Source organism: Bos taurus, chromosome 2 (assembly GCF_002263795.3).
Source record: "Bos taurus isolate L1 Dominette 01449 registration number 42190680 breed Hereford chromosome 2, ARS-UCD2.0, whole genome shotgun sequence".
Lineage (NCBI taxonomy): Eukaryota > Metazoa > Chordata > Mammalia > Artiodactyla > Bovidae > Bos > Bos taurus.
This window is the reverse complement of record NC_037329.1, coordinates 26,309,541-26,597,898: the sequence shown is the minus strand read 5'-3', so window position 1 is coordinate 26,597,898 and position 288,358 is coordinate 26,309,541. Positions and strand designations below refer to the sequence as shown.

The following is a 288,358-nucleotide window of genomic DNA, read 5'->3' as shown; positions in this document are numbered from 1 at the left end:
GCCTAGATAGCATATTGAAAAGCAGAGACATTACTTTGCCAAAAAGGTCCATCTAGTCAAGGCTATGGTTTTTCCAGTGGTCATGTATGGATGTGAGAGTTGGACTGTGAAGAAAGCTGAGTGCCGAAGAATTGATGCTTTTGAAGTGTGGTGTTGGAGAAGACTTGAGAGTCCCTTGGACTGCAAGGAGATCCAACCAGTCCATTCTGAAGGAGATCAACCTTGGGATTTCTTTGGAAGGAATGATGCTAAAGCTGAAACTCCAGTACTTTGGCCACCTCGTGCGAAGAGTTGACTCACTGGAAAAGACTCTGATGCTGGGAGGGATTGGGGGCAGGAGGAGAAGGGGACGACAGAGGAGGAGATGGCTGGATGGCATCACTGACTCGATGGATGTGAGTCTGGGTGAACTCTGGGACCTGCTGATGGACAGGGAGGCCTGTGTTCTGTGATTCATGGGGTCGCAAACAGTCGGACATGACTGATCGACTGAACTGAACTATGGCACCCAAAAACATATCCTCAGTGAAGCACTGTCTTTTAAATGACCCTCCCTCCAAGTGTAGTAAGCTAGTTCCTATTTTGAGAATGAACCAGTGGTCTTTCATATGTTTTTTGAACAAGTACCCCAAAAGTAACATATGGACTCACTTCTACATTTTTAGATTGATATTGAAAACTTTTCATTGTAAGTTTAAACATTTTCCAAGGTTATAACTTCTAGAATATTATAAATAATGACTTTTTAGTAGGCTTTAAAATAACACTTTAAAATCTATTTAGTGAAAGGTAACTATAATTATTTGAAACCTACCATGATTCCTTTAAAAATACATAGACAAGTTGTTCTTTAACAGTGAGGGATTTTTATCTTATTCTTTTTTAAAGATTTATTATTTATTGTTGGCTGTGTGGACCTTGGTTGCTGCATGCAGGCTTTCTCTAGTTGTGGCCAGGGGGGCTATTTTTCATTGTACTGTGCGGGCTTTTCACCGCAGTGGCTTCTCTTTTTTCGGAGCGGTCTTCAGTAGCTGCAGCTTGCAGGCTCTCGAGTGCTGAGTAATCATGGTGCACAGGCTTAGCTGCTCCAAGGCATATGGGGTCTTCCCAGACCAAAATTCGAACTGGTATCCCTTGCATTGCCAGGTGGATTCTTAACCAATGGACCATCAGAGAAGCCCTCTTTTTTTTTTTTTCTCTCGAGCTCATGTTTCCATTCTCCCAGAGAATGTTGTCCTACTAAAAATATAGGCAGTCCTCATAGGAAAATTTGCAAAATTATCATGCAAAATAATCTTTGTAATCAGTAAGAACAACTGTGATTGTCCTGTGACCTTCAAGTTTTTTTTGTCAAGATATTAAAAACTGACTGGTATCAGAAGACAGTTTCTATACGTTTCCTATAAATGTATCGGAAAATGAAAAACAGTAGGACCAATATTTACTTGGTGTACTTCCCTGGTATCTCAGGCTGTAAAGAATCTGCCTGCAATGCAGGAGACCCGGGTTCAGTTCCTTCTCCTGGAAGGATCCCCTGAAGAAAATGGCAACCCACTCCAGTATTCTTGCCTGGAGAATTCCATGGACAGAGAAGCCTGGTGGGCTACAGTCCATGGGGTAGAAAGAATCGGACACGACTGAGCAACTGACACACACACACACTGCAATTAGAAACATTGGAAATAAAAGTATAAGTTTTTTTGTAAAACATTTATTAAGAATAAAGAGTTTTCACCGCCTTCTTTTTGTCCTATAACTTACAATAGAGAGTGATCATGTTTCTATGCCTTAGTGAATTGTCTTATTTCTAAAGTTGGATCAGCTTCCAACATTTTATCCTTTGCACTTGCAATGTTGTGACATATCTCCAAGAGTTCTTTTGAAAGTGAAAATTTTTACCAGCGTTACTTCTTCTAGGACACTGTTATCCTTTTTTTTCAACAACAACCACTTTCCTCTTTAAGTCAGAAAGTTCACCTGCACCGAGTTCAGCTGGCTGCAATCTGGTCTTTTCACTGGTGGCACGGTCAACATTCCCACGCTCAGCCCTCTCTCCTGGAACTTCATTATGCTAAATTCAAGCTCTGCTTTTGGCAATATCACTCTTACTTCTTTGCTACGTTTTCATTTTCGTTGTCCAGTGCCCTCTTTCAATCATCTATTTTTGTAAAATACTGTGCAGATTTATCACAGACAGGAGGCAAGACAACTAGAAGCTTTGTTGTCTGTCTGTGAACTGAATAACAGATGCACGCTGACCAATCACAATGGACTTTGAAAGAAGAGACGTGATTGGTCGCTAACCATGATGCTCACCTGTTACTTATGCAGTGATTTGTGGACTGAAGAGCTAGAGGACAAAATTTCTATTTTATGCAATTAAAGTTATTAAAAATACACAAGAGTAATTAAAACTTGAACCCTGTTTGATGGATTGGTGTTATTTAACAAAATGGTGGTAACTGAAATTCATGCATATTGGAAACATTCAAAGAAAGTATCATCTATATGTTTTTATACTTGAAAATCTTACTACCTTTTAAACTTCTCTGAACAAATATGTACATAAATTAGAATTTTAACTATTTTATGTTCTTGATTCTCAAGTAGTAAAAAAATTTCTAGGCTGATTAAAAGTCAGACACGACTGAGCGACTGAACTGAACTGATTATTATAATTAACCAAACAACATAAAGACGCTTAAATTAAATCAAAAGTAAAAATTTATCAAAAATTATTTCAGTCTGATGAATTGGGCTATTTTCCTTTCATTTAGACCATGTATCTTGGCTAACTATTGCTTCCTGCTGGCATGAGACAGACTTTAGGATCAGTGATATTCCTGTTTTTCATTTCTATAGATACAGTTCCTGAGAAAATGTGTTCACACAGACAACAAGATAGGAATGAGAGGAATTTTATTATAGCAGTGCTATTCATTTCATGGATTCTTTCCAAGTTATTTGTCAAAAATGCTCTTTGACTTTTGTTGAAAACAAGGAACTGGAAACCTTCTGACTTGTGAAAGCACTTGTTGCCCAGTCATCAGAATGTTTATTTTCCAGGAAGCATACCCAGAAGGCTTTGCCAAGATGTAGCAACTCCAGGGGAGCCCCATGTACCTGTGCTGATTTTATACCATACAATTCCTGAGACTGTCCACATAGCAATCTGAGTGGAATGAGCTGGAATTGTGAAGTGCACAACTTATACAGCTGTATTCAGTGGCTTTATAAATTATACCTATTTTTTTTTTACTTAACATCAACTCATCTTAATGAGTAGCTTAAATGAAGTACACAAAATTTTCTGTATATACTGGCACATTTATATGTATTGATAATGCTATCACAATTAGCATACCAAACATTTAACAATGTAGCAACATTTAGTGGAAAGATGTACTAATAAGGTTAAAAACAACAAAGTTGTTATTTTTATAAACTGTCTTTTGAAAAGTACAGTGTGATGTCCAAAGGATTCCAACTCCATGCCAATCTCAGTATCTGCCACGAGTCTTTCATGTCTCATCTTATGGTGGCTCTTTATTTCCCTAAGACTTGGATTCACAGATGGCATCGTTGTTTTCTTGAACAGTGTCATTAATTTATTTGATTTATGAATGCTAATTATATATTTCTGAGTGCATCGCATCTATTAGAATTTGCAGTGGATTTCTGATAAAGCGTGTAGTAAAGAGGAACTGCTCTTGCTCATACCGTTCTGTTGGCAGGCTGCTCTTCTTCTGGCAGGTTGAAGCAGTCTACTCTATGCTGATATGCACTTTTTTGGGCTCTTTTCTTTTAGTTATAGTAGACATGTAGCTGATATATACTTTTAAGCAGTAATTCAAAACCAACGAATGTCAGGCAGTGAAAGCAAAAGTATTAGCTGGGCTCTGCAGCAATCTGAAATAACTACACAAATGACAATATAGTAGTGAATTCTGTTATTCGAGAATCATTTGTTACATGTTTACAAGCTATTATGATTCTAGAAGCCCTCCTTTGAGTTAGATAGAGCCTGTACTTACTGTATAACAAAGAGCATCATGCCACAAACAGCCACACTTCCATCTTCAATCAGTCACAATTGTGTCCTCGAATGACAACACCAACAGTGACATCACTCCTCATTATGAAGGACAAACTTTAATTACAATTAACTACAAAGTTTGTAATTTTGGAAGAAATGTTAATCAGATACTAATTTTCAAATTGAGGTTGTGATAGAGGAGTGCAAATATCCTTTCATTATGGGCTTCTCTGGTGGCTCAGATGGTAAAGAATCTGCCTGCCATGCAGGAGACCCATGTTCGATCACTGGATTGGGAAGATCCTCTGGAGAAGGGAATGGCAACCCACTCCAGTATTCTTGGCTGGAGAATTCTACGGTCAAAGGAGTCTGGCGGGCTACAGTTCATGGAGTTGCAAAGAGTTGGACACGACTGAGCAACTAACATATACACTCACACTTTTTCATTATAATAGTTAATATTTATATACCACATCCTAAGTATTTTCATGGTCATTTGATTAGTTGCTAAGTCATGTCTGATGCTTTGCACCCCGTAGACTGCAGTGCGCCAGACTTCCCTGTCCTTCACCATTTCCCATAGTTTGCTCAAACTCATGTTCATTGAATCGGTGATGCTATCCAACCATCTCATCCTTGGTCTTCCCCTTTTCCTCCTGCCCTCAATCTTGCCCAGCATCAGGGTCTTCTCCAATCAGTTGGCTCTTCGCATTAGGCAGCCGAAGTATTGGAGCTTCAGTTTCAGCATCAGTCATAATTTTGCTTTATCTTTCCAGTAACCTTATGTTAGTTGAGAAAGTACTGATATTTTCTTTTACGAGTCAGAAAATTAAGGATCTGAGAAGCTCAGTTAAGCTACATGATAGATAAGTGACACAGGAGAATATTAAGCCTGAAAAAGATCTCATATACATTTCTTCTCTACTAAACTGTTTACCAAATGTTGAGATAGTAAATCTTTCATTTTTCTCCCATTTTAGGTCTGACATTCTAATTGTGCAAAAGAATCATCTGATGCCCTTGATTAAAATGCAGATTCTAGCATCCCACATAATTCAATTGAGATGGTCTGACTTGTGGAATTAAACTAAAATCACCCAAATGAGAACAGAGGCCATTTATTCAGATCTTGCTATAGCCAGAGAGTCAGAACATTATTTGCCTTTGATAGAAGCTCAAAGGCAGGTAGGGGAGTGGACAAGCTTTGTAAAAGAGGAAGAAGAGGAAGGTCTCCGGTTTGCTTTATTTGAGGTTGTTGGCCTGGTAAATAAAGCTCCAGGCCAACTATTAGAATCAAGGAATATTTTATGCGATTGGTATGGGGAACAAATTGGCTTTCTCTGGTTGGTCCTGAGTTGGAAGTAGGGGTAAAAATCAGTAAGTTGGCTGTCACTGACCACTTCCTGGGTCAGAAAGATCCCCTGGAGAAGGAAATGGCAACCCACTCCAGTATTCTGGTCTAATTGCTGGTCTAATTGGTCTACTCTAATTGCTGCAGAAGTTGTGGTTTGGCTTCTTGGGCTTTTTGTGTGGTTCAGAGTTCTGTTGTCATATACAGTCTGGTCATTGTTTGTATATTGTCTCTCAGACCATATTCTGAGAAACACACTGGGGCTCTGGTGTTCTTTCACCCTGGTCTCCTTCCTCCCTTAAGCTGGCTACACTGTTGTTGCCAATGCTGCTGCTAAGTCGCTTCAGTCGTGTCCGACTCTGTGCGACCCCATAGATGGCAGCCCACTAGGGTCCTCTGTCCCTGGGATTCTCCAGGCAAGGATACTGGAGTGGGTTGCCATTTCCTTCTCCAATGCATGAAAGTGACAAGTGAAAGTGAAATGACTCAGTGGTACCCGACTCCTAGTGACCCCATGGACTGCAGCCTACCAGGCTCCTCTGTCCATGGAAGTGTCCAGGTAAGAGTACTGGAGTGGGTCGCCATTACCTTCTCCACCTGAGCCACTGCTACTGCTGCTGCTAAGTCGCTTCAGTTGTGTCCGACTCTGTGCAACCCCATAGACGGCAGCCCACCAGGCTCCCCCATCCCTGGGATTCTCCAGGCAAGAACACTGGAGTGGGCTGCCATTTCCTTCTCCAAGGCAGGAAAGTGAAAAGTGAAAGTGAAGTCGCTCAGTCGTGTCTGACTCATAGCAACCCCATGAACTGCAGCCTACCAGGCTCCTCCGTCCATGGGATTTTCCAGGCAAGAGTACTGGAGTGGGTTGCCATTGCCTTCTCCTACCTGAGCCACTAGGGAAGCCCATTAAGTATACTAGAGGGCTTTAGCTTCAGAATCCTCAAGGCTAGTGGGAAATTAACAGTACTTAGGCATTTACCCATCACTATAGTCAAAATTCTCCAAGCCAGGCTTCAGCAGTATGTGAACCGTGAAATTCCAGATGTTGGATTTAGAAAAAGCAACGGAACCAGAGACCAAATTGCCAACATCTGTTGGATCATCGAAAAAGCAAGAGAGTTCCAGAAAAACATATACTGTAGTTATTGTTGTTCAATTGCTAAGTCATGTCCGACTCTTTGCAACCCCACGGACTGCAGCACGCCAGGCTTCTCTGTCCTTCACCATCTCCCAGAGTTTTTTCAAGCTCATGTCCATTGAGTTGATGATGCTATTGAGCCATCTCATCCTCTGTCATCCCCTTTTCCTCCTGCCTTCAATCTTTCCCAGCATCAAAGTCTTTTCCCAATGAGTTGGCTGCTTGCATCAGGTGGCTGGAGCTTCAGCTTCAGCATCAGTCCTTCCAGTGAATATTCAGGACTGATTTCCTTTAGGACTGACTGATTTGATCTCCTCAAAGTCCAAGGGACTCTCAAGAGTCTTCTCCAGCACCGCAGTTTAAAGGCATCAATTCTGCGGTCAACCTTCTTTACGGTCCAACTCTCACATCTGTACATGACTACTGGAAAACCATAGCTTTGACTAGATGGACCTTCATTGGCAAAGTGATGTCTCTGCTTTTTAACACACTGTCTAGGTTTGTTATAGCTTTTCTTCCAAGAAGCAACTGTCTTAATTTCATGGCTGCAGTCACCGTCCACAGTGATTTTGGAGCCCAAGAAAATGGTCTGTCACCGTTTCTATTGTTTCTCCATCTATTTGCCTTGAAGCAATGGGCTACACTGTAAACTCCATGAAAGTTATGGACCATCTTTCACTACATCGTTTCCAGTGCCTATGCCTAAGCAGGCACTCAATACAGTCTTGCAAATGAATGAATGAAAATGTTTGATATTAGGTTTTGTTGGAACAAAAAAGTTCCAACAAAGTGAACTTTCTGGTGTAGCATATAGACACCTTTATGTGATTGGACTGGCTGCCACCAGAAGAAAGACTGGAGACTGCTCCTTCCAGCTACTCTAAATACTGGAACCTGAATCCTTGGCCCTGGCTACTTTCAGTTTTTCTCAAAGCTCCAAGTTAACCCAAACTGTACCAATTAGTCCCTGGGGCTCCAGAGTGCTCTCCTAAGGGGTAGAATGGAGTTCATGGGAAAGTAGCCCCTACTTCTGGCATTTTGAAGGTAACCTCAACCCCAGACCTATAGCTTTGTTGTATTCTCTCCAACATCCACCCGCAATTCCACTCCACAATTAGGTCCTGGGCTGGGGAGAGCTACTGAAAGAGGGAGAAAGGAGGTCCCCAATCCCTATATCTGGTTCTAAATCAGGACTTATGGAGTTTGTCTAGAGAGAAAACTCTCGGGAGTGTCTGTGTTGGGGGTGGGGCTAGGGAGACAGGTCTAAGGAAAGAGGGAAAAGTGGCCCGGGCGGTCTCCTCGGAGAAGCCTTCCCACCTGCTGCAGGGGGAGCCTCGGGTAGGAGTGCAGCCGCGCGCCCGCGCGCCCACCCCGCTCCTGCCCGCAGCGCGGCCCCGCCATCCGTGAGTTCCCGCGAGTGGCCCCGCGCCCCAGCAGCGTGGGGGGCTGTTCGGTTGGAGGCGGGGAGCAGCCGGGGCACCAAAATAGGAGCCGCTTGTGGGCTGGAGCTGCGCTAGCAGGCAGCCTCCGCCGCGCCTCTTCCAAAGATGGTCAGAGGGTCCGGAGGCGCCCCCGCCCCCGCTCGCCGCTAGCCCGCAGGTCCGCACCGCGTCCCGGAGCCACTGCCGGAGGTAGGTGCGGAACGGACCCGCCGCCCGAGGCCAGCCGGCGGGGAGCGAGCGGGGCCAGACGCGGGAAGCGAGGCCACGCCGCCTTCCGAGCCCGCCTGCGGCAGAGGCGCGGAGACAATGGCCGCGCGGGCGGCGGGCCGGGCCGAGCGCGGGGCCGTCCGCGACGCCGTCCCCACACCTGTGCCGCGGCCCGGGACAGAGGGACGCGGCACCCGGCCCAGTGGACGGCACGCGGCGCCCTCGAAGCGAGTCCCCGCGCCGGCCTCCGGGCGGGGCGGTCCCCGGGCGGGAACGCCGGCTCCGGGCCCAGGCGCGCGGCGCACGGAAACCCCTGCGGCAGTCCGCGGTGGTGGCGCGGGGATAGAGGGGCCGCCGTCCGGCCGCTTTACTTTCTGTCCTTCCTTGAGCAGAAAGGCACAGGGTTTCCCTTTTCCGAGATTTCTTCTAATCAGTTATATTTCTGTCATCCGTTTCCTGGCAATCGATGCGACTTGAAAGGAAGACGGAGCTCGGGAAAAAGGTTGAATTGGGGCCGGCCAAGGTCCAGCCTCGAGTGAGGTGACCTCTTGGACGCTTGGATTGTCAAATGTGAGGTCTCTCTAGGACCCTAACTCGGGGCAGATTGAAGAGATTGGGTAAATGAGGTAGCAAATAAGTATCTCTTTTTGAGAGGACCCACTGAATAATCCGGGGGCCTCATATCAGACTACGAGCTACCCTGAAATTAAATTGACCATCAAATAAATTATGAAATAGTCTATCCACGTTTTGCATTTGTGACTTAGACTGCTAAACTTAGTCTATCTAGTTTTGCATATGCGATGTTAATCAATCATTGCAATGACAGGAATATTGGGCACTGATTATCTGGGATAATATGCAAAATTGAAAACACGTTTGTTTCATGTTTATTGCAGCCATGGCTCTAAAAGGACAAGAAGATTATATTTACCTTTTCAAGGATACCACGCATCCAGTGGATTTTCTGGATGCATTCAGAACATTTTACTTGGATGGATTATTTACTGATATTACCCTTCAGTGTCCTTCAGGCATAATCTTCCATTGTCACCGAGCTGTTTTAGCTGCTTGCAGCAATTATTTTAAGGCAATGTTCACGGCTGACATGAAAGAAAAATTTAAAAATAAAATAAAGATCTCTGGCATCCACCATGATATCTTGGAAGGCCTTGTAAATTACGCGTACACTTCCCAAATTGAGATAACTAAAAGAAATGTTCAAAGCCTGCTTGAAGCAGCTGATCTGCTACAGTTCCTTTCAGTGAAGAAAGCATGTGAGCAGTTTTTGGTAAGGCACTTGGATATTGATAATTGTATTGGAATGCACTCCTTTGCAGAATTTCACGTGTGTCCAGAACTAGAGAAGGAATCTCGAAGAATTCTGTGCTCAAGGTTTAAGGAAGTATGGCAACAAGAAGAATTTCTGGAAATCAGCCTTGAAAAGTTTCTCTTTATCTTGTCCAGAAAGAATCTCAGTGTTTGGAAAGAAGAAGCTGTCATAGAGCCAGTTATTAAGTGGACTGCTCATGATGTAGAAAATCGAATTGAATGCCTATATAATCTATTAAGCTATATCAACATAGATGTAGATCCAGTGTATTTAAAAACAGCTTTAGGCCTTCAAAGAAGCTGCCTATTAACTGAAAATAAGATCCGATCTCTAATATACAATGCTTTGAATCCCATGCATAAAGAGATTTCTCAGCGATCCACAGCCACAATGTATATCATTGGAGGCTATTACTGGCACCCTTTATCAGAGGTACACATATGGGATCCTTTGACAAATGTTTGGATCCAAGGGGCAGAAATACCAGATTACACTAGGGAGAGCTATGGTGTTACATGTTTGGGACCCAATATTTATGTAACCGGGGGTTACAGAACTGATAACATTGAAGCTCTTGACACAGTGTGGATCTATAACAGTGAAGGTGATGAATGGACAGAAGGCTTGCCAATGCTCAATGCCAGGTATTACCACTGTGCAGTCACCTTGGGTGGCTGTGTGTATGCTTTAGGTGGCTACAGAAAAGGGGCTCCGGCAGAAGAGGCTGAGTTCTATGATCCGTTGAAAGAGAAGTGGATTCCTATTGCAAACATGATTAAAGGTAAGTGCAGACTGTGTTTCTTCTGTACTTTTTAGGTGTTTGAGATGAGACAAAGGGTCTCAGATAACGTTATAAAAAATGCATCACTTGGGAATGCTACCTTGGAGTTATAGTTGGATTATACAAATCAAATAATGCTACCTAGAATGTTCGAGGTAAAAATGTAATATAGCAGTCCTCAACTTGACTGAGAGTTATTTGGTCAGAGTATGCCACCCAGGCTGGAAAAATAATGTTATTTATATGAGAAAACAGTCTAATTCATTGTACCTACTCTAGAGCCTGTTTTGAGTCTATATCTTGCTTTCAGTCAAGAATTTATATTTAAATCAAAGGCTAAATGAAGAGAAAAAGCTGGGTGGTTTTATTCATGTTTATTTATTATTATGCTTATTATTTTTTGCTTGCTCTTGAAATCAAAGCTTTTGAGTCTTGCTTTTAAATATTCACTTTTTTTTTTCTCATCATCTGATCATCTGTCTTTTAAAAGGTCTTTCATTAAAACCTTGAAAGGTTTGGTCCCTGTAGGGTGTAACAAATTACATTCTTTCAAAAACTAGAGGACATATAGCCTCTGCTCTTTGTGATTCCAGTCATATCTTAGAGGGTAGAGGAGAGGGGCAGATCCCCTGTCTCCTGCACGCAGCCCACACAGCCATGTACACAATTGGGTCTCAGTATTTGTCTGATAAACACTGTTTTTTTCTGCTGTTTGGTACCAGATTAGCCTTGTTGTTGTTCCCTCCTACTGGAAGAAAAGTTAAGCTGTAATCTCATTTATTTCATTACATATATTCATTGGTGCTGGGGAGTTGCACACAAACTGGTAGGTTGTTACTAAATTTGAGTCATTTTATCCCAGATGTTTCTTCCCAGGCCTTTCTGTTTCTTTTTTAATGCTAGCAAGGGTGTGGGAATCTGACCTGGCCTGGGAATCTGACCGTGTGTGATCCTTGGATGAGAACAGGAAGCCTGAGACACAAAATGGTCTTGTGACCAGGCACACTGCTTCTGAGGCCAAGCTGCCTGGGTCTATATCTAAACCTCTCACTTACTTGCTGGTGAGCTTAGGCAAATCGTTTAATCTCCCTGTGCCCCAGTTTTGCCATCTGTACAATGGGGGTGACAACATTACATGGTTTAGGGTTTGAGGGGATTAATTTAATTTATGCTTGTGAATCACTTAGAACAGTGACAGGCATAGAGTAAGCACTCAGTAAGGGTTAGGCATTATGGTCATGAACACTAAAATGTTTATTTATTTGGCTGTGCTGGGTCTTAGCTGTGGCACGTGGAATCTTTGACCTTTATTGCAGCATTGGGATCTAGTTCTCTGACCAAGGATTGAACCTGTGTCCCTGCACTGGGAACGCAGAGTCTTAACCACCAGACCACTAGGGAAGTCCTGGTCATGACCATCCTTATGGAAGGACGTGTCAGCTTTGATAGGGCAGAAATATCTTTCATATTCCATTACAACCTCTCTCCTGCATGCCTAAAGTTTCCGCAGTAGTTGGCAGGATGGGAGAAGTGGCTTCAAGCTCAGTGCTGTTGCTGCTCTGGTTTTCACTCTGCCTGAGCTTGACTCCCCCATTTACTAATTCCCCTCCCTAGAGTGGCTCTAAATATCCTAACTCCTTTCCTAGGAAAGAAACAAAGAAAGTTCAAATATTTTAGCAGCTGTTGTAAACCTGGCTATATTTCTGCCTCTGCTTCTTAATGATAAGATCACAGTTTCGGTGGTTTTGTAGTTTAGAGTATATTTCTTTGAGGGCTGAAATGTATTACTTTATGAAATGTTGTTAAATCATATTTGAAACAATGTTTCTGGAAAGAGAAATGCAGCAAGGGTGTCTACACTGTCAAGAAAGCCGCAAGTGTTCTCACATTAGCCTTGAGTGGAATGGAAGACCCTCTTACACTGAAGTCCTCCCCTACCTCCTAGCTGGGTCTGAAATTCCAGAGTTTTATATTTTTTAACTTAAATTTCGATTCTTGATTATATCTGACCATCCCTGGGAAGGGTAACACTTCTGTCAGTCAATTGCACTTTCCGCAAGTGCTGGTTCTGACGGGTAGACTCATGATGAGCTTTGTTTCCCGTTTGTCTCTAGAAAGAATAGCACTATGTTCCCCAATTTGTTTTATTTTGTAGTCATGAAGTGAACTAGCAGCTTTCCCTGGTCATGAGCACCGAAATTGGGCAGAGTCAAATTTCAAATTCATTTCCTTTTTTAGTTTAGTCATGTACAGAGAAGAAATAAATACTTGACTGTTCAGGACTTCCCTGGCGGTCCAGTGGTTAAGACTCCAAGCTTCCAGTGCATGGGAGGCAGGTTCAGTACCTGGTGGGGGAACTAAGATCCCATGTTGGACTCGGTACAACCAGAAAGATACATTAAAAACAAATACTTGGCTGTTTAGAAAATCCTAACTTTTTTCTCTTTCATCATAGCTGCACTGCTTACAAACTCGCTTTTGTTTTGGAGTAGAAATGTACAGGGAGATTGAACTGCACCTTGCACAGAATGGGCTAAGTAAAATGTTGCTTGAAAGACTAACCTGACGTTTTCAACTAAAATGAGTCTCCTCATCTTTCTTCCTTGGAGAAGGAAATGGCAACCCACTCCAGTACTCTTGCCTGGAAAATCCCATGGATGGAGGAGCCTGGTGGGCTACAATCCGTGGGGTCGCAAAAGAGTCGGACATGACTGAGCACTTTCTTTTCACTTTTTTCTTCCTCATGTCTTCTTCCCCTGATGAATCCACTTCCTCTTTATTTTTCTGTGGCATTGGTGTTTCCCAGTTTTCTGCGCTCAGGACCTCAGAATGAGTCTTAGACGCGTCAGTCTTTGAAGCCCATCTGTTCTTCTGTGTCTCTTACCTCGGTATCCTTCCCCCACACTCAAGGCCCAGTCTAAGTCAGACCTCGGTACTTTGCACCTGGGCCAGTACCTCTCTCTTTCTGACTCTTGCCCTTCTATTTCTGTAGTCCCTCTCTTCCTCTGTTTAAAATGTCCTGCTGAATTAATTGTATGTTTCTTAGTCGGGCATGAGGATCTTTTGCTGTGTGGCTTCAATTTACCACATCAGCTTTAATTCCCACACGACAGCCCCAGGAGTGCCACCTGCCTGCTCAAGTGCTGGGGATCAATCCGGGCTGCATGACATTGTCCAGTGAGTCTTTGTGTTCCCCTTTCCCTCCGCTTCAGATGGCTTTCTCTTATCTCTACCTGCCGAAGGCCACCTACCAAGGCCCAGGTCAAATTCTGCCTGCCAAATTCTGTGATTCCCCTAGACCAAGCAATGTCTCCTTGCTCTGAACACTCACAGGAGTTCTCTACCCTGCATTCTAATTATTTGTATTAATGTCTCACCCCTCCCTTAAAAAAAAAACTGAGGAAGCCTTAAAAATTTTTTTTCCTATCCTTTGTAACTCCTGGGACAATGCCTTGTGTCTAACGTCCATTTTAACAAAAGCAATAATAAACAGTCCAATATTCACTGCAAAACCAAAAGACCAATCTGAAGATGTGATTTTAATTTAACACACAGGCGTAGGAAATGCTACTGCCTGTGTCTTACATGAAGTTATCTACGTCATTGGCGGCCACTGCGGATACAGAGGCAGCTGCACCTATGACAAGGTCCAGAGCTACAATTCAGATATCAATGAATGGAGTCTCATCACCTCCAGTCCACATCCAGGTAACAAATTACTGTCTCAAATAGTACGTGTTGTGATGCCACTTATCAACATAAAAGAGGGCTAAGAATATGCTGGAACTAGACAGTACTAAATTTATAGTACACTACACTTGGATATAATTAAAAGGCCCCAAATAGTCACATGTTCATCTGACAACAATCACAATTAACTTATTCCAATTCGAGGACATCTACAGATACTTTCCCTGATGTCTTTACATGACAAATATTTTAAGCCTGTGTGGTTAAAAGTATTAGTTCTTTTAAAATTTTTTTTACAAAGATTCTGTTCTTCCATTTCCTATTCCTTAGTTGTATGCTTTTTTTCATTTACTACCTGTGTTACAGAAAACAGAATTTTTATGGACAGGTAAAAACATTAGTCTGTCAAGTAGGTGGGAAGGATATCTGTTAATTCCTTTTAGGAGGTGATTTTTTTTTTTTAAAGAAGCATGTTCTTTGTGGGTTTCAATAGGTGTGAAGCACTTACTCCTGTGATTGCAGGGCTCTTTGTCGGCCTTAACAGTCATCACAGGAGCTTGTCTGCCCACAAAGGGTGGCCTGCCTTCTGTGGTGTCCTTTGTTCTTTGGCTTGTCTCTTTGGGTAAGGCTCAGGGGAAAGCATAAACCTCTTACAGTTATGCCATCTGGTTAAGATTCTTTTCATTAGGAAAGTTTCATGTCACCGTATCACTATACTACTTTGAATCATTTTCCATATGGCATCAGGCCATATGTCAGTCCATATGTCCATATGTCAGTCACTGGAGAGCATAATCAAAATTCACAAGCTTGACCCATCTGAGAAGAAGAATAATAGCTAACCTTCTTGAGCACTTTCTATAGGTCAAGTACTGCCTAAGCACTTGGCATGAAATACTACCTTAAATTCTAACTACAGCCCTGTGAGTTGGTATTGTTTACCCCTCTTTTACCCCATATTTGAAAATGGAGGCTTAGAAAGGGTAAGTAGCTGTGCCAAGGTCACGGTTTGGAAGTGGTGGGTCAGGATTCAAAGTCAGGAAGTTTGAGTGCATTAACCTGTGGCATAACCAGCAAGTAGTCTTCCTCTCTGGAAGGGAGCAGGCTCTGCTGCTTTTAACCAATGCAGCTAGTTTGCCCGTGCGTCATGTGTGTTGTGTCATCTCACAGTTCAGGGCGAGCACACCTGAAGCTGGGTCTGTGTCTCCATGTACAGGACTTCCACAACAATCAGCCAGATGCTGTCCTGGCTCTTGAAGACATCACGGAGGCAGTCATCCGTCTTCTAGTAGTTCAGATGTATTATCCTAGAATCCCCACAACGTTCTGTTATAACTAGTGAAATTATGGTAGAGAAAAACAGTAACAGTCATATTGAATGCAGGCATGCCTTGTTGTTTTGTGCTTTGTAGACATTGCATTTTGTACACACTGAAGGTTTGTGGCAACCCTGCCTTGAGAATTCTGTCAGTGCCATTTTCCCAACAGCCTTTGCTCACTGTGTCCTGTCCCATTTTGGTAATTCTCACAATGTTTTCAAACTTTTTCATAATTGTTATATTTGTTCTGGTGATCTTTGATCAGCAGTCTTTGATACTCTATTCTAATTGAACTGGCATTTTTAGCAATAAAATATTTAAAAATTAACATATATCTATTGTTTTTCTAGACATAAAACATTATGCTGCTGCTGCTGCTGCTGCTGCTGCTGCTGCTGCTGTCACTTCAGTTGTGTCCGACTCTGTGCGACCCCATAGACAGCAGCCCACCAGGCTCCCCCATCCCTGGGATTCTCCAGGCAAGAACACTGGAGTGTGTTGCCATTTCCTTCTCCAGTGCATGAAAGTGAAAAGTGAAAGTGAAGTTGCTCAGTCGTATCCGACTCTTAGTGACCCCATGGACTGCAGTCTACCAGGCTCCTCCATCCATGGGATTTTCCAAGCAAGAGTACTGGAGTGGGGTGCCATTGCCTTCTCCAATAGACTACAGTATAGTGTAACCATAACTTTTTATGCCCTGGGAAACCAGAAAATTTGTGTGGACCCTTTATTGTGATGCTCACTTTATTACTATGTTCTGACCGAACTTCAGTTTCTTCAAGGTATGCCTGTAATAGCTAAGATTAGACGCTTTACCCTCTGAGCCACCAGGGAAGCCTAAGTATGTGCCAGGCACTAACTTTTCCAGTACTTTCACATGTATTAATCCAGTGAAAGTGTTAATCACTGAGTCATGTGCGACTCTTTGCAAACCCACGGACTGTAGCCCATCAAGCTCCTCTATCCATGGGATTCTCCAGGCAAGAATACTGGAGTGGGTTGCCATGCCCTCTCCAGGGGATCTTCCCAACCCAGGGCTCAAACCCAGGTCTCCTGCATTGCAGGCAGATTCTTTACCATCTGAGCCACAGCAGTCCTGTGAACTAGATACTGCTACTGTTTTATAGGTCACTGATGCACACAGACAGTGAAGAGGTTGCCCGTGGTCAGCTAGCTCAGGCTGTTGTGAGTTTCAGATCCAGGCAGCCTGGCTGGAAGCCCACGCTCTGAACAACTACGTTGTTACTTCATTTGATCCTCATGTTAACCTAAGTTAGATATTATTCTGACTTATCTTTACAAAGAAGATCCAATATATGAAAAGTCAGATCAACAAATCAGAGGGCAGTTGTCCACACTAGAAGCTTAATTTATATTTCATAAAGGGATTGCTTTAAAAATAAATCTTCCATAACACACTTAAACTGGATATGGCTTGTTGACTGATGGAGAGCCACTGCAGGTGGCTTAGTAAGACTTAAGCCAAAGGATGTAAAGCCATGGCAAATTGAAAAATCAGTCAGAAATGAATATTAAATTACATTATCAATCCCTGGGAACATAGAATTCCACATGGAGCATTTTGATTCATGTTGAACATAAAATGAGAAATGAAGATATATTATCACCTATGTTGTATATCTTCTGTTTGGCTCTCACAGTGTTCAAAATATTTTTTAACTGGCTTGTTATCAATATTTAAAATTCAGGAGATTTCAAATAAAAATCATTATTTCTGGCCTTTAGGAAAATTGCAAGATCTGTCATCATATTCCTTCCTGGCAACAATCACTGGGGCCAGGTAGTGGCTATTCCCTTCAGATGAGGCTTCCATTTCACCACAGACTATTCCATGCTTCTCACATCATAGAGCTTGAGGGGGGCTGCTGTATTTCTTACCCCTGCCTGGAGAATCCCAGGGACAGAGGAGCCTGATAGGCTGCTGTCTATGGGGTTGCAGAGTCGGACACGACTGAAGCGACTTAACAGCAGCAGCAGCCTGCTTCATTCGGCTAATCTGTTATCTCCTTGGCCCTGGGAAGCGTTTGGATCTACATCCTCTGAATTATGGCAACTTAGGCTTCCTATGGGGCTTCCTAGGTGACTCAGTGGTAAAGAATCCGCCTGCCAATGTAGGAGATGCAGTTCGATCCCTGGGTTGGGAAGATCTCCAGGAGAAGGAAATGGCAACCCACCCCAGTATTCTTGACTGGGAAATCTCATGGACAGAGGAGGACTACTGGGGTCGCAGAAGAGTCAGACGTGACTTAGTAACTGAACAACAACATGCTTCCTATATGTTTTAGGAGCACCTCCTGAGAAGCGTAAAATGCCAGTCGTGAGTCTACCTTATAGATATGTAGCTTAGACTGCAAATAAATGACTATTATTATTTTTTAAAGGTAATATAAATGTTATCTTTTTTCTTAATGCTTTTAAGGGTGATTGCTTTGTATAGTTGAAAGACAGGGGAGTATAATTCCATCAAATTCAAGATAACATTTATTGAGACCTTACCTTGGGAAAGATACCATTGTATTGATAGTTATTACATGAGACATTAAAGATGATTAATTTTACTGCCACAGGAAGTCAGAATATAGTAGTAAATACACATACATAACAGGAACACAATCTTACAAATAGATGCTATTGAAATTGAGGGCAGAGAGAGCATCAGTCTGATTAAGGGGATCTGACAATCTTAGGAGGCTTCCAGGAGTAGGTTGTTACGATTTAGGCTTTCTGGCAGAAAGTTAGCCAATGAAGGAATGCTAATGGGAAAATTCCAGGTTTACTCCAGTTCTTGGGAGTAGAAGTGTGAGTGAGATGCAAGAGGGAAGAATGAGAGACCAAATGACAAAGTTTATTTGAAAATCATGTCACGGAGGGCTTTGAATGGCCTCCATAAATTTTAAAAATAGAGAAGTACCAAAGTTTTCAGAGCAAGAGAATGCTGCATTGTCAGTTTTAGTTTTAAGAAAAGAGTTCCTTTGAGAGTAGACTGGGAGAAAGATGGCAGGGAGGCCTACTCAAGCTATAATATGCCAGGTAAGAAATACTAAAAGCCTGCAGTGGCAGGAGTAGAAAACAGGCAGGTGTGAGGAATAGTGTAGGTTCATCATTGATTGAATGGTAGTGATCACCCCCTTGGGTGATTGGACATTGGGGATAAGGGCAAGACTCTCTGGCTTATTGACTGGCAGCATTGAAGTAGCAACCAATGGGAGGGGAGAAGTGGAGGGATGATAAGCTCAGTTTTGAGTGAAATGTCAAGAACTAGTTACTCAGACAGTAAAGAATCTGCCTGCAATGCAGGAGATCAGGGTTCAATCCCTGGGTTGGGAAGATCCCCTGGAGAAGGGAATGGTAACCTGTTTCAGTACTCTTGCCTGGAGAATTCCATGGACAGAGGAGCCTGCTGGGCTAGAGCCCATGGGGTTGCAAAGAGTTGGGCATGACTAGACAACTAACCAGAGAAGGCAATGGCACCCCACTCCAGTACTCTTGCCTGGAAAATCCCACGGACAGAGGGGCCTGGTAGGCTGCAGTCCATGGGGTCGCTAGAAGTCGGACACGACTGAGCGACTTCCCTTTATTTTCTCACTTTCATGCATTGGAGAAGGAAATGGCAACCCACTCCAGGGTTCTTGCCTGGAGAATCCCAGGGACAGGGGAGCCTGGTAGGCTGCCGTCTATGGGGTCGCACAGAATCGGACACGACTGAAGCGACGTAGCAGCAGCAGCAGCAGGACAACTAACACAACTTAGAAGAGCTGTCCAGAAAGCAATGGGAAGTGTGGTTCTGCAGTAGGAGGAAGAACGTGGGTAAATACGGAGACCTGGGCATTGTTTGCTTAGAGATGATGGCCAGGTGTGGAGGTGAATAAGATGCCTTGGGAGGTTGGGACTAACAACACATAAATGAGCAGAATCTTGAGAAACAGCATTAGTTAAAGGAGGAGCTGAGAAAGAAAGAAGAATGTGTGAAGAACCCAGGAGAAGCAATAAGTGATAGGGAAGAAAAATCCGTGGAGAGCTTTGTCCAGTGGGGAGAATGTTCTCTCTTGGCTCTGCCCTTTATTTACTTATCTAATCTTGGGCAGCAGCTTAAGCTCTTGGGTCTTACTTTCGAGCAAAATAAGGATGTTAGATTAGATAAGCTTTACAGTTCTTTTCAGTGAGAAAAAAAATCTTAAGTAAAATTTTTAAAGCATTTTTTAAAAAGTGGATATTGAATACATGAAAATATTATGGTTGTTTCTGAATGCCTGCATGGCTTTGTTCCGATCACTCTTGTAAAACTGAATATCGACTGCCATGTTTTTATAGTGAACATTTGTGTGTAAACTCTGAGCTGTTTTCATACTGGGTTTGAAATTGCTCATTCATTCATTTGTCCAACAGATATTTGCTGAGTGCTTTCTAATGCTGTGTACAGTGCTAGGAACTCGATAAACAAGATACAGTACCTTAGCCTCAGTAGCTTCATAGAGTGACCAATAAGAAAAAAGTCAGTTACAGCTGAGCAGGTTTCCACCAACTAAAACAGAACATTATGTTGCATTTGGGTAATGGGAAAAAATACCAGGAATCATTTTATTTTTATACTTTTTAAAAACTGAGATGTAGTTTATGTACAATATAAGTTCTAGATGTATAATATAGTGATTTACAATTAAAAATTTTTTATACTCTATAGTTATTATAAAATATTGGCTGTATTCCCTGTGTTTTACAATATATCCTTCTAGCCTATTTATTTTATACATAATAGTTGGTACTTTCTTAATCTCCTACCCCATCTTGCCCGCCCCCCCCCCCCCCCCGCCCATTCCCTCTCCCCACTGGTAGCCACCAGTTTGTTCTCTAGATCTGTGAGTCTGGTTCTTTTTTGTTGTATTCACTAGCTTGTTTTATATTTTAGATTCCACATATAAGTGATTCATGCAATATTTGTCTTTCTCTGTCTGCCTTGTTTCACTTAGCACAATATTCTCCATGTGTGCTAAATTGCTTCAGTCCTATCTGACTCTTTGAGACCCTATGGACCATGGCCCACCAGGCTCCTCTGTCCATGGGATTCTCCAGGCAAGAATACTGGTGTGAGTTGCCATGCCCGCCTCCAGGGGATCGTCCCAACTCAGGGATCGAACCTGCGTCTCTTATGTTTACCTGCATTGGTGGGAGAGTTCTTTACCATTAGTGCTACCTGGGAAGCCCTAATACTTTCCAAATCCATCCATTGTTGCCAATGGCAAAGTTTCATTCTTTTTATTGTGGAATAGTATTCCTTTTTATTTATATATATATATACACACACACACACACACACACACACATATATATACACACCATATCTTTTTTATCTGTTCATCCATTGTGTTTTTTTGCTTTGTCATTTAAAAAAAGTTTATTTGTTCATTTTTATTGAAGTTTAATTGATTTACAATATTGTGTTAGTTTCAGGTATACAGCAAAGTGAACCAGTTATATACATGTATGTCTCCAGTCTCATTTAGATTCTTTTCCCATATAGACCATTTATAGAGTATTGAGTAGAGTTCCCTGTGCTATACAATAAGTCCATTGTTCACCTGTTTTATATATGGTAGTATGTTTATGTTAATCCCCAAACTCCTAATTATCTCCCTACCACACTACCCACTTTGGTAACCATAGTGTGTTTTCTGTCTGTGAGTCTATTTCTATTTTGTAAATAAGTTCGTTTCTATCATTTTTTAAGATTCTACATGTAAGTGATATCACATGGTATTTGTCTTTGTCTACTTTCCTTCACTTAATATGATTATCTCTAGATCTATGTTGCATTATTTTATTCCTTTTTATGGCTAATATTCTATTGTATAAATATATCACATCTTTATTCATTCATGTCTCCATAGACATTACATTGCTTCTATGTCTTGGCTATTGTAAATAGTGCTACAATGAACATTGGGGTGCATGTATCTTTTCAAATCATGGTTTTCTCCAGATGTATGCTTAGGAATGGGATTTCTGGAAGATAGGATAGTTCTATGATTAGTTTTTTAAGGACCTCCATACTGTTTTCCGTAGTTGCTATACCAATTTGCATTCTCACCAACAGTATAGGAAGGTTCTATTTCTTCCACATCTTTGTCAGCATTTATTGTTTGTAGATTTTTTGATGATAGCTATTCTGACCAGTGTGAGGTAATACTGCATTGTGGTTTTGATTTGCATTTCTCTAATAATTGGCCACCTCATGCGAAGAGTTGACTCATTGGAAAAGACCCTGATGCTGGGAGGGATTGGGGGCAGGAGGAGAAGGGGACGACAGAGGATGAGATGGCTGGATGGCATCACCGCCTCGATGGACAGGGTTTGAGTGAACTCCGGGAGATGGTGATGGACAGGGTTTGAGTGAACTCCGGGAGATGGTGATGGACAGGAGATGGTGATGGACAGGCCTGGCGTGCTGCGATTCATGGGGTCACAAAGAGTTGGACACGACTGAGCGACTGAACTGAGCTGAATAATTGGTGATAATGAACATCTTTTTTTTTTTTTTTTTTTTTATTCATTTTCTTTTTTTTTTAATTAAAAAAATTTCAGGTATACACGTGCTCCCCATCCTGAACCCTCCTCCCACCCCCCTCCCCATACCATCCCCCTGGGCCATCCCAGCGCACCAGCCCCAAGCATCCAGCATCATGCACTGAACCTGGACTGGCATCTCGTTTCATACATGACATTTCACGTGTTTCAATGCCATTCTCCCAAATCTTCCCACCCTCTCCCTCTCCCACAGAGTCCATAAGACTGCTCCATACATCAGTGTCTCTTTTGCTGTCTCGTATACAGGGTTATCATTACCATCTTTCTAAATTCCATATATATGCGTTAGTATACTGTATTTATGTTTTTCCTTCTGGCTTACTTCACTCTGTATAATAGGCTCCAGTTTCATCCACCTCATTAGAACTGATTCAAATGTATTCTTTTTAATGGCTGAGTAATACTCCATTGTGTATATGTACCACAGCTTTCTTATCCATTCATCTGCTGATGGACATCTAGGTAGCTTCCATGTCCTGGCTATTATAAACAGTGCTGCGATGAACATTGGGGTACACATGTCTCTTTCCCTTCTGGTTTCCTCAGTGTGTATGCCAAGCAGTGGGATTGCTGGATCATAAGGCAGTTCTATTTCCAGTTTTTTAAGGAATCTCCACACTGTTCTCCATAGTGGCTGTACTAGTTTGCATTCCCACCAACAGTGTAAGAGGGTTCCCTTTTCTCCACACCCTCTCCAGCATTTATTATTTGTAGACTTTTGGATCGCAGCCATTCTGACTGGCGTGAAATGGTACCTCATAGTGGTTTTGATTTGCATGAACATCTTTTTATATGCTTTTTAGCCATATGTCTTCTTTGGAGAAATGTCTGTTTAGATCTTCTGCCCATTTTTTGATTAGGTTGTTTGTTTATTTGATATTGAGTCACACAAGCTCTTTATGTATTTTGGAGATTAATCTTTTGTAAGTTGCTTCATTTGCATATACTTTCTCCCATTCTGAGGGTTGTCTTTGCATTTTGTTTATGCTTCCTTTGCTGTGCAAAAGCTTTTAAGTTTAGTTAGGTCCCATTTGTTTATTTTTGTTTTTATTTTCATTACTCTAAGTGGTTGCAAAGAGTCGGACACGACTGAGCAACTGAACTGATCTCTAAGTGGTGGATTGAAAAAGATCTTGATGCAATTTATGTTAAAGAGTGTTCTGCTTATGTTTTAAGAGTTTTATAGTAAATAGCCTTACATTTAAGTCTTTACTGTATTTTGAGTTTATTTTTGTATATGGTGTGAGGCAGTGTTCTGATTTCATTCTTTTCCATGTAGCTGTCCAGTTTTCCCAGCACAACACTTATTGAAGAGACTTTTTTTTCTCCATTGTATATTCTTGGCTCCTTTCTTGTAGAATAATTGATTATAAGGATACAGGATTAACATACAGAAATCTATTGCATTTCTATACACGAACAATGAAAGAGAAAATAAACAAACAATCTCATTTACCATAGCATCAAAAAATAAAATGGCTGGGAATAAACCTGCCTAAGGAGGTAAAGACCTGTACTCAGAAAACTAAAGCACTGATGAAAGCAATTGAAGATGACGCAAACAGATGGAAAGATATACTGTGTTCATGGATTGGAAGAATTAATATTTTTAAAATGACCACATCATCCTGAGGCAATCTACAGATTCAGTGCAATCCCTATCAAAACACCAAGGGTATTTTTCATAGAACTAGAACAAATAACTTTAAAATTTGCATGGAAAGACAGAAAACCCTGAATAGTCAAAACACTTTTGAAAAAGAACAGAGTTGGAGGAATCAGTGACTTTGGTCTATACTACAAAACTGCATTAATCAAAAGAGTATAGTACTGGCACAAAACAGATACATACATCAATGAATCAGAATAGAGAGCCAGGAGTCACTTTATTTTGGACATTTTTGTTGCTATGGAAAGATTGAGATTCTTCTTTAACATGAGTCACAAAATGATGATTTTTTTGGTAAGATTTGAATAATTAAAAAATAGCCTACAAACCTCACTGTTGAATCATTTATACCAACTGATAAAATTTTTGTATCATCATTAATTTTCACAGTAACCATTTAACAGAATGACTCATAATTTATATAAATAACATGTCACAAGTACTCAAAAAACAATGAAATCCTATAAAAATTATAGATTTATTTAACTGAAAAGGAATAAATGGGTTTTCAGAGGTGGGATAATTCTTGGATGTCAGAAACTGGAGAACATCAGCATGTGGACTCAAAGCAGAAATACCAATCTTCTCAGAATTTTCCTTATGCTTTGAAGCCTAAATAGCAACAGCTTTACTGAGAAGAACCTGTCTTCCCTACTTACAGGGAAATCAAAGAATGATTGTGCATTCTTTCTAAAGAAAGCCTTTAAGTTTTTTTTCCATCAAGTATTGGGAGTGCATATTTGGGCACAGAGGGTACAAGGTACAATTCATTCATTGATCCAACAAGCGTTTACTGAGTCCTTACAAGGTGCCAGACATTTGCCATCCTCCAAATAGGATGGATTGGGCAGGACACAGGTCCTGCACTGCTGGAAGGAAGAGAGAGACTATAAACAGGAAGCACATCAGATCGTAAGACGCGCTACAGAGAGAATTAAAGTAGGGTGGTGTGGTAGAGACAGCTGACTGGTTCCTGCAGGTTGGATGACAGGAGAAGGCCCAGTGAGGAGTTGACAGATGAGAACTGAATGACGAGAAGCAGGCAGCTATGCAAAGACCTGGGAAAAGAAAAGACTTCCAGACGGAAGGAACAGCTCAGCAATGGAAAGCTAACTCTTCATTTATTTGCTGTAATAGTCATCCCACTGACAACTCCTGCTCTTCCTCAGGTCTGTAGTTGATATTCCATAGAATGAACTCCCAGGCTGGGAGTGATGTGAGCACTACGACCTGGGATGTTAGAAACAGGGCTGGGACTAGCGTCAGGCAAGCGAGACACCTGAGGCACAAAACGGAAGGAGAAACTTGGAGAGGAAGCACCTCATCATGGTTTGTGCTCTAGGCACATCACTTGCCTCATCCTAGTCACAGCCCTGGGAAGAAGGGAGAGGAAGTGAAGTTGCCAGAGATCCCAGTGCCTTGAACAGCCAGCAGGTTTGGATGTGGAGGGGGGAGATAAAATGGAAGAAATTAAAACAGCCTGGAAGGCTGAACCCCAAGAAGTGGACTCCCAGCTCCAGGACACAGACCTCATACAGCAGCCCTCTGCCTTTGAGCACCTTCCACAGCTTCTAAAGGTCACAGACTGTAGTTCCCCCAGTAAACTGGCTTGTGTTTCTCTAACTTCTTGTGTCTTTAACTTAACCAGCAGTATGAGAGAGGCAAGCATCTGTGGCAGCACGTACCAGCTCAGGGTTAGCTGCTAAGACCCGAAGGATCCTACACCAGTTACCTAGGACGTGTTCATGGCAGAGGGACTCTGCTGCTACACCTTTTACACACAGGCGTAGAGAAAAGGTGCCTGTGCTGGGAAGTTCCCAGAAGGGTAGTGGTCTGAGGATGAGTTCTTCCCAGCACCCTGAGAAGTCAGTTTAAGGATAATCTGAAAGACAGTGGCAGTCATCTGAACTTGATGACTGGAAGTGGATTTTAAGGGTCCGTGTTGCAGTAGTGTGTGCTGGAATCAAAATGTCACAACTACTCTATTTTTGTAAGCCAAATTGTAAAGCATTATTACATCACTACCCTAAGGTTTCTCTTCTGTTTGTTGACTCTAATAAAAATGTGCTTTCTTTTTTCTTTTTAATAGAATATGGATTGTGTTCAGTTCCATTTGAAAATAAGCTCTATCTAGTTGGTGGACAAACTACAATCGCAGAATGCTATGACCCTGAACAGAATGAATGGAGAGAGATCGCTCCCATGATGGAAAGGAGGATGGAGTGTGGTGCCGTCATCATGAATGGATGCATTTATGTCACTGGGGGCTATTCCTACTCGAAGGGGACGTATCTTCAGAGCATTGAGAAATACGATCCAGATCTTAATAAGTGGGAAATTGTGGGTAATCTTCCAAGTGCCATGAGGTCCCATGGGTGTGTTTGTGTGTATAACGTCTGATCAAGTCCAAAGAAATGACCAAGTAATCACTGTTTCATGGTGTAGTAAGAAAAGAATGTAGGGTTTAGAGTCTCTTACTTGCTACTGTGGCCTGGCACATAACAGGTAAATTATTCTTCTTAACCCCCACTCTACACCTCAACCTAGTGATTAATGGTCAAGAAAAATCTTTTGTCTATTTATAGTTGAATAAATCAATGGAGTCAACACCTATAATCTTTGCTCATCAAAGGTGATTTGGAATGCTGGACACTTGGTAAAAGGTGGAATGCCTTTGTAGCAAATTTTTTCTCCTGGTAGCAGCAACACTGGGTGTAGGTCAAAATCATTCTGTGGAATGAGATGTCTCTTATGATCCTGTAATGTAATAGTGTACATTGTTTCCACTTAGCTAGCAAGGAATTTGAAATATAAGGAGGAATATTCTCTACCTCTACAAAATCAACACTTAAGCTTTTTTTTTCACCTTTAGAATTATTTAGAATGGACTTAAGTTTAGTGTTTTTCCTTCGTAGTGTGTATTATTTATTGTTATGATTATTTACTGACAACAGAGATATACAAGATACTGTGCAGAAGATTATTACTATTCATAGAGTTTACAAACTAAAAGAATGGAAAATATGAAAAACTGCAGAGAAAGTAGTTGAATATCTGCTGATCCTAAGAGCTATTTTTAATTTTCAGCTTTGATGTAAATTGCTAGTTTAGGTATCTTTAAGCATGTTAGAAAATGCTCTTTGTTCATAAGTATAGATATGTGTCTGCATATGAAATTGAACTTTGAGCTGGAAAGCATGTAGAACATTGTAATATAGTAGAAAATGCATTGATGAAAAGAAATTTGAATTCACTTTCCACTAACTAGATGTTGTGACTTGGACTGAGTCACTTGACCCACTGTTGGTTGGAGCTTCCCTCCCCAGGCACACTGGTACTGTGGGTGACAGAGGCGCCTAGACATGGATCCAGCATCTCTTGGGGTTGCCTGAGGTGGTCTGGGTGGCTGCAGCTTCTGGGCCAGAAACATCTTTGTCCATTTTCTCCATCGTACCTACCATATCACTTTCCAAGTGTGCTGTAACTTGAGAAAAGTTTGGAAGCTTTGCTTAATTCATCTAAACTTAGTAAAATCTGTTAGATCATCTACCCACACTCATCATTTTTTAAGAGGCAATAATTATTTTTAACCTTAAATATGTAAGTGTAAAACTACCTAATTCTTCTGACTTATTTTTACATTTTAGAAGGAACCTGTTTAATGAACTCGTTTCAAAAGGCATTTTAAGTAGATATAACCCTTTGGGAATAAATATGGTACTACATAGCAAGGGCCATAATAATGACCATATCTTTTCCTCATAAATTTTACTCCTTGATACTGTAACCTAAAGCATAACAAACAGAAAGATAAAAGCATGAGGTTGCTTATGTCTGCATTATTTTCAATAACAAGAAATTGGAAATAATCTAAATGTCAAAGAAGAAAGTGGGTTAATAAAAAGTGAAGTCTTATACTGCCATTAAAATAATTGTTCAGAATACTGTGTAGAAACGTGGACATGTCTGTGATATGATAAGTAAAGTAAGCACAATATAAAATGATATGCACACTATCATTATGACTATAAAATCTTCATGCATGTGGAAAGTAATATGCAGAACTGAAATTCACTGTGTTAGTGTAGGGGATATGGAATGATTTTTAAATTATTTAAATACTTTAATATTACTTTGTATTTTCAATAAAAATAAATAAATCACTGTATATGTAGTAAAACTGCTTGAATTGGGGCCAGTTGAATTGAAGAACAGTTAAGCTTCTGAATTAATGAAACAACTGAATTATAGACTATTTCACCCTGTAACTGAATTATAGACAATTTTATTGCCTTTAAGAATATCTGCATTTAATGCTGAACCAATATTTTTTTTATCCAGTAGTACTTTAGAGAGCTCTTTTATGAACAGATAAGAACAGTTAGAATCGTCTTCACCGCCTTTTCAGCTTGTCCAGATCTTATAAAATCCTGACCCCAGCCTAGCCACTGGAAATTCTTTCCTAACTGTTTCAGCCACAGTACAACTCTCATTGTCACATTTAAGGAATTTAACATTTATATGTGCATATTATGTCTCTTGGCTAATTTTGAGATCATGAAGCCCATCTTAGTCTTCTCAGGGTCTAACATTTCATCTGTATATTCTGCATACTTTTTTTCTGAAGGATGATGGTATCAGTTTTACAGAAAAGTATCTGGAGGTGCGTGAAGGATCTTGAAAAATAGTTTGTGATCTGAGGTGTTTTATTTCCAGCTTCTGTTTTCTGCAAAATTTCTTTTTTTTTTTTTTGCTCTTGATATATGTACCAAGAAAGGATTAAGAAAGATAAACATCTCAGTTAGAATTGTTCCAAGTTCCAAATCACTGTTGTATGACTGAGAAATATTTTATTGTAATTAAATGTAAGCCATTGCTTTGGGGGGGGGGCAAACACTATTTTACAAAATAATTAAAGTTGTGGAGACGATTTTAAGTATAACTTAATTAAGACTCTAAATATCAAAATTTTGAAAGTTGCTGTTTCTCACAAATCTTATTTTTAAACTGCAAGTGAAATAGGATCAAGATCTAGGATACTTCCTTAAGGGCACATTAACCTTTATTTTCACATGCATGAAAAACTTTTTAAGGTCTCTTAATCTATAAGTTCCCCATCCAGCTCTTCTTTCTTTAACTCCTTGCAATTTATTTGTTGAAGAAGCTAGGTCATTTATTCTGTTTTTCCAGGGTTGACATTGTACTGATTGTGTTCCTATTGTGTAGTTTAGCATGTTCCTCTGTCCTCCAAGTTTCCTGTAAGTTTGTAGTTAGATCCAGAAGCTTAATCAGATTCAGATTTCATTTTTCTTTTCTTTTTTTTTTGGTCAAAACTGCTTCACAGGTGGTGGTGTGTTCCTTCATCAAATGACAGAATTGTCTCTTTCAGATGTTAGCAGCCATAGATGCTCAACACCCAATCCTTAATTCATTAGGGGTTGCAAAATGGTGATTTCCAGTGCTCTCTCTTCTTGGTGTATTTGTTGAAATATTTCTATAAAGAGAAACCTTCCTTCACTTACTAGTTGTTTACCTGAAGGTATAGTTTGTATGGGAAAGGTAGAAGAAATGGCTTGATTCCTAACTTTGTGTATCAGTTTGCAAAATGAATAGTTGTTAGCATCCTTCAAAGGTGATTTATTAGATTTATTGTTTTTTTAAATCATTATGAACTCATGGATTTAAATACACTTAGCATCTTTCAGTCCATTGCAGTTACTCTTATTGATGCTCTGTTTATCATCATGAGCCAGTGAAAGGCTCTGCAGATTGCTTCCCAGTTCCTTTTGGCACAGCCCCAGTAGTTTTTGACAGTTCCTTTGCTATCTGGTGTGACAAGATTCTCCTGGCTCATCCTGAACATTTCCCACCTCAAACCTATAATCAGCCATTTCTCCAAGCAGCCCTGATTTCTTGCAGTGAAAACTGGTATTTCAAGACCATAGTCTGGATGCTACGGATGCTTATTGCTACTAGATTGTCCCATGTTTCTAGGCCTAAAATTAAAATGCATAATAATAAAAATACTAAATACAGGAGAGAAATAATTACAGTTAAAAATTTCTAAGGTCCCAGCATCATCAGGAAGTGGTAAAAGCTCCACAGGGTATTTACCTAGTCTTTTCTAGCCCAATATCTATATCTGTTTTTTCACAGAAAGTATCCTGGTTCTCAAAGTCACCTGGCAGAACAGAATTAAAAAATCACTTTATAATTCATTTTATTCCACTTCTCTCTCTCTCTCTCTCTCACACACACACACACACACGCATACACATCATTCTCAGAATAATAATACCAACAAGCATTTTGGGTATAAATTTTCAATAATTTTGGACCTCTTCAAAATTCCAAATAGAAAGTAAATGGGGAGGTGAGGTTGAAACTGACTAACTACCACCTGAGACTTTACATCAGACAGAAGAAAAGAATGGTAACTAATCCCAGTCAGGAACTCTAAACGTACATTGAAAGTGAAGTTTTAGAGCACTTTGTTCTTCATAATTTTTAAAAGTTTCTGAAATACAGTCCTTATTAGAGCTTATTTCTGCTTTTATATCCTCTAGTTTCTAGCAAAAGACATTTATTTTTGGAGGCTCAGCCAGGAGCTTATAAGACTTTTTCGGATAACGTTTCCCACTCAGCCTAACTGCAGGTCCAGAGAACACAAAATTCAGTTCAGTCGCTCAGTTGTGTCCAACTCTCTGTGACCCCATGGACTGTAGCATGCCAGGCTTCCCTGTCCATCACCAACTCCCAGAGCTTACTCAAACTCATGTCCATTAAGTTGGTGATGTCATCCAACCATACCATCCTCTGTCATCCCCTTCTCCTCCCACCTTCAATCTTTCCCAGCATCAGGGTCTTTTCCAATGAGTCAGTTCTTTGAATCAGGTGGCCAAAGTATTGGAGCTTCAGCTTCAGCGCTTCCAATGAATATTCAGGATTGATTTCCTTTAGAATTGACTGGTTGGATCTGCTTGCAGTCCAAGGCACTCTCAAGAGTCTTCTCCAACACCACAAAGGACATACAATTATTTTCCAGTGGTCCTTAAGTTTGAATGGAAACCCAAAGTTACTGGTTTAACAATGCATCTGTTTTTGTTTTTTTAATCTTTGCTTTTAAAAGAAGTTAGGAAAAAAAAAAAAAAAGTTAGGAAGGCAACATGATAGAGTCCATAACCTTGGTCTTTTAAACAAGAAGGAAGTTCTCTTAGAAGGTTTGGGGCTGAAATTGCCCACTGTTTAGAAGCCCCACTGTGTCCAAACATTTCCTCAGCTCCACCAAAATCACAGCACACACTTAGTTCACAGAATTGTTAGAAAGTTTAAATTAAAATTGTGCCCAATATAAATTATTATTCTCTTGGCTGGACACAACTTCACTCTTCCAGTGCATTTTGTGGCTTTATATTTCCTATTTGTGTTTTTCATCAGTGCACCTGTAATGTTTTAAAAGTAGTTCTAACTGGGCATCTTTCCATAATGACATCCGCCTTCTGTGAACCTACTTTTTAAAAGATTTATTTATTTTTGAACCTGTGTTTTTACTCCATAAGTTATAAATAAAGATGTTCCTGGCCATTGCAGTGGATGAGCTGAAGCTTTGAAATCTTTTTCAATGAGGAAGCTCAAAGTTTTATGAGAAAACAACTGCCAGAAAGTAAAAAAAGACATCTCTGGAAGCAGCATAGCATCCTGTCTCATAAATCTAAGATCTGAAACTCTCATCAGACTCCTTCCCTTTCTATAAAACCCAAACATTTAGAAGAACTGTAGTGAAGTGAAGGGAGAGCCACCCACTCAGTTCTCTGTCATCCTAGTCTCAACCTGCAGAGCAGCTTTAGTTCTGCTCTGGTTCTATTTGAGAAATGCCTTGCCTTGTACTCACCAGGTTTTGCTGATGAGCAAATAAATCCCTGCTGACAACAGAAATACCCTGATCATGTCACTCCTCTGTGCAAATCCCTGTGATGACTCTCCATTTTATTTGGAGATAATGTCTATGTCCTTCCAGTAGTATGCACGTGTGCTGTTATAGGTGGACACAAAGATGGAGAGTCACATGCTCAGGTAAAAGCTTACAGTCTTGTTATAGACAGAAAGAAGGGGGTAACAGATACTGGAACCATTAACAGTCTCTGCCAGATATTAAAATGCTATAAAGCTATTATAAGCTACTATAATTAAAATCTGGTGTGCTATATTTCAAGATAAAGAAGCAAGGTTAAAACCTCAGGTACTGAAATGTGAATGGAAAAACAGATAATTGGAAAACTTTTATATTACATTTTTGTATGTGTCTGGGCCTATACTGGTGCTCACCTGGAAGGAGTTGTGTCGTTGTTCAGTCTCTCAGTCGTGTCCAATTCTGCAGTGCTGTGGACTGCAGCACACCAGGCTTCCCGGTCCTTCACTACTTCCCAGAGTTTGCTCACACCTATGTCCATTGAGTTGGTGATGCCATCCAACCATCTTGTCCTCTTTTGTCCCCTTCTCCTGCCTTCAGTTTTTCCCAGCATCAGGGTCTTTTCCAGTGAGTCATCTCTTCACATCAGGTGGCCAAAGTATTGGAGTTTCAGCTTCAGCATCAGTCCTTCCAATGAATATTCAGAGTTGATTTCCTTTAGGATTGACTGTTTGGGTCTCCTTGCAGTCCAAGGGACTCTCAAGAGTCTTCTCCAACACCACAGTTTGCAGGGTCACATGGTAACTCTTTCTGTAGTTGTTCAAGAAACCTCCATACCGTTTTCCATAGTGGCTGTACCAATTTACATTCCCACCAACAGTGTAGGAGGGCTCCTTTTTCTCCATACCCTCTTCAGCATTTATTATTTGTAGACTTTTAAAAAAGGTCAGAAGAATTCCTTGTTACGGGGGAACATGTCTTCCCCTCTCCCGATGGCCCTTCCACGTGGAAGTAGCTCTACTAGCTTAACACCCCCGCCGTGCTTCTTCCTGGAGAAGGAGGAATGGCTATCATGTTGCTGTTGTTCGTTTTTTACTTCCTGTTTTTTTTTGAGATATGTGACATGTCACATACAGCACTGTGTAACATTAAGATCTACAACACAAAGATTTGACATACATCACAGAATGATCATCACAGTAAGTTTAGTGACCATCCATCATCTTATATAGATAAAAATTTAGAGAAATATATAAGACCTTTTCTTTGTGATGAGAACTCTTAGAATTTACTCTCCTAAAAACTTTTATATCTAACATACAGCAGTGTTAATTATATTTATCATGTTGCACATTGCACATTTCCTAGTACTTATTTACCTTGTAAATTGAAGTTTGTATCTTTTAACTGTCTTCATCCAATTCCTCCACCCCACCTCCTCTCTCTAGTAATTACAAATTTGACCTCTTTTTCTATGAGTTTGTTTTTGAAGTAAATTGACCCACCACACTTTATTACTTCCTGATAGACAACATAGTGATTCCACATTTCAAAATAATCACAGTAAGTCTAGTTATATCATCATACAAAGTATTACATTTATTGACTATATTCCCCACACTGTATTTTTTATATCCATGACTCATTTATTTTGCAACTGGAAGTTTGTACCTCTTAATATCCTTCATCTATTTCTTTCCTCCTCTCACTTCCCCACCCTCTGGCAACCACCTGTTTGTTCTCTATATTTACAACCATTTCTGTTTTGCTACATTTATTCATTTGTTTCTTAGATTCCACATATAAGTGAAATCATACAGTATTTGTCTTTTCATGATTTATTTCACTTAGCATAATACCCTCAAGGTCCATTCATGTTGTCACAAATGGCAAGATTTCATTCTTTTGGCTGAGTGATATTCCGTTATATTAATATATACAAAATCTTCTTTATCCATTTATCTATTGATTGGCATTTAGATTGCTTCCATATTTTGGCTGTTGTAAATAATGCTTGTGTCCTTTCTAATTGATGTTTTAATTTTCTTCAGATAAATACCTGCAAGTGAAATTTCTAGGTCTTATGGTCATTCTGTTTTTAATTTCCTGAAGTATCTCCATACTGTTTTCCATAATGACTGCACCAGGGATGACTTTTCTATTATAATTATTACATTTGTAAAGAATAAACAGGGAAGCCTCCACTAAGCCCTTTCTCTCTCCAAAACCTGTTCTGAGAGGCCTGTAGGTGACCAACATTACCTATGATTAAATGGAGAGATTCAGAATTAGGAAGCCCTCTTTTGTAAGTAAATGTAAGTCACATTCTTTAGCATCAGATCTTATCAGAAATAAAGGTCATACTTTTGATCACCTATCTGCCTAATGCTTTTGATTTATGTCTCAATTGGCTCAGAAACCTGGGTGAAGATGAAGAGTTATTTATCACTCTAATATCTAAAGGCATATCTAGGGATTTATCTTACAGGTGTATTTACGTATGTGTGAAATAACACGTATACAAGTTTATCCATTGCAAGATTGTTTGGAGCAGGAGAAGACTGAGAACAATCTACATGTCCATGTAAAATTATTTAAATTAAGACACTACTGCACAATGGAATATTATACAGCCATAATACCTGAGCAAGCTCCAAGATAAAGTTTAAAAAGTGTATTGTGGTAATCATTTCATGATATATGTAAGTCAAATCATTATGCAGTATACCTTAAACTTATACAGTGCTGTATGTCAATTATATCTCAGTAAAACTGAAAAAGAAGTTGGTGATAAATGTTATGAAAAAATTAAATCTGGATGAAGAAGCTGGAATGGCAAAGTTGTGAGAGAGGTTCTATTTATATATGGTGGTCAGCAAAGTTCTCTCTGATATGACATTTGTGCTCAGGCCTGAAGGAAGAAAGACTAGAACTTTGAAAACAAATAGTTCACAGGCCCTGAGGTATGTATACTCAGAGATCTTTTGTATACTTACTATGTAAAAGGATTTTCCCTAGGCTTAGTTAATTCTTTTAGAATATTTTGCATCTACAAAATCCAGGAACAATTATAGAAAGAAGTATATGCACTCATTAAGCAATAAATTCATAAGAAATACAAAGGGTGAATTTTCATGAGAACAAGTTCATTTTCTTCAGATTAATCTGGAATTTGAGATCGTACAAAGCCTACTACTGGCTGACTCACATGTCCACATTTGATCTTCCACAATACGCTCCTGAAATCCTAAAATGATGAAGTTCTGTCTGTCTCTGTCAGTGGTCCTTTCTAGCACTCTAGGAACTAGAATAAACCTCTGCATGTTCTTTTGAGTCTCCCAAAGTTTGCTTTAGCCAGAGACAAAAGAGGAAGAATCTTTCAAGTTGATAACCCTCAGCTCTGTTTTCAGGGCTTCCCAGGTGGTTTGGTGGTAAAGAATCTGCCTGCTAGTACAGGAGCCTCAGGTTTGATCCCTGGGTCAGGAAGATCTCCTGGAGAAGAAAACGGCAACACACTCCAATATTCTTGCTTGGGAATTCCTTGGACAGAGGAGCCTGGCGAGCTATAGTCCACTGGGTCTCAAAGAGTTGGACACGACTTAGCAACTGAGCATGCACACAGCCTTGTTTTCAGAGTAAACATATCGAGTTAATGAAAACAGACACTGAGTATTATTTCAGGGGAAATAGCAGAGGACAGAGGGATAGGGGAAAACCAAAAGAGATCAAAAGGTTATTAAACAACCTGGAATTAATGAAAATAAACTTGAAAAAAAGTTTCAAACTAGTGTATCCTGTTTTTTTCCTGTCCACCCTCAGTAAAGTAAGGGTCTTAGAGAAAGGCACGATGGATTTAACAAGACTCCAAGCTTTCCTAATGCAGGAGGAAGGGGCTGTTTCATTTACTTTTGTATCTTCAAACACATGGTAGGCAGGCCATGTATATTTGTGGAATTAACAATTCATGTTAAACCTAAGCAATAGCAACCATAATTTTCTATATAATACACTACTTGATGATGAAAGTGAAAGTGAAGTTGCTCAGTCATGTCTGACTCTTTGCAACCCCATGGACTATAGCCTACTAGGCTCCTCCATCCATGGGATTTTCCAGGCAAGAGTACTGGAGTGGGCTGCCATTTCCTTCTCCAGGGGATTGTCCCAACCCAGGGATTGAACTCGGGTCTCCTGCACTGCAGACAGATGCTTTACCATCTGAGCCATCAGGGAAGCCCTTGCTTGACGATACTTGGGTTCAATTTCATGTATGGGTTTCCTATTGTTTTTCAAAAGGCCTGCCCACGAAAACCCCAAAAAGATGCAATGGAGCACTCCCAGGCCCTCCCTTGTACTCAGAGGAAATGGGAGACTGCCTGACTGTGGGCATAAGAATTTCAAGGCCCAGAACATGGCAGTTAGGCCTGGCCACATGGCTCGCTGAGTCTCAAGGTAATCACCTTCTATGATCATCTAAGCTGTTCCTGAGGCTTTGACTTGAGGGATATCCCACCTGCAGAATTGCTAAGAAATGCGAACTTTGGGTGCCTTCTGAAAGAGAAGCTATGGGAAGACACATTCACTCTCTGGCATGTACATCTTGTTTGTATCTTTCACTCTGCTTGTTAGCTTATTCAGAACAAAATCAAAGTAATAGCAACTTGAGTGGAGGCCAAGTCTTTAGTCTCTATTCCCTGAACCCAGGCCAGATTCAATGGTCCAGTTTTCAGCTTACCAAATTATATCATCCACCGCTGTTTTTACAGTAAACATATTTAATGTGTGTGTGGTGTGTGTGTGTGTGCTCAGTCAAGTCTGACTCTTTGCGATCCCCTGGACTGTAACCCACCAGGCTCCTCTGTCTGTGGGATTTTCTGGGCAAGAATACTGGAAAATATATTTAATAAAAGAAGACAATTTATGCACAGTGAGTATTACTTTAATAGAAGATTGAGGAATATGCTTGTGTCCTCAAAGAGCTGACTTTCTAGTGAGAGAGACAAAAAGTATAGAAAGCTTTACTATTGAAAGCCATGTCAAATCTATGGGAACTGAGAACCCATATGATGAATCAGGAGGCATTCACTCCACTGAATGTAACAGTATATAAACCTGCCTTTTCAAGTTACTTATTTTTAAATAGAATTTTAAAACATAAAAGATTATCCAGTATAGAATTATTGAATCTGTCTGAACCAGACCTTCTGAATGAGTATACCACAGTACGACACCCTTCTGCCTCTGATGCAATCTTTCTTTGGGGTCAGGACAGAGGGCCACAAGTACCTAAGCTTGCCAGGGCACCTGCAGTGGCTCATCTGCCACCTTATTAGGGTGGGTTCTCTCTTTCTCTGGCAGCAGCCTAAGCTGTCCCCATGGCCTAGATGTGGTAGGAGGGGTCTCATGGAAATGAGCCTTTTGTTAGACCAGTCTCAAGGAAATTTATCTTCTTTTTAGCTGATTACCTGGTTTCTTTAAAAATTTATAATGTGGAAATATACATATGACTACCATCTTAACCATTTTCTTTACTCTTTTTAAAATTGAGTTATACTTGATATGTAACATTGTATTTGTTTCAGGTGTTGAGATATATATATATATATATATATTGCAAAATGTTTACCACAATAAATCTGGTTATCATTAGTCACCATACATAGTTACAACTTTTCCCTTGTGATGAGAACTTTTAAGATTTGCTTTCTCAGTAACTTTCAACGTGCAATACAGTATTAGTGCTATCCAATCAGGTTCATTTGTCAGACGGCAGCAAGCCAAACGTGGGGGCTCCAAGGTTTGCAGCAGAGAAAGGGTTTAGTCACAAAGCAGGCAAGCAAGGAGGAGGTGGGAGAACAAACCTAAAATTCACCTATTCCAAGGCAAGAGACTCGAGATATTTATGGGATAAAGAAGCAGGGTGGTCTGGGGTATAAGAAAGACCATCAGAGTCAAGAAAGAAGAGAAGTAATCAATGTTCTGTGTAGGTGTATCTGGAAGACAACCTTCTTCAGAGGATGTAAATTCAGAAAATAGGGATGGTAGCATGATCCGAAGGTGGAGTTTTAACCCTTGGACATCAAAATGTCATCCACTGGACACTTATGCAGGACTAGTTAAATGGTCAGTAGTCTAAACCAGCTTGAACTGGGCAATATAGGTCCATTTCACCTGAGAAACAACTTACGCAGCCATTACTATAGCAACCTATACGTCAGTGGTGGTGGTTTAGTCGCTAAGTTGTGTCTGACTCTTGTGACCCTTTGGACTGTAGCCCATTAAGCTCCTCTGTCCATGAGATTCTCCAGGCAAGAATACAGGAGTGGGTTGCCATTTCCTTCTCCAAGGGATCTTCCCAACCCAGGGATCGAGCCCAGGTCTCCCACATTGCAGGCAGCTTCTTTACCAACTGAGACACCAGAGAAACCATCTATGTCAGAGATGTTAGATAACATAGGGGATGGTTAAAGGAATCTTGAAAAATGTTATATAACCATGGTGAGGCTTGGAAAGTACACAATTTGTAGAAACAGTCAAGGCAAGTTTAATCAGTGAAGGCAGGTTACAGGATACTATTTATTACGTAAATTATAGTGTAAGAGATCTAACTGATGATTGTCCTTAGTTTCATTATTCAGTATAGTCACTATGCTGTATGTTGTATTCCCATGATTTATTTATTTTATAATTGAAAATTTGTACCTTTGACTCCTTCCACCCATTTTACCTATCTTGCACCCTGCCTCTGGCAACCATCAGTCTGTTCTCTGTACCATGAACTGGGTTTTTAAAAACTTATTTGTTTTTTTTTAGATTCCACATTATTAAGTGAGATAATACATATTTGTCTATCTCTATCTGACATATTTCACTTGGTATAATATTCTCAAGGTCCATCCATGTTCTCACCAATGTGAAGATTTCTTTTATTGTGTGTGGCTGAGTAATATTCCATCTGTGTGTGTGAGTGTGTGTATACAGTTGTCCCTTGGTATCTGCAGGGGAAATTGGTTCCAGAACCCCCTTGGATACCAAAATCTACAGATGCTCAAGTCTGTTATAAAATGTCATAGTATTTGTATATAATCTACACACATCCTTTTATATACTTTAAGTCATGTCTAGATTAATTATAATACATAATTCAATGTAGATACTATGTAAATAGTTTAAATACAATGTACTTGCCTATGTGGGGCTTCCCTGGTAGCTCAGTGGTAAAGAATCCACCTGTCAATGCAGGAGACATGAGTTTGATACCTGAGTTGGGAAGATCCTCTGGAGAAGGAAATGGTAACCCACTCCAATATTCTTGCCTGGCAAATCCCATGGACAGAGGAGCCTGGCAGGCTACAGTCAGAAATCATCAAGGAAACACAAATTAAAGGCACAATGAGAAACCACCATCATTAGAATGGCCAAAATTAAAAAGAATGATAGGGTGTTGTCCAGGATACTTAGCAGATATATTGCTGGTACAAGTGGAAAATGATCTGAGCACTTTAGTAAGCCATTTGGCAGTGCATGGTGAAGCTAAACTTATGCCTTCCCGGTGACTCAGTAATTTCACTCTTAGCTATAAATCACAGAAATGAGCACACACATCTACCCAAAGACATGCACAACACTGTTCAGATCAGCTTATTCATAACACCCAAATATCCACCAACAGAAGAATAGGTAAATCAATTGTGGTACATTCATATAACACATATATATTTACTACACGATTCCAGTTACATGACTTTCTGGAACAGGGAAAGCTTATCTGTGCTGGTTACTTTTAAGGAGGTATTGACTGGAAGAGGGAACTTTCTGGAGTGCTGAAACTGTTCTCTTGGTTCGGGTAGTGTTTACAAGGTAGTGTTCATTTGTGAAACTTCATCAACTCATACCCTTGAAATTCATGCACTTCACTGTTTGTATAATTTTTGTTTTTAAAGTTAAAAAATTTTTTTACAGCTACCTGCCCCCCACTCACAAAAGCTCCTTCTTTTCCCTTTATGTGTGACAAATATTTTATTTTAAACGAAATCTTAGTACAGAACCTGTGCTGTTTTATGAATTTCCAAATGTTCAATCCCTGGGTCAGGAAGATTCCCCTGGAGGAGAGCATGGCAACCTACTCCAGTATTCTTGCCTGGGAAATCCCATGGACAGAGGAGCCTGGTCAGATATAGTACATAGGGTTGCAAAGAGTTGGACAGAACTGAACAAATCTCTGTATGTCTCTCTCTGTGGCTTATATAAGGTCTACTTACAATTTACGTATATATCAACCTGTGCATTGGGTCAAATGTAACAAATGACTCAAGAAAACTTGGTTACTCACAATTAGTAGATAATTGAGGGGATATTAGAGGCCTCCAATTATCAGACATAGGGTCAGGCTCTAAGTCTCCCTCCAAGAATCTCATGCTCAGGTGATCTCTTATATATCTGTTATATAATGGCAGGTCTCAGACAAGTCATATATTAAAAAATCTATTAGCAGGAAGACAAAAAAAACAGTCCTACAACCTATTCCCAAAGCTCAGAGACACACTGGATTTCTGGCTTTTAGGCATTCTGACATACATCTTACACACACAAAAAAACATAAAGGTCTAGCACAAGCCAAGCAGTCTCAGAGTGGGGCTCTTGGCCTGGAGCTTTGATTTATTAGAGTATTCTGCCACGTAGTGACAGATCTGTTGCCTAACTCAGATCTAAAATCTAGCAATCTACATTTTTGTGTCAATCTAGCAAAGATATATCTGCCTTTTAAAAATTTTTGATTAAATGGTAAATCCATTCTAGGAGGCCACCAGGGTTGGTTTCGCACTCTATGCTCTTAGGGACTTCAGTTCAGTTCAGTCGCTCAGTCGTGTCTGACTTTGCGACCCCATGAACCACAGCACGCCAGGCCTCCCTGTCCATTATCAGCTCCCAGAGTTACCCAAACTTATGTCCATTGAGTCAGTGATGCCATCCAACCATCTCATCCTCTGTCGTCCCCTTTTCCTCCCAGCCTCAATCTTTGCCAGCATCAGGGTCTTTTCAAATGAGTCAGCTCTTCGTATCAGGTGGCCAAAGTATTGGAGTTTCAGCTTCAACATCAGTCCTTCCAATGAACACCCAGGACTGATCTCCTTTAGGGTGGACTGGTTGGATCTCCTTGCAGTCCTAGGGACTCTCAAGAGTCTTCTCCAACACCACAGTTCAAAAGCATCAATTCTTTGGTGCTCAGCTTTCTTTATAGTCCAACTCCCACATCCATACATGACTACTGGAAAAACAATAGCCTTGACTAGACAGACCTTTGTGGACAAAGTAATGTCTCTGCTTTTTAATATACTGTCTAGGTTGGTCATAACTTTCCTTCCAAGGAGTAAGCATCTTTTAATTTCATGGCTGCAGTCACCATCTGCAGTGATTTTGGAGCCCCCCCAAAATAAAGTCTGACACTGTTTCCCCATCTATTTGCCATGAAGTGATGGGACCAGATGCCATGATCTGAGTTTTCTGAATGCTGTGCTTATTCTAGTTCATGTGCATGCTTCTCTTACTTTATCCAATATCCCAAAAGTTGGAATGCTAGAAGGTTCAGTCTTGGGCTCTTATGTTCACTGTCAATACTCTCTCTAGGAGAACTCATCTAATGTCATGACTTTAAATGTTTTCTTTATGTTAATAACTCCAAAATTTGTATCTCCAACCTTGCCTTCTCTCCTAAGTTTCAAACTCATCTATCAGCTTTCCACTTGACACCTCTACCTGGATGGCTAACAAATATTTCAAACTAAATGCCTAACTAAGCTAGAATAATGCCATTATCCTAGACTAATTGTTCTCAGTATTGGAGAAAAGGAAGGGGAAAAGCAATAACCATCTCTTAGTGTTTAGAAATGTAGAGGGATTTTTCATTGCCACAATGGCTAGGGGTGCTACTTATATTTCTTCTAAAAATTTTTTTTCTACTTAGCATGTTTGTGAATTTCATCAGTGTTAATGCATGCAGTTTGGTTTATGTGTTTTCATTACTGTGTAGTTTATTAGTTCATTGTTTAATTACACCACAATTTAGTTGCCCATTCTTTTTTTGGTGGATCTTTAGTGTATTTCCAGTTCTTTGCATTTATATATCATACACCTATGAATATTCTTGACCATACCTTCTTAAGCACATATGTAAAAATTTCCCTAGAATACACTTTTAGGAGTAGACTTTGGGGGCATCAACTATGCATATCATAAACTTTAGCACATATCATTACCAAGTTACTCTCTAGAATATTTTTACTAAGTCGACACTCAAAAAGATGGTCTTTAATATACTATCCTACACAGTTATGGTATGAGAGAAATGGATATCAGCATGAGAGAGTCTTTTTGGTTCTTCATCTAAAAAAGCAACTTTCCTCGTGTGCAGCCGGGAATCCATTTTCCCTGAAGGGTGGTAGCTGCATAGAGCTTGGCCCCTAGAAGAGAGAGACAAGGAAGAAGAAAGGGAGCGTAAAGGACCAGGGGCCTGATGGGAATAATAAATATATCTTCTGCAATGAGTGTGGTTTCTGGTAGTAGGCTGTATCTGTAGTTTACCCAGACATTGTGGGGGCATAAAGGAGCAGGGACATTTGTTCAGGTGTCACTGTCTCTAGGCAGAGTCTGGGTCTTCTTTTTATTCCCATTGCCAAGCTCCATACCAGGACATTAGTAGGCATGGAGTAAACAATATTCAGAACCACTGAGTGGGGCTACCCTGACATGCATATGATTTGTCCTATTAAATACTTATATTCTAACTTGATCAAAAAGTGAATTGTTTTTATTTTGTCTGGCACAAAGTAGAGACTTGATAAATATTTGTTGAGTGGATAAAAGTGAACATGATTAATCTGAATTTAAATTACCTCAGCATAACTCAATTTTTTTCCGTTGGCTTGATGTAATGTCTGGATTCAATCTATAACTGAAATTTTTTTTTTCCCAGATAAATTAATTTGATCTATTTTGGAACTGCCAAAAAACTCTGAACTCACTTAACAGACTATTTCACCAGACGTTTTAAATTTTCAAGAAAACGCTGGAAAGATGTGCTTTACCACAAGAAAAAAATCCTTTAAGTGACTAAAATTATTGTGCAAAAAATATACTAATAGAAAGGGGCTCTTGGGAATTCCCTGGCAGTCCAGTGGTTAGGGTGCTGGACTTTCACTACTGAGGAACCAAGTTCAATCCCTGGTTGGGGAACTAAGGTCCCACAGTCTTTGCAGCTGGTTCCAAAAAAAGGCGCTCTAATAGATCTTCCCTGGTGGTTTAGACGGTAAAGCGTCTGCCTACAATGCAGGAGACCTGGGTTCAATCCCTGGGGCAGGAAGATATCCTGGAGAAGGAAACGGCAACCCACTCCAGGATTCTTGCCTGGAAAATCCCATGGATGAAAGAACCTGGTTAGGCTACAGTCCATGGGGTCGCAAAGAGTCGGACACGACTGAATGACTTCATTCAATAGAGCAGTAGGTTTCTGCACTATTATCGATGGCATTTCGGTCTCTTAAAAAGACGTTTTTTGTTTTAGATTAATATATGCTGCTCCTATTATTATATGCCAGGCACAGTTCCCGACAGAAGGTATATGTTGTACCATGTTTTATACTCACGACAGCTATATAAAGTGTAAGATAGTTATCACTGGCCCCATTTTATATATGAAGGATAGAGAGGTTGAGTAACTTTCCCAAAGTCACACAACCTGTAAACTGGAGAGTTACTATTTGACCGCAGGCAGTCTGATTTCAAGAGTTCCAGCTCCTAACTCTCTACTGTATTTTTTTTCTCAACTTTAAGATTCCATGAATTTTTCACTTAAAAAGTGAAATGTTTTACTTGTCATTTTTAAAAAATGGGTTAACTATTACGGATAATCAAAACAATTTTTTTTTTAAGTACAGAAAAAAGTCAACCACTTCATGTGAATGGAGAGCCCAAGGAAGGGCTGGAAATACAAATGCTGTCCAGAAATACTTAAAAATAAATATTTATCCTAGCCCTTCCAAAGTGCTACTGAACATTGTAACCCAATCTCACCGAAACAAGGCGCAGGACTTCTCAGACCTTGGGCGCTTGCAGCCGAGGCGCATGCTCACAGGGCGGAGCCGGCTCGCGTGCGCCGGAAGCCCCGCCCACTTTGACCGCAAGGGTTGCCGGGACGGCCCCCATCTTCTTTACGCGCCGTGGGCAAGCCGGCGTCTCAGAGGAGTGCAGACGCTGCTGGTGACCCTGTGGCGCGTCTCTGTGGGGCCAGGAACTGAAAGGTGAGCAACTCTAGGTGGCTAAGGAGAAGAAAGTACAAAAGGGTCTGTTTTGCGTGTTGCGCGACGGCGCGTCCCTTTCATTGCTGCCTCACGCTGGGTGCGTCCGCTCCTCGCCTTCCTCGCGTTCCGGGCGAGCGCCGCGTGGGCCGCAGCCGGTCGTGGCAAGCTGCGCTGGGGGCTAAGGGACGCGGGCCGCTGCGAGGTGGGGAGCCGATCCTGCGTTCTTCGCGGGAGCTAGGATATCCTCGCACGTGGCTGGGGCCCAGGCGACCAATTGGTTGCTTTGGGATGGACTGTGGCGGATTATTTGGACGCAGGCTCCCTGCATTCCCCACTGCGTCTTTAAGGTTTCGTATCTTCTGTCGCCGAAAGCGAATGTTTGGTTGGGCTGTATAAGATTCTGGGGAGGTTGATGTGGGTTAAACGCAGAAGGGTTTCTTGGATCATACGAGACAGACTGGGGTCAGGGAATCGGGGCCGCAGATGCTCTCCTGGCGTCACTCTCTTGGGTTTTAACGGTCATTATTCACTCACATTAGGGCTTCTGAACGAAATTGAAAAACGTGGGTAATATTTCAGTTGTACATTCTAAGAGTGTATCTCATGAAACGAAGTTCCAGTTTTGAGTAGCCCAAAGAAGTGTTACGGGGACTAAATAGTTCTTTTATTTCACCTTTTTTTTAATAGAAGGCTCTGGAGTACAGTAGGGCTTCCCTGGTGTCTCAGTGGTAAAGAACTCGCCTGCCAGTGCAGGAGACGCTGGTTCGATCCCTGAGTCTGGAAGATCCCCTGGACAAGGAAATAGAAACCCACTCCAGTATTCTTGCCTGGGAATTTCCGTGGACAGAGGAGCCTGGTAGGCTGCAGTCCATGGGATCGCAAAAGAGTCGGACACGACTAAGCGACTAATCAACAACAGATCACGGTAATAACTTAGGAATTGTGGTGGAAAAACCACTGGGTAAGATTGACCAAATTTTGTCAGTAAGGTGTTGCACCATAGGAGAGCTTCCAGTGTGCATCCATGTTATTGCATAGTAATTACAAGTTATGAAGGGTTGCCTCCAAGAAGTGGATCACTAGAGTTAACCAATGGCAGATAGCCTTGATGAATTCTTATAAATATACTTTTATACAGTGTGTTTTGATGGCTTAATGGAGTACTAGAAGCAAATAATTTGAAGTCAGGAGACTGTTAGTCCTAGCAAACCAACTTCACAGACTTATGATTTTCTTGCAATGTTATTGTGAAGGATGTGAAACAGGAATGTGGCTGTTAGGTTAACCAGTGTTAGTAGGCATGTGTATGTGCATGCTCAGTCAGCTTCAGTCATGTCCGACTCTGCGACCCTATGGACAGTAGCCCAGAAAGCTGTTCTGTCCATGGGATTCTCTAGGCAAGAATACTGCAGTGGGTTGCCATGCCCTCCAGGGTTTCTTCCCCACCCAGGGATGGAACCCATCTCTGTCTTCTGCATTGGTTGGCGGGTTCTTTACCACTAGTGCTGCCTGAGAAGCCCAAATAGTAGGCATACTCCAGTTTAATGTTCTTTTAGTGTTCTCAGGTTCTCAAATGATCGTTTTCATATATTAATATTAGCATTTATTTAACGCTGTGTAACATTTTTAAAATTTTGTTTCACCCAAAAGTTTCTATAACATAATCTTGTTTTTGGTAAATCAACTGTGGCTGATTTTAAGAAATTCAGCTCACACCAAACAAGACTGAGATCCATGATATTGACAACTGATACGCTATACATGGAGTTTTTTCCCTCAGCTTTCTGGATCAGCTAAATGAAGATGACCCACTCACTTTGTTATAGAGGATAGAACAATGGCTGAAAGAAGTGAGGATCGTTGATAGTTTTTCGTCACTTATTTCAAAATTTTTCTTTTGTTGAAATCAGAAAATTGAGTAGAGAAATTGAACCTGTGAAATTGGTTTTTATTTAGGAAAATAGAGGGATATTGATAATTAAAACATTCTTTTAAATGTCTTGAGTTCTGTGTAAAAGGTAAATAACTTTTATGCCAATTTGTAAATTTTTGCAGAGAGCCAAAATGGCTGAAAATGGTGATAATGAAAAAATGGCTGCTCTGGAGGCCAAAATCTGTCATCAAATTGAGGTATGATTCTTGTGGTATTACAATGTGAAAACAGATTCTTTAAGAGGACATTTAGGACCTTAAAACAAAAAGCATTTAATTTTGATATACTGACCTATCGAACATTTTGGTTTGTTTTTGATTCTGGTGTTAAGGTAGATGTACAGTAGTGTACAGTTATATTGGTGGAGCCAGTTTCTAAAACCCAAGGACAAAGACATTTCAAAAGGTAACACTATAGACCAGCATAACTTTACTTCTTTACTGCTTTTGTTTCCTGGTCTATAAAATGAGGATAGAATTAGTACCCTCATAAGATGGTTGTGAGGTTTACAGTAGTTCATAAAATGTTAAACATTTTGGAATAATGCATAGCACATAGAAGGATAATTAAAAAATTCTTTGTGAAATACCTTCCCTGTTAAAAAGCACTGTATTCTTGAAGGTCCTGATAGTTTTTCTGCTCAATTAGGTCTTCTCAGTCATCGTAACTTTTAAGTGTCTGTTCTCAAAGTTCTCTTAAACTTTTTTTTAATTTAGGTATTGTAAAAAGTTGCACTTCTCTGTTATTTTAAATTTCCTGTGTTACAACTTTTTTTTACTAATTTCTTTATAATTGTGAAGAAAAATTATAAATTATTCCATGTTCAGTATTTGGAATAATACAAAAATGTATGTGGAAAAGGTCAATAATGTCCCTTCCAACAACCTACCCCTTCTCAAATCTCATGCTGTTGAGGTAGTCAAGGTTAAAAGACTGATGACCCTTTGACACATTGGTCAGTACTCACGATAACATAATTTTTTTTCCCTTTCCCTCCCACCAAAAATAGGATGCATTTTGGGGTAGTAGTTTCATATCATCAATAATTTATACCATTTACTATTTGATATGTAGGACATTTCCAATTTTTTAACTGTAATAGTTCTGTGATGAGTATCTTTATAAATAAATACTATTAAACATGTTTACTGATTTCTGCCTCAAGGGTATGCACGATTTTTCTTAATAACTTGATATTTAATATCAAATTAATATCTGGTTAATATCTCTACCTGCATGACCATTTTTCTGTGTTCAAGCCAATACTAGGTATTCTTATTTTTAGAATTTTTGGCAAACTTGTTAGGTGAAAATGTTTTTCATTGCTTTCAATTATACATTTTGATAAACTTTTTGTATCTAAATATTGAACACAGAATAATTTGTAATTTTTCTTCACAATTGTAAAGAAACTAGTAAAGTTGTAACAGGGAATTTAAAATAACACTGGAAATTTAATAAACTTTTAGATTTTTCTAATTTAAAAAAAATTAAATTAGAGTGATTAACAAGTTTATTCCATTTTTTATAACAATCTCTTCTTTCCACACTGAAATGAGGCTTTTCATCTATTAAATCCTTAAATTTGTTTTAAGGCTTTCTATTATATCTGCTAATTACATTGTTTCAATAGTCATTTTTAGTTTTAATTTGTACTATAAGTATTTTATTAAAGTGTATTTAAGGGAAAATGTTTATTGCCAGTTAACTTTTGACACATATTGCTACTTTTAAAGACTAGAATTTGGTGATGTAATGGTAATTTTTAAAACTCCACGATTAGAGTCGATATTCTACAGTGCTCTGCAGTATATTGTAATTATCTTGCAGTATTATTTTGGAGACTTCAATTTGCCACGGGACAAATTTTTAAAGGAACAGATCAAACTGGATGAAGGCTGGGTACCTTTGGAGATAATGATAAAGTTTAATAGGTAAAAACATTTTTAAGTTATTAGATTTTCTGTTAACAGCAAGGGCTTTTCCTAAATCTTACAATGCTTTTATATGTATTCGTTCAGGTTAAACCGTTTAACGACAGACTTTAATGTAATAGTAGAGGCCCTGAGCAAATCAAAGGCAGAACTCATGGAAATAAGTGAAGATAAAACTAAAATTAGAAGATCTCCAAGCAAACCTCTCCCTGAAGTGACTGATGAGTATAAAAATGATGTAAAAAACAGATCTGTTTATATTGTAAGTGGGCCTTTAATTGTGTCTTAAAAGTTATTTAGAAATAACATAGATTCTTATTGGATAAGAATAAGGACTCAGGAATCATAGCTTCACCACTTGCTGTATATTCCTGGGCAATGTTCTTAACCTTTCTAAGCCTTATCTTCCTACGTGGGGATAATATTTTTTACCTTATAGAACTGTTGTTAGAATTAAATGAAAAAAAAAACAAAACATATAACATTGGACAAAATCTTTGACGTACTGTAAGCACCCAGTGCATATCAGCTGTTATTTATCAACAGTTAAACTTGATAGCTATTTTAACATTAATTTTTAAGTAGATTTTTTTATACTGCAAAAATTAAGACATACAAAAGTAGACTGAATATATAATGTACCATTATCCAACAGTTATTAACGTGATTAATATTGCTTTATCTTTGCCCTACCTAGATTATTTTGAAGTGGATCCCAGATAAACGGGTCACTTCTATTGCACTGGTCAATACAGCTTTTAACTAGAGCTATTAAACATTTAAGAGACAGAAAGATAATATGTATATCCTGGCTTCATTTCAAGACACAGTAAATCAGAATTTCTGAGACATTGTTTCCTTGAGCTGCCATTTGTGTGTTTCTTCTTTTGGTAGAAAGGCTTCCCGACAGATGCAGCTCTTGATGACATAAAAGAATGGTTAGAAGATAAAGGTCAAGTACTAAATATTCAGATGAGAAGAACCTTGCACAAAGCATTTAAGGTATGCTTGTATGTTGTTACTTTTTCTGGTTGAAAAAAACTGGGATGTAACTTTAAAAAATTCTTTTTCTTCCTTTTTTCAAAGGGTTCAATATTTGCTGTATTTGATAGTATTGAATCAGCTAAAAAGTTTGTTGAGACCCCTGGCCAGAAGTACAAAGACACAGACCTGTTAATACTTTTCAAGTAAGTCTGTTTGCTGACTTTTTTGAGGGGAGGGCACTTAGTTATCTAGAATTGAAACACTGGGATAAGACAGACCAGTATTTTTAGTATCCTTAGGCATTCTTTGAGAAATACTTAAGTTCTTTCAGTGGTACTATTAGTCCTTTGACTGTAAGGAAGGGTTTATTAGGAGCTTTTCACTGCTAGCAGTGAATAAACAAGGTTAAGTTTCAGTACTTGTTTTGTATGTGAAACTTATAATTAGGCTTGATGGTAAAATCTGAGCTTTTGGTGTGGTTAGAGAATAGATCACCATACAATTATTATCTATTTATATTTCTCATAGTCTATATGCCTGTGTGTTCATACAGTACAGAGGATTAATAAATAGAGATTTGAATCACATTCTTGTGTATCTCTCTTTGTGTCTAAAAACTAGCACAGACTGGACATTTTCATGATAAAGTGAATTGCAGGCCCATAATCTACTTCTGCATTGTACAGTCTTCTAAATAGAATAAACCTGACGGACCTAGAGATGCATAGTGATAAATCATGCTCTCAGTGTTATACTGAAAGCATTGAATTATTTACTTTAAAAGGGTGAATTTTATGGCATGTGAATTATTTGTTAGTCACGCTGTTATTTTAAGAGTAACTTCCTTATTGTATTTTGAATTTATAGGTAATTGTGTTGGTAGAAAATGTAACATTTATTCTTATGGGATATCTTATTCACTTTAACTGTCAGTCTTTGAAAGTTCTCATGAACTTAGCCTTTACATTTTTTGTCCTTAGGGAAGATTATTTCACCAAAAAAAATGAAGAAAGAAAGCAAAATAAAATGGAAGCTAAATTACGAGCTAAACAGTAAGTATGTTGAGCTAATCACATTTTAGTTCCTTAAAGCTTTGACAAAGGTTATTGGTTCTGGGATGTGAAGCTGATGATGAGCTCTGAAATATGAGTAGCAATAGACCTTTCTTCTGCTAATGAAATATTGAGGTCCTAAGCTGCCTTGATAAACCTAGGGCCACATTCTGTTGCACTCTAGCATCAGACAGTCAGAAAACCCAAGGACTGGCTTTTGTTACTAAGTAGTAACATGATTAGTAATCATGATTAAGGTTAACTTTATCAGGGTTTAATTTTCTTATGCATAAAGTAGATGGAAATGGTCTAATGATATTTTTATTTGTAGAGAGCAAGAAGAAAAACAAAAGCTAGCAGAAAATGCTGAAATGGTAAGTATATATTACTAGTCTCTTAAGAAATCTGTAATTCAAAGTTAGAATAAAAAGCTCTGGAGACTTTTTAAAGAAAATAATGTAAGCAAGTCTGCAGTTGTCAATGCACTGAAGTACTAGCCAAATATTGCCTAATATTACTACTTATCCAGAGCAATAAGATTTACATAATAACTAGTGATTACTTGCTGGAGAAGTTAAAATAAGTTAAAATCAGAAGCCATGTAGAATAAAGGATGATAAAAGAAAACACACCAACTACTTAAACTACTTCAAAACAGCATTTTAGCTTCTGGTTGTTCCTTATATATGTAGAGAGTGGTACATGCCATTTCTGGTTTGTGGTTGCTTTTCAGTTCAGTCGCTCAGTCGTGTCCGACTCTTTACGACCCCATGAATCACAGCACGCCAGGCCTCCCTGTCCATCACCAACTTCTGGAGTTCACTCAGACTCACGTCCATCGAGTTGGTGATGCCATCCAGCCATCTCATCCTCTGTCGTCCCCTTCTCCTGCCCTCAATCCCTCCCAGCATCAGTCTTTTCCAATGAGTCAGCTCTTCACATGAGGTGGCCAAAGTACTAGAGTTTCAGCTTTAGCATGAGTCCTTCCAAAGAACACCCAGGGCTAATCTCCTTTAGAATGGACTGGTTGGATCTCCTTGCAGTCCAAGGGACTCTCAAGAGTCTTTTCCAACACCACAGTTCAAAAGCATCAATTCTTCGGCGCTCAGCTTTCTTCACAGTCCAACTCTCACATCCATACATGACCGCTGGAAAAACCATAGCCTTGACTAGACGGACCTTTTTGGCAAAGTAATGTCTTTTCAATATGCTACCTAGGTTGGTCATCACTTTTCTTCCAAGGAGTAAGCATCTTTTAATTTCATGGCTGCAGTCACCATCTGCAGTGATTTTGGAGCCCCCCAAAATAAAGTCTGACACTGTTTCCACTGTTTTCCCATCTATTTCCCATGAAGTGATGGGACCAGATGCCATGGTCTTTGTTTTCTGAATGTTGAGCTTTAAGCCAACTTTTTCACTCTTCTCTTTCACTTCCATCAAGAGGCCTTTTAGTTCCTCTTCACTTTCTGCGATAAGGGTGGTGTCATCTGCATATCTGAGGTTATTGATATTTCTCCCTGCAATCTTGATTCCAGCTTGTTTTTAAGAAACTTTATATTGCCTTGTATATTTTTACAGAAATCTCTAGAAGAAAAGATTGGCTGCTTGCTGAAATTTTCAGGAGACTTAGATGATCAGACGTGTAGAGAAGATTTGCACACCCTTTTCTCAAATCATGGTGAAATAAAATGGATACACTTTGTCAGAGGCGCCAAAGAGGTTTGGAAATATTCATATGTTTTTTACCAATCAATTTAAAAAACCCGTAGAAACTTTTATCTTAAGATGACATTAAAGAAGAAAGCAATTGTTTTATTACTGTTGTAACTGGACATAATGTCTGATTGATATTTTTGAGATTGTGCTGTGAATAACTATTGGAAATTAACTGACGGCAAGTTTTTTAATAACTTCCTTCCTGATGTCCAATGTTCAGTAGAATTCCCTGGCTTTTGTTTTCTGTCTTTGGTGTAGGGAATAATTCTATTTAAAGAAAAAGCTAAGGAAGCACTGGATAAAGCAAAAGAGGCCAATAATGGTAACCTACAACTAAGGAACAAAGAAGTCACCTGGGAAGTACTAGAAGGAGATGTGGAAAAAGAAGCACTGAAAAAAATAATAGAAGATCAACAAGAATCTCTAAACAAATGGAAGTCAAAAGGTCATTAGTTCTGATTTTCTTTTACAATTTAACTCATTTACTTGGTTAAAAATTTATAATTGCTGTTAAAAGACATTGACAAGTGCTCGCTTCGGCAGCACATATACTAAAATTGGAACGATACAGAGAAGATTAGCATGGCCCCTGCGCAAGGATGACACGCAAATTCGTGAAGCGTTCCATATTTAAAAAAAAAAAAAAAAGACATTGACAAGAGATTTAAAAGATTGATGATTTCTTAATTATGTCTCTACAGGTCGAAGATTTAAAGGAAAAGGAAAGGGAAATAAAGCTGCCCAGGCTGGGTCTGCTAAAGGAAAAGTACAGTTTCAGGGCAAGAAAACGAAATTTGATAGTGATGATGAACGTGATGAAAATGGTGCATCTCGTAAGTTTTTCTAATCCTTTGGTACTCTGATGAAAAATTATTTGGGCGAGAACAGCAGTGTGGTTTTGTTTAAGTGATATTCTCAGATTGTGATTGATCCTGGTTATGATGTTGTTACATATGGAAAACAAAAATACTTGGAAGCTAAATTTAGAGAGCAGGTCTGTACTAAAGGAAAAGCCTTTCCTCATTAGTGTAGGGAAGTTATTGCTAATCTTTTTAAACAAAATTATTTTTGATAATTATGCTCAAGATTAATGCTTTCAGTGCCCTTAATGAAAATTTTTATTGTATAGGAGCAGTAAAAAGAGCAAGAGAAGAAACAGACAAAGAACCTCCATCAAAACAACAGAAAACAGAAAATGGTGCCGGAGACCAGTAGTTTAATAAACAAATTTTTTATTCATTTAAATTAGATTTTAAGCTGCTTTTGTCTTTGGAGGCTGTTAAAAAGAAAACCGAATTAGATCCACTTCGATGTCTACCTGTAAGAAAAGAAGATTTTTTTGTTGTTGTTGTTGAACTTGTCTTTTGTTATCGAAATACGTTTTTTAATGTGCAGTTCTGTTTGTGTTCTTTCGGATTATTCAACTATCAAAAGAAACATTCTTCCATTAAGTTGCCTTTGTAATATGAGAATGTATTAGTACAAAGTAATAAAATGTATACTGCATAAAAATAAACTAAGTTTATTTTTTTTTAATTTACCAGCATATTGGCTGTTGTGATTATAGGCCCATTCTGTTTTAGTTAAATATTTATCTTCTATGCTGGCTTTCTGTATTTACTCAAGCAACTTGACAACATTAGAAATAATTATTGTGAAGTTTTTCAGTACTGAATGTGGATAAACCAGAATCAAGAGACTTACTGATTTTTTTTTATGAAACTTGTATGATGCTGGCAGGTCGTATCGCAGCTCTATAAAACAAAAGCCACCTAAGGATGAAAATTGTACTTCCACACATTTACCACCCTTGACTTAAATATGGTAGTACCTTCCTATTTGTAATTTCCTAAATAATCTATAGCTACCAATTTCGTAATAATCATGATTATCTTTCAGGTTTGGATTTTAGTAACGGTAGTAAGTAGCTAATTATCTTCCTACTAAGCACTCTCTAAATCACAGCTCTCAAATTTTAATGTGCAAACAAATCACCTTCAAATCTAATCCTGTTCAAATGCAGATTGTAATTCAGTTTGTCTGGGTGGAGCCTGAATCCTGCAAGTCTGACAAGCTCCCAAGGGATGTCAAGGCCGATGGTCCATACTTGACAACCACACTTGGAGTAGCAAGGCCCTGGCTTGGTATACTACTATTGGAACTCTTCTAAGGTCTCCATGTTGCATATTATATCTTAAACTAATAAGGAATGGCAGTACTGAATAGGAATACAGAAGGTGACAGTTCTAGTTATGTTGTTAAATCCAATCCAAAAAAAAAAAATTCCCCCTTATTGTATACTCTTATTTCAGACTTTTCAGAATTAATTGGGTTAGAGTCAGCTTCTAGTTATATGCTTTTCCCATTTTGATGTCTGTGAGTATTATTATGCAATTTACTAATAAAAATGTATCGAACATGATTTACATAGTGTGGATGATTATATTCTGTTCCCCACTAAAAGAAAAAGCTTCATGTTATTTGACTCCAGGAACAATTAGAAAATTGAAATAGAAAAGTAATTCAAGCATAGTCTGGTGGTATGTTTCAGGAATGGACTTCAAACGAAGACTTGACAAACTTTTAAGCCCAAGCTCTTAGATCACTTAAAAGTTCTCAGTAAAATGCATACATTGGGATAATCTTGAGCAAACACTGATACCCTCCCTTTACTCCATTTACAACCCATTACCAAACATAGATAATTATGGTTGAGATTTGTTTTGTGAGAAACTTAAAAATCGTCTTACCTGCAATAATATCTATCTTGACCTTCCACTCTGCAGCTTTCTTTTGAATATGCTGAACATAAACATGTTAATGTGAGTTGGTCTTAAAACAGTTTTCAAAAAATTGCTTCTTACTAATACTTGATTGTAAGTTTTCAAGCTTTTAAAGTTTCATTAGAATTTAGACCTTTAAAATTTTTTTCAACTGGATGGATAATATTTTAGTAAGAAGCCAAGCCGTTTAATAATCTTAACTATATAATTCAAGTAATAAAGCTGTTACTTCAGAGTCCTTTGATGGACTTTGATGTGCATAAAAATATTAAAGATAAATACACAGCTCTCCCAGAAACCAGCAGAGATCTGTCCATGGGCAATTCAGTGGCAGTATGGTATAGAGGTTAAGGACAGTTTCTGGAATCAGACACCCTGCATTTGAACTAAAGCTCTGTTAGCTGTGTAACTCTGAGAAAATTATGCTTTCTGTGCCTCAGGTCCCTCATCTGTTAAATGAAGATAGTAATGGTATCTCATCAGATGGTTGTAGACTGAAAAGTGCTTTGAACTGTGGTGGCACACAAAACAAGTACTAAATGCTGGTTTTAGCTATTTAAATTTCCCTAAATTTAAGGTTCACATATTTAACTATGAGCCAAGAACTTAAGTTCTTATAATGCCTAATGAAAGATAAGGCAACAACTTTTAGAGTCATCTAGCTTATTGGAGTCACTGTGATGATATATAAGGTTCTGTCTGAGCCTGCAAAGAACAAATACTTGGCTTCCAGTGGAAGTTTTCAGTAAATTGTATAAGTCTGCCAGGACATGGCTTTTCTATCAAATTTTCTATCAAAAAGTTGTATCAAATGCACCTATATTATGAATAGAGGGCCAAGTACTTAAGAGAGACAAGGGTCTATAGTTAAGGGGTCTGTCTGAAATAAGCTTCAATGATAATGATACTAGTTACAATAGAATACTTAAGCAAAATTATCACAAGGCTTATAGCAGATATATCTACAGCATAATCTAAGGATGTTTAATACTAGAAGTTCATCATCACACCTCCTTCACAATATGCACAACACACACCAGATTAATTTCTCAAACTATTTAGTTACTCTGCTAATGGAAATACTTCTGCATTGCCAAAATATAAAACTGTATTTAAGTAAATATTTGCCTCAGTTCAGTTCACTCAGTCATGTCCAACTCTTCATGACCTGATGGACTGCAGCACGCCAGGGTTCCCTGTCCACATGTTCACATGTCCCAGAGATACTTGCTTAAAATTCTATTAAAGCAGCCAAGACAATGCTGATACTGCTGCCTCCTGGTGGTGGAACATGGCAATACCAAACAATGAAGACAGGCATTCCCTGGTAATGTGACTAGGAATTTATTCAAGTTATTAGACTTTGCTGCTTAGTTGCACTCTTTATTGGCATATTTTACTTGGTTTTCATGAACTATGTATGAGTAATATAAGACCTATGCCAGGCTGTGCAGAAGAATCCACAGCAGGCCTGACTGCTTATCCTTGGAAGATCTACATATTAGTCACCTTTGGTTGGAGTATGGGAACTTAGATTTTTGAGAGTTTTCACTGCCCATTCCTTAATAACAGCGGCTTACTGTACTTAAACTCTTTATGCTGAATACCTGTTTTGCTTCTGGGAGTCTGGGATTTGGGTATATGCCAGGCAAGGGGGAGCATATGTGATCAGTCCCCAGTAAAAACCCTTGGCACCAGGTCTCCAGTGACCTTTCCCTGGTTAACAACATTTCACGTGCCTTGTCACAAAAATTCTTTGCCGGAAAAATTAAGTGCATCCCATATGACTCCACTGCGAGAGAACTCTGGAAGCTTGCACCTAGTTTCTCCTGGACTGTGACCTATACCAACCAACCAACCAAGTTGCTCAGTCATGTCTGATTCTTTGCAACCCCATGGACTGTAGCCTACCAGGCTCCGCCGTCCATGGGATTTTCCAGGCAATAGTACTGGAGTGGGTTGCCATTTCCTTCTCCAAGGGATCTTCCCGACCCAGGGATCGAACCTGCATCTCCCGCATTGTAGACAGATGCTTTACCATCTGAGCCACCCCTTTTTGCTGATTTTGCTCTGTAACTTTTAGCTGTAATAAATCACAGTCATGAGTATGACTATATGCTCAGTCCTGTTAGACTTCCCTGTGAATCATCAAACCTGAGGATGGTCTTGGGGACCTCCTCAATACAGGCTTTTTAGATATCAATAATTACTGCTGTTTGGTCTCACTGAATGGGGATTTATTTACCAGTAAAGTTTTTCCAGTGGTCATGTATGGATGAGAGTTGGACTGTGAAGAAAGCTGAGTGCCGAAGAATTGATGCTTTTGAAGTGTGGTGTTGGAGAAGACTTGAGAGTCCCTTGGACTACAAGGAGATCCAACCAGTCCATTCTGAAGGAGATCAGCCCTGGGTGTTCTTTGGAAGGAATAATGCTAAAGCTCAAACTCCAGTACTTTGGCCACCTCATGCGAAGAGCTGACTCATTGGAAAAGACTCTGATGCTGGGAGGGATTGGGGGCAGGAGGAAAAGGGGATGACAGAGGATGAGATGGCTGGATGGCATCACCAACTTGATGGACGTGAGTCTGAGTGAACTCCAGGAGATGGTGATGGACAGAGAGGCCTGGCGTGCTGCGATTCATGGGGTCGCAGAGTTGGACATGACTGAGTGACTGAACTGAACTGAACTGAAAGTTATATTGTGTTCTGCTGCTTACCTAAATGTATCACTACTAATTGTTTAGCAGTATTCAGGCGTACCTCAGAGATATTACAGGCTTGGTAACAGACCAAAATAATAAAGTGAATATCACAAGACTAAGTAACCTGAATGCTTGTTTCCCATGCATATAAAAGTTCTGTTTCCACTATACTGTAGGCTTTTAAGTGTGCAATAGCATTATGTCTTTAAAAAGTACTTTTTTGGGGGCTGGAACTCACAGCATGTGGGACCTTAGTTACCCAACCATGGATCAAACTATGCCCCCTGAAGTGGAAGCACAGATTCTTAACCACTGGACCACCAGGGAAGTCCCCCAAAAGTATATATTTTAATTAAAAACTACTTTATTGCTAAACCAGAGAAGGCAATGGCACCCCACTCCAGTACTCTTGCCTGGAAAATCCCATGGACAGAGGAGCCTGGTAGGCTGCAGTCCATGGGGTTGTGAAGAGTTGGACACGACTGAGCGACTTCACTTTCACTTTTCACTTTCATGCATTGGAGAAGGAAATGGCAACCCACTCCAGTGTTCTTGCCTGGAGAATCCCAGGGACGGCGGAGCCTGGTGGGCTGCAGTCTATGGGGTCGCAGAGTCGGACACGACTGAAGCGACTTAGTAGTAGTAGTAGTTATTGCTAAACAATGCCAAAAACAACTATAACAGTAATATCAAAGAGCACCAACACCCAACAAATACAATAAAAAAGTTTGAAATATTGCAAGAATGACCAAAATGAGCAGAGACACAAAGTGAGTAAATGCTGTTGGGAAAATGGTGCTGACAGACTTGCTTCAAGTAAGGTTGTCACAAACCTTAAACCTGCAAAAATGCATTATCTGTACAGTGCAATCCTATGCTATGCTTAGTGGCTCAGTTTTGTCTGACTCTTTGTGACCCCAGGGACTGTAGCCCACCAAGCTCCTCTGTCCATGGAGATTCTCCAGGCAAGAATACTGGGGTGGGTTGCCATGCCCTCCTCCAGGGGATCTTCCCAACCCAGGGATCGAACCTAGGTCTCCTGCATTGCAGGTGGATTCTTTACCATCTGAACCATCAGGGGAAGCCCCACACAATGCTGCTACTGCTGCTGCTGCTGCTAAGTCGCTTCAGTCGTGTCCGACTCTGTGCGACCCCATAGACGGCAGCCCACCAGGCTCCCCCGTCCCTGGGATTCTCCAGGCAAGAGTACTGGAGTGGGGTGCCATTGCCTTCTCCGAGCCCCACACAATAAAGGGCAGTAAAACGAGGTATGCCTATATATATTTTTAGCTATGTGCTGCTGCTAAATTGCTTCAGTCGTGTCAGACTCTGTGCAACCCCATAGATGGCAGCCCACCAGGCTCCCCTGTCCCTGGCATTCTCCAGACAAGAACACTGGAGTGGGTTGCCATTTCCTTCTCCAATGCATGAAAGTGAAAAGTGAAAGTGAAGTCACTCAGTCGTGTCCGACCCTCAGCGACCCCATGGACTGCAGCCTACCAGGCTCCTCCATCCATGGGATTTTCCAGGCAAGAGTACTGGAGTGGGGTGCCATTGCCTTCTCCCTTTTAGCTATGCGATTTTATGTATTTTAAAGATTATTAGATTACCATATAGTCATAATTTGTTCCCAACTGAATTCCAGTACACTGTATTTATACAAATATTTTTCCTACAAAATCTTAAAATCTCTTAATACATATATCACTTAAAAATAACCACTAACATAGCAATTGCCATACACTATTCTAAGTGCTTTGTAAACATTAACTCATTTAATCCTCACATCAACCCTACAAAGTATAAAGTACTCTTAGTTCCTTATGCTGTAAGAGTATAGGTGAGTACAGTGTAAGTGATGAAAGTGAACTCGAATGAACTCAAAATGAACCTTGACCAAGAGAAGACAGCTGTGAAGCAGCAGATTTGAACCTACCTAGGTAGTCTGGCTCTACAGTCTGTGTTCTTGATCACTGTGTTAAACTAACACTAAAAAACTGTGCCACCCCATCCCCAGTTTTCTAGAATATGTCTTATGCACCTTCATGTGTCATGTGTTGACAATAAAAAATAATGGAAGAAATGGGTTCTGAACTCAGCTTAGTTTAGCTTCCCAGTCTCAGTGTTCTTAAAAACCAGGCTGTCCTTGCCTCTCTTAAGTACACTAGGCCATACAGAGACACTGGGATTACAGGTATCAACCAGGACTTACCCAAGCAAACCAGGAGATATTGTAACCACAGTTACACCATACTTCTCTATTCCTGAATTATATAATCTCTTTCCTGTTAATTCCTGCCTGGACAAATCTTTGACAAATAAAGCTACTCATAAATGCTAGTTAAGGAGAAAATTCAGTTTCTAAGTGCCAGATGTTTAAAAATTTCAGGAGAATTAGATATCTTGGTATTTAGTACTGATAGTAAATCCTTCAAACACTGTCATGAATTTAAAAATAATGACACAGAATATTTTGATGATTTGAACTTACTTCTCTAGTTGAGGATTTGTGTAAAGAATATACTGCGGTTCTTGCCATTTCCAAAGCAGTCTTCAGAAATGCCATATCTGTCCCTGTTAAAAGTAGAAAAAATTGTTATCAAAATAGAAGATTAAAGGAATACTAGGGATTTGGAAACATTTTTTTTTGAACTCCAAAACAGCTGTTTCAGGTATACCTGTGGCGGATTCATTTCGATATTTGGCAAAACTAATACAATATTGTAAAGTTTAAAAATAAAATAAAATTAAAAAAAAAATAGCTGTTTCAAATTCTTTCTGTAACAAGACAGGGTACAAATATCTAAGATGTCTAAATATCTTTTAAGGTTGATGGAATAAAATCAGAATTATACTGTATCATTTAAATGAGGCTAAAGTAAAAATTTTAATATATTCCAAATTAACAATTTTCAAAGAGGGCAGAAGAGAACAGGTAAAGTAGTAATCAGAATGGTGGGGGCAGGTGGAGAGAGGGCTTTTAAAACTATGTATATCTTTTCCTCTTGTTACTCACTCCCTACCCTCCTTGCCCACAAAACAGATAAAATAAATAGCCACAGTAAGTCATTGTTACTGAAATCTTTGAATGTTGAGGCACTAAAAAGAGGTTTTAAAAGTATAAAACACTTTATAGGAAATCTTCAAAAGAGTTGGGTAAATCATTCTAGAAATCAGATGAAGAATAAATAATAAGTGAATAAATTTGTTCACTTAGCACAAATTTATGAAAACAAAGATTGAAAAATTCTCTAATCATGCATTAAACAAACTGAGATTGAAATTATAATAATTATACAGGTAAGAGACTGGTTTATTTAATGAACAGTGACAAAGTCACTTACCCAAACAATCCAAAGAGAAAATGGTTTTTAAAACGCTTTTTTACAAAGATACCAGCACAGCTGATTCTTATTACTAACCTTTATTATTTTTGGTCCCAAAGGGAGGATTCATAATTACTGTATCAAATGATTTGGACATTCTGTTAGATAATGAGCATACATCACATTGAACCACGTCTACATTTGTTAACTCAAACTCTTCTACATTCCTATTAAATATTTCCAATGCATCTTCATCTATGTCAAATCCAACACACAACCTATAAATATAAAACACAAAGTAAATACTTATAGCTCCTAAATCAAAACAACAAAACCAAAACCATGCACCATTTTAACCCAACTGGCCAAGTGACAGTGAGTGATGCCTTTCAACAGCATGATTTCCCAAACTGTCAGGGGTTGGAAACTCAGGTTCATATAAAATATAGGCTTCTAATTGCTGCTGTTACCATTTTTTTTTTTAAGTTTGTTTTGACGTTCTGCCCATTCAAAATGTACTCAGTATTGGATTCTTCTCATCATGTACTGTAGAGTCTCATAAATATAATTCAGTTGATTTTATTTACTCTTATTAAAACTACCCCATACTAAAATAGAAATATAGTGGATCACATACCCTGCTCCTAGCATTGCAGTTCCAATGCTAAGCACTCCACAGCCACATCCTAGATCTGCAACCACTTTATTTTCAATGTCACCATATGTATTATGGATTGTATAGAGCATACATGCTGAAAGATCAAAAAATATATTAAAAAGTAGGCAAGTGGATGACCAAAATCCAATTTGTGCAAATGACCCTTTGTAAAACAATTTCTCCTCTTGCATTATTAAGCTCTCTCCCAAATTCGTGTTCCAGGTTTAAAAATAATAACGTATAATTAAATTTCCTTTACACAAATCCTCAACTGGAGAAGAAAGTTCAAGTCGTCATAATATTCTGTGTTATTAAGCTAGAATAGGAAAGGAAAAGACCTACATCCACAATATAGCCTTTAGACACAAATATTCACACACATATACTTATGATCTACAGAAACAATATCTACTAATGAAACCTGATAAGAGAACTATTGAGGAGCAGAACAGAGGCTGCTAGGATGGGAAAGGGATCTTTTAAATACATGAAAGTGGGGAATATATGGAGGTTAAGCATGAATAATATCCACTGATACCTCCCTGCCTATCTCTGAACCTACCAAAGGTTGCTGGCCATCACTGATGCCCCAAGATCCAGAGGTTTTATCAGAACACACAATTACAGGGATATCAACTGTGCTGTTGATGACTGCTGCAGGTGTTAATGTCTTTGGAGATAGTATCTCAAAGAACTAGCACATCTATGTGTGTGTTACACACTGGGTTTGAAACAACTGATTGTTATCGGGGGGAAAAAAAAACCACAACGATTCCACTACAGCCAGAAGACATTAAAAAAATCATTATCTACAATGGGAAAACTGGTCTTACCCCAGACACAATTTTGTGCAACTTTTTATTGGAATTATGACAATATGCTGGAGTGAAGTGCGGGTACACAAGTTTTTTCCCCTGACTTTCTTTAGCAGCTTAGAAACAGAACTATGTCGAAGTTAAGGGGATTCCTCCCTGCTGGTGTTCCCAGCAACTTAATCTTCCAAAGACTCGCTCAATGACTTTGGTAATATGTTTATTAAATATAATGGTTTTTCCTGTGTTCTTTTATTTCCAGTACCAATCCTTCTTCTTAAGCAACAGTGCTGATTCTCAGATCATTTGTTAAAACTGAAATGCATCTGCATTTTTAATATTGCACCTATGCTGAATTTGTTAAAACTCAAGTCTTTCTACTACCAACTTTAGTATTCATTTATAGGGCAGAGTATAGCGCGTAGGACTCCTTGCACTGGCAAATTTGTTGCACTAGGAAATTGATCCTAATTTAGCAAATATTTACTGAGCTCCTAAGTAGTATAAGGAACTCTAGACACTGGGACTTGTGTGAACAAAACCAGCACATTTTTGCCTTCAGGGAGTTAACTGTGTAATGAGATTAACAAACACTTTAAAAAGATGTCTAACAGTATTAAGCGGTATGCAGAAAACCACACGGTAAAACAGTGTGTCCTGTGTGTGGGATGTTTTCAGCTGCAGTGTCAAGGAAGTCCTCTCCCACGCAACGTGAAATCTTAGAGCGAAATTTCTCTAGACATTCTTGTATCCAAATAACTGTCATTTTCGTTATAAGAAAGAGTAGACAGGACTAACCCGCAAAACAAGGGCGGGATCAGCAGCCGCCCTACCTGCAATGTGCGGCCTGGTAGGATACTGTTCTAGAAGGACCTTGGGCTTTTCGAATCCATCCACTTGTTGCAGGCGACTCTCTAGTTCCTTAAGCTTTAATTTCTTCATTTTTAAAAAAGTGTGCGCAGGGTTTAAAGGCGCTGGATCTGTAAAGAAACCTACTTCACCTGCATCTCACCAACCCCTATCCCCCGTATCTTTTTCAGCGCCGCTGGCTGAGGGCCAAGCTGAGGACATCCAGCCCAGGAGGTTCCCGCTCTTCTCCTAGCGCCAGCGGCGGGTGGAGTCCGGGGCCAGGCTTCAACCCGCCTACAAGGTATCCCGCACGGTTACTCGACTGGAGTCGCCAAGGGATCCACACGCCACGTTCCTGCACTTCCAGAAGCTGCTCCTGCCTCTGCCCGGGCCGGAAGGGCCGCCACGCACGCGCACACGCGTCCGCCCCTCCTGCGGCCCCGCGCCGAGCTGCAACAGCGGCCTCGCGCACGGGTTCCGCCTTCACCCGAGCGCCACCGCCGCCGCTAAGTCGGCGGAGGCCGCGCCACAAGGAGTGCCCGGCTCCTTCTCGCAGCCTAGGGGCCGGCCCCAGCTGTCTCTCGAGTGGTCATTACCCTGTAGTTTTTCCTTGAGTACCGTCAGGCCCTTAAAGGAGGAGGGGAGAAAGAGGATGAAGGTGATGGTGAAAGTCTCTCACTTTGTTTTAGCGCCCACGGTGGCCCTTTCTGCTTCCTGTGTCCCAAGCCCCCGCTCAAAAAGTAGCAACTTCCACTCACCTTTTCTTTCTTTGCCAGTCTCTTGCCCTCCTTTGTTTCCCTCTTTTTAGGTCAACTGTGTCACTTACTTCAGGTCTCACAGCGTGGTGATGTCAGAGAAGTCCAAACAAGAGAGGATTTAGATTAAGGAATGGGAAGTGGTGTCAACTGCTGGAAAGAAATTAGGCTTTCATGGGGTAGGAGCAGAAGCCAGTTTATAGTGGATTAGGGACTAAAGGAAGTAGGAAGAATACATAGGAACAGTTTTTAAGAAAAGTGGCTGCAAGAAGAGTGAGAATGGTTGATGTTTAGTTAGGTTGCGGGTAGCTTTTTATTTTTTAATTGATGGGAGTATTCGTGAACATAGCTAAATTCAGAGTAGGAGTAGTTGAAAGCCAGGGGTTCAAAATGCAAGAACAAGGATATTGGATGGAGTCAGGATCCTGAGAGGGAAGCATACAGTGCTTAAGTGAAAAGTTTGCCCTTAGTTTGGGGAGTGGACCCTTCTTTTTATTTTCAATGGAAGAAAAAAAAAGGTCGTGGAGGCATGCAGATGAAGTAGAGAGAGTGGTGTCTGAGGTTGCTACTTAATATGAAAAATAGAATTTGAAATTATCTGTTATGAGGATTAAATGAATAAAGTTCTTAGCGGTAAAGGTAGTGCATAAAGTTCCTGTCACATAACAAAGGCCTAATAAATATTTGTTGATGGTGGTATCTGTTGAGAGAGAGGAGATAGAGTAAGCAGTTTGAGCTAAATAAATGATCCAGACTAGCCAGAAACCAGGAAGAACAGTCGTGTCCTACTCTTTTACGACCCTATGGACGGTAGCCCGCCAGGCTTCTCTGTCCATGAGATTCTCCAGGCAAGAATACTGGAGTGGGTTGCCATTTTCTTCTCCAGGAGATCTTCTGGACCTAGGGATTGAACCAGAGTCTCTTGTTTCCTTCATTGGCAGGAGGGTTTTTTACCTCTAGTGCCAGCTGAGATACTTGTTGTTGTTGTTCTATTTTTAAAAACTGAATTTAAAATTTTATTTTGAGGTAATTGTAGATTCATATATAATCATGAAAAACAGCACATGGAGATACTGTGTATCTTTTACTGTTTCCCCTTACAGTAACAGTTTGCAAAACTGCAAAAGTAGGTAGTCAGGAAACACCTGGAGTAACAGGCAAATTTGGCCTTGGAATACGGAATGAAGCAGGGCAAAGGCTAATAGAGTTTTGCCAAGAGAACGGACTGGTCATAGCAAACACCCTCTTCCAACAACACAAGAGAAGACTCTACACATGCCATCACCAGATGGTCAACACCAAAATCAGATTGATTATATTCTTTGCAACCAAAGATGGAGAAGCTCTATATAGTCAACAAAAACAAGACCGGGAGCTGACTGTGGCTCAGATCATGAACTCCTTATTGCCAAATTCAGACTTAAATTGAAGAAAGTAGGGAAAACCACTAGACCATTCAGGTATGACCTAAATCAAATCCCTTATGATTGTACAGTAGAAGTGAGAAATAGATTTAAGGGACTAGATCTGATAGATAGAGTGCCTGATGAACTATGGACGGAGATTTGTGACATTGTACAGGAGACAGGGATCAAGGCCATCCCCATGGAAAAGAAATGCAAAAAAGCAAAATGGCTGTCTGGGGAGGCCTTACAAATAGCTGTGAAAAGAAGAGAAGTGAAAAGGAAAGGAGAAAAGGAAAGATACAAGCATCTGAATGCAGAGTTCCAAAGAATAGCAAGAAGAGATAAGAAAGCCTTCCTCAGTGATCAATGCAAAGAAATAGAGGAAAACAACAGACTGGGAAAGACTAGAGATCTCTTCCAGAAAATTAGAGATACCAAGGGAACATTTCATGCAAAGATGGGCTCAATAATGGACAGAAATGGTATGGACCTAACAGAAGCAGAAGATATTAAGAGGTGGCAGGAATACACAGAAGAACTGTACAAAAAAGATCTTAATGACCAAGATAATCATGATGGTATGATCACTGACCTAGAGCCAGACATCCTGGAATGTGAAGTCAAGTGGGCCTTAGAAAGCATCACTACGAACAAAGCTAGTGGAGGTGATGGAATTCCATTTGAGCTATTTCAAATCCTGAAAGATGATGCTGTGAAAGTGCTGCACTCAATATGCCAGCAAATTTGGAAAACTTAGCAGTGGCCACAGGACTGGAAAAGGTCAGTTTTCATTCCAATCCCACGGAAAGGCAATGCCAAAGAATGCTCAAACTACTGCACAATTGCACTCATCTCACATGCTAGTAAAGTAATGGTCAAAATTCTCCAAGCCAGGCTTCAGCAATATGTGAACGATGAACTTCCAGATGTTCAAGCTGGTTTTAGAAAAGGCAGAGGAACCAGAGATGAAATTGCCAACATCCACTGGATCATGGAAAAAGCAAGAGAGTTCCAGAAAAACATCTATTTCTGCTTCATTGACTATGCCAAAGCCTTTGACTGTGTGGATCACAATAAACTGTGGAAAATTCTTCAAGAGATGGGAATACCAGACCACCTGACCTGCCTCTTGAGAAACCTGTCAGGAAGCAATAGTTAGAACTGGACGTGGAACAATAGACTGGTTCCAAATTAGAAAAGGAGTGCTTCAAGGCTGTATACTGTCACCCTGCTTATTTAACTTCTATGCAGAGCACATTATGAGAAACGCTGGACTGAAAGAAGCACAAGCTGGAATCAAGATTGCCGGGAGAAATATCAATAACCTCAGACATACAGATGACACCACCCTTATGGCAGAAAGTGAAGAGGAACTAAAAAGCCTCTTGATGAAAGTGAAAGTGGAGAGTGAAAAAGTTGGCTTAAAGCTTAACATTCAGAAAACTAAGATCATGGCATCCGGTCCCATCACTTCATGGCAAATAGATGGGGAAACAGTGGAAACAGTGTCAGACTTTATTTTTTTGGGCTCCAAAATCACTGCAGATGGTGATTGCAGCCATGAAGTTAAAAGACGCTTACTCCTTGGAAGGAAAGTTATGACCAGCCTAGATAGCATATTCAAAAGCAGAGACGTTAGTTTGCCAACAAAGGTCCATCTAGTCAAGGCTATGGTTTTTCCAGTGGTCATGTATGGATGTGAGAGTTGGACTGTGAAGAAGGCTGAGCGCCGAAGAATTGATGCTTTTGAAGTGTGGTGTTGGAGAAGACTCTTTAGAGTCCCTTGGGCTGCAAGGAGATCCAACTAGTCCATTCTAAAGAAGATCAGTCCTGGGTGTTCATTTGAAGGAATGATGCTAAAGCTGAAACTCCAATACTTTGGCCACCTCATATGAAGAGTTGACTCATTGGAAAAGACTCTGATGCTGAGAGGGATTGAGGGCGGGAGGAGAAGGGGGCGACAGAGGATGAGATGGCTGGATGGCATCACTGACTGGATGGACGTGAGTTTGAGTGAATTCCGGGAGTTGGTGATGGACAGGGAGGCCTGGTGTGCTGTGGTTCGTGGGGTCCCAAAGAGTCGGACATGACTGAGGGACTGAACTGAACTGAACTGAGTACAGTATCACAACCAGGATTGACAGATACAGTCAAGACAGCATTTCCATGATTTCCAAAGTCCTTCCTGTTACTCTTTTGTAGCCATACCCACTTCATTCCAGTCCCCACTAGTTTTTAACCCTTAGCAACTATTAATCTGTTTTCCATTTTTAGAATCTTGTCATTTCAAGAATTTTATGTAAATGGAGGTATAGATATACAGAATTTTGAGAATGGCTTTTTAGAATTTAGCATAATTTTCTGGAGATCTTTCTAAGTTGTGTGTATCAGTAGTTTGTACCTTTTTGCTGCTATGGTATGGATGTACCAATTTGTTTAAATGTTCGTTCATTGGAGAACATCTCAGTTGCCTCAAGTTTTCATTTATTACAAGTAAAATTGTAGAAACTTGTGTACAGAATCTCATGAACAGAGAAGCTTGGTGGGCTACAGTCCATAGCATTGCAAAGAGTTGGATGTGACTGAAGGTACTGAACACACACATCTTGTGTTTAGTAAGAAGCTTAACCCCTTCCCTAGGAATGTCCATTTGCTTCTGCACCATTTGTTTAAAAGCCTGTACTTTCTCTGGTATTATTTTTGCACCTTTATGAAAATTCAATTGAATGTATTTGTGTGGGTCAATTTCTGGATTTTCCTCATCTGTTCCATTGTTTTATGTGTCCATACATCCTCTAGTACCATGCAGTCCTGATTACTGAAGCTGTACAATGCACCTTGAAATTGGGTAGGCCAGTTCCTCCCACTTTATTCTTTTTATAAATTATTTTAGCTATTCTATTTCCTTTGCCATTTCATATAGATTTTAGAGTAATATTGTCTATATTACAGAAAATGTTGGCTATTAAGCATAATATTAGCTATGTATATTCTTTTCCCTATAGATTGTTATATAATATTGAGTATAATTCCCTGTGCTCTACAGTAGGTCCTTGTTGGTTATCTATTTCATACATAGTAGTATATATATATGTTAATCCCAACCTTCTAATTTATCTCTCCTCCTTCCCCCTTTCCTCTTTGGTAACCGTAACTTTGTTTTCTGTGTCTGGGGGTGTCTTTCTGTTTTGGAAATAAGTTCATTTGTTGTTATGTATCAACAAAGTTTGTCACAATTTTTTTTTTTTTACAGCTGCTAGTTCAGCTTATGACATTGCATATATGCTCTTTCCTTGAGACTACAAATATTTCAGTATACAATAAAAGTACTTTATGTGAAATCACTAAGTCATTGAGAATTTTAAGGTGTATCCTCATGGATCAAAATGTAATAAAATTAATGTTTTTTTGCTGCTTCATTGAGACCATTTTAGAGGGAATTGAGGTGATGGTTTTTCCCGTAGTCATGTATGGATGTGAGAGTTGCACTGTGAAGAAAGCTGAGCACCGAAGAATTGATGCTTTTAAACTGTGGTGTTGAAGAAGACTCTTGAGAGTCCCTTGGACTGCAAGGAGATCCAACCAGTCCACTCTGAAGGAGGTCAGTCCTGGGTGTTCATTGGAAGGACTGAAGTTGAAGCTGAAACTCCAATACTTTGGCCACCTGATTGGGATTAATATATATATATATATATACTACTATGTATGAAATAGATAACCAACAAGGACTGTATAGCACAGGGAATTATACTCAATATTATATAACAATCTATAGGTGATGCAAAGAGCTTCATTTGAAAAGACCCTGATGCTGGGAAAGATTGAAGGTGGGAGGAGAAGGGGATAACAGAGGATGAGATGGTTGGATGGCATCACCGACTCGATGGACTTGAGTCTGAGTGAACTCCGGGAGTTGGTGACGGACAGGGAGGCCTGGTGTGCTGCGATTCATGGGGTCGCAAAGAGTCGGATACGACTGAGCAACTGAACTGAACTGCTTCCAATATTTCTAATATTAGAAAGTATATTTCCTAATATTTCAATTTAAGTGAATTCATAATCACATTTAACCTTCAAATCTGGAATGTTCCTTTTTCAGTGCTGAGGATCCATTTCAGTTCAGTCGCTCAGGTGTGTCCAACACTTTGCGACCCTATGAATCACAGCATGCCAGGCCTCCCTGTCCATCACCAACTCCCGGACTTTACCCAAACTCACGTCCATCGAGTCAGTGATGCCATCCAGCCATCTCATCCTCTGTCGTCCCCTTCTCCTCCCACCCTCAATCTTTCCCAGCATAGGGTCTTTTCCATGAGTCAACTCTTTGCATGAGGTGGCCAAAGTACTGGAGTTTCAGCTTCAACTTCAGTCCTTCCAATGAACACCCAGGACTGATCTCCTTTAGGATGGACTGGTTGGATCTCCTTGCAGTCCAAGGGACTCTCAAGAGTCTTCTCCAACACCACAGTTCAAAAGCATCAATTCTTTGGCACTCAGCTTTCTTCACAGTCCAACTCTCACATCCATACGTGACTACTGGAAAAACCATAGTCTTGACTAGATGGACCTTTGTTGGCAAAGTAATGTCTCTGGTTTTGAATATGCTGTCTAGGTTGGTCATAACTTTCCTTCCAGGGAGTAAGCGTCTTTTAATTTCATGGCTCCAATCACCATCTGCAGTGATTTTGGAGTCCCAAAGATAAAGTCTGACACTGTTTCCACTGTTAGCCCATCTATCCCATGAAGTGATGGGACCAGATGCTATGATCTTAGTTTTCTGAATGTTGAGGTTTAAGCCAACTTTGTCACTCTCCTCTTTCACTTTCACAAGAGGTTCTTTAGTTCCTCTTCACTTTCTGCTATAAGGGTGGTGTCATCTGCATATCTGAGGTTATTGATATTTCTCCCGGCAATCTTGATTCCAACTTGTGCTTCTTCCAGTCCACCGTTTCTCATAATGCACTCTGCATAGAAGTTAAATAAGCAGGGTGACAATATACAACCTTGACGTAATCCTTTTCGTATTTGGAGCCAGTCTGTTGTTCCATGTCCCGTTCTAACTGTTGCTTCCTGACCTGCGTATAGGTTTCTCAAGAGGCAGGTCAGGTGGTCTGGTATTCCCATCTCTTGAAGAATTTTCCACAGTTTATTGTGATCCACACAGTCAAAGGCTTTGGCATAGTCAATAAAGCAGAAATAGATGTTTTTCTGGAACTCTCTTGCTTTTTCCATGATCCAGCGGATGTTGGCAATTTGATCTCTGGTTCCTTTGACTTTTCTAAAACCAGCTTGAACATCTGGAAGTTCATCGTTTACGTATTGCTAAAGCCTGGCTTGGAGAATTTTGAGCATTGCTTTGCTAGCGTGTGAGATGAGTGCAATTGTGCGGTAGTTTGAGCATTCTTTGGCATTGCCTTTCTTTGGGATTGGAATGAAAACTGACCTTTTCCAGTCCTGTGGCCACTGCTGAGTTTTCCAAATTTGAAGATCCATTTACTTATTCATATATTATTAAGTGCAGAATATATGTCTCCCTTACAAGTGGTACTAATTTAAAAAAAATTGTTGACATGTAACATATATAGTTGAAAGACACTTACTCCTTGGAAGGAAAGTTATGACCAACCTAGACAGCATATTAAAAAGCAGAGACATTAGTTTGCCAGGAAAAATCTGTCTAGTCAAGGCTTTGGTTTTTCCAGTAGTCATGTATGGATGTGAGAGTTGGACTGTGAAGAAAGCTGAGTGCCGAAGAATTGATGCTTTTGAACTGTGGTGTTGGAAAAGACTTGAGAGTCCCTTGGACTGCAAGGAGATCCAACCAGTCCATCCTAAAGGAGATCAGTCCTGGGTGTTCATTGGAAGGACTGATGCTGAGGCTGAAACTCCAATATTTTGGCCACCTCATGCAAAGAGTTGATTCATTGGAAAAGACCCTCATATTGGGAGGGATTGGGGGCAGGAGGAGAAGGGGACGACAGAGGATGAGATGGCTGGATGGCATCACCAGCTTGATGCACATGAGTTTGGGTGAACTCATGGAGTTGGTGATAGACAGGGAGGCCTGGCGTGCTGTGATTCATTGGGTCACAAAGAGTTGGACACAACTGAGTGACTGAACCGAACATATATAGGCACAAATTATAAATGAACAGCTCACTGAACAAGTGAATACAGTGAACAAATCTGTTTAACCACCATCAAGATTAGAAAGGAAGAGATAGAATACTATCAACACCTGGAAAGCATCCTGCTTAGGCTCTCCTCCAATTAATCCCCTGCCCTCCTGTCCAAAAGTAATAATTCTCCTGACTTTTAAATCCATAGATTAATTTGACTATTTTTCTTTTACTTTATACAAGTATAATCATATCCACTATGTCATATTTATTTTGCTCAACAGCGTATATGCAAGTTTCATCCATGTCTGCTCATTTTCATTATTGCATGCAGGCTGAGTGCTAAGTCCCTTCAGTCGTGTTTGACTCTTCGTGACCCCATGAACTGTAGCCCACCAGTCTCCTCTGTCCATGGGATTTCCCAGGCAAGAATACTGGTGTAGGTTGCCATTTCCTTCTCCAGGGAATCTTCCTGATCCTGCATCCAATCCAAGTCTCCTGCATTGGCAGGCAGATTCTTTACTGCTGAGCCATCTGGGAAGCCATTATATGAATATATTATATTTATTTTACTTTAAAGAGCATTTAGTTTGTTTCCATTTTTAGAATTAAGATATAGTTCACACAAAATGTGCAAATCTTGTGTATAGTTTGATGAAATGTGAATAATAGACAATGTAAACAATACCCCAATTAAGATATAGTTCCACTCATCCCAGTAATTTCCCTTCTGATCCTACCAATTACTGCCAGCCCACAGTCAACCACTGTTTTGATTTTGATCATCATAGGTTACTTTTGCCCGTTGTAAGACTTCATATAAATTGAATCATGCAAACATACTTTCTTTTGTTTTGTTTCACTTAGCATTAAGTTTTTGAGCTTCATACCTGATGTACATCAATCATTTCATCATTGAGTAGTATTGTACTGCATGAAATATACTACAATTTGTTTATGCATTTACTTATTTATTTTAGCCACTCTCTGTAGCATACAGGATCTTAGTTCCCTGACCAGGGTTCATACTCACATCCCTGTATTGGGAGTGAACCACCAGGGAAGTCCAGTATTTATACATTCATTGTTGATGTGCATTTGAATGAATAACATTACTATGAGTATTCTTGCATAGGTTTCTTCTGGATATGTATGTTTTTGTTTCTCTTAAGTGTAATTTTTGGATCATAGAGTAGATGTTTGTTTAACTTTATAAGAAACTGTGGAACTTTTTTCCCAAAGTCACTGAAGCATTTTGTACTCCTGCTGATGCTAGTTGATAGTTCTGGGTGCTCCACATCCTCACCCTTCTTAGTCTTTTAAATTGTAGCCATCCTGTTGAATGTATAGTAGTACACTTAATATGGTTTTAATTAGCAGTTCTCTGATTATTAATTTCACAAGTTTATTTGCCATTTGGGTATCTTCCTTTATGAAATGTGTATTGAAGTCTCTCGTTCAATTTTCTATTGGGATGATTCATTTCCTTTTTGATTGGTAGGAATTCAGTATATAGCCTAGAGGCACATCCTTTTTGGGTCAGACATGTTGCAAATATTGTCTCCTACTCTTTAGCTTGCCTTATTACTCTTAGTAGTCTCATTTTATTAACAGCTTTCTTGAGATGTAATTCACATGCCATATAATTCACCAATTTCAAGTGTACAGTTCTGTGGTTTTTGTTATATTATGCTATTACTTTTTAAAAATTATGCTAAGATACATATAACAATTTGCCATTTTAACCATTTTTTAGGGTAAAAATCAGTGGTAATAATTATGTTCATGATGTTCTTTAACCATCCATTTCCAATTTTTTTTTAATCATCCCAAACAGAAAATTCTAACTCTTAACAGTATCTTTAAAGAACAGAAAGTTAAAATTTTGTAACTCATTTTTTTCAGTCTTCTCTTTTGCTGTTAATACTTTTTGTGTCCATTACAAATGTTTTCTCATGTCAAGATCAGAAATAATAATTATAGCAACAGTAATAATGTATTTGTAGATTAGATAACAGTTCATAATACGCTTCCATCGGTCTATAAACTCTGTGGCAGGAGCACTGTGTTCTGTGTGAATGGTGCCCCCTGGAGTTGTGTCATGCCAGGCCATGCCATGGACCATGTCTGTTTTGTTCACAGTACTGTCCTCAACTCTTGCAGAGAGCAACTGGTAGTGTCTCAACAGATATGTGTTGAATATTTTGTTGCATGAATAATGCAATGAATTTGTTGCATGGGTGAAAATCTTACAGTCTTTAGTAGAGGTGCATGGAAGGAAACTTTTCTTTGTTTAAAAAAAGAGGAGGAGGGAATTAGGACAACTTGTAAAGGTAGTAAGTGAAGTGAAGTTGCTCAGTCTTGTCTGACTCTTTGTGACCCCGTGGACTGTAGCCTACCAGGCTTCTCCGTCCATGGGATTTTCCAGGCAAGAATGCTGGAGTGAGTTGCCATTTCCTTCTCCAGGAGATCCTCCCGACCCAGGGATTGAACCCAGGTCTGTAATGGTAGTAAATGATAATAAAAAAGATCACAGAGAGTTGATAAGCATTTATAACCTTGGAAAGACCTGTCTGTAGAGGAGCTAATATAGGTTAAACCCTTTATGTACTGTCATTCTTTTTTCCCCAAAATATTTCTAAAGGATGAGTTGAGAAACTTGTTAAAAATGGCCTTATTTCAATACTAAGCAAATGAGAGAATCACAGTTACCTACAGTTGCAAAGTCTTCAAGGACTCAGTTTTGAAGGAAGGAAGGGAGGGAGGGAGAGAGGAGGGGAAGGGGGTAGAGTGGGTGAAAGAGGAGAAGGGAGAGACAGGCACATGTAGGAACAATGAATGGATGCTCTCCCAGGGTTCTTTTTTATGTCTTGAAAGCTATGAAATGAAGAGTATCATTGCTATTTATAAAATGGGGACAATGATAATTACTTCTCAGGGTTGTCATGAATCTTAAACGTGATCAGCTGGCAGAATTCCTCGTACATAGTTGGCACAGTGTTTCTTATGGTGTGAATTTCAATAATTGTCATTAAAGCTGGTGAACTTGCTGTGCATATATAGAGAAAGTTTGGTGTGTATTAAGATGCTAGGCAGAAATTTAGCAGTTAATACAGTTGTAGGTATCTTGTATGTTTTAATTTCCCCGCAGGTATCTCCTCCTCTTACTTCTGGTGATAAGGGTGGCTTCAGCCTTGAGTGGGCCATGAGTTCTTTCCCAGGGTTTTAAGTGGATCTGGCAAAGAAGAGACCCTTTTTCTCTGTTGTGAGGTTGTGGAGATGTGACCTAGAGCTGGGGACAATGGAGCTAATGCTCACTGAAAGCAAATGTGGAGATGCATCCAAATTCACTTTTCCCTTCCCTCCATTGTTTATATGATCTAATATGATGCTTTTTTTGGCTTAAGCTAATTCAAGTTTTTGTCTCTTGAAACCAAGAGAGTCTGGACAAATATGCAAATAACTTTGGAGGGCATTCCCTGGCAGGCCTGTGGTTAGGAGTCTGTGCTTCTACTGCAGGCAGTATGGGTTCTACCCCTGATCAGGGAACTAATATCTCGCATGTAGTGAGGCCAACAAACAAACAACAACAACAAGAACAAAAACCAACTTTGAGAGCCTACATTGATTTAAATTCTCTTTCAAGGGTCCCTAATTTTGGAAGCAACTGTTATTTGTTATTTATAGCCTTTACCTTATGTGTGTGTGGTTTATTTTGATTTGAAAAGCCAGTTTAGAAATATCATAAGATTCTTATTTGCACAAATTAAGATGGGATATATAAATACACATAGTTTTTAAGATATTATTTTGTGGCTTTTTGTAATGCACTTTGTTGCATTTTTATTCAATGTCTTCTGTAGAGTAACAGCATGATTCAATGTAATCTCATAAGGTATAGCCTTTAAATGTATTTAAATGAGCACAGAGTTTTCAGCTGAATTTCAATTGGCTTTCCCTCAAGGAAATATGATAGTTGTAGGAATTTCTCATGACACAGCACAGTGACTTCAGAGGTAATTTAGAAGAGTTTTTATTTTACACTAATGAGTTGAATAGCAAAGAATAGCAAGAAGAGATAAGAAAGCCTTCCTCAGTGATCAATGCAAAGAAATGGAGGAAAACAACAGAATGGGAAAGACTAGAGATCTCTTCAAGAAAATTAGAGATACCAAGGGAACATTTCATGCAAAGATGGGCTCAATAAAGGACAGAAATGGTATGGACCTAACAGAAGCAGAAGATATTAAGAAGAGGTGGCAAGAATACACAGAGGAACTGTACAAAAAAGATCTTCATGACCAAGATAATCACGATGGTGTGATCACTGACCTAGAGCCAGATATCCTGGAATGTGAAGTCAAGTGGGCCTTAGAAAGCATCACTACGAACAAAGCTAGTGGAGGTGATGGAATTCCATTTGAGCTATTTCAAATCCTGAAAGATGATGCTGTGAAAGTGCTGCACTCAATATGCCAGCAAATTTGGAAAACTTAGCAGTGGCCACAGGACTGGAAAAGTTCAGTTTTCATTTCAATCCCAAAGAAAGGCAATGCCAAAGAATGCTCAAACTACCGCACAATTGCACTCATCTCACATGCTAGTAAAGTAATGCTCAAAATTCTCCAAGCCAGGCTTCAGCAATACGTGAACTGTGAACTTCCAGATGTTCAAGCTGGTTTTAGAAAAGGCAGAGGAACCAGAGATGAAATTGCCAACATCCACTGGATCATGGAAAAAGCAAGAGAGTTCCAGAACATCTATTTCTGCTTTATTGACTATGCCAAAGCCTTTGACTCTGTGGATCACAATAAACTGTGGAAAATCCTGAAAGAGATGGGAATACCAGACCACCTGACCTGCCTCTTGAGAAGCCTATATGCAGGTCAGGAAGCAACAGTTAGAATTGGACATGGAACAACAGACTGGTTCCAAATAGGAAAAGGATTACATCAAGGTTGTATATTGTCACCCTGCTTATTTAACTTCTATGCAGAGTGCATCATGAGAAACCTGGACTGGAAGAAGCACAAGTTGGAATCAAGATTGCCGGGAGAAATATCAATAACCTCAGATATGCAGATGACACCACCTTTATGGCAGAAAGTGAAGAGGAACTAAAGAGCCTTTTGATGAAAGTGAAAGAGGAGAGTGAAAAAGTTGGCTTAAAGCTCAAGATTCAGAAAACTAAGATCATGGCATCTGGTCCCATCACTTCATGGGAAATAGATGAGGAAATAATGGAAACAGTGAGAGATACTATTTTGGGGGGCTCCAAAATGACTGCAGATGGTGACTGCAGCAATGAAATTAAAAGACACTTGCTCCTTGGAAGAAAAGTTATGACCAACCTAGATAGCATATTGAAAAGCAGAGACATTACTTTGCCAACAAAGGTCCATCAAGTCAAGGCTATGGTTTTTCCAGTGGTCATGTATGGATGTGAGAGTTGGACTGTGAAGAAAGCTGAGCACCGAAGAATTGATGCTTTTGAAGTGTGGTGTTGGAGAAGACTCTTGAGAGTCCCTTGGACTGCAAGGAGATCCAACCAGTCCATTCTGAAGGAGATCAGCCCTGGGATTTCTTTGGAAAGAATGATGCTGAAGCTGAAACTCCAGTACTTTGGCCACCTCATGCAAAGAGTTGACTCATTGGAAAAGACTCTGATGCTGGGAGGGATTGGGGGCAGGAGGAGAAGGGGACGACAGAGAATGCTGGATGGCATCACCGACTCGATGGACGTGAGTCTGAGTGAACTCCGGGAGTTGGTGATGGACAGGGAGGCCTGGCGTGCTGTGATTCATGGGGTCGCAAAGAGTTGGACACGACTGAGCGACTGAACTGAACTGAACTAAATGAGTTGAAAGAGAAAAATGGCAAACTTTCTGGATCCAAACAATCCAAACCCCAGACATCCTAGGAGAGGCAAAGATTTGAGAGCCTGTCACATTGATTTTGAAAGCTAAAGCAGTAATATAGTTTCCACCTGGACAGAAATTTTATTATTCATCTCAAATAAGAAGTAATGTTAATTATATTATGAACTTTTATTGACGTATGATTTCATACCATAAAATCTACCTACTTTTAGAGTAGAAATAAATGATTTTTAGGAAATTCACATAGCTGTGCAACCATCAACATAATCCATCTTTAAAACATTCCTGTCATCCTACAAAGTTATCTTATGTTAACTTGTAATCACTCCGTTTTCTTAACTCCCAGCTTAAGACAACTGTTAGTCTATCTTGTGTCTCTATAAATGTACATTTCTGGACAGTTCAAATAAATGGGACAATACAGTACATATTTTTTGTGTGTCTGATTTCTTTCATTGACATAAGATTTTTGAAATTCATCCAGTATTGTAGCATGCATTTCGTTTCTTTGTATCGTTAAATAGTAACCATTATACGAAAACATCACATTTGGTTTATCCATTTACAAATTGATAGAGCCTTGGATCTCTTTCAGGGTTTTTTTTTTCTTTCTTTCCAACTGTGAATAATACTGCTGTGAGTATTCATCTACAAGTTTTTGTTTGGATATATTTTAAATTCTCTTGGGTAGATTCCTAGAAGTGGAACTGTAGAGTTCTGTGGTAAAGTTATGTTTAACACTGTAAGTACATAACTGCCAAACTGTTTTCCCAAGAAGGTGTACCATTTTACATTCCCATCAGTGTTGTATGAGGAGTCCTATTTTTCTATATCCTTGTCAACATTTGTTATTGTCTCTCTTTCTGATTATTGCCAATTAGTGAGTGTGTGTAGTAATATCTCATAATTTTGACTTGCATTTTCTTAATGAATAATGATGCTTAGAATCTTTTATATGTCTATTTTTAATGTCTATATTTTTTATATGTTACATATATTTTTATGTGTCTGTAATCCCATAACAAATAAATTCAAGGGATTAGATCTGATTGTCCATGTATATATTTTCTTTGGTAAAATGTCTATTCACCTTTTTAGCCCATTTTTCACTTGGGTTATTTCTATTTTTGTTATTACTAGTTATTCTTAATGGTTCTTTGATGTTGAACATATCTGCTATCCTCACAAAGTAGGTGGGAAATCTGGCAAATGTCCAGCTTTCTGTATATGCATGGCAATGTCTATATAACTAAAATAGGGGGTGATGTTTAAACTTTTTTTCATTTGTTTTTGTTACAGAAAAAAAGGAGGCACTGATGACAAGTTCTGGAATTTTGTAGAAATTTCGCAGAGCATGTGGAGACCACTGAGGCATGAAAAGGCTTCATTTGCCAGCATGCATCATCATGGTCAAGCAGAACAGGCACCTTTGTTATTCCCCACAGGCAAGCCATCCTGGAGAAATACCAGCACACTTCCTCTACTGCCAGAAACCAAAAACACTGATTAGTGAATAGACACTAGTTCTACCTTCATTTGAAATGTTTTTGGATTTTATTTGGTTTAAAATTTGGTGGTTCATAAAGGGAATTATTGAATTATTTGTCACTGTTAAATGATTGTAAAACTGCTTTAGTAATGTAGAGTCTGGTCCAGACGTGTGAAATAGTATGTTTTTGTTATGTGAGATTCATTTATATCTCTGTTTATGAATTGGAAATACTCATTCTACTTCTTTGGATTGCTTCTCCTCGAGTTTTATTCACTCTTGGTTGTCCTTTGTTATATATTCCTAAATTACTTTTAATAATACATCCAGTCCTCTGGAGATGAGCTATGGAAACTTAATAAGCTGTAGTTTTTTGTTCTGGAAGGACTGTTAATGACAATCTCTTTTAAGATTCAGATTTTGCTTGATAGGACAGTGTAGTTTCTGGAGATTTTGATACCTTGGGTCTGGGGTAGAGCCTGGGAATATATTTTGTGGGTAAGAACTTCAGGTGAGTCTTAGGATCAGGAAAGTTTGGGAAGCATTGATATGATAGATAAAGTACGACTTTGGATTCAGATGAACTTGGTTTCTAGTCATATTTAATCGCCGGTTGTGTGTTTTTGGGACACATAAACTACCTCTGTAAGTTTAATTTCTTTATAGGATTATTGAGTTAGTTAAAATAAATAACATACATAAAGAATGGGGCACAATAATTATGCAACAAGTTATCTATTCTAATTATATTCTGTTTAATGACAATCAGATCAGATCAGATCAGTCGCTCAGTCGTGTCCGACTCTTTGCAACCCCATGAATCGCAGCACGCCAGGCCTCCCTGTCCATCACCAACTCCCGGAGTTCACTCAGACTCACGTCCATCAAGTCGGTGATGCCATCCAGCCATCTCATCCTCTGTTGTCTCTTCCTCTTGCCCCCAATCCCTCCCAGCATCAGAGTCTTTTCCAATGAGTCAACTTCGCATGAGGTGGCCAAAGTACTGGAGTTTCAGCTTTAGCATCATTCCTTCCAAAGAAATCCCAGGGCTGATCTCCTTCAGAATGGACTGGTTGGATCTCCTTGCAGTCCAAGGGACTCTCAAGAGTCTTCTCCAATACCACACTTCAAAAGCATCAATTCTTCGGCGCTCAGCCTTCTTCACAGTCCAACTCTCACCAGCCAAATATTTGAACACTTATGGACAATGATGAAGACTCATTCTTTGCCCTCAAAAAACTTACCAATTAGTAGTGCGGTGGGGATGAGGTTTTTTTTACAGTGAAAAGCAATGTTATATCATCAAATAAGTTCAAAACCATTTTCTTTGGAAGAAGGGAAATGAAACAGGCAGACACTGCTAGGAGTGTAGGGTGATTTTATGGGGTGGAGCATGGGTGGCACTAGGAGCAATCCAGGGCAGGGGCAGGAAATAAGAAAGCATCTTTCAGAAAACACTGAAGAGTCCCATTGGTTTCTTTCAAAGAGCAAAATTAGAGTAGCACCAGGAAATAATGATAGAAAGACAGGTTGGAGGTGGACTTTAACAGAAGATTCAAGTAGTGTTTGACTTTTGCTTCCACTAAAGATTTTGAACAGGAGAGATAGTAAGAATATACCCTAGTCCTCTAAAAAATGTATTAGAAGTTTAAACTGATAATAGTGTGAAGGTAGGAATTGATTCGGGGAGGAGGGGAGTTAGTTTTTTTTTTTTCAGTAATAATAGTAATTCAATAGTAATTAAGGGTTTGATAACAGTGGAAATCTGTATCTCAAAACGAAATAAAGATGCCTAAAATACACCTGTAAGATGCTGTCTTTTATAGTTCAGGTAAATAAAGGGGAAAAAGGTCCATATGAAAGGTTTTCCATATTACTCATATCAAATTTTTTAAAAAGTCGTGTCCCTTCTTTTAGTGGCTTTCAACTACAAGAGAGCCAAAAGGTTGAAGAAAGAAACAAGAGGACTGTCCCAGACTAGAGGGTCGGGAAGCCAGCACCCTAACGGGAGGGGGCGTGTGCATGGGCGGGGATGCAGGCGGAGGTGCGCGGCAGCCCCGGGGTATCGCGAGAGTTGGGCGGACGAGCAATCGCAGCAGTCAATTCCCCCACCCTCCCGGGAGGAGCCGCCGGCCCTGGACTCTCCAAATTCTGAGCTCTCATCATGGCGGCGGCGGCCGCTGCGGCCGTCGGGGGGCCGCAGCCACCCCAAGCCGAGGTGCCTGCTCCCGGGCTGGCCCTGGACAAAGCAGCCACCGCCGCGCACCTGAAAGCGGCCCTCAGCCGGCCGGACAACCGGGCAGGTGCTGAGGAGCTGCAGGCGCTGCTGGAGCGGGTGCTGAGCGCCGAGCGGCCGCTGGCAGCGGCTGCGGACGGCGAGGAGGCGGCGGCGGCCGGCGGCGGGGGCGGTCCGGGGGCGGCCGAGGAGGAGGCTCTGGAGTGGTGTAAGTGCCTTCTGGCGGGCGGCGGAGGCTACGACGAGTTCTGCGCGGCGGTGCGGGCCTACGACCCCGCGGCGCTATGCGGCCTGGTCTGGACTGCCAACTTCGTGGCCTACCGCTGCCGGACGTGCGGCATCTCCCCCTGCATGTCGCTTTGCGCCGAGTGCTTCCACCAGGGTGACCACACCGGACACGACTTCAACATGTTCCGTAGCCAGGCCGGGGGTGCCTGCGACTGCGGAGACAGCAACGTGATGCGGGAGAGTGGGTGAGTGGAGTCTTTCCCGGGGGCGGGGGACACCGCGGGATTGTCCAGGCCGAGTCTGAAGAGGCCTCGGGGAGGGGAAGCTCGGAGCCGACTCCGAGCTGTCAGGAGAAAGAAGTGGGGGAAGGTGCAGCCACATGGGGATGGAAGTGACTGAGCTGTCAGCGGTGAAAAGGGGATGGGGAGGAGGGGAGAGCGGAGAGCGTATTTAGAGAACGAGGCTGGGAATTTCGGGGAAGCCGGGGCGAACGAGTGATTGCGAGAAAAGAGCCAGTGCCTAGAGTAGGAGCGGAGAGAAGAGGAAAGGATACTTGGGAAATCTGGTGTCGAGCTGTCAATTGTGTACTTGCTGGGGAAGGCTTTAAAGCCTCTCGTTTCTTGGGAAGAAACTGATGATGTGATTTGGATTATTTGGGAGAGCGATGATAATGGGGACTAAATTGGGTCGCGGGATGATGAGAGTGGGGGAAGTGGTCTTGCAGCTGCAGAGGAGGACAGCTTGTGGAAAGGGACTTCTGAACTGTCAGTGTGTCAGTGTGAGGGAAGGAGCTCCTGAGCTGATGGGGGTTGAGGGAGGAGGGAAGGGGAGGGGCCTGAATGAAAAGTGACTGTTGAGCTGTCAGTGGAGTATTTGGTGTGCTGGAATGACAGCTAGAATTGAGCTACTGAGCGAGCAGTCAGTTATAGAATACCCTCCATACCAGAACAAGCAAAACACTGAGCGAATTAGGAATCAAGTCCTAGGTCTTCTCTAGTTAAAAGGGCACTTTATTCATGGACTAATACGCGAACCTCTATCTAAAAGGAAACACTCAACAGATGCTTTTTCGATAGGAATGTTGTACCAGGATGTTGGGATTTGCCAAAAGACATTTCAGAGATTGCAGGGAGTTAAAGAGTTGGTACATGTTGTGTCTTGGCTTGGGATATGATGTCTAGGGAAGTCCTGTGAGAAGAAAAAAGCTTAGTCAAAGAGAGCTTTTTGGTTGGGTAGTATCTGAAAGAATGTTAGCAAATCCAGTTATTCAAGTTTTTCGATTTTCAGGTCTTATAATTAATGATAGAGTATTAGAAATGGTCTCTGTTTTCCTTGGAGTAGGTTACTGTTACCTGTAGGTTACTGTTACTGCAAAATGTTTGTATCTATTAGGTACATACATGACCTATGTCTTAAGCAGCTTATGCAAGAGTAGAAAATGGTAAGTTCCTTAAATAGTCTGGGAGTTAGAGGAGGCTTCTGTGCAGAGGGAGTAAGAAAAAGCTTCAGAAAGGAGCTTGCTAATAATGATAATACTTGTAATTCTGCTGCTGCTGACAACGACAATAGTAATAATTGCAGCTAACATTTGCTAACTTTAGAGTGTATGCCTGACACTTAAAAATACTTTCAAGATTGATAATTAAATAGGTAAAATTTTTTTAGCTAAAAAGCAAAAAAATAAAAATATACACAGTTTAAAGTTTCCCTCTCATCCTGTCTCCTGTCTGTCCAGTTTCTTTCCACTGTTTTTAGTTTCTCTTAGTGTGAAAACAAGAGTGAATATGTATTTTGATTTTTCAGTCTCTTTATATCATATACATTAGTCTATGCATTTGCATTTTTCACTTAAGAGGTCTGTCAGTAAATCAGTGTACTCTGTTAAAAAAATCTGCATAGTGTTTCATGTCATAAATTTGCCATTCTTAGTCATAACTTTTGATGGACATATTGGTTCCAATATGAAATTACAAGCTGATATACCTTCTTTTCACACCTGTGCAAGAATATCAATGGGATAAATAAAGTGAAATTTCCAGATTGCCCCCCCATAAGACTTAGTAGTAAGCAGAGCACGTGACTGTTCTACAACAGCCTCATCAACAGAGTGCTATTAAAATTTTGAATTTTTATCCACCTGTTTGGAAAATAATGATCAAATATTAAAACCTGCTTTACGTGATTAGCTCATTTAATCAATAACTCCAAGACTGTTACTCATTATCCCCATTGTACAGAAGAGGAAAGTGGGGCGCAGGGTTTAAGACACTTGCTCAGGATTATACAAGTAGTTGGCTATGCATCTTGATGCCCGAGCCTGACAGCTTCACCATTCTCTCTATTGCCTTTACAAATAACATTCTTATTGGTACTTCCATTTGTTACTATGTTCCTTTTTTTTTTAATATGCCATTCTTAGGCCTTTTTTTCTTTTTCTTTTTAAAATCTTACCTGTTAAAAACATTTAAGAGGGATTTCAAAACAGAGGAATTGGAACAGTGCCTTATTGATCCTTAGACATTTTTACTTCTTAGTCAATGTTAACATTTAAGAAACCCGCAGAGTACGTGAAAGTAGGAGATAATATTCTTTCCTGAATTTTAGAACCAAATGGCATAATTAATTATCAGGTTCATTTGGATGAGATGCATATCTGATATCTCATTGTGATGCTTCATTGTGGGAACAGAAATATCTCAGTGAGTTTCTTTCAAGGTACTTGTACAGTTTTAGGGCATCTGGGCTGTAGCCGGTCCATATCTTAATCTCATAGCATTTGCCTTCACTGACATCTTGCAGATTCTTATTTTTCCCCTAATCAGGCAAGCCTCCCTTTATCAGATGATACATGCCTGCGTGCTCAGTCGCTTCAGTTGTGTCTGACTCTTTGTGACCCTATGGACTGTAGTCCACCAGGCTCCTCTGTCCATGGGGTTCTCCAGGCAAGAATATTGGATTGGGTTGTCCTGTTCTTCTCCAGGACGTCTATAGTACTTAAATAATTATTGTCTGTCTAAAATGCATAGCTATTGTCTGTACATGCCAGCCGTTGCCATGCTGTTTCACGGTGGGCAAGAGTGAACAATAAACAATATTATGGCCATGTGATTATTCTGAAATTTTTACAACTCTTTGGGTTGGACAGGATAATTCTTCTGGGCTACGTACCTAATTACTGCTTTGAGAGACACAGGATGTTAGCCAGTGGTGCAGGTTGAAAGGCTGCCTCTGGAATCTTTTTAGAGCTGGGAATCATTAAAAAATCCCTGGTGGGCAAAGCTGGACTACCCTCACATGGGTGGAATATAACTTTTCTCAAGCTTTTGATGTTTCTTAAAACCTTTTTGGTTGCTAAAGATCGAAGATGTGTTGATTTTAGTGTTGTTTGTTATTTTAATTGTCATAGAAGTTTGTATATCCTATTCAGCAAATTTTAAAGGAAGGATTCTATTGTTCTCTGTATCTTGTTCTTAATAAAAGAGAAGAAACCCTGCTGTGCCTTAATCCTTTCCCCAAGTGTCTGACTGTTTTGGGTAGGATGTTGTATGATTGGAGATGGGAAGAATCAAATATTTGGTCCATCACAACCTGTATTACTGTTTAATTTTCAGATTTATAATTACAGAAATATGCAAGGAGGATTCAGTTTTCTTTGATTAGTAGTAATAAATGTGGCGTATTAACAGGTATACAAATCAAAGGAAGAAAACAGCTGAGAACTCATTTGTAGTAAGAGATTACAAAGCCTATAGAAACTGTGTATTAGTCATTGTGTGTTTGGACTTCCCTGGTGGTCCAGTGGTTAAGACTCAATGCTTCCAAATGCTAGAGGTGTGAGTTTAATCCCTGGTCAGGGAACTAAGATTCCGAGCTTTGCAGCATGTCCAAAAATAAATAAATAAAAATAAATTTAAGTAAAAATTTAAAAGATAAATTTTAAGAATAGTAATGGAAAATATAAAATAATGTTTGACTGGTTTGGGGTTCTGATGTTACAAACCAGAAATTGGAATTTTAAACATTTAGTTTTCAAATTTTGATGCAGAGGATGACCGTTTTCATATTCTATTCTGCATTACAGATTTTTTTTTGCTACCTTCCTTATTTTCCCTCACAGATTCTAAACTCTTTAAAAATTAGAAAATTCGTCTTGCTATTATTAATCAAAGGCTCTTGTGCTTGCTTATTAGGTAGATAGTATGTGTTGAATTAAACTGGATAAACTAGTGACTGTTTTACCTTAAAATTTACCCTGAAGTCACATTGCTTTAGTTATTCAGGAGGTGGCATGGATTATTAAATCCAAAGCATCTTTTTTTTTTTTTTTAGGAGAAGAAATTTTATTTTCAAGGATTCGTGCAACAGTGGTGAATAAAATATTTTATTTCAGCTATAAAAAGCTGACTTCATTCTACCCTGGCATACAGGGTTTATGGTGTGCCAGTTTAAATCTGAGGCAGTACTACTATCTCCATTCTTCTACCCCTAACAGACTCTGTTAAAGGAACAACTTCCTACGATTTTCATTCAAAAATATGACATACCAACCAAAGCATCTTTTTTCGGTGTACTTCAGGAATTGTTATTATTTTTCAATTTCAAAAGTAATACTTACTGGTTATAACATAAAAATAGGTGGATAAAGTAAAAAGTAAAGTTTCCTCTTTCCTCCATCCCACTTCTCAGTGAGAGATTTCCCTTTCTTTTGAGCTTAATTTTAACTAAATTATAACTTAAATTATAATTTAACTTATAACTAAAAAGATTTTAGTTATAATTTATTCAGCGTTTCTAGATGTTTTGTTGTGGGAAGTTTTTAGGTTATTTGGTGTGTGGCAGTGCTAGAAATACTTTGGCCACCTGATGCAAAGAGCTGACTCATTTGAAAAGACCGTGATGCTGGGAAAGATTGAGGGCAGAGGAGAAGGGGCGACAGCGGATGAGATGGTAGGATGGCATGACCAACTCAGTGGACATGGATTTGGTTAGACTCCGGCAGTTGATGATGGACAGGGAGGCCTGGTGTGTGGTTCATGGGGTCGCAAAGAGTCGGACATGACCGAGTAACTGAACTGAACTGAGTGCTAGAAATTGAAGCCGTAGATGTCTGGTTGAATAGTGTTACACTCTCTGTACCTTTCTTTTCCCCCTGAACATACTTATTGAGACTGTCTCTTATTAGTACATGGAGAACAATTTGATTTTCTTTTTAAATTGTATTCTATTGCATTTTGATATTTTTGTATTTTACTGTAATTTATTCAGTCAGTTCACTACTGATAGACATGTAAATTAAGTCTTAGGCTTAATATAAGCGTAACTGAAGTCAGTATTCTTGTATACACGTCTTTGTGTGTGTGTGTGAGTATATGTGTGAAGATAAACTCCCTGAAGTAATATCTCGGTTAATGGAAATGTGCATTTTAAACTTTTGATAGCGCCCTCCAAAGAAATTAATTTACACTCTTACCAATAATGTACAAAAGAGCATGTTTCCCAACATCTTGGCCAGTGTATATAGTGTTAGCAGTTTTTCTGATCTTTGTTAATCTGATAAGTGAGAAATGATATCTTTTTCATCTGTTATCCCTTCCCCCACTCCCCTTTCCTCCCAGACTGGAGTATTTTGAAGCAAATCTCAGGTATCTTATAATTCAACTTATAAATATTTATGTATTTCAGTAAAGAGATATGAACCCTTAAAAATAAAATAGAACCCAAATGTCCATTGACAGATGAATGGATAAACAAAATGTGGTATATTCAGCCTTTACAAGGAATGACATTCAGACATGAGCTACAATATGGATGAACCTTGAAAATCTTAACGCTAAATGAATAAACCTGATGTAAAAACACAAATATTGTATGATCCTATTTATATGAAGTTCTCGCAATCGTTTAATTACCAAGAGAGAAAGTAGAATGGTGGTTGCCAGGGGCTTGGCAAGATGGAAGTGAGGACTTGTTTAATGGGTAGAGTTTCAGTTTGGGAAGATAAAAATGTTCTTGAGTTGTATGGTGGTAATGGTTGCATAACAATGTGAATATCCTTAATACCACTTAAAATGGTTAAAATGATAAATTTTATGTGTATTTTATCACAAAGGATTGTAGTACTGTTACCACAATTATAGTACCTAAAATATTCATAGTTATTTTTTGATATCTTCAACTATCCAGTGAGTGTTCAGATTTTCCCACTTGTCTCATAAATGATTTCTTAGGGTTGATTTAGGATTAGGATGCAGAGTTCTACTATTGTACTTGGTTTTCATTTCTCTGAAGAATCTTAATTTATACTTTTCTCCACTCCTCCTCTTTTTTCCTTCTTTCAATGTATTAGTTGAAGAAATCAACGTTCTGGGATTTAATGATTGCAGCTCTGTGATATTTAACTTGTTCCTCTGCCCGCTATTTCCTGTAAACTGGTAGTTGGATCTAGAGTCTTGATCAAATTTTAGGTTCTGTTTTTGGGGAGGTGGTGCAAGAAAACTTAATAATGGTGTCTTATACTTCCTGTTGAATTGTAGCAGGAGTCACAGAATATCTCCTTGTCCCTTCTTTAGTAAATGCTAGGTTGATCAGTGCGTTCAGGTTTGTCAGCCCAGTCCATACGTCGTCAAGTTCCATATCATGTCAAAGATTTTTGCAGCTATTGACTATCACTGTCTAGACCCATTATTTCATTACGGGCTGCAAAATGATGATACTCTAATTGTATTATCCTTTCATATATTACTGAGTTCTTTCTAGAATACTCAAAGTTTCAAGGATCAGCTATACTTACTTACATCTGTATCTCTAGACATGTTTTACAGAGATCTTCTACTGAGGGGTGTACTGTGGTCAAACAAACTTGGGAAATACTACATGTTGTATATTCTTGGCTATCTGCAATGTATAACATTAAAAAAAAATCCTGTAGTAAAGAAATCTGTAAATTTGAACAATCACAGTTTCATTGATTAAATCTAGGAAGCTATTATTTTTGAGTCATACCAGTTTGGAAAATTTTGTCCACTTGACTACCCTTCCATGTCTAAAACTGAATCAGCTGTATATATCTCTCCAAAAAAGATTTTCCTTTTCTTTCTTTCTGTTTAAATTAGTTTAATTTCCCCTCCTCGTCAGAAATCCTAGCTATTAGTGGCTTAAACTTTGAAGCATTTATTGTTTTGCATCTTGGGACTAGTTCAGTGTTACAGGGACACAGGCTTTTTATAAACTTTTGTTTCATCACTCAGTTTGTTTATATTTTGTCTTTGTTGTCTCATGGCTGGGGAAAAACAGAGGAATGGATTTTGGGTAGATATCTAACAGTGTCTGCTTGTATCATTATTGATTCTTTCCTTTTCTTCTCCTCACATGCTTGATACTAAGACCTGTTCTTTTGTTTTCTCTTAGATTTGTTCTTTTCATTCTCTGCTGTTACCTTAGGCCAAGCCTTCATGACGTAATAATCTATTCCATGATAATTACTATTTTCCTGCCTGTAATAATTTCACAGTTCAGTCTGACCTTCACTCATATAAAATTCTGCTTCACATATGTCACAACTTTGCTTAAAATAACTTCTCATATTTTATAGGCTAATGTCTGAAGCCTTTAGCCTGGCATCAGTGTTTTCCACAACATGGCCTCTACGTACATTGCCAACTGTACGTCTCCATTGCAGTAGGATCCTCTCTGTTACTTTTTTAAAAATTTTAGTTCACTGTTTGTATTCCTGTCCTTGAAGTCTCAGTTGTATCCTGTGCTGCAAAGTCCGGTTGCAAGTTTTATTTTTACTGTCAAGCTCATGTGTAAGGGCAGCACTCCTATAGCATATGTACAGTGTGAAACCATACTGCAGGATTTGATTTTCTGAATTACAGGTTTTTGTTTTTTTTTTCATTTTTAGTTTCTATCCCTACAGATAGCAAACTTTCAATAAAAATTTTATAATGAGGACCTTGCCATATATATCTCTTTTATTTGTGTTTTCTTTGCTCATATTCAGAGTTTTATTTATGTATTTACATGGATTTCTTGTGAAATTTTCTTCCCTGTGAATCTGGAATTTTCTCCATAGCAGTATCCATCTAACTCAAGTCACAAATTCAAACAAAGGAGCACAACATTCCTCCTGTACTGAGAGCTTGAAGGAAGAAGAGTTAAAGAAATCTTTGTTCTCTGTTCTGTGTTCATTGTACTTTTTGTCATTGCTAATTTACTAGAAATAACTGCTTAGTGGAGAAGATTCTACTTGAGCTGAGTGTAATTTCTAGTCATCTTTATTGTTATGAGTTTAACTACAACAGTAGTGTGGAAGTCTGGTTAAATTGTAAATTTTTTCTAATTTGTATTTCATGTTAAAGTCTAAAACTATTTTCAACTATGAAACATTTTCAATATACATCAAAGTATAAAAATATAACAAGTACTTTTGTACTCACCATTTAGATTAATAGAGGTCAACTTTGTTATAGTTGCCTTTTTTCAGTCAAAAAACTGAAGGTCATGCTCTTCTCCCTATATCTTTTCCTCCCTAAGAATTACCATTATCCTGAAATTCCTGTGTCATATGCATGCATGTTTTACTTTTATATTTATTCAATATGTTTTACATTTGCTTAAATGTACTACATTTAAACTATATATATGTTTATAATTCTTTTAGTATGGAAAATTTACATGAATTATTTTATATTAATCCTTCTGCATCTTGCCTTTTTCATTTACCATGTTGCTAAAATAGACTAGTTCATTAATTTCTAATTACTATTATACATTCTATAGTATGCTTAAACCATGGTTTGCTTATCTATTTCTTTGCTGAGGGGACAGTTAGATGCTTTACATTTTTCATTGTTTCCAAAAGGGCTTCAGTGAACATCTTTGTATGTATCTCCTTGTGTAGATATACCAGAATTTTTTTTAGGCCAGAGTCTGAGAAGAGGGATTGCTGGATCATAGGGTGTGCATTCTTCAGCACACCTTACTAGATAGCTGAGAATTGATTTCCATTGTTTTATCCAATTTACTTCCAATTACTCTTCCACCAGGAAATTGAGTTCCCGTTTTTCTGTTTATCAGGAGTTGCTGATATATTAAAAAAATAAAGAATATATTTGAAAAATTTTGCCAATCTGTTGGTTATAAGCAAGCATGTTTTCACATGTTTTTAGGTCATTTAATTTCTTCTTTTGTGAACTGCAGGCTTTTCTCTAGCTGTGGAGAGCAGGGGCCTAGTTACGGTGTGTGAACTTCTCATCGTGGTGGCTTCTCTTGTTACTGAGCACGGATGGGCCCGCACAGCAGCAAGGACCCAGCACAGCTGAAAATAAATAAATAAAATAAATAAAATAAAATACAGTTACTATCAATTAGATTAAAAAAGAAAAGAAAATCTATAGGCATTTTTTAAAACAAAGGTAAAGAGGATTGCTTTAAAATACACAAATAATACAGACTAGAGTGGACATTTGTGTGGTTTTCTATTTTAAATATAACAGTGTGTTCCTGTTAGTCCCAAACTCCCAAAATGTCCCCCCCCCCCACCCTGTCCCCCACTCTGGTAACCACAGGTTCATTCTCTAAGTCTGTGAATTTATTTTCCTTTTGTTAACAAGTTCATCTGTATTATTTTTCGTTTTCAGTTTGCACAGATAAGTGATATCATATGATATTTGTCTGTCTCTGTCTGACTGACGTCACTTAGTATGATAATGTCCAGGTCCATCTGCGTTGCTGCTGATGGCATTATTTCACTGTTTTCAGTGGCTGAGTAATACTCCATTGTGTGTGCCACATCTTCTTTATCTATTCGTTTGTCAATGGACATTTAGGTTACTTTCATGTCTTGACCACTGTAAATATCTGGCACCATTTATTAAACAATCATTTTTTTCTTCATTGATCTTACTGCCACTATATGACAGCTCTTGTATCAGTTTCCTGTATATGTCTTAAACTCTTGTATTGATATGTCTCTTGTAACAATATCATATGTTTTAATTATTACAACATTAGAATAAATCTCAATATGGTAAGATTTCCCTTATTGTTCTTCAAAAGAATTTTGGCTCTACTTGGTCTCAACTTTTTCATTTCAATATCAGGGTCATCTTGTCAAGTTCTGTGGAAAATTCTGTTAGTTATTTATTGGAATCACATTACATTTTAGGGCACTGCAGAAGGAGGCTCTTACAAGGATATTCATTATACTATTTGTAATAGGAAAAAAATAGACACAATGAGATTAGTAAACTGTGGTTTAATCATGCAGTGGAATTCTTTTCAGTAGAAAACACACTTTGTTAAAAGTAGTATTAAATCTGCCTAACCATGAGAGTAATCCAAATTGTTGTTTCTGTAAGTAAAGTATTCCTCCATAAATTGTGTAGCTTTTGTTATATTTATTCCTGGATAATTTATTTTTGTTTCTACTATAGATAATATCATTTTAAAAATTGCTTTTTCCAATTTCTTTTTTAATGCTTTTTCCTAATATTTTGTATTATAAAAGTATTCAAATGCTATTAATTTTTAAATATTGATCAAACCATCTTTGAAGTCTCTTCTAATAGCTAATCTGTGTATTACAATAATCTGTGTGTATATATATAAAATGTATTTAAGATTTCTTTATTTTTTGGGTGTGGTGGGTCTTCGTTGCTGCACATGGGCTTTCTCTAGCTGTGGTGAGTGGGGCTTCCCTACAGTGGTGGGCTCCTTACTGCAGGGCTCCTCTGGCCGAGCACCGGCTCTAGGTGCGCACAGGTTTCAGTAGTTGCAGCTCCTGGACTCTGGAGTGGGATCAGTGGTGGTGGCACACAGGCTTAGTTGCTCCGTGGCACGTGGGATCTTCCCAGACCAGGGGTTGAACAGGTGTCCTTTGCATTGTAAAACGGATTCTTAACCACTGGACCACCAGGGAAGCCCCTCGAATAATATTTTAACTGCGTTGAGACTTTTAGTTGACATTTGTTTTCCCTTACACTTTGAATATACTTTTCTGTTGTCTTCTGGTCTCTGTTGCTGAGAGGTTATATTCCATCTGGTTGTTCTTTTGTAATCAATCTGCCTTTTTAATTGGTTGCTTTTAAGGTTTATTTTTTGGTAATCTGTAGTTTCACTGTGATGTGTCTATTTGTCGGGCTGGTTCTAGATGACGATTTGTGCCTCATCAGTTCTGAAAATTCTCGACCATCACCTCCTTGAATTTTGAGTCTCTACTATCTTTATTTTCTGCTTTGGACACCATGTTATGGTATTTGTTGGATCTTCTCATTTTGTCTCTTAAAGAGAGCTCACTCACTTTCTATCCAGTAATCTTTTTTTTTTCCCCCTGAATTGAGGGTAATTTCCTCAGATCTATCTTCTTGGTAATCCCTTCTTCAGTTCTATGTGATCTGCTGTCCAGTGTGTCTATTAAGTTTTTAATTTGAATGAATGGAAATTTCATTTCTAGAAAAATCTTTAAGGAAAATTTTACAGAGAATTTGAGTTTTATCATTCGTCCAGTGTCGATTTTAAAAATTAATTTTTAGTTTGGGGGTTCCAAAGCCGCAAGAATAATATAAATCCCAGACTTGGCATGAAGCCTAGATTTGTGGTTTTGACTTCTTAAGGGAATTTTAAATCTTACCCATTGCTCAGGTAGAGATAATTCTGCTTGTAGGTGATTTTATTGGGAGAGTGGGGACAATTTAATGGAATATATTCTTTAAAGAATCTCGGGAACATCTAACCTATGATAATGGAAAGAATTCCTGGAATGCTGGTTGGCATGAATATATTACTATATTTCTGATTTATTCACTACGATATTTTCATTATCACAAAACTCCAGTTAGCTTATCAGTCATCTCTGAAGAACCCTCATATTTTGACAGGGGACCTTTGATGTTGGTCTTGCTAATTTTCACTTTAGAATTTGTGAGAACATACCAGACTGTAAGGATGTGTTTTGGTTGCTCTTCCCAACGTTTTTGTCTTTTTGGCCTTTGGTAAATCATTTAATTTTCCTAGGCTGTAGTTTTTATCACATGTAAAATAGGGATGGTAGACAGATCAAAACCTGCCTACTTCAATTTTTTTCTTTTAAACTAAATGTAACACTAAACACATAAAATAGAATGGTATTATTCCAATTGATTGCCCAGGACTATGAAACATTGGCGTGCTGTAATAATACTCTATTATGTTAGTGCTCTTATAGATAGAACTGTTAAGCATACCCTTTTATCAAACTGTTGGATTGGAATGCTTGACCAAGGCAGTTGCATATGATTTTGAGGGCATGTTTTTGGAATAGCTTGAATAAAGAATAATTGGCTCAGTGGTAAAGAGTCTGCCTACCAATGCCGGAGACTCAAGAGCCATGGATGGGTTCTATCCCTGCGTTGGTAAGATTCCCTGGAGAAGAAAATGGCAACCCTCTCCAGTATTCTTGTCTGGGAAATCCTGGGGACAAAGAGGAGCCTGGCAGGCTACAGTCTATGGGGTCCCAAAAAGTCAGACTCGACTTAGTGACTAAACAACAACGATAGCAATAAGTTGCACAATTTAAAGTACAATAAGTTTTCACATCAATTTTTTTATGTGTACACACACACATACCTGTAAAACTGTGATCTCAATCAGGATAGTAAACATAGCAACTGCCTGCAAGGTAATGCCTTCCTTCTGCCTTTTTCTGTGCCCCTTCCCTCAGCAACCACTGATCTAGCAACATTCTGTTGCTATAGATTTATTTCCTTTTCTAGAGCTTTATATAAGTGGAATGTGTGTGTGTGTGTGTGTGTGTGTGTATCTTGTGATGTTAAACCATATTTATAAGTATAAAAAATCATTCACCAATAATACTCATATGGTGGCTTTAAAAATTTTTTTCCCAAAACCTAATTCAGGGCACCATTTTTATTTAAAAATGAAAAAATTAAAAAAAAGTTATTTCATTTTTTGGACCCCTTCAAATAACTTTATTCATACAAACATCATTTAATTTACAAAGCCTCAGCAGGGCACCATTTTTAGATGGCCATTAGGAAAACAGCAATGCATAGAAATTGGTAGCCTTTCTCATTGATAACTTCACCATTTTATTTTTACCTTTTACCCTTGAATTATTCAAAAGCTGATACATTATTGCTTCAGTTATAGGAGAAAAACAGCTATTCTTTCCCCCTTTTCATTATTTTCTTACTTTGATTTCATGTTTATCAGAGCATCCAAAACACTCATTCTCTCTATTGTTAATTCAGCTTATAAGGCATCCTCAAAGACAGGGTAGATTAAGTCATCCTGGCATGGAAATATGTATATACATATATTTGATCTGGTGTTCTACACTCAGCATAACCATTTTAGGTTCATTCATCTTGTTGTATGTCACTAGTTCATTCTTTTATTGCTCAGTAGTATTTGACCATCAGGGTATGACACAATTTGTCTATCTGTTAATCTGTCAATGAACATTTGAGTAGTTTCCAGTTTTTGACTATTACAAATATAGCTGTTATGAAATATTCATATTCAAGTCTTTATGTGAATATTAACCAGTTTTTATATGGATACTTCCCTTTGGTAAATACCTAGGTGTGTTATGAGTGAATCATATGATAGATGTGTGTTTAACTTAAAAAATTTTTTAAACATTTTTATTGTGGTTTTTTATGTATATATATAAAATAAACTTTGACATTTCAATTATTTAAAGTGTATAATTCAGTGGCATTAATTACATGATGTGTAGCTTTTAAAGAAACTTTCAAAATGTTTTCCTATGTGGGTATTCCATTCTGCATTCCTACCAGCAGTATGTGAGTTCCAATTCTTCTGCATCCTTGCAAATGATTGCTGCGGTTAGTCTTTTTAATTTTAGCTGTTCTAATAGTTGTGCATCACTATGAACAAAGCTAGTGGAGGTGATGGAATTCCAGTTGAGTTATTTCACATCCTAAAAGATGATGCTGTGAAAGTGCTGTAGTCAATATGTCAGCAAATTTGCAAAACTCAGCAGTGGCCACAGGACTGGAAAAGGTCAGTTTTCATTCCAGTCCCAAAGAAAGGCAATGCCAAAGAATGCTCAGACTACTGCACAATTGCACTCATCTCACATGCTAGTAAAGTAATGCTCTTCTTCAAGCCAGGCTACAGCACTACGTGAACCATGAACTTCCAGATGTTCAAGCTGGTTTTAGAAAAGGCAGAGGAACCAGAGATCAAATTGCCAACATCGGCTGGATCATCAAAAAAGCAAGAGAGTTCCAGAAAAACATCTATTTCTGCTTCATTGACTATGCCAAAGCCTTTGACTGTGTGGATCACAATAAACTGTGGAAAATTCTTCAAGAGATGGGAATACCAGACTACCTGACCTGCCTCTTGAGAAACTTATATGCAGGTCAGGAAGCAACAGTTAGAACTGGACATGGAACAACAGACTGGTTCCAAATATGGAAAGGAGTATGTCAAGGCTGTATATTGTCACCCTGCTTATTTAACTTATATGCAGAGTACATCATGAGAAACGCTGGGCTGGAAGAAACACAAGCTGGAATCAAGATTGCTGGGAGAAATATCAGTAACCTCAGATATGCAGATGACACCACCCTTATGGCAGAAAGTGAAGAGGAACTAAAAAGCCTCTTGATGAAAGTGAAAGAGGAGAGTGAAAAAGTTGGCCTAAAGCTCAACATTCAGAAAACTAAGATCATGGCATCTGGTCCCATCACTTCATGGCAAATAGATGGGGAAACAGTGGAAACAGTGTCAGACTTTATTTTGGGGGGCTCCAAAATCACTGCAGATGGTGATTGCTGCCATGAAATTAAAAGACACTTACTCTTTGGAAGGAAAGTTATGACCAACCTAGATAGCATATTCAAAAGCAGAGACATTAGTTTGCCAAGAAAGGTCTGTCTAGTCAAGGCTATGGTTTTTCCAGTGGTCATGTATGGATGTGAGAGTTGGACTGTGAAGAAAGCTGAGCGCCGAAGAATTGATGCTTTTGAAGTGTGGTGTTGGAGAAGACTCTTGAGAGTCCCTTGGACTGCAAGGAGATCCAACCAGTCTATTCTGAAGGAGATCAGCCCTGGGATTTCTTTGGAAGGAATGATGCTAAAGCTGAAACTCTAATACTTGGGCCACCTCATGGGAAGAGTTGACTCATTGGAAAAGACTCGGATGCTGGAAGGGATTGGGGGCAGGAGGAGAAGGGGACGACAAAGGATGAGATGGCTGAGTGGCATCACCGACTTGATGGGCGTGAATTTGAGTGAACTCCAGGAGTTGGTGATGGACAGAGAAGCCTGGCGTGCTGCGATTCATGGTGTCGCGAAGAGTTGGACACGACTGAGCGACTGAACTAAGTTCTGGTAGTTCCTTATCTATTGTGGATATAAACCCTTTATCAGATACATGATTTAAAAATATTTTTTCCTGGTTTGTGGCTTTGTTGTTTAGTCACTAAGTCATGTCTGACTCTCATATCTATATTTATGAGTCTCCTAAGTGGACTTTTCCCCCTTTATAAAGGGACTTAGTTTCTTTGAAATCTGCATGAATTTGTGTGTGTTATTTGTGTATATATATATGCACACATATATATGTGTGTGTGTGTGTGTGTGTGTGTGTGTGTGTTTGTGGAGGAGAGAGTAAGGAAGAAAGAAAAAGAGAAATCTATTAAATGTGGTCAGAAGATCCCCTGAGATATAGTTTATTTTTTAAACAATAATAGAAAACCTATAAGATAGGTGTTCTTTATCTCTGAAATTATTAACTTAACGTGTTATAGTTTTGTTAATTATATTTCTCATCAGGTATTCAATTATCCATCTTGCAATTTGGTACTCTGAGAGAAAAGTTTATTTTGGTTTGTATAAAACTGAAATTTAACACTGACAGTTAAGGTTAGAAAGAAGGAAGTGATGCCATGGCTTAGATTTATTTGAAGTAATACTGAGTATTACTCAGTATTATGAGTATCTGTATCAGTAAGTCTTAGATTTTTTTATGTTATCAAATTTGCATACACAGGAACTTATATGTAAAGTGTATATATATAATATAAATAATTTTAATGGGAACATTCATGTGGCACTATCTTCATTAAGATATAGATCTTTAAGTATTGATAAATATTTTATATTACTGTAATTTTAATAGAAAATGAATTCAAGTTAGTATGAAATTAAGGTGATGAATTTTTTTTTTTAAGACTAAAAAAGGCTATAGAGAGTTATTAGGATATTAGGCATTGAGATTAGGAACAGGTTAGAGAGGATTAGCCTTAATCCTGATATTAAAATACTATATATAATAGATTCTTAAACCAATATAATTTCTTATTGTCATTTGATTAGAAGGACCATGAAGCCTGGTTTTTCCTCTCTAGCTTTATTGAGGTATAATTGACAAAATTATATAAATTTAAAGTATATAACATGACAATTTGATACATGTATATATTACAAAATGATTATCACAATAAGGTTAGTTAACACATTCATCACCTCATAACCTTTTTTCGTGTGTTAAGAACTTTTAAGAACTACTTTCTTAGAACATTTCAAGTATATAATACAGTAATGTTAACTGTAGTCACCATGCTATGCATTAGATCCCCAGAACTTATTTATCTTATAAGTGGAAGTTTGTACCCCGTGACCAACAATCCGTTTCCCCCATACCAAACCCCTGACAACTACCATTCTACTCTCTGTTTCTGAGTTCAGCTTTTTTAGATTCCACTTACAAGTGAGATCACACAGTATTTGTCTTTCTCTGACTTATCTTCCTTAGCATAAAGCCCTCTAAGTTCATCCATATTTTCACAAATGGCAGGACTTCCCTCTTTTTATGGCAGAATAACTTTTCCCATTATATATAAATGTATATGTATATATATGTGTGTATATATATCTGTCTCACATTGTTTTTGTCCGTCATCTGTTGGCTGACACTTGTTTCCATGTCTTTGCTGTTGTGATAATGCTACGGTAAACATGGGGTGCAGATATCTCTCTGAGATAGTGACTTAATTTCCTTCAGATATATCCAGAAGTGAGGATTGCTGGATCATATGCTGCTGCTGCTAAGTCGCTTCAGTCGTGTCTGACTCTGTGCGACCCCATAGACGGTAACCCATCAGGCTTCCCCGTCCCTGGGATTCTCCAGGCAAGAACACTGGAGTGGGTTGCCATTTCTTTCTCCAGTGCATGAAAGTGAAAAGTGAAAGTGAAGTTGCTCAGTCGTGTCCGACTCTTAGCGACCCCATGGACTGCAGCCTACCAGGCTCCTCTGTCCATGGGATTTTCCAGGCAAGAGTACTGGAGTGGGGTGCCATTGCCTTCTCCGATCATATGCTAGTTCTGTTTTTAATTTTTGAGAAACCTCATACTGTTTTCCATAATGCTGTAACAGTTTACATTTCTGCCAGTGAATGAGTCCTCTTTTCTTCACATCTGTTTTAACGCTACTTCTCTCTTGTCTTTTTGATAAAAGTCATCCTAACAGATGTGAGGTGATAATCTCATTCTGGTTTTGATTTACAGTTCCCTCATGATTAGTGTCAAACCAGTTAGTCCTAAGGGAAATCAGTCCTGAATATTCACATTGGAAGGACTGATGCTGAAGCTCCAATCCTTTGGCCACCTGATGCGAAGAACTGACTCACTGGAAAAGACCTTGATGCTGGGAAAGATTGAAGGCAGGAGGAGAAAGGGATGACAGAGGATGAGATTGTTGGATGGCATCACTGACTCGATGGACATGAGTTTGAACAAGTTCTGGGCGTTGGTGATGGACAGGGAAGCCTGGTGTGCTGCAGTCCATGGGGTTGCAAAGAGTTGGACACGACTGAGCGACGGAACTGAGTAATTAATGATGTTTAGCACCTTTTAATGTACCTGTTTGTATGCCATCTTTGGAAAAACATGTATTCAAGTCCTCTGCTCATTTTAAAGTCAGAATTATTATCTGTTTTTTTGCTATTTAATTGTATGAGTTCTTTATATATTTTGAATATTAACCTTTAATTTGGTTTGCAAGTATTTTCTTCCATTCCTTATGTTGCCTTTTCGTTTTGTTGATTACTTTCTTTGCTGTGCAGAAGAAACTTTTTACTTTGAGATAGTTCCACTTGTTTGTTTTTGTTGCTATATTTTTGGTTTCATATAAAAAAAAATCATTTCCAAAGCCAATGTCAAGAAGTCCCCCCCCCTCAAAGTTTATGATGGCCTACATTTAAGGGTATATAATTTATTTTGAGTTAATTTTTGTGAGTGTCTGGGTTAGGCATCCAGTTTTATTCCTTTGCATGTGAATATCCAGTTTTCCCAGCACCATTTATTGAAGAAATTATCCTTTACCCCTTTGTGTTCTTGGCTCCTGTGTCAGATTTTAGTTGACCAATATGCGTGAGTTTGTTTCTGGAGTTTCTGTTCTGTTTTATTGATCCATGTGTCTGTTTCTATGTCAGTATCATTCTGTTTTGATTACTATAACTGTATAGCACAGTTTGAAATCAGGAAGTGAGATGCCTCCACCTGCCTTTTTTTCTCAAGATTACTTTGGCTATTTGGAATCTTTTGTTGTTCTGAATGAATTTTAGGATTGTATTTCTGTGAAAAATGCCTTTGGAATTTTGATGAGGATTGCATTGAATCTGTAGATTGCTTTGGGTAGTATGGATGTTTTACTATTAATTTTCATCCATGAACTTGGAATATCTATTTATTTGAATTTTCTTCAGTTTCTTTCATTAGTATTTTGTAGCTTTTAGCACACAACTCTTTCATGTCCTTTGTTAAATTTATTCCTGTCTATTTTTTTATTGTTTTTGATGCTATTGTAAATGAGATTTCTTTCTTCATTTCTCTTTCAGGTAGTTTACTGTTAGTGGATAAAAATGCAGTTGATTTTTGTATGTCGATTTGTATCCAGTAACTAGTAGTAGTAGTTTTAACAGTTTTATTTTGGTGTAGTCTTTAGAGTTTTCTAAATATAATGGCATGTCATCTGTGTACAGAGTTTGTTTTATATCTTTCTGATTTGGACACCTTTCATTTCTTCCTGTTGTGCAGTTGCTCTCGTTAAGACTTCCAGTGCTATGTTGAATAGAAGTAATGAGACTGAGTATTCTTGTTCTTGGTCTCAGAGGAGGAACTTTCAGCTTTTCACTATTCAATATTATGTTTCTGGACTTGTCATTTATGGCCTTATTTATGTTGAGGTGCATTCCAACTGTACCCAGTTTGTTGAGAACTTTTATCAATGTTTACTGAATTTCGTCAGACGCTGTTTTTGCATCTGTTGAGATTATCATGAATTTAATCCTTCATTTGTTAATGTGGTATATCACATTGACTGTTTTGTGTATATTGAATCATCCGTACATCCCAAGGATAAATCTCACTTGATTCTGGTGTCTAATCTTGTGGTGTACTGTTGAACTTGGTTTGCTAGCATTTTTTTGAGAATTTTTGCATTGCTATTAGGGTAATGCCTCATAAAATGAATTTGGAAGCATTCTTTCCTTAAATACTTGTAAGAATTTGAGAAGGATTGATATTAATTCTTCTTTAACTGTTTGGTAGAATTTGGTAAGAGAATCTTAATCTCTTCTGCTTTTGTTAGGTCCTTACCATTTCTGTCCTTCGTTGTGCTCGTCTTTGCTTGAAATGTTCCTTGGTATCTCCAGTTTACTTGAAGAGATCTTGTCTTTCTCATTTTATTGTTTTCCTCTATTTCTTTGTCTTGTTCACTTAATGCTTTCTTATCTCTCCTTTCTATTCTCTGGAACTCTGCATTCAGTTGGGCATATCTTTCTCTTTTTTCCTTGCCTTTTTCTTCTCTTCTATTCTCAGCTATGTGTAAAGCCTCCTCAGACAACCGTTTTGCCTTCTTGCATGTCTTTTTCTTTGGGATAGTTTTGGTCACTGCCTCCTGTACAGTGTTACAAACCTGCATCCATAGTTATTCAGGCACTCTGTTTACCAGATCTAATCCCTTGAATCTATTCATAACCTCCTCTGTATAATCATAAGGGATTCAATTTAGATCATACCCGAATGATCTAGTGGTTTTCTCTACTTTCTTCAATTTAAGCCTGAAGTTTGCAATAAGGAGCTTATGATCTGAGCCACAGTCAGCTCCAGGTCTTGTTTTTGCTGACTATATAGATCTTCCCTGCAAAGAATATAATCAATCTGATTTTGATATTTTCCATCTGGTTAACAGTTACTAAAATTATGGTTATTTTTAATCCACTCATTTTTTGAACTTTCATATGAGTTGAAAGTGATTTACACACCACTTTTGCAATATTAGAGAATATGACTTTGACTATATATTTACCTTAACTGGTGAATTTTACACATTTATAGGTTTTTTAGGTTATTAGCATCTTTTCATTCCAGTTTAAGAATTCCTTTTAGCATTTTTTTTGTAAGTTACATCTACTGATGATCTCCTTCAGGTTTTGTCTGTGTGTTTGGGAATATCTTTATCTCTCTTTAAATTCTGAAGGCAGTTTTGCTGGGCATAGTTTCTTGGTTGGCAGTTTTTTCTCTCAGTATTTTGAATATCTCACTCTACTTTTTCCTGGCTTGTGAGATTTCTGTTGAGAAATCCCCTTGCAGAAATGGGAACTCCTTTATGTGATGATTCACTTTTCTGTTGCAGCTTTCAGATTTCTCTCTTTGTCTTTGGGTACCTTAATTATAATGTGTCTCAATGTAGCCCTTTTTGGGCTTAACCTATTTAGGAGCTTTAGGGTCTCATGAATCTGAATGTCCATCTATTTCCCCAGCTTGGAAAGTTTTCAGCCATTGTATCTTTAAACTTTTGATCCCCTTCTCTCTCTCTTTTTGTGATTCCCATAATCCACATATTTGTTCTTTGAATGTTGTCCCATTCCTCCTTTTGACTTTCTTCATTAGTTCTCATTTCTTTTTGCACTTCTGACTGGGTAATTTCAGGTGACTTTTCTTCAAGTTCACTGATTTCTTTTGCTTCATTGAAGTCTTCTGTTGAAGTTTTGTCTTAATTTTTTTTAGTTCAGTCATATTGTTCAGCTCTAGGATTTCTGTTTATTTTAAAAAGTGGTTTCCATGTGTTTATTTATTTGGTTGTGTCAGGTGTTAGTTGCAGCACATGGGATCTTCGTTGCATCATGCAGGATCTTTCATTGCAGCACACAGACTCTGTAGTTGTGGCACGTGGGCTCAGTAGGTGTCACATGTGTGGGCTCTCTGTCTGTGGGGCATGGGCAGTGGAGAATGTGGGTTTAGTAGTTATAGCACACAGGCTTAGTTGCTCTGTGGCATGTGGGATCTTGGTTTCTGGACCAGGGATCAAACTTATGTTATCTGCATTGCAAAGAAGATTCTTCACCATTGGACCATCAGTTATGGTTTCCATATCTTTTTTTTTTTAAGAGTTCTTTCTTTCTTTCTTTTTATTTTTGGTTGCCCTGAGTTTGTTGTGCACAGACTTTCTCTAGTTGTAGTGAGTAGGGGCTACTCTTTCTTGGGGTGCACCGGCTCCTCATTGCCATGGCTTCTCTTGTGGCGGAACGTGGGCTCTGGGCATGTGGGCTTCAGTAGTTGTGGCTCATGGGCTCCTGCATGCTGGCTCAGTAGTTGTGGTGCACAGGCTTAGTTGTCCTGTGGCATGTGGGATCTTCCTGGACCAGGGATTGAACCCATGACCCCTGCAGGTAGATTCTTTACGTTTGGTCCACAGGGATGCCTTCCGTATCTTTTTGAACTCATTTTATTCATGTATTTCTCCTCTGTTTTCACGTAATTGTTTATTTGTATTTTCTATAGTTCACAAAACTTCTTTAAGAGTATTATTTTGAATTTCTTATCATTCAGTTCATAGATCTCCGTTTCTTCAGGGTCCATTATTGGAGCTTTATTAATTTCCTTCAGTGGTATCAGATTTATTTGATTTCTTCGTGATCCTTCTGTCCTTGTGTTGGCATCTGTGCATTTGAGGAGGTGGTCTCCGCCTCTAGTCAACCCAGTTTGGGATTCTGGATGGGCCGATTGGTAGTGTATACTAGCAGGCAGCATTTGCTTTCAGCATGTCTAGTGAGGTAGGACCGCAGTCCTTACTTTGAGGTTGGGAGGGGCCTGCTGGCTCGGTCCTGTGGTTGGATGAATTTACTAGCTAGGCTCCCTGGGTGGGTGGGGCTACTGGCTGGGATTCACGGTCTAGCAGGATCACTGTCTGGGCTCCATAATTGCTTCTAGTTAGGCAGGGTCGCAGACTGTTCCCTGGCTGGAAGGTGCAACTGTTTGGTCACTGATTAGGTAGGGTCACAGGCTGGATTGTTAATCACCCCTGATTAAGTGGGTCCCAAGGCTGTGCTCCCTGGCCAGTTGCCAGTCTAGACTTACTGTTGGATCAGACTTTTTGAATTAGCCCTGCTTTTGATATTCTCTTTGTTTCTTAAAACCATTGAAAGCTAAGGGAATTACAATATTTTATTATTTTGGCTGGCTTACATCTTCCAGTTTATCTCTTTTACTTGGACAGCATATGAGAATTCTTTCTTTTAACTGTGGTTTGAGAAAATGTCTTCACAGGTATGGTGGATAAGAGCTCCAGATTAGAAATTAGACTGTCCTGATTCTAACCTGTGGATTACTGGGTCAAATGGTTGTGTGTTTATACCTTTAATAGTCCTCATATTTGGTGTGTTACTTCACACCTTTCCCAACAGTACAGTGAGGATGTCTGTCGCTTTACCACCTGACCAGGGCAGTATATTATCAAATATTTGGTCTTTGCAAATACTATAAGTTTGAAAAAATTGTCCCAGTGTAGTTTTATTTCTTTTTTGGTCCATGTGTTATTTACAGGTGTGTTATTTAATTTCCAGATTTGGGGGACTTTTTTAGATATGTCTGTTACTGATTTCTAGTTTAATGTGTGGCCCGAGAGCATACTTTACATGGTATAAGTTTAAAATGCTTCAATTCCACATAGTTGGTAGGACCCATATATTCTTTTTTGATATTTTCTGCTTGTCAGTATTGCCATGAGTCTTTGGTCTGGACTAATTTCAGTGCTGGCAGTAAGCCTGGCTCCATCGTGTGTTCAGGGAATCATGTCTTAATGAGGGTGTGTAGTAGTCTCACTGCTGTAACATGTTACCACAGACTAGGGGGCTTAGATAACAGAAATTTATTTCTTGAGGCTGGATCAAGATGCTGGCAGGTTTGGGTTTGATTTCACCTGAAGCCTCTCTCTTTGGCTTGCAGATGCCCGCTTTCTCTCTGTGTCTTCATATGGTTTTTCTTCTGTGTACCTGTATTACTGGTGTCTCTTTTTCTTCTTATAAGGACACCAGTCTTATTGGACTAGGGCCCCACCCTGTGACTTCATTTAACTTTAATTACCTAGCCAAAGGTCCTATTTCCAAATACAGTCACACTGGAAATTAAGCCTTCAATGTATGAATGTTAGGTGACCTCATTTCAGTTCATAACAGAAGGGGCATGGAGAGTGGGTATATGCATTAGAAATATATGTCTTGTGCTAATTCTGTGCAATGTAGTCAATGTATATGTTGATAAATATACATGATTATTTAAAAATACTATCTGATGTTTAAGTTGGTTTCTGGGATCTGTTGGATCATAGGAAAAGCAAGAGAGTTCCAGAAAAACATCTATTTCTGCTTTATTGACTATGCCAAAGCCTTTGACTGTGTGGATCACAACAAACTGGAAAATTCTGAAAGAGATGGGGATACCAGACCACCTTACCTGCCTCCTGAAAAATCTGTATATAAGTCAAGAAACAACAGTTAGAACCGGACATGGAACAATGGACTGGTTCCAAATTGGGAAAGGAGTACGTCAGGGCTGTCTATTGTCACCCTGTTTATTTAACTTCTATGCAGAGTACATCATGAGAAATGCTGGGCTGGATGAAGCATAAGCTGGAATCAAGACTGCCGGGAGAAATATCAATAACCTCAGATATGCAGATGAAACCACCCTTATGGCAGAAAGCAAAGAAGAACTAAAAAGTGTCTTGATGAAAGTGAAAGAGGAGAGTGAAAAGACTGGCTTAAAACTCAACATTCAAAAAAGTAAGATCATGGCATCCAGTCCCATCACTTCTTGGCAAATAGATGGGGAAGCAGTGGAAACAGTGGGAGACTTTATATCCTTGGGCTCCAAAATCACTGTGGACAGTGACTGAAGGCATGAAATTAAAAGACACTTGCTCCTTGGAAGAAAAGTTATGACCAACTTAGACAGCATATTAAAAAGCAGAGACATTACTTTGCCGAGAAAGGTCCGTTTAGTCAAAGCTATGGTTTTTCCAGTAGTCATTCATATATAAATATGAGAGTTAAACCTCAAAGAACGCTGAGCACTGAAGAATTGATGCTTTTGAACTGTGGTATTGGAGAAGACTCTTGAGAGTCCCTTGGACTGCAAGGAGATTAAGTCAGACAATCCTAAAGGAAATCAGTCCTGAATATTCATTGAAAGGACTGGTGCTGAAGCTGAAACTCCAGTACTTGGACCACCTGTTGCAAGCAGCCGACTCATTGGAAAAGACTCTGATGCTGGGAAAGATTGAAGGCAGGAGGAAAAGGGGACAACAGAGGATGAAATGGTTGGATGGTATCACCGACTCAACGGACATGAGTTGAGCAAGTTCTGGGAGTTGGTGAAGGACAGGGAAGCCTGGTGTGCTGCAGTCTATGGGGTCGCAAAGAGTCGGACACGACTGAGTGCCTGAACTGAACTGAAGTTGGTTATATAATTCTGTGAGTTAATAATATCCATTTGCTTCTTAAAAATCTAAAAAGAAATTTTTGAGACACATTTTATGAGCGGTGAGATGAATGTCCAGCTGCTGTAGGGTGTAGTGTTCTGTTAGGTGTAATTGATTGATAGTATTTTAATAGTTATCTACTGCTCTGTAACAAATCACTTATAAACTGAGCAGTTTAAAATGACAAACATTTATTATCTTATACTTTTTGTGTACTGAGGATTCTGAAGTGGCCTAGGTGTGTGGTTATGGCATTGTATGTATAGTATCTCTCAAGAGGTTGTAGTTAAGATTGTGACTAGGGTTATAGTCTTCTGAAGGCTTCTTGGGACTGAAGGGTCTACTTCCAAGATGAGTCACTCACATGCCTGTTGATGGGAGGGTAAGTTTTTCAAAATATGGGCTTATCATAGGACTGCTTGTAAAATTTAATTAATTTTATAATGACAATGAATTCTCCTAGACTTTGTCTGAAAAGTTTTTATTTCTAAGTTTTGAAAGTTATTTTATGTTAAGAATTCTGGATTTGCAGGGCTATTTTGTTTTAGCACTTTAAATGTGTTTGTCCATTGTGTTCTAGATTCTGTGATTTCTGATGAAAAGTCTGCTTTTATATACTGGTTGCTTTGTGAGTTCTTAGATCTGTAATATTATGATTTTCAATACATTTGGAAAAAATTTGACCATTCTTCACATATTTGTTCTGTTTCTCTTTCTCCTCTTTTTGGGATTCCAGTGTAAGGCAATATTGCTTGTTTTTAATCCCACTCCTCACTGAGATGCTCTTTTTTCTCAGTCTTCATGAATTATTTTGCATAATTTCTTATTGCTTTGCCAGTAAATTATTAATCTTCTCTTTCTAGTGTCTAATATACTATTATCCCATCAGGTGTATTTCTTTGCTACTAACGTTATTTTTCATCTGTAGAAGTTTGATATGGGTCTTATTTATTATCATGGTGTAAGATTTTAGGAGATGCTGTTTCCTGCCCCTAAACTGTCTGGTTATTCAATTATCTCAATACCATTTCTCTGAGTGAGCCAAGTTTTTCTCATAGATTTGAAATCTACCTATGTCATGAATTAAATTCCACATATATTTGATTCCGGAGAAGGCAGTGGCAACCCACTCCAGTACTCTTGCCTGGAAAATCCCATGGACGGAGGAGCCTGGTAGGCTGCAGTACATGGGGTTGCTGAGGGTCGGACACGACTGAGCGACTTCACTTTCACTTTTCACTTTCATGCATTGGAGAAGGAAATGGCAACCCACTCCAGTGTTCTTGCCTGGAGAATCCCAGGGACGGGAGAGCCTGGTGGGCTGCTGTCTATGGGGTCGCACAGAGTTGGACACGATTGAAGCAACTTAGCAGCAGCAGCATATTTGATCCATTTTGGGAGTCACAGTAATTAATATGCCCATTGATAATATCTTTTCATGTGCCAGTGCTGCATTGTTTTCTTTCTGCCTTCAGGCATTCAATTTATAATTTATTTGCTATCTTAAAAGTTAAATATGTGTACATCTTTAATTTTACCTTCAAATCTTCTAATCTTATATGCCTTCTTTAAGTAAATTAGAACTTTTTTGTTGCTCAGGCACTCAGTCCTGTCCGATTCTGTGACCCCATGGAATGCAGCATGCCAGGCTTCCCTGTCCTTCACTATCTCCTGGAGCTTGTTCAAACTCATGTCCATTGAGTCGGTGATGCCATCCAACCATCTCATCCTCTGTCGTCCCCTTCTCCTCCTGCCTTCACTCTTTCCCAGTCTCAGGGTCTTTTCCACTGAGTCAGCTCTTCACATCAGGTGGCCAGAGTATTGGAGCTTCAGCTTGCATCAGTCCTTCCAATGAATATTTAGGGTTGATTTCGTTTAGGATTGACTGATTTGATCTCCTTTCAGTACAAGGGGCTGTCAAGAGTCTTCTCTAGCATCAATTCTTTGGTGCTCAGCGTTTTTTATTGTCCAGCTCTCACATCTGTACATGACTCCCCGAAAAACCATAGCCTTGACTAGATGGACCTTTGTTGGCAAAGTAATGTCTCTGCTTTTTAATAGCTGTCTAGGTTGGTCATAACTTTTCTTTAAAGGAGTGTCTTTTAGTTGCATGCCTTCAGTCACTGTCCACAATGGAGTCCAACAAAATAAAGTCTCTCACTGTTTTCCATTGTTTCCCCATCTATTTGCCGTGAAGTTATGGGACCAGATGCCATGATCTTAGTTTTCTGAATGTTGAGCTTTAAGTCAACTTTTTCACTCTCCTCTTTCACTTTCATCAAGAGGCTCTTTAGTTCTTCTTTGCTTTCTGCCATAAGGGTGGTGTCATCTGCATATCTGAGGTTATTGATATTTTTCCCGATAATTTTTTTTTTTAATTTAATTTTTAATTTTTTAAAGTTTATTTTTTATTGAAGGATAATTGCTTTACTGATACCAGTAATCTTGATTCTGGCTTATGCTTCATCCAGCCAAGCATTTCATATGATGTACTCTGCTTATTTATAAATTAAATAAGCAGGGTGACAATATACAACCTTGATGTATTTCTTTCCCAATTAGAACTTATAATTTTCATTAATCTTTTGCTTTTTTAGTACTTTAGGCCCCAGTAAATAATATTAAACCTATCTAGATGGAATTTAAAATGTTTCCTTTTATTTCTTAACTATTCATGTAATATAACAGTTTTAGACATGAGGTTAATCTGTTCTTTACTGAAGCCACGCCTGTGAAAGATGTAGAAATATAGAGATACAAGATACGAACGCATATAGGTGAATTTCTGTCCCAACTCTCTCTTTGTTTATTTTATAGTTTACTTAATTGCATTTATCATTAATGTCTACTCTCTAGAATGTAAACTGCCTAAAGGCTGGACAGCAACACTGTTTTGATTATTCTAACCTTAAAATAAATTAGTACCTGATAAAACTACTCTACTCTCATTACATTTGTTTTACAGAAGATTCTTCGCTTTTAATTTTCCATTGGAACTTTAGAATCACCTTGTTTATTCTTTATTGATATTTTTACTGAGGTCATATTATGTATGTAGATTTGTTGCATACCATATATATCTTTATGATATGACTTTTGTGATCTTCAGGAATCTTTTAGCAGTTTTATTAGATAGGTCATTTAGTGTTTCTGTTATTTCCCTATCTGTAAAGTGAAGAGATTATTTCAGGGGCTTTTAATTTGGGATGCATGTCTTTCTAGGGATCTGTATAAATTGTCATTGTTTAGTTGCTAAGTTTAGTTGCTAAGTCGTGTCTCTATTTTGTGACCCCATTTATTGTAGCCTGCCAGGCTACTCTGTCTCTGTGATTTTCCAGGCAAGAATACTGGAGTGGGTTGCTGTTTCCTTCTCTAGGAGATATTCCCTCCTTCTCTAGGAGATATTCCCGGTCCAGGAATTCAGCCCGGACATCTCCTGCATTGTCAGGCGGATTCTTTACCACTGAGCTACCAAGAAAGCCCTCTCTATGAATTACCTTAGATTATATGTGAAATTATTCTTTGTATGTGATTTGTGCTGAGTTAGGAACGTAATGTACATGCCACAGTCTAATTTTTAGGGAGCTTATCTCAGATGCTTTTCTAATTTTTGAAATATGTGGTTGAGTTATTTGAGCTGGCTTCTCCTTGGCCTTCTTCCCCCCAGCCAAATCTTAGTAATTTGCAAATGGATGACCAAAATCCTCTGGTCCTTTTCCTTTCTTGCCATCCTATCCCTTTCCCTCTTGTCCTGTTCTGCCCCCTCTCTTTTTTTCAGTGTATAGGAACTCTGTTTTCAGTCATTTAAATTTGGTATTAGGGGAATCAGACGGAGGGTTTCTGGGATGCTGATAATATTTTGTTGCTTGATCTGATTGCTGCTAGCATGGATGTGTTCAGTTTGTGATACTTCATTGAGCTGAACACTTTGCTTTTGGGCAATTTTCTGTCAGTTCAATGAAGATTTTTTAAGAAGTTGAGGTAAAATAAAATTTGGAGATGCTATTTTATCAACTGTTTCCACAGTTCTATTTGACTATCCTATTTATTGCCATAACATCCTGCTTCACTAAGAAATATTTAACCTTTTTACTCATTCAGAACTGTTGGGTTCCTTGAAGAAAAAAATCTGTGACCTGTGAATTGCAAATGCAAACACATTACTTCCTGCCATTTTTCCTTTGGAGCCATACCGATTGTCTAAGAGCCCTCTTTCTATTCACCTGGGGAGAGATCTTTAGAACCTGATTGTATGTAGTCTCATTTGTCATACCTCTTGACAATACGCCCAACCCACAGAGCTTTGTATGCCTAGCCTAGCTCCTTCGTTTCATTTGGTCTGTAGCCCAGATGTCAAGTCTTCAGAAAGGCCTTCCCTGACAAACCCAATTTAAAGGTGCCTAATGGATCCGTTCTATAAATCAGGCTGTGGTATTATTTTGTAGAGCTTATTTTTCATATTAATTTGTTTTTCTATCCTCTGCCTCAACCCGCTTCTCCCCTCGAAAGAAAGTTAGCTGCATGAGAGCAAGGCCTCTATTCCTAAGGCGTAAGTGCCAGGCATATAGTGGTTCTTAAAAAGATGTTTGAAAACTGGAATTATTAAATGAATTCTGTTTTTTCTTTAATTGGATGCCCTTGAAATCATTTTTGGAATTCTACTATTAGATTAAATCTTTGTTTCACCAAACCTTTATTGAGCACTTGCTGTGTAATATGTAAGATGCTTTAGTTCCCCATATTATTTCTCAGACTAAAATGCAAAAACCAGTTTTGTTTGTCAATCTCATAGTTTCTTATTGGAGAAGGAAATGGCAACCCACTCCAGTATTCTTGCCTGGAGAATTCCGTGGACAGAGGAGCCTGGTGGGCTACAGTCCATGGGGTTGCAAAGTCGGACACGACTGAAGTGACTTAGCACACACTCATAGTATCTTATAGTTATTTTTGTAACCTCAGTTTCCAAGTTGCTTAGACCATTCTTGCTGTTCCTTCACCTTTGTTCCAGGTTGAAATGTTATTCCTCAATTGACACTGACCTGACCTGCCTCTTGAGAAACCTGTATGCAGGTCAGGAAGCAACAGTTAGAACTGGACATGGAACAACAGACTGGTTCCAAATAGGAAAAGGAGTACGTCAAGGCTGTATATTGTCACCTTGCTTATTTAACTTCTATGCAGAGTGCATCATGAGAAACATTGGGCTGGAAGAAGCACAAGCTGGAATCAAGATTGCCGGGAGAAATATCAATAACCTCAGATACATAGATGACACCACCCTTATGGCAGAAAGCGAAGAAGAACTAAAGAGCCTCTTGATGAAAGTGAAAGAGGAAAGTGAAAAAGTTGGCTTAAAGCTCAACATTCAGAAAACGAAGATCATGGCATCTGGTCCCATAACTTCATAGCAGATAGATGGGGAAACAGTGGAAACAGTGGCTGACTTTATTTTCCTGGGCTCCAAAATCACTGCAGATGGTGATTGTAGCAATGAAATTAAAAGATGCTTACTCCTTGGAAGGAAAGTTATGGCCAACCTAGACAGCATATTAAAAAGCAGAGACATTACTTTGCCAACAAGGGTCCATCCAGTCAAGGCTGTGGTTTTTCCAGTGGTCATGTATGGATGTGAGAGTTGGACTGTGAAGAAAGCTGAGCGCCAAAGAATTGATGCTTTTGAGCTGTGGTGTTGGAGAAGACTCTTGAGAGTCCGTTGGACTGCAAGGAGATCCAACCAGTCCATTCTAAAGGAGATCAGTCCTGGGTATTCTTTGGAAGGACTGATGTTGAAGCTGAAACTGCAATTCTTGGGCCACCAGATGCAAAGAGCTGACTCATTTGAAAAGACCCTGATGCTGGGAGGGATTGGGGGCAGGAGGAGAAGGGGACGACAGAGGATGAGATGGTTGGCTGGCATTACCGACTCAATGGACATGGGTTTGGGGGAACTCTTGGAGTTGGTGATGTACAGGGAGGCCTGGCGTGCTGCGATTCATGGGTTCGCAAAGAGTCGGACACGACTGAGGGACTGAACTGAACTGAAGTGTTCTTCACTGTCTGTTCAGTAGCTCTTTTGAATTACTTTCTTTTGTAAACAGAAAGCTTTCTGTTTCTACATTCATGCTTATAAGCACTTCAGTTAAATTATATTAGGTTTAGGGGAGAATTTTAAGTTTCTTTGATTTTACTTAGATTTTATGTACCCCATCTGAAAGAAGTTCTTAAGTTCCTGCTGCTGCTAAGTCACTTAAGTCGTGTCCGACTCCGTGCGACCCCATAGACGGCAGCCCACCAGGCTGCTCTGTCCCTGGGATTCTCCAGGCAAGAACACTGGAGTGGGTTTCCATTTCCTTCTCCAATGGATGAAAGTGAAAAGTGAAAGTGAAGTTGCTCAGTCGTGTCTGACCCTTAGCGACCCCATGGACTGCAGCCTACCAGGCTCCTCCATCCATGGGATTTTCCAGGCAAGAGTACTGGAGTGGGGTGCCATTGCTTTCCCCATCTTAAGTTCCTATTTCCCTTTAAATAAAGATTTAGACTTTTAGGTGTAATGAACAGTGAAAGTGAAAAGTGAAAGTTGCTCAGCCCTGTCTGACTCTGCGACCCCATGGACTATCCGGTCCATGAAATTCTCCAGGCCAGAGTACTGGACCAAGTAGCCATTCCCTTCTCCAGGGATCTTCCCAACCCAGGGATTGAACCCAGGTCTTCCATATTGCAGGAGGATTCTTTACCAGCTGTGCTACCAGGGAAGCCCTTAGGGTGTAACTTAATTTTTTTTTTCCAACTTTTTTCATTCTATGATAAATATGGAAATGATATTTGGATGGGAAACAAAAGCAGCTGAGGAGGCTGTTCAGACCCTGCCTACCTATCTGTGTGAGGACTGAGGTAGTCTACCTGTCTCTACACTATAATCTGTTGGCCTGATGTTTTTAAGCTCTGCTTTAAGGGTAGATAAACTTAAGTAGTATGTGAACACTCTGTTTTATTTTTGTATGTTTGTGTATTTTTTTTCTTAAGAAAGAGTTATAACTTTCATTAGATTCTGAAAAGGGTCTATTAGCCAAAAAAGGTTAAGAATGAATGTTCAAATTGTGGAACTAAAGCCAAATGAATGACATAACTTATTGTTCATTTTCGGGGTAGGTTTTTTCCTTTTGATTATACAGTTATACATATATTTATCTTACAGAATTTAAACATTGTAGGTACAATTAATGTAGACAGTAAAAGTATGCTGTATCCCATTTTCAGTTAATTTCTACCAAGTTTGGTGTACATTTCTCTAAGTATTTTTCTTCCTACAGATGTCATTTTCTTTTCTCTTCTTTTTCCAAAATTTTATTTATAAAAGAGGTTATTATATATATATGTACATATATATGTATGGTATGCAATTCTTTTCTCACTTATTTTAGATATAATTCCACTTCAGTACTTGTTGATCTGCCTCATTCTTTATAACAAATTCAGTGTTTTTTATTGATCTACAAAATTTTGGTTAATCTTTATTCTATTACATGAGTAATTCCTAACTTTTTTGCATTGCAAACTGTGGTACAGTGAATATATCTGTAGATATATTTTTGCAAATTTAGAATTATTTCTATCTAATTACAAGAAAGAGAGATGCTCAGCTAAAGTTATGAATACCTAAAGTGTTAATGCTGTGCTGTGCTTATTTGTTACTCATTTGTTGCTCATTTGTGTCTCTTTGCCACCCATAGAATGTAGTTTGCCAGTCTCCTCTGTCCATGGGATTCTCCAGGCAAGATTACTGGAGTGGGTTGACATGCTCTCCTCCAGGGGACCATCCCAACCCAGGGCTTGAACCCAGGTCTCCTGCATTGCAGGCAGATTCTTTACCGTCTGAGCCACCAGGGAAGCCTCAAGTATTAATTGCTATTGCTATTGCTAAGTCACTTCAGTCGTGTCTGACTCTGTGCGACCCCATAGACGGCAGCCCACCAGGCTCCCCGGTCCCTGGGATTCTCCAGGCAAGAACACTGGAGTGGGTTGCCATTTCCTTCTCCAGTGCATGAAAGTGAAAAGTGAAAGTGAAGTTGCTCAGTCGTGTCTGTCCCTCAACGACCCCATGGACTGCAGCCTTCCAGGCTCTTCTGTCCATGGGATTTTCCAGGCAAGAGTACTGGAGTGGGATGCCATTGCCTTCTATTGTTAAAATGTCATCCAAAACTGGATCTATTTACCCTTCCACGTGTATGATAACAAATTTCTGAACATGCTTTCCAACGAGTTAATAAAGTGAATTTTCCCTAATCTGCAAGATGAAAAAACATTTTTATGTTATCAAAAATTTCAACCATACACAAAGTTAAAGATAGAACTTTGAACCTCCATAACCCATCATTGGAGAAGGCAATGGCACCCCACTCCAGTGTTCTTGCCTGGAGAATCCCAGGGACGGAGGAGCCTGATGGGCTGCTGTTTATGGGGTGGCACAGAGTCGGACACGACTGAAGCGACTTAGCAGCAGCAGCAGCAGCAACCCATCATTGGACTCAATGTTTATCAAGATTTTTGACTCGTTTGCCTCCTTTGCCTTTTTTCTGTTTTGCCAAAGTGTTTTGAAACAAATCCCAAACATATTTGATCACCCCCCAGTATGCTTCAGTATTCATCTTTTAAAAAATGCATTTTCTTTCTTAAAAAATTTTTTTAGCCTTTTAGTGGAGAAAATTTCATACAGGTCTAAAAGCAGTGAGTGTCACTTAATTGATAACAATATTTTATTAGGAAAAAACTCCTTTGGTGATGTTTTGTTAAGGACCAATTAAAACTACATTCTTTTTTCTTGATGTCTTAAAAATCTGAAAGTGGTGGTACTTTATTGGCTTTGACACTGGCCCACATTCTGCTTAATAAGTATAATATAACAAAACCCCTTATCAGTCTCCCAGTTTCTACAGTTAACAGCTCAAGCTGGGCTTTGTATACTCCTACTTATTTTCCTTTACACAATCAAATTATTTTGAAGCTAATCTCATACATTGTAGCATTTTATTCATAAACATTTATATAGAGGTATGTAAAAGATAGGACTGTTCTATTCAGTGATAACCACAATGCTGTTGTCATACCTAAACAAAGTTAATTCCTTATTACTGTTAAATATCCATCAACATTTACTTACATAACCACAATGCCATTTATGTTACCTAATAAAATTGTTTAACAAACTAGTACTCAGTTCTTAATTGGACTTCTGTTTTCTAAAAAATGCCTTTTTCAAGTTGGTTTAGGTTAGAATCCGTTCACATGTTACATTTGGCTACTGGGCCTTTCAAGCTCTTTAACTGGTGCTCCTTCTACCTCCTTTTCCTCTCAGCCACTGACAGGTTGCTGTGATCAGTTGCAGTGGAGTCAGTTGTCCTATATAATGTTCTACTTTCATGATTTTTCTATTTGCTTTCTTACGGTGTCATTTAACTTATTTCTTTATCTCTTAGCTCTAGAGACTTCACTACTTAGCTCTAGTGTCATTTAGGTTCAACTTGTTTGGTAAAAACTCTTTGTAAATGGCACTGTGTACTTCAGAAGCATCACAGCATCTGATTTTTTTTTTCCTCTCCTGTGGTGATACTAAGATTGATATGGATGTAACAGTCTGTTCTCTAAGTGGTAAATTTTTCTTTAAGCCTTTCTTTAATGACTCCATTCCATGGGTCAGTTATTTTATAGGTATCACAAAATGGAGATTTTCTAATTGCTCATTTTTTGTTTTAATAAACTTAATTCATTTGATTACTGCAGAACTTGAACATCTTTTCATATGTTTGTTGGTCATTCAGTTTTGTGAATTGCCCATGACCTTGGATGATTTTTTTATGAATTACTTTCTTTTTAACCCATTTTTCAAGAGTTTAAAGATCATAGATATTAATCTTGTATATGTTATAAATGTTTTTTCCAGTTTGTAATTGTTTTCTGCATAGAAACTTTTAATTTGTGTAGCCAATTTTTATCTTTCTTCTATGACTTTTGTTTTTAAATCTTACTTTGACTTTTGTTCTTTGAGATAATATAAGTAATAGTTTATTTTCTTTCTGGTAAATTTTTTCCTGCTTGATTTTTCATCTATGTGGAATATAGTTTGTATATGGTATAGGATAAGGATCAAATTTATTTCCTGCGTGTAATCAATTAGTCCTTTAGCAATTTATTGAAAATCTTCTACCCCCCCACATTAATTGACTTAGGCATTACATAGTCTGTTTCTGGAATCCATTGTGGTTTATTGATAACATAATATCACAGATTTTATTTTGTTTTTATTAAAAAATTCTTTTATTGGAGTATAGTTAACAGCAAAGTGAATCAGTTATATATATATGCATATATCCACTCTTTTTGATTCTTTTCTCATATGGGTCAATATAGAGACATTACACATATTTTAAATTATATTGGATTTGTCCTATGTTTTAAAGTGTAGGTCACTGTCATTAATCATTTTGTAAGACGTTTTACTTATTTTCTTTCACACATATGATTTTCCATTTGAACTTTAGAATTAGTTTGTGATTAGTCCCATTGAAATTTAAATCTAATGTCATTGCGTTTGGTGGGAGAGACTTTTTTTTTTTTTAAGGGAATGTGGTTTTTCTCTGTTCAGATTTTTTATGTTTTTCAGCTAAAATAGTTTCTCCATCTGTTGTAATAAGTTTCTTTCTAGGTATGTTTTATGTTTAGTGTGTTTATTTTGTGTTTGGTCACAAAATAGCTTATTTATGACTACCCAGATTATAAATATAGTTTACTTCAGTTTTGCTCAAATATACCAGTCATACTTTAAAATTAGTATAAGATCAGAAGAAATGTGCATACTTAAGTGTATATACTTTTCAAATAAACTTTAAGTATTTGTATCACTTATCTACTCATTAATGCAATAAGTTCAAAATAGTTAAGGAATGAAAAATGCAAGTTTTTAAAATAATTCCAAGTTTATAATTCCCAAGTTTGGGAAATAATCAGTTTGTATTTAATGATTTATAAAGAGTGAAAGTAATAAATTAATCCTTGAAACTAATAAATTGCAGTTAAAATGTATAAAGTCAGTAACAAGATTTACTTTTTGTATTCTAGTTGAAATGTAACTGGTATGATGTCTTATTAGGAAGAAATCTTCCTCAGTGCCAATTTTTATTTAAAGACCAGTTAAAACTATATTCTTTTAACTTGGTGCCTTAAAATCATAAAAAGAGTAATACGTTCCTTTTGATATTGGCCCACATTCTTTTTATGGATATTGTAAATAGAATTAATATATTCTTAGCAGATTTGACAGCACCATTAATTTTTTTTTCTTTTTCCTATTACAGGTTTTGCAAAAGGCATCAAATTAAATCAAGTTCAAATATTCCTTGTGTCCCCAAAGACTTACTGATGATGTCTGAATTTGTTCTTCCAAGATTTATTTTTTGTCTTATTCAGTATTTAAGAGAAGGCTATAATGAACCAGGTATGTTTAATCCACTTTTTGTTAGTACTCTTTTTAAGTTCTCAATTAATAAAGTTTAGCACTAACAATGAGGTGAATTTTTTCAGATACCTTTTTTTTTTGGCTTAATGTTTTTTATGTGATAACTATGATATACTAAATAAAGGCACACTAAATATCAATTATATGACTTCATAGATACCTTGTAGTAGGCAGAATGTGGCAATCTCTTTTGCTCGGTTGTAAATGTCTCTGATCAAACTTATTTGGCCTTCTGGAGAAGAGGAAATAATTATTTTATGGGATTGAAGTGATTTAATTTGTGATTATATTGTGATAGAGCAGAATTAAGAAGTCCTGAAAGTGTTTGACTTTAACTTAGATTTTTAGGAGATAAACTATTTCACCAATCTCTTTCCCTCCTCCTTTTTTGTAGAGGTATATATATTTATTCCCTTCTGTATATAACAACTTAGGGAACAAATTGCTTATTCCCATATTGTTGGTAGAATGTATATCTGTGAGCATCCTGATTGTATTGAAAAGAGAAAAGAAACATGCAAATTACCAATATTATTCTTACTTTTTAAGATGTAGTCACAATCTTGATTAATATGCTTTAGTTAAATGTCTCGATTTAGATATCATTTATTAAAGTTCTTAATCTGACATTGTGAATTACAGGTATCAATTAGTGGTATGAACCAAACATTAACTTTTTATGATGTCTTTTGCCTTTCTAGAGATACTTGCATTTTTATCATTTAAAGGACTCCATTTGCATTACTTTTAGAGCTTTTAGATTATTTAATACTGTAAGTAATCTTAAATCCAATTTGAAACTATGGCACACATGTTTATCTTCTCTCTTGCATCTAGAAGTGTGAAGAATTATGGTATCGTCAGCATTTCTAAAACTATTATGTTATTTGCATTGTGAGCAAATGCTTATAGTTCCTCACTTCTACATTTTAAGCAGAATATACAGTCTTTTGTCAAATACTTCTGGTATGCATTAAAATAGAGAAAGGAATATTGTTTTGATTTAGTCCCAAACTGCTTTCTCTTTGGAATGAAGGAACTGGAGACCAGCAGGGTTATTGAAATTTCTTTCCATTTCATTTCACATATGTTAGTTAACAGATTTTTTTGGATATTCACATTTTATGCTGCAAGTGTCCTATTTTAGAAAAATAATAGGTAGAAATCACATTATGCAAATCTTAAAGCTTACCATTAGTTTAATCAAAGAATAATTAATATAAGAGTATATATTATATTTATATTTTCCTTGGTGACACTTAACAGTTACAAGAGGTGGATGACATGGGTACATAGCTTTGATAATTATGTTACCATTACCCGAAAACATAAAGGAATGAATGGAAGCACTTTTTTTGTTTTAAGATGAATTTTGTGAACTTAGGTTCATGAAGTTTTCCTCTCTGTATTACTGCTTGTACTCAGCATTAATTTCTTATGTCTGTGCAAAAGTAAACTACTGCATTCATTTGTGTATAGATCACTGTTTGAAATTAAAGAGAAAAAAAAAAGATAAAAGAGAGTACTTGAAATCATCTAATGTGAGATAATGGAAGCTGAGATAATTTCATGGTTGGACAGTTACCTGGAGTTCTATTTTCCATTTCACCCTACCATCCTTTCTGTCAGAGCCTGTGTTAGAGCCCCTGGAAATAAAAAACAAATGTTAATTAAATTTCTACTAATAAGTCATTGGGGAGAACAGAAAGAAGAATAATACACAGTATGGTTTTCCACTGAGAAAGTAAGGTTTTTGGCTTGGATTCCATGACTCAGAGTTATCTGGAATTTTATTCACAGATTATCTTTTAACTAGGTTGAGGGTTCCTTGGGGTTAGGAACTACGTCTTACTTAGTTTTGCTTCTCAGTGCTGGTCATAAAGTAGATACTCAATAAATGTTTAAAGAACTTGATATCTCCTTTTTTGGGCACAGAAGCCCCCTGTTAGCTCCCTTATATGCATTCTTCTTTTAACCAGTTATGATTAAGCTCTAAATCTCTCTCTTCATGTCTTTCTTTTAGACCTCAGTTTTTCTAAGACATCTTTTTTTTCTTTTCCTCTTAACTATTCTTTTTAAGTTGCTAGATTTCTAGATTTCTTCTCTTCCCCTCTTACCAGCGTATCTTGCCTGGTATTTTAAAATTGTTTTAGTAAAAACATTCATATTTTTCTAATTAGTTGCTTTGACCTTTAGCTAACATGAGTCTGTATTTTTGGAATATGATAAAGGATGGGTTATTTGCTACACAGATTTTAATTTAGAACTGACATATTTTTGTCCTAATATTCTTATACTATCTGAATATATTTGATTTCTGTCTTGTTTTGTTTTAGAGAGTAATCTTAACTTTTTCTTGAACTCTGTTCATCTAATTTTGAGATGATCTTTTGATTACATGTATATATCTGTTAAGTATAGAACCCTAAGTTGAATGCATTTTACACAGATTAAGTGATTAATACTTTGTGAGTGAGTGAGTGAGTGAGTGAGAAAGTCTCTTAGTCATTTCTAACTCTTTGTGACCCCATGGACTGTGGCCCACCAGGCTCCTCTCTCCATGGAATTCTTTAGGCAAGAATACTGGAGTAGGTTGCCATTTCCTTCTCTAGGGGATCTTCCTGACCCAGGGATTGAACCCATGTCTCCTGCATTGTAGACAGATTCTCTACTGTCTGAGCTACTTGGGACATCTAGTACCTTATGAAGTCATCTCTTTTCTCCATCAGTCTTTTCTTAGAGGACTGAATTCCTAAACAAGTCTGCCCTAGCTAGGTGCTGAGTAGGTGCCTGCTTTCTGAAGAGTTCTTAAATTAACTTTTTGATTATAAAATGCTGTTATCTGAGTTACTGTGTTTTTAAGGGAATAAAATATTATTCTTAGCAAAATATTTTAAAGAAAATTGATTGCTTTTTTTTTTTTTTTTTTTTAGCAGCTGATGTTCCATCAGAGAAAGACCTTAATAAAGTCCTTCAGCTTTTGGAACCTCAAATTTCCTTTTTAGAAGATCTAACTAAAATGGGAGGAGCAATGCGATCTGTTCTTACTCAGGTTTTAACAAACCAACAAAACTACAAAGATCTGACTTCTGGTGAGTAAAATTTCAAAGGGAAGAAAGTTAAAATTTACTTACATTATTATAATAATGAAAAATTATGTATTTTAAAACTTAAAATGTAGATTATTTTAGTAGAATGCTAAAGCTAAAAGTTATTGAGAATACTTCTTATATTATGGATAAAGAAACTGAACCCCAGAAAAATTAAATGACCAATTCAAGACATCACAATTAACTGATTTTGGAGTTGGGACTAGAACCCAGACTTCCCAAGTTTGGTGTGACATATTTGTAATTATACTTTACCTCCCTTTCTCCAAACAATAACAGCCATCATTCTTGTGTCTTCATGTTTGGTATCCCTAAACTTTTGTGTGGGATTTTATAGTGATGTAGAAAAACCCCGGAGTTTATAGTGATGTAGAATTTAAATTATGAAACTTAAAGTTGTTAAATATGTTTGTACTGTAATATAAAATAGTTTTTACATCTTGGTAACTTAGCTCAAATTTGTCGTTTGGTAAATATATCAATTATTTTAAAATCTTATGAATATTTTAAATAATGTTCTTTGTGCTTTTAAATAATGTTCTTTATGAACAGCATGTTTTGAAAATTGAAATTTATCTTCCTTCTTTAGAGTGGTGAAGTTTTTATGTGTATTGTTAATTACATGTTATTTATAGATAGTCTCATCTGATTGGCTTTGGGCTATATATTAGAGCTTGGGTGGGGAAGGTACATAGTAAACCAAATATTCCTATCCCTGCCCTTACAAAACTTATGGTCTAGTGAGGGGAGGTGACATTAACAAAACCTCCATACCAAAAAATTGCTAGCCCTTATGTCATAACATAAAACTGGAAAAAAAATGTGAGGCAGTTGTTTTCAGACATTAGACAACAGGAAACACAAGACTGTAAACCTTTGAGAGAAACAAAAAGCAAGAGGTGGGCCTCACAATTCTCTGAATCTCTCTCTGGGGAAAACTTTCTGACTAACGGGGAGGGCTGGCATTGAAGCAGAGTGTGGTGGTCCAGCTGAGTTAAGGGGGCAGAGGTCACAGTTTAGGGCAGCTGAAGCAGTTGGAGCCTGTGGAATCTTTGGTGCAGAATAGCAAGAATTTGTGGGTCAGATGTATGAGGAACCTGAAAGTGCTTGGCTGAGAACTGAGATACACACATACAGGATGAGACTACCTAAGACTTACTAAAGAGGGCTGTGGGGTTAATGGCAGATAGTGAAGATAAATATAATAGAGATAATGGAAATTAGGCAGTGTTGGGAGACACTGGAGTATCAGCTCAACCGAACTGGAGAGACCTTATTAATAAGCTAGGCATCAAGTTGACACACCAGAAGGCCATATACCTTAGAGTAAGTTCTACTCCAGGTCAGTCTTAATGAAGCCTAGAACCCTGACAGAGTTTGGAGATTATTCCTGCCAATTTACAGGGCTTTTAAAGAATCTTGAAAGTGAAAGTGTGAGTTGTTCTGTTGTGTCCGACTCTTTGCGACCTCATGGACTGTAGTCTGCCAGACTACTCTGTCTATGGAATTTTCCAGGCAAGAATACTTGGGAAAGAAAGGGATTGGGTTGCCATTCCCTTCTCCAGAGAATCTTCTCAACCCAGGGATCAAACCCGGGTCTCCTGCATTATAGGCAGATTTTTTTACCATCTGAGCTACGAGGGAAGCCCAAAGAATCTTGGGCTTTCCATAAATTTGCCCCTTCAGTTCAGTTCAGTCTAGTCACTCAGTCATGTCCGATTCTTTGCGACCCTATGGACTGCAGCACTTCAGGCTTCCCTGTCCATCACCAACTCCTGGATCCTACTCAAACTCATGTCCATCACTTCGGTTTTGCCATCCAACCATCTCATCCTCTGTCGTCCCGTTCTCCTCCTATCTTCAGTCTTTCCCAGCATCAGAGTCTTTTCCAGTGAGTCAGTTCTTCTCATCAGGTGGCCAATGTATTGGAGTTTCAACTTCAACATTAGTTCTTCCAATAAATATTCAGGACTGATTTCCTTTAGGATGGACTGGTTTGATCTTTTTGCAGTCCAAGGGATTTTCAAGAATCTTCTCCAACACCACATTTCAAAAGCATTAGTTCTCCGGTGCTCAGTATTCTTTATAGTCCAACTCTCATTCCGTACATGACTACTGGAAGAACCATAGCTTTGACTAGATGGGCCTTTGTTGGTAAAGTAATGTCTCTGCTTTTTAATATACTGTCTAGGTTGGTCATAGCTTTTCTTCCAAGGAGCAAAGCATCTTTTAATTTCATGGCTGCAATCACCATCTGCAGTGATTTTGGAGCCCTCCAAAATAAAGTCTGTCACTGTTTCCACTGTTTCTCCATCTATTTGCCATGAATTGATGGGACTGGATGCCACGATCTTAGTTTTCTGAATGTTGAGCTTTAAGCCAACTTTTCCACTCTCTTCTCTTTCACTTTCATTGAGAGGCTCTTTAGTTCTTCTTCACTTTCTGCCATAAGGGTGGTTTCATCTGCATATCTGAGGTTATTGATATTTCTCCTGGCAATCTTGATTTCAGCTTGTGCTTCATCCAGGCTGGCATTTTGCATGATATTCTCTGCATATAAGTTAAATAAGCAGGATGACAGTATATAGCCTTGACGTACTCGTTTCCTGATTTGGAACCAATCTGTTGTTCCATGTCCAGTTCTAACTGTTGCTTCTTGACCTGCATGCAGATTTCTCAGGAGGCAAGTAAGGTGGTCTGGTATTCCCATCTCTTTAAGAATTTTCCACAGTTTGTTTTGATCCACACAGCCAAAGGCTTTGGCGTAATCAGTAAAACAAAAGTAGATGTTTTTCTGGAACTCTTTTGCTTTTTTAATGATCTTGGCAATTTGATCTCTGGTTCCTCTGCCTTTTCTAAATCCAGCTTGACTATCTGGAAGTTCTCGGTTCACGTACTGTTGAAGCCTGGCTTTGCGAGTTTTGAGCATTACTTTGCTAGCGTGTGAGATGAGTGTAATTGTGCAGTAGTTTGAGCATTCTTTGACATTGCCTTTCTTAAGGATTGGAATGAAAACTGACCTTTTCCAGTCCTGTGGCCACTGCTGAGTTTTCCAAATTTGCTAGCATACTGAGTGTAGCACTTTCACAGCATCATCTTTAAGGGTTTGAAATAGCTCAACTGGAATTCCATCACCTCCACTAGCTTTGTTCAAAGTGATGCTTCCTAAGGCCCACTTGACTTCACATTCCAGGATGTCTGGCTCTAGGGGAGTGATCACACCATTGTGGTTATCTGGGTCATGAAAATCTTTTTTGTATAGTTCTTCTGTGTATTCTTGCCACCTCTTCTTAATATCTTCTGCTTCTGTTAGGTCCATGCCATTTCTGTCCTTTATTGTGCTCATCTTTGCATGAAATGTTCCATAGGTTATCTCTAATTTTCTTGAAGAGATCTCTAGTTTTTTTCCATTCTATTGTTTTCCTCTATTTCTTTGCATTGATCACTGAGGAAGGCTTTCTTATCTCTCCTTGCTGTTGTTTGGAACTCTGCATTCAAATGGGTATATCTTTCCTTTTCTCCTTTGGCTTTCTCTTCTCTTATCAGCTCTTTGTAAAGCCTCATCAGACAACCATTTTGCCTTTTTGCATTTCTTTTTCTTGGGGATGGTCTTGATTGCTGCCTCCTGTACAGTGTCACGAACCTCCATCCATAGTTCTTCAGGCACTCTGTCTCTCAGATCTAATCTGTTGAATCTGTTTGTTACTTCCACTGTATAATAGTAAGAGATTTGCCCCTTACAAACTAAAACTGAGTCTTCAGAAATTCTATGTGATCAAGCTGTAAGTCTTGCAGAATTAAAATTAACACTCTTCAAAGGAAGATAGCAGAACCCAGAATCTTTGATAATGTGTCATCAGAATGTCCAATATACAATAAAAACTGTTAGACATACAAAAAAATAAGAAATTGTGCAGTGTAACTAAGAAAAAGGACACTAATAGAAATTGACCTTGAAATGGCCTAGATGTTGGATTTAGTAGATAAAGAGATTAAAAAACTATTACATATATGTTCAAGAAGTTAAAGGAAAATATGTTCAACTTAATTAAGAAATAATTAAAGGAAAGTTTGTGTGCTTTTGGCCACACTGCATGGGATGCGGAATCTTAGTTCCATGACCAGAGAGTGAACCTGCACCCCCTGCAGTGGAAGCAGGGATTCGTAACCACCGGACCACTAGGGAAGTCTCTGAAATATATTTTGTTAATTAAAAGTATTGCAAAAATTTCATTTATTGTTACCGAGATAAACACATGATTTTTATTATTCAGAAGATATTTAGTCATTTCTTATGTAGGACCCTTGAAGTCCTTTATTTTTTATAAACTGTGGTTGTTTTTAATTTTGGACTTGAAGGATAGATGTATTCGTGTCTAATCTGTGCTGAAAGTTTTATTTTCATTTTTGTTTTTTTTTAAATTAGACCAGAGATTGGGCAGAGATTTAAATAAACAAAGCTATTCTAAGTGTTGAGAGTAGCAGAGAGAGGAAATTGAGGAAAGCTCAGCAAATATTAAACAAACTCATTTACTATATATTTTTATAATCAGAGAGATTGAAACCTTAATTAAAGATGTATAGTCTCCGTGTGTGTGTGTGTGTGTGTGTGTGTGTGTGTGTGTGTGTGTGTCTGTTTGCTTAGTCACTCAATTGTGTCTTGACTCTTTGTCACCCTATAGACAGTAGCCCGCCAGGCTTCTCAGATTAAGAGGTGGCAAATGACATGGTAACTTGGCTTTCAGAAAATAATTTTTTCTTTTAAAGAACTTTTAAATGTCAGTATTTTTCTTTTATTATTCTTCTATTCTCCATAATATATTAGGAATCAAAGTAGAAGACAAACTTGGCATTAATATGATCAAATGCTAAATGAAATGTCTAGGATTGTTAATTCTAGAACCTAAACTTCTCAAAATTTTGGAATAAATTTGTTTTAAGTGATACTTCTGTACAAGTTATGCTTTTAATTACTTCAGTGTCATTATAAAAACATTTTATGCTTGGCAAAACAGAAATTAAGAATAGTCTCAGTTATAATATTTGAAAATTCCACTCTTTTTCCCTAGGAAGCCTTTCCAAAAACTTTGCTTTGGGTCTGGTTGCATGGTATTATAAGAGCACAGATTGTGAAACCAAATGGTGAAGTCTGCTGCAGATTTGTCACTTAACCATATTATCTGCCTTTCTGTACAATAAAAGTTCCTTGAAGATAGGAATCATGTTTTATCAATCTTTGAACCCCCTGTGTTTTGTATATAATCTCTGGCATCTTTAAGATGCTCAACTGCTTACTGGATTTCATTATTTGCCATAAACATGCTGTACATAATTAATGCCAAACATGAGCACAGAAATGTCTGATAGCTATTTTATATTATTCATTCTAGGGTTTCCCCTCCAATTAGAATAGTCATCTAAAAAAAAAAAAAAAAAGAATAGTCATCTATTTTATATGTGTATACATTATTTATTGAGGTGGCTGTATTTATGTTTTGAATGGAATATTTTTTTTTTCTGACTTTTAAATGTACTTTAAATATTAGGTCTTGGAGAAAATGCTTGTGCAAGGAAGAGTCATGAAAAATACCTTATAGCTTTGAAGAGCTCTGGACTTACATATCCTGAGGATAAACTTGTATACGGTATACAAGAGCCATCTGCTGGCGCTAGCACTCTGGCAGTTCAAGGTTTGTTTAAATATTTAATTTGAACAATGGTAACTTTTCTGTATTAAAACAAGAAATCCCTCAAGCTTTACTCATTGAAAAAATTTAAGCGCTGTGTCATTTTTTGTAAGGAAAGTAATAAAAGTAGTAAAAATTTGTAAGCAAGAAAGGATAGATTAGTCAAAGAAGATACTTTGTTTTTCTTCAAAGGGATTCAGTTAGTTTATCAAAGGTTCTAGTTTGAACTCATGAAAAATATAGCACTTGCTATTTAGGAGTACCCCAAAACTTTAGTAGTTCAATATTTTAGTAAACCATGGTTTAAAAAGAAAAGAAAGCAATCCTTCTGAAACATTATTTGTCAGTATTAAATCTGTGTTTTCACTGGAGGTTTCCTATTGAAATATAAACTGATTGGGCCCAGATTTAAAGATAAATGTTAAATTCCGCCAAGATAACTATTAGAATGAGTTGTCTTAACAGAACTTTAGCTTTTGATATTGTTATGTTTTAAAGTAATTTTAAGGTTAAAGCAATATGTAACAGTTATGAAGGGAAACTTTTTTCTCCTTTCCAAAGGTTTTGCAAGTGCAGCAGGAACATTGGGACAACTAGATTCTTCAGATGAGGTGAGTTAACATTTGAAACATTTAAAAAGTAGTATTTAAAAGTTTTAGAACTACCATACAAATTTGTGGATATTTTGTAGTTGAAATTCTTCATTTTGTAGGTATGGACACTGAAGCCCAGAGTGGAATAACTTAGTCAAGGTCACAGAATTACTTAGTGACAGGATGAGGACTGCAGCTAGATTTTTACTTCTTATTTGTAAATTCATTTCTGTTTTTATAGTTTAGAAATGAGAGCTAGAAAGGCATAGATATTTCTCCTATGAAAATATCCTCAGATTTATCCAAAAATTAGCTAAGTCTAGAATAATTTGCTAGAAGAATATGAAATGTGCTTCTTTTCTAATCTCATAATAAAGTTATATCTTCTATCCCAAGAGTTATTAAAAAAAGCAAAGTACTGAGAAATAGACTGTCAGTTTGAAATGTCAATTTTTATAGTTTATTAATAATATTTCTAATAAATTACATATAACATTCCTGTAGTTTGTTAGTATGTGATTTATAAGGAAAAATTCCTTTTTGATCTATATTTGTTTATAATCTTGATTTTTATAAAACTTAATTTTCATGTTTATTAATTTATACATTTAATGTTGGACATTTTAAAAACTAAATTGTTTTTAAGCATTTACATTTTTTTCCTTTGAAAAAACCCATTTTGATGTGGTAATGTCATATGAACTAAGCCAAATATCTTTCGTTTGAAAGCACGATTTCTTTTATGGATATGTTACAATTGATCTGATGCCTTATAATTTAGTTTTTAGTAGCATATTTCCCCTGTAAGAAGGCTTCCACAAAATGTAGTATTTTGTGGAATCTCATTTAATTAACAATTAACAGGAACTTGTTAATTTTCAACAAATTGGAATAGCCAGAGGTGCCTTAATTGTACATAAGTACATTGTAGCAACACCGCATTTTATGGTAGGGTGCTGGAAGGAGATCCTTCTGTGTGAGTGTGCACCCAGGGTTGGGGGGTGGTGCTTTTGAATTTCTTCTAGAAGTAACTTTGTGAGGGGTATGAGAGGATTTGAAATAGGGCCTTTCTTTGTTCATTACCATTGCTTTTACTCTGTTCTTCTTTAGGCCCTCTCTGTGTTCCTTCTGTTCATTTCTCTTGGATTCTTTGTTTCAGCAACTTCTATGTGTAATATAATTTATATAATCATTTACTCCTTAATTATGATTATATTTCAGTAAATACTTGTTGATGGTGACAACTTCAAAATACTTCATTTTAATTTGCATTCTCATAAAATGCTATTTTTGTGATAGTAGCTGAGACCACCTAGAGTTTGTGAAGTATACTTAATATTTATATTTAAAGACAGTAAGATTTTTTTGATCTTTAAATTGTATTTTATAATTAAACTTTTAGTTTATTTAAAAGTACTTTTTAACTAGCAATAAAACCTATGACCCAGCAGTCCCGCTACTGGGCATATACCCTGAGAAAACCATAATTCAGAAAGACACATGCATCTCAATATTCACAGCAGCGCTATTTGCAATTGCCAGGACATGGAAATGACCTAGATGCCCATCGACTCATCAATGGATAAAGAAGTTGTGGTACATGTATACAATGGACTATTACTTAGCCATAAAAGGGATGAGTGTGAGTCAGTTGAACTGAGGGGGATGAACATAGATCCTGTTATACAAAATGGAGTAAGTCAGAAAGAGGGAAAACAAATATAGTATATGAACACGTATATGGAATTTAGAAAAATGGTACTGATGATCCTGTTTGTAGGGCAGGAATAGAGATGCAGACAGAGAGAATGGACTTGTGGACGCAGCAGGGGAAGGAGAGGGAGGGATGAATGGAGAGAGTAGCACTGACATATATATACTACCATTTAGTAAAACAGAAAAGCTGCTGTATGACACAGGGAGCCCAGCCCGGGGCTCTGCGATCACCTAGTGGGGTGGCATGTGACTGGGGTGGGAGGGGTATATATATGTGTGTATATACACTTACGGCTGATTCACTGTGTGGCAGAAACCAACACAACATTGTAAAACAGTTACCCTCCAATTAAAAAAACAGTACTTTTTATACTTTATGTATTTATCATATTCTTTAAATGGGATGAAAATGGGGTCATTTGGACATCTGAAAACTTAAGAATTTGAAGTAGAGTTTTTCAGCTGGATATAAGTTGAAGGGATACCCACTTTGGTTTTTCTTTAAAAGGAACTTGAGCTTTTGTTAGACAGATCTGAGTTTGAATATTGCCTCATAGTATCGCAATGCTTTCTGCCAGGTTTTAAGCTTCTTAATATGAATTTTCTCATGAAAAAATGGTGATTATTCTAGTGTTAGGATTAAAGGGAATAACATATGTATTACCGCTCATGAACCAGATACAAATTACACTCTTGATAAATGTTTTTTGTCCTAGTGCTTTGTATGTAGAAGGTATTGAAATACTGAAATTTTCAGCTACCATGGGTCATATGATAGACATTTTTGCTTGTCTTTCCAGAGAAAATAAGTTTATTAAAGCATGGATTAAGAGTAATGAAGTTTATCTTTAAACTTTTAAATTGAAAGTTTACTCAAATATTATACACTGTGGTTGTTTTACCAGTATTCTGAAATATGAATAAGCTACAGTTTATCCAGTAATTTTTATAATTTCCAATTTTTTATTATAAGATACAGTGCTTGTATTTCTTTTCGAACAGTTAACTCTCTAAGATACGGAATTGCTTGACTACAGGGTGAAAGGTAAAAGTGTTAGTTGTTCAGTTGTGTCTGACTCTTTGGGACTCCATGGACTGTAGTCTGCCAGGTTCCTCTGTCCGTGGGATTTTCCAGGCAAGAATACTGGAGTGTATTGCTTTTTCCAGGGATCTTCCTGACCTGGGGATCAAACCTGGGTCTCTTCCATCTCCTGCATTGGGAGGCAGATTCTTTACCACTAGTGGCATCTGGAAAGCTCCAGACTATAGGGTTGCTGCTGCTGTTAAGTCACTTCAGTCGTGTCCAACTCTGTGCGACCCCATAGACAGCAGCCCATCAGGGTCCACCGTCCCTGGGATTTTCCAGACAAGAACACTGGAGCGGGTTGCCATTTCCTTCTCCAGTGCATGAAAGTGAAAAGTGAAAGTGAAATCCATGGGATTTTCCAGGCAAGAGTACTGGAGTGGGGTGCCATTACCTTCTCCAGACTATAGGGTAGGCATATTTAAATTGTATTAGGTTATATTTTTTTGTTAAAAAAAGGCACACACACTTATTTAAGATGACAAGTATGGAAAACTACAAAGATAAGACCATTACCCAGGGCCAGACATAGAAAGGTTTTAGTGATAGGAAATTTTCTATTTTAAGACTGCAATCATAATTTTTTTAATCAAAAAATTTCATATATGTTTTATTGACTTACATACTAACAAAGTCAAATCTTGAGCTAGAAATAGAAAAGTTGTGTAATATAACAAGACAAAAATGAGAATCAGAAGGAGGCAATTTGAAGGTTTAAAAAATTATGAATTCTGGAGCATTCCTCTTGCCTAACTTTCTTATAGATGAGGAAGCTGAATTTCAAATAATAAACTGATCCACTGGACAAGTGAATTCCATCTTGTCAGTAGTAGAGTTGCAAATGGATGCTAGGTCTCCTCTCTGCTGGTCTAGAGTTTTTAGTGTAAGGTGGATAAACCCAACCGTTCTTACTATTTCTGTGCAGCAAATTTGTCTTAAACTTTGTTGCTTACAATTACCATTTTTTGTTTTGCTAACAATTTTATGACTCAGAAATTTGGGAATGGCAGCTGGGCGGTTCTCACTTAGGTTATCTCACGAGATTCCTGTTATTTGTTGGCTGAGAAACTGCAGTCATCTGAAGGGTCAGCTGAATTGGAGATATAAGATGCTTGGACGGGGCTACCAGTTGATGCTGGCTCTGCACAGGGAGCTCACCCTGCTGGAGACCATCCAGCAGGGTGGTCTCAAGTTGTTGGGCTTCTCATATAGTTGTGGCTTTTCCCAATGTGAGTAACTCAAGAGCAGCAGCTGTGGGGCCTTTTCTGTGTTAGTCTTGGAATTTTACATACTATTACTTCTACTGCATTCTGTTCCTTATGAGTTGCTAAGGTGGGTTCAATGCAGAAGGAGGTAAATTCCACCTCTCAGAAGGTAGGGATGTCAAAGAATTTATAAACATGTTTCAAAATTTCCACAACCAGGATGTGAAATTTGCCATTCTTTTTCCTGGATTCTCTTGGTAGCCTAGAAATGACTGGTGATTATAGCTAAATACAGTACAGTAATTGATTATGTATTTTCCTGTCTATTTAAGTAGTACTTGTCTGTTGGGAAAAACTATAACATGATAATGAAATACCACTTTAGCCAGAAATGGCAACTGTAGTGTTTTAAAGAAGATCAAAGTTTTCTTTAGTATAATAGTTATATTACTACATCTCAAGAGAATGAAAGCTTATATTTAAAGTTATAAGAGAGTTTTAAAAGAATTGATCTTTACCTTGGTAGAATGAAAAGGGACATATTAAAATTTTACTAGGATTCATTGCAGCTTAAGGAACAGAATATAGTTTTGAATCTGATTAAAATGGAAGCTAACATTATCATAACTTTTCTGCTAATCTCTACTTGGGATCTCTATTGTGCTTTTATTTCTTAATGATAAACATTATTTTATTAGGACCAGTGATTTGGATGGAAAAAGCTTCCTTTTGTGCCTAGGTAATTATAAATAATAAGTAAGTTAATTGAGTTTTAATGTGATATATTTAGAGGGAAAATATAAGAATTTCCACCCTCTTTCTTTTTTTTTTTTCCACCCTCTTTCTTAAAAACTTTATTGTAGTATATTGCTTTACAATTTTATATTATTTTCTGCTGTACAGCAAAGTGAGTCAGCCATGTGTATATGTTATCCCCTCTTTTGGGGATTTACTTCCCATTTAAGGCACCACAGAGCGTTAAGTAGAGTTCCCTGTGCTGTACAACGTGTGCTCAGTTGCTCAGTCATGTCTGACTCTTTGCAACCCCATGGAATGCAGCTTTCCAGGCTTTTGGAAATTTCCAGGCCATGAAATTCTCCAGGCAAGAATACTGGAGTGGGTTCCCATTTCCTACTCCAGGGGATCTTCCCGACCTAGAGATCAAATCCATGTCTCTTGCATTGTAGGCAGATTGTTTGTCTATTGTGCCACCTGCGAAGCCTAATGATGTTTGAAAAAACTGATTTAAAACTATTTTAAATTTGTGTTATAGTTCTTTTCAAAGCATTTTTACATATATAAATGATGAAAATGCAAGCAGTAATTTAATAAGGATGGAATAAATAAAGGAGAAAGTAGATGAAAGGATAAGGAGATGGAAAATGTTAATAGAAGTGTACCAGAATTGATGCTTTTTAACTGTGGTGTTAGAGAAGACTCTTGAGAGTCTCTTGGACTGCAATGAGATCCAACCAGTCCATTCTAAAGGAGATCAGTCCTGAATATTCATTGGAAGAACTGTTGCTGAAGCTGAAACTTCAATACTTTGGCCACCTGATATTCCGAAGAACTGACTCATTAGAAAAGTCCCTGATTCTGGGAAAGATTGAAGGCTGGAGGAAAAGGGGACGATGGAGGATAAGATGGTTAGATGGCATCACCAAATCAATGGACATGAGTTTGAGCAAGTTCTGGGAGTTGCTGATGGAAAGGGAAGCCTGGTGTGCTGCAGTCCATGGGGTCATAGAGTCAGACATAACTGAGTCACTGAACTGAACTGAGATACAGATGTTCTTGAACAAATATCTATTTTATGCCATTTAAAAATTTCGTTAAAGCTTTTAAAGCCATATTGCATTTTATTTTGCAACTGCAGTCACAAATTATATGTTTGCTTTTAGCATTTATATTTGAAATTTAGTGAAGAGCTGAATATGGCTTAAGGATTGGAATTTCTGCACCCTTACTCTACAGGCCCATAGGGTTATTGAACAAACCCCTTTTGTGATTTCATTCTTACAATTTAGCGAAGTATATGAAAAAGGAGACAGGATGAGAAGAGGGCAATGACATCTCAAAAACTGCTATAGAGAGGGAATTATAACAATTAAGAAAATGTTGTAAGTTAGAATTGGAAGAGATCCTAGGCGTAGTCTAATTCTGCCAATTTGAAAAATGAAGAAACAAGTTTGAAACTCTTTAACAGCAGCAAGATTTTTCCTGTTTAAAGATTTACTTGATGAGCATACTGCTGTCTACTTAATTTTATTCATACAAGTTGTGTCAGATATTTGTCCCTGCTGTCCCTAGAGTAACAGAACATTATGTACTCAGCAGGGCTATTTATACACATGACATTCTTCATACTACTACTTCTTACTTTTTTTTTTTTTTGGTGTGTGTAGCTAAAATGTAATAGGAGTTTAAAATGTTCTTTGTCTTGAATGAAGCTGAAATAAAATAGAAACACATTTTAACTTTATGAAGTACTTTAAAATGTGAATTTATGTTTATTCATTTTTTGTTTAGATTTGTTCAGTCATCAGATAATTCAGTTCAAAAGAAAATTATCTCCAGTATTATATGTACATGGATGTAATAGAGAGTTTCTTAGAGAAACTAGGACTGTTTAAATCAAGATAACTTTTCAAGGAAAGATTATTTTCACTGAGGCTATTACCATAAGCAGTGTCCATTTATCTATGTGTATTGACCAGATCATTAATCTTTGTGACTTTGATACATTCTAGCTGTTAATACAAATTTAATAAATAAATAAACACATTTTTCCCCCTGTGTAACCATAAAATTTGAATGTCCATTGTTGAAAAATTGACAAATAGAAAAAAGAAAACACTTACCTCCAGCTGTGCTCTCCAGAGATTACCACTATTTGTTAATTTGTTTGTTTGCCTCTAGTCTTCTGTATTTCATACTCTTACATAAGAGAAATGATCACTTAACAAAATAAGTTACTATGTACTTTGATAGCTCTAATTATTAGGAATCTCTTCTTAATACCATGTTAAATATTATAATTTTCCCACCTTTCTTCTTGTTTCTCCCTATGGAAACATTTTAATTTTACTTCATTAGGTACCCCTTTAACTTTTTAGCTTTAGTTACACAGTATTCTCTGGTATTCATAGCTCTTTCACCTGTTCATACCTTTTTAAAATTATGATCTGATTTTGGTACAGAGTCACAAGGATAGCTTATCGTGAAGCATGTTATGGCTTCCTTTAGGCCTAAGGTTTTTTGTTAGCATTTTAGCAGCAGTGCTAAACTGCGGTAGAAGCTCCAGTGGTCAAATGAAACACTCAGGTCCCTCACTCACTTACCCCTTCAGATTTACAGCTGACAAGTTTGAGAGCTCCCTCTCTGCTTTGTATTTGTAAAATTGATTTAAAGCAAACAGTATCATGTTACAGTGGCTTACATAAATGTTTTCATTTTATTTTAGTTTCGCAAGATCTCCTTTGGATTTTATTTTTATAATCTGCTGTGTTAAATGTTTTAGCCTTGTGTATTTTGTATTAACATTGAATATTTTTTTAACCAACTGTGAATTTAAACTTGACTTCTTTTTATGGAGCTCATATTTTTTCATCTGTCCAGTAAATCCATCAAAGAAAGAAAGGTTAATTTGGGTTGAAAAACTACCTGTAAATTTTACAGGCTAGGAGTTTGAATCTGTTTTCTGGGGAGTTGGCAGGGGGCAAGGTGGGGTAAGGGTCTTCTCTGATATTGGACATAGATATCAAACTCAGCTAGGAAGGGAGTCTCCCTGTGTGGGAAACACACATGCAGTGTTGTCTACTTCTCTACTCAGGAACCTAGTTAACAGTTTCTGAGAGTGTTTCTGAGAGCTGTATGAATGCTGTCTCAGTTGAGGTTATTTATTTCCTCTCTTGTTCACTGGACCCATTATTTTCCCCCAGGGTTCTATACTGTTTTCTCGTGGATAAAAGGCGAAGAACTCTAACTCTCCATCTTGAGTTTGGGGTGGGGTCTTGTTGTCATGATAACTAAATTGTTTTCATTTTCCTTAATGCCTGAATATCCCAGCACTGGAAGTTATTCCTGTTTGTTGAAACTTTTGTTCTTGGTATTTGCCTGGTGGTCCAGTAGTTAAGACGCCATGCTTCCACAGCACGGGCGGGTATTTCATCGCTGGTTGGCGAACTAAGATCCTACATGCTTCGAGGAGCGGCCCAAAAAAATAGAACATGAAATAGATAACACATTCATCCATTATCTTGAGTAGATTGTTGTATTTAGGATTGAAAATCATAATTAGTATTAAAAACATTCATTAGCTTAAAGCTATAATTCATTGTCATCATTGAATAAATAGAAAATTAATATTAGCAAAAAGATGATGAAATTACCTATTACTCTATCACTTAGAGGTGACTTACTCTAATCATATATATTCTAACAGATTTTATATATGGTATATTTTAGAGACTCCATGCTATATATGCTATTCTGTAACCTGCTTTCCTTACTAATGGTAGTTTTAAACATCTGTAACAAAGAGTATATTTTAACATATTTTATTTGTGTGTGGTATCACTACTTAAATGGTTTCATACTCCATATGCTATCCTTCATAACATGCTTTTTTTTTTTCTAATTTATAGTAATAGTTTTTGAACATTTACCTGGTCATAATGAATATGGAACTCTAGTCTTGCTTTTCTTTAAAGAGTATATTTGTGCTATAATTTATTTCCCTAATTCCCTGCTCTGCTGTTGGAAACCAAAGGTTTTTTTTTTTTTTTTTGCCATTATAAATAACATTGTGATGAGTGTTATGCAGATGGTCCCTATTCACTTGTCTGATTATTTCTTTAAGATAAATTCTTAGAACTGGAATTTCTGTTCCAGTGATAGATACACTTTAACGACTTTCCATATATGTATTGACAAATTGCCATTCAGGAAAATTGTTCTGTTATGTACTCTCTCAAGTGTAGTACAAGACTACCCGTTATCCCACCTGTTTAAATGGAGGTGGACTCCCTTCCTAGCTGAGTTTGCTATCTATGATGATGTCAGGCTAATCTTTGTTTCTAGACTTTTGTCTTTGTGCCTTCTTGGAATGACTTTCCTCTCCCTAGCTTGACTAATTTTACTTGTCCTTTAAAGTGTAAGTTTGGAAAATTTTTAAAACTTTGTATTGTCATGGCCACTGCTTGACCAAGGATACACTTTTCATAGGAAGTTTTTATTTGAAATTATGAAATAATCCTAACCTGGAATATAATATTAAGTTTTTTTTTTTTTTGTCTTCTGCCAGGAGAACAGTTTCATAAATGACTATTAGCTAAAATCTCAAATTTTACAATCTTCTGGGTCTTGTGGCATGGTTTACATTCGTATATCTGTCTTTTATGGCTCCAAATTTCATACTGGCTGAGTTTCTCTTTGGACAAGGTGAGGGTGGCAAAGAAAGAGGGAGTATAGTTTGTTTGACTGTCACTATTGCTGCCGAGTAGATGACCATAGAGGCCTGGCTTTGGTGGGGGTTAACAGAGGGCATATAGAAGTGCTTAGTAAATGCTGAATGACTGAGCTATGAAGTATCTTTCAGAACCTCCAGACTGGTCTTTAGGGCTGATGCTGGACTTGTCAGAAACTTGCAGTTAAGTCTTGGTATGTAGGCCAAGAATACTACAACCAGTGGGTTGAGCCATAGTATAAAGCTGAGGCTTTTCTGCTTTGGAGGTTTGATTTAATTGAGAAAGTGTCTGGGAATTTGTACCATGGTTCTATCCTGCCATCAGCATAATTGGTTAGCATAACAGACAGTATGCCAAATACTACCACACATAGCTTTATAATACTAGTTGGCTCATACATGTTTGGAAAATAGGAAAAAGATGTCAGTATAACATGGAAGTTTTGGTTTCCTATGCAATTTTTCCTGAACTATGCAATAGTTCAGGAGATCTGGGATAATGGGGTACAGTCATGTCCTTTTTCTGGAGAGAAACACACCCTCATCTGCAAAGGGAACAGGAACCTTTTCAGCAACATTTGAAGAAAATTAGAACTGAGCACCTGCACCCATGGCTTCCTGCTTTAGAGGCACATTCCTAGCTTCACTGTTGGCTTCACTACTAGCAGGCTGCTTCCTTTGCTCCTCTTCCCTTTATGTTGTCTCAGTCAGCTAGCTTCCCACTCTGTTGTGGTGGTATGTTGTTAACATCCCATGAGACATGCTCAAATCACTCCAAGATGTTTGCCTGGGCATCCAAATGATCTCCCCAGGTACCAATTATTGCTTTTGTTATTTCTTTGGGTATACACTTTCTTGGTTACAGAATAGGTTGTGAATGGTCTGTCCCTCACTCTTCTATTCCCTATAAGCCTTGTTATTTTTAATGTGAGGATTTTTTTTCAGGAATGGATATATCACATGTGAGCAGAAATACATATATTTTCTTCTTGGATTTTTTTTCCTAGTGAAAGTGAAAGTGAAGTCACTCAGTCATGTCCGACTCTTTGTGACCCCATGGACTGTAGCCTACCAGGCTCCTCAGTCCATGGAATTTTCCAGGCAAGAGTACTAGAGTGGGTTGCCATTTCCTTCTCCAGGGATCTTCCCAACCCAGAGATCGAACCCCAGTCTCCCGCATTGCGGGCAGATGCTTTACCATCTGAGCCACATAATAATTTGTTTTATTAACATTTTTTTGACCATCAACTCCAGCTTCTAACATGCTGTGCTTATTTTTCAGAACTTGATCTCTTGAACTCATTTGTTTGTATTAGACTCTTCAAAACTTTTCTGCTATTCATTGCTTTAACCCCCTTCTCCTTCTCCTCTTCCTTCCTGTGCTAATCTTTTCCCTCCTCCCCTTTAGCTTCTTTGTGCATTTAATATTTTGTTTATAAGTTAGGAAGACTTTTATTTTGGGATTTTGGGGCATTTGAGAGTCTTTCATTAGAGGCACAGATTAAGTTTAAGAACTTTTGCATTTTAATCCTAAGAATTTTCATGATATATTTAATTATAATGCTAATTTTAAATTTAATTTTCAATTAAAAGTTATCAGTATTAAAATACATTTTATTATAGCAAATACATGAGTAAAATTATTGATTAATAATATGTAAGCACACCTGTATTTTCTATTTAATATAATTTATAAGCATATTTAAATTTACATAAAACATATAAATTCATGACTAGGACTACAGATAATGCTAATTTTGTTTTTCTCCAGGAGGATCAGGATGGGAGTCAAGGTCTGGGCAAAAGAAAGAGGGTCAAACTAAGCAGTAACACCAAAGGTATTTATATTTTGTTTTTTTTTCTTCTGTTAAAAAATGCTTAATTACTAAGAGCACTTGGTTGGGTGGCCATCAAAGCTCTTTGAAGAGAGAGTTATGTTATTAGATGTGTTCAATATGGAGAAAGAGTTGTTAGGGGATGATTGTGGGAGACCTCAATAGCAAGCGAAACCCTTACTGTTGGAATTTTTATTCATAGTTTTCTTCATAAAATGAGCGATATTATATTTGAGCCAGAAAAATAGTCTTTTCATTGAATCTTTTAATTTGGATCCAGCGTTTTTGGTATAAAGCTTAAATTTGATTTGTATCTTTTTGTAATCCGGGGTATGCAATTTCTAGAATGAAAAAGGATGAGCAGCATGGAAGTGGTGTGGATATGTATCAGAAAAAGTAACAAGAGTGAAGGAAAATGAGAATGAATGGCACTTAACAAATATTAAGGGCTCAGTAAGGACTCAATATATATTGATGCAAAGGAGAAGTAGATATGCCTGTAGTGAGGGAATAGATTAGTAATATTTATCGAACTTTTGTATATGCTAGACATAGTGCTAATCACAGCATGTGCATTCTGTCATTTAATTCTCACAGTAACCATATGTAGTAGGTTTTATTGTTACTACTGTTTTATGAATGAGGAATGAAGGCATGTTAGGCATAACAGCTAATGAGAGGTAGGTCTTTAATTCAAATTCCAGAGTTTAAATGCTTTATCACTATATTTTCTTGACCCTCCCTAAAAGCTTTTCAAGAGTACTTGTTATTAGTTGGTAGCCTGTGCTCCATTTTTGAAATGGATTTCTAAATCTTAGCATAGTCTTATTTTCTGGGTTAGTATGATCTGTTAGAAAGTCTTCAGAGGTTAAAATATTTTCATGAAAAGATTCTTTTTTCTACTGCCAAGTGTGTCTTTTGGAAAGTTTAAGACTGCTTGGAAAGGTGGAGCAAGCAGACAGTTTTCGTTGAGGCTCATTTTGTAAGTCTGTTCTTAGTTACTCACGTTGCTGCATTCAACTTATGGACTGTTAGCAGAGGGCATGAAATTTGATTTGCTGTCCAGGACTCACGCCTGCAACATGTTCCCCTTTTTCTTAGCCCTGCAGAAAATCTGTAATGCCTGAAAGAAATTAGAAACCCATTTGGCTACCTGGCTCTTTGACTTAACCAGAATTATGCATGTGCTTACCTGAGTCCTTGAGATACATCTGAGTTGGAGGAGATTGTTAGGCATATACTTGAGTTTAAGCTTCAGGGATGTTCAGAAAATACCTCAGAAAACAATGTTAAGAGGTCATTGTTTTCCTTCAGCCTGGTCAGACTCTGGCTTAAGACATTTTTTATGCAGACTTCATGTTGAAGTTTCTTTTATACCTGAATTTTTTTGCATTTGAGATAGATTGTTGTCTCTTCCTTCCTTTACTGGTAAGAAGTAGTAAAGAGATTTAAGACTTGATTAGTTATCATGTTTGGTTTGAGTATGTACATTGAAGAAATGGCTTTTTCAGTTAGAAACTCTTTTCAAGAAGTGATTGTTGCTTTTGAAAATGTCTGAAGTCCAGAGTGGTTTAGTTTTTGTAAGAATTTGATTCAACAGTTTGAAAGCGAGCTGAAAATAAAATATGTAATGATGGACAAGAGGAGAGGCACTGTGCTAACACATCACTGCCTATTTCAAAAGTTCAGTTTTAAGGATGAAAAAGCTTAGGCCTAGAGGACTTCAGCTAACATGGCCAAGATGAGCTGGTGAGTTGCAGAGCCTGGACTCTGCTGCCTAAATTAAAAGCTGTCATTCATTTATACCACATACTAATTCAGAAATTTTGTTTTACAATTTTGCTTGAAGTGGTTTTAGGTGTTGTGAAGCTCATGATAGTTTAATCAAGATTTTAAAGGTAATAATCATACATAACTAATGAAAGCGTTTCTAACCAGATTTCTATAACATAACATATAAAACACATAGCACATGCTTTAAATATCTTGGGAAACTGGTGTCTTTTAAGAATAACAGTGAAGACATTGTGGTTCACCCCCCACCCCCACTTTTATGTCTGAAGATAGAAAAATTGGATTGTACTTAACAGCAGCTATTTTCATTTTAATAGAAGGCACAGCTTTTCTGGGGTATTCGATTATTTTATTTATTAAAACAAAGTTAATATATCTTCAATTTTTAATGCTTGATATACAATTATGGTAGCTTCAGGCTTTTCTTTGGCTAATACAAACTTGCAGAGAGTTATAAGTATGAATTTAAGAATAAATACTACTAGTTTAAAAAAAAGAATAAATACTACTAGTTTTGTTCAGCTTTGTAATTATTTTCAGAAGCACTTACCTGGCAGGGGTATTTTTTTGGTAGTCCGTGAAATTCTCAGTCATGTTGGTACCAAGTGAATTTTGAGAATTAAATTGGCTTCGGCAATCTGTGCTGTAAGTTATATTCTGATTTTTAATTATAATCCTTTTATTCCTGTCACCTAATTCATTTGGCCCCTAATTTTGTTACTTTTTGACTTTGAATCTGTCAGTGTGACCTTTGAATATATTTTACCTCATTTCTTGCAAAACTGGTCATTTCTCTTTTAAATCATTGCTATATCCTGGAAGTGGCAGGAGTAAGAGATTTCTGTTTTACAAGTAGAAAATTGTGTGATTTGAAAAATAAAGAATTTTTATTTCCAAATAAGAGCTGTATATTATAATTGTATTTCTATTTTTAGTCCTTCTGCATATGGCTTATACTGAAGGCTCCACTGAAAGGGAGTTAGATGGGGGGGATTAGCAGATATTTTTGTCTCTGTATAGTTTAAATTATAGTGTTTCTAGATTAATGAAGTTGTTATTCTGAAAATAGTGGTTGTTAATTATTAATGGAAAATTGGATTAAGGTTATATCTGATTTAAGTCTTATTAAACTCAGTGTTTTATGAAAAAATCAAGAGAGTGATTAAATACTGAGGTTACTCTTTTAGACTCATTACCTGAGGAGATAATGATGTTACTGTTTAGTCACTAAGTTGTGTCTGGCTTTTTTGCCACTCCCTGGACTGTAGCCCATCAGGCTCCTCTGTCTATGGGGTTTTCCAGGTAAGAATACTGGAGTGGGTTGCCATTTCCTCCTCCAGAGGATCTTCCTGACCCTGGGATCAAACTTGCCTCTCTTGAGTCTCCTGCATTGGCAGGAGGTTCTTTACCACTGAGCCACCTATGATATGAACGTATTACTCAATAATAGAAGAACTGTAGCACGGGGATAGGATTGGAATAGGGTTCATTAAAAATTCTGCAAGATTACCCTGGAAGACTATTTGACATGTAATTAGTTAGGGCTATACCTGAGTATTTTGATTCATGTGATACTGGTTTTTCAGATCTCTCCTCTAACTCTAGTTCTTGCTTAAGCACTGAACCAGTCCATAGTTGACACTTAATGCCCTTATATAGAGTTGATGATTCAGAGCAGTATCACAGGATAGTTTGCTCTAGTAAAGATTAATAGAATTTTCTAGTTCATTTTGAGGGGTAAAAGAGAACTAAAGTATTAAAAACATTCAATTCAACTTTGCTGTACACCTTGAAACTAACACAGCATTGGTAATCAAATATACTCCAGTGTAAAATTTAAAAAAATTCAGTTCCTCATGTACCAGTTGAGACCTTTCTGTTGATTCAGCAAGGCAAGGAGGCAGAGATAAGCGGGAAAGAGCCTAACCCTCAAGAAGTGGCACTTGGCTTTAGAAATAGGCTTTCCAGGAGATAATTCATTCCCCCTTCGAATACCTTTTAATTCAAAACAGACATCCATTTCCTGTTTCCTCTATGTATGAAGAGGGCATCTTGAGTCCAGTGCAAGTAAACATAGCTAACATTCTATATGTTTTCTGGTATGTTCCTACCAGAAGAGAGTAGATGCTTTTGTATATTAGAGTAAGCAGTGCACTAATGATTATTTTCTCTAGTGAAGTTAACATTTCATTTATGAAGGATAATTTTAAAGAAATAGATAAATTATCCTATAAAGATTTTTCAAAACAAAATTGGAGTTAGTCCTTAGTAGTATGTTTTTAGTTTAAAATTACTACTATTTAAATTATGTGCCATGAATATTGTTCTTGTAAGATAATTATTTTAAATCATAGTAGAAGTTTTAGATAAAGGGCTTATGCTTCAGTTCAGTCACTCAGTCGTGTCTGACTCTTTGTGACCCCATGGACTGCAGCACTCCAGGCGTCCCTGTCCATCACCAACTCCTGGACCTTGCTCAAACTCATGTCCATCGAGTCGGTGATGCCATCCAACTTTCTCATCCTCTGTCATCCCCTTCTCCTCCTGCCTTCAATCTTTCCCAGTATCAGGGTCTTTTCAAATGAGTCAGCTCTTCGCATCAGGTGGCCAAAGTATTGGAGCTTCAGCTTCAGCATCAGTTCTTCCAATGAATATTCTAAAGGACTGATTTCCTTTAGGATTGACTGGTTGGATCTCCTTGCAGTCCAAGGGACTCTCAAGAGTCTTCTCCAACACCACAGTTCAAAAGCATCAATTCTTCGGCTCTCAGCTTTCTTTATGGTCCAACTCTCATATCCATACATGACTACTGGAAAAACCGTAGCTTTGACTAGATGGACCTTTGTTGGCAAAGTAATATCTCTGCTTTTTAATATGCTGTCTAGGTTGGTCTTAGCTTTTCTTCCAAGGAGTAAGTGTCTTTTAATTTCATGGCTGCAGTCACCATCTGCAGTCATTTTGGAGCCCAAGAAAAAAAAGTCTGTCACTGTTTCCATTGTTTCCCCATCTATTTGCCATTAAGTGATGGGACCGGATGCCATGATCTTAGTTTTTGAATGTTGATTTTTAACCCAGCTTTTTCACTTTCTTCTCTTTCACTTTCATCAAGAGGCTCTTGTTCCTGTTCATTTTCTGCCATAAAGGTGGTGTCATCTGCATATCTGAGGTTATTGATATTTCTGCCAGCTTGTGCTTCATCCAGCCTGGCATATTTGATTCCAGCTTGTGCTTCATCCAGCCTGGCATTTTGCATGATGTACTCTGCATATAAGTTAAAATAGCAGGGTGACAATATACAGCTTTGACATACTCCTTTCGCAATTTGGAACCAGTTCATTGTTTCATGTCTGGTTCTTATGTTTAAGGACAAGTAATTATTTTTCTAGTAACTACTTTATGTTGAATTATAAGGACTAAGTAAGTATTTTATTGTACTGTGGATATTATAGAAACAACTTGATATTGTTAGTATTATCATTTCAATTATTGAAAGGATAGCCTTGATTTTTAGGCATATTCAGATGTTTGAGGTTGCTGGGTTGTTATAGTAAGGTTTAAATGAGATGAGCAACTTAAATCATTAGGGTGATAAATTTTATTTTTCTTATGTAGATCAATCCATAATGGATGTTTTGAAACATAAAAGTTTCTTAGAAGAGCTATTGTTTTGGACAATAAAGTATGAATTTCCGCAGAAGATGGTGACTTTCTTACTCAACATGCTTCCAGATCAAGAGTATAAGGTATTTACATTTTTTCCTTCTTTCCTGAACTTTGGTCACCTTTCTTTGCCTTGTCAACATTAAATCTTTTTGATGTATTTCTCAGCTCAGTTGCCAAAAGAGGGCCTACATAAAGCACAGTATTTTAGATCTGAATCAAAGCACTTTTACAGAGTGGGATCCTTAGGGTTACCGTTCTGCATGAGACTTGGTCCAGAGAAATTGCTGGGGAACAAACAAAAGCACAATTACACAAATAAATATGTAGTTAAAAATTATAGTAAATTCTCTAAAGGAGAAAGATGCAACATGCTTTGAGAAAATGTTTAATGGGGACAACTGAATTTAGATTGTGAGATTCAGCATGGGAAAAGCTCAGAGTTAGTAGCTTCTGGCCATAACTGTTAAGACACAATAGTATTGACTCATGTACACATGTAGATGAGTGAAGTCTCTAGTCTCAGAGGGTGTGGACCCACCAGTTACTCTTGTATGGTTATGGCAAAGTTATACAGCCTTGTATCTGAAAAGACAGTGAATCATGGGTTAGCTCTTCTTATGGTTTAAAAAGTAAAGCCTCTTTAGGAGTGACACTTTAATAATGCTGTTTTGTGTGTTTATGTCTCCTTAAGAAAATAATAGATGAAGTGTATATGGTACACAAAAAAGAAAACTTAAATATTGGTTGGCTTTCAGATCAAATAGGAAAAAATATCATTACTTTTGGAGTAGTCACATTGACTCACTTATTGTTTAGTTGTGTAAACAACTTGATGATTTTCAAATGAGACTTTAGATTTTATTGCTAAAGTAGTTAGCACAGGACAAAGACATACTTTGACATTAGTGAATTGATACCTTTGTGCAAAGTGAAGATTTGTGTTTTTAAACCATCTTTGTAATTGCTTTAAAACATTAATAATTTAAAATGCATATTGAATATTTTTTTAGCTATCAAACTATTTTGCAAATTTTCAAAAAAGGGACAAATTTACATTTGTACAGTGACTACCGTCATTGAAATTACTTTTCCAATTGTCTTGGACATTGTCATAAGCTAATCATAGCTTAGTTTTATAAATTTTATACTTTATAATTTATACTTTTTACTTTATACCATTTTATACTTTAAAATGCTAATAATATAATACGTTGAAAATGTGCCAGCAAAATTAAACTGTGTTTTTTTCTTCCTGTTTAAAACATTTTACAGGTTGCTTTTACAAAAACTTTTGTTCAGCATTATGCTTTCATTATGAAGACACTGAAGAAAAGTCATGAATCGGACACTATGTCTAACAGAATTGTGCATATTAGTGTTCAGTTGTTCAGCAATGAAGAGCTAGCCAGACAGGTAACAGAAGAATGTCAGCTGCTGGATATTATGGTCACTGTGCTGTTATACATGATGGAAAGTTGCCTTATTAAAAGTGAGCTACAAGGTAAACTCAGAATTATTTTCACTGGTTTTATAAGTACACTTTGCATAACTAGCCTTAAAAACTCTTTTTATGCTTAAAAGTAGTTTTTAAAAATATTATAAAATAATACATATTTGTTAAAGCTTGAAAAATTTTAGCAAAATTTAAAGAAAAAACTTTAAATACAGTTCTGTTATTCACAAATAACTTGTTAACATCTTGAGATGTTTCATTTCTTTTTGTGAGCTGAGTATTTTTATAGATAAGAATATGTGCTTTAAAATATTCTGTCAAGTATACACATTAAGAACATGATTTTTAATGATTGCAGATAGTAATATCATATGACTTTACTGTAACTTATTTAACCATTTTCTTATTAGGTATATTTCTATTTTTGCAGTCATGAATTTATTATTGTCAGCTTTAGACATTTTATATGTATATACTTTTATAATTTAAAAGTTGAAGTAAATCTTGCCTTTTATATGTTCCTTTAGTGTGATCTGTAATTTTCTTCCTTTATGCCTTTTCATATTGCCATAACATTTCTAGGAATTCCTCCCATTCTTATTTCTTTGTGGTCTTTCATCTTGACTTTACCTTCTCATAATAATTTATATTATTTGAGTATTTGCTATGTACTAGGCACTGTGTTAATATTATTTATACATTGTTTCAATTAAATTTCTGAACAACTCTCTGTGTATGCTCAGTCTTTCAGTCGTGTCCAACTCTGTGACCCCACGGACTGCATTCTGCCAGGTTCCTCTGTCCATGGGATTTTCCAGGCAATATACTGGAGTGGGTTGCCATTTCCTATTCCAGGAACAGCTCTCTAGATTGGTGTTATTATTTTTTCCACTTGAAAGATGAGTAAATTGAGGCTTAGAGAAATTGAGTCATTTGTTGTAGAATATATAGTTAGTAGATGACAGAACCAAGAAGGACTTTGTATCTCCTGATTTCAGAGTCTTTGTTCTTAGTCACAGTATAGCCTGGCCAATTTTAATAGGACTTTGTCTTCACTTGTCGGCACTTGGAGCTAAATTTAAAAAATAATAACAAACAATGCATCAAATTTAATCTTAGGACCTTTCCATTCTCTGTGAATGGGAGATCTTACGCTTGAAACCTGCCTTCTACTGTTGTCTCCTTTTGCATACCAACTCCTGTTTTCTCTTTATACTGAAAGTCTGCCTATTCTCAGGTGCAGTACCATAGCCTGAAAATTTGTATAGGGATCAGTGCAGGCATGGTGCCTTCTATGTAATAATAACTACTACTAATAATGATAGCTCCCATCTTTTGAGCACTCACTGTATACCATGGTTTCTTTCCAAGTGCTTTAATATGTTTTATCTAATTTAACCATCAGCAATTCTGGGGAGTAGATACTGTTTTTTCCATTTTATAGGTGAGGCAACGATGAGGCAACTGTGGCTTACGAGTTGAGAAGTCAGTGATCTATGGTTTAGCTGTGAGTGTAAGTCTAGGTGTCTGACTTCAAAACTCATACTCTGCCTCACTATGTACAATAACTCTGACTTCCCGTTGTAAGTATAATGGGAGAATAATATATTATTTACATAAAGCAGTATACTTGCTTACCTTTTTAATGGAAATATTAAAAACTGCTTTGCATTATTTTTCTATCTTTGTGTAGGATGCCCTTTTCTTTATTAGATACTTAGCTGTGTATATTCAGTTCAGTTCGGTCGCTCAGTTGTGTCCAACTCTTTGCAACCCCATGGACTGCAGCACGCCAGCTCCCTGTCCATCAGCTGTGTATATTACTCTTTTTCTTTTTTGAAGTAGTATCTGTCATCATTGAACTGTATCAATGATATTTTTATACATAGAATTATATAATTAGAAAAGGACTTTTCACAAATATAGCATTTTTAATTTATAAACTGACAAACTTGGAAAAATGAAAAGTATCTACTCTTTTCGAAAGAATTGAACCTTTTTTCTTGACTAAGTGGTTTAGCTATGCTTATTATGTACGGCTTGCGTCTTAGAGAAGAATGTTTGGGAAGAGGATGTATATGAGTCTGCCTCCATTTCTTTTTCTAGCCAGCTTTCCTGAGAGAGCTTTTGTATTTGTTTCCTTAACTTTTAGTCACTCGTTAACCCACCTCCATTAGTGTTTGTTTCTGTTCTGTTGCTTCTCCAGAATTGTCCAGGACTCCATTAGCTACATGTCCTACTTTTCCTAGAACTGCTCCAGGTTATGCCTATTATTTTGACATTAATTTTAATACAGTCTTTTTTACTCTCAAAAGTGTTCCAGTTTATAAAATTAATTATATGGTCACCCTTTCTATGACTACATGATAAGGCAGCTGGTGATAAAATGCTGGACCTTATCTTGCTTGATTTTCATTAGCATTTCACACTGTTGATTCTCTGTTGTTTGTGTGGTGTGAAATTATTTTCTGCTTATTCTGTCAGTGTTGGTGTTTCTTGGCACTTGGTCTTGCTATCTCTGTGTTTTTTACTTTTCCCGTATTTTCTGAAATTGTATTACGTAGTCTTCTTTGCTTTCTATGTATACTTTCTTCTATTAGTCTGTCCTGAAAATTCTTATGCAGATTGAATATCCCAAAAGCTAAATAGCTACAAGTAGCATTGCTAAGGTCTTTAAATATAGATGTATTTTTTCTAGCAACAAACTACATAATTTCTAAGCCAAGTCTAACACTATCTTTAGCTCCAATGCTGTTTTTGTTTCCTCTTTCTAAAGTATGTAACATTTCATGGTACATATTTACTGGTTTTCTAAGAACACCATATGTTTTTCTTGTTTTTACATGAAGAGTATTGGAATGAGCTTTAAATATATTGAATTAGCTAGAGATATTACCCAAGTTCTCTATGCTTTTTAGTTTGTAACAGCCTCTGTCTAGCTTTTGTATGCATTGTCATTAGACAGTGTTTGAAAATTTTGTCTATACTGTTAGTAAATGTAGGAGCTGATACAATGAGTATTCACATGGCCACAGCAATAACTGAAGATTAAAAGGAAAAAGCCTCTAGTAGTACTTGACCCCTTCCTTATACTTTTACTTTCTTATACTTTTCCATATCCCTGAAATTTTACAGTTTGTCCTGTGAAATTGTCTGTGTAGAATGGAACTTTAAACCGTGTGTTGCATAACTGTAGTAATGTCTGTAGTTGCTCATAATGCCAGATTGATCATCCTTCCTGAATATTATATTATTTATTGAACTATATTCTTTGGATGTCCGCAGGCACCTCACACACACAATGTCAACACCAAAAACTCATTCTCTGTCTATGAAGTTCTGCTTCTTTCCTATTACCTGTGTGTGTGTGTCTATAAGTTTGTGTGTGTTAGTGCTCAGGTTGCTGTTTTGGCACCACACTAACCATCTACAGAGCTGCCCAACCTAAAACCTAGGAGTCAGTTTTGACTTCTTACTCTTTGTAGATATAGTGACCATCACCAGGTCTGTCATTTAAATCCTTTAAATATATTAGAATAACCAGTTCTTTTCATCTCTGCTCTTTATGCCAGTACCGTAGTTCAAGCCATTGCCATCTCTAGGCCTTATATTACTAGTCATCAGCACTCTTCTATAATCACTCTCCACACTAAACATCTATTCATGTCCTTTCTTGCTTAAAACCCCCTCTGTGGCTTGCCATTCTCGTCTCATGAACTGCAAACTGCTAAGGCTGATTTATAAGGCCATCTAGACTCACTGGTGCCACTTAACCTCTGCATTCTTTGTCCAGTAGTTCCAATCTTTTTGATACGGCTTCCTCTACCTAGAATACCTTTTCCTCCTCATGTCTAGTTTGTTTGGCTAATCACAATTTCTACATCATTCTGTAGAATGATGTATAATCTCAGTATAAACATCACTTCATCAGGAAACTCTTTTTCCTAAATTGTAGACCAGCTTTATTTGTTCTTAGGACTTCTTGTACTCTCTTACAGCCCTACCATGCTGTATCTTCTTATATTAATCTCAGCAGAGAAAGAGACTGTATAAAATCTTGATTTACTTTCCACTTTATTTTCAGAGCTTACTAGAATGCTGGACTCTCGGTAGGAACTCAGTAAATATTTGTTGCTGAGTGACTGCAAGGAGATCCAACCAGTCCATTCTAAAGGAGATCAGTCCAGGGTGTTCTTTGGAAGGAATGATGCTGAAGCTGAAACTCCAGTCCTTTGGCCACCTCATGCGAAGAGTTGACACTCTGATGCTGGGAGGGATTGGGGGCAGGAGGAGAAGGGGATGACAGAGGATGAGATGGCTGGATGGCATCACTGACTCGATGGACGTGAGTTTGAGTGAACTCCGGGAGTTGGTGATGGACAGGGAGGCCTGGTGTGCTGCGATTCATGGGGTCGCAAAGAGTCAGACACGACTGAGCGACTGAACTGAATATCATCTAACACTGAATCACTGCTGTCCCTGTATCTATATTTGGAAAAGTATCAGTTGGATAAAAATAGAAGTTCTAGTCATTTTGTTTCATTATAGATTCCAAGGTATTTTTCACAAGGACAGTAGTGTATTTAAAGCAGTGTCAGGAAAATAGTGATTTTGATTAATTGTATTTTGCTTGTTCATCCTCTGATTTCAATTAAACAGTGATTCTCAATGTTTATAAAAGTTAAAAAAATCTCGGCATCCCTAAGCACTGTCCCATCAAAATCAACTGCTCACTCACTCATAATGGCTGTAGCTGTCAGAGAACATTTCCAAATCTTCAGTTCAGTCGCTCAGTCGTGTCCGACTCTTTGTGATCCCATGAATTGCAGCATGCCAGGCCTCCCTGTCCATCACCAACTCCTGGAGTTTACTCAAACTCATGTCCATTGAGTCGGTGGTGCCATCCAGCCGTCTCATCCTCCATCGTCCCCTTCTCTTTCAGCCCTCAATCTTTTCCAGCATCAGGGTCTTTTCAAATGAGTCAGCTCTTCGCATGAGGTGGCCAAAGTACTGGAGTTTCAGCTTCAACATTAGTCCTTCCAAAGAACACCCAGGACTGATCTCCTTTAGGATGGATGAGTTGGATCTCCTTGCAGTCCAAGGGACTCTCAAGAGTCTTCTCCATCACCACAGTTCAAAAGCATCAATTCTTTGGCGCTCAGCTTTCTTTATAGTCCAACTCTCATATCCATACATGACCACTGGAAAAACCATAGCCTTGACTAGACGGACCTTTGTTGGCAAAGTAATGTCTCTGCTTTTTAATATGCTGTCTAGGTTGGTTATAACTTTCCTTCCAAGGAGTAAGCGTCTTTTAATTTCATGGCTGCAATCACCATCTGCAGTGATTTTGGAGCCCCCCAAAATAAAGTCTGTCACTGTTTCCAAATCTTAGGTGTGGGTAATTTGTAAAACCTCCCTTATCTCCATTTCCTCATTCAGCTATACCCTCTCTCATTCTATTGTGGGTACTGTTTCATATGTTGTTAAGTTTGAGTTCGGTAAAATAATTTCACGGAATGAAACCTAAATTTAATTTATAGAAATATGGAGTGCAGTAGAAGCCCTCTTCACTGATGAGTTTGACAATAGGGTGGTTAGTTAGAAAGTTGATTAGAGTGAGGAATTGTTTAAAAATGATACATAGATATCTGAAACAGAGGATTTTAACTTAAATCATAAGAATGGTTGTTTGTTCTCCAGTTTTTTCATTTTGGGCAGAGCATTTGTAAGTTATTGTATTCTTTACTGGAATTCTCTTTTATCCTTCTTGTATATACTACATTTGTAAAGCAGGACCTGTGATTTCCATTTTCAGTTTCTTTAAAGTAGAATAAGAACATAAAAATTTTTATGAAACAGTCTGAGTTTTGAAAGTCTTCTGTACTCTTATGATTTTTCTCCTCCAAGATTTTCTTAAGCACTTTTATTGTCTTTCAAAAGCTTATGATCCAGCTTTTATAATAGCTCTATTTATGCATTCGCGTTTTATCAGATTATATACTTGTGATTTAAATTTTATGATTATAATGCAAAGAACAATTAGTATGAACAGAAACAAAACAGACTCTGGATAAGCATATACCTTGGGTCTTGTGTAGTCTGGAATAGGCTCAACTTTGAGCATTCTTTGTATTATGGGTATTAATGTGTTTTACAGTAGGAACCGGGGGCTTGTTTGTCCAGTGAATCAGTTAAGGTGGAATAGGGAAATAGGTCAAGAGAGCTAATACATACATGCTATAACTTCTAATAGTAAAGATTTTATACAAGCCTAATCCTCCCCATCGCTTCCTTCCAATGATGTGTTTAAACTTTGAGGCTTTTTTTTTTTTTTAAGGCTTAAGAAGTTTATGTATGTATTTTATAGTTTCATAACTCAATATTGTGTAATATGTTTGACAGGTATTAATAATAATTGTAATGATGTGCTAAGTGTTATGTTAATGTTTCATTTAATTGCCTTAATATATGTGTTTTTTCCCCATTTTTATAGGTGAGGAAATTGATTCAGAGTTATGTAATATACCTGAAGCCATATAGGTATTAAATGTCAGGTTGGGGTTTGACTTTAGGTGACTCTGATTCTAAAATATATAATCTTTATCATTGATAATCAGGCTATTTTTTTTAAGCGATTTTTTTTGGGTGTATGTGTTTGTGTCTGTTTTAGATGAAGAAAATAGTTTACACGTTGTAGTGAATTGTGGAGAAGCATTGCTGAAGAATAACACTTATTGGCCTCTTGTCAGTGATTTTATTAATATCCTTTCTCATCAAAGTGTGGCTAAGAGATTTTTGGAGGACCATGGTTTGTTAGTGACATGGATGAACTTTGTATCTTTCTTTCAAGGTATGAATTTCAGTTTTTTTCTTATTTATTTATTTTTAGTTTGCAAAATTACTAATAGTAAACTATCAGACACTAATTAAAAGATAATAAATAGCACATCATTCAGTTACACGTGAAATGTCTCATTTTAATTGATATTTGTAAGTATTAATAAAGTGCTCATGAAACATATCAGAGTTATGAAAAAAGTCAAACTATTATATAGGAAATAGCAGTGTAATTTTAAAAAGCATTTTAAAGCATTAATCTAGAAATTTTCTTATAAGAAAGATTGTTAACACTTCCATAAAAAGTTCAACCAGTGCCAATTAAAATAGTTTTGAGTTTATTTAATATATTCAATTATATTATATAAGAAAGAGATAATTCACAAAATGTTTTTAAGAAAGTCTAGTTTATAAAGAATTCTGAAAGGACCAGACTATTTTATTTTTAATAATTTATTAATTTCTGTACATATTTTGTCATTTATGCCATTTGTGAACATTAAAATCTGTTTGGTATGAGGAAGTATTTTACTTAATTTTGAGTGTAGGTGTTTGTTTCCATTCGGCATGGTTTATATCTGTTTTAATTTTTGTAAGGTATGAACTTAAATAAGCGAGAACTAAATGAGCATGTGGAGTTTGAATCTCAGACCTACTATGCTGCCTTTGCTGCTGAACTTGAAGCCTGTGCACAGCCAATGTGGGGACTCTTATCACACTGTAAAGTTAGGGTATGTTGAAAATATTTTTGTTAATTTCTGTATTTACCTTTAAAATAATTTTAAGAAGAAGATTTGTGGAAACATTGACTTGTTTACTTGTATGTAATAATATGCAGTGTTTAATTTTGAATTCAGCTCTGTGAAAGTTGACCTAAGACAGTAATTATTATTCTTAGGTAGGTTGGACTTGATTTATGTAAATGAATTATCAGATCTTTCTAGCCTTCCCTTACTGTAAATAGTCTTTGTAGCTTCACATTCATTTTTATTGTTTCATTTTATCCATTATCAGTTAGTTACCTAATGTTTCTTATCTTTCAAGGGATGAGGATAAACTGCAGTAAAGTTTACACTTTTAAGATTCCAAGAACAAAATCAATATACATTTCATGCAATTCCTGTTTGTTTGTGAAAAGAACCTAAGAGTATATAACAACAACATAAATTCTTATAATTGATTAAGAAACGTGAAGTCCCATCTGACTCTTTGAGACCCCATAGACTATAGCCTACTAGGCTTCTCAGTCCATGGAATTTTCCAGGCAAGAGTACCGGAGTGGGTTGCCATTTCCTTCTCCAGGGGATCTTCCCAACCTAGGGATCAAACCCCTGTATCCCGCACTGCAGGCAGGCGGTTTACCGTCTGAGCCACCAGAGAAGCCTGGCTCACTTATAATTGCATGTGTTTTTGTCTTTCTATAAAAATACATATATTTACCTTTGCATTTTAAAGTATTGGTTTGATGGGTCTCCAGGATCCTTGAATAGTTCAGAAAAATGTTATCTCCTGGCCCTATGAAACTAAGGACTTAAGATTTTGCTGTATGGATCGCGTGAAGTCCTACCTGCTAGCCTGTACCAGTAAGCATGCTGCAAAAGATTGTATAGTGCTTTTGGTTCTGCCTCTTTCAACTTAGGTGACTTGGTCAACTCATTTAAAACTATTTGAACTTCTCAGACTTTTTCTTTTAAAAACCTAAAGGGAACAAAACAGAAATGGGACAGCAAAGCCTGCTCTTACTCACAGGGTTATTATGAGACTCTTCTACATATATTCTTTAAATGTATGTGTTTCTTTAAGTGGCTTTCTATTTTCTCTCATGACTCCAGCTTTCTCTTAATACAGATGACTCACAACTTTGTTACAGGCTAGCCAGGTTCAAATTTCCAATAGCTCTGGTTATTCAGTGTAGAATGTCAGAATATTCTGGTATTCTCCTTATAGGTACATGAGTTTTTTCAGGTTCCTAACTAACTTTTTAAAAACATGTGTCTATACTGTGTCCTTTATGTCATTTTATGTATGGTGTTATAAATGATGCAGCTTTCCAATATAGAAACCTCCCCAGCTGTGTTCAAACTATAATCAGATACCGTGAATTCTCTCTTTTGTCCAGAAATGTCTCTCTCTACCACTTCTTTCCTCTGTTTTATTTATGTCAGTATTTAAAAAATCTGGGTTGTTAAGGTAACTTCTTAACTGACTTTTCTGCCTCTAGAGTCTTCCTACTCTAGTCTTTCCTAATATCTAAGTTACTTCTGAGCTCTGTGCTTATTTCTCCTTTGCTTAAAAATCATTCACATTCCTTTCTGTCTACAGGATAGTGTCCATATTTCCTGTAGAGGGATTTAAGAACTTCAACAATTTGTCTTCAATGTATTTGTCATAATTTGCTTTCCTATACCCTATCTACCTCCATACCTTCATTGGTTTGATTACTATTCCTCAGCATGCAGTTCCTTTCTTGATTTCAGTGCTTTTGTTCAAATTAGTCCTTTTTTTTTTTTGACATATGCGCTCATTCTTTCTGCTTAGTCCAGTGCTTCTCTTACATGAGGATCATCTGGGAAGCTTAAAAATATATATGTGCCTAAGTGTCACTGCTACAGATTTTGACTTGTTTGGTGTACAGCAGGATCTTAGCAGCAGTTCTAACTGGAATGAAAAGCCATTAGTATTAGCTTTTCAGAGGTTGTATTCAAAGACTCAGCTGACATGTAATCTGCTCATTTTAACTTCTTTCAGATTTATGATTCTAGTCTCTGTTTTTGTAGTACCTCCTTTAATCTCCATTGTAGCATTTATTAAAAAAAAAACCCTGTCATCTAATATGAGATTTGTTTGTTCATTTATTTGAAAAAAAAAAAAGTCTGTTGAACGCTGTTCTATGCCAGATGGTATCTAGATGTTTGGGTTTTGGGTGTCAGACAAATCAAATAGATGTGGTTCTTGCTCTATGGAGCAGTCTAGTAGTGGAGATAGACATTAAGTAAGTAAGCACGTAGACTTGTTTTGTAAGCGTTTGTAAATATTCTACAGAAAAATATCAGGTTACTGTGAGAATGACGAGTGTGGAGACTGATGGATTTGAGGATCAGGGAAGGCCTTTTTGAAGAAAAAATATGAAGAAGCCAGCTATATGAATAAAAGTGGGATTAGGGCTGGTAGTAGGGGAGATGGTATGAAATAACCTACCCCCAATAAGAAAGTAATTGGTCTTTTTAAGGAGTTTGTGGCTGGAGCCAGAGAATAAGATGGGATTGGAGAGATAGGCAGAGAGTAGATTATTAATGCAGGTTCTTATAGATCATGTTAATAAGCCTTGGCTTTAATTTTGAGGAGAAGCCAGTGAATATTTTAAAGTAGGGGTTTGATGTGATCAGACTTGTATTTAAAAGTTCCTTCTGTTTGTTTGGAAAGACTGGATTGAGGAGAGTATGGGGAGCATCAAGACTAGTAGCAAATAGACCAGTTAAGATGCTGTGGTAATATTCTAGAAATTTCAGGTTTGAAATTCAAGATGTATTAAAGGTGCATTTTGAATGTTAAAGATGTATTTTCAAGGTAGAACCAAAAGGGCTGGTGATGGAGTATATGTTATTGATGAGTTAGATAAATTTTTGAGTAGCTATATATGGAGATAATTTTACAGAGGTGAAAAAGATAATAGAAAAGTAGGTTTAAAGTTTTCAGAGTTAGATATGTTAAGTTTGAGATGCCTCTGAAACATCCAAGTGGAAATAGTAAATAAGCAGTTGGATATATGAGTTTTGTACTCAAAGAAGTCTGGGCTGGGATATAACTTTTAGACCCTTGGGAATAAAAATGGCATTTACTGCCAGGGGATGGAATGCAGTCAAGTTGGGAGAAAAGGGAAATGGACTTTGAAGAAAAAGTTAACATTTAAATGTCAGGAAGGGAAAGGAGAAAAAACCAGAAGAGTGCAGCATCATATAAGCCAACAGAAAAGATGCTGCCTTTGGAGAGAGGATTGATCTGATGTTGATATGAAAAGATCAGTATTTTAGGAAGATTATTCTGACAACTGTTTAGGATGCATTTGGATTATAAGACTGAAGCTGTGTTTCTGTGATGAAGAGAAATCATTATTTTCAGGCAGTAGTAATTTTTCATTTTTGAAGGCCAGGATTTCATTGTATTTTGGGTCCCTTAATCTAAGAAGTGAAGATGACAGAGAGAAAAATGAGCTCATGTTATCTTGTAATACTTAAGAGAGGAGTTTGTCAGCTAAAGGGACATCTGGGTCCTAGATAAGATGTTCTCTTGTTGAAAGCCTATACTATGCCAGACTTTATTCTTATACTATATTCCTTATGTTATGTTCTTATCTAATCTTCATAGCATCTGTTAAAAGTAGGTAGTATCATCCCTTTTTTTTCAGAGGTTGAACAACTCGTCCACATTTACACAACTACAAGTAGAAGCTTGAGTTTGAAAACAAATCCATCTGATTTCAGAACCAGTGCTTTTTATCACTTTGCTATAATTGTCTCTTAAAGAGGAATGTCTAGAGTTTTTAGCAGCAGTGTTGTGAGGTTTTAGAACTGTAAACTAGAAAAAAAAGTATTTGAAAAGCTGTTTGTTTATATTTTTTAATTATAAAATGTAAAACTAAAGGATTAGCAATAAAAAAGGGAACTTCACCTGATAGCTTACTTTCTTTGTATGATTGCCTTGTATGCTATTTGGTTCTTAAAAGTGCTAAGGGATCATTGAACAAGTTATACTAAATTAATAATAGATAGCTTGGATAAAGGGATGGCACATTTCTAGAATGTCACTAGTTTTTGCTTTCTAAACGGGAACAAATAAGCTGTGAAATTTCCATCTAGTGGCAAGCTTTAGATTACTGCAAGCTAGACACAAGTTGAGTCTGGCCATGACTCTTTGGAGCACTTAACCAGCACCTGTCAGATACAGTGCTAGAGCGTGACGTAGAGCGTTGTAAGCACATTGTTTTCATTTGCTTCTTCACAACAGTGACCTGTTTGACAGTGATGGTACCTTTTGTTGACATTGATGCCCTAAAATGTTTTTCTAAAAAACTTTTTATTGAGATAAAATTCTCATAACATGAGGTTCCCCATTTTAATCTTCTTAAACTATACAGTTAAGTAGTTTATAGTATATTCACAAAGTTGTGCTGCTGTCACCACTAATTCCAGAACATTTTTAACCCTGTGCTCCTACCCCCTGCCAAAAAAGAAAACTCAGCCTCTCAGTTCCAACCTTGTCTCATTTCCTGGAAGCCACTAATCTCCTAAATAGTATTCCATAGCATAGGTATATCACACTAATTTGTCCATTCATGGGTTGATTTCAGGTTTTGGCTGCTGTCAGTAATGTTGCTGTGAACATTTGTATAGGTTTTTGTGTAAATACATGTTTTCAACTCTCTTGGGTATATGAGAGTAGACTTGCTTGGTCATGTGGTAACTCTGTGGGCTTCCCTGGTGACTCAGCTGGTAAAGAATCCACCTGCAGTGCGAGAGACCTGGGTTCTATCCCTGGGTTGGGAAGATGCGCTGGAGAAGGGAATGGCTCCCCACTCCAGTATTCTGGCCTGGGGAATTCCATGGACCATATAGTCCATGGGGTCGCAAAGAGTCGGACATGACTGAGCACCTTTCATTTTCACTTTCATGGTAACTCTGTTTAACTTAAAAACGGCTGCACCATTTTATATTTCTACCAGCTATGTATGAGAGTTTGTTGCTCTATATTCTTGCCAACACTTATTTTACATTTAAAAAATTATAACCATCCAAGTAGGTATAAAGTGGTATCTCATTGTGACTTTGATTTGCATTTTCCTAATGACTGATAGTGTTGGCATCTTTTCTTGTGCTTATTCGTCATTTGTAGATCCTCTTTGGAGAAATGTCTATTCAAATCCTTTGCCTACTTTTTTAAAGAGAGGCTATCATGATTTAATTTTCTGTGTAACTTAATACTTTCCCATTTCACTGAATCAATTTCTCCATAAAACATTACAATATTCTTTCGTGTGTGTGTGCTAAGTCACTTCAGTCATGTCCGACTCTTTGCGACCCTATGAACTGTAGCCCGCCAGGCTCCTTTGTCCTAGGGATTCTGTAGGGAAGAATACTGGAATGGGTTGCCATGCCCTCCCCCAAGGGATTTTCCCGACCCTGAGTCGAACTTGAGTCTTTACATTTCTTGCACTGGCAGGCAGGTTCTTTACCACTAGCTCCACCCAGGAAGCCCACAGTATTCTTCCACAGTACCCTTATTTTAAGGGGAACATAGTCGTTTGCAAGCTAAGATATTCACAGGCTGTTTATAGAACTCATATGTTCTGCCCTCTTTTTTTTATTGTGGCAAAATATGCATAACATAATTTTTCTTTTTTACTGCTTTAACCCATTTTTAGGTATGCAATTCAGTGACATTAAATACATACATTCTTAGTGTTGTGCAACCATCTATTTCTGGAACTTTTATTTTTATCATTCCAAAAGAAACTCCACCCAATAATAACAGTAGGGAACTTACATTTTTAGGATCTCTTGAAATGGAATCCAATTTACATCACATAAATTTATTTCAGCTTTGATTCATTTTCAGGAATATATTATATAGAGGGTGATATATTGTGTTCTTTAATTTTTATGACTATCACTAATTGTTACTATTAGTTTGTGAAATGATGATTTCTTGAAATGGCAAAGGTGGTTATTTTGAAAATATGTATATTTTATTATTTTACATATATATAATACACATAACCATTTTTATACATTGCATATACTTTGAAGTTGAGCATATATATATTTATATACTGTAAATTTATAAAGCTTATTATTTTAGGAAACTCAAGAATATACCCGAAATGTTGTTAGATATTGCCTTGAAGCTCTTCAAGACTGGTTTGATGCTATTAACTTCGTAGATGAGGTATGTATATTTTTGATTATGTAAAAGCATTTAAGAAAAGTGTTAGATCTCATTTAACCTTGAAAATAATGAATGTCTTTTCATGGGATAAGGGAAAGATGTCAGAATAAGCATAAAATCACTAGGCTTTACAAAAGTGGGAAGTAAGAGACCAATCATTTGTTATTTAGGGGATTCTACAGTACATTAACTATTTGCTTATTTCCTAGAGAAGGATATATTTTTAATGTTATTAAATGTATATTTCTCAGGAGTGAATATCAGTTTCTTTCAGGGAGGAAAAAGTGACAGTGCAAATGTGAATAGAATAGAGGAGATTGATGGGAAAGGTACCACAACTTTATTAATTGGTCAGTGTTCTGTGGGCATGAATAAAAGTAATTGTTATTGATAATGAACTGAGAAGAATTAAGAATTAAAGAAAAAAGAATAAAAGATTAAATAGAATTTGGGAATCAAACAATGTGTCTTTTACGATGTTTAAAAGTTTCTTGTTTCTTAAAGTGCTTTGACATACTTGTTTCTGAAAACAACCCTGGTTAAGTAGGGAAGATGTTATTATCCTTTCCTTTTTCATAGATGTAAAATGGAGATACAGAGATATTAAATGACTTGCCTGTAGTTGTATGGCAAACTACTAATAATTCTGGGTCCAGAGCCTACATCTCTCAACTGCTTGTCTGGTAGTATTTCAGCTATACTAGCTGTTGGCAATGGAAAGAGCTTTAGAGTTAGGCATACCTGAGTAAAAATTGTTGCTCTGTCACAAATCAAATAGCTGTGTCTTCTGACAGTGTTTTTGTTTGTTTTAAAGCATTACCGAGTCTCTCTACTCATTTTTTTAAGATAATACTATTAGCCAATGAGGATTGACTAAGAGGCATGGATTTCATATGTGATAAATATTTGTTCTGTCAGCCTGAGAATGGAGGTCAGAAGTTATTGCAATAATCCAGCACAGATGAAGTAAATAATAATTTTTGAACTGAATTAAGACAAATCAAACAATCACTTAGAACACAGGATGGAATAAATTTTTCCAAAAGTGTAGGCCATTTAAGAATCCTGAAATTCTAAATATCATTTATGAGTGTATAGCAGAGGAACATTTATGAGTATATAGCAGAGTAGTTAGAGTCTTCTCTCATGAGAGGAAAGTAGAACATGTGTTCACCCAGCAAATATTTATTGAATGTTTACTATGTTCTAAACACTGGGGATACAGTGATGAAAGGGTTCCTAATTTGAGGAAATAGAAGACAAGTAAATGGCTAATTTGATCAGAACGCTTCTGTATAAAATTCTGACCAGGGTGCTATAGGGGAGAATAGAGTGGAGCATCTCATTTACCCTGAGGGACTCAGGAAAAACTTCCTAGTAGAAATGTCATTTCAGCAAAGTCTTATGGTACGTTAATCCAGTGGGAGCAAGAATATATAGCATTTGAGGCAAAGGGAAAAGCATATACAAAGGCTCTACTTACAGTGTATGAGTTTATATGACAATAGATAAAGCCAAAGAGTCCTAACAAGAGTTGGACAGTTAAAGGAGGTTAAAACTATAGGGAGCCATTAAAAGATGATAAATGGATAAATGATAAATAGGGTTAAAGTAATGTTTCAATAAGACTACCTCCTGGCAGTATGAAGATTTAATATGCATTTAAAAACAGATTTAAGTAGATGTATTAATTAAGCTTCTTTTCAAAACACTTTTAAGGCAGTCTGATTTAAAGGAGGGATACTTTATTATGAGTACAGAGAGATCGTTCAGGGATCTTATGGCATTCTGGACTTCAGGAACTGAGTGGAAAGCTGAACAAGGGCTCTTGTCTCTTGCTTTTCCTTGCTCTTTCTCCCTCATTCTTTTCTTCTCTTTCTGTAGATTGGTTTTTCTGTGCTTTTTTTTGCCTGTGTTGAACATTATCTTCCTATAATTGCCTTATATTGCAGTTTCAGCCATACTCCAAGAATCTCCACAGATGTCTTTAAATCCCAGTTCAGTTTTCAAGTGGGAGAGAACCTCATTGTCCATGATGGGATAGGGATCCCCTGCCCTGATCTAATCAGATGTGACTACTCTAAACTTGACTGTCAGGCTCCAATTCCTGTGTGTATGTATTTGGAAAGTGGGGAGGAAGGGACATTCTGGGAATAAGAGGGAGGTTTGTGAGCTAGGCAGATACCACAAAAAGCTTCTTATAGAGGGTAAGGATAGAAGCAAAGGTTAGCACTGAAATCTGGGCACTAAATGTTGAGAGCCTGAGCTAAGGTTGGTTAGAGGCAATGTGGAAAGAGAGGAAAAAGTAGAGTTAAGAGGTACTTAGAAAATCAAACACACTTTGACGCCTTATCAAGTGGAGGAGATTCGAGAGAATCTACATTTCAGATTTGTATTACTGGGAATTTGCAGAAGAAACACTGAGAAAGATTGAGTTATAGGGCAAAGATGCTGAGTTTGGTCTGGACACAGTGTATTTGTGGTCCCCACAGGTTGTTAATTAAGTGTTGATGTTCAGTAGATACTTGAATGTAGGGTTTGGAGTTCAGGAGTGAGATTTCTGCTGAGATTTAGTAGTCATCTTGTGTTGGCAGCCAAAGCTATAAACTGAACAAAGTGTCTCAAATGAGAAGAGTAGAAAGCTGAGAATGGAATCTGAGGAATACCTCAGTATATTTGGAAGGAGTGTTAAAAGAGTTTTTCAAGTAGCTTATTTGTGACATTGGACAAAGGGAGATTATGGAGTGTAGAACTGCAGAAGAATGTGTGTTTAGCATATGCTCAAGCCTTAAAAGATAAGATAGAGCCTATGGCTTAGCAGTTAATAGAAATGTGTGTTGGGTACTGTGTTCTTTTACTTGATCCTCACAGTTGTCCATCTGCTTATTATCTTCACTTTATGGATGAGGCAGCTTAGGCATAGTGAAGTAACTTGTTCTCAGTTTTATAGGTATAGGTGGCAGAGTCAGGATTTGAATGCATGCAAACCCAGCTTTTAAGAGCCTGCTCTTCACCACTGTTCTTGATGCCTTCAAAGAAAATTGAAGGAGATTCTGATTTAGCTAGTTGGTATATGTTATGTTACTCAAAAGATGATAGTAATATAGGGCAAACTTGTTTGATTTTTATTTTTGATTATGGTGAAATGCACATAAAATTTACCACCTTTTAAACCTTTTTTAAAGTATACAGTTATTCACATTGTTGTGCAACCAACCTCCAGAACTTTGTTTAGTAAAACTGAAACTCTATTCCTAAGAAACCCAATAATCTCATTTTCCCTTACCCCCAGCCTCTGGCAGCCATCATTGTACTTTGTGTCTCTATGATATTGACTGCTCGGCATACCTAAGTGAAATCATACAGTACATGTATTTTTGTGACTGGTTTATTTCACTTAGCATAATGTCTCGAAGGTTCATCCACATTGCAGCATGTGTCAGAAATTCCTTCCTTTTTCTGGAAGTCAAACATTTATTAGAACAACTTTCTGTAGATGTTTATTCACATGTTAAAGAGGATTTTATTCTCATACTGGTTTTGGAAAAAACTCTTTCATAGATGGTGACATATTTCAAATCTTTATGACTCAATATGATACTATATTAGCATAATTATGAGAATGTTTTGGCTAGATTTTTTTTAACAGGAGAAAACTTTACTAAAAATTTATAGAAGCATTAAAAACAAATGATACCTTTTAATGTTTCATTTTTCTTGTTTAAGAAAGACAACTATTTGTGTTTGCCCTTTAGCAATAGTGTGACCCATGGGAGTCATAGATTTAAAATACACTTTTTATAATATCCACAAGGATATCAAAGATCTTTGACATGTACTGTACTAAGCTTTCCTATAGAGACTGTGTGTTCACCACTGATACGGGGAGCATCTCATCCAGCTAGGTAAGCCGTTTAACTGCACTTCAGGATAGGGCTGTAGTCAGACCCTCAGATAATTCTGAATATAGCAGACTAGCTTCTCAGTTCACTACCTGTTAGCTTTAGGAAGTTATTTAAGTTTTTTAAAATTGAATTTCCCTATTCATAAAATTGAAATATTCAGACCCCATAGAGGTCTCCTAGGATTAAATTAAATATGAATAAAGTGCTTATCAGCACAGTGACCGGCACACTCAGTGAATGTTAGCTGTGATTATTGTTTTTGTTATTATCATCACATTTGTTGTGCATGCATTTGAAGATTCTAAAATGGCCGACTGTAAAGGGAAACATCTTCCATCCCTTGTTCTGTACGAGATGTGTCAGAGGATTGAGTATGTAGTTTGAGTATATAGTTTCTGTCTTTAAGGAACTTGCATTTGGGTCTTTAAATTGGAATAATTTTTTCTACAGTGGGTTTTTAAACTATAACTTCTAGTGGGATCCAGCAATCCCACTGCTGGGCATACACACTGAGGAAACCAGAAGGGAAAGAGACACGTGTACCCCAGTGTTCATCGCAGCACTGTTTATAATAGCCAGGACATGGAAGCAACCTAGATGTCCATTAGCAGATGAATGGATAAGAAAGCTGTGGTACATATACACAATGGAGTATTACTCAGCCATTAAAAAGAATACATTTGAATCAGTTCTAATGAGGTGGATGAAACTGGAGCCTATTATACAGAGTGAAGTAAGCCAGAAGGAAAAACATCAATACAGTATACTAACGCATATATATGGAATTTAGAAAGATGGTAACAATAACCCAGTGTACGAGACAGCAAAAGAGACACTGATGTATAGAACAGTCTTTTGGACTCTGTGGGAGAGGGAGAGGGTGGGAAGATTTGGGAGAATGACATTGAAACACGTAAAATATCATGTATGAAACGAGATGCCAGTCCAGGTTCGATGCACGATACTGGATGCTTGGGGATAGTGCACTGGGACGACCCAGAGGGATGGTATGGGGAGGGAGGAGGGAGGAGGGAAAAAAAAAAAAAAAAAGAAACTGTAACTTCTAAAATCTTACTTTTTGATAAAAAAAAGTGTAGGCCAGTAAATCAAGGTGAAAGTGTTGTTTTAGCATTTCAAAACCTTCTTTGAATTTGATAAAGTATTATTTGACTTTGGATTTTCTTTCTTTCCAGCCAGCACCTAACCAAGTTACTTTTCATCTGCCACTACATCGTTATTATGCTATGTTTTTGAGTAAGGTAAAAGTTTTCATTAAATACTCTGTTCATCTGTTTTTGAACATTGGGAAATATGTATTCAATTAGTAACTTTTTTTATAACAATTTTTAGGCTGTGAAATGTCAAGAACTAGATTTGGATTCTGTTTTACCAGATCAGGAAATGTTAATGAAACTAATGATTCACCCACTCCAAATTCAGGTATGTATTTAGGCTTTTGGGCTGGCTGGAGTCCCTAGTGGCTCAGACGGTAAAGAATCTGTCTGCAATGCAGGAGATTTCATTTAAGGGTTCAGTGAATATTATTATAAATGTACCCAGGAGTCATCATGGAAACTTAGCTCATATATAAGCTCCAAAAGAAGAAATATATAAAATATAGTGATTATTTTAAAATTATATATTTGAGCTGAATATCCTAAATACTGGACAGAAGATCAGGCTTATGCTATGATTAAGCTGTAAAATATTTTGAAATGATTGTTTATCATAACATGATTTTATAAAGGTTGACTTTAGATGACTTCTTTGTTCAATTAATTTTTGTTTTACTAGGCAAGTCTTGCTGAAATCCATAGCAATATGTGGGTAAGAAATGGTCTGCAGATCAAAGGACAAGCCATGACCTATGTCCAGTCTCATTTCTGTAATTCCATGATTGATCCTGACATTTACCTGTTACAGGTAAGCCAATCTAGTGATGCAGATATTGAACTTAAGAAGTATCTCATTTGTACCTGTGGGATTTTAATTTATAGAGGTGACTAAATGAGGACACAGAGGTCAGTGCTATTGAAAGAATTTTATTACTTAACATTTCCCAAAGGAAGAGAGGCATGCCATGCCACGCAGGACCAAAGGGGAAGCATTAGATTTTTGTCAGGAGACAGAAGGAATGAGGGGCAATCCTAGATCAGAAGCTTTACTGGGGTTTCCATAGGAAAGGCAAGGCAGGGCTATGGAAGTAGTTTAGCATTGGCTGGTTTGAATCATCTTGGTGAGCTTTAGGGCATAAAGGCTATCCCCAGCTATCTGGTACCTGCCCTGGCCAAGGGGCCTGGGGGTATATTGGCTTGGTCTGTGAGTTAAATAAAGGGCAAGCGTGACTTGCATATAAAAGACTTGCTTCCAGGTAAGCTGTTGAACAAATGCGATACAGAAAATAAGAGGAATGATAAACACAAGAAATAAAACTGGGGAATTCCCTCATGGTCCAGTGCTTAGGACTTGGTGCTTTCACTGTCAAGGGCCCAGGCTCAATCCCTAGTTGGGGAACTAAGATCCTGCAAGCCATGTGCATACCCAGAGGGGGAAAAAAAGGAAGAAAAAAAGAAAAAGAATACTGAATAAATAAATACTGACTACTGAGAAATAAACTTTGTGGGTTTTATTTTTATTTATTTATTTATTGATCTTTTAAAGGTTTGTGCATCTAGACTTGATCCGGATTATTTTATTTCATCTGTCTTTGAAAGGTAAGCATAGTTTTATTAATACAGGTATTAGGAAGTATTTGGAATTTAAGTTAATTTTGTCTTAACTTTAAAAAAATCTGTCTCAAATATTTTTTTAATAGATTTAAGGTAGTGGATTTGTTGACAATGGCTTCACAACATCAAAACACAGTACTTGATGCAGAGCATGAGAGATCCATGTTAGAAGGCGCTCTTACATTTCTTGTGATTCTTTTGAGTCTTCGTTTACATTTAGGTAAAAAGCACTAATACAAATACTTGGGTACCTCCCTTTCCTCCCCTTACCCTGTGGTAGTAACTGGTTATGGAAAAAAAGGAAAGGATGCATTTCAAACTCTTGACACGATATGTTTTACCATTAATACTCCTTTTAGAATATTCTTTGAACCCTTACTTAAGGGAACTGCAAATACCAGGGTAGTTAAACTGCAGTTATATTGGGGCATTGTTTTCTTTGCCCTATGATTTTTGAAGCATCTCATTTTGGTAAAATAACTTAATTGTGTGGTAAGTTGTTTCTTTATAATATATAAATATTCAGATATATTAATTCTGTTTTTAATTTTAGGAATGTCTGATGATGAGATTCTGAGAGCAGAGATGGTAGCCCAGCTGTGTATGAATGACAGAACACACAGTTCATTGCTGGACCTCATATCCTTTCAAGAGTTTAATTTTCTTTTAGTTGCAGGATCTAAATTACAAGTAATATTTATGGATTAAAGATATATCACTTTCTGATTAAAACTTTTTTTTTTTGAGGTTGGAAAATAATTTGGAAAAAAACTCCCAATTTTTTGTTCAATTCTGTGTTCAAGACCAGTGGCGGATTTGCCTCTAATCATCATCTCTCAGGGTGCTCTTGTTAGACTTTGCTTAAGCATCAGGACTGTTTGCTCTGGGCACCCCGGAACCTGACCTTCTAGGATAGCAGTAGTAAAAGGGAGCTGGACACTTGGTAAAAGGCAGCTAGATCTACTGTATTTGTATAACCAGGCTGGAATTCATCATTAAAATTTAGAGTTATGTCTTATAATTATCAGAGTTTTAAACATTCTGAGTATTTTTTCCTGAGAATTCAGTTTTAAACCAAGAGGCTTTGAAGGGCAAAGGCTATTGTCTACAAACTTTAAAACCTTAAGGTTCTCTGTATAGGACTGAGGATTCAGTGAACACTTTATTATTTTTTTAAGGTATTAATAAAGTTTTAGACAAAGGTTATCATGTTATTTAGTGGTAAAATTTGCTTTGTGAATTTTTGACTAAATTTACTTTGTACATTATGATTTTGTTTGAAATAATTGACTAAACTTTTATGAACTGGCTCCTGTTAGAAAGTCTGTTTGATAACCTTGAAGATTTTCTTAAGCAGACAACAACTTGATACTGTTTGATGATTTCATTCAGCCTTTATGTACTGTGTATCAGTGCTGTAAAAGAGCAAAAGAATTCTCCGTAACTTTGAATTTAGAAAATATTATATAGCTTTAATGTGAAACCAGTAGGAAAGAATCTAGGATTTTCTGGTTTTCTTCTTTTTGAAACATTTGCTTAGTATTTTTTCATTCTTATTTTGAGGAGAACATTTTGCGTCTTTTATGAAATAATCTTTGCTCATAAAAATCTGGGCTGATATTTAGTATACTGTCTTTGATTTTCGAAGACGAAGTATATAACATTATTTGCAAATTGTTGAAAATGGAGATTAATTTTAAAAGGTTTTTTTTTTTCATTTCCTGAAACCGTATTCATTTTTGGGGGGAAATATACATCAGAACTTCTTCAGCATATAATTTATTAGTAGGCTATTAATTAAGCTATCTTAAAAATAAGCTATTTTAAAAATTAAGCTGCCTTAAGCTGTTTTAAAAAATTACAGTTAATTATTGAAGTTATTATTGAACTGTTGTGTTATGTAGCCCTCTTGTGGCCAGCTTTATATATTACAGCCGATTCAGTTCAGTTGAGTTCAGTCTCAGTCGTGTCAGATTCTGCGACCCCATGGACTGCAGCACACCAGGCTTCCCTGTCCATCACCAACTCACGGAGATTGCTCAAACTCATGTCAATCGAGTCAATGATGCCATCCTACCATCTCATCCTCTGTCATCCCCTTCTCCTCCTGCCTTCCATCTTTCCTGGCATCAGGGTCTTTTCCATTGAGTCAGTTCTTAGCATCAGGTGGCCAAAGTATTGGAGCTTCAGCTTCAGCATCAGTTCTTCCAGTGAATACTTAGGACTGATTTCCTTTAGGATTGACTTTTTAGATCTCCTTGCAGTCCAAGGGACTCTCAAGAGTCTTCTCCAACTCCACAGTTCAAAAGCATCAATTTTTCCATGCTCAGCTTTCTTTATGGTCCAACTCTTATATCCATACATGACTACTGGGAAAATCATATCTTTGACTAGATGGACCTTTGTTGGCAAAGTAATGTCTCTTTTTTTTTAATATACTGTCTAGGTTGGTCATGGCTTTCCTTCCAAGGAGTAAGCGTCTTTTAATTTCATGGCTGCAGTCACTATCTGCAGTTATTTTGGAGCCCCCCAAAAATAAAGTCTGTCACTGTTTCCATTGTTTCCCTATCTGTTTGCCATGAAGTAATGGGACTGGATGCCATGATCATAGTTTTCTGAATGTTGAGCTTTAAGCCAACTTTTTCACTCTCCTCTTTCACTTTCATCAAGAGGTTCTTTAGTTCTTCTTTGCTTTCTGCCATAAGGATGGTGTCATCTGCATATCTGAGGTTATTGATATTTCTCCCACCAATCTTGATTCCAGCTTGTGCTTCATCCAGCCTGGCATGTTGCATGATATTCTCTACATATAAGTTAAATAAGCAGGGTGACAATATACAGCCTTGACGTACTCCTTTCCCTATTTGGAACCAGTCTGTTGTTCCCTGTACTGTTCTGACTTTTGCTTCTTGACCTGCATACGGATTTCTCAGGAGGCAGTAAGGTGGTCTGGTATTCCCGTCTCTTTAAGAATTTTCCACAGTTTATTGTGATCCACACAGTCAAAGGCTTTGGTGTAGTCAGTAAAACAGAAATAGATGTTTTTCTGGAACTCTCTTGCTTTTTCCATGATCCAGCGGATGTTGGCAGTTTGATCTCTGGTTCCACTGCCTTTTCTAAATCCAGCTTGACCCTCTGGAAGTTCACTGTTCACATACTGTTGAAGCCTGGCTTGGAGAATTTTGAGCATTACTTTGCTAGCTTGTGAGATGAATGCAATTGTGTGGTAGTTTGAACGTTCTTTGGCATTGCCTTTCTTGGGGGTTGTTTGGAAAGAAAACTGAGCTTTTCCAGTCCTGTGGCCACTGCTGAGTTTTCCAAATTTGCTGGCATATTGAGTGCAGCACTTTCACAGCATCATCATTTAGGATTTGAAATAGTTCACCTGGAATTCCATCACCTCCACTAGCTTTGTTCGTAGTGATGCTTCCTAAGGCCCACTTGACTTTGCTTTCCAGGATGTCTGGTTCTAGTCCAGTGATCACACCATCGTGGTTATCTGGGTCATGAAGATCTTTTTTATATAGTTCTTCTGTGTATTCTTGCCACCTCTTCCTAATCTCTTCTGCTTCTGTTAGGTCCATCCCATTTCTGTCCTTTATCGAGCCCATCTTTGCATGAAATGTTCCCTTGGTATCTCTAATTTTCTTGAAGAGATCTCTAGTCTTTCCTATTCTGTTGTTTTCCTCTATTTCTTTGCATCGATTGCTGAGGAAGGCTTTCTTATCTCTCCTTCCTATTTGGAACTCTGTGTTCAAATGAGTATATCTTTCCTTTTCTCCTTTGCCTTTCGCTTCTCTTCTTTTCACAGCAATTTGTAAGGCCTCCTCAGACAACCATTTTGCCTTTTTGCATTTCTTTTTCTTGGAGATGGTTTTGATCACTGCCTCCTGTACAGTGTCACGAACCTCCATCCCTTGTTCTTCAGGCACTCTATCAGATCTAATCCCTTGAATCTATTTGTCACTTCCACTGTATAATCGTAAGGGATTTGATTTAGGTCATACCTGAATGGTCTAGTAGTTTCCCCCTCTTTCTTCAATTTAAGTCTGAATTTGGCAATAAGGAGTTTATGATCTGAGTCACAGTCAGCTCCTGGTCTTGTTTTTGCTGGCTGTATAGAACTTCTCCATCTTTGGCTGCAAAGGATATAGTCAATCTGATTTTGGTATTGACCATCTGGTGATGTCCATCTATAGAGTTTTCTCTTGTGTTGTAGGAAGAGGGTGTTTGCTGTGACCAGTGTATTCTTTGGGCAAAACTCTGTTAGCCCTTGCCCTGCTTCATATTGTACTCCAAGGCCAAACTTGCCTGTTACTCGTTATCTCTTGACTTCCTACTTTTGCATTCCAGTCCCCTGTGATGAAAAGGACATCTTTTTTGGGTGTTAGTTCTAAAAGGTCTTGTAGGTCGTCATAGAACCGTTGAACTTTAGCTTCTTCAGCATTACTGGTTGGGGCATAGACTTGGATTACTGTGATATTGAATGGTTTGCCTTGGAAACGAACAGGGATCATTCTGTCATTTTTGAGATTGCACCCAAGTACTACATTACAGACTCTTTTGTTGACTATGAGGGCTACTCCACTTCTTCTAAGGGATTCTTGCCCGCAGTAGTAGATACAATGGTCATCTGAGTTAAATTCACCCATTCCAGTCCTTTTAAGTTCATTGATTCCTGAGATGTCCACATTCACTCTTGCCATCTCCTGTTTGACCACTTGTAATTTACCTTGATTCATGGACTTAACATTCTAGGTTCGTAGGCAATACTATTCTTTACAGCATTGGACTTTACTTTCATCACCAATCACTTCCACAGTTGAGTGTTGTTTTTGCTTTGGCTCCGTCTCTTCATTCTTTCTCCACTGATCTCCAGTAGCATATTGGGCACCTTCTGACCTGGGGCGTTCATCTTTCAGTGTCCTATCTTTTTGCCTTTTCATACTGTTCTTGGGGTTCTCAAGACAAGAATATTTTAGCAAAGAAAGTTGGAAACTAATACCTTAATAAGATTATAAATCTTAGTTATTAATTTTTTTTCTTGACACATGCATCATATTCCAGAAAATCCAAATCCTAAAAGTGGTATTATTCCTGGAAGTTATAGCTTTGAATCAGTTTTATCAGCAGTAGCTGATTTTAAGGCTCCTGTTTTTGAACCTGGAGGTTCTATGCAACAAGGCATGTATACTCCTAAAGGTACGTTGATATCTATGAATGTATTTTTTCAAATATCAGGTTTTTTTGAAGGTTTGTTGTGTATACTGAAACAAAATGTTTGCCTTTTATTTCCTTAGCTTTGGTTTTCCCCTTCAACTTTCTTAAACATGTATGTTTGTCTTTTTCAGTATACTGTGATACTGGTTCCTTTTATTTAAAAATCTATGATTTATGTTATAGTAAGACTTCTGAGATGAGTCCAAATTATAAAGGAACTTTATCTATGAACACCAGTTTATGTTTGTAAGTGAATGAACTTGAAATTATGACGTAAAATATATACTTAAAAACACTCTGAGTGTATTTGCCCTTTAAATTTGATTTTGAAATAGTTGTCACTACCCTAAGTTTAATTTGAAACAGTTAAAAATCTATATGGAATACTGATAATGTTCTCATATGTTTTAAACCTTTGTAAATACATAGAAACCTTTTCCTTAAATGATTGGTTTTCTAAGGTTTTCCCCCTGGATTTGTAGAGACATGCTTGACAAAAGCCAGAAGCAGGTGAAATTTTGATCCATGATCTTTTCTTCTTCACTTTCACATATTCATTAAATTAAAATTTTGGAGAAAGTAGAGGTTACAGGTTTCTTGCACCCCTGACCCCTGACGCTTGTTGTCTAAGTGAAAAAATGATGTCTACTTTGAAGTTGTAAATAACATGTACTGTGTTTGATAAAAGGCACCAAAATAAGCCTTATCATGTGGGAATTTTCAGAGAGTTCACAAAGGTAGCAAGAACAATCCAGAATCTCTGGTTGGAATGTATTCCATTGGAAAAGCACAATATTTCTTTATTGTAGAGAACACTTTGTATCTAAAATTTAGATGAGCTTAGAAGTATAATGATGTTCTTGTATAGTGCTATGCTTATTAATAACGTGTGATGTGAGCGTTGCCTTTGTCAGACTTATTCATGTTGGGGTCCTTATTAAAATGTAATTTTCTATGCCTAAACCCCAATCTGCTCTCGTCTAAATTTCTGGGAATAGATTCTGGAAATCTGCTTTTTTACCAATCTCTATAGGATGATTGTTACATACAGTACATTTTGAGACTCTGAGGCAGAGCACTGGACATTTGAAATTAGAATCAAGAAATTGAGTGTCACATTCATATATAATACTGAATTGTATCAGCTAGTTGTGTGATGTTGAGAAAGTCAGTTTTTTATCTTTGGATTTGACTTCTTCTTTGTAAAATAAGAGTTGGAATGTATGAGTTGTTTTTAACCTTTTTTTAAAAAAAGTGTTTAAAATAAATTTGTAGTTTTGGGGAATTAAGCCTTAAATGAATTTATTATACAAAAGCAATAAAAGCAGACCTACTCTTGTTAAAATGAGTGTGGGTAGTGGACATAGCTTCTCATTTGTTTTACCATTTCCTTGCTCCAAAAGTTGTTGTTTGGTTGCTAAGTTGTGTCCTACTCCATTATGATCCCATGAACTGTAGCCTGCCAAACTCCTCTGTTCATGGGATTTCCAAGGCAAGAATACTGGAGTGGGTTGCAGTTTCCTTCTGTAAGAGATCTTCTCAATCCAGGGATTGAACCTGTGTCTCCTGCATTGGCAGGCAGATTCTTCACCCTTGAGCCACCAGGGAAGTTCAGTCAAATTAAACTTTACCATCTTTTAAATTTAAGATATACTGAAATGTAATTAGTTATTAGAGACTCAATGGTAAAGAATCACCTGCCATGTAGGAGATTCAGGAGACATGGGTTCGATCTCTGGGGAGATCCCCTAGAGGAAGAAGTGGCAACCCACTCCAGTATTCTTGCCTGGAAAATTCCACGGACAAAGAAGCCTGGCGGGCTACAGTCCATGGGGCTGCAGAAAAGTCAGATACGACTGAGCGACTGAACATGCACGCAGTTAGTCATTAGAGATTGACTTGATTCCTAAGAAGTCATCAGTGTTTTCTTTCTTCTCTCTTTTGAATGATAGCTGAAGTCTGGGATCATGAATTTGACCCCGTCATGGTCATTCTTCGAACAGTTTACCGTAGAGACGTGCAGTCTGCAATGGACAGATACACAGCATTGTAAGTCTGTTATATGGATTAGTATAATAATGAATGTCTTCTGTTTATAAAAAAAATTCAGTTATAGCACAAATGTGATAATGCTCTCATTAAAGTATACTTAAAATCTTTAGAGGAAAGAAATATTTTAAGATTAAAAAAGAATATGGCTGAGATTTATGTTCTCTAGATCTTGATCCAAAATCTGACATTAATCTGATAAAAATAAATTATAGAAAATATTAATAAGCATAAAAAATAAGAAACTTATTTACTTGCTATTTGACCAGTGGATTGCAAAGCTTGATTTTGTGTTGTTCTACTTTTAAACCAGTAGAGGAGGCACAAGTTAAAAGAATAAAATGGTCTCATATCAGAGATGATGGGTAACTACAAAAAGTGTGGTAACATTGCTGTGTTCTTAACAACTGGGAAAATAGCCACAGTAAAAAGAATTTTCTGTGTAAATGTTTAACAAAATAGTTAAAATGTTGATAATTGCAGAAAAGTTTTGAGGATATCTTTTTAATGGACAATTCAGTTTTATATATTATTGTTGTAGATTGCTTTTTAATGTATTATTGTATTGGCCAAAAAGTTCATACGAGGGCTTTGCTGCTGGTCACTAGTTGAGAATCTGTCTCCAGTGCAGGAGATGTGGAGATGTAGGTTCGATCCCTAAGTCAGGAAGATCCCCTGGAGGAGGAAATGGCATCCCCCTATGGTATTCTTGCCTGGGTAATCCCATGGACAGAGGAGCCTGGTAGGCTACGGTGCATGGGTTGGCAGAGTTGGACATGACTGAGCAACTAAACAACAGCAACAACAAAAAGTTTGTGCAGGTTCTTCCATAAGAGTTTACAGAAAGACCCGAATCAGTGTTTTGGCCAACCCAGTATTTCCTCCTGTTTTTATTTTTATTTTTTCCTCCTGTTTTTAAACATTAAATGGTTAATGTATTGTTGAGCATTATAGAATATCATCTTTTATTTGTGCTAAGTTCATTTGTGCGCAAACGTTTTGAAAACAAGTTTAAAATGATTTAAATGTATTTGAACTTGAGAAAATATTTGTTCATATAACTATTAAAGTGTAAATATACATATTGGGTATAATTGAAACTTCTCTTTGCCAAGACTTTGCAGTAATAGATATATGTTGAATTTAAGAACCATCATAGATACATCTGAAGAAAGTTTATAGTGTAGAATTTTAGCATGCTCTTCACTCCCCTACCCCCACCCCAAGAAAGACAAAAACAAAAAACAAAACTTAGTTTGGCATTTCTCTCTACTTTTCTCTAAAACTCTTGGGGAGATAGCCTTAGATTCTCCTTTCTTAGCAACCTCTTTATATAGTTTTTGTATAGTTGTGTAACTATTTGTTTGCTTTTTACAACTATTTTTTTTTTGCTTTTTTTGTTATTACTTGAAGGAAGTTACTTTTGTCTCTCTCTCTTTTATATCTTCAGAATGTATCTCAGTGCTGGCACATAATAGACATTCACAGTATTGTTCATTGAGTAAATAAATTTGAAATTGTTCATGCTGAAAATGAAAGATGGGTGGGAGGAAGCATTTCCATGGAAAACCTAGTCTGGCCTTCATAAATACTGTTTGTTGTCTTAAGTGGGTCTGCCTTTTTTCAGGGGAGTGCATGGTAGCTTGTCATTGAATATATAAGAATTAAATATATAGTTAATTTTATTATTCTGCTTTACTTTATAATACATAGCAATTTGGACTAGGATTGGCCTGAAGCTTTCCAGGCCTTGAAAGAGTCATTAAATACTTAATGTAATCAGTTTTAAAAGTGAAATTCAATTTGACAATGCACATTTATTGAGTAAGGGCTTCCCAGGTGGCTCTGTGGTAAGGAATTCATATACCAGTGCAGGAGACGCAGGGCATGTGCATTTGAATCTGGGGTTGGGAAGATCCCGTGAAGGAAGAAATGGCTACCTATTCCAGTACTCTTGCCTAGAAAATTCCATGGACACAGGATCCTGGCAGGCTACAGCCATGGGGTCACAAAGAGTCAGACGTGACTGAACGCACACACATGCATTTACTGAGTGCATTATTATATACCAGGTACTCTGTAAAGCAAAGAGAACTGTGGTCTTTTATTTTTCAAATAGAAGATTTTTACTTGAGCTTTGAGAAGTTAATTTCCTTCATTTAGACCAGTGGTTCCCAGTCAGAATGAATTTTGTCCTTCAGGGGACATTTGCCATTGTCTACAGACTTCAGAGGGTTAAAACTGACATGTAGCATAGGCTAAGTCTGGTCCCCACAACTAAGAATTTCTGGCCTCGAATGTCATTAGTGTCAAGGTTGAGAAAGCTGGTTTAAACCTATACTGACATACAAGTAACCTTTTCTGTTTGTAGGTACCTTGTATTTTTGACTTATTTTGTGTTATTAGTTGTTTAGAACCATGTCATATTTTGACTTACAACTGCTTTGCATAGAGAAAACCATATTCTTAGAACTGTTTTTATTAAATTTCCTCTCTCCTATTTTGCTTTATATTTTTTCTCATTCTCTCATTCTCCTCATTTTGCTTTTGAATTCCTGTACAATGCCTTTATAGTTTCTTAGAAATACTTCTGAAATGTTGTGATGTTTCTTGACAGTTTGAAAATCTTTGTTTTAAAGAAGTTTGTCTTAAAGAAGTATTAAAGAAGTATTCTTTCATTTAAAATGAAAGAATAATAACAGAGAAATACACGTTAGCTTCATATTAAAATCATTTTCATGTAAATCTGTGAAATTTTATGCACAAACTATAGTAACCCAATAATATTTTGTATATTTAAAATAAGTATGGATATGAAGAATATGTTTGTTTCTATGTAAAACTTAATTGTTTTGAAATTTATTTTGTATATGAAATATAACATCTCTTTCTTTTATTGATATGTCTTATATGATGGCATAATTGACTGGTTCACTTCTTATTATAACACAACTGCGAAAAGTGTGGGGCTTATTGGCTATTGGTCATTTTCATCTTCTTTTAGTTTTAAGGAACAAAAGTGGTGAAACTGATTTTACTTAGTGTGATCTTTTTTTATTTCAAGAAGGTAATAGAAAGGTGTTTTGAAGAATTGTGGAGAAAATGAGTAGGTAAATTAAGGCTGCTGTGTCTCCAGAATCTACCTGGATACTAGGCACTTTGTAGACAATCAGTAATTGCTAAATGAATGAAAAGTAAGTTTCTTAAATTTTTTTGTGCAGAGAGTTTTAAGTGAAAATAAGCCATTTTCTTTGTGTGATGCTTAGATCTTTGCTGAAAAATTGCTGGAAAAGCCCTTTAAGATCTTCTCTCCAGCTTCTGTAGAAATGTCTTGGGGGCCATCACTAAAGGAGGGAGCTGGGCAATAGCAAGAGGAGGGCTAAAAAAGTGAAGGTGGCTCATCTCACTTTCCTTCAGTTTAGTTCAGTCTCTCAGTCGTGTCCGACTCTTTGCGACCCCATGAATCGCAGCACGCCAGGCCTCCCTGTCTATCACCAACTCCCAGAGTTCACTCAGACTCAACGTCCATCGAGTCAGTGATGCCATCAAGCCATCTCATCCTCTGTTGTCCCCTTCTCCTCCTGCCCCCAATCCCTCCCAGCATCAGAGTCTTTTCCAGTGAGTCAACTCTTCGCATGAGGTGGCCAAAGTACTGGAGTTTCAGCTTTAGCATCATTCCTTCCAAAGAAATCCCAGGGCTGATCTCCTTCAGAATGGACTGGTTAGATCTCCTTGCAGTCCAAGGGACTCTCAAGAGTCTTCTCCAACACCACAGTTCAAAAGCATCAATTCTTCGGCACTCAGCTTTCTTCAGTCCAACTCTCACATCCATACATGACCACAGGAAAAACCATAGCCTTGACTAGACAGACCTTTGTTGGCAAAGTAATGTCTCTGCTTTTGAATATGCTATCTAGATTGGTCATAACTTTCCTTCCAAAGAGTAAGTGTCTTTTAATTTCATGGCTGCAGTCACCATCTGCAGTGATTTTGGAGCCCAGAAAAATAAAGTCTGACACTGTTTCCACTCTTTCCCCATCTATTTCCCATGAAGTGATGGGACTGGATGCCATGATCTTCATTTTCTGAATGTTGAGCTTTAAGCCAACTTTTTCACTCTCCTCTTTCACTTTCATCAAGAGGCTTTTGAGTTCCTCTTCACTTTCTGCCATAAGGGTGGTGTCATCTGCATATCTGAGGTTATTGATATTTCTCCAGGCAATCTTGATTCCACCTTGTGTTTCTTCCAGCCCAGCGTTTCTCATGATGTACTCTGCATATAAGTTAAATAAGCAGGGTGACAATATATAGCCTTGACGTACTCCTTTTCCTTGTTCCATGTCCAGTTCTAACTGTTGCTTCCTGACCTACATATTTCCTGGCATACAGATTTCTCAAGAGGCAGGTCAGGTGATCTGGTATTCCCATCTCTTTCAGAATTTTCCAGAGTTTATTGTGATCCACACAGTCAAAGGCTTTGGCATAGTCAATAAAGCAGAAATAGATGTTTTTCTGGAATTCTCTTGCTTTTTCCATGATCCAGCCGATGTTGGCAATTTCATCTCTGGTTCCTCTGCCTTTTCTAAAACCAGCTTGAACATCAGGAAGTTCATGGTTCACGTATTGCTGAAGCCTGGCTTGGAGAATTTTGAGCATGACTTTACTAGCTTGTGAGATGAGTGCAATTGTGTGGTAGTTTGAGCATTCTTTGGCATTGTCTTTCTTTGGGATTGGAATGAAAACTGACCTTTTCCAGTCCTGTGGCCACTGCTGAGTTTTCCAAATTTGCTAGCATATTGAGTGCAGCACTTTCACAGCATCATCTTTCAGGATTTGAAATAGCTCAACTGGAATTCACTAGCTTTGTTTGTAGTGATGCTTTCTAAGGCCCACTTGACTTCACATTCCAGGATGTCTGGCTCTAGATGAGTGATCACATCATCGTGATTATCTGGGTCATGAAGATCTTTTTTGTACAGTGATTCTTGCCACCTCTTCTTAATATCTTCTGCTTCTGTTAGGTCCATACCATTTCTGTCCTTTATTGAGCCCATCTTTGCATGAAATGTTCCCTTGGTATCTCTAATTTTCTTGAAGAGATCTCTAGTCTTTCCCATTCTGTTGTTTTCCTCTGTATCTTTGCATTGATCGCTGAGGAAGGCTTTCTTATCTCTTCTTGCTATTCTTTGGAACTCTGCATTCAGATGCTTATATCTTTCCTTTTGTCCTTTGCTTTTCGCTTGTCTTCTTTTCATAGCTATTTGTAAAGCCTCCCCAGACAGCCATTTTGCTTTTTTGCATTTCTTTTCCATGGGAATGGTCTTGATCCCTGTCTCCTGTACAATGTCACAAACCTCATTCCATAGTTCATTAGGCATTGTATCTATCAGATCTAGTCCCTTAAATCTATTTCTCACTTCCACTGTGTAATCATAAGGGATTTGATTTAGGTCATACCTGAATGGTCTAGTGGTTTTCCCTACTTTCTTCAATTTAAGTCTGAATTTGGTAATAAGGAGTTCATGATCTGAGCCACAGTCAGCTCCTGGTCTTGTTTTTGTTGACTGTGTAGAGCTGCTCCATCTTTGGCTGCAAAGAATATAATCAATCTGATTTCAGTGTTGACCATCTGGTGATGTCCATGTGTAGAGTCTTCTCTTATGTTGTTGGAAGAGGGTGTTTGCTATGACCAGTGCATTTTCTTGGCAAAACTCTATTAGTCTTTGCCCTGCTTCATTCCGTACTCCAAGGCCAAACTTGCCTGTTACTCCAGGTGTTTCTTGACTTCCTACTTTTGCATTCCAGTCCCCTATAATGCAAAGGACATCTTTTTTGGGTGTTCTAAAAGGTCTTGTAGGTCTTCATAGAACCGTTCAACTTCAGCTTCTTCAGCATTACTGGTTGGGGCATAGACTTGGATTACTGTGATATTGAATGGTTTGCCTTGGAAATGAACAGAGATCATTGTGTTGTTTTTGAAATTGCATCCAAGTACTGCATTTCGAACTCTTTTGTTGACCATGATGGCTACTCCATTTCTTCTGAGGGATTCCTGCCCGCAGTAGTAGATATAATGGTCATCTGAGTTAAATTCACCCATTCTAGTCCATTTTAGTTCACTGATTTCTAGAATGTTGACATTCACTCTTGCCATCTCTTGTTTGACCACTTCCAATTTGCCTTGATTCATGGACCTGACATCCCAGTTCCTATGCAATATTGCTCTTTACAGCATCGGACCTTGCTTCTATCACCAGTCACATCCACAGCTGGGTGTTGTTTTTGCTTTGGCTCCATCCCTTCATTCTTTCTGGAGTTATTTCTGCACTGATCTCCAATAGCATATTGGGCACCTACTGACCTGAGGAGTTCCTCTTTCAGTATCCTATCATTTTGTCTTTTCATACTGTTCATGGGGTTCTCAAGACAAGAATACTGAAGTGGTTTGCCATTCCCTTCTCCAATAGACCACATTCTGTCAGATCTCTCCACCATGACCTCCCCGTCTTGGGTTGCCCCAAGGGCGTGGCTTAGTTTCATTGAGTTAGACAAGGCTGTGGTCTTAGTGTGATTAGATTGACTAGTTTTCTGTGAGTATGGTTTCAGTGTGTCTGCCCTCTGATGCCCTCTTGCAACACCTACTATCTTACTTGGGATTCTCTTACCTTGGGCCTGGGATATCTCTTCTTGGCTGCTCCAGCAAAGTGCAGCCGCTGCTCCTTACCTTGGACAAGGGGTATCTCCTCACTGCCGCCCCTTCTGACCTTGAACGTGGAATAGCTCCTCTAGGCCCTCTTGCACCCGCACAGCCACTGCTCCTTGGACGTGGGGTTGGTCCTCCCGGTTGCCACCCCCTGGCCTCGGTCGTGGGGTTGGTCCTCCTGGCCGCCACCCCTGACCTCAGACGCGGGGTATCTCCTCTTGGCCGCCGCCCCTGGGCTCAGGGGGTGGGTAGCTTCTCTAGGCCGCCGTCCCTGGCCTTGGGCGTGGAGGCATGGGGTAGCTCTTCCCGGCTGCCGCCCCTGACCTCGGACGTGGGGTAGCTCCTCCCGGCCGCCACCCCTGACCTCAGACTTGGGTAGCTCTTCTTGGCCGTTCCTGTGCCCTTGCAGCCTGGCACTCTCGGCCGCTGCCCCTGACCTCGGACGTGGGGTAACTCCTCTTGGCCACCGCCCTTTGGTTACGGGGTCCTCCCGGCTTCTGCCCCTGACCTCGGACGTGGGGTAGCTCCTCTTGGCTGCGCTTAGTGCGCCGGTCGCTTTCCTTACTCCCTTCCAAAATACCCTTTAATGGACAATTCAGCTTTTAAAGTGAAAAATAAAACCCAATAAGAACAAACCAACAGTTGGAAAACCATTTATTCAATTTAGTATTATATTTTATATACGAGGACATTGTGATCCAGAGAAGTTCAGTGAAATATGTTTGTTAATGGCAGTGTTGAAACTATTATCTAGGCCATTTCCAAAAGACAAATGTGGTTTTTATATAGTGGTTATTTTAAATTCAGCTGGAAAGCAAATTTTTTTGAACTCTTAATTTCTGATACTTATGTTGCTTCCCACCTTGAAGGTTAATGGTTGTTGGCCTATGTTTTAAAGTACATTGTATGAGTTTATATGTGTCATTTTTGTCTCAAACTAGTCAGTAATTTGGAGAAGGAAATGGCGACCCACTCCAGTATTCTTGCCTGGAGAATCCCAGGGATGGGGGAGCCTGGTGGGCTGCCGTCTGTGGGGTCGCACAGAGTCGGACATGACTGAAGCGACTTAGCAGCAGCAGCAGTCAGTAATTAGGTGTTGGTTTGAGTCACTTAAAATTTTTTTTCTGTCATGTAGCTTTTTGTTTACATTATTCCATTAATGATTTTGAAAAGAGCAGTCAAATAATGTTACCTGCTGCCTTAAACAAATATATAACCTTTATGTCAGAACACTTTATTAATCTAAACATTGCATATTTAGGGGCCTAGTGCTTAAAGCAAACAAAAGCTAAAAATTGCTTTTCTATGCTAAGTGAAATATAATAATTAAAACATTTTATTATATACTATTGGAATTATTTTAAAAATTATGCTTATATGTAGCCACTATAGTATTATATAGAAACCAGTTTTTTTCCTTTTTTTTTAAGCAATGTAATGACACCCTCTTCTTGAATCATAGATGCAACTTATTTCTCTGGTATGTTAATGGTAATTTTTTTTTTTAAGCAGAGAAGGGTTTATTGCAGGACCAAGCAAAAAGAACAAGAGGCTTCTACTCTAAAAAACCCCAAATCCCTGTATGGTTTTTAGGGAGAAGGTTTTATAGGCAAAATTTGGGGAGAGGGCTACAGGGTATGTGACTTTTTTCTGATTGGTTGGTGGTAAGGTAATAGGGTGGTGCCCCAGAAATCTTGAGCTCATCCCAAAGTCACCATTCTCCACTTGGGTGGTGGCCCCAGTTCCTGGATGTATGGCTGTTGTCTCCATTTCCTTCACGTCCCAGGGATCCTTCTTTTGCTCCATAAAGCAAAAGAACCATGTAACCATGTCTGGCTTACAGACAGGACCCAGGGAGACCAAGTATAGTTCCCGTTGCGTGATGTCCATAAATTCCCACTCATCCTGAGTAAATTCTATGGCTACATCCTGGAATTTCAGCAGCTTCCCGAGAAGCTGCCATTTCCTCTTCTTTCTCTTGTCTGTATTGTTTTTTCTCATCAATGTTATGTTGAGGAATCACATCAGCATCTTAAGAGTGTCCCTTTGCTCTCAACATACCCATAGACAGAAGGATCTTGAAATGCCTAAAGCGCCAGCTTAGCCTATCCTTGTCTCAGAAGATATTCAGGAAAAATCAACTCCTGTATGGAGACCAGACTATGAATTAGTTCTTTCCTTTTTATAGTGTTCTTGTCTCATTCAGATGTCAGGAAATTCTGCTAATATGGGTATGTGGGCTGCACCAATTTTGCCCTTCGAAACCTACATTATATAGGTTTAACAGGAAACCATTTTGCCTCTTCTTGTAATTTTTTATTTTTAAGATTTTCTTTCCCCTACTTACATAATATCCTTTTCCCTTTAGATGAGTCTTCTACTGTTAAGTCTCTAGCTTTCATGTTAGAGGCATTCTTAGGATATCTATAATTCTGGCTGCTTGTGATGAAGAGCTAGCTCTCAGTGCCTTGGTGGATGTTGTGGATCCTGAGCTTTACTCTGGGGTGATTTGAGCAAGCAGGTTTGTTGCGAAGCCCCTATGTTAGTCTCTTTGAAACTTTTTTGGTTTGTAAGATTTCTCAAAGAAGTATTTTCAAATATTGCCCAGAATATAGTGGTCTGACTGCCGTTATTCTGTAAATGAAATGGAGTCAAAGCCTAAGTATTCTGAATCAAAATGCATTTGATGACTTTAACCGCATGTCCTCCTACCCTAAACCGTGCTTGTGTTTTACCTTCTTCAGAGATGAATTCTCCAGCTAGAATTCTATTGGGATGGGGTGAAGCAGTTTCATCCAGTCCTCATTTTAGCCTCCTATCTCCTCAACTCCAGCTTCCTAGGGGCTCAGTGGTAAAGAATCCACCTGCCAGAGCAGGAGACAGAGGAGATGCGGGTTTGATCCCTGTGTTGGGAATATCCCCTGGAGGAGGAAACAGCAACCCCCTCCAGTATTCTTGCTGGGATAATCCCATGGACAGAGAAGCCTGTCGGGCTACATACAATCCGTGGGGTCGCAAAGAGTCGGACGTGACTGAGCACGCAAGCACATGCTCACCTCCCAATTATTGATGTACCAGGTGCTTCCAGTTTCTGAGCTTTTTAAGGATTCTGCAGAGTAATTGGGGTTGATTTTCAGCCTTCCCCCTTGCCTTCTTGTGATTTGGCTTTCTTAGGTTTACTAGAATCATCCACATAGCCATTTGCTTTCCGATTAACAAAATTTTCGTTCTCTTTCCCTTTTTGGATTTTCCTCATCCTGTGCTTTTCATTAAAAAAAAAAAAAAATACTGTTACTATTATTGTCATTGGAGTTTTGAGTGAAAGTAAAATTAAATATTTATGTTCATTATGTCATTTTAACTTTGAATGCTGAATGTATGACTTACATTCTCTGGATTACTGGGTGAAATTGAACCTTTAAAAAAAAACTTAATTTCCCTTCATGATTCTTGCATTGAAAGTGGTGTATGGATTATCTTTGATGGCTTTTTGGTTAGATTGTCTAAATTTTATTAGTTCTCAAGTTTTATTTTTTTATATTTGGATCTCTAATCCACCTGGAGTTGATTTTTATAGAGTGAAGTAGTGATTTATTTATTTTTTTCCCCCTGCAGAAAACCACCTCCAAGACTATTTACTGAAGAATCCATGCTTTTCTCACTGATTTGTAATGCTAATTCTGTCATATACAATTGATCCTCATTATTTTCAAATTCTATATTTTCTAATTTGACTACTTGGTAAATTTATTTGTAAACCTTGAATCAATACTCAGAGCACCTTACTGGTTATTTACAGATTTGTGTGGATGTGCAGAGGGCACCTAGATTCAAGTGGGAAAAAGCAAAACTCTGCCCTCTTGTTTCAGCTCATACTATAGACAAGGGTCCTCTTCATGGTCAGTTCAGTGCTATGTTTTTGAATTTTTGTCCTTTGGTGATTTTGCTGATTTTGCTGTTTAGAATGTCTCCCACATGGAGTACCAGAGCACCATGTAGTGTTGCTGAGGGCAAGAAGGCTTTGATGTGCCTTACAGAGAAGATTTGTTGTTAGATAAGCTTTGTTCAGGCTGTTACAGTGCTCTTGGCTGTGAGTTCAATAGTAATGAATCAATAGTATGGTATATCCAGAAAAAGGGTAGAGGAAATTTACTGGTCTGTACATAAAGTTATTACAAAAAGTGCTAAAGTAGCATGTATCGTATGTGATTGAAGCTATGGAATCACCATTTAAATCACAGTTTAATCTTGTGTCTATCATCTAATTTTGGTTTTATTTTATTTTTATAGTTTAAAACAGAGTGGAAAATTCCCTGGAAATCCTTGGCCACCCTATAAGAAAAGGACACCACTCCATCCCAGCTATAAAGGTCTCATGAGACTTTTGCACTGTAAAACTTTACACATTGTGCTATTCACTCTGCTTTACAAGGTACAGTAGTAATTTGACTAAGAAGACTAGATTAGAGTTTATTACCATAATTCTTAAATAAAAATGCCAAAAGATAATATGAACATAAAAGTACCATTTATAAAGCAAAGTGTATTTATATATTTAAGATGTGTGAGGATATGTCATAATCACGTGTATGTGAGTTGTATTCTTGTAATTTCAAATCTAAGTTGGAAAATAACAGAGCTACACCATTTGTTATGGGAAACTATTCATCCTATCAGTTTCAGACAGGAATTATTATACAATTAGATATAAAGAAAAAAAAAACTATTGCTTCTTCTAATTAGAATTTGAAAAATTAAAAATTAACTTAAAAGTAAAAAGTATGCCTATCTGTTAACAAATTTCCAATCACTACATATATATTATTTAAATTATTTAAGAAAATTAATATATTAAATTTAGTTAGCAGACATTTTTGTTTTTTTCTTAATGTTTGAGATACAAACAAATACAGCTGTTAGATTTCTATACCTTCTATTCTTTTTAACTCGACCCCATGATCAGTTTTTCATTTTACTTGCAAAAATTACTCCTATTAAAATTTTAGACATGGGCCTCAAAAAAAACCAATTGAATGGTTTATTTTCATTCATTTCTAAGAAAATTATTCAGTAAAATAATTTAAAATGTTCTCTTTTTTTAATTAAAATAGAATATTTTTCTTATTAAAAGGATATTTATAGTTTTGATCTTTTATAGACATTTTTCAATGTTTACTTAGTGCCAGATTTTGTTTCAGATGCTTTGTGTACACATATATACATTATTTTAATTCTAGTAGAAATCCTTATGAGTGACAGTTCTATTTTTATTCTCATCTCTCAGGTATGTTTTTTTAAACATTTTATTATGTAGTTTTGGTTGCACTGGGTCTTCATTGCTGCATGTGGGCTCTCTCTAGTTGGGGCAAGTGGGGACTGTTGATTGTGGTGTGGGGGCTTCTCATTGTGGGGGCTTCTCTTGTTGCAGAGCACAGGCTCAGTAGTTGTGGCTCATGGGCCTAGCTGCTCCACAGCATGTGGAATCCTCCTGGACCAGGGATCGAACCTGTGCTCCCTGCATTGGCAGGCGGATTCCCATCCTCTATACTACCAGGGAAGACCTCAGATATGTTTTTTGAGTTTTAGAGGTTAAATAACTGAATAAGGTTAAATAAGTGAATAAGTCAGTAAATCTTGATTTAAAAATTAAAGAAGACTACTGCAAATGATTTGTGTCCTTTCAAGTTATATTCTTTCAACATTTTCGTTTGCTTACTATAAGAATAATATTTCCTCAAAAATAGAAAGGCAGTATTTAGTTGTTACAAGATTACTATGACCGAGTTTTTAAAAATCTCAATTTTGTAATATCATTCCTGACTTTATGATAATAGAAGAACCTTTAATTGACACTGCGTTGGCAGGTTAGCTTTCTAAAAATCAGTGTCAGTAAACCATTTCATCTCCTGCCATGTTTAATATTAAAAAACTTTAATATAGAACATGTTAATAAAACTCTCCTGAAACCATCCTCTCTTTTATTGTAGTACCTAAAAAAGTTTTTTTGCTTCCTTAACCTTAAAGTTATACATTTGAAGCTGTAAGATGTAATACCACAGGTTTTCAAGCTAGAATTTATTTGATTTTAGCTAATAATGCTCTATTTATTAAAAGGAGGCAGAGTTGTAACGGTATGCAGTCATTGGAAGTCTGAAATCTGTGTTCTAGTGTTGCTTACGCTAGCTGAGTGTGTGGCTGAACCTTGGTTTCCTCCCTGTAGAGTCTTGGGTTAGAAGGATTACCTCTGTTGCCTGTCAACCTTCAGTCCCGCCTTACTGCTCTCCTGTTCTTCCCACCACCCGTCTACGCCACCTCCCTACTATTTGTTGAACACCAGTTGCTAGATATTATTTGAAGCAGATTAAAGATGTTAATCGTATAATCCTCACAATAATTCTGGGCTATTATTCCAGTTTTAAAGATGAGGAAACTTAAGACCAGATGTTGTTCAAGATCAAATAACTTCAGTATATACAAAATTTGTATAAAAACTCAGGTTTTTAAAAGGTTCTGAAAGTCTGTTCTCCTCACCATTGTGCCAGACAAAATATGAATGGAAAAGTCTTCTCAGTAGTCAGATGGAACATTAGAAAATCAGTGAACTGGAAGTCTTAATTTTTTAGTCACAGTAGATCAGCTCCTAAGTGACTAAGGCTTTTCCAAGCCCTCTCTGCTGTTTGGGCAGTTTCTAGGAGGCTCAGCCTAGACTGGCCTCTCTTTGTTCTCCCTAGTCTCCCCTGCAGCGGACAGTGCCACTCCCCACAGAATCTCTCGTTTGACTGGCTGGCTTTTTTTTTTTTTCTTTTTAATAATGAAGACAACAAGATGGCTACTAGGCTGTTTTTTCCTTACGGTATTTTATGTGTCTTCTGGTTAATAGTTTGTTGCATTATACTGAATGAGTGATTGGTATAGGTTAGCCCACCGAGTCCTGCATAAAATGTGTAAGGCTTGCATAATCCATTTATAAGGTCAGATTTGTCAGTGTTTCCTCAGCGCAACCTGTCTCCTAACCACTTTATTCTTTTTTCCTTTCTTGTATAAACCATGCAGTGCATACACATGTACACAGTGTGTGCACAGAACTGAACACTGAACACTGAGTGCAGAGCACTCAAGCTCAGGACTATAATTTTAGAGACAGATTTTAATAATATTAATGTTCCATAAACAATTATTTTGCTCCCAATTATATACCAGGTGGTGTGCTAAACACATTTGCATGAACTATCCTATTTAACAAACATTTATCTGATATCCTTGTAATCAGGAGAAAAGTGTCAATAACTTAGGATGTAAAATATTCCTGTTAAATTACTTTATTAGATACTGGTATTTTTATAATAATTGTTTTAGTGGATTATTTAATGTGTTAAACTTTAGGTGATCAGTGAACTAATGATTCTGAATATTGCTTAAAATACTGTGTAATCCTGGGAGGGGAACCTGTTTTTTTGGTTTTAGTTTGTCTTTTCACCAAGGTATATGTTTACTTACTTACATATCTGATTATGATATGTATAACACACATATGTATATATGATATGTATAACATATATATATATTATAACATATATATATAAATAACATATATATTATGTTACATTGGTCTATAAGGTTAAAATACTTTTTGATATTTAAGTGAAATATGTTTTATGGAAAAAAGTAATATGGGGCATTTTTTTTCCTTTTTAAAGATTTTGATGGATCATCAAAATCTTTCAGAACATGTACTCTGTATGGTTTTATATCTGATTGAATTAGGACTTGAAAATTCAGCTGAAGAGGAATCAGATGAAGAGGTAAATAGTTTATTATATTTTTAAATGTTAAAGTTGTGATATGCCTTAATAAAAGGTTGCATGTCATCTTGAAGGTATTTATTTTGTCTGAGTATCATATTTAGAAAAAAATCTTCTTAGGAACTTAGAAAGGCCCTTTTAAATCTTCAACTACATATGTTCTTTTAGAGATTTCACTAATATATAAAACTCTCATTTAGAGAATTATTGAATTTGAAGTTTGTAATTCATAATATGTAGATCTAAGAAAAGTTGTTAGTGCATTTTTTGCTGTGCTCAGATGCTCAATTATGTCCAACTCTTTATGACCCTATGGGCTGTAGTGTGCCAGGCTCCTCTGTGCTTGGGATTCTCCCAGCAAGAATACTGGCATGGGGTGCCATTTCCTCCTCTAGGTGATCTTCCCAACCCAGAGATTGAACCTGCATATCCTGTGTTGGCAGGCAGGTTCTTTACCACTAGTGCCATTTTTGTAGTTACTGGTCAGGAAGATCCCCTGAAGAAGGAAATGGAAACCCATTCCAGTATGCTTTCCTGGAAAATCACATGAACAGAGGAGTCTGGCGGACTACAGTCCATGAGGTCAGAAAGAGTGGGACATGACTGAGCAATTGAACTACACACACAGACACTGGTAAATAATTACGTTAGGACTTCAGTCTAGACATTCTAATAATTTCATTAGGGATTTTATTTTTGAATAGCAAATTCTTTCTGTAAAGATTTTAAGTTAATGGAGTAAGATTTGTTGTAAAGAAGAATGTTTACTTGAGAATATAAGTTGTTAATGTGTTTCAGGACTGTATAAGTATCATTTCCTTGAAAGTAATTGTTAGTTACTACAAACTGATTTTACAGTTAATTGATATTTTTCTCATTCTCTCCATACAAAAAGACAACAGCAATAGACAGACAAGTGAAAAGGCTAGGCAGTACTTGGTAGTGTTAAGCTGAGTCAACCTATATTCTTTCATAGATATTAAAAAGATCATTAATATTCCTCTAAGAATAAGTCAGACTTTTGATAGATTTTTCAGACTTCCTTCCACAGTTAGTCCAAATTAGTGTTATTTGACTGTATTATGAGTTATTTTTAATGGGTGATGAAAAGTATCCTGTACTGCATATTTCCAAATTGAAAAATGTATTTTCTTCTGGAGAAGTTTAGCTGACTTCCGTATTAGCATCAAGCAGTTTGTTTTTAAATTTTGTGTTTGCATTTGGTTTTATTCGCACTTCGTAGTTGGTAAATGTGACTTTAAGGGATTAAAGGATATAACAGGCAGTGAACCATTATTTGGGCTTGTTACATCTCCATTGTATCTTGGACCTCACTGACAAGATTTGTATTCATTATGTTTATGTTTCAGGCATCAGCATGTGGACCTGAACGTTGTCATGACAGTTGGTTTCCTGGTAGTAACTTAGTATCGAATATGCGACACTTTATAAATTATGTTAGAGTGAGAGTTCCAGAGACTGCTCCAGAAGTGAAGAGAGACTCACTTGCAAGTACCAGCTCTGATAGCTTGGGATCTTTACAAGTAAGTGTAAAAGTGAGAACAAAAAAGGCAAAGACTTCATTATATTAGGATGTGTCATTTAGATCATCTTATCATATCCTAGGACTTCCCTGGTGGCTCAGTGGTAAAGAATCTGCCTGCAATGCAGGAGATGTGGGTTTAATCCCTGGGTTGGGAAGATCCCCTGAAAAAGGAAATGGCAACCACTCCAGTATGCTTGCCTGGGAAATCCCACGGACAGAGGAGCCTGGCAGGCTGTGGCCTATAGGGTTGAAAAGAGTTGAACATGATTTAGCAACAAAACAACAACAAAAACAGTCATATCCAAAAGAAACATAAATGTGATTATAGATAACTTTAAATTGTCCTTTATATCTAAGCAACTCTGATATATCTAAGCAACTTCTTCCTCACCCATCTTTTTCCTTTAATCTGCCAGAGTTCACGTCGGCCTAAAGTTCTTCAAAGAGAGGTAGATGTATGTGATACTTGCATTAACTAGCAATGTGGCTTTAACTGGAAATGGGGACAAATGCTGAAGTATTGTGTGTGTATGTGTGTGTTTAATTAATATGGTTACAATAAAAAAAAAACATTTAATGTTTGTGTGCATTCTTTTTAAAATGCAGTAATTTAGGCTTTATTTTTAAAGAAAATCCACATTATTGAACTTAAAAAATAATACTGCATATTTAATAGTGAGCTTTTCTTAGTAGTGTTGGTATTTTGGGCCAATTATAAGACACACATTTTGTTCTGTTTACATTTAGCATTGTTACTAACATCTTAAAAATGAATGTTTCTGAAATCAAAATAAATTTTATCTTTAGTTGCCGGTGGCATGCCATTCACAACCCCCCTCTTTTTTTTTTTTTGCTTATATGATAGTTAATTAACTGATAAAATAAGCCCACAAAAAGCTTAAACTTCTTATGTTGTGTATTTGGACTCATTTTAAAAATAAGCTCTCTTATTGCATGTAGCTTAATTAATTTATAAAAAGCAGAAATTAAAAATCTTGAAATGACATGGCAGACAACTAAACCTAGATACTTCTAATTCCTACAATCTAGATTTTTGCAAGTAAAGAACATTGAATCGTACATTTCTTATTGAAACGAGTTCATTTGTAGGAACTTTATCTTTGACAGTATGCTTTTTCTGTGAACACCATAAAGAATTTTGAATAAAATATTGCAGTCTGTAAGAGGCAGCTTTTGCCTCTAATGCTGGTGGAGGGAACTTGACAAACAGCTTGGACATTTAAAAAAAAATGTGTATTAAGCTCAGAAAAGCTCAGCTGATTGAAACATTGTTTCTATGCTTGCTTTAAAAAATTTAGTGAAATCTATTAAACTGACTTGTATCTTAATTAAAAGATGATTTCTAAGAGCCCTAATGTAGTTTGACTGCTTTAGCAAAAAGGCTATTTTGAAGATAAATTATTGAGAAAAATAGTTTTAAAAAATCTGTTCAAATAAATAGTTATATTAAATATGAAAGATTAATTTTTAATCTTTTATTTCATTTTAGTAACTTAAAGCATTTATGTTAGAAGTAATTTTCAAACTTTTAAAGTTCTTTAAAAATGAAATTAATTAGCAGTTGAGATTCATTAACTTGGAAAAAATTAATTTATAATTTTCTTAAGTGGACGATATTGTGGTCTTCTAGAAGTTAGTCAGGAGTGTAGTATTCTTGATGAATGTCGGATAGCTTTGATTCCTTTAAACTGATGAAAGACTTAGTTTATGATTCCTTTTGAATATGGCTGTAGATACTACTGAAGCTTTGTCTATTTTCCCTGATAGGCTTAGGGGGCTTGCAAAAGAAGTTTACTGTGGATAATCTCCTTTTTCCTCATTGTTGTTTCCAGATTGAGTGGGACTAAGTATATTTGAGAGAAGTTAAGGGACAAATTTACTTAACAAATCTATTAAATAAGTCTTTGGATGAAACTTTGAACATATCCTTTGGAAAATGTAATTAATGCTAATATATTTTAAAACTGACCCTGAATAACCTTCTCTTGATTTTTCTTTCTTTCTCATTTGAATGGTAGAATTCTGGTACAGCTCAGGTTTTCAGCTTAGTAGCAGAGCGCAGAAAGAAGTTTCAAGAGATCATCAATCGCAGTAACAGTGAAGCAAATCAAGTGGTTCGTCCTAAAACTTCAAGTAAATGGTCTGCACCTGGTTCAGCTCCACAGTTAACTACAGCCATTTTGGAAATTAAAGAAAGTATATTGTCTTTGTTAATTAAACTTCACCACAAACTCTCAGGAAAACAAAATTCCTACTATCCTCCTTGGCTTGATGACATAGAAATTTTAATCCAACCAGAAATTCCTAAATATAGTCATGGAGATGGTATAACTGCAGTAGAAAGAATTTTACTAAAAGCTGCATTGCAAAGCAGAATGAACAAACGCATCATTGAAGAGATATGTAGAAAAGTGACCCCTCCTGTACCACCCAAAAAGATTACTGCAGCAGAGAAGAAAACACTGGACAAAGAAGAAAGGTAATTTTTATTTTTAGTGCTTTAAACTAAAGTATGATGCAGTTGAAGATTTTATGTTACCACCCCCACCCCCACTTTTGGTCATCTGAGGCTAGCTGTAATCATAACTGAATAGTTTGTAAGAAGAGGGGAATCAAAGATAGTCAGTGCTTGTACGTTTAGCATGCTTGAATTGGTTGAGTTTCTGTTCAGTGGCTCAGTTGTGTCCGACTCTTTGTGACCCCATGGACTGCAGCAGCGCGCCAGGCTTCCCTATTCATTGTCAGCTCCCGGAGCTTGCTCAGACTCACGTCCATTCAGTCGGTGATGCCATCCAACCATCTCATCCTCTTGTCCCCTTCTCCTCCTGCCCTCAATCTTTCCCAGCATCAGGGTCTTTTCCAATGAGTCAGTTCGTCACATCAGGTGGCCAAAATATTGAAGTTTCAACTTCAGCATCAGCCCTTCCAATGAATATTTCCTTTAAAAAATATTTAGGAAATAAAAAAATTTAGAAGAGGACTGATTTCCTTTAGGATTGACTGGTTTGATCTCCTTGCAGTCCAAGGGAATCTCAGGAGTCTTCTCCAACTTCACAGTTCAAAAGCATCAATTCTTCAGCTCTCAGCTTTCTTTATAATCCCATCTCTCACATCCATACATGACTACTGGAAAAACCATAGCTTTGACTAGATGGACCTTTGTCAGCAAAGTAATGTCTCTGGCTTTTTAATATGCTGTCTAGGTTGGTCATAACTTTTCTTCCAAGGAGCAAGCGTCTTTGTATTTCATGGCTGCAGTCACCATCTGCAGTCATTTTGGAGCCCTCCCAAATAATATCTCTCACTGTTTCCATTATTTCCCCATCTATTTGCCATGAAGTGATGGGACCGGATGCCATGATCTTAGTTTTCTGAATGTTGAGTTTTAAACCAACTTTTTCACTCTCCTCTTTTACTTTCTTCAAGAGGCTCTTTAGTTCTTCTTCACTTTCTGCCATAAGGGTGGTGTCATCTGGGTATCTGAGGTTATTGATACTTCTCCTGACAATCTTGATTCCAGCTTGTGCTTCATCCAGCCTGGGACTGACCCTGACATTAAATTACTACTCTAAACCTGTAGACCCCTTTGGAAAAGTTGCTGTTTTTTCTGTGGGGAACCTAATAATTCTCTTGCTGTTTTTTTTTTTTTTTTTTTTTAAAGTATTAATTCAACTTTAAGATCTTCCCTGGTAGCTCAGACAGTAAAGTATCTGCCTGCAGTGCAGGAGACCCAGGTTCCATCTCTGGGTTGGGAAGATCCCCTGGAGAAGGGAATAGCAACCCACTCCAGTATTCTTGCTTGGAGAATCCCATGGACAGAGGAGCCTGGCGGGCTATAGTTCATGGGGTCACGAAAAGTCAGGTACAAGTGAGCAACTAAGCATGCATGCGTAAACCTGTAGACCCCTTTGGAAAAGTTGCTGTCTGTTACTACTGTGGGAAATCTAATAATTCTCTTGTTATTTAAAAAAAATATTAATTCAACTTTAAATGATAGTAGAAAATAAAAGAAAAATTTTAATAATCCTTACTTTAACTATGGACATAATGTGATTTTTAATTTTGATTCTGATTGTTTTGTTTTTGCTGTTTGCTCCCTGCATCTGTAATTGTATAACTGGATTTGTTTCTAGCCGCATGAAAGCTTTTAAGTTACAAATGGTTGCTTAAACTCCTGCTACTGCTGTAGCTTCCTCCAGCTACTATTTGGGGCCCCTGGATCATATATCCTCAATATGAGGATTAGGAAAATATGTTGCCTCACCAATTTAGGGACAACGCCCCTTGTCAGCTCGAAAGTAGTTATGGAATGAGAACGACGCCCCTTTTCCCTAGACAACATAATTCTCCTAAAAGAAAAGGGGGGAATGAGAGAGTCAGTTCCTAGGCAGGTTGATAGGGAGTCTAGGGGTCCCCAAGGAGAGAGGGGTCTGGAATTCTCAAGGAGGAAGAAAGGACAAACTTTTTTTCTTTCTCCACATTCTTTAGGATTATATACCAATAATGTATCCTGCCTAAGGACAGTCTTTGGATTCAACTTTCTGTTATCTTAAAATGTTAATTATGGGAGTAGACCTGGTCTTTACAAGGATGTATCTTGCCTGAGGACAGTGTTATCTTAAAATGTAAATTATGGGAGTAGGTCTGATGAGGTCTTTACAACCTCCAGATATTCTTTGGATTATATAACTTCATTGTTAACACTAGCAAGCGGGTACTCTTTTTGCTGCCTTCTGATGCCTATGTCAGAAGCTTTCTCTGTCTCCTTTATACTTTAATAAAACTTTATTACACACACACACACACACAATTTGTTTTGGTTTCTTCTAGTGCTTTCCAGTCTTTCCTATATATGATCACAAATTGTTAAACAAGCAGTGTTTTAAAACTTTGATGGTTTTAGCTTTTGAAGATTTAGGTTGCTTTTAATTTGTTGTTGAATCATATTTATAAAACCTCTCCATTTTTCTTTAGACAGTGTTCTGTTTACCAAGATAAAGGAGGATAGGTGGCTCAGGATTAGCGGTAAAATTGACTTGCTCAGTTTTGTATGTTACTGAGTTTAAGGAAGGCATCCAGGTGAAGATGTTCAGTTGGATACAGGGTTAGAGACTTAGGTGAGAATTCTGAGTTACAGCTACAGATTTAGGCATATAGGTAATAGAGCCTTGTATATGGAAGAATATGGACAATAAAAGATGAGAACACTTAGTATAAAACTCAAGGGAAAAACATAAAAGAGATTAACTGAGGAAGGAGCACCTATAAAGGTGACTCAAAACGGGATGGTTAGAGTGAAATAAGAGGAAAACTGCAGAGAATGGCATTAGAGAGGCATAAGAGGAGGAGATTCAGAAAGGAAGAAAGATTGTTAAATGTTACAAAAGTTTAGGTAAGATTGGCAGTCCCATTTGATTAGTTAGGAGGTCATCCTTTGGTAACTGTAACAGAAGCAGATTTAATCATACATAGGTGTTCTTCATTTTTGCCATAATTTTGTTACAGATAATTTACAATAAAAGTATACATAAAACTTTTATTACATTAAAAATTTAGGAGAGTTCTTACTTCTCACAGTACTTTATAAATAGAAGTTGTTATATAATAACATAATTTAGGTGAAAGTCCATTAACTTTGAATTGGTAGACACCTAGAATTTAATAGATAAAATTGGAAAGTTAAAAATGAGGCACATTTTTTTTGTTGTTAACTAAGATTAGTCCTCTTCTAAATTGGTCACCTTTTGTTTTGGTTATAGAATAATGTCTATCTATTTTTTCAGGAAGATAAAAACATTCAGTGAATCAAAATTTATTCTATTTGGTTAAAGGCATTTTGTGATTATTATTCATAACATATAGATACTAGAGGACATAGTTCAGATGCTTTTTTTTTTTTTTTTTACAAAGGCTCTAATGCTTTTGTAATAAATAGTGACCTAAAAATTTAAGGCTTTTTTTGTTATGGGCTTATTTCCTTTGAGCAATGGTAGTATTGACAAGGACTTGAAACTAATTCTGTAGCAGATAGGTAACGATTAAAATGAATCAGTTTGAATCTCGCTATGTGGCTCACATTTTTTTCTCAATTTATTTTGGGTTTGGGGTTAAATGTCACAATAAAGGCAGAATAGTTTATGTACACATAATGATCTATTCCCAGGTACCTCAGCTGTAGACAAACTTGACATCACTTTCATAATAGATTGATGGTAGTTTAATCCCTAAGTCATGTCCCATGGACTATAGCCCACCAGGCTCCTCTGCCCGTGGGATTTCCCAGGCAAGAATACTGGAATGGGTTGCCATTTCCTCCTCCAGGGGATCTTCCCAACCCAGGGATCGAACTCGAGTCTCTTCCATCTCTTGCACTGGCAAACGGATTCTTTACCACTGCACTGCCTGGGAAGCCCTCATAACCGATTAACTCCATAGAAAACTAGGTACAGATAGAAAACTCTAGAAGGTTGTAACCGTATGCAACCTTAGTATGTCCACTTCTTAGGTCATAATGGAAAATTGCTGAGTTGTATGAATGTGCTAGAACTTGTGTCTTTTTGTTAATGGTCTTTATGCACATTTATGTCCAAGTTTAGAAAGGAATAACCTAAATTATGAAAAAATTCACAAGGGAAAAATAACAACACTCCTTTTCTAGAAATCATAGACAACTACTACAGAAATGCATTGTTAAGAACACAATTTAGCCAGTTAGAATGGCTGCGATCCAAAAGTCTACAAGTAATAAATGCTGGAGAGGATGTGGAGAAAAGGGAACCCTCTTACACTCTTGGTGGGAATGCAGACTAGTACAGCCACTATGGAGAACAGTGTGGAGATTCCTTAAAAAACTGGAAATAGAACTGCCTTATGATCCAGCAATCCCCCTTCTGGGCATACACACTGAGGAAACCAGAAGGGAAAGAGACACGTGTACCCCAATGTTCATCGCAGCACTGTTTATAATAGCCAGGACATGGAAGCAACCTAGATGTCCATCAGCAGATGAATGGATAAGAAAGCTGTGGTACATATACATAATGGAGTATTACTCAGCCATTAAAAAGAATACATTTGAATCAGTTCTAATGAGGTGGATGAAACTGGAGCCTATTATACAGAGTGAAGTAAGCCAGAAAGAAAAACACCAATACAGTATACTAACGCATATATATGGAATTTAGAAAGATGGTAACAATAACCCTGTATACGAGACAGCAAAAGAGACACTGATGTATAAAACAGTCTTTTGGACTCTGTGGGAGAGGGAGAGGGTGGGAAGATTTGGGAGAATGGCATTGAAACATGTATAATATCATATATGAAACGAGTCGCTAGTCCAGGTTCGATGCATGATACTGGATGCTGGGGGCTGGTGCACTGGGACGACCCAGAGGGATTGTATGGGGAGGGAGGAGGGAGGAGGGTTCAGGATGGGGAACATGTGTATGCCTGTGGCGGATTCATTTCGATATATGGCAGAACCAATACAATATTGTAAAGTTTAAAAATAAAATTAAAAAACACAATTTAAAACGATACCCATTTAATTTTCTTATTTCTGTTGAAGTCACCTGGTGTGTCTGAGTCTCTGCTCAGAGTCTCACAGACTAAAGTGACAGACATAAGTATCTATAATTTACAGTAATTCCAGAACAGAAATGAATTTTATTAAAAAAATTTATTTATTTATTTATTTATGGTTGTGCTGGGTCTTTCATTGCTTTTCTAGTCCAGAGGGTAGGGGCTGCTCTCTAGTTGTGGGTCATGGACTTCACATTGTGGTGGCTCCTCTCGTTGTGGAGCACAGGCTCTGGTACATGGGCTTTAATAGCTGTGACTCGCAGGCCCTGGAGCGAGGGCTCAGTGGCTGTGGCACAGGGGCTTAGTTGCTCTGCGGCATGTGTACTCTTCCAGGACCAGGGATCAAACTCGTGTCACCTGCATTGGCAGGCAGAATCTTATCCACTGTGCCACCAAGGATATCCTCGAAATGAATTTTAATACCAGTGCCAATCAATTTTCTTAGGAAAACCTCAAATATAATTGATTGGCACTGGTATTAAAATTTATTTCTAGGACTTCGGTGGTGTCACAGTGGATAAGATTCTGCTTGCCAGTGCAGGTGAGATGAGTTTGGTATTCAGATTTGTTACTTGAAACAGTATTTTGTGAACTTGTATATTCTAAATGTAAATGTACATGTACATATTTAAAGGTCAACTGTAGAGTGCATAACTCATTGTTTTAATTAAAGAAACGGTGAAACGTACTAGTTTATAAAGGAGTAGTATGAAGACCAAACACATATTCTATCACTGCTGCTGCTGCTGCTAAGTCACTTCAGTCGTGTCCGACTCTGTGTGACCCCATAGATGGCAGCCCACCAGGCTCCACCGTCTCTGGGATTCTCCAGGCAAGAACACTGGAGTGGGTTGCCATTTCCTTCTCCAATGCATGAAAGTGAAAGTGAAGTCACTCAGTAAGTGTCCAGACTCCTAGCGACCCCATGGACTGCAGCCTACCAGGCTCCTTTGTCCATGGGATTTTCCAGGCAAAGAGCACTGGAGTGGGGTGCCACTGCCTTCTATCACTGCTATTATTATTTAAATGTTTTTGGAGGTCTCCTAGGTCTTTGAGCATCTATAGTACATTTTTGTTTGTTTCTGTTTTTTCCTTAGTGACAAATTTTAGTCCTTTGATAATGGGTTTAATTTTTAAAACCTTTTTATTTTGAAGAAATCTTAAACTTAAGCAATGTTTCAAGGATAATCCAAAGAACTTTCTGGTTCCATTTCAGAGTAAGTTGTTTTACAGTGGAATGTTTTAGTGTAATACTTTAGTGCATAGTTTTTAGAAATAAGGGCATTTTCTTATATAATCACAATATACCTTTCAAAATAAAGGAATTAGCATTTTACTTAGTATGATAAAATCCTTAGATCCCAAGTTTTGACAGTTGTTCCAGTAATGTTGGTTATAGCAGAAAGATTCTGTCCAGAATCACTCATCATATTTTGTTGTTGTATCTCTTTGATTTCCTTCAGTATGGAATAGTCTTCCCCTTTTCCTTTATTTTCTTGACCTTGGCACTTTTGAAAGTTACAGAGCAGTAGGCACTGTAGAATATCCCTCAATTTGGGCTTGTCTACTCTTCCATTATGCTTGGATTTGGATGATACATCTTTGAGAACAATATCAAAAAAGTGTTGCTGGGGAGTTCCCTGGTGGTTTAGTGGTTAGGATTCTCGGCTTTCATTGCTGTGGCCCAGGTTCAGTTCCTGGTTAGGGAACTAAGATAACACAGCCCATGTGGCCCAGCCGGAAAAAAAAAAAAAAGGCAGAGGGGGAATGTTGCTGTTTTGTTTTGACTGCATCCCATCAAGTTGTCACATGATTTTAATTTGTTTCATGACTACTGATTAACTTTGATCACTTGATTATGGGGGTATCTATTAGACGTCACTGTCAAGTTACTCTTTGTAAATATCCTCCCCTTCCTCACCTTTGTAATTAGTGTGTGTTAATAATTTGTGGAGAGATACTTTGAGATGCTGCAGTATTCTATTCTTCATCATTTCAGTTCATTCATTTATCTGCTTGTATCAGTTTAGAGTTACAGATTTCTATTTTACTTTATGAGCTATAATCTGCTCATTACTCATTTTGATGCTCAGATTGTTTTAGATTTGACCAGTGGGAGTCCGTTCAAGCTGGTTTCTGTATTCTTTGTATTTCTCTCCCCATCATTCTTTGAGCATTTTCTTATTTTCTGGTCTAAGAAGATAGCCCAGGTTCATCTTGCATTTTATATTAGACATTTGTCCAAAGAGTCTTGGTTACTTGTAGTAGAGAATGTTACTTAGAAACTAGTCTATGCACTCATTCTAATGAGCTCATTCACAGACTCTCTTAGTGGGCAAAAAGTGTGTGCACAAGAGTGGGATATAGTGAGGGGAGAGAGAGGTATTAAAAACTATGACTGTGAGTTCTACCTGATAATCCCAATTCTAATCCAACACCATAGGATTTATTCATCTTTTCTCTCTTTTCATAATTACAATCTCTAATCCCACAGTGAGAAACCTGATCACTATAATCCTTTAATAGTATTAATTTTTTTATTAGTTCCCTCATATGTAACCAATTTCTTATAACTTTTCCCTGCATGAATGCCCTCCTTTGCCAGGCTGTTGGGTCTTGACACCCTGTCCTAGGCCACAGGCTTCCTGGGGAAGCCTATCTCCTGTCTTTATTAGTTTACTTTTTTTTTTTTATACCTAGGTTACACTCTTTTTTTTTTTTTTGCAGTTAACCTCAGATTAAAATGCTCTTTGGAAGTAGATAAGGGATAATTAATAAATAGAATAAAAATTTATTGATTTTCTTTTACTTCAAACAAAATAAGCCAAATTTGTACTATTGTGTAGTAGAAACTAGAAAACTTCCTGGCTTTTTGTTAATCCTCTTTTAGGAGAGACCTTTTCTTAAGGTAACAGTAAATCTGACTATTTTTACCTTTTAGATTCTATTCATAGCTTAACATAAAAGTTTCTTCTAGCAATGAGCTTGCTATTATTTGTACCTGGGGTTAAATTATGAGTTTTAGCTAAAGCTCTTCTTGGTCTTGCAATGAACTGACATATACTTAGGAAATTGTGTAGCTGGAAAATTTTTTGTCTACTTAAATTATTATTTCACATTTTAAAGTAAATTTTTTCTTTAATTTTTACCTGTTTACACCTAGTGGTTTTCAGACCATTTTAAAGCAGCAGAATCCTTAAAGGACAATAAAACTTTACATGAAATTTAAAACATGGTACAAAAATTTGGTTGTTCTTAACTGTGTGTCAGGGACCCTTTCATACATTATATACTCCTGAAAGATAGTAGATACGTCTTAAGTGTGTCTGGTACTTAATACTTTATTTCTTTTTAATCTAGGCGACAAAAAGCTAGAGAAAGACAGCAGAAATTGCTTGCAGAGTTTGCATCACGACAGAAAAGCTTCATGGAAACTGCCATGGATGTTGGTAAGTCAAAATTTATTCGTTTAGAACACTCATACTTACGGTTATTACCATAGTACTTATCCAGTCCAATCATCCATCAGTTTTTAACATTATAGACAGATGATTTCTGGTCTTTATTTGAACAATGGAGTAATGGAAGATCAGACCAAGGTGGTCCATTCTGTTGTTGAGTTAGCTGCAGTTGTTAGAAAGTTCTTGATGGTAGTAATACAGTAGTATTCTGCTGCTCTCTTCTCTTAAACTGCCTTTTAGATTTATAAGGTTCATCAATACGAACTTACTTATTCTGATTTTTTCCTATGAAATTCTTCTAAGATCCTTAAAATAGTTTTCAGATACTTTGAGTTTCTCTTGCTGTTTATACGTTCACTGTTTCTTAAAATCAGGTGCACCTCTCATTTCCATTAGGATTAGTATTAGCCTTTTACAATGAGAGAGGATGCCATTTTCCTGTGTGATAGTAGATTGCTATGAGTAATCTTTTACAGACGTAGGAGATATAGATTAACTCTCGATTAATCTGTCTTCAGTTAACAGTATACTCCTTTCCCTGATTACTTCTTGCATTTCAGTGATTTCCCTCTCTCTTTTTTTCAATTTTAGACAAAAATGCTGAAATAAAATACAAGAATGTATGTTCAAACATGCAAATACATTCTCATGCACATAAGCACACATAACTGATGTTCAGAAGAGGAGGGTCAGTCCAGATTAAGCATAATGTGTTCTAAACCAGCAACAGTGGAGTTTATGTACTTTGATGTAAAGTATACTGAATTCTGTTTGTTGGATTAACCAATAGCAAATCGGTTGACTTTCTTGTATGAAAGATGACAATTTAGTTCATGATACTGCTTTTCCTTTTTCTATGTTTTCTCTTCCTCCTTCTTTCCAAAAATGGATACTTAAAATTTTTTGGTTTTTACACATTAAAGATAATGTCTATTAAGTGTTCTATCTATAGCCAGTTTCTTCATATCTCTTCATATAAAATTAACTAATAAGCACCCCTATCTTTCATTTTTCTTTTCATCATCACTACCTTCTGCTTTTTAGAATTTACATGTTTTCTTTTTCAACATATCTTTTTATTTATTTATTATTTTCCTTGTGCTGGGGCTTTGTTGCTGTGTGCTGGCTTTTCTCTAGTTGCAGTGAGTGGGGTCTGCATTATGATGCCTAGGCTTTTCAGTGTGGTGGCTTATCTTGTAAAGCGTGGGCTGTAGGCACACGGACTTCCGCAGGCAGCCTCAGCAGTTGCGACCTGGCAGGCTCCAGAGCGTGGACTCCGTAGTTCTGTTCACAGACTTAGTTGCTCTGCGGCATGTGGAATCTTCCTAGACCAGGGATCAAACCTAAGTGCCCTGCATTAGCAGGTGGATTCTTATCCACTCTACCACCAGGGAAGTCAACTTGTTTTCTTTTAAATTAACATTGCCAACATTTTATTTTGCAGTTGCAGTCAAATCTTCCATTCAAAGATTTATTCTAAATGTTGAAAAACATTCAAGATAACTTTTTGAATGCTGTTGACTTCAGGGCTAAATAATAGCCTGCTGCTGCTAAGTCACATCAGTCGTGTCCGACTCTGTGTGACCCCATAGACGGCAGCCCACCAGGCTCCCATCCCTTGGATTCTCCAGGCAAGAACACTGGAGTGGGTTGCCATTTTCTTCTCCAATGCATGAAAGTGAAAAGTGAAAGTAAAGTCACTCAGTTGTGTCTGACTCTCCAGGCATGAGTACTGGAGTGGGGTGCCATTTCCTTCTCCAGTGCATGAAAATGAAAAGTGAAAGTGAAGTCGCTCAGTCGTGTCTGACTCTTCACGACCCTATGGACTGTAGTCTACCAGGCTTCTCCATCCGTGGGATTTCCCAGGCATGAGTACTGGAGTGGGGTGCCATTGCCTTCGAATAAATAATAGCCTAGTATTCATTTATTTTTTTTGACTCCAGTGACCTGACTCCTAGACCGCATTAAGGAGATTGTATTTAGTAAATAGCCTCTTTTCTTACAGTCTTGGAATTGCTTTAACTATATCACCCTTTACTCATTTCTATTTATTATATTGTCTTTTGTTTTTCCTGAAGTTTCCAACTACCTTTTTTTCTAACTGATATGCCTTTATGATATCCCTGTTATTCTGCCCACTTAATCATACTGTCCTTTGCATAGAATTCTGTTCCAGTCTGGTCCATTTGCTCCGTAGGCATGCTGTACAGCTATTACCTTGGAATTTTCCTCTTACAGGGTTCATCTGGTGTTTCCTGCATCTTATCTCTTTTTGGAGGTCTTGTTTTATTGGAGTGCAAGTATATTGCCAGAAATGCTTGTGCTGGAAGTTAAACTTTCTGATTCTTTTTATTTCCAGATGGGACCCTGGTTTGCTCTCATGCTTGATTGTTCATTTGGATGAATGTAATACACCTGTTAATACACATTTTTTGTTACACCTGATAAAGGACTACTCCCTTGTCTTTTACCATTAATTTGATAAGAAGTGTGGTGGTAATTCGGAGAAGGCAACGGCAACCCACTCCAGTACTCTTGCCTGGAAAATCCCATAGATGGAGGAGTCTGGTAGGCTGCAGTCTATGGGGTTGCTAAGAGTCGGACATGACTGAGCAACTTGACTTTCACTTTTCACTTTCATACATTGGAGAAGGAAATGGCAACCCACTCCAGTGTTCTTGCCTGGAGAATCCCAGGGATGGGGGAGCCTTGGTGGGCTGCTGTCTATGGGGTCTCACAGAGTCGGACATGACTGAAGTGACTTAGCAGCAGCAGCAGCAGCAGTGGTGGTAATTAGGAGAAGGCAATGGCACCCCACTCCAGTACTCTTGCCTGGAAAATCCCATGGACGGAGGAGCCTGGTAGGCTACAGTCCATGGGGTCGCTAAGAGTCAGACACGACTGAGCAACTTCACTTTGACTTTTCACTTTCATGCATTGGAGAAGGAAATGGCAACCCACTCCAGTGTTCTTGTCTGGAGAATCCCAGGGATGGCGGATCTTGGTGGACTGCTGTCTATGGGGTCTCACAGAGTCGGACATGACTGAAGCGACTTAGCGGCAGCAGCAGTAGCAGTGGTGGTAATTTGATTCTTATTTCTTTGTGAGTTAACATTTTTTTCCCTTTCCTGTGACACTTTTATAACTGTTTGATTCTTAGAGATATGAAGTTTTATGATATGTATCTAGGTGGATCTTTTTCATTCTCCTTAGTACTTAATGGACCTTTTCAGGCTGAAAACTCGTGTATCAGAAGCTCTGAGAAAAATATTTCCTATGATTTTCTTGACAACTAGTATAGCCACCTTCCAAGATGACCCTCCATGATCCATACTGCCTAGTTTTTATGCCCTGCGTGCTCTCCTCTGATGTTGTGTCAGAATTGGTATTCATGATCACTGGGGCAGGGCAGAAGTCATTTCTGAGATTAGGTTATGAAAGATATGGTGCCTTCTATCTTGACTGCTTTTCTGTCTCTCAAATTACATATTCTGGGGAAAGCCAGCTGCCATGTTGTTAGCAGCCCAGTGGAGAAGCCTATGTAAGTAGGGACTGAGGCCTCTGGCCAACAGTCCTATAAATGAGCCTGGATGTGAATCTGCCAGCCCCATTCAAATTTTTAGATGGTACTGTCCAGCTGTTTGTTTAATAGCAGTCTCAGGAGAAATCCTGAGCCAGAACCATCAAGCTAAATTGCTTGCAGATTCCTGACCCTCAGAAAACTATTGTTTTAGGCCACTGAATTTTGGGTAATTTGTTAAACAGCAGTAGAAAACTATTACAATACTTTTCTCCATATATTTTCTTTATTCTCTTTGATGGGACTCTGATTATTTGGATATTGGATCTCTTAGATTGATGTTTTAATCTTCTCTGTCTTTTTTATATCTTTTTGCTTTACATGCTTAGAGGTTTCTTTTCTTTAGTATCTTGGTCTTTGTCAGAAGAATTTGTTCTAAAATCTTTCTGAATGTGTTAGCGCTCTCTCAATTATCCTTTATCCTTCTGAACTGCTTAGAAATTTAAGTTACTCTTTTATGTTGTTAGTTTCCTTCATTTGCCTGATAATTCTTGATTCCTCTGGAAAGATCGTCTGTTACCCTGCTGAGGCCTAAATAGGTTTGATCCTAGTAATTCTTTTTAGCCAATGTATGGATGAGGCGGGTTGACTCTCAGACTTAGATCTGGGTGGGAGCCCCCAGACGTTAACACTCAATTAGAAAACCCTCTTACTCTCCAAGCAGCATGTTCAGTTCCTTTGGAGAAAGACAGTCATTTTTTTTTCTCCTTAGGGTAAATGCCAAATTACCTGAGTGCTCTATCAGTCAAAGTTGGGGAGGGAATGGGGTGCTGAGTAGTGAAGTTTTGTACATAGACTTCTGATTATTCTGCTTTCAGAATCACTTAATACTTAACTTAAGACTCCTATCCTCTGCCTCACTGACTGATTCTGAGCCCAGATTTGACATTCTTCTAACGGACCTATCAGTTCTTCCTTTCTATAACTTTCTCATAATACATACGTGGTTGTAGCTATTATGATTTTCTTGCATTGTCAGCGTGTCTCCATCTCCTCTAATCTTTTAGAAATTTTACTGACATCTCTTATTTGTTGGTTGGTGAAACTCTTTCATGACACCATCATTTTTCTGTATTCTTATGGGAATATTTCTTTATGTATATCTTTGCTTTTATTTCAGTGATTTTTTTAAAAGGAGTGGAGATAAAAGTATGTGCTCAGTCTTCAGTCTTGATTAGCCACTCACTAATATTTGCTATTATAATGTATAAAGTTAAAATTTCTGTTATTATAAAAGCATTAAATTTTTATTATGGAAACTTAGAAAACACATATAATCAAAAATAAAATAATACTATATTTTTACTATCAGATTTCCTAATCTAGGCTATATCCTTACAAATCTTTTTCTGAGTATATTTGTGTGTAAAGGTATTTTTTAGCCAAAATGAATTAATTTCATACATGCTGTTTATTCTTATGAAAAATTTCAAATATACAGAAAAACTGAAGGAATAGTATTACAAATTACCATGTACCATGTCACCTAGTTAACACTTTTCTTAATTTGTTCTTTCACTTACTCTCTTCCTCTACTAGATGAAGTAAGTTATAGACATCATGATACTTTACTCCTAAATACTTCAACATACATGTCCTAGGATTTAGAATATTCTCCTACTCAAGCACAATACACCATATGTAAGCAAATTACTTTTTCTTTCCAAGTAAAGAAAATAGCTTCAAAATACCAACCTGGGTATTATATTAAACAATGAAATCGTTGAATTAAAATTTAAAAAATTTAAAATTGTTTACAGACCATTTTATCCTTTGGTAATTCTACTAAGGGTAATAGTCAAAAGCTCTGTGTTCTGAAGTCACTTGAGAGCAGCATTTTTGGGGGAGTTAATATAACGGTTTGATAAACAGTTTGATTTGTTTCTTTGCAACCTTAGGAGCTAAGAAAAAATGCTTAGTGAATACTGTTTTTAGAAATTGTTTTTATCTGTTGCCTCCCACTCCCAAATGAGATAAAAACAATTTTCTGAGGAATTGATTAAGCAAAGTATCCAGAAGAGGTTAGGTAGTATTGTCTTGAATAGGAGAATGGCCACCTCATTCCCTGAGCAGACTCGAGAGGAGAGGGAAAGCGTGGATGGAGATAGAGGTAAGTTCCTTTAGGGGTAGGGAAAGTGGGAACTTCAGGTGATCACTCAGTTGCTTCAGTTCACAGGGCCAAGTAAAAGGTGAGTCTTGCTGAGTGAAAAGAATACCATCTGAAGTTTGGAGAAGTTGCTAATGAAAGTGGGAGATGTTGCTCATCCAGGCTGAGTATAAAAATTGATAAGCAATACTTAGGGTCCAGTTATGTTCAAGATCATAAATTCAAATGTCATTAGTCTGCAAAGTTATTGACTTTCTGTCCTAAATCTTACTACTTTTTGGAAGGTTTGATCTTTTTTTGGCAGTAGCCAGGGCACAGGAACAACAATTGAGGGATCAGGCAGACATGATTACTAGCAAACAGAGGCAATTCACAGAAGCCATCAGGATAAAGGGCTCCGCTCTCTCCTAGTCCCGGTTCTTGCATGCTGCAGTGGTGACAGGTGAGGTAATAGAGATTCATGAGCATTTGGTTTATTTATGTTGATTATGGCCATGCCAGTGGGATTCTGGACCATTCAGATTTGTATATTCCTTTTATTTATAACTCATTCCCTTCCCAGAGAGATCTATTTGACCCTCTAAAACCTGTTTGAGATCTCATTTTCATACTTTGCTCAAGATAAAAATTGCAGTTATACGTCTCACTGCCTCTGATTACTCTCCCCGTTTACATGTGACATATATATTGTTATTAACACATGAAGCAGGGTCCACACCTGAGATAATATTTATCTTTAATATAGACACAATTTAATCTCAGTCCAGTCCTCTGCTTTGTCAGATGCCTTTTGTCTTTTGCCTTATTTCCCATCTGTGTTACTCATGTAAGCATTCTGTAGTTGTTTCTTTCTTATTTTGGCTTTATTTTTGTGTGTGAGAGATCTTCTCCTAAGATTTCTAGTCTTGTAACTTAGTATTTAAAGTATTTCAAACTTATAACATGCAGTACTTTATAAATCCTCAAATCAGTATTGTACATTAGTAGGTAAAAAATTTAAGGACACTTTTCTCTCTGAATGCAACAGATTTCTACTTTGTGATTAGTATTCTTACTTCTCTGTTGATAATTCATTTTTGCAGTTATCAAGTTTCCTATATGAAAAGACTCAACCTCTGCAGTTCCTTCTCTCCTGATCACTGTCCCCCATTGTTTATTTTTACTCGCCATCTAGGTATAGACGTCATGGGCTTCCCAGGTGGCACAGTAGTAAAGAATCTACCTGGCAGTGCAGGAGGTGCAAGAGACATGGGTTCAGTCCCTGAGTTGGGATGATCCTCTGGAGCATGAAGTGGCAAACCACTCCAGTATTTGTGCCTTGAAAATTCCATGGACAGAGGAACCTGGGAGTGGTCTATAGTCATGGAATCACAAAGAGTCGGACATGACCTGAGCACCATTACCACCACATGTGTAGAAGTCAGGACGTTAGACCTTGATTCATTAAGGTTTATCAGACAGATACGGCTGAAATCCAACATAGTTGTTCAAGGGAGAGTTTAGATGCTTAATATAGAGTAAGAATGTATTTTGGAAGTTATTTTCTGATCTTGAAGTGAAAGTTGGTCAGTCATGTCTGACTCTTTGCAACCCCATGGACTGTACAGTCCATGGAATTCTCCAGGCCAGAACACTGGAGTGGGTAGCCTTTCCTTTCTCCAGGAGATCTTCCCGACCCAGGAATCGAACTAGCGTCCCCTGCATAGCAAGCAGTTTCTTTACCAGCTGAGCTGTGAGGGATCTTAAACATATAGCATTTAATCGTACAAGTTATATGGTACAGAAAAACATGAATAAGGATGAATTTTATCCCTAATCTCACCATCTGGAAGACATATGTATTACAGATGATACTGTGTAATACAATTTTTTATCATGTCTTTTTGCTCAACATTTTAGCATAAACATGTTCCTATATTATTATTAAAATTCCTAGTAACTTGTGGTTTTACTTCATTGGAGAGGTAGCATGTAGTGGTTATGATCATGGACTCTGGAGCATTACTGCCAAGTTCATATCACAGCCATTCCATTATCTGGAGTAATTTACTCTCTGCATTGGTTTCCACATAGTTAAAAAGAGATCATTATACTACCTACCTCATAGGGTTGTGGTGAAGATTGAATGTAATGGTATACATTTCAAACATTTAAAACAGAGTGCTTGGTGCATAAGTGTTTTTAAGCATTGGTTATTACTATTATTACTTTTATTCTATAATTTATTTAATCATTCCATCATAATTGAACTTTAGTTTTTAAAAAAATGTAATTATTATAAACATTGTGTAAACAAAACCTTTTCTGTATTTGAGTCTGGGTCTAAATAGTATGAATTTGGGGGGATGATGATGATATATATATATATATATATATGTTAACTATGTAACCAGCGCTGTGCTAAACACATTCTGTTTATTGACTTATTTGTCTTGATAGACACATGAGATAGATGGCAGTATTCCATACCTAAATTTAAGTTAAGAAATTTGTCTGAGGTTATACAGTAGTAAATGGTGGAGTCTGGGCTATTGATCAACAAGCTTTGCCTACTCTTTACTATTTCTCATATGTGAAGCAAACTGAGGAGAGTGAAGTCTCTCCCCTACTTACTCCCCCAGGTTGGTAGCCTGGGGACAGAAAGGGACAGTTATGAAAATAATTGCAAAGTGAGAATTAATAGACTGATGATTGATTGATTGAGGCTTAAGGTATAAGATAGAAGGATAGTCATTGTGTTTAGCAAGTTTTATTTATTTTTAAATTAGAATGAAAAGAATACTTCTTTTCAAATAACTGAAACAAAAATCCTTGGTGTGACTCTATTAGTCTAGCCTGATTATAAGGTTAGTTCCACTCCAATCATATGAATCAAAAGTGGTGATGGTATGATTCTCTAAGCAAAAATTTAGTCCTGCTGTTAACAGATGAGATAATAAATACCAAGTAGATAGGCTTCCCTGGTGGCTCAGATGGTAAAGAATCTGCCTGCAGTGCAGGAGACCCAGGTTCTATCCATTCAATCCCTGGGTTGGGAAGATACCCTGGAGAAGAGAGTGGCTACCCACTCCAATATTCTTGCCTGGGAAATCACATGGACAGAGGAGCCTGGCAGGTTAGAATCCTTGGGGGAGTCACAAGGAGTCCCACATGGCTGAGTGACTAACACTTTCACTTCAGATAGAAATAATAACTGTCTACAGTACCCATCCTTTAAGATTTCATTTGGAAAGTGGGGTAGTCCAAGCTTGAGCTGGCATGTGTCAGGATTTGGTTGACTTTTATTGTTGTTAGTTATGGAAGGAGCTGTTTGTTTCATTATTTAATAATACAGTTTAATTTGAGGTTTATCCTTTCATTTTTTTTAACAATTTACATAAGAAAAAGAGAGGGTTGGGGATATAAATATATATATCGAAATATAAAAATATTTGCATCCCTAGTGTCCCCTTCTTAGGTAGATGATAACATACTATGTACACTTCTTCAGCCTTGCTTTCTTCACTCAACGTTATATCCTGGAGATCCTATCATGTAGCGTATAGAGATATTCTTTATTCTTTTTTCTACCTGTATGGTAGATTCCCACCCCCACCTCCCCCATCAATAGTTTATGCAAATGGTCTTCTATTATTGGACATTTGGGTTATTTCCAGTTTTTTGCAATATAAGTTGTACTGCAGTAAATATCTTGTGGCATGTATCTTTATATATTTTGGTAATATATATGTAAGATACATTTCTATATATGGGATTGCTGGGTCAGGGTAAACACACATGTAATTTTGCTGCTGCGTCGCTTCAGTCATGTCCGACTCTGTGCAACCCCATAGACGGCAGCCCACCAGGCTCCCCCGTCCCTGGGATTCTCCAGGCAAGAACACTGGAGTGGGTGCATGAAAGTGAAAAGTGAAAGTGAAGTCGCTCAGTCGTGTCCGACTCTTAGCGACCCCATTGACTGCAGCCTACCAGGCTCCTCCATCCATGGGATTTTTCAGGCAAGAGTGCTGGAGTGGGGTGCCATTGCCTTGCTACATATTGCCAAATTACCCTTTTAAGGGTTGTACCATTTAGTATTCCCATCAGCAGTGTGTCAGAACAGCAATTTACCTACATCCTTGTCATTCGAATATGTTGTCAAACTTTTGTATTTTTGCTAATCTTGTTGGTGAAAAGAAGTGGTATCTGGTCTAGTTTTAATTAGCATTTCTCTTATTATGAAAAAGGATGCTCTTTACATCTTTAACTGCTTCTTTTTCCCTGACACTTTTTTTTTTTCTACTTTAGAGTTTGGTTGTATCATAAACTAGCCTCTTTTATATTCTTATATTTTCTTGGAATCAGGCACGGTTGTAGACTTGCTTTCTTTTAGGTAAGACCAATCTGCTTGTGGCGTTGGAATGCGTATAGTGCACTAGTCCTGTGTATCTATTGCTGTTGCATCTATGTTATTATTTTATAAATTACTATAAACTTTGCCGTGTCACCTTGTGAAGTTCTTATTCTCTCAACTGAATAGAAATGAATTGAATTTATTTTCACTTAAATTAGAAAGCGGATCTTGTTGAATAGAATACTTTTGTATGTTGGTTATTCTGATCATAAATTTGTTCACTTTTAAGGGATAGTGCTGTATCTGTCATTTTAAGTCAGTCATCTGTGATGTGGTGTATTAAAAAATACAACCCACAAATATAAATTATGTTTTGGTTATTTGTTCCATAAATAAAACACGCACTGATATCAAGCCAAAACATTTAAAAATGTATATGCTTAACATATACAAAGCTGATCATTTGAAAGCAAAGCTGATCATTTCTTCCTACCTTCTCTTTTAAACCTCAACCGTTTGGGATAAACCATTATAAATAGGCTTTCTTGCTTCATATGAATACATATAAAAATTATAGAAATGGATTTTGTTTCTATTTGTCTTTCCTGAAATAAAATTTTACTATATATAATGCTATGCAGTTTGCTCTCCCCAGCCCCCTCCTTCTTTTTTTCTCCAAGAGGCAGAGCTTGTGGGATCTTAGTTCCCTAACCACAGATTGAACTGCCACCTGCATCAGAAGCAAGGAGTTTTAACCACTGGATCACCAAGGAAGTCCCATGTTTCCTTTTTAAAATAATTGAAATATAGTTGGTGTACAGAAGCATATTAGTTTCACGTCTGTGTATATGTGTGCATGCTCAGTCGCTCAGTCATGTCCGGCTCTTTGTGACCCAATGGACTGTAGCCCGCCAGCTTCCTTTGTCAATGGGATTTTCCAGACAAGAATACCGGAGTGGGTTGCCGTTTCCTCTGCCAGGGGATCTTTCTGGCCCAGAGATTGAACCCACATCTCCTGTGTCTCCTGCATTAGCAGGGAGATTCTTTACCACTGAGCCACCTGGGAAGCTCAGTTTCAGGTGTACTACTTAGTAATTTGGTATTTGCATACATTATGAAATGATCATAATGCTACCCAAATGAGACAATCAGCGTCCATATAAGCAGTAATTGATCATATTAATATTATATACCATTGATACGATGTTGATGAGAAGGGTACTCTACCTTAGTGGTCCTCCTCACTTACAACCATAACCTCAGACTAATCTTGAGAAACGTATCAGGCAAGTTACAGTTGAGGAATGTTATACAGAATACCTGATCAGTACTCCTCAAAACTTTTAAGTTCATCAAAAACAACAGTTTCTTGAGAAACTGCCACAACTAAGAGTAGACTAAGGAGACATGACAACTAAATGTAATACGCTGTTCTGGATGGGATCCTCAAAAAAAAAAAGGGCATTAGGTAGAAACTAAGGAAATCTGAAGAAAATATGGACTTTAATTTATCAGTATTATATCAATAAAATTGCTCAATAATATATCAATATTAGTTCATTGTGACAGTCATATCATGCTAATGTAAGATTTAAGGGGAAACTGGGTGTGAGGTTTATGAAAACTCTTTGTAGTGGCTTCAAAACTTTTCTGCAAAACTAAAATTATATTTAAATGATATATTTTTTAAAAGGAATGAAAAGTCCCTCTCTATACCAAGTTAAAAAAAAAAAAACCAGAGGAAAGCAAGAATGTTAGTAGTAAAAATGATGACCAGATCAGGACAGTACTGTACATCTTTACCAGAATTAATGATATTGCTCTGCAGGAGTTTTGCAATTGTGGCCATTGTCACAGGCTTCTTAGTGGAAAGCAGTAGTGCCAGTAGCATGTTTAGTTTATGAGTAGTAATTCACCTAGTAGGATCCGAGCAAATACTCAGTTGTAGTTAAAAATTAAAGTGTATTATATGTTCCTAAAACCAAGGATCAGTTTATGCAGTAAAGAAGATTCTCTGTGCCTACTCCTAGGCTGCAGACCACACTTTGCCCTGTGATACTTTTTTTTTTAATTGGAAGATAATTGCTTTACAATATTGTGTTTGTCTCTACTGTACATCAACATGAATCAGCCATAGGTATACATACGTCTCCCTCCCTCTTGAATCTCCCTCCCACTTCCCATCCCATCCTACCCCTCTGTGTTGTCACAGAGCACCTGGTTGGAGTTCCCTGCGTCATACAGCAAATTTCCACTGGCTAGCTATTTTATATATGGTACCATATGTAAAATGGTGCTCTCAGTTCATCACCATATTACCATATGGTAATGCTGCTCTCAGTTCATCCCAGCCTCTCCTTCACCCACTGTGTCCGCAAGTCTGTTCTCTCTGTCTGCATCTCCATTGCTGTCCTGCAAATAGATTCCGCATATATGCGTTAATGTACAATATTTGTTTTTCTCTTTCTGACTTACTTCACTCTGTCTAACAGGTCCTAGGTTCATCAACTTCATTAGGACTGACTCAAATATGGTCTTTTTATGGCTGAGTAATATTCCATCGTATATATGTACGATAGCTTCTTTATGCATGAACATGGATTGTTTCCATGTCCTAGCTACAGGGAACATGTGTCTCTTTCAGTTATGGTTTTCTCAATGTCTGTGCCCTGTAGTGGGATTGTTGGGGTATTTGGTAGTTTTATTTTTAGTTTTTTAAAGAATCTCCATACAGTTCTTCATAGTGGCTGCATCAGTTTACATTCCCACCAACAGTGCAAGAGATTTCCCTTTCCTCCAGATACTTGTGTTTTGCAGTTGTCTGTTCCCAGCGTAGGCATAATGTTTCCAAGCAAAAACATATTTCCCATGGTTCTGAGGGCACTAAATATATCATCCCTACATCATTTTCCCATTCTTTTCTCCTTTCATCCACAAAACTCCATAAACACAAAAACAAAGCATGTTCCAAGAATGATCTGATGGTTGGTTGGGACTGGCCTGAGCTGGTAGGACAACTGGGCTCTGTTCCAGGTGGGCTGTCTCCTTCTCCAGTAGGCAATCCCAGACTTATTCTCAAATAAGTGGTATGATTGAGAGGGAGAGATAGATACTAGGGGAGAGCTACTGAGGGAGAATATACAAGACCACTTTAAGCTTTAGATCTCTTCATTGGCTTATTTAAAATTTCCATTAATTTTGAGCATTATCCAAAGTTCTATTTTAGGTTTCACCCCTTTTCCTCTCAGTCTTAATAAATATCTGATATATGTTTATCTGCATGAATCTTATTAAAACATATATAAACTTGACACCTTTCTTTTTCTATTTCTTTTTTTTTTTACATATTTATTTAGATATGCCTCCATCTCTTAAACATGCCGTAAATCATTTCTGCTTCTTTGATCTTCCCAATCTCCTCTACTCCTTTCCTTTGCCACTATGGATGCCTCTATGAATTTTTATCTGAAATGGTTATTGACTCAGTATTTTATTTCTTGCTGTTAATGACATATCACCAAAGGATTGCTGTTATTTTCTATTATAGTTTTGTTTTATTATATGTATGGTCATATAGAAATGTTTATCCTACATAAATACATATTGATAATTATTATCACTAAAATATAATCACTACAATTAAAAGAAAAAAGAAAAAATTTTTTACCCTTTTATCTCCTAGTAAATATTGCCATTTCTTTACAAGAGCTGCTATGTTATTATAAATTTTCCCTCTGAAGTGCTTCAAAGAAAACTAAAGCAAATGACCTCCCCCTTATTTCCTTAAATTATAATATTAAAACAATATTTTTAGATACAAATACCTTTGCATCTGTGTTTTTTGTTTTAATTTTACGTATGATACAACATTAGAAGAGTTGTTTTAGTCGCTAAGTCACATCCAACTCTTTGTGACCCCATGGACTGTAGCACACCAGGCTTCTCTATCCATGGGATTTCCCAGTCAAGAATACTGGAGTAGGTTACTATTTCCTCTTCAAGGAGGTCTTCCCAACCCAGGAATCGGAAGTCTTTCATAACATCCATTCTTTGTAATTTTGTCTTTTATGAGAAAACATTTTATTTTGGTGAGATAATTTTCCCATAGTTTTATTACTATATAATTTATTGATACTGAAGTTCCAAATTATTTGAGCTTGATTTTTTTTCATAATTTTATTAAAGAGAGATTTTCTTTTCAGGAATTAAGATTGCAACTTTTTCTCCTCAGATTCTCCAGAGAGTGATATTCCTATGGAGATCACCACAGCAGAACCTCAAGTTTCTGAGGCAGTATATGATTGTGTTATTTGTGGACAGAGTGGGCCCTCCTCTGAAGACAGACCTACGGGATTGGTTGTCCTGTTACAAGCATCCTCAGGTAAAAATCAAAGTAATTTTTAGTGGGAACATTTTTAGAGATGAAGTATTTGCAGCAGATTAGTAAATCCCTCAAATAAAAGCTAGATTTTTGTTTAGGTATAACTGCAGATCTGTATAGCAAGGATCTTTATAGGTTTTTTTTTAGCAAAGATTCTTAATCTGGTTTATCTCACTTTCTTGGAGTGTTGAAAGAAACATTTAAGAGAGATCTCTCTGTATGTTACATAGTCTTTTTCTTTAGAGTGTGATGGAATCTTACCAATGCTGGGTGGCCAAAAACTGAGTTCATCTTTCTTGGCAACTTGATTGTTCTAATATCTAGAAACATTTAAGTCCAAAAATAGTCAGTTTAAATATTTTAATTATATAAGACATATTCAGGTTGTTTTGCCCTTGTTTCTTGAGCATAGAAGCAGTCACTCTTGTAACAGCCTGCCAATTGACGTTTGCAAATCTTAGAGTTAAAATAATGTTTTTAAAAATTTGAAGGATTTGTCTGAATATTCTCTATTCTCTGCCATACTGAAGTATTTTGAGGTAGTGATAAATATTACACTCCAGTTCCAATGAATGTATCCTTTTTCAATAAGAGTATGTGTGAAGTGAAGTAAATAAAAGACTTACATATTTCTCCAGGGCATTTTTTTTTCTAGGGTGTTTACTCTGAATTAGTAGAGTAGAAAGAGTTAGATATAAGAAATTCCTCAGAATTCAGATACAGGTTCAGTTCAGTTCAGTTCAGTCCAGTCGCTCAGTCATGTCCGGCTCTTTGCAACCCTGTGGACCAGAGCACGCCAGGCCTCCTTGTCCATCACCAACTCCCAGAGTTTACCCAAACTTCATGTCCATTGAGTCAGTGATGCCATCCAACCATCTAATCCTCTGTCATCCGCTTCAGTCTTTCCCAGCATCAGGGTCTTTTCAAATCAGTCACCTCTTCACATCAGGTAGCTAAAGGATTAGAGTTTCAGTTTCAACATCAGTCCTTCCAATGAACACTCAGGACTGATTTCCTTTAGGATGGACTGGTTGGATCTCCTTGCAGTCCAAGGGACTCTCAAGAGTCTTCTCCAACACCACAGTTCAAAAGCATCAATTCTTTGGTGCTCAGCTTTCTTTATGGTCCAACTCTTACATCCCTACATGACTACTGGAAAAACCATAGGTTTGACTAGATGGACCTTTTGTTGGCAAAGTAATATCTCTGCTTTTTAATAAGCTGTCTAAGTTGGTCATAACTTTTCTCTCAAGGAGTAAGCGTCTTTTAATTTCATGGCTGCAGTCACCATCTGCAATGATCTTGGAGCCCAAAAATATAAAGTCTGTCACTGTTTCCCCATCTGTTTGACATGAAGTGATGGGACCGGATGCCATGATCTTGGTTTTCTGAATGTTGAGCTTTAAGCCAACTTTTTCACTCTCCCCTTTCAATTTCATCAGGAGGCTCTTTAGTTCTTCTTCACTTTCTGCCATAAGGGTGGTGGTATCTGCATATCTGAGGTTATTGATATTTCTCCCGGCAGTCTTGATTCTAGCTTGTGCTTCATCCAGCTGAGCATTTCTCATGATGTCCTCTGCATAGAAGTTAAATAAGCATGGTGACAGTACACAGCCTTGACGTACTCCTTTTCCTATTTGGAACCAGTCTGTTGCTCAATGTCCAGTTCTAACTGGTGCTTCCTGACCTGCATACAGATTTCTCAAGAGGCAGGTCAGGTAGTCTGGTATTCCCATCTTTTTCAGAATTTTCCAGAGTTTATTGTGATCCACACAGTCAAAGCCTTTGGCATAGTCAATAAAGCAGAAATAGATGTTTTTCTAGACCATTCAGGTATGACCTAAATCAAATCCCTTACAATTATACAGTGGAAATAAGAAATAGATTTAAGGGACTAGATGTGATAGACAGAGTGCCTGATGAACTATGGACGGAGGTTCATGACATTGTACAGGAGACAGGGATCAAGACCATCCCCAAGAAAAAGAAATGCAAAAAAGCAAAGTGGCTGTCTGAGGAGGCCTTACAAATAGCTGTGAAGAGAAGAGAAGCCAAAAGCAAAGGAGAAAAGGAAAGATATACCCATTTGAATGCAGAGTTCCAAAAAACAGCAAGGAGAGATAAGAAGGCCTTCCTCAGTGATCAGTGCAAAGAAATAGAGGAAAACAATAGAATGGGAAAGACTAGAGATCTCTTCAAGAAAATTAGATACCAAGGGAACATTTCATGCAAAGATGGGCTCAATAAAGGACAGAAATGATATGGACCTAACAGAAGCAGAAGATATTAAGAAGAGGTGGCAAGAATATGCAGAAGAACTGTACAAAACAGATCTTCATGACCCAAATAGTCACAATGGTGTGATCACTCACCTAGAGCCAGACATCCTGGAATGTGAAGTCAAGTGGGACTTAGGAAGCATCACTACAAACAAAGCTAGTGAATTCCAGTTGAGCTATTTCAGATCCTGAAAGATGATGCTGTGAAAGTGCTGCACTCAATACGCCAGCAAATTTGGAAAACTCAGCAGTGGCCACAGGACTGGAAAAGGTCAGTATTCATTCTAATCCCAAAGAAAGGCAATACCAAAGAATGCTCAAACTACCGCACAATTGCACTCATCTCACAGGCTAGCAAAGTAATGCTCAAAATTCTCCAAGCCAGGCTTCAGCAATAGGTGAACTGTGAACTTCCTGATGTTCAAGCTGGTTTTAGAAAAGGCAGAGGAACCAGAGATCAAATTGCCAACATCCACTGGATCATCGAAAAAGCAAGAGAGTTCCAGAAAAACATCTACTGCTTGACTTAATCTGGCCAAGTTTGTTGCTTTCTTTTAAATATAGAGATAATAGTGACTTTTGAGGATTGTCATGTTGGTTAAGTAATGTAATATAGGTAAAAGGATCTAATATGGTGCCTGGTACATTAGTTTTTTTGTCTTATTACTCTTGTTAAAATTTGAAATTGATCTGTGAAACCCTCACTGAATAAGACAATAGAGCCGTCTAGATGAGAAGTAACTACTATAATTAAAAGGAAATGTGTTGGAGTTCTGACCCAATTTCACAGCTGCTTATCTTTTTCTGCTCTTTTAAGGAATTCAGTTTATTAGATTTTTGCCTCTTACTTGTCCCTCTATAACTTCTTCACCAAGTACTGTATAATCATCAACTTAATGTTTTATTTTATTCATGTATTCATTTCACATGTATTTATTGATCATCGCTATTACAATAAGAGCCAAACAAAATAATATCTCTGCCCCAGTGAAGCTTATGTTATTATTTTGGACTGTTATTTGTTCATTGTTTTATATTTTTAAAGTTGCTTTGACTTGTTACTTCATTTAATTCCCTTATAGCAATTTTTTATACTAAACTAGTTAATATTAGATAATCCCACTGTTCCAGAGCTCTTTTGTCATTTCAAGATAGGAGGAAAAATATAAGAAACTAGTATTAAAAGCTATTAAATCTCAAGAGTGATTTTAATTAGGAATTGTAGCAGGGAAAATCTCTGGCTGTTTCCTTTCTTTCTGAGCCTCACCACCCTCTGACATCCTCTCACCTTTTACCCCTCTTTACTTTTTTCTTCTGAATTCTTTATTTATTTTTTCTCTTCTCTCTTTCTTTTATCTTTGAATATGGAAAATTTTAACTATGTGGTGATGTAAAGAGACTAGTAAAATGTACCTCCATGTCCCCATCAATTTCTAATGTCTCCGTCAATCTCTAACAGTGATTAACTTGTGACTAATTTTTTCTCCTAGAATTATTTGGAAGCAGATTCCAGGCATCATTTTATTTCATCTATAAGTATTTCACCATATCTGCTGAATAGAAAAGACTTATTTTTTTAAAGACTTATTTTTTAAAACCACAGTCACTCCTGAATAACTTAATTCCTCAATATCATCAACTATCTAGTCAGAGTTCAAAATTCCCCAATTGTTTCTTATTTATTTTATTTTATTTATTTATTTATAGTTGTAGAGACTCCTTATAGTCTTCTATTTAATAGAGTCCCATCTTATCTTTTCCTGTGCCTGTCATTTCCACCCCGCCGCCCACCCCAAATGCACTTTGCTATTTGAAGAAATTGGGTCAATGAACATTTTTTTATTAGTATCTTTAATTAAAGTATAGTTGATTTACAATGTTATGTTAATCTCTGTTGTACAGCAAAATGGTTCAGTTATACACGCACACACACATATATATACACACACACACATTCTTTTTTAAAAAATATTCTTTCTGTTATGCTTTATCATGGGATATTGAATATATAGTTCTTTGTGCTATACAGTAGGACCTTGTTGTTTATCCATTCTATATATGAAAGCTCGTATCTGCTAACCCCAGCCTCCCACTGCAACCCTCCTCAGCTCTCTCCGTTGGCAACCACCAGTCTGTTCTGTTTCTCTTTCATAGATAGGTTCATTTGTGTCATACTTTAGATTCCACATATAAGTAATATATGGTTTTGTCTTTGTCTTTCTGACGTGCTTTACTTAGCACAATAATCTCTGATTGCATCCATAGTGCTGTAAATGGCATTATTTTGTTCTTTTCTATGACTGAGTAGTATTCCTTTGTATATATGTACCGCATCTTATTATCCATTCCTCTGGCGATGAGCATGTAGGTTGCTCCCACATCTTGGCTGTTGTGAACACTGCTGCTGTGAACACAGGGGTGCATGTATCTTTTTGAATGATAGTTTCGTCTGGGTGTATGCCCAGAAGTGGGATTGCTGGGTCATATTGTAATTCTACTTTTAGTTTTCTGAGGACCTTCATAATGTTTTCCACAGTGGTTATAGCAGTATAACTATACTATGTATAGCAGTATACCAGTAACTGTATATAGCACTATATCACCACCTTGTAGGAGAGATCCTTTTCTCCACACCCTTTCCAGCATTTGTTATTTGTAGACTTTTTAATGATGGCCATTCTGACTGGTTTGAGATGGTACCTCACTGCAGTTTTGATTTGGATTTCTCTAATAGTTAGGGATCTTGAGCATCTTTTCATGTGCCTGTTGGCCTGTCTTTGAATAAATGTCTGTTTTGGTCTTCTGCCATTTAAAGAATTAAGACTCTTCCTCCTTAGATTTGTCCAAAAGAAAAAAAAAAATGAAAAGAGAGAAGGGAACACTTCTTACCTCATTCTCTGAGGTCAGCACTACCTTGATACCAAAGCCAGATAAGGATTTCAAAAGAAAAGAAAATGATAGACGTGTATCCCTTATGAATAGAGATGTAAAAGTCCTTAACAAAATCCTAGCTAACCAAGTTTGGCAGTTTATTAAAAGGATTATACATCATGGCTAATTATATTTTAGTTTCTAGCATCTACTTGCTTTTGTCTATTCTTTCTGCTGCTGCTGCTGCTGTTACAAATCTCCCCAGAACTTGGGGCCCACAGCTCTGTGTCTGATATTTCCTTCTCTAAGAATGACTTATTGAGTCTTAATGTGTGGCACTTTATGCCTATACCCCCACTTCCTTTTTGTGTGGTATGTGTTTTACAATTATAAAAATACCTCTTTTCCCACCTTTTCATTTCGACTGACTTTTACATCTACAGAAAAGTTGAAAAGCCTTCACCTATACTCGCTGATGGCTAGCATATTTCCATGTTTATGTTTTCTTTCCCATACTTATCTATACACAGACACACACACACTTGTCAGAGGTAGACATCTTGGACATTTTTATCCCTAAATACTTCAGGATATATCACCTAAGAATAAAGATATTCTTTTATACAAGCTTAGTACCAATCATACTGAATAAATTTAATAAGAATAGAATCAAATATTCTGTGTTCAGAGTCTCCCAATAATATTTTATATACCAGATATATATTTTTCTTGTTCCAAGAGACAAGTGAAGATCATGTGTTGCAGTTAGTTGTCATTTCTTGTTAGTCTCCTTTAATCCGAAACAGTTTCTCCAGGCATTTTAAAAAATTTTGAAGAGTTCAAGTTTATTCTGTAGACTGTCTCTTTTTCTGGATTTATGTGATTGTTTCCCTGTTATTGGGCTTCCGTTGTGGCTTAACTGGTAAAGAATCTGCCTGCAGTGCGGGAGACCTGGGTTTGATCCCTGGGTTGGAGAGATCCCCTGGAGAAGGGAATGGCTATCATCCACTCCAGTATTTCTTGCCTGGAGAATTCCATGGATTGTGTAGTCCATGTGGTTGCAAAGAGTCAGACATGACTGAGCGACTTTCACTTTTGCTTTCCCTGTTATTAGATTAAAGTTAAACATTTTTGGCAATGGTAGTATGATGCTGTTCCTTCCCGTTGCATCACATCAAGAGACTCATAGTGATAGTTTGTTCCATTATTGGTGATGTTAACCAAGTTTAATCACTTGGTTGGTATTCTGACAGTCTAACATTATACCCTTTTACTTCATGTTCCCTGCCTGAATCAATGAACATGTTACCTGTTATTGTCATTATTCTTGAATTTGGCTAGTCAGAATTCCTTTAGGTCCCCGCTCAGTGCTTGAATACCTCTTTCCTCTTTACACACAATTCCAGGCTTACTTTGCCCGTCTCGCCAACCCTGATGTTATTTTAAAAAATAAACATTCACATATTAAAAGTTTATTTACTCTGTAGAAGAAAATTAGGATATCACTTTTTGTAGGTCTTTAAAAATATTGTAATAGTGAAAAAATTAAGAAGCTTATGGTAAATAACTCTGCTTTTCTTGGTGAATAAAGTCCACATGTTAGTTTTTTTTAACGGGCTCTTATCTCTGTTGTTAATATAGTTTTGGGGCAGTGCCGTGACAACATTGAGCCAAAAAAGTTGCCTATCTCTGAAGAGGAGCAGATATACCCCTGGGATACATGTGCAGCAGTTCATGACGTGAGGCTCTCATTATTACAACGTTATTTTAAGGATGTAAGTATTCTTTTTATTAAATGTTATTTTTGTCTGTAAAATTGATAGATATTTCTCTCCAGAGTTTTATATTTTTCTTCAACTAAATATCTTTCTGACTTGGAATTTGGAACTTTATTAGAAAAAAATTAGTATGTGGATAGTAATAAATAGAAGTCAGTTAACACATAAAAATTTCAGGTTTCAAATATTATGCCTTTGTTTTAAATGTTGTTTATTATAAGATATACAAATTCAGTTCAGTGGAATGATAAGTTTATATTATCATTTTAAACACTTTTATATATTATTTTATATACATTATAAAAACTTTTAGATGTGGCACTTATGTTTTATGAAGATTTTTGCTTCTGTCTTTTTCATTTAAAGATACACAATAAAGTCTCATGATGCTTTGATATGTAAAGTAGGGGCAGATTTATCATGGCTTCTATGATTTCTTGTTGTGAACTTGGTAGATTTTTTCCCTGGCTCTTCGTACTTTGTGGCTCTAACTCTCAGGTATTCATAAGACTTAGGTCAACGCAGTTTATTTAGTAGCGGCAACATTGTTAACTTCTTTGTAAAATTTTGATACCGTTTTTTAAGTTTCCTGAGGGGTTATCATGGAGAAAGCAATGACACCCCACTCCAGTACTCTTGCCTGGAAAATCCAATGGACGGAGGAGCCTGGTAGGCTGCAGTCCATGGGGCCGCTAAGAGTAGGACACGACTGAGCGACTTCACTTTCACTTTTTACTTTCATGCACTGGAGAAGGAAATGGCAACCCACTCCAGTGTTCTTGCCTGGAGAATCCCAGGGACAGGGCAGCCTAGTGGGCTACCGTCTATGGGGTCACACAGAGTCGGACACGACTGAGGTAACTTAGCAGCAGAGGGGTTATCAAATGGGGATTCCTTTCACCTGTTGTTATTTGACTCTGCTGTATTTTGAGTTAAGTAACATCTGTTAATAACTTAAAATACTTAAAATATAAAATGAAGCATTATTTTTAGTTATATATATATAAACACACACACACACATATAAAAATATATATTAGTAGATTTCCAAATATAATTCCTTCATGTACATAATGTACTAAGTTAAATGGAAGCAGCTAGTAGGTTATGTGGCAGACAGAATACTTATCTAGAATAAACAGTAACTGATCTAACGTGGTAAGAGTCAGAGTAGAGTGTGATTCAGTAGTCTAGATAAGGATGTTTCCAGTGGATTCTGAAGGAGATGGAAACCCTAGATAGGGAGGTGTTATGTGGAGTAGAAAGAATTTCAGATGAGGAAAACTGGGGTTTGGTTCTGATTCTGCTGTTTCTTAGCAATGTGAGCGTGACCAAACACTCTTAAGTCTCAGTTACCTCATCTGTAAAATAGGGCTCGTAATGGTCTTTCATGCAGTAACCCAAAAGATCATTTTACATGTTATAAAGGTCAGTATAAATGTAAAGTGGTATTTTTAATTTTCAAGTTACCTATTTAGGAGGGCTCGTTAGGCCTTATTAAGCAGTTTGGGTTAGGTAATGAGGATAATGCTTCCATATATTTTCAGAGACTTTAAAATGAAATCATTATTTGGAAATAAGACATCTTTATGTTTGTATATGTACATGCATACATATATGTATACACAGACACACTTTCATACTTTTTCTTTATTGTTTCTTCAGGTTTTCTGCAGCATGTGTATATATGTATATAGTTTTACTAATTGGAGACCAATTAATATCTTCATTTTGGAGAAAATTGTGCTGAATTCTACTTTTGCAGAAATTTACTGCCAACTTTTTTTAGTTTTTTTTTTTTCCTGATGTAATCCTGGTTTTAATGTCAGCATTTTGAATCACTTTAGAGTAAATGAGTAAAGATGAATCCTAAGGCCAAATAGAAAATAAAAATAACTTAGTCAGTCAAAATACAACTCAGACCTGAGGACATAATAATTTGAGGGAAGAGGAGATCTAATAAAGGAGAGAAAAAGTAGAGTATCTCTTCTTGCAGTCAGAATAGCTATTCATTTCTAAGAAAGAAAACAAAAAACTTTTTTTAAAAAAAAGCTCTGAACTGATACTTGAACTGGACTGAATCTGTTTTGTTTTTGTGAGTGATTGTGAGGTTTTATTTCTACATAAGTACTTTTATATACTTCATAATGGCTATTTTACTTATAAATAGTGTGTTCCCTGGACCTCTGGAGGTCTAGGGCCATTTTTTCTATTGGTTTTATAGTCCCTTCAGGGCTTCCCAGATGGCTCAGTGATAAAGAATCCTCCTGTCAATGCAGGAGATGTGGGTTTGATCCCTGGATCAGAAAGATCCCCTGGAGAAAGAAATGGCAACCCACTCCAGTATTCTTGCCTGGGAAATCCCACAGACAGAGGAGCCTGAAGGGCTACAGTCCATGGGGTCGTAAGAGAATCATATGTGATTTAGTGACTAAACAACAACAGGTGTGAAGGTGTGGAAGTTGCTCAGTCGTGTCCAACGCTTTGTGACCCCATGGACTGTGTAGCCCGCCAGGCTCCTCTGTCCATGGAAGTCTCCAGGCAGGAATACTGGAGTGGGTTGCCATTCCCTTCTCCAGGGCATCTAACACATGCTTGGGCATTGTGGATGCTTATTGGATTTCAGTTTTGTAGCCAGACCATGTAAAGAAGAAGAGTTGTTATCAGCAGACACTGTTAGTGATTATAGAATTAAACTGCATAGATTCTGCTCTATTCATATCAAATGCATGCTTTTTATAAAGTTGACCTGTAGAATTTCAGTCATACAAGATAGTGTGTTTACTAGTGAAGTTGGAAGTGTTATATATGAGAGCTATGACACTCATATATAAATAGAGAAGGAGGGAACCTGAGCTTTGGAGTCAGATAGATCTGGGTTGAACTTGGGCTTTACCACTTTTAACTGAGTGCTCTTGGTCAGCTTGCAGTCCCTTTTTATTAAAAGAAATAAGACTGCTTACTGCATAAAGTTTTAATAAATATTGAGGTGAAGGTTCAATGTTAAACAGTACAGAGGTGGGCACATTGTTGAATGTAGGTCTTTCTGAAATGTAGGTCTCATATTAGTAAATGATCTCTTGCTTTTTTTGACTCTAGCAAATTAAAAAGACATCTAACAGTTACATAGACAAATGACATACTATTTTCAGTTTTAAAACTAACAGCTTATATATTAAAAGGAAAGATTAATTACATTTTATAGTACATTGTCAAAGAGAATAGCTTATTAGCTGCCTACCAGCCATTCTAAAATGATCTAATACCCAAATCTGCTTCTACTTAAAGTGGCTCCAGAACATAAAACAGAGATGAGCAGGTCTCCTGTTGTTTTTCTGATGTGTAACAGTAGAAACCAGCTCACCTGCTGTGAGAATTTGATTTGTGCTGTTGCATATCTTCAAATCGGCTAGAAAGGCATTTCATACTGTGTGATGCTTTTAACTTTCAGATGCCCGTGAAGAGTCTTGATTTAATATTGGAATTCTGTTTACTGTTATTTAAGATGGTTTGGTCATCTAATAGGCTATTTTCCAACATAAAAGTAAAATTTAGTAGTTTGCTTTGTTTTGATGGCTCTCAAATTTTTCATCATGTGCTGTCACTCATGTTAGACCTCGTACCAGTATTGCCCTGACTTGGCCATGTATTTGCTGTAGACTCTAGAGGGTTTCCCTGGTGGCTCAGATGGTAAAAAATCCCCCTGCAATCCCTGGGTCAGGAAAATCTCCTGGAAAAGGGAATGGCTACCCACTCCAGTCTTCTGGCCTGGAGAATTCCCTGGACAGAGGAGCCTGGCAGTCTGCAGTCCACGGGGTCGCAAAAAGTTGGACATAACTGAATGACTTTCACTTTCACTAGAGGGTAAACTCAGGGTCAGGCTGAAATGCTGTTTGGCAGAGGCCAAATGAAAATTTAAAGAAACTTGCTTTAGGAGGAAAAGTCTAGACTGTTTATAGGTTGAAAAGAAGGAATTAGCAGAGAAGTTTAAAGAGAAAGAGAAGATGAAAGGAATTAACTTTGAAAATGCATTTCCAAAGTGTATGTAGTTTGTTTATATAATCTGGGTTCCTTTTTGTGTTGTTTATTATATTAGACCCATATAAATGTTTAGGCACTTTTAAAATTCTCATGAGCAGATTTGTACTTTAGAAAGATGTGTGCAAGATGCATCATGGAGACCAGTTAAAATTTATTTAAGAACTCTCTTCCCCACAACAGATCACATAGGCTTGACTGTTACAGTGGGAATAAAGTCTGAGAGAGGCCAAAATCATGAATTATACAGGAGATAGATTTCATATAGTTTGGGAACTAATTCTGTGGTGTGAAGGAAAGGGTGTGATGTAAATAACTTTTAGCCTTCTGATTTGGTGACTAAACAGATGTAGAGTTTTTAAGCCAAGAGGAAGAGAAAGATTCATAGAGAAAATGAACATTTTTGACACATTGGTTTTATTTTATCTGAGGGACCTCAAATTGGAGATTTCTGGTTGTCAACTGAGTATTTGTATCTGGCATTCAGGCAAGAGACCCAACTTGAAGAATCATTGAATATACTGATTAAGTTCACTCAGGGAGAATAGTTTTAATAAGAGAAAAGCTTTAAGAATTGAACCTTGAGGAATTTAAATATTGAAGGGGCAGATGAAGGGGAAAAAAAAGTCTTAAAAGGAGGCTTAAACCAAATGGTTAAAGAGACAGGAGAGAAACCAAAAGAGAGTGGCATTAGGAGGGAAGAGGGAAATAGGCATTTGAAGAAGGCAGATGTTAAGGTTAGATGTCACAGAGAAATCCAATACCATGTAGAACAGGTAAAATAATCAGTAGCAGTATACCTTATTATATTTTATGAGGTAGAGAAAGGCTAATTCACAGTTTTTCTCTTTTATTACAAGTATAATTATTTGCAAGCTAAAACTATCTTCCAGATTTAAAGATATTGCCTCGGGGTTATCAAGTCAGGTGTTTCTTTATATCACAGAAATACAAAGCCCACATAGGTATAACAAAATGAAATGATTGAGAGGTTTATGTAGATTTGTTTAGGTATGTTTCTGCTTCTTTAAAATTAATTATATTTTGTCTTTTTTTTTTTAAGAGTTCTTGTCTCTTGGCAGTATCAATTGGCTGGGAAGGAGGTGTTTATGTACAAACCTGTGGCCACACATTACATATCGATTGCCATAAATCTTACATGGAATCATTACGGGTAAGTTGATTGAAACATGTTAAATAAAGATGTTTGTGTCTTTCAAGGTATTAAATATTTTTTTACAGCGTATACATCCTAATTCATCTTGGGTGATTATGATTGCCATTTGAACTATTCAGTTTCACAGTTCCTTGACCTCTTCAACTTTAGGGATTTCATTTTTTTATTTCACATTGGCAACTGACTTCCATAACTGTAATTTTAGATTTTGCTACTTTAGCTCTAAAGTAGTAAGCTTTAATATCCTACCATACCATTATGGTATAGCACTTGTCAAAGTCTCTATCTTTACTCTTATTGGTGTGTTTTGCTTCTGACCTCAACATCTCTAGTCCTTTGTTGTTCTGTTGCTAAGCTGTGTCCAACTCTTTGCGACCCCATGTACTGCAGCCTACCTAGTCCTTCCCTGTCCTTCACTGTCTCCTGGAGTTTGTCCTTCTTTCCTTCCCTGTCCTTCACTGTCTCCCGGAGTTTGTCCTTCTCTCCTTCCCTGCCCTTCACTATCTCCCAGAGTTTGCTCAGATTCATGTCCACTGAGTTGGTGATACTATTTAACCACCTCATCCTCTGCTGCCCTCTTCTTTATGCTTTCAGTCTTTCCCAGCATCAGGGTCTTTTCCAGTGAGGGGGTCTCTTCACATCAGATGGCCAAAATACTGGAGCTTCAGCTTCAGCATCAGTCCTTCCCATGAATATTCAGAGTTGATTTCCTTTAGGATTGACTTGGTTTGATCTCTTTGCAGTCCAAGGGACTCGCAAGAGTCTTCTCCAGTACCACAATTTGAAAGCATCTATTCTTTTCGCCCCTTGCATTTGCCTAGTACACTAGCGCTTTCCTCACCTCATTTTCTTGTACTATGTCCATTGTGCTCTTAATACTAGTCATTTAATCCACCTCCTTTGACTTCATACCCAGGTAGCTGGCACTGTTAGAAAAATTGTAAAACTAAGCAGACTAGTACATATACACATCTGTGATTTCTTAAAATAGTGGCTCAGTTAGGGTCATGGACTGTGGATATTACTAATCAACTAATTTACCTGTCTTTGATCAGTTCCCTCTCCTAGTCTCCTTAGCAACTATTCCAAATCTTTGCCTCCTCTATCCCAGACTCTTTGCCTAAATCCCAGGATGCCTTTCCCCTCATCAGAGTCTGTTTCTTCCTGACTTGAGAATTTTTTAAATGATAGCTCATGGTGTGTGGTAGGATAGGAAAGGCCATATAAACTGAGGGAAAAGGGAGGGACTAAAAGAGATAGGAGTTGACAGTCAAAATGTAAGGTGTTTGAATTTACTGTTTTCTGATATGGACAGTTGTTTGTCCTTACAAGATAAGGGTGTATCATGGTAACAGGTGCTAGGATAGAGTAGAGGTCAGAGCCATTGGAGTTGCTGACGTCAAGTAGCTGATGAGGTCATTGAATTATGTAAGATTGGCTGTCTACATGCACACTGAAATTGTATAAGAGGATGGCAAAAGTTGGAGTGAGGAAGAACACGAATCTAGTTACTGAAGTCTTCGGATATTAAGGGCAATGAATGGCAGTAAAAAGGAAGGAAAAGGGGTGATCTCTTTAAATGACCTGAACCACACAGGGAATGCAAGAATAATGATCTTGAGCCAGCACTGGAGGTGAGAAGGGTACTGATGTTTGAGGGATGTGAGAAAATGAGCAGTGCCTTTTTGAGAGGTCTTCTGGGGGTGCTTTAGGAAGGAACCTAGTTTCAGTCAAGACTAGGATGAAGACCTAGCAGTTTAAAAAATTATAGCGACAGAAAAGCTTATCAAAGAATGTCCTTCAATTACTAGTACCTTGTCCCAAACCTTTTAGTACACTCTTCTTGTATATCTTTAAAACTCACCTCACAAGTCTCCTGCTCTGGGAAGCCTTGTTTGTTGGATTTATCACACTGTTGTTGTTTCTATTTGCTTTTACGTTGTCAGTACCTTAAATGAAGATGTCTCTTAACTCTTTTTGCAGTAACATGGTATAGCATTTGACACATGATAGCAGTTTAGTATGTGTTTCTAGAATTGGATTTAAGAAGACATAGTGTTAGATTTTTAAGGTCTTGAAGAAATGAATGTCACAAAGTAAAAAAGGTGGAATTCAGTTTTTTGGCCTAAGTATTTGAGATCCAAGATACAGTGAAATGAATAATACGTTAAACAGTTGGGAAACCTAAGTTCATTTGGATATTGTCATTAACTATCTTTGTGAAAGTCTTTCAGTTGTGTCCAATTCATTGCGACCCCGTGGACTATACAGTCACGGAATTCTCCAGGCCAGAATATTGGAGTGGGTAGCCTATCCCTTCTCCAGGTGTTCTTCCCGACCCAGGAATCAAACTGGGGTCTCTTGCATTGCAGGCAGATTCTTTTACCAGCTGAGCTACCAGGGAAGCCCAAATATCTTTGTAACCGTGGGCAAATAAATTCATTTTTTTCTTTTTTGTATCCTTTTTTCTCATTATTTTTGTCTTGTTAGTAATAATGTTTATATTGTAGCATTCATGCATTTACTTTAGTACGTTAAAAACATTTTAAGATTAAATCATTAGGTTAGTGGCAAAACAAGAGAGACTACTGGAAAAAAGAGTAAGATAGTGGTTAGAACTATAGGATAGCAACGGCCTAAAAGAGCAGAATAGATGAGGGTGGTATCAGTCAAAAGAAGGAAACAAATGTAGCAGCCTGGATTCCTTCCTTAAATTCTGGTTGGCTAGCATATGTTGTAATCTCTCATGAGCAAGAGTTTCCTCCAAGGCATATTTGCATTATGTATGTTTGTTTCAACTAATTTTTCTTCCCCCTCCTATCAGAAACATCTGAAGGATGCTGAATTAATTCCCCTTCTTATCACTTTTCTGAATAGTCTAACTAAATCTTTTCCCTACCTGTTAAACCTAAATAAACCTAATGCATCAAGACCAGTCAGTTTTGTTCAACTGTTAGACACGTTAGAAGGTGTATCACATTTTTTTTTAGACTTGAGTCAGTTCAGTCCCTCAGTCGTATCCAACTCTTTGCAACCCCATGGATTGCAGCACACCTGGCTTCCCTGTCCATCACCAGCTCCTGAAGCCTGCTCAAGCTCATGTCTATCAAGTCGGTGATGCCATCCAACCATCTCATCCTCTGTGGTCCCCTTCTCCTCCCAACTTCAGTCTTTCCCAGCATCAGGGTCTTTTCTAATGAGTCAGTTCTTTGCATCAGGTGGCCCAAGTTCTGGAGCTTCAGCTTCAGCATCAGTCCTTCCAATGAATATTCAGGACTGATTTCCTTTAGGATTGACTGGTTTGATCTCCTTGCAGTTCAAGGGACTCTCAAGAGTCTTCTTCAACACCACAGTTCAAAAGCATCAATTTTTTGGCACTCGGTCTTCTTTATGGTCCAACTCTCACATCCATAAATGACTGCTGGGAAAACCATAGGTTTGACTAGATGGACCTTTGTTGGCAAAGTAATATCTCTGCTTTTTAATATGCTGTCTAGGTTGATCATAGCTTTTCTTCAAAGGAGCAGGCGTCTTTTAATTTCATGGCTGCGGTCACCATCTGCAGTGATTTTGCAGCCCAAAAAATAAAGTCTGTCACTGTTTCCATTATTTCCCCATCTATTTGCCATGAAGTGATAGGACCGGATGCCATGATCTTCGTTTTCTGAATGTTGAGCTTTACGCCAACTTTTTCACTCTCCTCTTTCACTTTCATTAAGAGGCTCTTTAGTTCTTCTTCACTTTCTGCAATAAGGGTGGTGTCGTCTGCATATCTGAGGTTATTGATATTTCTCCTGGCAGTCTTGATTCCAGCTTGTGCTTCATCCAACCTGGCATTTTTAGGCTTCAGATCAGATCAGATCAGATCAGTTGCTCAGTCGTGTCCGACTCTTTGCGACCCCATGAATCGCAGCACGCCAGGCCTCCCTGTCCATCACCAACTCCCGGAGTTCACTCAGACTCACGTCCATCGAGTCAGTGATGCCATCCAGCCATCTCATCCTCTGTCTTCCCCTTCTCCTCATGCCCCCAATCCCTCCCAGCATCAGAGTCTTTTCCAGTGAGTCAACTCTTCGCATGAGGTGGCCAAAGTACTGGAGTTTCAGCTTTAGCATCATTCCTTCCAAAGAACACCCAGGGCTGATCTCCTTCAGAATGGACTGGTTGGATCTCCTTGCAGTCCAAGGGACTCTGAAGAGTCTTCTCCAACACCACAGTTCAAAAGCATCAATTCTTCAGCGCTCAGCCTTCTTCACAGCCCAACTCTCACATCCATACATGACCACAGGAAAAACCATAGCCTTGACTAGACGAACCTTTGTTGGCAAAGTAATGTCCCTGCTTTTGAATATGCTATCTAGGTTGGTCATAACTTTCCTTCCAAGGAGTAAGCGTCTTTTAATTTCATGGCTGCAGTCACCATCTGTAGTGATTTTGGAGCCCAGAAAAATAAAGTCTGACACTGTTTCCCCATCTATTTGCCATGAAGTGATGGGACCGGATGCCATGATCTTTGTTTTCTGAATGTTGAGCTTTAAGCCAACTTTTTCACTCTCCTCTTTCACTTTCATCAAGAGGCTTTTTAGTTCCTCTTCACTTTCTGCCATAAGGGTGGTGTCATCTGCATATCTGAGGTGATTGAGATTTCTCCCGGCAATCTTGATTCCACCTTGTGCTTCTTCCAGTCCAGCGTTTCTCATGATGTACTCTGCATATAAGTTAAATAAACAGGGTGACAGTATACAGCCTTGATGTACTCCTTTTACTATTTGGAACCAGTCTGTTGTTCCATGTTCAGTTCTAACTGTTACTTCCTGACCTGCATGCAGATTTCTCAAGAAGGGGATCAGGTGGTCTGGTATTCCCATCTCTTTCAGAATTTTCCACAGTTTATTGTGATCCACACAGTCACAAGCTTTGGCATAGTCAATAAAGCAGAAATAGATGCTTTTTTGGAACTCTCTTGCTTTTTCCATGATCCAGCAAATGTTGGCAATTTGATCTCTGGTTCCTCTGCCTTTTCTAAAACCAGCTTGAACATCAGGAAGTTCATGGTTCATGTATTGCTGAAGCCTGTCATGGAGAATTTTGAACATTACTTTACTAGCATGTGAGATGAGTGCAATTGTGTGGTAGTTTGACCATTCTCTGGCATTGCCTTTCTTTGGGATTGGGATGAAAACTGACCTTTTCTAGTCTTGTGGCCACTGCTGAGTTTTCCAAATTTGCTGGCATATTGAGTGCAGCACTTTCACAACATCATCTTTCAGGATTTGGAATAGCTCAACTGGAATTCCATCACCTCCACTAGCTTTGTTCGTAGTGATGCTTTCCAAGGCCCACTTGACTTCACATTCCAGGATGTCTGGCTCTAGGTCAGTGATCACACCATCGTGATTATCTGGGTCGTGAAGATCTTTTTTGTACAGTTCTTCTGTGTATTCTTGCCACCTCTTCTTAATATCTTCTGCTTCTGTTAGGTCCATACCATTTCTGTCCTTTGTCGAGCCCATCTTTGCATGAAATGTTCCTTTGGTATCTCTGATTTTTTTGAAGAGATCCCTAGTCTTTCCCATTCTGTTGTTTTCCTCTATTTCTTTGCATTGATCGCTGAAGAAGGCTTTCTTATCTCTTCTTGATTTTCTTTGGAACTCTGCATTCAGATGTTTATATCTTTCCTTTTCTCCTTTGCTTTTTGCTTCTCTTCTTTTCACAGCTATTTGTAAGGCCTCCCCAGACAGCCATTTTGCTTTTTTGCATTTCTTTTCCATGGGAATGGTCTTGATCCCTGTCTTCCTGTACAATGTCACGAACCTCACTCTGTAGTTCAAAAGGCACTCTTATCTATCAGATCTAGGCCCTTAAATCTATTTCTCACTTCCACTGTATAATCATAAGGGATTTGATTTAGATCATACCTGAATGGTCTAGTGGTTTTCCCTACTTTCTTCAATGTAAGTCTGAATTTGGCAATAAGGAGTTCATGGTCTGAGCCACAGTCAGCTCCTGGTCTTGTTTTTGCTGACTGTATAGAGCTTCTCCATCTTTGGCTGCAAAGAATATAATCAGTCTGATTTCGGTGTTGACCATCTGGTGATGTCCATGTGTAGAGTCTTCTCTCGTGTTGTTGGAAGAGGGTGTTTGTTATGACCAGTGCATTTTCTTGGCAAAACTATTAGTCTTTGCCCTGCTTCATTCTGTACTCCAAGGCCAAATTTGCATGTTACTCCAGGTGTCCCACTCCAGTACTCTTGCCTGGAAAATCCCATGGACGGGGGAGCCTGGTGGGCTGTGGTCCATGGGGTCGCTAAGAGTCGGACACGACTGAGCGACTTCACTTTCACTTTTCACTTTCATGCATTGGAGAAGGAAATGGCAACCCACTCCAGTGTTCTTGCCTGGAGAATCCCAGGGAAGGAGGAGCCTGGTGGACTGCCGTCTATGGGGTCGCACAGAGTCAGACACGACTGAAGCGACTTAGCAGCTGCAGCAGCAGCCAGGTGTTTCTTGACTTCCTACTTTTGCATTCCAGTCCCCTATAATGAAAAGGACATCTTTTTGGGGTGTTAGTTCTAAAAGGTCTTGTAGGTCTTCATAGAACCGTTCAACTTGAGCTTCTTCGGCGTTACTGGTTGGGGCATAGACTTGGATTACTGTGATATTGAATGGTTTGCCTTGGAAACGAACAGAGATCATTCTGTCGTTTTTGAGATTGCATCCAAGTACTGCATTTCGGACTCTTTTGTTGGCCATGGTGGCCACTCCATTTCTTCTGAGGGATTCCTGCCCGCAGTAGTAGATATAATGGTCATCTGAGTTAATTCACCCATTCCAGTCCATTTCAGTTCGTTGATTCCTAGAATATCGACATTCACTCTTGCCATCTCTTGTTTGACCACTTCCAATTTGCCTTGAATCATGGACCTGACATTCCAGGTTCCTATGCAATATTGCTCTTTACAGCATTGGACCTTGCTTCTATCACCAGTCACATCCACAGCTGGGTATTGTTTTTGCTTTGGCTCCCTCCCTTCATTCTTTCTGGAGTTATTTCTGCACTGATCTCCAGTAGCATATTGGGCACCTACTGACCTGGGGAGTTTCTCTTTCAGTATCCTATCATTTTGCCTTTTCATACTGTTCATGGGGTTCTCAAGGCAAGAATACTGAAGTGGTTTGCCATTCCCTTCTCCAGTGGACCACATTCTGTCAGATCTCTCCACCATGACCTGCCCGTCTTGGGTTGCCCCACAGGCATGGCTTAGTTTCATTGAGTTAGACAAGGCTGTGGTCCTAGTGTGATTAGATTGACTAGTTTTCTGTGAGTATGGTTTCAGTGTGTCTGCCCTCTGATGCCCTCTTGCAACACCTACCGTCTTACTTGGGTTTCTCTTACCTTGGGCGTGGGGTATCTCTTCACGGCTGCTCCAGCAAAGCACAGCCATTGCTCCTTACCTTGGACCAGGGGTATCTCCTCACTGCCGCCCTTCCTGACCTTCAATGTGGGATAGCTCCTCTTTTTTTTTTTTTTCTTTTTGGGCTTATATACTCTCAGAAGCTTGTCTGTTCTGCTCCAGTGACATGAGCACTGGCTAATCTTTCCAATAGTCACTTATAGATGATGAAAACAGGGCATGGTGTAAGTGGAAGGTGATTCACTCTAATGTGACCTGCTTTTGAGTTATCCTTTATCTTAAATTCACATTTCACATTGATTGGATCATTATTTGAATGTTTCCTCCTGAGAGAAAAGTAGGATACTTGAGCAGTTCATTGGTGATGGCAAGTGTTGCGTGATTGCTATGACTGTAAAGAAGTGATTTGATAAGCTCAAGAGTTAAGTGACTTTGTTTTTATGACATGCAGTAGAGATCTTTTTTGTATGGTTTATTTATTTACTCTAAAATGTAGAGATGTTAATTTTGTTTTCTGTAAAAGTATGCATCATATAACTGTATGTTTGTTTCATCTTTTAGAATGACCAGGTTCTTCAGGGCTTCTCAGTGGACAAAGGAGAATTCACATGTCCTCTCTGTAGGCAGTTTGCTAACAGTGTTCTTCCTTGTTATCCTGGAAGCAATGTTGAAAACCACCTTTGGCAGCGTCCTAGTAACAAAAGCATACAAGATCTCATAAAGGAAGTGGAGGAGCTGCAAGGACGTCCGGGAGCTTTCCCAGTAAGCATCAGTGTAAGGCAGAAATATCCTGCTTAACTTAGCTCTGCTTTTCAGCTGTAATTTTTGTTCCATTTCTGTTACTCTGGACCTTCATACATTTAGTAGAAATTGCTTTTAGAGTGTTTCTTTTCCATTGGTGGTTATTAAAAACAAAAATCAGAGTAATAGAACAAATTATTGCTAAAGGCTATACTTTTCCTTAATATCAGTTGTTATAATTTTAGTATATGTCTTCCAGATCATGAAATTCTATAAGCTTAGATATGGTTATGTTGAAATATTTAAAAATGAAATTAAACCTTATCTATATCTTGCAATGTAAAGCACAGTCTAATCTTTTAAAAATATGTCCATTAGGTATATTAGAATTAAGGTGATATATTTATACACACACACACACTTTGTGTGTAAGTATAGATTTGCACACATATTTCTGTGCATTAGAGAGGTCAAATATTGTGTATATGATTGAAGCATCTACCATAAGTCAGTCTGTTTTACTGTGAAATTTGATATGAGTGAGCCCATCTTTTATCTCTTTCAGTAGGATTTATTTTTTTGATTTAAATTCTTGACTATTTCATTTTTATCACAGATTTATGTTGTGATACCTGAGAGAAGTGAGAGGTATGCACAGTAAATGCAGTAAATTTGTGAAACCTATGCATATCTGACTTTTTAAACAAATTCATATTTCAAAGCTACTCCCTTTTCTCAATTGAAGACTAAGATTTGCGTCTCTGTGGTTTTTTCTTTTGCAAATCCAAATTTTTATGTGTTTAAAATATGCTTAAAGTAAGGCACATTAGTATTAGTCCTGAAAAAAATGTGCTTAAATGAAAGATTTTTTATAAGCATGGAAACTTCTATGGTTCAGTTCAGTCACTCAGTCATGTCCGACTCTTTGCAACCCCATGGACTGCATGCAGCACACCAGGCCTCCTGTCCTTCACCAACTCCCAGAGTTTACTCAAACTTATGTCCATTGAGTTGGTGATGCTATCCAATCATCTCATCTTCTGTTGTCCCCTTCTCCTCCCACCTTCAGTCTTTCCCAGCATCAGCGTCTTTTCAAGTGAGTCAGTTCTTCACATCAGGTGGCCAAAGGATTGGAATTTCAGCATCAGTCCTTCCAATGAATATTCAGGACTGATTTCCTTTAGGATGTGTTGGTTGAATCTCCTTGCAGTCCAAGGGACTCTCAAGAGTCTTCTCCAACACCACAGTTCAAAAGCATCAATTCTTTGGCGCTCAGCTTTCTTTATAGTCAACTCTCATATCCATACATGACTACTGGAAAAACCATAGCCTTGACTAGATGGACCTTTGTTGGCAAAGTAATGTCTCTGCTTTTTATTAAGCTAGCTAATTGGTCATAACTTTTCTCTCAAAGAGTAAGCATCTTTTAATTTCATGGGTGTGGTCACCATCTGCAGTGATTTTGGAGCCCCCCAAAATAAAGTCAGTCCCTGTTTCCCCATCTGTTTGCCATGAAGTGATGGGACCAGATGCCATGATCTTAGTTTTCTGAATGTTGAGCTTTAAGCCAACTTTTTCACTCTCCTCTTTCACTTTCATCAAGAGGCTCTTTAAAATGTCTCTAAGATAAGAGAAAATATTTCTTGATCTGTTTTATTTTGGTATACTAAATATATTTTTAGCTGATAGCCTATATTTATCTGTTTTGATTTTTAAACCTTAATTTCATAGTGTGCTTAAACAATAAACACTGTAGTGTTAGACTATTATTAGAGAAAATGAATATACATAAACTTTTTATATATGTTTGTGTTTTTTTTACAGTCAGAAACCAACTTAAGTAAAGAAATGGAATCTGTAATGAAAGATATAAAAAATACCACTCAGAAGAAATACAGAGATTATAGCAAGACTCCAGGCTCACCAGATAATGATTTTCTCTTTATGTATTCTGTTGCTAGGTAGGTATATATAGTATATACTTTTATATTTACTTAGTAATAATAGTTGATTTTATTGTTTTGTCATTCATATTTATATGAAGAAAGATTGCATATTTTTAATGTGGTTGGCATTATGACTAGTTTTAGAACCTCCGAGGAAGTCTATAAAAGTACAGTTTTCATTTCCTTAGGTGTTTTTATTTTAATAATATATTGGTTTAAGTGTTATTAATCATCATAGGATATGTGAGGAAAAGTATATTATTCACATCTGGGGACAGATACATACCTCAAAGCATGTGACTATTATATATGAAATATGTTGTTAAGAAATCACTGTTCAAGTCCTGTCAAAAAGCAATAATACTAATAACTGAAGAATTATAATATGTTAAGTATTTTTAATTTCTAAAAAAAGAAGTAAGAACAGTAAGAAGAACTTATTTGGTTTGTTTTAAGCTTGTGAAAGATCTAGTAATATTCTGGAAGACTATAGGTTGTTTAGAAAGTCAGATAAAGGAGAAGAAACTCTTGTTTCCTGATCTCTTGATCAGGCATGTTTTAAACCTTTATGAGTAGCTACCAGAGACTCAAGGAAATGGAGGCAAATACTTATCTTTCAGATTAGGTAGAAATAGTCTAATTGACTGAGTAGGTGTTCAGTACCTAAAAAGTAATTCTAAATAGGAACTTTAGAAAACTTAGTTGAATGAAAATAGAGACACATAAAAAAAAAAAAAATAGGAGAGCTGCAAGTACAGTTAAGAACTTGTAAGCATATTCTGCTGGATCTGATATCGTCGACCCTTGAATATCTCTAGAAGCATACTTGGTATTTTGCCGAAGTAATATTGTAATAGGTAAATTTAGAGAAGTAATATGACTTGAGTCATGCAACAAATTAGTGGTAGAGTAGGACTAGAACTCAGGGATAGCGTTCTTTGTTCAGCTTCTGTAAGTCATATATACATGCTGTTCATCATGGCCATTCTCTGCTCCATTCCTGAGTAGAGGGTAAGGAAAGAGGGAATGGTCTCTGTACTCTTTTGAACCTAGGAAAAATGGAACCAGATTTAAGAAAATTGCAACGAGTTAAACCTCAAGATAAGAAAACACTAGTTTTTGGTCTAAGAATGCAAATATTGGACAGAGATTGATATAAAGGGATCTGATGGTTGGGAAAGTAACTTTCTAGTCTGCCATTCTTAAGCTGTTGTTGATATTTATCCTGAATGCTTTCAGGAGAGATATAACAGTTAATCTAACATTTTGTCTCTGAAGGGTTACCAATTGCATACTTGCAGTAAAGTATACTTTATGTGAAAACTAAATTGAATGTAATTTAATTTTGCCTGTTTCAAGGTTTTATAAAACTTCTGTATGATATTGTGGTAATAATGTTGTAGAAGACTGGGATGGATGTAGACTTTATGCTCTCTATATATCTATATATGTATACATATAAACATACACACATATTTATGTTACTTGTATATTCATGCCTTTGATTTTATTAGGACTGATCTTAAAAGAAAATCCTGGTTCAGTGGGAATGATCTGTATGTGGAATTTTGCCATATTATTATAAATCAAATAATTTGATTTAAATTAATTTGGTAGAAATTTTGGAATTCCTATTTCTTGGTTTTAAATATATAAAGTATTTATAGAATATATTTATATAATTTGTAATAGAAATATTTAGAAAGCTTATTGTGATAATGGGAGACTTTTGGAATCAACATATTTTTGTTTTTCTTTTTTATATAGAAGCAGGGACAGATAGCAAATGTTTCCTAAGGCTGCATGTAGAGAAATGTAGAAAATATACTCTCCTATCTCCCCTTCCTTCTCTGATCCTTAGTGATAAACTCTAAAGCAACAATATAGTAATTCCAAAAGTGAAAGTATATAACCTTTAAAAACTTTATCCTTTGGTTAAAATTACCCAGGCCGTTGTAGTGTTCTTACAGTGAGATTGCTTGCCCTCTCTAAGTTTTACTTAATCATTAAAAAGAAACACATAAATGAAGTGACTGAAAAATTAACAAATACATGAAGGAACAAAGCATGTTGTATTCTATTTGAATAAGATGTAACTTTTTCAAGGTAGTAAACCAGATCTTTACAGTTATCTTCTGCCTACTGTATAATCTTGGTTCATTAAATACTTATGATTATAGATTATGATCATTTTTATGCCTAAAAGGTAAGCATTGAAATATTTAGCAGATTTAAAATAGTTTAAAAAAATGTTTAGAAATAAAATTAATATCAGTTATTTAACTTTTGAATTAAATGTTGTGATTCTTAAATGTATAGTCATTCTATAGTGTCTGCTACTGCTGCTGCTGCTAAATCGCTTCAGTCGTGTCCGACTCTGTGCGACCCCATAGGCGGAAGCCCACCAGGCTCCCCCATCCCTGTGATTCTCCAGGCAAGAACACTGGAGCGGGTTGCCATTTCCTTCTCCAATGCATGAAAGTGAAAAGTGAAAGTGAAGTCGCTCAGTCGTATCCGACTCTTAGCGACCCCATGGACTGCAGCCCACCAGGCTCCTCCGTCCATGGGATTTTCCAGGCAAGAGTACTGGAGTGGGGTGCCATTGCCTTCTCCTCTATAGTGTCTAGTGTGAATGTATTTGTTTTTGACATTTGTAATTTGAATGAGATACAACCCTAGTTTCCCAGAACTCAGTTTCTTCTATCTATATAAGTAATTTTGTTTGCTCTTTGGGGAGCTTAAAGTTTTTGATGTTTAGAAACAAAATATTTCTAGTAGGTAACTAGCATGTAAAGCTTTTTCTTTTAATAATTGTTTTCAAGCTTTATTTTTTTTGGTAGGACAATATGTTTCTCTTTGTTTTAAATTTTATTTGTATGGTAAAGCCTTGGAGGATTTTCTGAGGGCAGCAGAGAAGAAATTGTTGGAATGGTCTCTTTTTGTCACATTGAAATTAGTCAAAATTACTGTATTCAAATTTTAATGTATTTCTAAGAAGCATTTTGTTGCAGTTATCAGTCATTCAGATGGATTATGGAAAGTTAATTTTGGGGAACAAAGCTTTGTCCATTTCAATGTCAATTTATTATTTCATTATTGAAATAATGAATCACACTAATTTGAGTAATTGATTTTTCTAAAGATTTTGGACCCAAAGTTATATTTAGCTTAGAATTATTAGTGAGTAGTACTTAGCCTGTATATAGTGAGAAACATGGAAAGAAGGTGATATATGAGTAACTGAATGTAGATGGAGAGGTATCTATAAGATCTGAGTGGATGAACTGTTCAGTAGAGTGAATGCACCTTGCTTTATACATTGGTTGTATTGTAAGTTTAAACTTTATAAACTAATTATATTTGAAATAAAAAGAATGATTACTAAAACCCAAATTGTGAATGCTTTTTATTTTTAATGAGTTTGTTCTTAATTGGAAGTATTTAAAAATTTTTATTTTTCTTGGAGTATAGTTGCTTTACAGTGTTGTTAGTTTCTGCTATGTAGCAAAGTGAATCAGCTATATGTTTACATATAAATCCTTTTAAAACAAAAGGAAGGTTCAACAAGATAGAGAATAAATTACAGAGACTAGAGAAGATTATCATTGGTTACATATCAAAACAAAGTGAGGGTCAGTTCCTGGGAATTTTTTGAACACTTTCCTAGGTACCATCAGGGATTTAGAAGCTGTATTTGAAATGGCTCCTGCTCTCCAGGAATTTACAGTTTAGTTGGAGAGACAACTGTTTAAAATGGAATATATTTTGTTTAAAAATATATATCATATTGAGAAAGTGCTACAGAACTTCAAAAGGGAAGATGAGCTGACTGAAATATAAAGTATGTAGAAATGCTTCCTTCCTGTTCCAAGAAAAGGGAGTAGTTCTCCCTAACTCCTGCAGAAGTTAGAGCTTGAGCTGAGTATTTGATAATATAGGCCATGCCATGGTATGGATGAAGATGTTTTCTTCTCTGAGAAACGAAATTACCTGGTCAACTAGTAGGGGCAGGCCCAGGCCTTGAACCCACATTATATGAGTATGTATTTCAGTGTCCCTCTGTGTGTATGTGTTCATACACACATTTATTTTTCAAATTATAGCTCCAAAAATATGTTAGTGCCAAAAACGGGGTAAAAGGGAAAGCATACTTGGAGAAGCAAAAAAAACTGGAGCATAGTTGGAGTTTTTGTACGGGTATGTCTAGGTGGCCACCATGATAGGCTTTAAGCAGTCTTTCTCATTTTTCTTTTAAATACAGAGATTTTCTCTTTTTTTTTTCCTCCCTTCCAAACTAATTTGAATGTGTTTGTGTTAGGAGATATAGAAAGTTGTGTCTGCTTCTCTCCAGGAGCAAAAAGGCTAGAAAAACTTCTGCATCCAATACATCTTTATTTTTATATCATCCATTCAGGATGGCAGAAACAGAATACTATTTTGATTTTCAGCAGTGAGGGAAGGGCAGACGTGGGGCATGTGACACATTTGTGTATTCTTTTGTCTAGCAATACTTAAGGGGCCAATTTTGTTATAAATTAGATAAGGAAAAGCTGATTGCTAGGACTTCTGACATAGTGATTTTTTAAAATTCTACATACTATTCTAACACTTTGGATAGGTATTTTTTGTTTAACTCAGAAGAAATGTTGTACAGGAGATCTTACAACCATAATCTGAAGTTAACTAATTACATTTGGCAGTTTTCTTTCAAGTATCCTTTAAAAATAAAATTTCTGGTAACATGTTTATCATCCTTTAAAATATCTTATTTGATGATAGAATAAATAGACTTGTTCTTGTACTTATTTTTTAATGAATACTTTTGCAAATTATGCTGAAATAAAAGTTGACATTCTGGTTCTGACTTTCATTTGTAAGAATTAATTGTGTTTCTGGTTAGCTCTGTTAAAAGTACTAACTAGGAAATCTTAGTTTTTATAAGAGAATATAGCCATTAATTTTTTTCTACAGATTAGGCAACTGAAGATTTGTGAAAACAAAATGTATTGATCTCATTTATATTCCCTTGATGAAGGAACACATGCTGGTCTCCGCTCGCTTTCTGTCCACTAATATGAAATCCTTGTCCCTGCTTCCTTGCTGGTAGGTTTTTAGAAGTTCAGTGAGCAATGCAAATCGCCTGAAGGGTGGAAAATTCCCTTGTCACACAGATGCCCTTATCAGCAGCAACCAGATGGAGCTCTGAGCAGGAACATTATCAATGTTAAATTGCTTTTTCTCCCCCCTGAGTAGAAAGGATTAAAGCATTTCTTTAGAAATGGGTGGCAAATATACAGATTTAGAAATATTAATATTTTTAACAGTTTGCATTTATAAGTTAATACATGAAAATAATGTTTCAAAACACGCTATGTTCAAGATACAGCCAACCATCTCAAAGTGTTTGTTTTAAATAAAACAGGGTACTATTCTTTCCTGAATTCACTTGTAAAGAGTAAGCTTGAAATGTTGCCTTTTTTTTTTTTTTTTTTTAAGATAAAGGATATCTCACTATTAGTGTCATATACATATCTTGGATATAAACTTGGTTTATTCAGTTTTAGTTGTGGCAAGTAAAGGTGTGTTTAAGTTTGTTAATAATGTAGAAGTAAAAATACACACAATCACTTAATTTTCATTTATTATCAAAATTAATTGGCTATTTTACTGTTACTGCTTTTGAGTAAATCTTTAGATTCTGCATCAGTTTGATTTTTGAAATGTCAATCTACTAATTATTGGTATTCTTTAAGCTAATAGTTGCTAAATATATTGTAATTCCAGATCTATATGAACAATACTATTGTTTAGCAGTGTCAGTAGTTATATATTTTAATAAAACTATAATTTTAGAAGTCTATAAAAGAAACTGCTGTTAATTATATGTGTTGTTCATATCCACTTTGATGTTAGTGGTTTTGTTTCTTAATATTGGTTTCTATATGCCATCTAAGCTCCAATGAGTGATAACCATTTCTCTGATAGAAAAAATTGGTATGCCCTTATGTTTTATATGCCAGTAACCACCTAATCAGAGGCTGACAGAGTACAGATTCTTCAGATTCATATGCAGGTTTTTGAAATGTGTTGCAGTTTTTTTCCTTAAGGCATAGTTTTTAGTATTTGCCAGCAGCTGGGATTTTGCAACAATTACAGTCTGACGTGTGCAGTTTTGCAGGTATAAATATGAACATATGAGTAAGGGTAGATAAATTGTTCCCCTTTTTTATTTCTAAGAATCAGATAAAATATGATTGTTACTGATATTGCATAAACCATAATTTTGCAAATAAAGTTGAAGAACTTTATTTAGGTTAATTCAGACATGTCAGTAAGACAAAAGTATTGCTTTAACCTAATGACCGAGATGCATTTTAATGCTTTGCTTACAGAACCAACTTGGAACTTGAATTAATTCATCGAGGAGGGAATTTATGTTCAGGTGGTGCAAGTACAGCTGGTAAAAGGTCCTGTTTAAGTAAGTATTAAGCAGTGCTAACTTTAAAAAAAATTCTAATTATGTCATGAAAGCACATGCAGGCAAAGTGGTCTTTTAGTGTATTTTCAGATTCTTTTTATGTTTTGTATAATCACTTTTAATAGTGATTCTATGCTTTAAATCATTAATCTTGTACTTAGAAGAATCATGAATATTTAGTTCTTTATATACTGTGATTACTCAGTAAGTAAATGTAATTAATCAGAATTACATTGGTTCAAAATTAAAAATACATTATTCTCAACTATAAATTGTCCTCAAACTTAAATTCTTTTAAAGAATTTTTATGTTGTGTGGACTTAAAAACTTTTTATAGACAATTTGTGTCACCTATGGATTGTAGCTGCTATTAATCAGTAAACAGATTTGTACTGTATTTTGATGTATACAAATATATTAAAATGGTAGATGTTTGCTCTTATGAATATGTTAAAATACTAGTAATTATTTAAAAACCAATATAAGTTTTAAAAAATATGTATATTATTTTTAAAAGATACATATGTAATTTTGGAATTATTTCAAAGCAAAGTACTGATCAAAAAAAATACCTTGCAATTTCTAATAAAAAGATACTAACTTGTGTGAAATTTAAACCAAGTTAATTTTGAAATTCTTACTAGTTGTATTAGATTTTTGTGTTATCACTTTGTACTTAGAAGTTTAAGGTTTTAAAAATTATTGTTTACTAAGTATTTAATCTTTATTAACCCCTTGACATAGGCACTTAAACACTACTTATACCCAGTGATTTAATATGTTTTATAGGGGAAGCTGTTGATAAATCTGAGTACTAGCTTCTAGTCTATTTGAATTTGTAGAAGCTATAATTTCACTTTTATTCTTTCTTGTTAATTTGTTGTTTGGTATTGGTTGACTTAATAGTTCAGAAACTGTTATATTAGAAAGTGTTTAGTAAAGGAATTTTAGTTTTATGTTCAAAATCTACTTTTTTTCCCCTGAGGTACTTAAATTTATACAGAGGCTTGTAAATGGTGAATTTATCCAGAGTGCTAAAATTAGCACTACTAAAATTAGTAGTAAAATTACTACTAAAATTAGTAGTAAAAGTCTAACAGCATCCACTTCAGTAATCACTGTCAATTTTGTTTTGAATTATTAAGTTGATAGCTACTTCCAGGCTTCTGTTCTTTTTATTTTCTAATTTAGTGAATATGAAATTTCAATGTGACCGTATAGAAGCGGTCATGATGAAGCTTATCCTAAATACAAGTTAATACTGTTTTTAGTTTTCTTCTTTTCCTTATCAATTGTGTTAGCTTCCCTCCCAACTTTTATTAAGATATGATTGACAAATAAAACAATTTATGTATTTAGGTTGTACAACATGATGGTTTTGATTTTAGTTTTCATATGACTTATTATTGTGCAGCTACTTATGCATTACTTATCCTATTTATTTGTAAAAGCAGCTCTGTGAATCATGTGTGCAGAAAGTTATATGTTCTATAAAATCACACTATATTGCAAGTATATAAACTTAATGTATTTATTATTTACTCAAGCCTTACTCAAACCTAATTTAACACAAGAACATACTGATGGTATTTCATAGATTCCTATGAAATAGTAGATCAAATATCTCATTTTTTCTTCTTCTAGTAGTTCTCTAATGGTATTAGTAAATAAAAATTCTCATTTCTCTGGAGTCTGCTCATAAGTTGATATTTTCCTTTTCCCATTCATTAGTTTCTATCCCATTCATTAGTTTCCCTCTTAAATATATCATTTAAAAAAGTCTTGTCTTTTTTTCATAATATTCTGGTGAAAGAGAAAATGCTCTACTAATTAAGCAAATGATAAGGAAAGTTACACTTTTGGAATAATGTTCCATCACAAATTCCTGATGAAATTGAAGTTTAGTTTAGTCAAAAAAATATTTAATAAATGTTATGTGGAATGGTTTGTGTAATGCCTGATATATAATTGGGCTTCCCTGGTGACTCAGATGGTAAAGAATCTTGCCTGCAATATGAGAGACCGGGGTTCAATTCGTGGGTCAGGACAATCCCTTGGAGAAGGGAATGGCTACCCATTCCAGTATTCTTGCTGGAGAAACCCATGGACAGAGGAGCCCGGCAGATTACAGTCCATGGGGTTGCAGAGTTGGACACAAGAAAGCAACTAACACAGTGAGAGATAAATATGAATGGAGACACACACACACACACCACACACACACCACACAGTGGGGGTAGGTGGAGAAGAAGATTGTTCTGTTAACCACAATGAAAGCAGAAAATATTATCAGCAAAATTTATACTGAAAAATCAAATTGTCTTGGAATAATGCTTTCAGCACTTTCATATTCAAATAAGTTTTTTAGTATTGAGCTAAAATGACCAGTACCCAATCAGAGTAAAGGTTCCTAAATACGTATCTGGGAAATTTTCCACAGTGAAAAATGAGCATTATTAATTCACATAGCAATGTACTATGGTATTTTAATAATACTTTACATTTGTACTTTTAAAGTTTATAAAGTACTTTCACATAAATTATTGTCTTTAGAATAATAATGTGAAATAGATGTTATCTCTTTTTCATAGAAAAGGAAACTGAACTTCAGAGTGATTGCATTGCCAAGTCATACAGCGGAAAATGTCAAAGCTTGCAGTTGAACTCAGCTCTCTGACATTAAATTCAATTATGTAAGACATATCTCTTACCCTTAAGTGTCCCAAAGGATGCAGTACCTTTACAAACATTCATCCATGGGCTTAGTCACTGCACACTGTTACTGCACACTGTTGCCTTGGGATCTTTTCAGGCTCTGCCATGCCATCTGTCCTGCTATCTTGCTTATCTTTGCCAGCCTTTCACTCTGAATCTTATTTTGTGTTGGACCACTCCTTTAGACATTTTCTCAAATCCTTATTCCTTCTTTGGATACCATGGGTTCTCCTTTATTTTTCACCAGTTTGCTGGCTGGTTCCCTCTTACTCGTTCCCGGACCTTGATCCGTGTGGATCAGCTCGCACATACAGCTCTGCTCCTGATTCTTAGGTCAGAACTCTGGACCACCTCTTTATCCACTGGAAGCTCAGGCATTAAGGACCTTGTATTCAACAGATAAAACTGGTTCTAGATAATGTAAGATATAAAGTGTTAAGTTCTAAAGTAGAGTATGGAAAAAGTTCTAGAAAATTTGGAAGTTTGGGATCATATCTAGCTTGTAAAAATTAGTGAAGCTTTTGATGTTTCTGAACAAGATTTTGAAAAATAAGTGAATTTGGAGTTTTTGTTACAAATTAGTGTATCTACAGATAAGTACCACCAATTTGGTTAGCAGTAGATGTAGGACAAAGCAGATGTAAAATTGAAGGCATAACTTTCTTATTAAGAATAATGTTTTATTAAAGTTACGAGGTTAATTTATTCATTCAGGTGATTTGAAAAGAGACATGAAACTCCATAGATTCCAGTGAAGTTCACAGGCTTTCAATACTTTTGTGCCATGATATTCTTAGTGTATTTCTCAAGTAGAAATTGTTAGAACAGTGACTGTGGTGGGGGGTGGGAGGAAGCGACATCATTGATAAATTGTTAATATTGGATAATTTTAAAAAATTATCTTTAGTTAGATCAACATTTTCCATATCTTTGGGTTTTAGCTTTCTGCTTATTACTGTAGTTTAAGCTACAGTTCATACCACAAATGGATTTCATGATTTAATAGAAATAAAAATTAAACTTCAGTCAAGAAAGCTTAAGACAAACCCTTGCTTTGACATTTTCATTTGAGGAGCTTTAACTTAATTTTGACATAATATATAATCTTTTCAAGAAATGATGCATACTGTGGGGGACTGCCCCCTGTGTTTGTTATTCCTAGGAAGGAATCCAGCTTGACGGTGTGCATGCAGCATGCAGCTCAAAATAGTTGCTCAAAGATAAATTTTTGGTGAATTCAGAGTTAAAATTATTTTGATGTTAATTTCACCCTGCAGTAATACTCCATAAGGATATTTTTAAATACTATCACAAAATTGCTATTCAGTAGTCTCATCTTATTTTTTAACAGTGGTAAAACCTTGATATCTATGGCTTAGTAAGGTCTTTTTCAGATTGAAAAACTATGAATTCTACAAATAGGTTGAATCACAACTTTTGTTCTATTCTTTTTTGTTACCTCGTAACAAGAAGAAAGTTTGGCCACCAGATTATTATAATGGTTGAAATGCATAAATGAATGTAAAAATGTAGAAATTGCCTTCAGAATCCATTCTTCATGAGTAGGCAGATAGTTTAATGGCAGCCTCATTTAATCTCATGGATTCTGTTCCTCATAGTATCCAACCAGAGAATTGTTGTAAGAACTTAGTTTTACCATAGACTATAAATCTTAACACTACTGTTTCTACTACTTCAATACTACCATTATCAAATTGGGGATGGGGGTGGTTAAGGAGACCGGAAGCAAGATAAAAGTTAATTTTCAGCCTAGTCTTTTCTTTTTTAAGCACCTAATTTATTCTCTTGGCCTGTTAAAAGGTGGGGTTAGAAGGAGAAAATGGGATTTATTCCCAAAGATTGATACAACTTCTTTATTGAAAACTAAATACATTATTAATGTGGGGAGGCCTGGTTAGAGATGTGGTTTAAGATTTTGAGCTAAGAGCCTTAGAGTGATTTCAGCTGTTCTTTAAAGTCTTTTTCTGCAGGTCCTGTACTTTGTGGCACAGGTACTAGGCCTTTCTGTGTTGATGGTATGGTTATTTCAGGAACTAAGCACCACAGATAATCATTTCCACTATCAGGCCATAGGAGTCCTAAGATCTTGCTTGGCTTAGGGCAGGGCAGTTCCTCTTCAGCAGTGCAGTTAGAACCCTCTCCCCTGTCCCTCGGGAGAAGGCAGTGGCACCCCACTCCAGTACTGTTGCCCAGAAAATCCCATGGATGGAGGAGCCTGGTAGGCTGCAGTCCATGGGGTCGCTAAGAGTCAGACACGACTGAGTGACTTCACTTTCACTTTCCACTTTCATGCATTGGAGAAGGAAATGGCAACCCACTCCAGTGTTCTTGCCTGGAGAATCCCATGGACAGAGAAGCCTGGTAGGCTGCAGTCCATGGGGTCGCACAGAGTTGGACACGACTGAAGCAACTTGGCAGCAGCCCCTGTCCCTCGTCTTGAAATGGGATGCTTAAATTAGACGTGGATTCATGGAGTATGTCTTCTTTGGTAAGGAAGAGATTAGGAGTCCTAAGAACTGACCTTTTTCTTTACCCTTCATAGGACTACCTATGTGTGGAGGCAGAATTGTGCACCTCTTCATATTGTCCTATGCCATGCTGTAGAGGTGAAGGGGGAGGCTGGTCACCTAAACCTGAAAGTAGGAGAAGAAAATTCCATGAAACTAATGCTATGATGCTTGAGATAACCAGAGAACAATGGCGTAATATGCCTGGGAGTGGAGGCATAGTAACTGCAGGAGAAGAACCCAGCATGAAAAGTCAAAGTACTAAACACAGCCTTTTCTTTTGGTATTTTTGAATTTTCACAAGGGATAATTAAAGCAAAGCTCATCTACTTTAACTTGTAATTGTATATCCCTTTATTAACTAGGAGCAATAGAGATAGAAATAAAGAGGTGGGGGTGGAAAGGAGCAACATAGAATACGGTGTTGGAAGAAACACTGGATTGGAATTAGAAGATCTGAATTCTAGTCCTGTTTGTTATCTGTTGGACTACAGGAAACTTGCCTGACTTTTTACCTTGCAGTAGAAATGGGGATTATGATACCTGTGCCAACCATCTACCATATCTGTCATGATTAATGACAGATGGTATTAAATACCAAATGTTATTAGATACATGAGCTAAAGTATTTTATATATGTGTTTGTGTATAATACATACACACATATATATAATTTTATTATTATTGATTTTTTTCTCAATCCTTTAAAATTCCTAACATAACTGCCACTTTATTCCCTGTCTGCCTTGGCTGAATTGCTGAGCGGTGGGGCAGGAAAAGCTGAGTCAGCTCCTGTTACTCAATGGCATGAATTGCCTGTTTCTAAGGAATCAGAGCTACAGATCTTCATCTTCAAGTTGTTCCCAGACCTCACCTGCAAGTTCTCTCCATCTTTTCATGGATAATTTCTCAGGACTGTGTAAAGGAACCAGGGGAATCTGATTCTTATTTGAAGCATGTACCCACACCAATTACATTCATCCCAGGATAAATGGGTCAGAACCATTTCCTCACTTTGATTATTCAGTTACAGAGAAACTGAGATTTATTTTTCATGGTAATATAGAGTCATTTGGCTAGTTAAAATTTTTTTCGTTCAGTTCAGTTCAGTTGTTCAGTTGTGTCTGACTCTTTGTGTCCCATGAACTGCAGCGTGGCAGGCCTCCCTGTCTATCACCAACTCCTGGAGTTCACCCAAACCCATGTCCGTTGAGTCGGTGATGCCATCCAACCATCTCATCCTCTGTCGCCCCCTTCTCCTCCCACCCTCAATCTTTCCCAGCATCAGGGTCTTTTCAAATGAGTCAGCTCTTCGCATCAGGTGGCCAAAGGATTGGAGTTTCAGCTACAGCATCAGTACTTCCAGTGAATATTCAGGACTGATTTCCTTTAGGATGGACTGGTTGGATCTCCTTGCAGTCCAAGGGACTCTCAAGAGTCTTCTCCAACACCAGAGTTCAAAAGCAGCAATTCTTTGATGCTCAGTGTTCTTTATAGTCCAACTCTCATATCCATACACGACTACTGGAAAACCATAGCCTTAACTAGACAGACCTTTGTTCACAAAGTAATTAATGTCTCTGCTTTTTAATATGCTGTCAAGGTTGGTCATAACTTTCCTTCCAAGGAGTAAGTGTCTTTTAATTTCATGGTTGCAGTCACCATCCACAGTGATTTTGGAGCCCAGAAAAATAAAGTCAGCCACTGTTTCCACTGTTTCCCCATCTATTTGCCATGAAATGATGGGACCGGATGCCATGATCTTCGTTTTCTGAATGTTGAGCTTTAAGCCAACTTTTTCACTCTCCTCTTTAACCTTCATCAAGAGGCTCTTTAGTTCTTCAGTTTCTTCCATAAGGGTGGTGTCATCTACATATCTGAGGTTATTGATATTTCTCTCGGCAATCTTTATTCCAGCCTGTGCTTCCTCCAGCCCAGCGTTTCTCATGATGTACTCTGCATAGAAGTTAAATAAGCAGGGACACAATACACAGCCTTGACGTACTCCTTTTCCTATTTGGAACCAGTCTGTTGTTCCATGTCCAGTTCTAACTTGCTTCCTGACCTGCATACAAATTTCTCAAGAGGCAGGTCAGGTGGTCTGGGATTCCCATCTCTTTCAGAATTTTCCACAGTTTATTGTGATCCACACAGTCAAAGGCTTTGGCATAGTGAATAAAGCAGAAATAGATGCTTTTTTTTTCTTGACAAGTATTTAAACAGTGATAACTGCAGTGATAGAATGAAAATCTTGAATGATCTAGAAATGCAGGCAGTTAAGTTTACCTTAAGTAAATTTTATCAGTGGTACAATTTTAAACAGAAGCAGTTTATGAAAGTCATTAGGATAACTCTTCCCTTTAATATGTATTTCCATCTTAATTCAGACTTAAATTGAAGAAAGTAGGGAAATCCACTAGACCATTCAGATATGACCTAAATCAATCACTAATACAGTGGAAGTGAGAAATATATTTAAGGCACTAGATCTGATAGATAGAGTACCTGATGAACTATGGATGGAGGTTCATGACATTGTACAGGAGTCAGGGAACAAGACCATTCCCAAGAAAAAGAAATGCAAAAGAGCAAAATGGCTGTCGGAGGAGGCCTTACAAATAGCTGTGAAAAGAAGAGAGGCGAAAAGGAAAAATATACCCATTTGAATGCAGAGTTCCAAAGAATAGCAAGGAGAGATAAGAAAGCCTTCCTCGGTGATCAGTGCAAAGAAATAGAGGAAACAACAGAATGGGGAAGACTGAGATCTCTTCTAGAAAATTAGAGATACCAAAGGAACATTTCATGCAAAATGGGCTCAATAAAGGACAGAAAAAGTATGGACCCAACAGAAGCAGAAGAGATTAAAGAGAGGTGGCAAGAATACACAGAAGAACTGTACAAAAAAGAACTTCATGACCCAGATAATCACAATGGTGTGATCACTCACCTAGAGCCAGACATCCTGGAAAGTGAAGTCAAGTGGGCCTTAGAAAGCATCACTACGAATAAAGCTAGTGTAGGTGAAGGAATTCTAATTGAGCTATTTTAAATCCTAAAAGATGATGCTGTGAAAGTACTGCACTCAATATGCCAGCAAATTTGGAAAACTCAGCAGTGGCCACAGGATGAGAAAAGATCAGTTTTCATTCTAATCCCTAAGAAAGCCAATGCCAAAGAATGTTCAAACTACTGCACAATTGCACTCATCTCACACGCTAGTAAAGTAATGCTCAATATTCTCCAAGCCAGGCTTCAGCAATACGTGAACCATGAACTTCCAGATGTTACAGCTGGCTCTAGAAAAGGCAGAGGAACCAGAGATCAAATTGTCAGCAAATGCTGGATCATCGAAAAAGCAAGAGAGTTCCAGAAAAACATCTACTTCTGCTTTATTAACTATGCCAAAGCCTTTGACTATGTGGATCACAATAAACTGTGGAAAATTCTGAAAGAGATGGGAATACCAGACTACCTGACCTGCCTCTTGAGAAACCTATATGCAGGTCAGGAAGCAACAGTTAGAACTGGACATGGAACAACAGACTGGTTCCAAATAGGAAAAGGAGTATGTCAAGGCTGTATATTGTCACCCTGCTTATTTAACTTATATGCAGAGTACATCATGAGAAACGCTGGGCTGGAGGAAGCACAAGCTAGAATCAAGATTGCCGAGAGAAATATCAATAACCTCATATATGCAGACGACACCATTCTTATGGCAGAAAGTGGAGAAGAACTAAAGAGCCTCTTGGTGAAAGTGAAAGAGGAGAATGAAAAGTTGGCTTAAAGCTCAACATTTAGAAAACAAAGATGATGGCATCCAGTCTCATCACTTCATGGCAAATAGATGGAGAAACAGTGGAAAACAGTGAGAGACTTTATTTTGGGGGGCTCCAAAATGACTGCATATGGTGACTGCAGCCATGAAATTAAAAGATGCTTGCTCCTTGGAAGAAAATTTATGACCAACCTAGACAGCATATTAAAAAGCAGAGACATTACTTTGCCAACAAAGGTCCGTCTAGTCGAGGCTGTGGTTTTTCCAGTGGTCATGTATGGACGTGAGAGTTGGACTGTGAAGAAAGCTGAGTGCCGAAGAATTGATGCTTTTGAACTGTGGTGTTGGAGAAGACTCTTGAGAGTCCCTCGGACTGCAAGGAGAGCCAACCAGTTAATCCTAAAGGAAATCAGTCTTGAATATTCATTGGAAGGACTGATGCTGAAGCTGAAACTCCAATGCTTTGGCCACCTGATGCAAAGAGCTGACTCATTTGAAAAGACCCTCATGCTTGGAAAGATTGAAATGGGAGGAGAAGGGGACGACAGAGGATGAGATGGTTGGATGGCATCACCAACCTAATGGACATGAGTTTGAGTAAACTCTGTCAGTTGGTCATGGACTGGGAGGCCTGGTGTGCTGCAGTCCATGGGGTTGCAAAGAGTTGGACAGGACTGAGTGACTGAACTGAAGTTAACTGTCTTAATGACTAGTATGAGTTATACTAAGAAATAATCTTCCAGTTTAGAATTCTTAGGTGTTTAGAAATAACTCACAGAGACGCAGAATTTCCAAGCTGGTGCTGAGCTCTTTGTGTTCAGTTTCCTTAACTGGATACTTCTCAAGTCATAAAAATTGTTTATGGTGTCTTGTGTATATGTATGGTATTCTTAGCCATACATGTGAAGCTCTAATTTTACAGTAAAGTGGAGTTATATTTTTAATTTGTAGATTTTTTTGGTATTATAATCTTACTTTTAATATTGTTAAAGATAGAATAGATTGCTAAATCTTATCTTTTGTTCCAGCTGAGAGTTCTTATAATTAAATCTTTGGTTTTTTCCAAGGACAAACTAGTCTTTTGGTGGTGTTTCCTGTTTTAGTAATGATATGTTTCTCTTGTGATTAAACACATTTCAATACCTTAGACTTGTCTCAGTTGTAAAGAATTTGATTAGGTGTTGCAGAAAATAGAGTTCATTTTCCCAGATGAGTTGTCACAGCAACCAGCATTGTGAAGGAAATAGTGGGAACAAGTAAGTCAACCACTGCTTTAGTAGTCAGAGTTGAGAGGTCACTTCTTTGGGGAAGTGAAATTAGGGCTGATGAATTGGCCTCCTTCTTGCTTAGTAAGCCAGTGTGTCATTACAGCAGAAAAGGGCGTAAGTCCATCATGAATATTATGCTTATATTGTATGATTTTTAAAAACAAAGATTATTGACGTATCATGAAATATTCAGTGTACTTAAAAAATCCTGTTAAATGTCAAACACTGTGCTAGCGTGGGAAGTACAAAGAGGAAAAAAAGTAGTTATCTTTTTAGGGAGATTTTACTGTCTAATAGGAGAGGAAAATGTGAAAAAATAATTACAAGGCTGTATTAGAAGTGCTAAAATAGAGGTAACTCAAGTGTAGAGAATGCTTAAAGCAAGGGATGATCACATCTGTCTCAGGTATGTATTAGAGAAGACTTTGCAGAGGAGCCCTTGAACCTGGAAAGATGAATCAGGTTTGCTTGGAGAACAGGAAGATGCCATTCTAGGCTGAGAGGACACCTTGTGAAGACACGTGGGGGAATACTTGCTAAAGGAAGGGAGGAAGGAAGTTTAATAAACCTGAAAAAGAAGATAGGGGTTCTCTCTCTTGCAGTGACTTTTAAGGGCTTTCTATGACTCTTCTTTCAGTGGTTCACCAACCAATTACGAGACAATATGAATAGATTTATTGTTTACAGGAATTGGAAGTGGTTGAAACAAAAGACTTGAAGCTAAATGAAGACTTTGTTGAGTTATCTACTTGAGAAATGATACAGGGGGTAGAGTGGAGTAAAAGAGGATGGGTCATAGGAGGCAGAAACAATAGGATTAATTGGTTTATCAATTAAACCAATAGGCCAAGTTTCCTTGGATGTTTGCATGGGCAGTAATGTCATTCACTCAAATGGAATTGTAAGAGGAAATGAATATCAGAGCTAGGCTGGGCTATATAATCAGTTTAGTTTTGCATGTATAGATTTTTGTGGTGCCTGTCAAACACTGGAAGTGCTAGAGAAATCTGTGAATTGTAAACTTGCAGGTAGAAGTGGAAGTTGAGCTTAAATGAAGTAGTGTATGGAGAATGAGAGGGAAAGAAGGCTAAGAAGAGATCCTTTTCCTTTCTTATGGAGAATGCCCCCTTTTAGGGCTCAGCAGAGGGAGAACACTTACAGGTGACTGAGAAGAAGCTGGGCGAGAACCAAGGAAGCATAGTACCAAAAGCTCAGGGGAGGAGAGAGATGAAGGTTACAAATATATGTTAATATTTGTGTAGAGTGGTGGTTTATGTGGAGACCTAATGTTTCTTATGTAGTTGTAATCTCTAATTTTGGCTGTATTATCTCGTTTATAAATATTAAATTTATTATTTGGAATTCATCCATAGAAACCATATGTGTATGTACGTGTATTTAAGCACACTATCTGCACACTACAGATATGTGTTCCTACTATAACTACTCATCACGTAAAACAGCCCAGAGAGTTGGAATTATTCTCAGTTTACAGATAATAAAACTAGGATAATTTGCCCAAGCACACATGGCCAGTACAGAGCTTGAATTCAAATCTAGGACTTCCTTAGTCCTACTGGACAGTGTTGCCTGTTTATTGAAATCACAGTTCACTTCAGTTCAGTTCAGTCGCTCAGTCATGTCTGACTCTTTGCGACCCCATGAATCACAGCACACCAGGCCTCCCTGTCCATCACCAACTCCCGGAGTTCACCCAAACTCATGTGCATCGAGTCAGTGATGCCATCCAGCCATCTTATCCTCTTTTGTCCCCTTCTCCTCCTGTCCTCAGACCCTCCCAGCATCAGGGTCTTTTCCAATGAGTCAACTCTTTGCATGAGGTGGCCAAAGTATTGGAGTTTCGGCCTCAGCATCAGTCCTTCCAATGAACACGCAGGACTGGTCTCCTTTAGGATGGACTGGTTGGATCTCCTTGCAGTCCAAGGGACTCGCAAGAGTCTTCTCCAGCACCACAGTTCAAAAGCATCAATTCTTTGGCACTCAGCTTTCTTCACAGTCCAACTCTCACATCCATACATGACCACTGGGAAAACCATAGCCTTGAGTAGGCTGGAAGAAGCACAAGCTGGAATCAAGATTGTCGGGAGAAATGTCAGTAACCTCAGATATGCAGATAACACCACCCTTATGGCAGAAAGTGAAGAGGAACTAAAAAGCCTCTTGATGAAAGAGGAGAGTGAAAAAGTTGACTTAAAGCTCAACATTCAGAAAACGGAGATCATGGCATCTGGTCCATCACATCATGGGAAATAGATGGGGAAACAGTGGAAATAGTGTCAGACTTTATTTTTCTGGGCTCCAAAATGACTGCAGATGGTGATTTCAGCCATGAAATTAAAAGACGCTTACTCCTTGGAAGGAAAGTTATGACCAACCTAGATAACATATTAAAAAGCAGAGATATTACTTTGCCAACAAAGGTCCGTCTAGTCAAGGCTATGGTTTTTCCAGTGGTCAGCACACCTGTAAATGAGTGATTTTCTCATTTCTCCACCCTTTTATAAATGTAGGTGTAACTTTAGAACTTTAAAATGTGTCATTCCAGAAAAAATTGTCTATTCCTTTTGCTGTTGTTATTCAAAATTTTAATAATATTCTTTCTTGGTATAATTGCTTTTCAACTTTTAAAATCTCATGCACATGTGTGTGCGTGCTCAGTCACTTCAGTCGTGTCTGACTCTGTGACCCCAGAGGTAACCCGCCAGGCTCCTCTGTCTATGGGATTTTCCAGGCAAGATTACTGGAGTGGTTGTCATGCCCTTCTCCAGGGATCTTCCTGACCCAGGGATCAGACGCTTGTCTCCTGCATCTCCTGCATCGCAGGTGGATTCTTTACCACTTGGCTACCAGGGAAGCCTGTCATGAGCATATTTGGTGTTTATTACATTTTTCCATTATTTTTTGGTTTTTAACTTTTTGATATGATCAAAAGTTCTCCTTATCCTACATCTACTAATGTCAATATTTGCTCCCTTGGCAGTGAAGAGCATGGTCTCCTAACCAGTGGACCACCAGGGAATTCTCAAAGATATTTTTATTGCTAAATAAATTTTAGAGTTTACTCTTATTGATATATCTCAGACTGAATTTTGCAAACACAGTGAATTAAATAAACATAGTGAAAAGTATTGATTGGTATTGGCTTGTTCTGCTTCCTATTGAAGTTATCTGCAATTTCCAGGATTGTTTCTGAAAGATAGATGCACCTCCTTAGATATGTTATCATCCTTTAGTTCTCATTAAAGCTAATACCAAAGACTCTTGTCATATATTAATACCTTTAGAAGATGCAACAGGGTTATAATCTCAGTTCTTCATAGGAATGGAAAAGGGATTTGTGTTACAAAAGGAATTTTATACTTTTCTTTTAATCATTAAAACCTCAAGGAGAACTGAAGTGGTAGAAAAAACTAAGAAGTAGGAAATTTTGAAGTTGGATTCCCTGGTGGCTCATATGGTAAAGAATCTGCCGGCGTTGTGGGAAACCCAGGTTTGATCCCTGGGTTGGGAAGATCCCCTGAAGAAGAGAATGGCAACCCACTCCAGTATTCTTGCCTGGGGAATCCCATGGACAGAAGAGCCTATCAGGCTACAAATCCCCTGGATAGAGGAGGGCTACTCCATGGGGTGGCAAAGACGTGTGGCAAAGTCACACGACTGAGTGACTGTCAGTGTCATCAGGAATCTTGAATTCTGTTCTTAGCTTTGCTAATAAATATTTAGGGTGACCTGGCAAGGTACTTCCTTTCTCTGGGCCTACTTCCTCATCTGTAGAATAAGGGACTATGAGAAAATGAAAAGTTTTCTTCTAACGTTTGTGTTTCTTTAATTATGATAAAGTCTAGGAAATTAGACATTTGCAACATTACTTTTATGCTGGCCATGGTTTCAGTGTAAAGCAGGTTAGTAAAATTGCCATGTCTATGCTTTTGATTAAATCAAAGCTTCAAGTTAATTGACTTTTGTCTTGAAAAGAGATAGTAAAAAGAGACCTTTTATTCACTTAAAAACTTAGATAAGAATGCAAAACTCCCCACTTGGCAGCTTGAGTTAATATTTCTGCTAGAGGATTGTTTTTTTAAACACTTCTTGGTTTTAGACACTTTTTAAAAAAATGATGAATTATATATATACTTCATAAAAATCTTATGTAAAATTGAGTTGAAATAAAATAAGAATAACCAGTATATCGTTATCATATTATTTCACTGCTAAAAATGTCTCTAGTTCTTATTGTTATCAATGGAACCAGGTTACTAGAAAAACTGAAAATTTGGGAAACTTGTCTCAAAACAGTGGATAACTATATTATCTACCTTACAGTTTTTATGAAAATAAATTGGGATAAATCTATGTAGGTGATTTAAATAGTGCTTGGCACTAATAAATACTCAGCTAATCTTAACCATTAATAGGATGAAGAAATTTTAAGAGAAGATTTAGACTACACATTGACTTATAGGCAGAAGATGAATAAGAATAAGGTGTTTAAATTCTTGTTTGTTATACAGAGATTAGATTGAAACAGTTGTAGGTACAGTGTTCAGCTCCTCCCCAGCCTCCCATTTCTTCTGCAGTGCCCCACAGAGTGGAACGTTTATTTTGTTCGTCTTATAGCTTCATGTCTTACAGATGATTTCTTCAAACTACTACCCCCACTAATATTACTAATACTTACATGGATGGATCTCAAGTTATTCTAAAGTATAGCTAATTTCTAAGTCACTTGCTCAGAGATACAAAATGTTGTTTAGTTTTGAGTATTTTAATTTAGAGAGTCAATGACAACAGTATGTTTATGCCATTTGGCTTTTTTCTTTCTCTCTTTAGGAATTAATTCTAATCACATGTCAAAAAGTATTATCTGACTTTCTAGAAAGGGACTGTTGATTTATTTTAATTCAAATATTTTGAGTATTTAAGAGAGTAATTTAGTTCCAGTCCTTGTCATTTATACCAGAAAAAGGACATGTGATATGAAAGCAAAATTTAAAAATTTTTTCCCAAATAATTAAAAAATTGTAAACAATTCTTTTTCTAAATGTTGTAGCAGAATTTTGTCAAAAGTTGAGACTGATAGATTATTGTCATGGTATCTGTCATAGATTATTGTCAGAAGAAATGAAAATAGCAGAATAATTTTTCTAAATATTATTCTCATTTCCATTATTTTTTTCTTCATGTTGAGTCTAAAGATGAAATCACAATTAAATCTAAAGAATATTTAGGAAAAAAAAATTAGGTAAAGGAAGAACTTCACCTAACAGTGGTTTATATGGATGTTATTCTCCATATTACTCAGAGTAGGGTATTGAAGATAGTGAATTTTGGTTAGGAGATCACAGCAGAGAAAACTACAGGTTACCAAGATCAAGGCATAAAGCCAAGGAAAGGTAGATCTCTGACAGAAGATGAGGAAAACAAACCACTTTTGTATTAAGACTGAACATAAAAGAACAGTCCAAGTTCTGAATTTATTTGGATATGTATCTCAGTGAAAGTGAAAGTTGTGTCTGACTCTTTGTGACTATACAGCCCATGGAATTCTCCAGGCCAGAATACTGGAATGGGTAGCCTTTCCTTTCTCCAGGGTCTTCCCAACCCAGGGATCGAACCCAATTCCCCTGCATTGCAGGATTCTTTGCCAGCTGAGCCACAAGGGAAGCCCAAGAATACTGGAGTGAGTAGCGTATCCCCTCTCCAGGGGATCTTCCTGACCCAGAAATTGAACCAGGGTCTCCTGCATTGCAGGTGGATTTTTTACCAACTGAGCAATCAGGGAAGCCCTCAGAGTTTACCTTAAAAGAAAGCATGAAGTTGTTGGTACTTACACTTGGTGAATTATAAGGAAAGGAAACATTTTTTTAAAAATTACTAGAAAATTTGCCTGAATATTGTTCTGGACAAATTGTGTGAACTTTCTAATTACTTTTCCTTCAATTTATTTAGATCAGCTGTTCCATGTATTAGCCTTGCACATGCGACTTTATAGCATTGATTCTGAGTATAATCCTTGGAGAAAGCTCACACAGTTACTAGAAGAGATGAGTTCGCAGTAAGTATTATTGAAAGATTAAATTCAGTTAAAACTTTTTTGAAAATGATTAAGTATAAAAATAAGATTGAAGTTCATTTTAATATGTGAATTTTCCTTATGAGACAAAAATACATGATAAAAATTGAAAACAGTTTATTATATTTTTATACCATTTATGTACTAATTATTATTATTACTATTTATACTATTATACTTTATGTTAAATTTGCATAAAAATTCCTACTAAGTGAGAAAATCTTTTAAAGAATTTCATTGGTTTTTATATAGACAAAACATTCAGAGGCACATGATGGCCGGTTGTTCTTTTCATGTCATAATTGATCAAAGGGTTCAAGTAACCTTAGACTTATTCCTTCATTGTAAAGTTCCCCACAGCCTTTCGCCTTACGATGTTTGAAACCTATGATCAGTCTTGCCTTCATTAGGTACTACAGAATAGTGGTTTAAAAAAAGACACAAAAACCTGCTTTATGATTTATTAGCTAGAAACACACTAGTTTTAGAATCTGCTTTTTAAAAATAACACATGACAACCAATTCCCACATCATTAAAATTTTTGAAATGATACACCTAATTTATTTACTCCTTATTTACAGAAATACAGAATCTGTACTTTATGCTACCACTTGTATAATCAGTGGTAAACCATTTCTGAGGGAATTTGAATAATAGGTGAGGAAGTGGTGACCCCTAAATTTTTTTCTTCTTAAGAACTTTGAGCTTGTAAAGAAGAGATGCCAGGGAGACTTAAGAGGCAATAATAGGATTCATAGCATTAATGGAAGTTTATCTTTGGAGAGAAAGACAAGTATTAAAGAGATACTATCATTTTGATATTTGGCAAAACTAATACAATTATGTAAAGTTTAAAAATAAAATAAAATTAGAGGAAAAAAAAAAAAAAGAGATACTTGTAGAGGATGGAGATATTCAAAGAGCTGTCTTCCTTTGGCAGTTCCATAAGCATCATAGAAGCAGGGATTGTTTACTCACATGTATCCAATGCCTAGCCAACAGTTAAGTAATCGCCATTTTGCTGAATGACGAAGCCTTATAAAAGATTTCAGCAGTTTTTATTTATCCCAAATCTAGTCTGACATGTAGCTTCAGAATTTAGCTGATTCTGAATGCTTAAGATTTACTTTTGTTCTCTGACATGAAAAATTAAACCTGTGATCAAAAAATTTAAGTTTCTAAAGGAGTTTTAATTCTTTTAGAATGAAAAGAGCTACTCTATAATATATTCTGTGTATTTTATTGTATTATACATACCTTCAGTTCAGTTCAGTCGCTCAGTCGTGTCCGACTCTTTGCAACCCCATGAATTGCAGCATGCCAGGCCACCCTGTCCATCACCAACTCCCGGAGTTCACCCAGACTCACGTCCATCAAGTCAGTGATGCCATCCAGCCATCTCATCCTCTGTCGTCCCCTTCTCCTCCTGCCCCCAATCCCTCCCAGCATCAGAGTCTTTTCCAATGAGTCAGCTCTTCACATGAGGTGGCCAAAGTATTGGAGTTTCAGCTTTAGCATCAGTCCTTCCAAAGAACACCCTGGACTGATCTTCTTTAGAATGGACTGGTTGGACCTCCTTGCAGTCCAAGGGACTCTCAAGAGTCTTCTCCAGCACTTAGGTTTACTGTTTTGTCTTTTATAGTATATTTTAAGTTCTGCTTTGGTTATTATATCTTTTTTTTTTAAACTTTGAAAATGTTAAAGCTTTTCTTTGAATTTTATATTAGTCCTAAAGTTGAAACTGGAGAAGGCAATGGCACCCCACTCTAGTACTCTTGCCTGGAAAATCCCATGGACGGAGGAGCTTGGAAGGCTGCAGTCCATGGGGTCGCTGAGGGTCAGACATGACTGAGCGACTTCACTTTCACTTTTCACTTTCATGCATTGGAGAAGAAAATGGCAACCCACTCCAGTGTTCTTGCCTGGAGAATCCCAGGGACTGGGGAGCCTGGTGGGCTGCCGTCTATGGGGTCGCACAGAGTCGGACACGACTGAAGCGACTTAGCAGCAGCAGCAGCAAAGTTGAAACAACTTTTAACAAGAGATATTAACCATGCCTTTTCAATTTAACTTGTTTGTGAATTGATTTTTTTATAACACGAATATTTATTCTTTAATATGAAGTTTGTGATAGCGAGTATCCTAAGTGCCACCCCATTTGTAGTGAAGCTAATTCTCTTAAATTCCATTTAATATTTTGTTTGATTTCTGTAATTTGAGAGATCAGAAAGATTCACAATCAAGTTAATATGTCCCAATTGTTTGTTAGTAAGACCTAGTAAATTTTCTAGGTAATTTTTTCCTATTAGGCAGAATCAAAGAAATATGTGCCTAGAATATTATATTTTTAGGCAAAAATGTGGTCCTAACTTTTCTTTTTGAGATTTTTTAGTTGCTTACGAAAGTTTGGTTTGTGTTTCACATATATGTGAAATATAAAGTGAGTTAGAAAGAAAATACAATACTGTCTAAAGTGATTATGCATTTTTCTTTTAGACTGGGAAATGAGGAACAACAGCCTGAGGTTCCAATTCTTTATCATGATGTTACATCCCTTTTGCTCATCCAGATCTTAATGATGCCTCAACCCTTACACAAAGGTATGTCTTTACAATTTATTCTTAGATTATATTGTATATATAATGAATATTCTAAAAATTATAGGCATAAATATAACATTCAGTCTGATGGAAATATTCTGAGATAAATAACATTGTAATCATGTATTTCTAAAGATGAGTGAAATAAAGAATTTTTCTTCCTTGTGGGTCTGTTTTTAGCTCTTTAGTCAATATTTAGGTAAAGATATGGGGATTTGTGAAAAATAGAGCAAACTGTCAGCTTTAATGCCTTTACCTATCTACATGCATAGATATTTTCATATAGGAGTATCATAGAGTTATTAAAAATGTGATGACCCATTATTTTTAATTAGTGTTAATATCATACTATTAATTTTTACGTACTAATTTTTACTAGTATGATATTGATAGCATTCATAATTATTGCTCCCTAGTTGTATGAGTTTTAAGAGTTTTTAATATTTTTTGGATATTAAACCTGTCTGGATATATTATCTTCTTTCATTCAGTAGGCTACCTTTTTTGTTTTATTGGTAATTTCTTTGCTGTGCAAAAGCTTTTTAGTTTGATGGAGTCCCATTTATTTTTGCTTTTGTTTCCCTTGCCCGAGGAGACATATCCAAAAAAATATTGCTAAGAGTGATATCAAAGAATGTACTTGCCTTTGTTTTCTTCTAGAAGTTTTATGGTTTCAGGTCTTACATTTAAATCTTTAATCCATTTTCAAGTTTATTTTTGTATATGGTCTGAGAAGGTGGTCCACTTTAATACTTTGGCATGTAGCTGTTTTCAGTTTTCCCAGCACTGTTTGTTAAAAGAAGCTGTCTTTTCCCCAATCTTATATTCTTGCCTCCTTTGTCATAAGTTAATTAACCATATACATGTGGGTTTATTTCTGGGCAGGGAAGTCAGTTTGTTTACCAGTTTTCAGAAAAATAAGTAGGTTTTTTTTTTCTTTCTTAGCATCCTCCAAAGGTGATTGCTTTTCTGTTTTTTATAATTATTATGAACTAATGAATTTTAGCAAATGAGATGTCTTTTAGTTCTTGTGTAGACTAATAACTGTTTAAACACTTGTGTTTGGTTTTAGTTGGCTTGTGTCCTGATAATATGACCCAAGCAATCTTTGGTAGCTTCTTCAAACTAAGGCATTTTAATCTGTGGTTTAGGTGTTCATTGGAAAAAACACATATTTAAATAAAACACTCACACCATTAGGTGATGTGCACAATTACTGAAAGTATGAAAAAACTCCTTGTAAGTTCAGAATGCTTTTATCCTAGACAAGTAGAGTTGAAATTTAATTTTTATTAAAATAGGCTAATATTTGATTAAATAGAATCTCTATACTTGATTGAAAATTAATTCTATCTCATATTAGGAAAGTATTTTGAACTCCAGAGTATTGGAGAATGTTTATTGAAGTGCTGAAATTAGTTGTGTTCCTAGACTTCCTGGAAACCATTCTAGTAAAGATTATTAAGGTAGCCTTTTGTTTTGATCATAGACTTCCATAGTGACTCAGAATATTACATTCACATGATCTTTCTACTTCTGTTATTCCTTGAACATACCATACTGAAGAGGCAACTTTATCATTGCTACACATACCTTAAAAACATACTTGACATTGTCTTTAAGCAGTTAATCTATAGTTTGCACACAGAAATAAAGATTTCTTTCAGGTAATTTCACTGTTTTTGAAATGTCCCTTTTCCTCATTTCAAAAGTCTCAAAATAGCTTTGGTGGCCTAAAATGTTTAAAAAGTGTTTTTTGAATGGATTCAAGACAAAGACTGTTGGAGCTTTTATTCGTTTCTCCACATCCTTCCTTACATTATTAAAAGAGCTTAATTTGGAACTCCCTGCTGCCTAGTGGGCTTTCCTGGTAGCTCAGATGGTAAAGAATCCGCCTGCGATGTGGGAGACCTGGGTTGATCCCTGGGTTGAGAAGATCCCCTGGAGGAGGAAATGGCAACCCTCTCTAGTATTCTTGCCTGGAGAATCCCCATGGGCAGAGAAGCCTGGTGGGTTACAGTCCATGGGGTTGCAAAGAGTCAGACACGACTGAGTGACTAAGCACAGCACAGTGGCCTTCAAGGAATTCATGAATCTCTGAATGATGTAAAAAAATTTCTATGTATATGTACATTTTTTATGAGAAGTTCCATAGCTCCTACCATATTTTCAAATGAATCTTGACCTCTAAAACTGAGCTATTTATAAATTCTCCTGAGAATACTTGGTCATAAAGCAAATAAATAGTTCTGTAATAAGGAATGGCAGTAAGAAAATTACTTTTGAGTAGTTGTAGAATCAGATACAGATTTTAATGGGGTGAGAAATGAGAGGGAGATGAGAGAACAGACATAGTGAGCAGAGAGTGATCAAGAGTGAATGTAGGGAGAGAATAGAGGCTGTATGTGGATATAATTCAGAGTTTTTTTTCTTTTTTTTTTGAGCAGGTTTTGAGCATGTTTAAATGTTTGCCATTTCTCCCTTATTCACTTGATAACACCTGGTGCTCCTTTACTGGGAAGCCATTTTCTTGGCTGTCTCTTTTCCCCTTTCTCAAGTAGCTTGTTCATAGTTCTAGTTCAATACTTGTCTCTTTGTCATAATAGTAGATTTTCTTTAATATTACTCTCTCGAGACTATTGATTCCTCCAGGACTTGCACCGTTTTGTGTGTCCCTTGTGCCTGCCTGGTACATAAGGTACTCAGTAATGTGCAGTGAAGGTGCTAAACCTCCAGTTATCTTACTTTCTGGTAAATTGCTTATTTTCTCTTGAAATTCAAGAAAGCGGTTACTTTACTTGAAATCTTTGTATCTTAAATTGTGATCACTTCTGTATAATGTTCTTTAGTAATGTTGGCAGTTTATTAAACCTAAACCTCAATTGCCCTGAAGTATACCCAAGGGAACAGCATTAACTACCTTATTCATTGTTAGATGGATGTGGGATCTTTCCCCAGTTCTGTGTTGATTAAGGCAAAGAAAGTCTTATTAAGCTGTTTGTGTTCATTACTCGTCAGAGGCAAAATAGGCTGAAGCTTATCACACGGAAAACCACATCACAAATTGTTTTTTGTTGTAGACTAGACATTTGAAGAGGATCAGAGCACAATAGTAACTCAGATCATAAAATGGAAGACTAAGAAGATTTGATATTTTCATGGATATGTGCAAAATGCTTTATGGAAGAGTATAATTTTTTTACCAAAAATATTCATGATAATTTTAGGAAAAGACTTAAGTGTCTGATACTGTCTTCATTACATCATGTTTATTCTATGGTTTTTCACATTTGGGTTTTATTATTTTATATATACTCTATCTTGTCCTTAAAGAAACTTGGAGCATTTGGTATCACCTTAACTCTAAAACAGTTTATGGAAAGAAACTTTTGCAAACACTGTAGTCCTCTTTGTCTTCTTGTTTATCATCTACCCTAAGCCTGGTACTTGTAGGCAAGCCAGTAAATAAATGGATGTTAGGTGAATAACTGTACCTTTCCAGGAGAGTATAGTTTCCCTGGATTACTTTTGCAAAACACAGCGCAAATACCGTTGGATAGAGTGCATACTCACTAAGTACTTAGTTGTCAGATTTTTATAAATTTCTTGTGTATTTTTGCCTTACCCACTGAAGAAAATCTGATGTACTCATATTTTGTTGTATCATTCCAGAGTCAAGCTGTCATTTCAGCCTAATGTCCGTATTCTTTGAACTATATTACTGTTTCAGGATCTTTATCTTGATGAAAACAATCAGAAATATGAATAAAGATTTACATGTGATGTCTATTTAAAAAGTTGCTTCATTGCCTTCCCTGACGGCACAATGGTTAGGAGACTCGTGCTTCCATGCAGGAGGCATGGGTTTGATTCCTGGCCGGGACACTAGGACCCCACATGCCACACGGTGTAGCCAAAAGAAAAAAATAAAATTGTATGTTTCAGTTGTTTTTTTTTTTTTTAACAATGATGAATTGCATTCTGATAACAAAATGATGGCTTCATCTTCTGAAATAGTGTGATGAAATAGATGTGGCAGCTACTTAGTAGTTCAGTTCTCACACCAATTTAAATAAAGAATTCATTTTCATTTGTGATTCTAAGGAAAAATTCACTTTTTAAAGAGTTTCAGGCTTACATTTCTACCTTACCAAACTTATCTCAATGTGATCAGTAGGGGCAACTTTAATTATTGAACCCTTGAAAGTGCCTTGTCTCCCCAACCCCTTCCCTTTTTCCTGTCATGCACTATAAAACTTAAAATATGTACCGTTGTTTAAAGTCTGTTTGCATCTAACACATTTTAAATTAATATCAATCTTCCTTTGTTTACTCTCAGGTGGTTTGATAGTGGATTTTTGTTTTTTCTAAAAAAAAACATTGAGAATGGATGTCCAGTTCTTTTTTCCTCCATTTTAAATTTTGGTTATTATATTTGAAGGGCTTTGCTCTCTTATTTTCAGAGAGGGCAGTGGCACCCCACTCCAGTACTCTTGCCTGGAGAATCCCATGGACGGAGGAGCCTGGTGGGCTGCAGTCCATGGGGTCGCGAAGGGTCGGACACGACTGAGCAACTTCATGTTCACTTTTCACTTTCCTCCATTGGAGAAGGAAATGGCAACCCACTCCAGTATTCTTGCCTGGAGAATCCCAGGGACGGTGGAGCCTGGTGGGCTGCCGTCTATGGCGTCGCACAGAGTCAGACACGACTGAAGTGACTTAGCAGCAGCAGCGGCAGCTCTCTATTTTAACTTTGGAAGATAATAACCTGTTGACTTAATATACACCTCAAATGAGCAATTCCTTTGTTTTTTCCCTAAGTCTCTAAAAGACGTTGATTTCACACATGGCAAGTATTCAGTAAATAAATATTTCTTAAATGAATGAGTGAACATGAGAACTTAAGTTTAATCTGTAACTTTAAACTGCCAGTTTAAATATTTTAGATATGATAATCAAGGTAGACAAAATAACTTAAAAAATGGTACTTTCCTATAACAAGAAGCTAAAATTATGCTGAAAGTGGCTGTTGTTTCTTTAAGTACATAATTTCTTTTAAATTAAAAATTAATTTCTGTAGTTTATAATGAGAAGAAACTATATGTGAGTAGTGTTTCTAGGCAGTATACTTGACTTCCTGGTTAAAATCATTTTGTTTGTGCTTAGTAGACAAATTCTGTTATTAAACATTTAATCATTATGAATTTTTAAAATTTTGATGATACCATCCTTTCCTATTCTTTGATGATTCCAAATATCTCCTGCCAGTCTACAGCTCCCTGGTGAGCTGCACTTGTACACATAATGTTACATATTCCTCAAACATATGTTTGAGGAATGTGTACATATTATACACTTGTATACATATTACACATGTATGTTACATGTGTACATATTCCTCATGTTATATATTACACATGTTACACATGTTACATATTCCTCAAACTCAACATATATAATATTAATTCATCTTCTTCCCATCCATGCTTGCTCTCTTCCTCCATTTTCTATTTTAGTCAATACTACTACTGTTGATATTTACCCTTTGTAGAATGAGAGACTATCATTATTTTCTACCTTGAAAGCTGTACTGAATTCTATAATTTCTGTCATTTAAATATTTCTCTAATTCAGCCCATTCTTTTCAACAGCGCCTCTAATTTGACATGTGCTAGAGTGCTTTTGCTATCTGCTAATAGGTATTCTTGCCTCTAGTCTTGTTTTAGTGCCTTTCTCCTAAGAAGCAGCAGTATTTTAAAATTCAAATCTAATATTATCATTATACTGCTTAAAATTACTTCTCATTGCCCAGTCTAAGTTCTGTAAATAAAAAACTTACAGATACGAAACAAGTAACATAGATAGTAATAATAATAACAGATATTTACTTATTGCCACTGCCAATCCACTGTTTTAAGCTGAACCATCATTTCACTTAACCCCTTTAAAGTAGGTGTTATTATCCACCTACTTTAACAGATGAAAAAGCAGAGTGTTTAACTAACTTGCCTAAGATCAGAAGAGTCAGAATTTAAACCTAAACAATTTAGGCTTCATAGCCGAAATCCATTGTTAACAATGATGTCTTTGGTTTGATATAATTGGGGATTGGGGACTGTGGCAAGTATGCTTGGCCCAAGAGGGCAGTTACTATTTAGCTCCAGATAATTGTCAGCATGTAAGAATGTGGGCCCAATACTGTCAGATCTTCCTATAAGTGGAAATCTGGACTTTTACAAGAAGTGTCCAATGTGTCCAATTTTTAAATGTCAGTAACTAAAAACAAAGCAAGATAAACATCTCTGCAGGTTGCATTCAGACAAGTAGCCTTCAGTTTACAACCTTTGGTCTTCAGCATACAGGTTACATTTCTAGCTTCATCTCTCATGGATCACTACTTACAGTCTAGTTACACTGGGCAGTTTACAGTACTCTTCCTATTGCTCACATCACACGCTGAACATACATATAGCCATCTGTTTCTCTCACTATCCAGACCCTAAGTTCTCATTGTCTGTAACCTGGCATGTGTTAGCTACCTAGGCATTGGGATGTTTAGAAATCTATTTAGAGCTAGCTTATAAGCACAAAGAGCATGAATGGACTCACATAACCATACTATAGGAATCGGAGTCCTAAGGATGATCAGAACCAGGGCTTCAGATGCTGGCAGAGTTCTTGCCATCTTGGATCTATCCTTCTAACTCTGTGGCTCTGCTTCATTCACTTTGGCCTTAGACAGTCTCTGCCGTAGACTAGGAACATGACGCCTGATATTTCCAGACTCACATCTTTACACCTTCCCTTTACCTCCAGTTTAAAAATCCCAAATAGGTACTCTGGCTCAGCTTACATCAAGTTCCCACCCCAACCCATCAGTATTGGTAAGAGACAGCATGTGTGTGTATGTATGCATATGTTAGCAGGCACACTGCACACATACACAGAAACACACACAAATTTCAAATCAGGCAAGATTCTTCCTTAGGGCATGATTTTAAGGTGTCATCTGACTAACTGAAGGCTCCAAAGAGGAAATGTTTTCATTTGTACAGAGACCCAGTGGAAGGATGCTGAATACTTCTTTTTAAAAGATCCGTCTTGCTATAATAAACAAACAAAAAAGATTGCAGGGTCATGCAGATAAACTGCTGTGCAGAAAAGAGTTCAGAAAGGAGAAGGCCTGACTGCTATCCTTTGAAAGACCTGCTTCCAAGGTCAGCCCTTGACTGGTATCTGGGATCTTTGATTTCAGGAGGGTTTCCATCATCCCACTGATAAAACTGGCTCTCTATGCCCAAACTGTACAGACAGTGTAGTTTATGATGAACGTACTTGTTTTCTTCCTGGGAGGTATGTGCCAGGCCGTGGGTACCTCTGTGTGATCAGCTCCCAATAAAAACCTTGGGCAGAGCCTCTTAATGAATTCACGGGTTTGTATTTCAGACATACTGTCCCAGCACCTTGATGGACACATCCTGTGTTACTCTGCAGGGAGAGGACTCCTGAAAGTTTCCTCTGAACTTCACCCAATATGCCTTTTCCTTTTCCTTTGTATTTTTTGCTGTAATAAATCATAAGACTATCTGCTGTCTTGTGAGTCTTCCTAGTGAATCGTCAAGTCTCAAAGTGGTCTTAGGAACCCCTGACACAACTATTTAGGCTGAAATTAATAGGTGTGGGCAAGAAATGATGGACGCATGGTCCACGGTGTTGGGACTCATTTGAAAGATATTTAAAAAGAATTGATGGGATTTGGTGATTATTTTACTGTGGGGAGAAGGACATAGGAAAGTATCAAGGATGTCTACAAGTTTCTTAATTTAACAACTGATTAAGTGGTAGTAGCCGTTTACTAGGGTAGTAGCATAATATAATAGGAATAACTGAAGGATTCAAGTTCAGATGTGAGTGGTTATTAGCTTTGTTATCACAAGCACATCTTTTGAAGCTCAGTTAGCCAGCTGAGACTGTTACGAAGATTGAAAGGAGACATTTGAAAAAAATTTTTATGTTATTAGGTGTATATAAATGTTCGTTATGATGGTTAAGTTACCATTTTTTTAAGTACCTAATGTGTGCCAGGCATTTTGCGTATTGTTACCACTGTTTTTGCATTATAACAGTTTTCATTGTTTTAAAATTCAGAGTAGTTAAAATATTGGGATTTTATTCTTTTCTTTTTTACTTTAGAAGGTCTGTATTGTACTACTCGTCATATGATATTGGAAGCAGGTAAATTGTTGGTTTTTAGACTCCCAGGCCTGGTTATTAAGCACACGATGTGCAATAAGGAGATTTGCCAAGATTACAGCATTATTCTGAGGTTGAGACAGAGCACACTTCCCACTGTGCTAAAAGCCTCTTATTTGTATATTATGTAGATGAATAAAGGAAATTTGATTCCATAATTTCAGGTCTGTTGGGTCACAAATACAATACCACATTTTATTGTTGAACAACAGCCAGTTACACATGCAAGGAAAGGCATGTATTTGTGAGGTTATCTTGAGTATAAGATGTCTAGATTTCAAAGAAATAATGATCTTCTCTTTCTCTCATAGACCACTTCACCTGCATTGTGAAGGTGCTTTTTACCCTACTGTATACACAAGGTCTTGTGGCACTTTCAGTTAAATGCAATGAGGAAGATAGGTCAGCCTGGAAACACACAGGAGCCCTCAAAAAGGTTAGTGTCTTGTCTAAATTTATCATTTAGTAGTTTGGTGAATTCATTTAAATTGGTGGTATGAATGAATGAGATTAGGTGTTTGAAAAGCAAAGTGAATTGTTAACAGTATTTTAATTGGAGATGGAGCACCGTCAGGTTAAAAAAGTTAAAAATGTTTTCCTTGCAGAGTGAGGTCTTTTTTGTCTATCTATAAACCTTGGCCTTTCCCTTTTTGTATCTGGACAGTTTTGTTTTGCTTTTGCTGCCAGCCTTAAACTTGCAGAAGTTATAAAACTTACATCATCATAGTTGGCAAGTAATAAAATGTATGTAGGCTTAACTGTTTTACTTATCTGTCATCTTTTCTTCTCCTTGCCTCATTCCCAGTCACAATCCAGAGATCACTTTTGACTCACTACTTGTAGATTTAAAAATCCTTCCCTTTTCTTGGGGCTTCCCCTCGGGCTCAGAGGGTAAAGAATCCACCTGCAATGCAGGAGACACAGGAGATGCAAGTTCTATCCCTGGGTCTGGAAGATCCTCTGGAGTTCAGTCCAGTCACTCAGTCGTGTCCCACTCTTTGCGACCCCATGGATTCTAGCACGCCAGGCTTCCCTGTCCATCGCCAACTCCCAGAGTTTACTCAAACTCATGTCCATTGAGTCAGTGATGCCATCTAACCATCTCATCCTCTGGCATCCCCTTCTCCTCCTGCCTTCAATCTTTCCCAGCATCTGGGTCTTTTCCACTGAGTCAGTTCTTCGCATCAGGTAGCCAAAGGATTGCAGTTTCAGTTTCAGCTTTAGCATCAGTCCTTTCAATGAATATTCAGGACTGATTTCCTTTAGGATGTACTGGTTGGATCTCCTTGCAGTCTGAGGACTTTCAAGAGTCTTCTCCAACACCACAGTTCAGAAGCATCAATTCTTCGGCACTCAGCTTTCTTTTAGTCCAACTCTCACATCCATACATGACTACTAGAAAAACCATAGCTTTGACTAGATAGACCTTTGTTGGCAAAGTAATGTCTCTGCTTTTTAAATGCTGTCTAGGTTGGTCATAACTTTTGTTCCAAGGAGCAAGCATCTTTTAATTTCATGGCTGCAGTGACCACCTGCAATCATTTTGGAGCCCCCCAAAATAAAGTCTCTTACTGTTTCTACTGTTTTCCCATCTATTTCCCATGAAGTGATGGGACTGGATGCCATGATCTTAGTTTTCTGAATGTTGAGCTTTAAGCCAACTTTTTCACTCTCCACTTTCACTTTAATCAAGGGGCTTTTTAATTCCTCTTCACTTTCTGCCATAAGGGTGGTGTCATCTGCATATCTGAGGTGATTGATATTTCTCTTGGCAATCTTGATTCCAGCTTGTGCTACATCCAACCTGGCATTTCTCATTTTGAACTCTGCATATAAGTTAAATAAGCAGGGTGACAATATACAGCCTTGATGTACTCCTTTGCCGATTTAGAACCAGTCTGTTGTTCTATGTCCAGTTCTAACTGTTGCTTCCTGACCTGCATACAGATTTCTCAGGAGGCAGGTCAGGTGGTCTGGTATTCCCATCTCTTTAAGAATTTCCACAGTTTATTGTGATCCACATAGTCAAAGGCTTTGGCATAGTCAATAAAGCAGAAGTAGATGTTTTTCTGGAACTCTCTTGCTTTTTCGATGATCCAACGGATGTTGGCAATTTGAACTCTGGCTCCTTTGCCTTTTCTAAATCCAGCTTGAATATCTGGAAGTTCACGGTTCACGTACTGTTGAAGCCTGGCTTGAGGAATTTTGAGCATTAGTTTACTAGTGTGTGAGATGAGTGCAATTGTGCAGTAGTTTGAGCATTCTTTGGCATTGCCTTTGTTTAGGATCCCTCTCCTGGAGTTATACCTTTTTAAAAACTACTTTTTCCCCATGTTTAAGAATTATGTGAACAATTTAGAAAAATTGTGCAAGTTTAGTTAAATGTAAGTATTTTCAATGGCTTGAAGACAAATGAGATGTGTACTGTTGAACCAAAAAACTGCGTGAGTAGTTTGACTTAGACACAGGTGAAATAAGAAGAATGCATGCTCAGTCACTAAGTTCTGTCTCACTCCTACAACCTACTTCCTTGTTTATTTGGGAAAGTTGGCAGGAAAAAATAATAAGTGTAGTGAAAATTGAAACTTTTCTTTGTTCTGTAGACTCTTTTTTTAAAAAGAAGTATTTTTGGTTGGTTTATAGACTTTTTAGAGAAGTTTTAAATCACATTGAAAAGTTTCTGTTAAAATCATATCTACTGGTATTAAAGAAGAGAAAACCAGTTATAGATACATGAAATATATTCAATATAACCTTCACTTTTATCACTAGTCTTCCTAAATCATGATGATATATCCAGAAATTTACTGCAATATCATCATGAAGTTTGTTATATCTTAATTTAGAAATACTGGTTGTTGGACATTGAACCTGAGTATGAGGCTAAGCTTCTGCCACTGAATAGAGATACTACTTTTTTGTTCAAGACATAAAACTCTGAGAACCTCAACCTTCTCATAGGTAAATGAGAAGTTTATAACATATGCTATATAAGGGCCCCTCTGTTTCTAAAATTCTCTTTAAAATTCCTAAGTAACAAAATGAGTTTTTGTCTTGTCCTTCAGTGGTTTTTCCTTCTTGCTTCTAGCTGATTCTTGGATAATTTGCCTCCTACAGTTCTTTCTTTCTTCTAAATATTTTTGTTTCCCTAAATGTACTCTAATCTGATATTTTGGATTATTTATATTCAAATCAGATATAACTGGTTTCTGTGCTGTGCCATTGTTGAAATTTTTTTCAGTAAGTTTTCTAATCATGAAAAAGTATAAATTTGAACATTTTCTCACATAATTTGGTTCTAAATCTGTTCATCTGACTTTTCTCTAAAATGAGACCTGCTGCTGCTGCTAAGTTGCTTCAGTCGTGTCCGATTCTGTGCGACCCCAGAGACGGCAGCCCACCAGGCTCCCCTGTCCCTGGGATTCTCCAGGCAAGAACACTGGAGTGGGTTGCCATTTCCTTCTCCAATGCATGAAAGTGAAAAGTCAAAGTGAAGTCGCTCAGTCATGTCCGACTCTTAGCGACCCCATGGACTGCAGCCTACCAGGCTCCTCCGTCCATGGGATTTTCCAGGCAAGAGTACTGGAGTGGGGTGCCATTGCCTTCTCCAAAAATGAGACGTACTGACAGAAAATTAGACAATTGTAAATCTATGATGAAAGGAACATGAAGTAATTTAGGTAACTGTTCTGTCAGTTTTCTTTCTCACTTTGATCATTGTTAGCTGTTTTTAAAAATGCTTAATAAAACATTTAATAAGCAGATTCTTATCAGAACATAAATTAGAAATTTATAGCTATATAAATTGCTTTTGGTTTGCCACATTATTGGCTTTTCCTACCATAGATCTAAGCATAAATTTACTTTTTATGTACATAAACGTATATCCCACAGTGCTTGCTCAGTTCTTATATTTTACTATTTTAAAAAAATGTACATTTATGCATTTATGCTGAGATCAATGGTAGGAAAAGCCAATAATCCTGTATATCTACAGGATTGTAAATTACAGCAGCAGTAATATTTATGAATAATGAGATATCACTGTGATTTCTGTAATTATTTTGTATTGTTCATTCCTCCTTTAAAAAATTTCCTTCTTTCTTTAGCTCTTCTTTCCTCTTTTAGTCTCTTCTTTCCTTTCTTCATTGAATCTCATTTATTCATCTCATCCTTGTAATTCCTTATCATCAGGTGTGATAATTCCAATGAAAAACAGACCTAATTTGGTAAATAAAATACATAGCTCCTATGTATTTTTCAAAGAGATTTTAGAGTTAATTTGATAATGAGGTTTAGTTGGGGAAAAAATGATTATTAAAATCAGTATAAATTGTGTTGTTTTGGTTAGTGGAATTTCTGTTAAGAGTATTTATAACAGGATTTCTTAGTCTGGGCTTCTTTCCCTTTGATTTGCTTTTGGGTTTGGGACCATGGCTTCCCTGGTGGCTCAGAGGTTAAAGTGTTTGCCCACAATGCGGGAGACTTGGGTTCAATCCCTGGATCAGGAAGAGCCCCTGGAGAAGGAAATGGCAACCCACTCCAGTATTCTTGCCTGGACAATCCCATGGACGGAGGAGCCTGGTGGGCTACAGTCCATGGGATCGCAAAAAGTCGGACACGACTGAGCGACTTAACTTCACTTTAGGACCATAGCATCTAGCATATATTTAAAGGGCCTGTCACCCCCAAAAGTTAAGAAGCACTGTAATTTAGACAAAGCATCTACCCAGAAAAGCATCTGTTGCATCTCTCAACCCTTAAATTCTCTTCTTAAGTCACATACATTTGCCACTTCTCCCACAGGATTCTTCTTATCATGATCCTAGGTCTTTTATTCATGGTCTCAGAAATCTTCTTCTTAAGCTTTACTTCTTAAAAAATTAAAGCTTTACTTATTAAAGCTTATCTTCTTAGCTTTACCAAAGAGCCTACTCTTTGCTTTATTCAGATATTGCTGATGTAAAATATGATTTCCTAAGACTTCTTATGCATGAAATAAAGTTATTTTCTTACCTAATACTCTTCTGGTGAGAGAGTTTTCAATACAAAACAATGACTACTACATTATATTTGACTTTCTGATCTGATATAGTATTTCTTGTTTGTAAAAAAAATACTTAAAATGATTTTGATAATAATTTAAAAGCTAGTTATCACTCAATAACTTGCTTGGGTGATATGAGTATCATTGTAGGGGAATATTTTCCCCCTAAGTAGGAAAGTATTTTACTTGAAATACATTTCTGTTGTTAGGCTCTATAAATCTTTTACTCAAAGGAGTGTGTTTTGAATTAGACTTTTAGGCTGTCTTGTATATATTCACAACATTAAATATGTCACATTAATTAACAAAACGCAAAATTGGGTAATATTTTTTTTTGAGTTGCTTATTCAAGAGCTACTCTTATTAAATCAATTCTAAAAACATAATATGTTGCTGTTTTGATATCCAGTGGGATATGGATTCTTGCAAATTATATGTAAACTACAAATCACATATTTGGCAAGTGATCAATAATCCTGCTGATTAATTAGACAAGGGTGAAGTAGGTCACATGATATCAGGATAGCAGTTGCTACATCAGAGACTTTATAGTTTATCAAGACATGATCATACTACATGGCTGCAACATGGCAGAAAGCAGAGGGGTAATTAAAGATAATGCAAATAATTGATTAAAAAAAGAGAGACATCCAGTCAAGTTCCAAGGTCAAAAACTCCACTACCAAAATCCAAAATAAATCCTATCAGTTAGCCAGCAAGTGTTTATTACTCAGATTTTTGTTATGTAAACGGTGACATAGAAGATATAAAGTATAGTTTCTGACATTTTGGGATTTACAGTCTAATTGAAGAGAGCACAGTAACATGTGAGAAAGGATGTATCGTCAAATGATAAATTCTGTGGTCCTATCAGCGCCTTAAAAATTCAGGTTAAACGTGTATCCCACAGTGCTTGCTCAGTTCTTATATTTTACTATTTTTAAAATGTAGTTAATGAACAGAATAAACAACATCACAACCAAGTTATTACTTTTATTGTAATTTATACTTTACAGTAATTTGCAACACCTTTTAATACTTCAGTGAATGTAAAAAGTACATTTCTTTATGTGAAAAGCATTATTGAAATAAACTTAAATTTATTAATAGCCATTATTTTTCCTTTCTTATAAAAAGTATAGTCATTAAGCTTATTTAATTTGTAGACTGTTATTTAATGTCATTTGTAATTTTGTAATAAACATATGGTCCTGTTTATTTTTATATTAAATTGTTTTAACAAGTTCTACTCGAGGAATTTGAGAGAACTTGTAAAAGAAAATAATTTGGGGTCCATATTATATTTCGTGCATGTATGATTTGTATAATTATAACAATTGTATCATTATAACGATAACTTCTGTTAGCTTTTTTCATATCACACCATAAACACTTTTTTATGTAGCTCAAATTTGTTATATTTGCTGCCTATAAAATAGTCTGATATGTCATAATTTAGGTAACTGCTTCCTTTTGTTAGTCATTTCTAATTTTCTACTGTTACAATGCTTTGGTGATTGTCATGGGCATAAAGTTATTTTTTTCCTTTGAGATTATTTCCTTAGGAAAGAATTTCCAGGAATGAGAATTACTGGGACAAAAGATATGACTTAGATACGTTCATTTACACATATATTATGTAACTTATATTCCAAGGAAGTATTGGAATAGCTTTAATACCCTTCCTGATTTCATTGTGAATCCAGAGGTGTGCTGTTGTACACAGATTTTGAGAAAGTGAACTTTACATGCTTGAGAAAAAGTATTCTTTCTAATGTAAATGTTTTTGTAATTTTCAGTGACTAATGAAATTACTTTTTAATTTTTCCAGAATACTTGTGATGCAGAAAAGTCTTATGAAGTGTTATTGAGCTTTGTGATAAGTGAACTGTCTAAAGGAAAGTTATACCATGAAGAAGGAACTCAGGAGTGTGCAACGGTATGCTCTAAGACCAGATGTAGTGGTTATTTAAAAATTTAGATTTTCTTGACATTATGAACATGACTTTTTAAGCTATGTCTATTACATTAATAGAATGAATTGTTCTGATTTTCTTTTTTAACTTTAGATTATCCCTGTTGCTTGGTCTCCTGAATCCATGGAAAAATACTTACAGGACTTCTGCTTACCATTTCTCAGAATCACCAGCCTTCTTCAGCACCACCTTTTTGGGGAAGATTTACCTAGCTGCCAGGTATAAGTTTGGATAGAGAGTAGGGAACCTTTTTTTTTAAAATAATTAACTAATTTTAAAAAATATACCGATACAATATTATGCTTATATCAATATCCAGAACTGCCATACAAAGATGAAGGTGAAAGCTTTAGGTCGCTCAGCTATGTCTAACTCTTTGTGACCCCGTGATCTGTAGCCTGCAGGCTCCTCTGTCCATGGAATTCTCCAGTCAAGAAAACTGTAGTGGGTAACCATTCCCTTCTCCAGGGGATCTTCCCCACTCAGGGATCAAACCCAGGTCTCTTGCATTCCAGGCAGATTTCTTTACTGTCGAGCCACCAGGGAAACCCCCCATACAAGAATATGTTACTCCAACTCAAAGGAGTAGATATTTAGAATATTTACTATTATTGTTACTTTTTTATTTGTTAGTATCCATCCATTTTTATGGTAATATTACTAATATTTTATGTTAGAGGAGTTTTTGATTAGATCTGTGATAATAAATCCCAGTACTTGAACAAATGATAGTATTCATATTGATATATTTTTCATATTGATATATTTATTACTAATCATCACTGGCTTTTAATATCCTTTTTGAAGGATATTATGTTGACCAGCAAGCTGATTGTTTAAAGATCTGATGGCATTTATATAATTTTAGAATTTAAAAATATTCAATTTGTAGCCAATTAAAACTTGAATGAATGATCACTGATTTAATCTAGTTTATAAAACTGTGGGTCAGTATGAGTAGGCAAAAAAGTGGAAAAGAAAGTAGGAAACCAGAAGGTAAGTAAATCAAGCTGTGTTTATAGGATTATGACCCTGTCATTATTTGTCATTCATTTTCAGGGAATTTTCTGTGAGAGTTAAATTACTTATCATATTTATGGTCTTTGAAGCCTGCATGCAGTATAGCAGAATTAAGCCGTTGATTATTCCTTCTCTCTTAAATAATTGACTATTGCATTAAATAGTTTAGATTCATTTTTTTTAATCAATAGAGCAGGAAGATATAACAGTTATATATATGCATGAAACAACAGAACCTCAAATTACATAAAAATTGACAGAATTGAAAGAAGAAATAGACAATCCACAATTACAGCTGCAAGCTTCAATGTTCTTTCTTAGTAATCAATAACAAATAGAAAATCAACTGGGATAAATGAGACTTGAACTATACTATTATTCAACTGGATATAACTGACATCTATAGGATATTTCACCAGACAGTAATAACAGAATGCATATTTTTAAAAATGCACATGGCCCATTCACCTAGAATATACCATATGCCAACCCATAAAGCAAGTAACAATAAATTTAAAAGAATTGAAATCACAAAATAGTTTTCTTACCACACAGAATTAAATTAGAAAATCAATAACAGAAAGAAATACACAAATCCCCAAGTATGTGAGAATTAAGTAGTATAGTTCTAAATAACTTAAGTATCAAAGTAGAAATCACATGGAAACCAGAGAACATTTAAACTGGGTGAAAATGAAAATGCAGCATAGAAAAATTGTGAAATGCCACTAAAATATTTCTTGGAGAGATACAGCTTCAAATGCTTATATTTGAAAAGAAGAAAGGTCTAAAATCATTTATCTAAATTTTTACTTCATGAAAAAAGGGATAGAGCAAATTAAATCCAAAGCAAGTTTAAAAAAATTACAAAAATCAAAGCAGAAATCAATGACATAGTAGTGAAACAGTAGAGAAAATCAGTGAGTTCAGACAAGATCAGGCACGTTCAGGGTGATATGGCCGTAGACCATCCATGAGTTCAAAATCTGGTTCTTTGCAAAAATCAATAAAATGGATACACGTAAATGTCAGGAGCTCAGCTAAGCTGGGAGAGAGAACTGAGTTGTTAGGTACTGGACTGGCTGATTAAAGCTGCAAGCCACAGATGAAAGAGTTAAGCCTTTAAATCATTTACCATTGATAGTATCTGCAAGAGGCTAAAACCAGGGAAAATGCTGATTCCTCATTCATCACCTCATAGAATGAAATGGTATACCAGTTGAGGGTCAAATGGATCAGCACAGATGTTAAGGGAGTCTCAAACAGAAGGCTCTTTCAGTGTTATGTATTCTGAGGTGGAGAGTGGGTGAGGGGGTCGGGACAGGAGTGGAAAAGTGCTGGGTACTGAGTCAGAGTGGGGAAAAGTTTCTTCAGGGTTTCACCTTTTTCCCTTCATAAGGTGCCCTTGGCAGAAGTGTCAAAGTGACCCCTGCCCGAGGCCTCAGATAAAGAAGCCTAGGAATGAAGGCACCAGGGCTAGGAATGTAACTATGTGAAGGAGCATGACTCACCGGGGGGCCTGAGACCATGCCTGCACATCCCTTCAGAGACTGCAGAGCACTATGTATTGTGAATTCCGTGTTTTCACTGTTCTTCTTTATCCACACTGACAGTCTATGTCTTTTTAACCAAAAGTCACTGTCCTTTTGCTCCGTATTAACATTTGACTTCCTAGTGTAGCTAGATTCTATAGACTACCAGAGAGTCTATAGATAACTGACAGTGCTATTTTTAAAATATGTAAATATATAAATGAAGCAGATGCTATGGTACTTAGGAGTTAAATTTCAAAGAGAAATATTATGGGAATATTGGCTATAACAGCTTGGAGCCTTTTTCTTTCTTTGCTCCTCTTACTCCCTTTATTTAGTTGAATCAGTTAAGAAAGTTTTCATACTATCCAAAAGTAATTGATGAGAATGACAAAGTATCTGTAGTGGGAAATGCTTATGAGAAATGTCTTGAGAATTTTCTGTTTTATATCTAAAAGGAAGAAGAAGAATTTTCAGTTCTTTCCAGCTGCCTGGGACTTCTGCCAACATTCTACCAAACAGAACATCCATTCATCAGTGCCTCCTGTCTGGATTGGCCAGTTCCGGCATTTGATATTATATCTCAGTGGTGTTTTGAGATAAATTCATTTACTGAAAGACATGCTGAACAAGGAAAGGTATGTAAAAAGAGATACACTCGCTATAGTGGTGATATGCCAATAGGTAAGAGAATACTTAATTCATACTTCTAATGGTCTAGGGAACCTAGAATGGTCAAAGACATTTAGTTTTTAATTCAGTAGAACAGTTAAGATGTCCCTTGATGGAGGATAGGACACGGTTTCCTTCTGACAGTACTAAAACCACAGAAGAATCTAGAATATCAGGGAAACAAAAATTAAAAACCAAAATCTTAGGTCTAATTATGAGAGATGGCACTCCCTGGTTCCCAAATCTGTGTATTCCATCTATAAGGGAGCAGTCACCCTTATGTACTGGTGCTTGTTTAGCTCATATACCTCATTCTGTAGGACCATATACCTCATTCTATAGGTGTTTTCTTCTAGTTGGTACCATCTAAAAATTCATCAGCAAAGAAGTTGATTATTTAAAAGACCAGTGAGTTTTTCAGATGATTGACTACCAGTTAAGATCAATTAATTCATAGACATCCACCTCTTGCCTTACATCTTTCTGTATGAAGAAAATCCTTTGACTAGAGACCATGTGGTGTATGCTGCTGGGCAGTTTACAACCTAATCTAGGTAAGTATCAAGGTCAGTGAGGACAACTTGCTGTTCTTTCCACTGATGCAAGGGTTCCATATTTAATCAGCTCATCACAGAATATGCAGTCTTTGGAGTCAAGAGCTGGGCACTGAGTATGACAAATGCATATTGTAAACACATATGTTGTCCTTATCCTTGCTTCCATGGCCACTTTATCCATGAACTTACTGATAAACACCAAGCTGGATAATTGGGTATTGCATTGATTAAGATGTATTGTGGCTGTTAGTACTGTGAGAAGATCACCAGGTAAACTGCCAACCTGTATACAGTTTCTTAAAATATAGATTCATACTACATTTTATCTGTTTTAAGTGTTAAGGAAGTAGCATTTAGAAAAAACATAAATGCTATTTCCAGTATTTTTATATAACTACAAGAACAAAATATCCTATAGGGAAATTTAACTGATTTTTTTTTCATACTTCCTGACAACATTTATGAAAAGAATTGTAGCCCTAGCACTGACAGATAACAAAAGCTCTCAACAGCTTGAGGTGTAAGATTTTTCATCTTCTAGAAAAGAAACTCCAGATGATAAAGTACTGAAATAGAAATGTAAATTATAACCATGATCTTCCCCAAAAGAAAAAGCCAGTGAATTGTTTGATCACACTCGGGTCTCCTGCACGGCAGGCAGATTCTTTACCATTTGAGCCACCAAATGTCCTTTTGCTTATCTAAGAAAGGTCCAAAACTTAGTTTTGAAAAACGTGTAACTGTTTAAAATTATGCATCAAGAATATGAAAAAAAAATACATCTGCATATATTTTCCTTGCATCCTTAGTTATATTTCATATTTTTCTTTTAAAGTAATAAGAAATTTAAATCTTTGAGGGTGCTTAATCTAAAATTTACATCATGTAGTAATTGAAAAAGCGTGAAAGTTTTAGTTGCTCAGTCGTGTCTCACTCTTTGCGACCCACGGACTGTAGCCCGCCAGGCTCCTCTGTCCATGGGATTCTCCAGGCAAGAAGACTGGAGTGGGTAGCCATTCACTTCTCTTCTCCAGGGTATCTTTCCGACCCAGGGATCAAACCCACATCTCTTTATGTCTCCTGCATTGGCAGACGGGTTCTTTACCCCTGGTGCCACAAAGGGACTTAAATTAAAATAGAGAATGATAATTCTTTTTTTTTTTTTTTTTTTGAGAATGGTAATTCTTGAAGGACTATTTTAGTCTTTTGTGAAATGGAAATGGCAAGAGTGTTTATAAAGAAAAAAAAAGCCACATTCTTGGAGACAGATTTCTTAAAAAAAAAAAGAAAACAGCCTTTAAAAAACAAATATTTTGTATAAGTAACTTAAATACATAGGACTAATGAATATTTTGAATAATGTTTTAGGCGTTGCTTATCCAAGAGTCAAAATGGAAATTGCCACACCTTCTACAGTTGCCTGAAAATTATAACACCATTTTCCAGTACTACCACAGAAAAACCTGTAGTGTCTGCACCAAGGTTCCTAAAGACCCTGCCGTTTGCCTTGTTTGTGGTACTTTTGTATGCCTGAAAGGACTTTGCTGCAAGCAACAAAGTTACTGTGAATGTGTATTGGTAAGCAAGAGTAAATAGTCTAAAATTTATGGAAACTCAAGTCTCATATCACATGGAAATGTGGTTTGTTTTACATACAATGCAGTGTGTATTACATACAAAAATATGGTCAAACCAACTTCAGATTTAACTATTCTTTGAGTTAAATACATGATACATATAAGGATCTTGATTTTGTTGTTGTTTTACATCCAGTAGAAGGGTAAAAACAAAACAACAACAACAACAAAACCCACTTAAGGTTTTTTATGAGTAAAACCTTTCATAAGTGCAGCTCCAGTTCCTCTCCCTACCCCCCTGTCCTGCCCTTTAATGAAATATATGTTTAGATGTTATGCTGTGGAACAACCGTTAGATATGCTGTTCTAGACACTAGCTTCTGAATTAGATTTAGGTTAGCTCTTAATTGATTTCCTAGATAATCCTTATCCAAATTCTTCCAATGTATTGTTAATAAAGGATTAAGAATGAGATTATAAGTTTAACTTAGATGAAATCTGATTTTAAAAAATTTAAATATTTCTGTATTATTTAGAAGACAATTAGGGCATTATTCATTTTCTTTTCTTGTGAAGTCTATTTACATTTTTTTATTTTTTAGCATTCTCAGAACTGTGGTGCTGGAACAGGGATTTTCCTTTTGATCAATGCATCAGTGATTATCATCATTCGAGGCCACCGCTTCTGCCTCTGGGGTTCTGTGTATTTGGATGCTCATGGAGAGGAAGACCGAGATCTTAGGTAAGATGTTCATGGATATATTCTCGTGTTTTATTCAGCTTTGGCCAGTAAGAATAATGTGCCATTCCTGGCTTTGTAACTGTGTTGATAATAATAATTATTCTTTATTTTAAGAAATTCTGGCAGTCATTAATTTAGAGCTGTTTCTAATTGGGGGGATATTTTCCCCATATGGTGTTAAGGAAATACAAATAAACCAATTCCCTAGGTGAGATTTTTGCCATAGAGTTTTTAAAATGTGTGTGAAAGCTTCATTGTATTATATTATTTTAATGCTTTTTTTTTTCTTTTCATTCTAGGCGAGGCAAGCCTCTCTACATTTGTAAAGAAAGATACAAAGTTCTTGAACAACAGTGGATTTCTCATACTTTTGATCACATCAATAAAAGATGGGGTCCACATTACAATGGGCTGTGACTCACCACCTTGGCATTGCATTATATCATTTTCATTAAGAATTTATCAACAATAAGCTTTAACTTAATTTGGGGGATTAACGCTTTTGCTGAGGGAAAAAAGAAAACATACATTATAAAGCCTTTCCAAAATTAGGTGCTTGGTAATCACATTAATGGTATAATAATTTTTTTTTTAATATCTGGAGAGCATAACAAGTAACAAGTTAAACCATTCTTTAGTGGTCCTTTTTTTGTTTAAGTCCACAATTGATAAGAAGCACAACTTGTTGACAAAATCATTTTAAAATGATTCTCCCAACAGTGCATATCTGCTTTTCATTGATATTTAGAGTGGGTGTGATTTATTTAAAGTTTTACTGCTTCTTTATATCTGTGTGTTTTAATTTGCATCTGCTAAACATAATGCATCCTTTCCCTCTGCCATTCTTGTGTTGATTTGAGATTTTTGCTGTATGTAATTAGAAAAAAATGTAAAACATGATTTATGTGAAATATTGTATAGTAAAAGTTGGTCTAATAGTAGAACTTTACAATTTTTTCTTATTGTGAGGAATCTGTTAAAAGTTTAAGGCTTTGCTGAAAACTTAATTCATTCTCAGGAATTTCATAAATATTCTCCCCAGGTAAATAATTGAAATAGTTGTAAAATAAGTAGATAGCTGCTGTTAATATAATACAGTACATTTAGGGGGGCATTTGTGTGGTTGGGGGAGTCCCTAAAAATCAAAATTTGCCATTTCACTTGGATAAATTACTTGCGGTAATAGCAAATAGATTTTATTATAAAATCAGAAGTTTTAAGAACATACACATGGCAGATTTTGATTCTGTGCATGCCCACCTTTTATTACCAACCAAGTTTTTGTTTAAATGATTGGATTGGAAAAAAGCTCTGACTTCCCCACAAATGGAGCATAGTTTTGGAACTTTCCTTCTCAGCTCAAGAGGTTCATCTGTATTGTATTTGTGCAGTGTAATCATTGTTATTTCTGCTTGGATTCCTAAAAGGGAAAAAAAAAAAGGCTCAATGGTGATGATCCTCATGAGTGAGCTGTACACCTGCATTCTTGTTTGAGGCTGCTGGGAAAAGCAGTTTATGTTTGTAGGATTTTTAAGTCAGTAAGAATGGAAATGATTGAGCTAAAACCCACTCTGTACTTACAGAAGGAAGATTACAGAAAAGCATGTTATATATTGCTGCCACAATTTTTCTTCCAAATGATTCAATAATTTGATGATTATTTAATATATATAGTACTATCAAGCAATTCCTGGTACTTTGGACTTCCATGGCTTGTTATATAAAATTACATTTTTATGTGTAAAAATAAACTAAAAAACATCTAATGGTAAAATAAAATCACAGATCTGTGTTCTAAAAATTGTTGAATGACATGATATTACAGGATATAAAAATGGACTTTAAATGATGGCCTTGCATTAAAATAGAACAGTAAATATTCAAGTATGTTCAAAAAATCAAAAGATTACCTATGAACCTACAATAAAACACATGGAAATAGCTTGCTATTTTTATATACATTTCCAAAATATTAAGATAACTTTCTGAAAGACTAGAATGATTCTGTTTAATTAAGTAGCTGTCCTTTCCAACACATTGCTACTTTTTAAAATACTGTATCATAAGTTCAGCCTGTCATATTTTTTGCATTGGTCATTATGGATACCAGACCATTTGTAAGTGTGATTGAAGAGCAAAATGCTAATTTACATCTCTAGGAAATACTGTTACAGGATTCATGAACTTGGATAATTCTACAGTTTGAAACTCTGATGCTATATATACATGGTATAATGTATTCAGACTTTGATTACTACATATTTAAAATGGAATGTTTTATGGTTGTGCATATGGATGTGAAGTGAAAATATTAGCCTTAACATTACATTTTGGGTATTTGATAGTGTTTATTTTGATATTGGTGAATTAGTCACCAGTAAAATTTTAAAAAGCACTTGGTTGAAAATTGTACTTGAATTACATACATGCATGCTGCTAAACTAGAACTTTAATTTTCCCCCCATAACTTTTATAAGTCCCATTTATAAACCTACTTTTAAAAATAACAGGTCCAAGGTAGAGTGATGTGTGTATATTATTCAAGAAAATGTCCTGGTGTGATATCTTGTATGAATGATCATTGAAATACAGTACATTACTGTAGAAGCTAAATCAATCTTTATAATTAAGCAGAAATTACAAAACTAGGAATAATCAACATTGTAAGATATGTTAATAAAAACCTACTGTCACTTGGTTTGTGAAAGGTCCTTAACATGCTTATTCTTACATGTTTTTATTTTTTCAAAGATATTGACAATAATATATGTGAGTGAGCATAAATGAAAAGATCAAAGCATAACATAACTAATAGTTGCTGTAAGGTGGAGTTAATATAAAGCGTTTGCTTTTCCATTAACCTTTTATTTACAGAGCTAGTTCCTGTTCCTTCTTTGTCTCATAACTAATATAAAACCTTTGCTAGGTGCAGTATGTGTTTTTAGAAGCAGGAAATGGGTGAAAGAAGAGGAAATGGATTTTTGGAGAAGCAAATGGATGTGCTGATCTGAAGAACACTGCTGTGGTCCCTTTTGCTCCCTGATAATTCCCAACTAGACTTTAGGAATCTCAAGTGCTTTAGTTCAGTTTAGTCGCTCAGGCATGTCCGTCTCTTTGCGACCCCATTGACGGCAACATGCAAGGCCTCCCTGTCCATCACTGTCTCCCAGAGTTTACTCAAACTCATCTCCTTGAGTCTGTGATGCCATCCAACCATCTCATCCTCTGTCGTCCCCTTCTCCTCCAGCCCTCAATCTTTCCCAGCATCAGGGTCTTTTCCAATGAGTCAGCTCTTATCATCAAGTAGCCAAAGGATTGGAGTTTCAGCTTCAACATCAGTCCTTCCAATGAGTACTCAGGACTGATTTCCTTTAGGAAGAACTGGTTTGATCTCCCAGCAGTCCAAGGGACTCTCAAGAGTCTTCTCCAACACCACAGTTCAAAAGCATCAGTTCTTCGGCACTCAGCTTTATTTATAGTCCAACTCTCACATGCATACATGACTACTGGAAAAACCATAGCTTTGGCTAGACAGACCTTTGTTGGCAAAGTAATATCTCTGCTTTTTAATATGCTTTCTAGGTTGGTCATAGCTTTTCTTCCAAGGAGTAAACATCTTTTAATTTCATGGCTGCAGTCACCATCTGCAGTCATTTTGGAGCCCCCCAAAATAAAGTCTCTGTTTCCACTGTTTCCCAGTCTATTTGCCATGAAATGATGGGACCAGATGTCATGATCTTAGTTTTCTGAATATTGAGTTTTCAGCTAACTTTTTCACTCTCCTCTTTCACTTTCATCAAGAGGCTTTTTAGTTCTTCTCCTTCTGCCATAAGGGTGGTGTCATCTGCATATCTGAGGTGATTGATATTTCTCTTGGCAATCTTGATTCCAGCTTGTACTTCATCCAGCACAGCATTTCTCATGATGTACTCTTCATATAAGATAAATAAGCAGGGTGACAATATACAGCCTTGACGTACTCCTTTCCCTATTTGCAACCAGTCTGTCGTTCCATGTCCAGTTCTAACTGTTGCTTCCTGACCTGCATACAGGTTTCTCAAGAGGCAGGTCAGGTGGTCTGCTATTCCCATCTCCTTCAGAATTTTCCAGAGTTTGTTGTGATCCACACAGTCAAAGGCTTTGGCATAGTCAATAAAGCAGAAATAGATGTTTTTCTGGAACTCTCTTGCTTTTTCTATGATCCAGCGGATATTGGCAATTTGATCTCTGGTTCCTCTGCCTTTTCTAAATCCAGCTATAACACCTGGAAGTTCTTGGTTCACGTATTGCTGAAGCTTGGCTTGGAGAATTTTGAGAATTACTTTGCTAGCGTGTGAGATGAGTTTAATTGTGCAGTAGTTTGAGCATTCTTTGGCATTGCCTTTCTTAGGGTTTGGAATGAAAACTGACCTTTTCCAGTCCTGTGGCCACTGCTGAGTTTTCCAAATTTGCTGGCATATTGACTGCAGCACCTTCCAGCATCATCTTTTAGGATTTGAAATAGTTCACCTGGAATTCCATCACCTCCACTAGCTTTGTTTGTAGTGATGCTTCCTAAGGCCCACTTGACTTCACATTCCAGGATGTCTGGCTCTAGGTGAGTGATCACACCATCGTGATTATCTGGGTCATGAAGATCTGTTTTGTATAATTCTTCTGTGTATTCTTGCCACCTCTTCTTAATATCTTCTGCTTCTGTTAGGTCCATAGCATTTCTGTCCTTTATTGAGCCCATCTTTGCATGAAATGTCCCCTTGGTATCTCTAATTTTCTTGAAGAGATCTCAGTCTTTCCTTTTCTATTGTTTTCCTCTATTTCTTTGCACTGATCGCTGAGGAAGGCTTTCTTATCTCTCCTTGCTATTCTTTGGAACTCTGCATTCAAATGGGTATATCTTTCCTTTTTCCTTTGCTTTTGTCTTCTCTTTTGTTCACAGCTACTTGTAAGGCTTCCTCAGACATCCATTTTGCTTTTTTGCATTTTGTGGTCCACTGGAGAAGGGAATGGCAAACCAGTATTCTTGCCTTGAGAACCCCATGAACAGTATGAAAAGGCAAAAAGATAGGACACTGAAAGATGAACTTCCCAGGTCAGTAGGTGCCCAATATGCTACTGGAGATGAGTGGAGAAATAACTCCAGAAAGAATGAAGGGATGGAGCCAAGGCAAAAACAACACCCAGTTGTGAATGTGACTGGTGATAGAAGCAACGTCCGATCCTGTAAAGAGCACTATTGCATAGGAACCTGGAATGTTAGGTCCATGAATCAAGGCAAATTGGGAGTGGTCAAACAGGAGATGGCAAGAGTGAACATCAACATTCTAGGAATCAGCAAACTAAGATGGACTGGAATGGGTGAATTTAATTCAGATGACCATTATATCAACTACTGTGGGCCGGAATCCCTTAGAAGAAATGGAGTATCCATCATAGTCAACAAAAGAGTCCAAAATGCAGTACTTGGATGCACTCTCAAAAACGACAGAATGATTTCTGTTCATTTCCAAGGCAAACCATTCAATGTCAC

General features: G+C 37.3%; 4 protein-coding genes, 1 long non-coding RNA gene and 2 other non-coding genes across 10 annotated transcripts; 4 read left to right on the top strand and 3 right to left on the bottom strand.

Annotated features, from left to right (window-relative positions):
- The first annotated feature begins 7,943 nt into the window (after positions 1-7,943).
- Positions 7,944-27,745, top strand: KLHL23 (kelch like family member 23). 2 transcript variants are annotated; one of them, NM_001205507.1, is made up of 4 exons: positions 7,944-8,156; positions 9,074-10,288; positions 13,844-13,996; positions 25,659-27,745. In NM_001205507.1, the coding sequence occupies exons 2-4, from the start codon at positions 9,076-9,078 to the stop codon at positions 25,967-25,969; spliced, it is 1,677 nt and encodes a 558-aa protein (NP_001192436.1). In that variant the 5' UTR covers positions 7,944-8,156; positions 9,074-9,075; the 3' UTR covers positions 25,970-27,745. The 2 variants fall into 2 exon arrangements, with proteins under 2 accessions (NP_001192436.1, XP_059747069.1); XM_059891086.1 differs by lacking the exon at positions 7,944-8,156 and having other exon boundaries at positions 8,593-10,288; positions 25,659-27,737.
- A 521-nt stretch (positions 27,746-28,266) lies between these two features.
- Positions 28,267-43,641, bottom strand: LOC112442557 (uncharacterized). Its single transcript, XR_003030667.2, has 2 exons — positions 43,545-43,641; positions 28,267-41,935 (listed from the first exon to the last, which is right to left on the bottom strand). It is a non-coding gene; the product is annotated as an uncharacterized lncRNA (long non-coding RNA).
- A 121-nt stretch (positions 43,642-43,762) lies between these two features.
- SSB (small RNA binding exonuclease protection factor La) lies at positions 43,763-53,812 on the top strand. Its single transcript, NM_176665.2, is given in 12 exon segments — positions 43,763-43,771; positions 45,827-45,901; positions 47,535-47,638; positions 47,726-47,900; positions 48,533-48,640; positions 48,725-48,825; positions 49,603-49,674; positions 50,006-50,048; positions 51,253-51,393; positions 51,649-51,835; positions 52,092-52,223; positions 52,520-53,812. Coding segments are annotated over 11 exon segments (1,215 nt in total). The 5' UTR covers positions 43,763-43,771; positions 45,827-45,835; the 3' UTR covers positions 52,606-53,812.
- On the top strand, positions 51,918-52,024 carry LOC112443694 (U6 spliceosomal RNA). Its single transcript, XR_003032102.1, has one exon. It is a non-coding gene; the product is annotated as a U6 spliceosomal RNA (small nuclear RNA).
- METTL5 (methyltransferase 5, N6-adenosine) lies at positions 52,606-62,926 on the bottom strand. 3 transcript variants are annotated; one of them, NM_001099135.2, is made up of 7 exons: positions 62,504-62,926; positions 60,838-60,952; positions 60,297-60,478; positions 59,366-59,448; positions 54,141-54,192; positions 53,095-53,144; positions 52,606-52,708 (listed from the first exon to the last, which is right to left on the bottom strand). In NM_001099135.2, exons 1-7 carry the CDS (start codon positions 62,610-62,612, stop codon positions 52,670-52,672), a joined length of 630 nt encoding a protein of 209 aa, NP_001092605.1. In that variant the 5' UTR covers positions 62,613-62,926; the 3' UTR covers positions 52,606-52,669. The 3 variants fall into 3 exon arrangements, with proteins under 3 accessions (NP_001092605.1, XP_024833331.1, XP_024833341.1); XM_024977563.2 differs by having other exon boundaries at positions 52,606-53,144; positions 62,504-62,921; XM_024977573.2 differs by having other exon boundaries at positions 52,606-53,144; positions 62,469-62,558.
- A 17,372-nt stretch (positions 62,927-80,298) lies between these two features.
- UBR3 (ubiquitin protein ligase E3 component n-recognin 3) lies at positions 80,299-285,538 on the top strand. The gene is made up of 39 exons (XM_059878117.1): positions 80,299-80,876; positions 116,778-116,917; positions 119,872-120,030; positions 125,595-125,738; positions 126,297-126,346; positions 137,572-137,638; positions 143,042-143,172; positions 144,365-144,593; positions 151,219-151,398; positions 151,983-152,116; positions 158,241-158,327; positions 163,426-163,491; positions 163,583-163,672; positions 164,027-164,155; positions 164,894-164,946; positions 165,048-165,181; positions 165,515-165,599; positions 170,021-170,163; positions 172,134-172,230; positions 183,224-183,365; positions 186,631-186,735; positions 188,106-188,279; positions 190,321-190,781; positions 199,247-199,335; positions 213,599-213,748; positions 220,540-220,673; positions 225,778-225,888; positions 233,868-234,068; positions 235,872-236,008; positions 242,386-242,471; positions 258,731-258,836; positions 261,352-261,455; positions 270,020-270,144; positions 276,587-276,694; positions 276,825-276,950; positions 279,742-279,921; positions 281,881-282,090; positions 282,692-282,831; positions 283,131-285,538. Exons 1-39 carry the CDS (start codon positions 80,332-80,334, stop codon positions 283,246-283,248), a joined length of 5,670 nt encoding a protein of 1,889 aa, XP_059734100.1. The 5' UTR covers positions 80,299-80,331; the 3' UTR covers positions 283,249-285,538.
- Positions 196,300-196,369, bottom strand: MIR12020 (microRNA mir-12020). Its single transcript, NR_162380.1, has one exon. It is a non-coding gene; the product is annotated as a microRNA mir-12020 (primary transcript).
- Positions 285,539-288,358: the final 2,820 nt, after the last annotated feature.

Coding starts and splice junctions, on each gene's coding strand:
- UBR3 (XM_059878117.1), top strand. CDS start 80,332: ATGGCGGCGGCGGCCGCTGCGGCCGTCGGGGGGCCGCAGCCACCCCAA. Junction 126,347..137,571: donor AACTAGATTCTTCAGATGAG/GTGAGTTAACAT, acceptor GTTTTTCTCCAG/GAGGATCAGGATGGGAGTCA. Junction 282,832..283,130: donor GAGGAAGACCGAGATCTTAG/GTAAGATGTTCA, acceptor TTTTCATTCTAG/GCGAGGCAAGCCTCTCTACA.
- KLHL23 (XM_059891086.1), top strand. CDS start 9,061: ATGTTTATTGCAGCCATGGCTCTAAAAGGACAAGAAGATTATATTTAC. Junction 10,289..13,843: donor TATTGCAAACATGATTAAAG/GTAAGTGCAGAC, acceptor TTTAACACACAG/GCGTAGGAAATGCTACTGCC. Junction 13,997..25,658: donor CACCTCCAGTCCACATCCAG/GTAACAAATTAC, acceptor TCTTTTTAATAG/AATATGGATTGTGTTCAGTT.
- METTL5 (XM_024977563.2), bottom strand. CDS start 62,612: ATGAAGAAATTAAAGCTTAAGGAACTAGAGAGTCGCCTGCAACAAGTG. Junction 59,449..60,296: donor TGGGACCAAAAATAATAAAG/GTTAGTAATAAG, acceptor TACTTTTAACAG/GGACAGATATGGCATTTCTG. Junction 54,193..59,365: donor ACAAATCCTCAACTAGAGAA/GTAAGTTCAAAT, acceptor GTTTATGTTCAG/CATATTCAAAAGAAAGCTGC.